Below are 231,769 nucleotides of genomic sequence, written 5' to 3'. Positions count from 1 at the left end.
CTCTCTGCCAGATTATCATCTTCTACACCTCCGACTGCCTGCCTCTCTGTTAGTAACCTTCAGCCATCTGCTTCACCTGCCTGCCTCCATATTTCACACACTCATTGCTTGCTGCCACATGGACTCCTGCTTGTCCCTTCCCAACCCCATCTTACCAGCTCAGTTCCCTTGTCAGCTGTTCAGTTGCTTCTTCTGTCTCCTTGTTAATAGATTTCTTGTAGTTTCCTACCCTTGTCATTCTTGCTTATGGTTAACTTGGCTTTGTCTAGCTCCTCTGTCTATTGTGTCAACCTAGTAATCTTTAGTTTGTGTCTTTGTTACTTGTGTTTAGCGTCAGCCCTTTGTATCCTGTGAGTTAGTTTATGTTGGTGTTCTGTGTTGAGCTGCTTCAGTTCACTGTTCCTCATTTAGTTTGTTTGTTTAGTTCCTTCCACTCACCTACTTCCCTGGGTCGCTTTGTGTCCTTATGTCTGCACCTTTATTTCACCTCATATATTCTTGTGAATAAATACCGTTGCACCAAACCTCTGGTATCATCTCTCTTGAGATTCATGTCTGTTTGATGTAGGGAAATACTTGTAAGTATGCATCTACAAGGTTTTTGTACTGAAGGCTGTCATCAGTCCCTGATAAATATGTCACAGTTAATCATCATATTGGGGTTTGGGCATTTTTTGAATAGTGCAACAAAAACACATTGGAAGAATTAACTTTCACCATAAACACTAGCATTGTTTGCTACTGGTACTTTATAATGTTTCTGGACAACCATTTTCCTGAACTGTGATTACAGCACAGATGATCTAAATAAATCAGTCCTACAACCCACCTCAAAACAATCATAACTAAACAACTGAAATCAAAATCAGTTGCTGAAACCACGTCACTCATAATGCAACAGCAGATCTCAAAGAAAGAGGTCTAAAATTGATTGTCTGCGTGTTCCAAATGATGGCCTCTTTGTTTGAGCTTGTGTTGTCGTCATAACTCCAAGTAAATGTAGGCTGCATTTTGCATTTTTGTTAATATTAACCAACAGCTTCCTGTTCTGCAGAGGATGAGTAGAGTGTGTCACAGAGCTTGAGTAGGACTTGATGTTTCCAGCTTAGAACTTTTTATATCAGCTCAACCTTGACCTGAAAAGTTTTGAAGAAAGCCACAGAAAAGAATTTCAGTTGTTGGTTCTTTATTCCTTGACATTTGGGACATCTTCTACTGTTAGGTGAGTAAATAACTCAGGTTCACCTTATCAAACCAATCCTTTTTGCTACTGAAATTTCACATCTGATGCTTGGAATTGGAGCCAGATTGCTGAATATGACTCTTTTGTTTTGGCACAGGGCAGTGATCAGAGTCGTTCTTCTAACTTTATCTATTTTCATATATAACAGAGATGGGAAAGATAACTATGATATCAACAGTGTCTGTTGTATTGCTGATTAAACATCCTTGAGATTCCAATTTGACTTAATTCATATCAAATGTCTCTGACCAGATATTGTTTCATACAAGTCACTTTGAATTAACTAGCTTCATGCAACACTAACAGTGTCCAACCCTCCACCTCTGCTTAACCAACAGTTCATCCTCCTTTTTCCTCTTCCCTGTATACTGGCATGAGTGAGGTGTGTGTGTCCCTCATAGCAGCCATCATCAGACTGTCCTCATTCCCTATTGGCATTGGCTTCTTCTTTGTGAAGATAAAAGATGGCTCCCTCTGACATAGTATAGATTTTGTGGACTAAACAACATCACACTAACAACATTGTTGGATAAAAGCAGTGTATTTTTTGCATAATATTCCCACTATCACTTTGTAGAGCTGAAAATTGATCTCTGCAGTGAGATTATATGGCAACATTAACTTTGTACCAACTTACCATGATCACAGTTACTTCACACTCTTTGTCTTTCTTTTAAATTTCAACGTTTTAATTTAATGGATACATTTATGTTGAGAAACAGTTCATTTGAAAAGCAATTACATTTCTCTGTTTCCTCAACTGAGTTAAAGATATGTGCTTTCAAGATTAAAAAAAATCTTGAGATTCAGTTGAAGGTATTAACAAAATACCTGAAATGATCATTTTTGCGACTTTTCATTTTATAAAAAATAAAAGTGACAAGAGCAGACTTTATTTCACTTGTAAAGTTTAGCGATTAGTCATGACAAAAGGTTTCCTGGTCAAGTTCTCAAAATATCACATTTAAAACTGTTTAAAGGAAGAAATGTATCAAAAAAATGTCAACTGTTTCTTTTTTAAACTCCATAATGTTTTATTTTCTCCAGACAAACAACGATGTTTGGAGCTTTGACTTTCCTTCTCATTGGCTCTCTGCTGCAGGGTGAGTTCAAGTCCATTAACATCTGGGTTTGGATAAAGATTATTGAAAGTTCTAATAATAATCAAATGGTTCTAATTTAAAATATTCATACTTTGGTATCTCAGTATATGTGATAACATCCTTCAGAATAAGAGATGCAGTCAAACTAATAAACTCTCTGGCCGGCCTTTTCTTAAAAAAATTAACAGTAATATATTCTTTCTAAGGGTCTAACAAAAACTCTGAAATCATTAAACAATAATCGTTTTGGAGAAAGGCAGCAGATCACTGAAACCACAATAATACTGTTTCCTTTCCTTCTTTAAACAGTTGTATTTTGTATTTCAGGTGTCCTGTGTGGAGATTGGAGGGTCATTGTGCCGCAGAAAGTAGAAGTTGTGAAAGGATCCTGTGTGACCATCCCCTGCTCCTTTGATGTACCTGATGAATATGTACAATATCTAAATAGCGAGTGTAGAGCAATATGGATCAAGAAAGATAGCCGTCCATGGATTACTCTGACTCAAGCAATGACAGGAGACTTAACAAACAAAGACTGCACCTCAACCTTCAATAATATGATTGCTGAAAACAGCCATCAGTATTACTTCAGACTGGATTGTTCAGAACCACTGCTATATAATTTTGCAGATCGTCATGTGAATTTGGTCGTCACAGGTAGGTTCTTATATCCATATTCAGATCATTCATAGACAAAATATGCTTGCAGATGTGCCTTGATCTAGATTTAAATTTACTGCATTTCACAAATCACAATAAAAATCTGAAAGAAAGTGTTGTTCATTCATTGTCTAATCTAAATGTACCTTCCAACCAGATGATCCTCCTGCACCAAACCTGACTCTGTCTCCTCTGGAGGTGAAGGAGGGATCCTCAGTGAGTCTGACATGCTCTGCTCCAGCTCCCTGTCAGACTCTTCCTCCAACTCTGACATGGACCCCCAGTCTGGGTGACGTTCAAGAGCAACTGCAGGAGAATGTGGACAAAACTAAAGTCAAGAGGTCTGTCCTGACCTTCACTGCTTCTCACCTCCATCATGGACAGATTATCTCCTGCACTGTGGTCTACAAGAAACAAGATGGCAGCAGAGATGCATCTGAGAGAAGGAGTTTAACAGCTGCTGTTTCCTGTGAGTCAATTGGTCCACTGATAAAACCTGAACATTAACATTAACCAAACCAGATCCACTGACTTAGTAACAGTTATTGAATGACTTTATTATTCCATTACAAGAAAGACAATAGTCAGCAATTTTAATATTCATATTAATCTATTAATCATGGCACATTTTTCCTATTCTGAAAAAATGAGGAAATGTTACACTTCAAAACAGTTTAATCTAATATTTTTGGCAGTTGATAGTGCATTAGACCATACAGGTTATTTGGGAATAAATGCATTTAAAACACTGAGGTCACTTCAGTCAGCAGTTATTTATTCTACAAGGCTACAGATGATCATGCAGTTGGACGTCTGAGCAACAGGCAAGTAGTTGTTCAGTGTATGCATTAAACTTGTCTGTTTTACACATCCTGACTAGACAGTAACTTCAAGATTGAAATCATCAACCCTCAAATTTCTATACTATATATTCAGAATAGTTAAATAATTGGGCAAATCCATACTTTTTCTGTTAGCACCTTCAATCTGTGGTTGACACAATCCAAATATTAGGCCTCATGATAAAGAATGTAACATACAAATATGTATGTATATATATATATATATATATATATATATATATATATATATATATATATATATATATATATATATATATATATATATATATATATATATATATATATATATATATATATATATATATATATATGTAAATTATGTTGGAGTTGGATGTTCTGATTTGAGACAAATAGATGTATGTATGTATGTATCACAGAACTTAAAACACTTATGTTTAAGAAGTCATAATGATGACTAAAAACATTTATGTTTCAAACGACACAATTTAAAAGGCATTTCCCCCTACAATCTAGGTATTTCATTTCTCATTTAAGCAACCTTTTTAAAAAAAAATCTATTTCTGAATCCATTCATTTTTTATTTACCTTCTCTCTAACTGCTGGGGGGGAATTTTTTATCATAAAAAATTCTTTTGAAATCGGGAAATGCTAGTAACCATGCATCTACTAGGCAGTCCCTCCAGGAAAAAAATGCATTTGTTTCAGCTTTTAGCTTCAAAATTGTAATTTACAATATTTATTCCGAAATTAATTCTTTAACGCTCCAACCCATTTACACAAAAGCTGGCATCCCATGGTGGAAATCAGCAGCAGCCAGATACTGGTTTAACATGAAGTGGCTGGTAGATTTAAGGCACAAAATGATAATTTATTATTGAATGAATCACATTTGGACATAACTGTCAGTGGCTTAAAAAGTTAATTTCACTTCCTGGCACACACGCACTCACGGCTTGTCACGTCAGTTAACAAGAAAAGCATTCAGAGAGTGCAGTACTCCACCAAGACTGTTCATTACCTGACCCTGCGCTGAGCACAGGTGTGTGTTATGCATGTGTACATACCGAATCACGTGACCTAAATATGCAGCGGGCGATGGGAATTGATGGGACTCAGTAGACCAACCATCACAGATGATCTTAATAAATCAATCCCACTAATAAAATGCATCTCAAACCAATCATACCTAAACAATCAGACAAAAAGAAGAAGATCCTCAAAATACATAATTGATTACAATATTTATCAGTAACAAAACTCCCAGTTGCACATCAGCTTGAACATATTGCATGAGATCAAAAAATGAATCAGACATGCAGTAGAAATGCCAAGACAGCAGGAAGGAACTACACCTGCCACAGAGCTACTAAAGGTCAGGATACTTTAAAACTGATATGTTTTAAATAATTTACACATCTAAAATTAACTGTTCTATGCCAATTTGAAAATAGGCATAGAGCTGGGCATTTAGTCATCAGTAACACATCCATGTTTTTTTCCTGTTAGCAGCTTCAATAAGTGGTTGACACAATCCAAATATTAGGCCTCATGATAAAGAATGTAACACCCAATTATATACCAATAATGTGTATGTTTTGTTTGCTTATTTTTCAGATTCCCCTAAAGACACCACAGTGTCAGTCAGTCCCTCTGGTCCAGTCCAACAGAGCAGTAATGTGACTCTGACATGCACAAGTAATGCAAACCCAGCAGTAAAGAGCTTCACCTGGTACAGAGATGATGGAAACCAGGAGACTGTCATTGGAACCAAAGCCGTTTTAAACATTCAAGCATCTAAAGTCAGTCGGCCGCTTTTCTGTGAGGCTGCAAATGGTGTTGGAGTTGGACGTTCCAACCTGAGTCAGATAGATGTTCAGTGTATGTATCACATAACTAAAAACACTTATGTTTAAGAAGACACAATGATGTTGTAACCAGCTTGTTTTTTTTTTAAATTTCTGTGATCTAGTTGTTGTTTTTTTAGTCATTTAAACAATCCGAGGTAAATGAAAACCTGTCAGAAAAATCAATGACACATTAGCTTGAACATTCAATTCAATTCTGTTTTTTATATATTGTGCCAATTCACAACATATTTTATCTCATAGTACTTAACTTAGTAAGGTGAAGACCATACAGATTTTAAACAGAGAACCCAACAATCCAGCGTTGCATTTGGATCCCCTATGAATAAGCAATCGTCAACAATGGGAAGGAACCAACCAACCAAAAATAATTACAAGTCATCCAGGCCTTTATGTCTCCAAGATATGCCTGGAGTTTGACTAACTGACTGGTTTCATTTCATTTGGCTTTACAGATAACTACAACGGGGTGTCATCTGCCAAACTAATACTGTTGCCTCAGGGCAACATGTACAAAATAAATAGTACTAATAATCGAACTTCAGCGAATTACATTGACTCTTTTGCCTACTTCGTTTGCAGTTCCTCCACAGATCCTGCCATCATCTGATTGCACCACAACTGCAGGCCAGGTCAACTGTTCCTGTGAGACTGTGGGAAATCCTTTTCCTACTTTACACTGGTCTTTGGATGGTCAGCCTGTCAGTCAGTCTGACAAGTTTGTGATCAGCAGTGAGCGTCTACATAATGACAAAGTTCTGAGGAGCTTCATCACTGTGACTCAACCACAAGAGATGAATCGTTCCACCTTGATCTGCCACAGCTTTAATTCTCTTGGATCTGCCAGTCATGGATTTTTCCTTGAGGGCCAAGTATCTGCTGAAAGTCATGGTTTGTTTTACATGTATTTTGTTTTATATGTATTTCTTGTAATAGTTAGCTGGAAGCTGTCAGTTACCTCACAATAACTGTTATGTTTCCTCACAATAAGTTGGTTCAGTCTGTAGATCCCTATCCATAGAATCAAAATCTACAAACTGACCATAGTGCAACACTCTGCAGAGTACCATCGTCACAAACCTAATGTACCATCTTATATGCAGACCAAAGTAATTGAACATCACTGCATAAAATAATATACTGGAGAACTTTCTTACTACAAAAAAACGAGAAAACAAATGAAGAAAAAGAAACAACACCTTCTACTCACATACACCTCTTGTCTTGAGGGAAAAAAAGGTAGTAATAACAAGATAAGAATTTGTAATATGTTTATACTAATTTATGCAGGCTATCCAGACTCAGAAAGTATACGTCTGAATTATATTCTCATCTTAATCTTCAATTTTGTGTTCTAGATCGATTGCTGATGCCACTGTTCATCTCCACAACTGCCCTTTTGTTCACACTTGTGTGTGTTCTGCTGTGTGTTATCAGGTTAGTTAACAGCTTTATGAGATTAGAATGAAAACTACCACTACTTTTTGAGTCATCTCACTATAATATGTTGTGACTCAGTCTGCCTGCCAAGGGCCAGTGATGATCAGGCAGCTTTGTCACATACATTGTCAAAAATCAATTCTGGATCAGAACTTGGAGTCTTCAAGACGTTTTCGAGAAAGAGTCTTCAAGCAGTCTTCAGAGTCTGATGCGAATAATGTTTATTCAATACAGAGGCTGTAAGAACAATCATGAGCAACTGACTGTGTAGTCAGTTAAAATCGAGATTTTAACTGACTACACAAAGCGTTACATCATCTTTTATACTTATGCAAATTCCTTCTAAACACACCTCTTCCGTTCTGGAAAGCCACAACCCATCGTCTTAAGACCCAATCAGGATGCCCATGAAGTAATCGTATCCAAAGTTGGACCCCCTCCTCTCTTTTATTTCTGCTAGGTTCGCATTATTTCTGCTTAGCCCAGCGTGCCCTAAGTTTCAACTCACGAGCGCAGACGTACAGAGGACGTGAGCTTCCTGTCTTATGCCTTATATGGGCTTCCATGGGCTTCCATAGGATTCCGCTGGGTTGCCGCTTTCCACAGGATTATTTAATGCACTCATAACTTCAGTTGACCTGCTGGGTCTCCCCATCTTATCTTTGTTAGCTCTTAAATTTGATTCACACATCCTATTTGTCTAATTTTATCATTTGTTCAATCTTAAAATGCCACAACAAGAAGTTCATTGATTTTTAGTACTGAATTTAAGTCAACATATTGTGACTTTTCTGACAAAAAAAAATTATATATAAACAATCACAATCTGCACAAACTTAATATTTAGCACAGGAAATAAATCATGTAATGTCTTTAACAGCCAATTAAGAAGAGAACATAAACTTACTTCAGTTGAGATGATCAGTCACCTGATTCATTAATTAAGCTACAACAGTTGAACCCTGTTATACACATCAAGTTCAAATAGTCAAAGCTGAAACTAAAGGCTGACCATTATCTGTGCAAACAAGTCCAAACCATTATAAACAAGAAAAGCACTCAGAGAGCCTTGTGCATTTCTGATGGATTAGTCCCGATAAGTCCGCAGCGTTCAATTTGTAGTAGGATCGCAATCATGTGATCGTCAGCCGGCAGCTGACATAGTGTTCACTTGTTGTCATAGTTACAGTGACGCCGTGACGCTCTCTCAAAATGATACAGAAATCTTTAACAAATCTGCGGATCCAGACTATGAGTGACATCACTGCCAAAATCTAATGAGGTGGTCCTTGTGTCATTTCTGACCTTTCTTGAAAATGTCATCCAAATCCATTGCTCTGTTTTTGGGTAATATTGCTAACAGGCTAACAGACAGACAAACGTTCGCCGATCGTCACATAACTCTACCATTCCTTGGCGGAGTAACAATGCTGTTGTGTGTAAAGCAGCCACCACGATAGCTGCCACAATTGTAGACGCCAGGTAACACTAAGTGAAGTGTGCCCTCAGTTTAGGAAAGAGTGAAGGTTCAGATGACAACTATTCACACTTTATAGTATGCCACCTAATAAAGAAGGGAGAATAACAGCCCTCTTACACCTGGCAGAACTACTTATTCTGCTACACAATCACTTATTTGAAGTTATAATTTCCTTAATTTCTTTGATTAATTGACGTTGCTTGTTAGAAATCATTGTTAGTAAATTTTTGCCTTCTCTGTGATTTCATCCTGTGGACAAACAAATGAGCAGTGAGAAAACCAATGTGAATCACATAAACCCATTGATGCTGCATGTTCTATTGTATTTTTCAGGGCTCTGAAGAATCGCCAAAACCCTAACAGTCACCTCACAGAGGAAATCAACCAAATTGCGAAGAGACAACATGTAACAACAGAGGCAAATGAGGTACTTTGACTCAAAACGTTATAATTAAACAGGGATTGGTACATCATGTGTTCCACTGATGTTTTCTGTTTGATTGTAGGTACCCAACACAGAAGAACACATTTATGTCAACACTGAACGCCAGCCAAACGCCAATGACCTTCCAACTGTGTCTGAGCCAGACAGCAAAACTGGGCCAAGCTCTGGGCCAAACAATGCAGAAAGAGTAGGTAAAAGCTCAGAGAAGAATGATGAGGAGAGCAATGTCGTTTACTCTACCGTGTCTTGGAAGAGCAAGAACAAGAAGGGAGCAGATTCTGCAAACATGAATCCATCTGGTGGTTCCTGTCTGGAGGAGGAGAAGTCAATGGTGGGGGGTGTTGGCAGAAATTTTATGAGCAATGCACTGGAGATGGGAAACCTGTATGATGAAGTGGGGCCTAGAAATGTGAGGAAGGAAGCAGAGTGTGAATATGCTCAGGTTAAAATGAAAGGCAAGAGAGCAAAGAAAAAATAGATGATGTTTTGCCCTGTTGGAAATTCCTGTCTTGCTCTCTTATGTGTTTGTTTTTGGTGCAACTTATCAAATATGGAAATTTATGGAATGTTGGCCTTTCCTGTACAAATGTAGGGAAAAAATTGCAATCTGATTGATATCATATTTTTTGTTCATAGAACTGAAAGTTTTTACTCCAAACATATACTAGATCCACATATTGGCTCTTACTGATCTCTAATAATTTGTATCGGCCCTGAAAGAAATGTATCATCTGATTTCTAATTTTTAAAAATTTTGTCTGATTTTGATGTTTTGTTACAGAGAAGAATTTTGTAATATTGTAAAAACACAAAAATTGTAATAATATTCAACAGTTTTCACAATTTGTACTGTGTCAACATAAAATATGAAATGCTGTATATTTATATAGCTTCTTACTGAAATGCCCACGTTGGTCACATATAAATTGCAAAAACTCATGCTATCTTATTTTTATTTGTTAGTGTGGTATATACTGTTTAATGACTTATTTTGGCATATGTTTTTGTGGAAACTGCAGTGGTTGTAACTATATTGAGGAAGGTGATACAGAATGTCTTTCCCCCCAAAGTAACAGTCTCTAGAGTTTTTCCTTATGTCTCGAGTTGCATGAGTTTATTCATTAAAGAGCTTTTTGTCAAAACAGACGTTTTTGCGTGCATTCCAATATAATCATCATTCATGTTATGTGAGAAGTGTTATGATCCTGCTCCAGCCTCTGCCCTTCTTCCTCCTTTTCTCTTTTTCCTTCTTTCTCCCATTGTTCCTCATCTGTTTGTTTTGACCTGTCTCTCTCTCTGGCTCCTTCTGTCTGTCATCTCTCCCTCCTGTCTTCCTGCTTCACCTGCCTGCACTCTGTTTTGCTGATTACTGCAATGAGTGTCACCTGCAGTAATTAGTTCACACCATTCACCTGTTCTCTACCTCACCTCCACCTATTTAAGCTCTGTCCTTTCATTCACTCCCTGCTGGATCATAGATTCACATTCCCTTCTTAGATTCGGTTGCCCTCTGAGATTCAGTTTCCACATGGACTTTGCTTCCCCACCTTTGGACTCCGTTTTACCCCCTCCTGGATTTTCCCCACATGGACTCAGTTCTACCAGATTCTCACCAGCCCTGCTTCAGTCTCCAGCCTGTTTTTCCTGCCTCGCCTCCGTCTGCCCCTGGATTCCCTCAGCCAGTCTTCCCCCTCTGTTGCCAGTTCCCCCGTCTTGTGAGTATCCCTCTTTAGCTTAGTATTGTTTATTCCCTTTAGTTTTGTAGACATCCATTTTTGCGTTCTTAGTGTTGGTTTGTAGAGTTTTTAGTAGTTTGGTTTAGTTCGGTCCTCCCAGTTTGGTTCTCCATTTTATGTATTGGTTTAGTTATCTGGTTTAATAAAACTGTTTCCTTTATTTACTTGTCTGCCAGTTTCTGTGTCTGCGCTTGGGTTCTCCAGCCCCCACCATAACAAGAAGAGATTTCTTTGTTCTATATAAGTTATCTATGTAATAAATATAAGCTTACATATCAACACAAGTCTTTTTTTCAACAAAATATTTTGTTGACTTCATTTTTGTGAACAGGTGGAAACTGTAACAAGAAACAAGAAGTAGTAGTAACGTTGCCATGGATACAGTGAGTTACACTTTGGGCAAAAATGAGCCCTTTATTTGTTTTCAGCAAATATTTGCATACAGTTTGGAACAAAGGTAAATCAAAGTGGCAGTTACTAGTTCCTTTTATTATAAGACAAGGTCTCTCTTTTCTGTCTTCTGTGATGGTGATACACCTTCGTCATTTTGAGATTGCTCACAAAAATCTTTTCCTTTTAGCATTGTGTGGTTGGTGTTCACTGACATACACAGACTGGTTATGGGGTTGAGCTGCTGGCAGGTATACAGCTGGTTTGAGTGACTTTCATGGATTTGTTATCTGATTGCTTTTGTGCTTTTCAATGTTCCATACCTCTGTGTTTCTGTAGCAGAGGTGACATCGCCCCATTAGGTGGCTGATGTGATCAGCATACAGTAATTCAACGATGCTATTTCCCACCACTTAATTAAATGCATGCTTGCAAGATGAAAAATAAAATAAAACTAAATTTTCTGATTGCTATAAACTGTATCTTTTTGTTGCTGTTGAACCCATTTAGGATGTAGTATATTGTTGCATTTTCTGTCATTCACATTAATCCATCTGTTAAGTCACCATCATTTAACCCGATGTTAAGTTTGAGAGATTCATTTAAATGATTGTTTTTGTAACGTTTAGTGATAAAGAGCCAATGGTTTTACGTCTTTAGGAAGAACTAGCCTGAGGTGCGTATTATCAGAGCAGTTGAAGCAGCTCTTGTGTGACACCAGCATTGTCACATCTAATATTGGTTTGATATGACATTCACTGATAAATCAACAAAGTAGACATTTACGGTATACTTTTGAAAGCCCCTTTATGTTCAGTACCTTACACATTTGGACAAGACTTAGTCTTCAATGCATCTTAGCCTTGCCACGGTGCTCTAATCATGCACTGCCATATATCATGATTTGAAATGAAAAGCAAGACGGCCTCTCTTTCAAGCTTTCTCATCGTTCAGGTTAGCTGCTTTAAATGAGCTCAGCAAGTTTCCTGTTTGAGGCTGAAAAGACCAGAAGGGCTGTAGAGGGGATTAAGTTGTGGTAAAAAGTGGGCTTGAGCACAGAAACAGATCAGTGGACATCACGGATGCACTCAGACAGCAGCTCATCTACTGAGGTAAGCCCTCTTGTACATATAATGGACTTCGTTTTTGGTGAAATAATAGTCTGTGTTGGTATTAGCTGAAAACTGAAAACCTTTTTCGTACTTTGATAAACCTGGAAGGGCTTGAGACTTCTGGGTTGAGCAATTTGGGAAATTGTCATTTTTCTGACAGATTTTGCAATTTGAATCTAAATTAATGAAAAATTTCTTAATGCCAACCTTCAGCTTAATATAAACAATGTAATATTCTTAAATCAGAATTGAGCACTACTTCATGAGATTTCATTCAAAGCATTGCTGCCTGAAAAGTCAGGATCCCATGCATTTGTGAAACTATGGACATGACAGTTTAAACCCTGGAGTAGACATGTTGCATATGATTCTATTATAAACTGATTAAACTTTCAGCCCTGACACAGAGACTTACTACCCATACAGAAATGATACAATGCAAAGTAATCATGATCTAACTGTGGAAACGTTACATTGCAGCTGCTGTGTTTCAGACGTTAAAAGGTCAGAGGTGACTTTCTGAAATGAGGAACGCAGCCAATTTCTTCATGGGAATTGCTGGTCTGCTGAGACGGCTCAGCTTCTTCACTGGTAATGTTGAGTTTTATCTGTTTGTGTCAGTGGTTCTGTCACCAACATTTATTAAAAGAGGACAAAAATATTTATAAATGTAAGGTAAATTTAGGACATTCAAGGTTGCATTCATTCTGAGCTCCCTGGTGGTTTAATAAAATGTCCTGTATCATTTAATTATGATCGAAAAAAACAGAAGGAGGCTGAAACACACAAAACCCTGAAAAATGCATTACAGAAACTAGGAAATTTTGCACATCTATTCACTGCATGAATGATACAGTTTCCATACTGCTACTGTTGTTCCTCGATACTTGAACATGTACTTTCACATTGTTGAGTTGCTGACTGTATTACTGCCACTAAAAACTATTTCTTTATGGATTTATCTATTGCCTCTGATATATGAGAAGAGAATATCCTCTTGCAGGATGATTACAGTATATAACATGAAATAAATAATAGTAAATGTGCTGGTTCATTGATTAATCCAAATCATAAATTTCCACTTAAAAAAAAACATAAAGACCATTTCATTTTACTTCATTTTACTTTGGCAAACTGTTGTCATTGTATAATGGTCGGTACATTGTTAGTATATTAGGTCTGTATATTATGCAAAGTGCAACATGGACATGGTGGATAGTTTTCAAGCATGGAGCAGCTCACGCAAATTTTTTATTGTGGAATTGTTCTCTGACCGTGGTAGTAGATTTGAATTTTATGAAAGTATAACCTATTTAGAGCCACTGCACAGCTGCTGTTTTAAACTTGCATGTGATGAGATCACAGTCAGAGTCAGGCCACGTCATGGACATGAAGTCAGGAATATAGAAATACAGAACAGCAGCCTGGAAGTGATGCTGGTTAACATGTAGTCTAGTGGGATGTGTTTTAATCAGTACTTCTTGTTCCATCATTTGACAACAGTAACAGAAAAATCTTAAAAGGTTGGTTGTATTGAGATGCAGTAGTGTTAAACACAGAGAGGAGGAGAGAAGTAAACACATATAAAATGCTTCTTCACTGAATAGCGCCTGTGTTACGGCCAGCGCCTCCTACCCTGTGTGTGTGTTTTAACTATATATTGTGGCTATGCAAATAGGGCTGTGTGATCCCCACTCCCTGGTTGGACCACGACGGCAGAGGCGTGACTGCAACCAGGAGTCCTGTGATTGGTGCGGCGCTCACCAGGCTGACCAACCGAAAACTGCCAACTCTTTTAAAAGCGTTGGCAGTTCAAGTGAACGGAGCAGCTGGTTTCCAGCGTGTCATTCTGTGTTTCTGTGTGGTTGAGGCAGATACACTGTGTGGTAGGAATTTAAAGGAGTTAAAAACTGATACAGCAACATTTCATTACAGGTCGTTTTCTTTTGTCTAGTTTTCACCAGGGTTAGGAGTGCTGACTCTCATGTAGTTTTGTTTTGTGCCAGGTCCCAGGTAGTGAGCCTTTTTGTTTAACCTTTTCTTTTTTCCACAGTGATTGTGTTGTAGTGTTAAGTTCTCCTTATGAGAACTCTTCTTGTGTTTTGCTGTTTTCTTTAATTTGAGCTGCACCCACCAGCCCTCTTCCTTAGTTTTGCCTCATTTGTATAGTATCTTGCACATTTTTGTTCAATTTTTTTCTGTAATAAATAATTTGATTTTTACCAACTACAACTGTTTATGTTGCTTCCCTTGCCCCCCGAGCCGGGGTTGTAACAGCCTGTGTTTATATATTATATCAGTTAATCATGGCAGCTCTAACTGACTGTACCTGAAAGCTACAAAGTTATTGATTTTAAACAATGCTGGCCTGATTTGCACCTTACTCAAACTTTTCATTTTCACTGTTTTTCTATCACCACTTTGCTTTGACTTGCAGAGAGAAAAACTCCCATAATCTCCGTTCAGAGGCAGATAGTGGAGGGGGACATTTTTCAGGCCAACTGCAGCATTAACTACTCCTGTCCTTCCTCACCTCCATCCATCCACTGGAAGAAAAGCTCATCTCTGGAAAGCTCCACTTTCACCAGGGAAGTGCAAGGCCAGTGGTTATATAGAGAAACAATGCACGGACTGGCAACAAATGAAATCCATAACGGCAAACTGAGTTTTTCTGCACAGTTCAGAACCTTCACCACACAAAGTCAAGAAATTACACTCAACATTTTATGTACGTGAAACGGTTTGTGTGCTGGAAATACAATAAAAAACAGACACACATTAACATATCTTGTATATTACTGGTAACTGTCTTATTGCAGTGATTTCTTATATTTACAGATAAACCTGTTGCTGTAAGTCTGAAACTGGAAAACAAACCAGTGACAGAGGGTGGCAGCTCTGGTTAACTCCAAAGGTAACCCTTCTAAATTAAAATGTCTCTACAGACACTGTTAAAGCTGTTTTAAAAATCAATGTTTAGGCAAACTCTGTTAAATCTTGATATCTTGAGTTCATGCTCCAAATGAAAAGGGGAATTTAAACACTCCACTGCATCATTTCTGTGTCTATTTGTTAATGTTTGTAATGTTTTTGCGTTTCAGCTCAGCACAAGCAGCTGGTGGAGGATCTCTGTCGCTCCTCCTTCACCCCAGCAGGTGGAGGCATTTGGCCGCCCTCCCTGAGCCTGGTTCTGCTGGAGGTTTGTTCCTTCTTCCCTGGTGACAGGGAGTTTCTTTTCCTCTCCACTGTTGTACAGTCCTTGCTCAAAAGGAATCCAAAGGAAATTTTGGATTTGTTGGGTTTCTATGTTGACAGTTGATCTCATGAAAATATATCAAAAAGAGAAATTAAAATAAAAAGTTTGTGTTTCTTTTAAGTTTTTACATTTTGACCCCTTCCTTTGATCTTATAAGTTTAAGGTCCATATATTATAGTTGTTAAGGTTTCTATCTATTCACAATAGTGAAGACTTTAAGAAACCTAATCGAACATTCCTCAAAATATTTAGCAAAAAAAGACTTCAGTTGATGTTTAAGCTTCTATTTATTACATAGGTAGCTATCTAGGACAGAAAAATACATCATCACCATAATTAAGACCATTTCTCACATAATACAACTGATAACCATGTCAACCTTTCTCATATTTCAGACAGCCAGATCTCATAATTGCAAGAACCCCATTAATGTACATGGCAGGCGTGTACATTTTCCCTTCCATATTATCAGTTACACTAGAAATTGAATGCAAAAATGTCTGCTTTGAAATAGTTCTTGATAAAATAAACTGCAACTCAAGACAAAAGGAAAAAAACTCAAGATTACTAGATTACAAGATTATTGAAATGCATTACACAATATATACCACACAAGCATAGAAATATAAAACAGCATGGGTTTTCTCAATTTACACATGACTAATATCAGCATTTAAGTTAAAAAAGAAGCAAATACATAGCATTCCGTATTATTTTGCATTGACAGTGGAATTTGTGGAAACTGTTCATCAATATTAAAATCATTGTGTATTTAAAATGTGACAAGATTCTGTCTCAACAATTTAATTAGACAAAATCTTTCCAAAATAGTATAGTATATAATAATTTCTTTCAGGACTGATACAAATTATGAGTAATCAAGGAGGGTAATAGCCAATAGTTGGATCCAATAAATGTTGGATCCAGCATTTGGAGTAAAAACCTTTATGAACATATACCATGATACCGAATGGATTGTCAACATTTTTGATTGAATATTTCTACAATTTCTTCTATACAATGGTACCTGTCAGGCCAGCCTTCTAAAAAATTTTAGTTTGATATTTGCAAAAAGAAAACATGCATGTAGCTGAGCAGTTCTTTCCAACAGTGGAAAATGTGAAATGAATTTTTTTTCCTTGCACTTTTGCCTTAAAACTTATGCATATTCACACTCTGATTCCTTTCTCACATTTCTAGACTCCACTTCATCATACAGGTTTCCCATCTCCAGTGCATTACTCATAAAATTCCTGCAAATGCCCCCCACCATCCACTTCTCCTCCTCCAGATAGGAACCACCAGATAGATGCTTCCTGCTTCTTGCTCTTCCAGTCAACCTCATTCTTCTTCATTTGGCTCAGACACAGTTGGAGGGTTGGCAGCATGTGGTTGGCGTTCAGTGTTAACATAAATGTCCTCTTCTGGTGTGTTGGGTACCTACAATTACAAAGAAAACATCAGTGGAATAGATAATGTACTAATCCCTGTCTAATTATAAAACTCTGAGTCAAAGTACCTCATTTGCCTCTTTTATCAGATGTTGGCTCATGGCAACTCGGCTGATTTCACCTGTGAGATGACTGTTGGAGTTTTGGCGATTCTTCAGAGCCCTGAAAAATACAGAAGAACATGCAGCATCAGTGTTGTATTTGATTTGCATTTGTTCTTTCTCACTGCGCTTGTTTTTCCACAGGATGAAACCACAGAGAAAGCAAGAGTATAGGAAAGGTCAGCCTCTTCTACAAAAGCTGGTCCATGCTAGGTGATGGTCAGCGAACAGCAATAAAAGATATGTAGCAAATGAAATACAAATCTCTCAAAGGGCCAAGGCATGTGGATTGAAAAAAGTGAATTCTCCAAAATCATTAAATGTCCTAACAGAAAACAATTTCAAATTTTTAGACTAACAAAGAAATTCATTCTGGATGTGATACACTGCCAAGAAAAACAATTCACCACACTTCCATGTCTCCCCTTTCATTGCTTTTTGGTCTTCAATTTAATTTGGGTTTTTGACAAAAAAAAAAAATGGAGAAAAAATGACTTTCATGTCAAAGTTCAAACAGGTTTTTCCAAAGTAAAGTCAGCGAATTAAAAATACAAAACTTCAAACAAGTGACTGTGTGGTAGAATAGGTGGTCCTACCAAGGGGTAGTCGGTTTCTATTCTTATTTCTTAATTAGGTCGGTATACAATAAACTGAGTGCACATCTCACTTCCTGTTATCTGGTGTCTGCAGATGTGGCTGCTTTGTCTGGTGCTGCTTTGGCTAAATTAACTGTGCATGTTGATGGGGTTTAACTCTTATGCCTTAACTGATGAGTCAGGTGACTGAATATCCCAATAAAAAAGGAAACGTTAGTTGTGCTTTCATGCATTTAACATGTTGCCTTATAAAAAAACCTCCTCCATATAGTAAGATGGCTGAAAAAGTTAGGGGTAGTCTTCATTTTAGTGTCTCAAAAGCTGTAAACTTACTTGATAACACACAGCAGAGCACAAAATAGTGCAAGCAAGATGGCAATTTTGGTAAAGAACATCAGAAATAGCACTGGATCTGAAACATAAAATTGAAGATTAGGACATAATTCGGACATTCATTTTTTATAGAAGTATGGATAGCCTGCATAAATCAGCTTAAACATGCTATGACTTATTGTCTTTTTGTCATTTATACCTACAAATGCTTTTTTCCTTTATCAAGACAGAGGTATATGTCAGTATGTGGCTTTATTGTTTCTTTTTATGTCCTTGCTTTATTCGTTGAGAATGGTCTCCAGTATACTATTTTACACAATAATGTTCACTTACTTTGGTCTGCATATAAGATGGTATATTAGGTTTGTGACCACAGTCTTCTGCAGAGTGTTGCATTATGGGTTGTTGGTAGTTTTTGACAAAACATTAAAACCATGCATATAACATGTTGTAGTCCAACTTGTGCCACCAAAAGGGAACAGTTCTGAACCATCTAGAGATAGCCTCAACCTGACAGTCCAGTCAGTTGTGAGATGGACTTATTTATCCAGCACAGATGCTCGATTGGATTAGGTTGAATTAGATTTGTGACTATGGTCTTCTACAGAGTTTTGCATTGCACAGGGGTCAGGATGGGTACTCAGACTTGGTTGCGCAAACTTTTGACTATCAGTCAAAAGTTTGGACACACCTTCTTATTTACAGTTTTTTCTTTATTTTCATGACTATTTACATTGTAGGTTCTCACTGAAGGCATCAAAACTATGAATGAAGACATATGGAATCATTTAGTAAACAAAAAAGCTGCAAAGCAATGTGTTTTAACAGATCCGTCACAGCCAAACTTAAGGCTTTCAACTATTTGTGCTGCAGAAGCTCTTCTGTGGGTTCAGATTACACAGGCGGTCCTTTACAATAGTGAGCCTTGGGTGCCCATGACCCCGTTGTCAGTTCGTTGCTAACCCCTTCCTTGGACCACTATTGGTGGTTACAAGCCACTACATACTGGCAACATCCCACAAAACTTATAAAAAAAAAAAAATTTAAAAAAAAAAGCATTCTTCTGTGGGAGAAGTGGTGATTTTTTTCTGGATTACCAGGTCATGGCAAAACAGTAGGTTTTGTGATGCTTTGCAATAATATTTGCATTCCCTCTGATCCACAGAGGAAGGCTGAGGAATGATATATGAGACCACTGCTGATTCTACCTTCTAAAACCACTAACAAGCAGGAAAGACATCATGTAAAGTCTCACACTACGTCTACGTTCTGTAGATGCTACCGAGCTGTCTGCTTAACTGGGAGTGTAGTATAACTAGCCTAAACTGAAGTTAAATATTACAAAAAAAAATAGAAAACAGACCATGACTTTCAGCACATGCTTGATGCTCAAGGCAGAATTGTTGACTGGCAAATCCAAGAGAGTTGAAGCTGTGGCAGATCAAGATGGAACGATTCATCTCTTGTGGTTGATTCACAGTGATGAAGCTCCTCAGACCTTTGTCATTATGTAGACGCTCACTGCTGATCACAAACTTGTCAGACTGACTGACAGGCTGACCATCCAAAGACCAGTGTAAAGTGGGAAAAGGATTTCCCACAGTCTCACAGGAACAGTTGATCTGGCCTGCAGTTTTGATGCAATCAGATGATGGCAGGATCTGTGGAGGAACTGCAATCAAAGTAGGCAGAAGAATCAGTGTAAGTCAATATAATTTGACAAAATAAAAAAAGATGTACTGACAAAATAATGGTTGAAAAGTTATAAGACTGATTGAAGTGAACCAGTGAAGAGAATCATGATGCAAAGTGAGATCCTTTCGAATCATGTGATCCATACAATAAACATCTGTTTTACTGATGACTGAATGCCCAGCTCTATGCTCATTTTCGACTTTGCATAGAAAAGAAATATTAATTTTACTAATTTGCCTAAATGAGTTATACATATCTGTTTTAAAGCCTCCCGACCCCTGTTAGTTCTGTACCAGGTGTAGTTCCTTCTTCTTGTCTCAGCATTTCTACGGCATGTCAGATTCATTCTGTACCATTAGGTGAATCTAAAAGATGAGTTACTTAATCTTATGCAGTCTTTTTAAGCTGATGTGTAGCTGTGATTTTTCTTACAAAGTTTAATTTTGAAATGTGTGTTTCTTTTTGTTATTAGGTTGGTTTTCATCTAACTTTGATTTCAGTTGTTTAGTTCTGATTGGTTTGGGATGGGTTTTATTAGTAGGATTGACTTATTGAGATCATCTGGGCTGTGATGGCAGGCAAACTAACACAGTTGATGAAGTTGTTCACAAAAAGCAGAAAATACCAGTAGCAAGCAATACTAGTGTTCATAGTGCCAGTTAATTCTTTCAATGTATTTTTGTTGCAATGTTCAAAAATTGTCCAGACTCAATATGATGATTAAGTGTGACATTATCAAAAGGGACTAATAACAGTCTGAGTAAAAATACCTCATCGAGGCATGGTTACGAGTTTTTCCCTGTTTTAGAATACTTTTCTGGATAATACTTGCAAATATTTTCATGGATGTAGGTAGTCTTTTAAGTTGATATAATTTTTAAAAAAAAGATTTTTCAACAAGTGAGGCGAAGGTTAGTCGATAAGTAAATGGATCCAGTAATAGATTTTCTTTAAAAGGGAGCTTACATTAATAAATAAAATAGCTAGATCATAGACATTAAAAATGTCTGTTATGACATTATGCTGCCTTTTGGAACATAAAATCTTTTAGTTATGTGATACATACACTGAACATCTGTCTGACTCAGGTCAGAACGTCCAACTCCAACATCATTTGCAGCCTCACAGAAAAACGGCCGACTGACTTCAGATGCTTGAATGTTTAAAACGGCTTTGGTTCCAATGACAGTCTCCTGGTTTCCATCATCTCTGTACCAGGTGAAGCTCCTTACTGCTGGGTTTGCATTACTTGTGCATGTCAGAGTCACATTACTGCTCTGTTGGACTGGACCAGAGGGACTGACTGACACTGTGGTGTCTTTGGGTGAATCTGAAAAATCAGCAATGAAAACATGTATGTTATTGGTGTATGTTGGGTGTTACATTATCTATTATGAGTTCTTCACTTCTGTACTCTAGGACTGAATCAGAGTGGCTGACTAAAATGGGATGCCTTTAGGTGATTCTGGAAAGGTACAACAATCTATTGTAGATTTCTGTGTTAAAATACAATTTAATTATCTCAGGTATGCCAGAGACAAAGAGCACATCTGCACCTTTTCTGACCTGACTGAGTTTTTAATGGAACAGTCCAGTGTAGACTGCAGTTAACTCTCATTCTCTTATGATCCTGCTCCAGCCCCTGCCTTTCTTTCCCCTTCTTCCTCTTTTTCCTCCTTTCTCCCTTGAGTCCTGATTTGTTTCTGCTTTGACCTGTCTCTTTGGCTCCCTCTATCTGTCTGTCTCCATTGTTTCACTCACCTGCCTGCACCTTGCTGATTGCAGTAATACACATCAGCTGCAGCAATTACTTCACTATTTTCACCTGTTCTCTACTTCACCTCCTGCTACTTAAGCCCTGTGCATTCATTCACTCCCCGCTGCGTCATCAACCCACATACTGTCAAAGACTCACATCTTGTCATGGACTCAGGACATTCTTTTGGATTTGCTTCCCCACCTTTTGGACTCTCTTTTCACCCCTCCTGGATTTTTCTCACACATGGACTCAGTTCTCCTCCTGGTTTCTCGTCAGCTCAGCTTCAGTCTCCAGCTAGTTGTTCCTACCTATTCATAGTGTTTATTTTCGAGTTTTGAGTTGTTTGGTTTAATTCTGTTCTCTCAGTTCTGTTCTCTCTTTATGTATTGGTTTAGTTTTTGGATTAAATAAATCTATAGCCTTTATTCACCTGTCTGCCAGTTTCTGTGAGTCTGTGCTTGGGTTCTCTTGCTACCTCCGTAACACATTCACTATACTGATTAATCTGCAGATTATTTTCATAATGAAGCATTCAGTCTAAGCTGTAAAACATGACAGTTGCATCTTCCAAGCAGCTAAGGCAACATAGTCAACATAACCTCTCAGGCTGAATTTTATTTTTGATTCTAGTAGTGTTTTCAGTAGGAAGAATTTTTTTTTTTTAACAACATTCCCAAACCGTATTCTGAGTACTACAATGAAAATGTTTTATCTTAGTTGATTTGTCACATTACAGGATAATTTCATTTAAAAAAAACATTCCAGGGATGTGTGAGGCAACAGTGCTAACCAACGAGCCACTGAGCAGCCCTCCAAACAGCCTCGAAATGTTAAAAAGCTGCATCTTAGTCCACCTTTGATCTCATAGAAACACTACTTGTAATGGCAAATACCCCTAAAGCATTTTTTGAAGTTTAGTTTAAAATATTTTCTTTCAAACATAATTAGAACTGATAGGTAATGTAACATTCTCTTGTTAGTCTGTATGGTCCAATCAACTATCCAACTGTAAAGGACATTAGATTAAACTGTTAAGTAAAATATAAAAATTCCTCATTTTTTAAAAGAAAATATATAAATGTGCATGAAAGAAATGTGTCATGATTAATAGATTGCTGGAGGTTGCTTTTCTTGCAAAGGAATAATGAAGTCAATAACCGAATTGAAACTAAGCAAGAAAAGAAAATCAGATGATTTGGTTAATGTTCAGGTTTTATCAGTGGACCAATTGACTCACAGGAAACAGCAGCTGTTAAACTCCTTCTCTCAGATGCATCTCTGCTGCCATCTTGTTTCTTGTAGACCACAGTGCAGGAGATAATCTGTCCATGATGGAGGTGAGAAGCAGTGAAGGTCAGGACAGACCTCTTGACTTTAGTTTTGTCCACATTCTCCTGCAGTTGCTCTTGAACGTCACCCAGACTGGGGGTCCATGTCAGAGTTGGAGGAAGAGTCTGACAGGGAGCTGGAGCAGAGCATGTCAGACTCACTGAGGATCCCTCCTTCACCTCCAGAGGAGACAGAGTCAGGTTTGGTGCAGGAGGATCATCTGGTTGGAAGGTACATTTAGATTAGACAATGAATGAACAACACTTTCTTGAAGATTTTTATTGTGATTTGTGAAATGCAGTAAATTTAAATCTAGATCAAGGCACATCTGCAAGCATATTTTGTCTATGAATGATCTGAATATGGATATAAGAACCTACCTGTGATGACCAAATTCACATGACGATCTGCAAAATTATATCTCAGATAATTTGGACACTCCAGTCTGAAGTAATACTGATGGCTGTTTTCAGCAATCATATTATTGAAGGTTGAGGTGCAGTCTTTCTTTGTTAAGTCTCCTGTCATTGCTTGAGTCAGAGTAATCCATGGACGGCTATCTTTCTTGATCCATATTGCTCTACACTCGCTATTTAGATATTGTACATATTCATCAGGTACATCAAAGGAGCAGGGGATGGTCACACAGGATCCTTTCACAACTTCTACTTTCTGTGGCACAATGACCCTCCAATCTCCACACAGGACACCTGAAATGCAAAACACAATTCTTTAAAGAAGGAAAAGGAAACAGTATTATTGTGGTTTCAGTGATCTGCTGCCTTTCTCCAAAACGATTATTGTTTAATGATTTCAGAGTTTTTGTCAGACCTTAAGGAAAAAAAACAAACAAACACAAAGCCCATTCCTGTTAAATATTTAAGAGGACTGCTCACAGATTTTGATAGTTTTAGTGTGATACCAAGATGTGAATCTTTTAAATTAGAACCATTTTATTATTATAATTTTCAATAATCTTTATCCAAACCCAGATATTAATGGACTTGAACTCACCCTGCAGCAGAGAGCCAATGAGAAGGAAAGTCAAAGCTCCGAGCATCGTTGTTTGTCTGGAGAAAATCAAACATTATGGAGTTTGCAAAAGAAACCGTTTAATTTTTTTTTTTTTTTGTAAATTTCTTTCTTCAGGCAGTTTTAAATGTGATATTTTGAGAACTTGATCAGAAACCTTTTGTCATGACTAATCGCTAAACTTTACAAGTGAAATAAATCTGCTCTTGTCACTTTTATTTTAAATAAAATCAAAACTCGCACAAATGATCATTTCAGCTATTTTGTCAAAACCGTCACATGAATCTCAAAATTTTTTTACTTTCAAAAGCACATATCTTTCACTCACTTGAGGTAACAGAATATCATTATTTCTTTCACATGAACTGTTTCTAAACACAAATGCACCATTTGAACAAATCTGTGCTAATTTAAAAGACTTGACACAGTGCTTCAGTAACTGTGATCATGGTAATTTAGTATGTTGCCATGTAATCTCTCTACATTGCTTTTATTTAACAATGTTCAGAACATAAAATAGGTCTTTTAAAAAAACAGGAAGTCAAAATGGTCGTGGCATTATGACATTCATTTCAGTGTTGCATGTTTAATTTATGTATTTCATAGTTACAAGTTAGACATAATCAGACGAAATGCTCAAGAGCAACAATCTACAAAATACAACTGACTGACAGCTTGAGACTGTCAAAGAAAAACTCCAGTTTTGTAAGTTTTGCAAAGAATGGCTGACCATTTTACCTGTAATTTCAAGCTTTGTAAATATTAGCATTAATCTGAAGTATTTCAAGGACTCCTAGAACATTACACTCTCCTTGTGTCTAATTTTAGTTGATAGATTCAAATATAATGACTTACATTTTGCACGAGATCTGCAGAGAACTTCTCCAGAAGTGAAGCTGCATTTTATAGAAGCACTTATGACTAGATTTAAAAATGAGGAAGTCACAAAAAACTGCACAGAGTGTGAGAATGAGATATGCTTGTTACCAGACATGGTATCAACCACAACAAAACAAGATCTCTCTTTTTCAGGGTGATAAGACAAGTTGACACTAGCTGGGACTGTGTTGAAATGTTTTAACAGAGCTGGAGACTGCTGGCAGTTCTCATCACATGAAATCAAAGAAGGTGATTTCTAATCAACCCACAAACTAATATTGAAGGGCACTTGTTTAAAAAGCAGAAAATCAGGTACATTTGTTACTTTGGTTTCCAGACATCCAGTTTTATTTATCGGCCACAGCATCAAAGCCCCTGGCAGGTCTACAAAGTGGATAACATTGATTGTTTCTTTCCGCGTTGCAATGTTCTGCTGGGAAATACTGGCTTCTGGAATGTGGATGTTTCTGAAAAATTCAGTGCTGTGGCTGATCGGTCGCTGTGGTTCAAGACACGTCTGCACAGCATGATATGTAAAAATAGACCTTGTGAAAGATTTGAATGTTGCAGAGTTTAAGATGTCTGATTCAAATTCATCATTCATCAAACTAAATTCCTTCATATCTTTCTTTGCTCAACTTTGACTTGCAGAATTCTCTCTCTCTAAAGTCACGTAGCATCAGTAAATGCTGGTGTGGTTCGAATGAGAGAGCGCCATCGTCTGCAGTCAACAGCGGCTCTAGTCGCCTCCGCAATTCCAGTTCCTGTGATTTTTTTTTTGTGATGTCATCAACACAGAAGGATCTGGCCACCCACTGCATTTACTTTTGGCCCAGTTAGTTCATAAGACAGGTCTTGTAGAATTACAAATCACTAAATCATCTGCGTTGACCTAAATATCCTTTATTAATACTCCAACAATCACAATTCCAGTGCCACAATACTTCATCAGAGTACTTTCCGCTTTTGTTTCCTGAAGCGATCATTCCCTGGTTGCTCTTCTTTATTCATTCCACTTCTGTCTTTCAGGTCTGCCTTTGTGCAAAACACCTTCACCTGAACCTCCACAGTGTCCACAGAGTCTCAGCTCAAACTCTGTATCATCCATCTGCTGGCTCTGTTCCACCAGCAGCAGTGTTGAGACTCCAGGGGAGATTCTGCCTGATCAGAGCAGCAACATTTTCATTAATAGATCTGGATTTGTGCCATATAATTTAAAAATGTGCTCTGACATCATGCTGCCATAAATCTGTTCAATATCAATCACGAACTGGACCTCACACCTTGGATTCATTCCTCAAGTGACTTTACTTTTGCTTTGACATTTTGCTGAACGCTGTTTGGTGTAAAAACTTTGAGTGTTTCAAAATTTACGAAGAGGTTTATTGTGCACTGAACATGCCAGATATATAGTGTGCACGTGTTATACACACATGGACAAAATTGTTGGTACCCCTCGGTTAATGAAAGAAAAACCTACAATGGTCACAGAAATAATTTGAATCTGACAAAAGTAATAATAAATAAAAATTCTATGAAAATTAACCAATGAAAATCAGACATTGCTTTTGAACCGTGGTTCAACAGAATTATTTAAAAAAATAAACTAATGAAACAGGTCTGGACAAAAATAATGGTACCCCTATAAAAGACTGAAAATAATGTGACCATAGGGACATGTTCAATCAAGGTGTGTCCTCTAATTAGCATCACAGGTGTCTACAAACTTGGAATCAGTCAGTCGGCCTATTTATAGGGTTACAGTAGTCACTGTGCTGTTTGGTGACATGGTGTGTACCACACTAAACATGGACCAGAGGAAGCCAAGGAGAGAGTTGTCTCAGGAGATTAGAAAGAAAATTATAGACAAGCATGTTAAAGGTAAAGGTTATAAGACCATCTCCAAGCAGCTTGATGTTCCTGTGACTACAGTTGCACGTATTATTCAGAAAATTAAGATCCATGGGACTGTAGCCAACCTCCCTGGACGTGGCTGCAGGAGGAAAATTGATGACAAATGGAAGAGACGGATAATACGAATGGTAACAAAAGAGGCCAGAACAACCTCTAAAGACATTAAAGGTGAACTCCAAGGTCAAGGTACATCAGTGTCAGATCACACCATCCGTCATTGTTTGAGCCAAAGTGGACTTCATGGGAGACGACCAAGGAGGACACCATTGTTGAAAACAAATCATAAAAAAGTCAGAATGGAATTTGCCAAACTGCATGTTGACAAGCCACAAAGCTTCTGGGAGAATGTTCTATGGATGGATGAGACAAAACTGGAACTTTTTGGCAAGGCACATCAGCTCAATGTTCACAGATGCAAAAATGAAGCATATGAAGAAAAGAACACTGTCCCTACTGTGAAACATGGAGGAGGTTCTGTTATGTTCTGGGGCTGCTTTGCTGCATCTGGCACAGAGTGTCTTGAATCTGTGCAGGTACAATGAAATCTCATGACTATCAAGGTATTCTAGAAAGAAATGTGCTGCTCAGTGTCAGAAAGCTTGGTCTCAGTCGCAGGTCATGGGTCTTGCAACAGGATAATGAGCCAAAACACACAGCTAAAAACAGCCAAGAATGGCTAAGAGGAAAACATTGGACTATTCTGAAGTGGCCTTCTATGAGCCCTGATCTAAATCCTATTAAACATCTGTGGAAGGAGCTGAAACATGCCGTCTGGAGAAGGCATCCTTCAAACCTGAGACAACTGGAGCAGTCTGTTCATGAGGAGTGGACCAGAATACCTGCTGAGAGGTGCAGAAGTCTCACTGACAGTTACAGAAATGGTTTGATTGCAGTGATTGCCTCAAAAGGTTGTGCAACAAAATATTAAGTTACGGGTACCATCATTTTTGTCCAGGCCTGTTTCATGAGTTTATTTTTTAAAATAATTCTGTTGAGACACGGTTCAAAAGCAATGTCTGATTTTTATTGGTTAATTTTCATAGAATTTTTATTTATTGTTACTTTTGTCAGATTCAAATTATTTCCGTGACCATTGTGGGTTTTTCTTTCATTAACCGATGGGTACCGACAATTTTGTCCATGTGTGTATATATTTTTGGCATGACTTCAGTGGGAGCTCTGCCAGAGAGAGATTCCAACAGGCATGCTCCGTATGTCTGAGTGTGCCAAAGGTCCATAAAAAGACGAGAGGGGAACGGGCTTTTTCTTTCCGTGCACCAACATTGTGGAACAGTCTACCTGTTGAAATCAGGCAGGCATCATCCATTGATGTATTTAAAACAAAGCTGAAGACCCACTTGTTTACTATTACATATGAATCTTAAATTGTTTGTTTTACTGGTCTTTTTTATTTTGTTTTTATTGTTTTTATCTCTATGTACAGCACTTTGACTGAAAGCGCTTTATAAATAAATGTTTTATCGTTATTATTACTATTATTATTCTTATTCTTCTTATTATTATTATAATAACATAGCATTTTATGTTACTGTTGCTGATACGTTTAAGACTAAGAATCTGGTTGAAAAGCACAACTGATTATCTGTCAAAATGTGTGTAACAGAAGTGTGCACCAAACACTGAATGAAGTCTCTGTAGATTATAGACAAAACACGCATCTCTCATCACACATTTCTTTGTATTCATCCAATGTGCATGAGCAAAAATACAAAACAGATGAAGTTAAATAAGTAAAAAGTAAAATAATTTTAGTGTCTCGGTGGTTAGCACTGTCGCCTTGCAGCTAGGACATCCCCAGTTCACGTCCTGGCCTGGGCCTGGGATTCCTCTGTGTGGAGTTTGCATGTTCTCCCTGTGCATGAGTGGGTTTTCTCTGGGTACTCCTTGCTGCCACAGTCCACAAACATGCTGAGGTTAACTTCTAATTAATTAGTCTATAGTCAAATTTAAGAAATCTATTTTGGCATTTTTACTTAAATAATCATTTACTAAATATGTTGCAATTTTTTATTTTGTCAAATCAACTAGTTTATCAATTGATCATTGGTTTCTTTGTGCCAGGGGAAATAATGACACAACCATAGCCTATATATAAAGAAAGACAATAGGGGCACCGCAACCTGGCCTACAATTATGATTCAAACTCTAGTGGTTATATTTAGACTTAAGGCTTCTACTTCCCAAAATGATAAAAAAAAGGCCAGATAAGTCTAAATTCTGCATCACTACAGACAAATCTTTATATGAGAAATTTCACTTCCGCTGACAAATGAATTCTCATGAACTACTGAGTGCTAACCTTTCACTAGTAGTTAACTCAGTGCTGCCATCTTGTGTCTTGTGGTGTGCAATACATGAACTTTTCTCCACATGAAGGAGGTGAGAAGCAGTAAAGGCCAGAACAATTTCTTGGTAGTTTGTTTAATAGTCTGTAAGCACCCTGGTGCAATTCTACGTAAATGAATTTCATATATTAATTGATTTGGCTGAAGGAAGCAGATGGAGCTTGCGTAAATCTACAGATGACATAAAAGTTATTCTTCCCTTCTTTCTAAAATGTTTCAGTGACCAAGGGGAACAAGCATGAACTGATATGCAAAAGCAAAATACTGCTTGTCACCGCCTTCCTGATAAGGTAATCACTGTAGCCACACGTTTTGCTAACGCCAACGCCCAGCACGAAGTAATCATAAAAAGGACAAGAGCAAATTCTACAAGAGTTCAAAACCTTTTACGTCAAATTTTGATTAACGTTATCATGACTTACATCTTTATCTGATCTGTTGTGTTGATAGATGTAAGACGCAAAGTCAAGTTCCTTAGAAGTGAGGTTGCATTTTGACAAAGATGAAGAAATTATTTTTAAATTGAGGAACTTGCACAAGTGCATGTACAGGGCAGTGTGTGAAACTATTCCACCAGCTTCCAATTTTTTATATTTTTCATACTAAACTGTGAGGGCTGCACAGTAGCTCGGCGATTAGCACTGTTGCCTTGCAGCTAGAAGATCCCCAGTTTGCATCCCGGCCATTGAGTGGTCGTGGAGTTTGCATGTTCTCCCTCTGCATGTGTGGGCTTTCTCCCGGTACTCTGGCTTCCTCCCACAGTCCAAAAAAATGCTGAGGTTAATTAGTGATTCTTAATTGTCCGTGAGTGTGATTGTTTTTCTCTGTGTAGCCCTGTGATAGACTGGCGACCTGTCCAGGGTGTCCCCAGCCTTCACCCTAAGTCAGCTGGGATAGACTCCAGCCCCCTGCGACTCTAATGAGGATTAAGGGGTGTCTAGATAATGGATGGATGGATACTACACCGTGACAGTTTTTCAAATCAAATCTAATAAAGTCACCCAGTGAAAAACTAAATGTAGCTTTAATTGTTTTTAGCGAAGCAAAAAGGTTAACTAAAACACATACACTATTTTTTTCACATCTAGGTGAACTCAATACATAGTTTTTCTGCAACCAACCGCTAATGAGAGTTGGAGGTCTCTGACATCACTGTGATGGAGCTTTGGCCAGTTCTTCTTCAGAGAACAGCTTTAGTGGAGCCACACTGGAGCTGTGAGCATGGACTTCTCTTTTCATGTCCTGCTACATCATCTCAGGGGGACTTTGACCAGCCCTCCAGGACTTTCATTTCATTCCCTTTGAGAAATGGAGCTTCAAGTCTCAGACTAATGACCTGGTGTTCTTCCTTCACGGTTTTGTCTGACGGCCGAATTCATGTTTCCTTCAATGATGGAAAATCTCCCTGAAGCACAAAAGCATCCCCACAACATTACACTGCCACATCCATGTTTTTATTCTAATGTTATGTGGAATTCTGTGTTTGATCTGTGTCACATATAAGGGAACTTCTGCTTTCCAAATAGTTCAACTGTCCACTCATCAGTCCATACAACAATCTCCCAGAAGATCTGAGGATCATCAATGTATGTTGTGGCAAAGAAGACTTAATATTCTAGGTAAGCCACAGTTCACAGTTCCTGAGATGTTTTCTTTACATCTTGCATCTTGCATCCTGGATGAGTCATTGTTATGCTTTGGGGAGAGTTTTCACAGGTTGGCTACATCTGGAAAGATTCACTATTGTTTTCTCTTCTGTTTGTAGATGATGTCTTTCTCTGTGGATGTGTGGATTGCCACAGCCTTAGAAATACATTTGTAAAGTCTTCACTCTTATAATTTCTTTTGATTTGGGTCCATTAACAGTTCTGTAGTTTTACAATGCAGTTCTGGATGTACTCTTTGCTTCTGTGACATTTTTACTCACTGTAAGTGATTTTTTTGCTGCAATATAAAGTCATCCACCTCTGTAAAAGCAGCACCATCATTAGAAGTAGAGAGAACTCAAAAGTACCTTTTTGTGCACCATGACACAGATATGCCATAAATAAAAAGAGGCAAATTTTGAAAACAATATAACAGTTACTATGAACATTTTTTTCCACAAATCTCCACATTTTTGAATTAAACTTGTAACATAAAGTGATTTTGATGAATTATAACAATTTTAAGCTTATTTTTGGTTGTTTTTCTTTCCCACGTGACACACTTATGAATCATCGGAAAGTTGAACAACTAACAAAACAGGTTCTATAAAAAGATGTATTTTTGGCAATAAAAAAACAGAAAACATTTCAGGGTTTCAAACCCACTGACAGGTTTAAGATTTCAAAGAGTGAAAGTGATAATTTAGTTGAACAGGGCTGGTAGTAGTCAGGCCTGAGTGTGTCTAGTCCAGCTGAAATCAGTTATTTATACAGTTTGGTAGTTTTCTGGATTTAGTAACTAAGGGACCAAGTATTTTCTCACACAGGCCCAGTTGGTATTACAACCTGTTTGCTTCAATAGAAATGTCATTGATAATTTGTATTTGTGGTGACTCATGTTGCCTTTATTTAATACTCCATTTTACTGAAATGTTTCACATAGTTTAATATGAGATAAACACAAAATAAAAGAAAAACAAGTTATCTTTGCAGCACAATTCTAAATATGAGTTTGTCCTTAATAAGAGCTCAATAAAACTTGTAGTCATCTGCTGCTCATACTGTTCATTAACAGAGGAAAAAAAACGTAGATTTTTTTTAGAAGTCAAAGAACAGACAGACATGCATCTAAGTATCTTTGCAATTTGTCAAAATAGCAATTTGCTTAATCGAGCAAAGTCTCATTAGAAAAGGTAAAAAGAAGATTTCGGACTTCTGACATTGAAATAAAAATAAAATTCAGGACCATTATAACATTTTGTGAGTGAGAAAACATATTTCATTTTAAGTCATAAATTGTGTTAGTAAAATTAGCTTTAATTCAGTTTTTCATTTAAAAAAAACTATGACAATTATTAAATTATATATTTTTCTTTGTCTTTTGTGAGTTTATCTTAGCCCTAATTTGTAAAATAGAAAACAAAAAACAAACAAAGCTGTTACAACAATAAGAATAATCCTTTGAAGTTAACAATAGTTTACATCCAGGTTCTCTGACACCCCAAATAATGATTTGATTAATGCAGTTTTCTGAAACGTGCTATCTGTGTAACACTAACAGTAACTATCAGGGAGATTAAACAATGTTAGGTGTGTTTTTTGAGCTGTTATCACCACCCCTCAATCTCAAGGACCCACACCACATCATTATGTTCAATATAAATCCTGCTATCACAGATATGTCAGAATGCTGGTCATCTTCCCCCCATCAGATCTGTCGAGGAACTCAGCAGCTCCTCGATCTTTGCCTGCAGCTCCTCTGCTTTCTCTGCGTTCTCTTTCCTCTCCACCTTTCTTCCCGCCACCTGGAGTCCCTTCAGCACAGACCGCAGGGCGTCCGCATTCTTCACTGAGTCCATCTGGTCTCTGTCAGCCCGGACCTCCTCCACCCAGTCCAGGTAGGCCTGAAGTAACCCAAGGTCGTCCACAAAATTTGCAATGATCCTGAGTCCTGGCCTACGTTGTTGCAGCTCCTTCAGCCTCCTCCTCCCCACCTCGCCAATGTCATTCCCAACGATGCTGAGGAAGGAGACAATCACTGGTTGAGGCAGAAACTCACACTAGATGGCAGTGTTATAACATTCAGAACACTGAGTAGACTTTTGCTTGAATCTTACGTCAGTGTCCTCAGAGAGGTGTTTTTGCTGAGGCAGTTGACAATGTTTTCTGTTCCTCTCTCTGTGATGCCAGTGATGTCCAGATAGAGCTCTTCCACAGTGGTGTTGTGCTCCAGAGCGTTCCACAGCTCCAAAACCCCCTCCGGACCCAGGTTATTGCCACACATACTGGAAACATGAGTAGAACAATTGTGGTGTAGTGACGCATATTCAGTATGTGCTTGTATCAAAGGAGGTTAGTGTATCTGAAGGCTATTACAAGTTGTTGTTTTTTCAACGTGCAGGAGTTACTTCCTGAAACAAAGAGCTTAGAAGACATTGAAAGATAAATATTACAACTGTTTTATGCAGTTGCAGGCTGTAGGGAGACATCATACATCTATTGATTAAAAACAAGATGGATGCATCTGTAAGTACACTGCAGGAGGCTGTTTAATCATTTTCTACAATGCTTTGATCAGTGATTTTCAGTGAACACTATCACCTCTGTAAGTTACAGTAGCTAGAAAAGTTATTGTCTCTGGATGGTCAGTTTTAGAACAAATTTACATTAAATAGTATCTACTGCCACAAATATAATGTAAATGCCAGTAAAATAATACTGTAATAAATAATTGTTGGTCTTATTACATTTTATTCTTGAATTGTTGGGGTGTAAGTGCTCAACAGCATGACAAAGAAACAAAACTTGGATCGTCATTATCTTTGACCTGTTGTTGTTGATATGTTTTTATCATGGCAAAGAGTTTCCATAATGATTAATCAACTGGACTATTTCCTACACCACCTTAAGAACTGTAATTTGCTAAAGTATACATTTTGTGACAGTCCTGTTTTATGGCCCTCTTATCTTTCAAAGCAGGTAGTTGTAAAATAAAAAATCTGTAATGACTTACAAGAGCTTCTTCACTTGGCACTCGTTTGATTTCAGAACTGCAGATTCCAAAAAAGCTGCCTGCTTGTCCAGACAGTTGTATCTCAAACTGAAAGAGAATGAATAAATATCAGGTCAACATTGTTTTTTGGCAGCCTGACTTGAAAGAAGGCTTGTGTCCATCGCAGCATGCATCAGACAGAAGGCAGGGTGTACCTTGGAGACACTACCAGTCTATCACTGTAGGACACAGACAAACAACACTAATGATGCAAACTCCTCACCGAAAGGCATCAGCTAGCAGGGAAGCTGGAATTCAAGCCTGTTTATATTCCACAGTACTTAATTTTTTACTTTAGTCTTTTTGATAGTTGAACATAAAAGGAGGTACTCACTAGAGAGTTTCACAGCGATGTAAGATGGGTCTCAGTCTGCTGAGTCCTCTGTTTCCAATGTTGGAGTAGCCCACGTTGAACTCCTGCAGGTTGTGTGGAGAAAACTGCAGCACGTAATGCATCGCTGCACAGTCAGCAACACTGAGCTTCATTTTAAACAGGTAAAGTGTCTTGATCTCTGGTGCTGCTATGCTGGTAGTTTCCTTCATGTGGAACTCCAACAGACAGTGGAGAAGATTCAAGGCTGCCAGGTTTTGCAGCTTCTTGCTTTTAAACTGGTCTTGGAACCACAAACCCAGCCTAGCAGGGAGGCCATCCTCTTGCTGCAATGGGGAATGAACAAGGCCATCCAACTGACCTGCCAGCCGGGCTCGAAGCATTCCCATGAAGAAACGCGTGAACATCTGGAGGCTCTCCAATTTGTCCATGTTAAGATCTATGTTTTGCAGACATGCAGCGGTAGAGGACTCTGGATGTCGCCCAAAGCACCAGAAATCAAGAGCTTGGATTACTTCATCCTGGCTGGAGAGGTTGACAGCACAGTAAAGAGCAGCCAGATGTTCTTGAACTGTCAAGTGGAAGAACGAATACATCTCCACTGTCTCCTCTTCAAGAGACTGGAGGATGTGACAGAGAAAGGTGCTCTGAACATCAGCAGGTGTAACACCATAGCTCTTCAGATCTGCTGTGTCAAACATTATCTTCCTCTGAAGAAGACTTTCATAAGCTAGTTTTCCAAGGTGTGTCAGTTGTTGCTTCGCTAGCGAGAGAACCTCAGATCTAGGTGTGCTTCTGTCTGCACTAGCTTTCAGTGCATGGTGCTTGACTGCTGTTAACAAGTAGCAGAAATAAACCTCACTGACTGTCCTGGGTGGGTTTAACTCCAGAGACTTTGAGTCACTGACATCTTGAGTCTCCGAAGAAAAGAACTCAGCTATCGCAGTACAGATGATGTAGCAATAAAGAGGGATGAAGGACAGCACGAAAAGGTTGTCATTGTTCAAGATGTAATCATAAACTTTTTCAGCAACTCTGCTATCTTTGTAGAACTTGGTGGTGTATTCCTTCACCTGGTCCTCCTCGAAGCCCAGTACCACACAACATCTCTGGAAGAAACGCTTGGGCGCTTCAGTACTCGGCCTTGTCGTGACAATGACGGATGCCTCTGGGAGAAGACTTCCTTTGATCAAAGCCACCATTAGCTCTGACACTGACACCTTTGAGTTCACATCAATTTTTTTGTCTGGACTGTTCCAGTCCAAGGGGAACTTAAACTCATCTAAACCATCTAAAATGAAGAGCAAAGAGCTTGGTGAGGTGAAAAGATCAGGCAGAGCTTCCTTCAGGTACCGGAACCGTTCTCCAAGCAGTTCCAATAAACTCAGTGGGGCTTCAATTAGATTGAGCTCTCGGAAACGCAGGTCAAAAATGCAAGTGAATTCACGCATATTCTTCCCAATTGCCCACTCATAGACCAGTCTCTGTACTGCTATGCTTTTTCCGATGCCAGCAATACCCTTGACTTTAACCCTTTTGGGAGGCCGATTCGATGGCCCTTGGGGACTGAACAGATGACAAGGCCGGATGCGAAGGCAGGCCTGGTGGACATAGATGCGAGCTCGTCTTCTGGCCAAGTCAAAGTACTCATGTTGGCAGCTGTCGACTACGTCATTATCTTCTGTCACGAATAGGTCAGTGTAGCGGATCTCGATGTGAGAAGCTAAGTTTGAAGCCACTTTATTGCCTTCTGAGTAACATCTTAACTGCTCTGTGCGTTTCAGCAGGGTTGTTTTATGGGCAGAAATGGGAACTAGAATGAAAATTTTAGACACGAGAATATCAATAATTTTAGCAATAATTTTGCTAGATAAAGTTAAATATTTTGACTTCTCTCCTTCAGTTAACCTCTTTTGGCATACCTCGGATGTTAGCCAGCCTTAGACTCCTGCCAGGTTTTAGTTCTTCTTCAGCTGCAACATGAAAATAATACTCCCACTTTAAAACAAGCATGGGAACAAGTAAATGGAAAATGGTACATGCTACTCATTATATAGCTATATATATGTGTGTGTGTGTGTGTGTGTGTGTGTGTGTGTGTGTGTGTGTGTGTGTGTGTGTGTGTGTGTGTGTGTGTGTGTGTGTGTGTGTTTTATCACTAATAAGTATCCTAAGTAATGTAAATCCAGTTTTTGATAAGATAATAAATTCATACCTATAACCTCAGGAATTAAGGAGAATCCTTTGCTCTTCCCTTTGAAAAAGTTAGCAATGGGGCTTTTAGTCTTCTTCTCTGTAAATATCACATGATTTATGTAATTAATATATCAGATATTACATAACAAAAATTATTTTGAGTTTGTTTAGATGCTATGCCTCTTTCCAAAGTGTCACATTCCCACGTTTCTGCATCGTTTCAGCATTTTCATGTCACACAGATTGATCATCTTGGAACCACTATCTGTACAAAATATAGATGTTCAAACTGTCCACAAAGTCAATAGAATTTAACTGCTGTACAAAATTTTATGACAGTTCATCCTGTAAATGTGGAGATATGTCACTCTGGATTAAAGTCATGGACTGACTGATGAACATGGATTGTCATTCCAAGAGCCATAGCAATAGCAAGACTAACATTTTAACCTATGACAGCCGAGCTAAATATTCTTTATGCATGAGAATGGCTTCAATGTGAGTCAGACAATTTTTCTGGCAAGGCATCATGGCTGATTGTACTCTGCTAATAGTTTCGTCACACGTTTGTTATTCAGTAGGTAATTAAATGTGATTGCCTTCAGGACCTGTCCTTCATTTGAAACTCAAGTTTGCAAAGCAATATTATTCTTCCTTACTTTGAACTTGTTTATATAAAAACTACAACATAGCTGTCAGTAGCATTTTAAAGCATCCTCACCTTTAACTATAACAGGTGCAGGTACTGGCTTACTGATGGCATCATTCCTGCAGTGTCTCTCAACCCAGACTTGCAGATCTCTGCAGTAATAATCCTGCACATCCCTCAGCACCTCCAGGAACTTTTTACTGCTCTCCTCAGTGGTGCACACTGTCTCCAGAGCCTGGACCACAGCGTTGGAAGGTGTCTTCTCCAGTAGAGACAGGTAGGAGGCAGAGGAAAGCACCTGTTCATCATGGAGCCAACGCAACAATGGTGCTGGATGGTCAGAAGTCCAGTTCAGCAGTATGTCTCTCTGAGATCGAAGCAGCTGCTGAGCTGAACTCATGACTTCTGAAAATATTGCAGGACTCTCATGAGGAATTAGGTAAACACAATATGTATTTAAATAAGTATTAAAGCTTTACAATCACATTTCTCATGCATATACATAACTAAATTAGAACAGCATGAAAAACTAAAAGGATTTCAGCACAAACACTCCCTAAACAATTATTCAGATACATACCTTAAAAATGTTTTATCTTTACATTTTACAATAGCTTCTGTCTTGTCTGGTGTTGCTATTTGCAGTCACGAGTGTCGGCATGCAAACGGTTTGTGTTCTGTCTTAAGGTGCAGGAAGGTGTAGGCAGCAGTTAAAGGGTCCATAGTTCAACTTCAATTCAATTCAAGTGTTTGTCGTCACTGTGATTACTCCGTTTGATCCCACCGAAACATGCCATTTCCCTCCAAACACCAGTGACTTGCAGGAAAAAAAAATCAAAGCTATAATATAGACTAATTAAATAAATGTGTATTTGGTTTATTTGTTATTTGCCTAGCAGTCCAAGAGGAAAAACTCAACCATTCATTCTGGTTTAAGTACAAAAGTTTCAGCATGAAATCTTTCCACTTTTTTTTCCTTAGTACAACTGTGATGACCTACTTACACTGATTGTCAACAGCACAGCAATAAAGTAATGTCAGATTTTTTAAAAAGTTAATCATTAATGTATTTTATTCAACCTTAGTCATCTTTTTTTCTGTGTCACTTTAACCACACTGTCACAGGTTTGGTTTGGTCTTGTAGATAAGTCGAATCAGAAATGAGCACATCTGGTGTCAGAGCCTTTGAGGAAATGGCCATCAGCATGAGAATGACTCACCCATTGTCATGTGTTGTCTCACAAATACTTGCTGAGGTCTTTCTTTCCCTTGCAAACATTTTCGCTATTTGAATAATCATTTGAATCTTTTGTAATGTTTCATCAAGCATAAAGTTGTATCATTATTCCAATATCCCTAATTCTGAAGCCTTAGGGTAACTTCGTAGGGTGGAACGAATAAAAATAATAATAAACAATGGTATTGAAAGTTTGAGAGGAGGTATCAAAGTGAAGTCATAGCACAACGAAACAATCCAACTTCCCCCTCTTTGCCCCTCTGGTTGTCCTTCCCTGTCTGTGTTGCCAGAGCAGGGTTGCAATCATGCATGTGGATACGGTCTTCCTGACATGTCCTCTGATTTTTGGTAAGTAATAAAAATTTCTATCTCTAATGCATTTGCTTTGCTTTTTACATGAACTACACTATTTTTTCATGTGCTGGCCATAGCTTTACCTCTGTTTTTATCAAAATTAACCGTGAAAGATGTAGAAATTGTTATTTTTTTTGTCTGTGAATGTTTCCTGCAGAATATATTGCACAAGAATTTTGAATATTCACATCGGAAAATTCTATGTTAAAAAAAATATACGCTCATTTCATTACTCCAGAAAATTGATGTCACTGTGAAAATAAATATACAAGAGAAAAATCTAAATCATTTTCTTATTTAACTTAGAATTAGGGGTAGCACATTAGTTCCAGAGCTAAAAGTGTAGTTGCCCTCTTCCCCTTTCTAAATATACATCTGTTGCAAAATTGTTCTGTCATATTTTGCATTTACAGACAGCGCAGCAAAATACAGCAGTGCAAACATCTTGTATTTTCAAATTTAGTATTTATGATTATTTTTCTACAAGTTAATTCAGCTTCACCTTCTTGATTGGAAGTGAGAAACTTTTTAACTGGCATGGGAAATTACTTTTGGCTTCTCGGGGGTAAAAATAAAACTTAAAACATCACAATTATAGTGCACTAAATTCATCTCCCTTAACTGTATGGGTATATATCTTGCTGATAAACCTGCTCTATTTGCTTTCTAAACTTAAACCTAGAATAAATCACACTTATGTCAGATTGTGCTTGCTAAACGACTCTCTGTTCTCCATCACAACAGCAGCCTTGTGGAGGGGGGTCCAGGCTGTGTCTCCTGTTCCCTCAGTCCCCGACCGTGTCCAGGCTCTGGTGGGCTCCTGTGTGGTGATTCCCTGCTCCTTCACTCCTCTAGCTCCTCGTCCTTTCAGAGGGAGGAAGGAGAGGGTGGACGTGAGGCTGAGGTTCAGAGGTGGTGGTCATTTTTTCCCTCTTCGAAGCACCGCTTTTAACAGCGAGGACAGAGACCAAGTGAGCAGGGATTTCCAAGGCCGGACATCCCTCTTTGGTCGAATCGCAGATGGAGACTGCTCGGTGAAGATTGAAAGGATCAGACAGGATGACCCGCAGGTGTTTGAAATTGCTCTGAAGACAGGCGATGACTTACTCTGGGGGAAACCATCGAGCTTCAATCTGGACGTTATTGGTGAGTGGGGATGACACTACACTGCCTGTCTTTACTCTTTTAAAACAATATTTAAGAGCCTGATGAGCTTCCTTTTTTGAGGCTATTAGGATAAAATATTACATACAAGAAGAGATATGAGTAGTATTGTGAAAAAAATCTCTCACACTTGACTCAACTGAGTGGTATGCAAAACCCAGTATCTAAATAGACTCAATGAAAGGTATAATCAATGATATTTATTTCGTGTTTGAGCGCAAAGTATTGCATTAAGTGCAAATTTGTCTTCCTCTGAGGTCATGCCGAACATGGCAGTTAAGAAATAGTAAAAAACTGATTCAGAAAATTTAGACAAGCATCATAAATAGACACATGAAGATCTTTAAAAAATGGCAAAAGTAGGAATGTGGAATCATCCACCTTGCATATTTACATTTAGTGGTTCCTGCATTAATATGAAAAAGGAAAAAACTGGGACATAAAATCTATGGCAGTAGCCTTGAGCTTCTCTTGTATAATTTAGATTTAATCAGATACGCAGAGGTAATGACACTCAGTAATGATGGAGTTTTTCCTCACTCACAGAAAGCCCTGAGGCTCCCGTCATCAGTGGCATGTTGTCAGCCACAGAGGGACAGCTGGTCACCCTGAACTGCTCCGTCAGCTATCACTGCCCCTCCAGACCTCCTGCCCTGCAGTGGAGATGGGAGCGGGGAGCCCAGATGAACAACACCGAGCCTGAGGAAGCGCAGATAATCCGCCTGGAACCCCAACGGCTGACATTATTGGCCTCTCTGTCCTTTACTGTGTCCCATCAGGTGAAGCCCAGGCTCAGGTGTGAGGTCAGCTACCCAGGAGCCAAAACATTAGCCACTTCAAAGGATCTGCACGTGACATGTAAGAGAAGTTTTGATTGTGTCTTTGAATTTCTTGGTTCAGTTGAGACTTATTTTTATTTTTATATATATATATATATATATATATATATATATATATATATATATATATATATATATATATATATATATATATATATATATATATATATATATATATATAAAAACATATATATTTGTGTTCCTTAGTTCCACCAAAGGATGTGAAGGTTCAGGTCCAGACCTTGACAGTGCAGGAGGGGGGCAGTGCTTTGCTCGTGTGCTCATGTAAAGCTGACCCTCCAGCTTCAGAGTACCGCTGGTCCTACAGTCAACATGGCCACACTGTGCACCTCCACCAGCGAACGCACACAGTTCGGGTGTTCAACGTCACCAGAGATATGAGGGTCCGCTGCTCAGCTCAGAACCTGATTGGTCGAGGAGAGTCCCGGCCCACGCCACTAAACATACAATGTAATTCCATCTCTAATCTGCCTGCATCACATTCAGATTCACATATATTTTATTCATGCACAGAGAAAATATATTCTACCAAAGCAGTTTACAGCAGATGTACATGAAAGGGAACCCCACGGAAGCAAAAGTGCTCATAATTAGGAGACATCCATCTGAACTGTCTGACGTGTACTTCACAGCGCTTTGTTGTTGTAAGTTTCAAGTGTGTGTCACTTCAGACTAATCACAAATGTGTCTGTAACTACACCAATGCTGATGTCACACTGTACTGAGCATACACTGCAGTATACTGTGACATCACTGCAGCAGGGTGACAAGTGAAATCACTAAAGGTCAGCAAAGTCAAGATTTTCGGGTTGTCCTTGAAGATGGTGCAATGCAAAATGTGCAAAGATGCAAAGAAACATAGTAATTGTAGAGTGGTTTCAGAAGAATAGTTTTGGGAAATATGAGTTACATTGACCGCTGTGTGCTGGTAAATAAGGAGCTACAACATACAGCCTGTCAGCTCAGCTTGCCAGACACCCTAACAGAAAGTCACTGGTCCCAGACAAGTAATAGCTGATACTGCTCTATAGTACAGGAAACTGATATTTAAACACCCCAAGAAATGACAGATAATGTGTATATTAGTGAGCTTTAGAGGTGCTGATATGCACATTTTGTTTGTGCTGCACAGGTCCTATTTATATGAAGCAAAATTATAAGCTTTCTGAAATCAGTACAACACAGTATTTCATACTTCTTTTTTTATCCTTTGACTCTCACTTGTGCATTGCTAAATCTCCATACACAAAACATGTACAGAGCAAACAGAGCATGGTCAAATTGGGTTACAAGGTTAACTACAATATCAACAGCCTAAACAACATAAATCCAATATCAAGTGTAATAAGTTTCAGCCAAAGTGTAACAGTCCATCCTCTCTCTCCTCCAGATAAGCCACTCATCCTCCGGCTCTCCTCCACCTGTGTTGTGGAGGATCTGGGGCTGCTGTGTAGCTGTTCGGTCGACTCCAACCCCAAACCTGCAGTCACCTGGAGCGTTAATGGGACGGTTCCACCCCACGATTACAATCTGTCAGTGACATCAGAGCCCAACATGCTAACAGCTACTCTGAGGGGCCACATGGACAAACCTCAGAGGGTGATCTGCTTTGCTGTCAACGCACTGGGAAACGACTCCCTGGTTTTGCTGCAGGGAGAAGAAGGTATGTACAAAGCATTGTTTATCCATCCTAGCAAGGGTCTCTTCTTTATTCACTCTAATGTAGCTGGTGCTGAAACATTTGTGCAATATGTTTACATTTTAAAAACATAAGCAGAAGAGGAAAAGCTGAAGAGTGAACTAGAAAATGCTGCAAAGAAAACCTTTCTTGAACTATTTTTGCTGCATTAAAATGTTATTGCATTGCTTAGTGTGAAAACAAGCTTTTACGGAGCATTTCATTATTAGGTGAAGTCACAGAATCAAATGTGAAGGATACACAATACGTCTATAAGGAACAGAGAAGTAAAATTGTACTTCATCTGCTGATCTACTGCTGCTCTTGTGGTTTATATACAGAAGCAGCAATTCTGTTGTGGTTGATTGTACCTGCTGTGGCCATCTGTTTGGCCGTACCCCTTCTGTCTCTGCTTGTCTACTGCTGCCGAAAGAGAGCTGGGAAGTATGTAAAGCAAATCTGCACTTTAAATATTCATTTCATGACACTTGCTTATTGTGAAGTTCACATAACTCTTCTGCTCCTCTCAGACGTGTCCTGAGTAGACGTCCAGCTGTGTACCCTGGAGGACTGGGAATTTACCAGGACAGGATGCCTCTCTATATAAACTGCACAGAAGTGACTCATATTTACACCAACGGCAGCTACCAACTTGTATACCAGAACTGCACGCCTCTCTTTGTCCACACTAAGCAGGTATTTGATTAACTTGACTTGTGTGTCTGTGACTCTGCAACCTAAGATCAAAATGTCGACTTCCTATATTTGAAGAATAACAACACTTGTCCTGCTTTTACAGATCCGTCCAATGGGCAGAAGAGGTGGGGAGAGGAGAAGAGGGGGAGAGGGGGGAGGAATGGACAGACGAGCTGGTTTGGGAGTCAGAGGAGTTCGAGAGGTGCAGGGTGCTACTGATGCAGACACTGCCATCTACCTGGAGATCCTCTGAACTCTGAGTCACACTCTTACTAGACTCCAGATTTATTTTCATGCCGGTGTTTATCCATATGTTTAAGTAGCTTTCAGGCTATTTTATATAGTGTACATCTATACATGTATGCCATTTCACAACCATGCACTCTTGTCTGTTGAATAGTCAGTGGTGATCTATCTGTCTAATAGTCTCCATATTGAACAATTTCCCTCACCGAGTGTTGGTCTGTAACCTTTATCCTTGCTCTTTTTATAAAAGATGAAAAGGTCACCACTGAGTTCAGAAGAACAGATGCTCAAATCTGATGCAGTCTGACCAGTGGGCTCTTCCAGCTGCATTTGTAACAGCAGCTACAGCACAAAGTGATGCTCAGGCAAGGGCAAAGTTCCTCTGGAGGGAGAAACGCTCATTATATCATATGATGTGATGGCTCTGTTCAAAAGTTTGTGTAAATGAAGCCCCATAAAGCCCTGGAATTGTTACAACTAATTAAAATTGAGTCATTTTTGTGACCATTGCTTTACTAGGATTTCACATCATTCACACAGACTGGTACAGTATGTTTATAGGCCTGTCATCTACGGTGAATGCAAAGACAAAAAAACTATGGGTATGAAGGAAAAACATAGAGAATCAAATCTCAAATTCCTATGCAGCCATCTAGATAACATAACATAACATAAATAACATAACATAACATAACTTTTATTAATAAAATTAAAATAAATCTACCTAAACAGGCAGTGGCTGTACATATTACACACAGGAAATACTAATATTGCACATGAAAGTACTGACACTGCACACAGTTGTTCTATATTTAAAAAAAAAAAAAAAGCAACTATACAGCACAGATCCTAACATGTGTAGGTCACACTGATAATATGCCTGTTCCTCTAAATGCAGAAAATAACATTGCACAGGGATTTTTTATATGTAGAAAAATATTGACGTTGCGTGGAGTTTCTCTGTTTGTTGCTTTTGCGTCACATCAGCAGTGTTGTGTGATTTCTTTAGCAAAATCAAAATTTGTCTTCTTTAAGAATATATATTTGTCACGAAGTAGGACAACTAGGAACACACAAAAAGTCTAAGTACTAATGCTAAAATCCCTATTTATTTGAAGGTATTTTGTCTTTCCATTATTATTTATTAACCAGTACACAATCTGCCCTGTTGGTGGCAATAAAACCCCGCTGATGTCGGTTATTGAATCGGAGAAGAAGAAAGCAAGGCCCTGATTGGATAGAAATGCTCTTAGCCGGAAATTGCGTCCCATCACAACGTTTACAGGCTTTTGGTGGGAAAATGAGTGGATCTTTACACACGTTTACCTTAAAATTCACAGCATTTATGTACGTTTTCTGTCATTTACTGTAACGGTAAAATAGCAGATATATGTCACGTTTATAACAGTGCGAAATATTCACGCACAGCAGCCCTTTAGGTGTGCTAAAATCATCAGGCTAATCAGGAAAAGTTCACTCTGCCTATTGTTTGCTAGCATGCTATCACGTTAGTCAACTGTGTCTCTGACGCTGATTAGCTACTAAGTCAGTTTTCTTGACAAAATCATTGGCGCTGAAAGGAAACTTGCTACGTTTTATTAGCCGGTTACGATACTGCTCTGTGACGAGGCAAGCGCCCGGTTGGTTTATGACTTAACACGGACTGTGGAGCGTCAACAACATGCCAGAAATCAAACTCAAACACGTCGTGTCCTGCAGCACCGAGGACAATGTAAGTCATTCTGCTGTCGCTTGAATCACGTGTAAAATTGAGAAAATCACGCTGATCAGGCATAACATTATGACCACTTTCCTAATATTGTGTTGGTCCCCCTTATGTGGTCAAAAATGCTCTGAACCATTGGGACCTCTCAGAGTGTCCTATTGGGTCTGGCACCAGGACTTTGGCAGAGGATCCTTTGGATAATCTGGGTTGTGCAGTGGGGTCTCTGTGAATAAAAACTTGCTTCACAGCATCCTGTTGATGCTTATTTGGATTATGATCTAGAAATTTTGGAGGTCAAATCAACATCTTGGGCGATTGTCATGTTCCTCAAGATGTTCCTGATTGTTTGATGTTTTGGTGATGTGGTGGGATGCATTTTCCTCAGGGGGCAGGCCAGTGACATTTAAGATTTCCATTTGCATGAAGGAGTGTGCTTGTTCTATTAAATGTTTATGTGGGTGTCTATGTCTCATCAACACGGATGCCAAAATCCAAGGTTTTCCAGCAGAACAGCACATGGTACCAATATGATCAATGCTATTCACTTCACCTGTCAGTGGTCATAATGCTGTGGCTGATCAGTGCATTTTCAAACTTATAGCTTAGCACGAATCTCACTTACCACTCTTTTTCTTGTGATACGTAACAGACACATAAGGCAGACAACCTGCTGAGCTCAGATACCTACAGAAAGTGGAAAGCAGCAAGACCAGGGGAGAAGCAAACATCAGTCATTCTCCAGGTTTGCTTTTTGCCCTCTGACTCCCACGAGTGTTAGCAAACAGTGTTTCAATAACGTGTTGCTTTGTCATTGCTGATGTCAAATTTATTTAGGTTGTATATACTTACTCTTATAACACAAACAGTGAGTTAGTTTTCAACTATTAAATTAAATGTCAACAATTCTGATAATTAAGTAATCCATTTGAGTATTTAAAAATAAAACTCAGTAATCTGATCCCGGATTCTTAAATTTGAATATTTTTAGATTTCTTTACTTCTAGTGGCAATCAATTGAGTATCTTTGGGTTTTGGAATAAATAATAGATTTAAGGACACTATTCTGGGCTATGGGAAACAATGATCATGTTAAAATTAATTTTCTGTACCAAATAACTAATCAGTTAATCAAAGAAGTTGTCAACCAATTAATTAGGATTTAAGTAAATGAGAGTTGCAGATGCATTGCTGGGTATAATAGATTTTTTTCATAACTTGTTGAATGTAAATCCCAGGTTTTTCTTTGTTCTGCTTTGTGCTCTGAGGTTTCCCCACAATATAATATCACTTGAATGTGTGTGATCTTTGAATCTAACTTGTTTTTTGTCAGCCAAGTGTTTCTACACATCTTACATTTGTGCAGTGTATCACTAAATATAAATGTAAACTTATGCATTCAGATGTTTTCCCACTTCCCATTTGTTGATGTATTTTGGTCCTTTCAGGAACTCCCTTGTCTGCACTGTCATTAGGGTGATACCCTTGTCAGCTTACGCAGACATTTGGCTCTGGTTCTTTTCCTAGGGAATAGTTACTGTTTAAAGACCAAACAGATGTCATTTGCTTTCTGTAGCATTTGAATCTTTGTCTCTCTTCAAGCACAGAATGAGACTTTAAGGATATATTGTATAATTTTACAGAACAAGTTAAATGTACCTGAGGGTTAGTCGCTGAATTCTGTTCCTAATGTTAGACTATTTCTGTGGAATTGTTGTTACATTCAGTCTGTCTCAGCTTTAAAAGTCCCTGAGTGTGCATTTAAAGGCATTGAAAACAAAAACGCGATTTACACAACTTTACTATATTTTATTGCTTTTGCACTTTTCTTCAGGAGTAAATATTACAAACTATTGTGTTCGTAAGAAGCATTGTTCTGTCTCCGCATGTGCATATGTTTTGCAAAACACTTCTAAAGTCAGGCTGATTTAATACTTTTTCTTCCTGCAGATACTTTTTAAAGATATTTTTTTCTCTGCCTCATCTTAGCTCTTTTGACAAATGTGGTTTTATTTATATTTTTTATCAGTTTGAGAAGGAAGAGCAGGTGCACAGCATTGATATTGGAAATGAGGGGTCTGCATTCATCGAGGTGCTGGTGGGCAATTCTTCAGCTGTCAGAGACCAGGACTATGAGGTATTCTCGCAAGCTTAACTAAGAAATATCTCACTTCCCTGCCCTAATTAGTAATTACCTAATGATACCCACTTTGATTTGGATGCCTTGACTTTAGGTTCTTCTGGTTACATCTTCCTTCATGTCCCCTACGGAAAGCCGTAATGGCGCCAACATGAACCGGGTGCGTTTCTTTGGGCCCAATCAGCTACAGAAGAGCACATCTCAGGAGAAGTGGGACAGAGTGAAAATTGTGTGTAGTCAACCATATAGTAAGGTAAGGCCTGGGCAATTTTAATCAAGAGCCATTTCAGTCTTTAGAGTGAAGGTCCAGCTCATCTTAGTCCAAATTACATCATCATCATAAGCAGCAAGTACAATGTTCTAAATTTGGAGTATTTTTTTGTATATTATCACAGTAATCATACCATACAGTAGTACAGTAGAACCTGACAGATAGTGCAAATGATTGCCTAATGGCTGTAACCATGGTTACACTGATAGTGTGTGCAGGTACTTTTTGTAAATGCTGCTCTGAAATGTGTTCTATAAAAATGACTGCATGTGAGGTGAAATATCAGATCTAAGATCCTGTTTCCAGATCAGATGTCAGATCTGTCTGTTGAAGCACTATTTGCGTTGAATAGATTCATTTTCACAGATATATAACAGATTTTTTTCTTTGCAATTTACAGAACTTAGCATATGGGCTTGCCTTTGTTAAGTTCCATTCACCACCTGACAAAAATGATCCTCCTCCTACTTCTTCCCCTGTAAGTAATGTGCTGTCTTGTTCCCATTATATTAAAGCTTTATTGTCTTAAGGGAGGGATACCACAGGATACTGCTGTACAACCTTTCCAACAGATATCCTATAATTTGGGAAAATTATAATGCCATTTAGAAACTAAGTAAGCAAGGATATGAATCTGACCAGACGTTTGTTGGCAACTCTTAGCTGTTAAAAGTTAGTACTATGAAACATTTCAAAATAACAAAAAACCAATGCATTTTTTGACACCCGGAGTTGTTAGTGTCATCACGAAGCTCAGTATTCTAAGGAGATGATATCGTAGAATTAATCACCAGACTGCACTGGTGTCAGAACTGTTTTACTTTGATATTAATCTTTGTAGCATTTATTTAAATTTTACCTTTTGTTTATACTCTGGAGGGAATCCTGCACCTAAACCTAACAGCGTGTGTGGTGCCTTCAATCTGTCAAAACTGACACTGAAAACTGAAATTCTGAAAAACTTTTTAGCTCATGAAATCATTTGTCATGTTGAAACCCTTGCTGTATTAAGAAGAAATGCACTTCAACGGTCCCTCCATCTTCTGCTTTGGCATTGAACTCTTCGTTCTTTTCTCCTGTCAGAAACTGACAAAGCTGGGACAGTTCAGGGTGAAGGATGACTCTCCTTCATCTGGGCCCAGCCTTCAACCTGGCAGCCTCTTCTTCAATCGGGACAATGCAACAAAGTCAAGTACTTCACTCAAAGGTAAATCCAATATTCAAAGTTCTTCTCTGCCTTCTTTAAAACCTCTCTCTGTGTATCAAAGTTACATATTTAGAATTTTTTTTCCATGAAAGCAATCCCTTCATGCCTTAAAATGGCTTGGATGTAACTCAACACCTTTGCCTCCTTCAGTATGCATGGATCTATCAAGTCCCTGCCTCTATCTCTACCTAACCCTCTGCCATTTGCCTGCTCAAACATGGTTGGATTGCCTCAGTCCTGAGCTAATCAAGGATTTTTTTTTTTTTACTGATCGGTATCAACACACACCTAAAACCAATCCTTTGTTTATGTCCAGTTACACAGGTGTCATAAATTTTAATAATTTTCTTTTTAAATGCTTTGTTATCAATCGAAAATCGATTAATTATTAATGATAATGGAATGCTGTCCTAGTTGATCCCAGTGTGTGGTCGTAGGTCATTAAGTATCAAAGGAGACTTTGTCATGGTGGCCCTTTTCTAGCTAACCACCCCAACGCGCTCTGGTTGCTATCACTGAACTGCCTGTAGTCTGAGTTCCCGTCTCCTTGGGTCGCTACAGTATTAAACAATGACAAGTTTTGTACACTAGGTTTGACACCTAGTGAACAAAAAATCAAGGTTGTATTGTCAAGGAAAATTATATTGAATCAGATCAGCAGACTAAATATTTAATGACTTGGATCAGATTGTGGCAAACAAACTTCATCAGGACATTCCTACTGTAAAACTCCTCTCTCCTACGTAATGGCTAGTTGCAATATTGAAATTATTCAGCCATACATGTTCAGATAAGATGAAATTCTAAAGTAAAAATTGATATTGTTACATTTATGATGTGGCTCTAGCATATACAAAACACCATTTGGACATGACAACAAGGTTAGAAAACTTGATTTTCATTGGAGGGGAGTCTTTAAATTTATCTACTGCTGAATCTTAATTAAGTTCTTCCAAGTCCTTAAAGTGATAATTTACAACAGAGCATTAATTGGGTTTAATTGAAAGCTGATTTCATGTGCCAGGAGACTAGAGGTGAATTCAAAGACATTCTATATTATCAGGTTGTTGTATGAATAGTTTTGTTTATACCCTCTGCACTTCTGTCCCTTTAGCATCTCCACAGAGTGAGAAATTGAGCTACGCTGCTGCTGCCCTGCAAGCAGGTGGCAGCTCTAACTCAGCAGGCCAAGCTTCGTCCTCTAATTCTGCCTCACCACAGGTAGATAAACATCCTTATCATTTTCCCCACCGAAGGACAGCCAGCACACAGATACTCCCCCATGAGCAGTTTTTTTTTCTATATCTAGATCATGGGAAAGCTAAGATGGACTTTGAGAAGATGAAACAGAAGCAATAAGCATGTTGTAGTTTGAGATTTTATATGTACTGGAGGTTTTACATACCTCACCATGCATGGAAATGTGTATATTGATGTGAAACCAAAAAACGCCTTAAAAAAAAAAAAAAAAAAAAAAAGCTTATGACTTCATAATTGAACTGAGTTTGAATCAGAAAGTAAACCTTTATTTATCACTGTACCATCACCAGTTTTTGACATGTACTTTATCCCAATTATATTTAGATTGCACATGATAGTTTCACACTCAGCAATAATTTAAGCACAGTTAAAAGAAAAAAGTCTGATATACAACTCTTTGCCACCTACAGATGATATTTCAATTGTAATGTAAACGATATGTTTTTATACCTTTTCATTTAATTAAAAATCTGAAATGCCGAGATGTTGAATGCATTAATACATTCTTAGTTGGCGAAATCCAATTTATTCAATGGATTTCTTTTAAATATGCAGCAGCGAAATTCGTAGCTTTCATCTACTAAAGAAAACAGCTTAAAACACAGGGGAATGACAACTGGTCAATATCAGCCACGCATCACTTTGACTTTTGAAAGCAAAACGACAACAAAAATTGATTGGGGTGAGCTACACAAATGCATGCTTATGCATAAGAAAGCAGACAGAAAATTATCCCAGTGATTGTAGTTGTATTTCCATTTCTCTACAATAATTATTTTTTTATGCAAAGAATCGGTAGAGTCGTCGTTTTTTGTACTCTGGAAGGACATTTCATCAGATGAAAAAAAATTGCCTCCGACACTCAAATGATACTAAGTAAAGTTTTTAGAATGTGCAGTGTTTTTGTCAGATGACTTTCTAATGAGATAAAGTAGAATAAAATTTTGAACTGTTTGTAGGAGTCTACTTTATTCTGCCAGTCATCTGTACGTATCCTCCTCCCAACACATCTGTCAACCAGACAAGTCAAATTTCTTTCTTCCATTCTAATATCTAAAGCATGAAATACTACTTACTTTAACTGTACTTTTCTCCCATAGCCACCGGCAAAAAGAAAATTTGAGTTCAGCAAAGAGCGACAGTCTGCCCCCGGCCCTCCACCCTCAAAGAAAACAAGCCCAGCTGGCTCACCTGAGGGCAAAGCTGTGACCCCTAAGGCCAAGCCGAGCCCAGTCAGCACACCCAGCCCAAGCACTGCCAAAGGTAAAACAGCACCCGATTGTTAGAACGCTGATTATTTCTTCACACAGACAAACTTCATTGAGTTTCATGATTATCTCTGCAGTGTCACCAGCACAGAAATCCTCTGAAAAGAAGAAGGAGAGTCAGTCTAAACCTGAACCTAAGCCCAAACAGCAGGCACAGTCCCAGAGCGAGCAGCAGGTCCCATTCAAGCGGATCATGGAGGGGGTGGTGTTTGTCCTCAGCGGCTTCCAGAACCCCTTCAGAGGGGAGCTAAGGGAAAAGGCTCTGGACATGGGAGCCAAGTATCGGCCCGACTGGACACCTGATTCCACACATCTTATGTAAGTAGTTGGCACGAAGGAAATGACGACGAATGTGAAAAGTGCACGGTTAAGTTGTCTTTCCTTAAACATAAATCACAGTTTACGGATGCATTACTTGTATTTAGCCCCGAAGGTAATCATTTGACATTTCTGGAAATAAAATTATTTAATTTAGGAGTTGAGAGTTATATGGGAAGCTCAATTCCAGTGTTAGTGTCGGTACAGTTAATGTGAAGCCACAGCAAGCAGCTTGTTTGCTTTGTCCAAAGGTACCAAAACCCACCTACTACAACCTGTCAGTCACTGATTGGCAAATTATTTCTCCTTTTCCCATCTCTGTGCTTAGCTAACCAGCTTCAGGCAATGCCCTCTAGCTTCATATTTAATGGACAAACATAAGAATTGTATTGATTTTCTTGTATATCCCTCGGCAGGAAAATAAATTACGTATTTCCCAAAATGTCAAACCATTACTTTAATCCTGTATTGATCCTCTAGTTTTCTACCCAGCATTGTACATGACAGTGTCCTAGACAGTGCTGACACAATGGAACAACATTTCTGTTTTCTTCTATTGTAGATTTGAGAACTGTTAACATTATTTTGAATTACCTTTAGTAGTAAAGTGTGTTTTTGCTTAGACATTTTATTTAGGATATTTTTTTAGTTTGTGTACTTGAATGTCATTATTTTTATGGAAGAACACTATTAGCACATCGGCTTTAGTAAAATCTGATTTTTATTTTACCAGTACATCAAGCTGTTAAAGACACTGTTCATTATCGTCCTTTGTTGACAAGGACGGCTCCGAATAATGGCTCCACAAAGAGATTGTGAAGCGATAAAGAGATAAGCCAAAGGATCCCTACGTGGTAAAACTACAAAATGTTGGTAGATAAGATTAAAATAAGATAAACAGAAAGAAAACTTTATCATTGTGGAGTAAACAGTTTCTTGACAGGTTTCTTTAAAAAACAAATTCAGTTGTACAATGAAACATAATATTATAGAATGTTATCAGTTGCTTTGACTAGAAATATTGACTCAGGTTTAAGGGACATTTAAGCTGTGTGATCTGACACAGACAATGTTAATATCATGATCAATGATCATATTACCCTGTCTTTAAAGTTTCTATTAGTTGATACTTTCCTGTTTGTTCCAGAGATGTTCCTTCATGAGATATGCTTTTATCTCTTCTTGGTATAAGAACCTTGTTTGCACTCTCAGTAGTTTGATTGCATTTTGATGCTCTGCTATCAGAGCAGACTATTGCCCTTGCCACTTCCCTCCAGTGATGTAACCACTTGTGTCTATTTGTGTCTGTTTGCATGCATGTGGGTGCACATCTGTTTCTGTCTATCAATCTCCAGCTGTGCCTTTGCTAACACCCCCAAGTACAGCCAGGTGAAGTCAGCAGGTGGCATCATCGTACGCAAGGAGTGGGTGATGGACTGCCACAAGAGGAAACAGAAGATCTCCTATAAACGGTAAGAGAGGGGGATGAAGTGGAAACAGTTGCTGATATGGTATTAATGCTGAAATTACATGACACTGGATTAGACCTTCAGACCTGTAGAGATGACTGTGCTCATGCCTGGTCACAGAACCAGCTGGATGGGATTCAATATCTCCTTAAAGGACACGTCCACATGGCGACAGCCTGAGTGTAAAATGGAATATGTATCCAATGTAAAAATCCACATCTGATTAACACTTTCTCTTAAGGCATGTCTGAATATTTACATGGTCTGTGCACCGCACACACTCTGATAGAAGCGTCCAAAAATATAAACTTCACGGCAGAGTTGACCACTTGCTACAGAGAACATTGTAACCTTGAACAAACGATCCCTGCTGTGATCACAAATTCAACCCACCCAGCTCCAGCGGCTGTCTAATTATATGCCTCATTATAGAGGAGAGCTTTTACAACATCAAGGTCTTCTGTCATCGCTTCACACAAATTTCTGTCTACTGAATAATGTAGAGCTGAATGCTCATCTCAGAAAATGGAGCGTCCAACTTAATTGGAATTCTACTGTACTGTAAAAAGCTTTGTCTTATCATTTAAGGATATCTTTCATACTTGGTACTTTCATAATGATTGTGTCTGGTTGGAATATGAATCAGTTTCCAACCAGGTTATCTGGGGTTACTGACCTCATTAGTGTCAGGAGTCTTTTAATATAATTCAAATGTAGGATCCCCAATATGGAGGTCTAGTGTTGTGCTAGATATGGTATTGGCAATATCCTCTTTCTTTATCCGCTTTCAGATATAGAATTAGTGGGATTTCTGAGTTGAATCTGCTTTTGTCTTCTAATGTACCCATTTTTTTTTTGATTTGGTGAAACATATAGATGATACCAAAAGAGGCAGTTTCATTTTGAATGGCCTCTCCAGGGCTGGAACTAATGATTATATTTAGGACTGATTAATTTGGCGAATATCTTCTTCATTATCCATTAATTAATTGTTTATTTACAAAAATAGTTTTTGAGGGCCCAAAATGGCATCAATAATTTTCTTTCCCAACAAGCAATCCAGAACCAAAAAAATTCCAATTTAAGATATTATACAAATAATGTAAGAGCAGCTATTTCTCATATTTTTCCACCTGAAACAATCAAATATTTCTGCTTGAAAATGAAATGCATATCAGGATAGATAGAGAGTAATTATTGTTACTTATTTTCACAGCTCTAAGCCACTTGGGGCACCTTTTAACTGGGCAGCCAGAAGCATAGAAGCAGAGCGAATGTAGCTTGCTATGGTAACTTCAGCTCGACTTACAACCTGTCTATTGCATGCTACAATGTCTATTGTATAAGTGCTGAGTTGAAGCATGTGGCTGATAGAGATCAGACATTTTACCTGACTGACAAAGAGGGAATTCACTGCCTCACAACTGTGTATGTCTTTTTAAAGAATAGCTTCGTGTCTGACTGCACATTATTTGCACAGTGTTGTACTAAGACCCCAGAGTAAAAGTGCGTTAGTCATGTGCTATTTTGCTTTGAGCACTTAAAGAAAGTTCTGTCTTTAGACTGTGATTATGTCAAAAAAGAGATAACTGCATTTATATAGCACTTTATGAAACAAAGTGCTTTACAGACAGGGCAAAAAAAAAAAAAAAGATAGCCTGGAACACTATAAAACAACACACGGCCGGTCAGTCCAAACAGAAAGACAAAAGACCAGAAAAGCAAAAGTGGAAAAATAGTTAAACATGGTAAAAGAGTTACAAAATGAATCAATATAACACCACCAGTTAAAATAATAAAAACATTAAAAATCCCATATCCACTTAAGGAAAAACAACAAATGTAATAAAAGCATAGTAGTAAAATGAATAATATGGTCAAAAAGTCAACATATATTAACTACTAGAATATGAGGCATGTGTAAAATGCTGAATTTAGTCATTTCTAGTTGTCATTCTTCAACTTTAAACAACAGCAACTGTTGATAGAGTCCAGCAATATACAATTCACCATTAGGAGTCCGTTGGTTAAATATAATCCAAGGAAAACATGATCTCTTGATTTCAGTTGTAGTAGAAGTCAATGCATAGTAGAAGTATCCCAGGAAAATGTGATGGGTAATGTGAGAATACTGTTTGCTGATATTATTTTACAGTATTTTATGAAAACAGTAATGAATATTCCACTTTGCTACACATACTCTTGTTTTTGTTGCAAAATGCCCACAATGACGCTGCGTAAACGAGCTGACTAGCGCTGCAGTGCTGTGACAACATTTAGAATTAGTGGATGCAAGAGGAAGCTTTGAAGTCATTTTCCCCTCACCAGTGGGGATTTGAAAAGTAATGACTTCAGGGGAAATTAGTGCACACAGTTTTCACACAGACTGCATCTGTGGATGGTATGAAGTCTTATCTTGTAGCTGCTGTATCTGCACAAGTGATTGACGACTGTCACCAGCTCTGCCGCTATTTAAACCCAGTGGGTGTTTGTATCAAATTACACACCCACTGCCTATTTCTGAATTGCTCAAAAATGCCAGTGCGCATTTTAAAATATGCTTCAATCATTTTATTTTTATGCCTGCATTTGTTCACATGCTGTGATTTTATAATGGTCTTTTTGTGTGATTTTAAAATGCACTACAGTTATAATGGTTTATGTTTTGTTGTATCACCTACGTAATACTTATGAGTTTAGGGCTGAAACGTGGCTGATTATGTGTTTTTTTGGTCTAAAATGATAGTTAGTTGAATATAGTTTGGACAACACAAGTCTGTTCAATTTTTTCAAAAAATCAAACTCTATTTTTAGGTTTTCCAACGCTGTTTAAATTGCACAATCAATTCACAAACTAATCCATGAGAAAAAATTGGCAGGTTACAGCTCTGTTTGAGTACACATGTAATTAATGCACCTTCCTGCAGTTATAATAATTAGGTATTTTGCTGTGACTGTCATTTCAGAGAGATTATTGTCATCCGGTTCCAACAGGAAGATAAGATGAGTGGACAGAAATGAGTTAATTAATTTTTTCTCATGCTGGTTCGTCAAAGTCAGAAATGAAAGTGGTCTGGGTTGTGATGGGGCGAGATTTCTCTAGAAAACTGCAGTATGCATATGAGCCACGTGAAAGAGAGGCAGGAAAGCTTTTTAAATAAATCCTGCTGAGGAGCGATGACACGTACCATTGAGGTTTTATCAAATCTGATCCTTAGTTGGCCTCAGCCTGTGTCGTCATCCTCCCTTATGCTCATCTTTCTCTGTCAATTTCTGATTGTGCCAAAGATCTCTCACACCATCCTCCCCCAGTATGCTCCCCCTTCTCTCGTCGTACGAATAATCCATTCCCCTGCCCAACACCGCTATTGTGCAGCGTGTGGAGTGCGCAGCTTTGATGATGTATCCTGTATTTAAAAGCTGCATCTGCTATGGGTAATTAAAGGGACCACTTACTTTGATGATGATAAGTACCCAAACAAATACGCACACTCACTCTCAAACTGTTGCTCCATCATGCCCACAAGCACTTTGTTACTGAGCATCTGGAAACAAATGCACAGCTTTGTTCAGCGCCCAGTGTAGTGTGGGCCTATATATTAATGAGATTGTAACATTACCTAAGAAGTACTTTTTCCATATTTGTTACTCCATTAGTGAGAATGCAGAAATAGACTGAAATAGGAGTAAGCAGACAGCACTCAAGCAGCTCTGAATGGAACCAAATAAGCTGCTACAATATTTGCACTATTATCACCTTAATAAACTGCACTACTGCCAGTTCATGGGTTAATTTTTATTTATTTTACTTTATTTTATTTATGTTGTATTTTGATCCTTTTATAAATGTATGGCGCTAATACAAAGCAGTGAGAGAAACGTCTTTTAGGTTCCTCTGTATGTCCTGGATATATAGAGAAACTGACAATAAAAATCTTCAATTCTCTTCTATCTAAATATGATGATGATAAATATTTCAATGCTCTGTTGCAACATCCAAACAGGACGTTGGTGTTGGAGCCAAAATCAGCACAATCACTCTGTGATTAACAGAACAGAAAACATGCTGGCATACAGAAACCTTAAGCATGCAACTCTAGTTTTAGAGTGTGAACTGCATCTTGAAGCCATATTCTACAAAAATGTAGAATTGCGTTAAGTGACAACGTTCCTTTGTCATCACTAGCAAACAGAGCATTTCACAAATAGACTTTTGTATTTTATGAGCAATGGATGAGAGTTTCAACAAGATCAAAATAGGAGTACTAAAATGTTTTGAATGTTTCAACTTTGATATTGCAAATTAGTTACTTTTGACAAAGTAGGATTTTTTCTGTAATATTTTTCCATCTTCAGTTGTACAACAACAACGTTGTTTTGTAGACAGTTAAACTTAACTTCAGATTCAAGCCAATTGTTGATTTGTTGATAAATATGAAATGAACTCCCCACAAGTTTGAAAAATGAAATCAATTATTGACCTTAGTTCTTCAGAAGTAAAGATTTGCTGGCTTTGCATGCATTACCATATGCTATTGTACATGATATTTAGGTCTGCTGGACAGACCGAAGGAGCACTTAGAAGATGTTGCCTCAGGCTCTGTGAATGTGCCATGGTTGATTTTCAATATTTTTGACATTTTTCATAGTGTGAAAAGAATCAGTAGGTTCATCAGTGATGGAGAATTGCTGATTAGTCATAGCTACAGTAAGCATAATGTTTTCTCATATGATTCTGTAAGAAAAATGATATGCTGACTGACTGATTTAAAGCAAAAGCAGATGAGACGTTAAATCTCGACTGCTCAGTTTCCATCTAAAAATGGAAGAGAACTAATTGAAAACTGAAAAGAAGAAAAGATATTTTCAGAAACTGCAAAGAGCCAATATACAGAAAATATTTGTAGAATTTTTTGGCATACATGACATGCAGCTGAGATGCCGCAAACATGCAGAAACTGTAAATATATTTCCGCTTCATTTAAAAATATTTAGTGACATTATGTGCAGCCTTACTGAAAGGCACAGTCGCTGACAATTTAGTACAATTTAGCCCTACAAACTAACAAATATTTTTATTTATTCATCTGAGATTCAACTTTAATTAGTAATGAATCCTTTGGTCTATGAAATGTCAAAAAATTGTGGTAAAATGTCCATAATTTCTCACAGTTGAATGTGTCTGTTTTTTTTGTTTGTTTGGTCAATGCATAAAAATTAAAAAGATATTCAGTTGAATGTGATAGACTGTTAATAAAACCACCAAATATCTGAGTCTGGAGTCACAAAATATTCACCTTTTACAGATGAGTTTGCTATTGAATTCATTTAATTAACAGTGTGAAAAATATCTTTTTTCCTTTTATGTGTTAGTGTTGTCTTTTGTTATGATATTCTAAATAGGAAATCAGTCAAAATTCCTTCAGTTCCAGTATAAACTGGTTTACCACCCTCAAACAAACCCCATCTACAGTCCATTTTAGCTGATTGAGCTTGTTGTTTTGCTTTTGTCATAAGGACACTTATTATCATAAGCAGCAGTTTCTGTGTGACTCCCCTTGCCCACCGTGTCCCTTTTCATTTTCCAATTTCCTGGACACTTGGTTTTATGAAAAAGATAAGCATAAGTCACTAAAATGTCTCCCAACAGAGTGTATGGAAATGATTACACCATAACGATGGCATATCAACTCTCTGCACTTCACACTTCCCAGCTGATCATGTCCAGATGACTTTAGAGAGGCTTGAGGGACTTTATGGAGAAGGTGGAGAGAAATGTCATATCCTCATTGTAGCCATCTTGTGTCTGTGTGTGAGGGCAGTGGGGTTGTTTTTCTATATATTTCTGTATTCTGTGTATATATGATCCTTGCCTGCTTTTTCTGCTTATCCCATCCGTTTTCTGTGTCATTATTACCACAGTTATGTATTCTCTCTGGAATTTATGTGAACATTATTTCTCTCACAGCCTCTAGACCTTTGCAGAGAGCAGTAATGATTGAGTCACACTCTCTCTTCTAACAGTATACTCCCTCTGTCTATTATGGACTTTATCCCAACCTCTTCTGTCTTTTATCAGAGCTGATTGGATTGTCGAATCGTATAGCAAACAGACAAGGTCTTAAACTTGTTCATTAGTTTGTTTGTTAGCAGGAAGATGCGGCTGCATGAATGGCAGCTCTTGTTCGCCACTGAGCTTTTTATCTTCTAGTTCTTGTTTGCTATCCACTTTGCTGCTGTAACATTGTAAATTTCCCCACCCTTGGACTAATAAAGGATTACCTTTTCTTACCAAAGCAACAGAACAGATTTAGATTACATTTTGGAGAAAGTTCAGTCATCGATTAAAGAACAAGTGATTAGTTTTGTGCTGTGTGTTTTCAGTAATTCTTGTCTTTGTGCAATAAGTTGTCTAACTCAAATTGAAAAAGCTGGCAGATGAGCAGGGACAGCATTCAGTCTGACTATTATCTGATGAGCCACTTTTAACTGAGAGTAACTAGTAAACAAAAAAAGGTCACTGGGTGAGTACAGGGATAGGAGCTACTTTATGACTGGTGTTGTCTGTTATTTTTTCCTCTATCTGCAGTGAATTTGGTTGTCACCCAGCATGTAATCTTGAGAGTATATAACGCACAGGTGTTGGTAATATTTTGAACATCAGGCCATTGATTTGTCTTGTGAAAAATATTGCCTTCACTTTGGACCTTACTTTCGTTCCACTCTTGCCTGACAAGGGCCCAGTGCACTTTGAGTCATTGTACAAGTAAAAGTGATTGGGAACAAGATATATAGTGCAAACAGTCTTTTCCCTCTGGCGCTTAATCATCCTGACACATTGTGTTCACTCGTTTTTTGTTTTCTCCTAGGTATTTGATGGATGGAGCAGAGTCAAGCTCCGAAAGCGAAATGGAAGTGGATGACCAGAGCGAAGAGGAAATGAACACAAAGGTAGATTTGTTTTTATAAGTTAGACTATAAATATAATCAAATGACAAATCAGTCATTTTTGTCACCATCCCTGCTGCTCTTGCAGACTCCACAGAAACAGGAGAGACAAGTCACCCCCAAAAAGACACCACAAAAGAGGGATGAAGATGATGAGTATGCTGGCTCCACTGATGTGGATGAACCGGGTTAGTATCAAACAATTTCAATGGAAAGCCTTCTTAAGATCATGTAACTGAACTTTACCTGACATTTCATTCATCTTCAGCATTGACACTTCTCTTTGTTTCTTTGTGCACTATAGGGACTGTTGTTGGGGTGAAAGAGAAAACACATTAGTGTCCTGAAAAGTGTCTACACACTGACAGACTTACGAAATCCTAAATGTGTTTTTTCAGTTCACCAAAAGTTCACCTGAGACTAAAAGACAGACAGTGTGAAATGATGGGGCAGGAAATTGGCAGACTGCCCAATGAAAAGGTGAAATAGAGGAAATTGAAATGTGACAGCTAAGATCAAAGAGGCGCTTAAAGTTCGGATACAGTGGGAGTGGAAATAAAGAAGGCAAAATAACATCTTCACAAAATTAAATTCTCCTATGTTTTGAAGGGTGAAACAAATGGTTTCTTCTAAGTTGTATAGGCCAGCTTTTTCATTTCAGTGCATTTTTGAGCTCACTTTAAAGTGATGCTAAACTTAAACCACTAGTTTTTCTTAAACATTGTCCACAAAATATTTCATAAAAATGAAAAACCAAAGACTGTATATAAAGCTTAACGAACCCCCGTGACGTCATCAGTAGGTTTGTGCCTCCAGTCATTGACATTCTGGCAGTACTTCATTCAGTGAGTAGATCTGAACGCCACCTTGACTTTGTTCAAACGCTGGCTCTCAGTGGCCCAAAATAAGATGGTGGTCAAAAAACAATGCATATATATATATATACTGTGTACATATAACAGAAATTAACCTCTGTGCTTTGGTCAGCATTTAGTTCAAAGCTCCACTGTGCTTCAGTACAACCTTGTATATCTGTTGATTTTGGTAAGAGAATTAGAATTTTTCAATTTATGAAAAAGATTCTTGTAAAAGAATAATCATCCCAAGTAATAGCAAGTTAACAGGGCCGTCTGTAGCAGACATGAAAACTGTAAAATAGAACTCAAACTTCACAAAGCTCAAATTACTGTTTTTTTTGGGAGGGTTTCACATTTTTCCTCTGTATGTACACATTGAGATAAATCAGGCTTTTACTCTGTACTGCTTTCACATTGGCCACTACAAAAAATCTGCAATAATAGGGAATTAGTTATACAGCATTTTCCAGTCTCAAAGAAAAAAAAACTACCAGTAGGTCTGCAACCCCTTAAACTGTTTAAATTGGTAATTTAGGCAGGATGTGCCCTGAAAACAAACAACAAAACCTTCTGCTTCTTAATAAATGACAAAGTAAAGGTGTATCTGTGTTACCCCCTTCAGACATCCCCTCTGTCTCGTTAATGTGACATAACAAAATGGGTCAACTGTATGTCAAAATGCTCATCCCGGTGACTCATCCCTAAAAGTAGTGCCGACTAGGTTGAACCTAGTAACATATCTGTATCATTTTCAACATGACACAAGTCTAAAGTGAGCTGTCACGCTACCGGATTGAGACGCTAAATTGACAGTTTGTGTGGAAAAAATCACAACACACCTTTTTCACGTATTTGCTCTACAATTTCAAATCTGTTTGGCAACAAAATGAAATGTCCGTAATAGAACCTTACTGTGACGAAAACAGACACAAACAGCTTAAAGGTTAATGAATGTAATTTGAGTGTTTTTCAACATAACATGTTAAGAGAAGCTGAAATTTGTTTCTCAAAATTTGTTTTGGAACTATTGACTCTGAGTTTGTTTAAAGCCTGCAGCATCAGTCAGCAGCATGATCCACATGTGTGTCTCCATAGAGAGATTTGAACATATTTGCATACAGAGCAACAGCAACATATATTTATAAATTACCGCAGAGAAAGCATGTAGAGCAGATCGGTCAGGACCAGGATCTGATGGCAGGTCACACTGTGTTTCGACATCAGAGAGGTGAGCCAGAATAACAGTTTATTTCTGTGTAACTTCAAACAACGGTAGGATCCACTAATGTCTCTATAGAGAAAGATGCACACATTTACGCACAGAGCAACAGTAGTAAGTCCATTAATAAGGCTTAACTACAGATTATCCCGACATGAAGAAAGGGCCAATCAGGATCCAGCAGCAGGTCACATTTGGAACTTGTATTCACCTCACATACATGAGTTGTCACACTGAGTCACAGGTTATCAGCTGCAGTTTGACTTTTTGTCATCTGCATTTTAAGTCCTGAGCTCTCAGATCCACTGTCTAAGAAATCAGAGATAAACTGGGCTGTTAATTATTTAGACACTCTGATCAGCTGCTATTAGTTATTGCATTATCTTGTATTATACATCCCTTGGGGTATCGTCTAGTCTCGTGTGAATGACAAATACTGTGCGTGTAATGTAGCACTCTCCAGCACTGTGGATGGTATGTGTGAATGCAGCCATGAGGAATATTAATGGGTACAGGACCTATATGTGTGAAAAGGGCTAGAATGACAGAATGCCATTATTTTAACGGTTTGATGTACCGGGCAGTCTTCATGTGCCATGCCTGAAATTGGCTTATGTCTGTTTTGTGAAAATCCAAGAGCTGGGATTAAGTGGCTGTGACTCATAGGAAGTGAATCATTCTCTTGTCTCAGAAAACTAGAGACAGAGAGAGGTTCGCACTGGAGTTGAAGAGGACTGAATGAATTGAGAGGGGCCGGGGACGATGTGAGAGCTTAGGGATGAGACAAAAGGGATAACCTTTATGAAGCACTTGGAAATGGATGAGCTGACAATGGCACCGTAAAAAGAACAAGAACAACATACGCACTGTAGATGCCTTTTGACGGAGAAGCAAGAATAGAGGCAAGACATAATCGCTGTGAAGGGACTTGTGCATGATTCTCATTTCTATGTTAATGTGAGGCCAGAAGTAAAGTGCCAGGGTGTATCAGTCAGGAGCGACAACAAGCACTAACCCACCAAACACATACATAGAGATGACATTTTAATTAGAGCTTGTTCTCTTTCTCCCCTCAATAACACAGGATTGTATGGTCACGGCAGGCGTTGCCATCAAGGTTACATCTATTGAACTGCTGACACATGTTTCAGAGAAAAATGGATTCACCCAGCTTTTTTCCCAGATTTGATGAGAATTGGGAGTTACTGCTTCTTGTAAACAGCATGATAGTAAGATTAAACTCCTTTGTCCAGATGACTGGATATCTAATGGAGGTTTAACTGTCAGGCATTTGATTATCATAGTTAATTTGTTTGAAAACTAAGGCCAAAGTGGAGAAACGGTAACTTGTGTTGCAGTAAACTTGTGATACATTGTAAAAGTACTAAACTTATTAACACAGTTTTCTGCAAATCCTTTTCCAGCATTTAAATTAATTAAACATGCACTTTTTGGGATTCATGCAACCATACTGACAAATATGCACCTCATTTCACAGGAGGAGATGATGATGATGAATCTGCAGTGGACACGGAGGACGAGCTGCAGAGGTAAAGAGAACAAATAGCTTTGGCGATGCTGTTTGTAGTGTTGATGTGGATGTCTTTGTGCTTCCATGGCGACTTGTTATTTGATTCTTAAATCACCTGAGTAAACTTTTATAGAATGGTTACACAACTTTAACCACAGCATGAGTTGGCCTGAGTTCCTCAGGACCCTGGACTAATTTTGCTCCTAGCTTTTTCATTTAGGTGGACTAGCACATCTGAGTTCTGTTTACCGTCTGAACTTGAAGCAGTTTGTTTTTTGATCCTGCCACATTTTTAATAACTGTGGACTTAGTTATCGCTGCAATATAAGTATTGCACCTCTATGGAAACAGTCCAATCATGGCTAGAAGTAGAAACAACTTCAAAATGTCTGTTTGGCAAAGCAATGTTTTAGGGCTATCGGTCATCATATAAACAAAACAAAACAAAAGCTGAATTCCTTTGAAAATGTATTATACAAAAAATTTTAAAAATCTAGAATAAACATGTGCCACATTTTCTCCACAAGTTGCCACTGTTGTTACCATTACCGGTTAAACAGTGGTGATACTACGTAGTATAGATATTTAATTGTTAACATTTTTCATTTGTTTCTACACGTGTCTTCTATCTGTTCCATGTAAACACAGCCTGCAGTTCAACCTGGTTCAGCCAAAAGTTCCTGAATTTTGTCACCCAACTGCAGGTCACATCTGAGTCAGTCATGCCTTCCTTAGTGATACTTTTCAAGAATGTCGATGGGTTTTGACACTCAGAAGGTTAATATCAAGAGAATGTTACGCTGTCATCTCTTTAAGATGATTTCCATTTATTCTGACAATAACAAAAGAAAAAAAACACCTTATAGTAAGCTTCCCATTGCAGCTGCGCTCCTATAGGAAAATAGTCCAGAAAGACTAAGAATGTGCGTGGACATGGATTTTTGGTTGCAGGTATGACTATAATGGTTGTATTCTGAAGCCTAGAAATGTTTTTCTCTGAACCAGATTTCCCTCACAGTTCCCTTCAGCTCTACACGTCATTGTAGTGTCTGTCTGCCTGCTCATATTTTTGACCTTAGAAGCTACAGCTTTGTGGTTTTGGTTCAGTATTACCGATCTGTTCTGCATTGTTTTCCAAACACAACAGTATAAAGCCTCTAAAAAACATTCTCTATATTACCTTTCCAGCACCAAACAGCCAACAAAATCAGCTATTTGCTATCTACACAGGCAGTGTGTTCAATAAAATAGGTAAAATGGATTCCAAGAATATGGTGGCAGACAATCCACACCTGGATAATTTGTCATATTCAACAATAACTACATAATAACAGCAGAATTACATCTTATTCCATTTTTTCATGCCATGTAGTTGATTAATTGTGTAGGTTAGCTGTAATAGTGCAATATAATTTACTTTATGTAGCTGTGACTGTTTCAAGAACAAGCGCCCGGAAAAGATTTTTTCAAAACTTGAGATAAGCAGGGAATTTTCTTCTTTTGAAAGACCCTATGGAAATGTGTACCATTACATTTTTTGTCCCTGTGAAAGGGTGGAAAAAGAGAGCAGACAGAAGAAAGCGACAGCAAAAGGAACAACAGTGAAGGATGAGGATCCGTATGGGGGGTCAACAGATGAAAACACAGACGCTGAAGCTGAAGAGGATCATCCCATCCCTGAGCTGCCAGGTTTGTCTTCCTTGTTTCAGTGTTTTCCTGCCTCTGTTGTTCCTGTTCCCGTTACAGGAGTGCATGTCCTCCATTCCTCATCGGACGCAAAGTAATTGGATGGCCACACACAAATATCAACATCCATGTGTATTCTGCTTTCTTTGGTGCTTTCTCACCTTTGTCAGTATAATTACTCCTCCACCATATAGTGCAGTCTTCTCCATCTCTCTCTTCCTATTTTGTTATTTCTTCCAGACTTCCTAAACGGAAAGCATTTTTTCCTCTACGGTAAATTCCCCAACAATGAGAGGCGACTACTGTTACGGTACATTGTTGCGTTTAACGGGTGAGACAACCTTTTTCTGTATTAGAAGCAACCTGCTACAACTTTTGCCATCATTTACAATAAAACAAGACATAGTCTGTGCAATTATAATAACAATGTTAACAATTTTCTTCACTTCAGCGCCATCGAGGATTACATGACAGAGAAGGTGCAGTTTGTGGTGACGGGTGAAGGGTGGCATGACTCTTTTGAAGATGTGAGTCCTCTTTTCTTGCTTTCTTTGATATTTAGTTTATTTGACTGCCACAGCCACTTAACCCTTAGATGCATGAGTGATTGAACCCTATACTCTTCCGTAAGTGGGTCAAAAATGACCTGTATCAGAATCAATGTGTTTTTATGCTATTGTTGTCATTTTGGTTAAGAATAATCATTTGTATTATTGTTTCTATTATATTTTGTCCACAAGAATGATTTCATGTTTAAAAAATGTTTATTTTTCACTTTATAACTAGTTTTGAACATTTTGATGATTGAAAAAGACAAATATTACGCAAAACAGCAATAGAAGAATGTCCGTTTTGTTGACATTTTTCCACTCTTTTCCTCCAGCTGTTGCTACTCTCCGTCCCTCCAAGTTTGTGCATCACCTCTTGTATGATAGTATCAGTGATAAAGAGCTTGTAATGTAAAAAAAATTACATTACAAAGATTGCAAGAAAACAACCTCACCGGGTCATTTTTGACCCACTTCTGCATCTCAGGGTTAAAGCAACATGACTGAACATTTGTGTTTATGTCTGTACATGCTTTTATCTTTCACTCCCACAGAAAAGACAATTTTGATTCACAAAACTATGTGTTAAGTGTTGCTCTATTATACAAAGTGCACAGCTCAAAACCCTTTTCAAAAAGCCATAGAGGAAAGAGCACCCTTTGAACATGCTACTCCTAACACACTATCGGCACAGACTTTTTAAGCATTTCCCTTTAAGCAGTAAGCACTTTTTAAACTCATTTTGCAAGGTGTCATCAAATAAATGCAGTGAATCAAATGGGGAACCCATGTATTTCGACCTTTTCAGTAAAAACTCTGCCATCTTAGTTACAAGAGCCTTTTCAATGTTTATGAAATTGTGGATCAGAGTTGGTTTTCAGCCACTAAATTGGCAGTTTTGGCAATACAATCTGAAGCCCCTCTTCCTATCTCGCAAGGAGACAACTTCATGACTCACTTTCACCCTCCCTTTCATCACAGGCGCTGATGGAGAACAGCAATCTGAACTTTGTCAAACCCGCATGGATTTACGCAATCAATGAACGACAGAAGATGCTGCCCTATCAGCCGTATACTGTTGTCCCCTGAACAAGACACTGTATGTACACACAAAAGAGTGCAAGAACACACTCACACTTTATATTCTGATGGAGAAGCAATGGGAAAAGCCATAGACACAGTTTCTTTCTTTTTCACTTCATATAATAGAAGCAATAAACCAATTATTGTTCATTAATGCCTTTACTTGGACTTTGACTTGATATTCATGAGATCTGCAGTGATCAAAATGTTTTCTCCACAGATCTTTAGCTTTTTGTCAAAGTGGAAAAATGTCTCTTTCATAGTGTCTTTTGAGGTTAATGTTAGGATTAGATATTGATTTATTTTAAGCTTTTGCTGTGGAGGGTTGTTAGTCATGGCCAGAAAACATCATCATCATCATCATCCACGTGCTGCTCTACCGCTTAGGGGTTTTGAGCGAAGCACACTTTCTCTGATTGAGGATTTGTTTGTATTTCTTAGTTCCCGTGCTGCAGTTTGCTGCTGCTCACCTCAGCTACCTCAGGTTCTGTCTGGAAATGAGTTATCACTCTGTCCTGACTGCCAGTGGCACTGATAAAACTGACTTTTTGTAAGCAGGTAGACTGTTAAGACACCAGTCCAAAATCAGATGAAGGTGACAGTTACTTCAGGCTACAGCCATGAAACGCAAATAAAATTTAACTACATTCTGGAACTGAAAATGAATACTGAGGGATTGTGTTTGTTTTTCGCCTTTTTTTATTTTATTACATGCTGTTTATGGTAAAGTGATGATTTTTTTGTGTTGATAAAAACTGCTAAATATGAGTTTCTAATATGGTTTTATTCATGTTTGTGGGATGAATATTCAACTGGCTCGAAGAATATGGGGGCTTAAAACAGATGTCATCATTTTTGAGATTTCTGAAAAGACTGCTTAACTCAGTAGGAAATGTGGGGCTTATCATCTGCTGTAGGTGCTCACTTGTTCAAAGCAGCTTTTTATCTCTGTCCTGAACTTTTTTTGTTATAGTACTTAATTATTTTGTCTAAATAATAAAAGGTTTTTAATTAAAACTATCGCACTGATTTTTATTAATCTGTCTTTGCACTTAGCTGCTCTCATTTCTATGCGACTGTCTGTGTGTGCAACTCAAGAGCCACTCTCCTCTTTTTCATTCCTTCTGTGATCTCTTGTCCTCTCTTTAATTTACTTCTCCTCCTGTTTCGCACCCCGGAGCCACTGGGTCTTCTGCTCTTCAGTCAAGGGGATTAGATAGATGGTATATGGACGAGAGACGGGGAAGGAGGGGTGGTTACGGGATAGAGAGGCTGCGGAAAAGACGAAAACGTTCGGATTCTCGACAAGCATTCATTTTTAAAGCAGTCGACTATTGGATTGTCTTGTATTTATTGTGTAAGGAAGATTCACACACGTACCACCAAGTGTGAAGCAGGTTGGAGCCACTTTATGTAACCATGCCCAGGCATTGACATGCTTTTCGTGAGAGGGAGAGTGCAAGGTCAAATCCATTTCAGGCTAGAAGCAGGAAAATTTACGGCACCCATTGCCGTGAACTGAATACAGTGTCATATCGGTAGTAATAAAAACGGTGGCTGTGCGTGTACGTGCACGTGCGTTTTCCTGCATCTTTAAGTTCCTCCCTGTTGTGCTATACTCAATCCCTTAAGGAATGCCAAGTGGATTTTTTTATACCTGCATGTGTATTAATGTGTGGGAGGAGACAAGGACATTTACTCCTCCTGTTATTTCACTGAACCATCAGCCCGTTACATGGTTTTTCTTCATCCTAATTGCGATCATTGCAACCAGTGACAGCATGGATTTCTCTAATGCCACCACTGATGTAGGATGTAGGTATGTCTACAGCACCCACTCCATATGCTGCCAGTGTTGATGCCAGGCCTCGGAAAGCACCATGCAGTGGTAGTGTGATTAGCGAGGTGTTGCCTTCATTGAAGTCGCAATTTGAGGGTGTCGGTGTTTACTTGTACTCCTAAGTGTGGTGAAGGATGAGTGGCACTGTGTTGAGCGTGGGTCGTGGAGTTGAAGAAGCATGAAGTGGCTGTGTGTCTGTGAAAGATTGGAAAGTGTTTGGTTCTGTCATCCGCTCGGGCTTCGTTGGCACGGATCCTGTCATACCAGCATCCGCACAGGCAGCATCTGGAGATATACTTGCCATGATTGCAATGAGGAGAGGGAGGATGGAGAAAACGATGGAAAAGATTGATGATCCAGTGAAACAACATATAACAAGAGGACTAAATTCCTGAGTCTTATATTCTGTATATACACTACTAGTCAAAAGTTTGGACACACCTTCTCACTTAATAGTTTTTCTTTATTTTCATGACTGTTTACATTGTAGATTCTCACTGAAGGTATCAAAACTGAATGAATGCATATGGAATTATGTAGTAAACAAAAAAGTGTGATACAAGTGAAAACATGTTATATATTTTTGATTCTTCAAAACAACCACCCTTTGCTTTGGTTACTGCTTTACACACTCTTGGCCTTCTCTCAATGAGCTTCATGATGTAGTCACCTGAAATGGTTTTCACTTCACAGGTGTGCCTTGTCGAGGTTAATTTATGGAATTTCTTGCCTTCTGAATAAGGTTGGGACCATCAGTTGTGTTGTGCAGAAGTCAGGTTGGTACGCAGTTGACAGCCATATTTGAAAACAGTTAGAATCTGTATTATAGCAAGAACCAATCAGCTAAGTAAGGAGAAACAGCAGTCCATCATTTAAGAACTGAAGGTCAGTCAGCCTGGAAAACTGCAAAAACTTTGAATGTATCCCCAAGTGCAGTCGCAAAAACTATCAAGTGCTACGACAAAACTGGCTCACATGAGGACTGTCCTAGGAAAGGAAGACCAAGAGTCACCTCTGCTGCTGAGGATAAGTTCATCCGAGCCACCAGACTCAGAAATCACAAGTTAACAGCACCTCAGATCAGAGCCCAGATAAATGCCACAAAGAGTTCTAGTAGCAGACACATCTCTACATCAACTGTTCAGAGGAGACTGCACCAATCAGGCCTTTATGGTCAAGTAGCTGCTAAAAAAAACCCTGCTTGAAGCTTGCAGACCCATGTGGACAAGCATTATTTTATATTGGAAAAAAAAGATGACTTTGTACACGTCTGTTTTCACACTGACCTGTGTAAAGCCATAACACCAAGTTTACATTGCATAAAATGCTGTACAGAAAGGTTGAAACTGTGTACTTCTGTCCCCTAGAGCTACAGTATAGGTGAACTCTTTAATATACAGGAATCAGATTGTCCTTTCTGCTGGAGCTGTTCTTCTAATCTATATGATATTTGTAATTCCAAAGTATTCCAAGTAATGACTTTCGCCTCATTCCACCACCATCATGCAGGTTCTTTGTGATGTAAAAAAGAAAGTGAATTTTAATTACAGTGTATTGATTAAGAGATTGACCTTCCCAATAACCTAGAATACTGAATCAGTTTAATCAGAAATTCAATGGATGTGTTCTGCCCTGGTGACCTGAAATATTTCTTTCTGCAGAATGCTCAGATGCTCCTGCAAATTCAAATGAGGAGAACCACCTCCTCCTCCTCATCCCCCTAGTCGTCTAAGGAGCATGGCTTTTAAGAAGTCCAGTTTGGGATAAATTGGCTGGATATCTGAAAGGATGGGTAGTTAAATGAAGAAAAAAAACTTTCTTTTTGAGGATTGCGCATTTGCTGGAGGTTTAAGTACTCCATCCACCACATGTAAATGAAGTTTGGATATAGTCTGATTTCTAGAAATACTTTGTTATAAGGAGAACTCATGCATTTAAGATTTTAAAAGTATAAAACGCTTGAAAAGTACAAACAGTAAAAGCAGGCAGTATGCACAATGGCCCATTTCAGTTTCAGATATCTTAGTTTATTATAATTACTGCTGCACCCTGCATGGATATCTCACTTTCATGTTGTGGCTGGCAGGAAGTGGATAGGCATTCAAATCTATAATAATATATTGTCATTTGTTGGTGAATTCTGTTTTTCTTTTTCAAGTCTGTACAGTATAAGCCCAACATGAAGTTCAAGTTCTTCAATCATTGAACTTACTGATTAATACCACTCTTTCCTACCAGTGTTTTAAGTTATTTGGTTAACTATTAGTATAGTGAGTTGCTGCCATTGTAGGTAATTTATGTATTTGTGGAAAAAATCCAAATCTGATTTTCAAATAAATCTCAGCAAATGGGGCCAAACAGTCATGGTTATTAATGCATCGGCATATCTGATGTATGAACCACAGCCCCGGGCTTCATTTTGATCAAAGTAATGATTTGACATTCTTTTCATGAGTGCATTTGTAGACATACAGTCTGACTGGTTTGCTTTTGAGGCAGCTACTCTGCTTTTTCTTGTTGAGGATCATTTATATTTTAATCAGAGTTCTTTCTTTTCTCGTCAGGTGTTTTGCTTTTCCCCAGTGACAGTAAGCCTCATCAGCTTAAATAGTAGCTCAAAAGTGACTCCTTTTTTAAAAATCATTGAACTTAATCATGATAGCTTTGACAGTTTTTCTTGGTCTGGTGTCTTTGAATCAGTTTCGCAACATGGACTCATTTATTTGTGTTCAACTTCAAATAGATTAACACCTCTGGATCAATTTTAAAAAATGTCATTAAATGTAATCCATCACAGTGAATGAAAAACCGACAAGACATGTCACAAAACTTGATCTGCATTGATAAAAGGCAAAGCTCATTGCTTCATATTAACATTAACTCGTGATATTAAGTAAGTCAAACCTTTCTGAAACTGCCCTTGACAGATACACAGTATCTTTCTGAAGTGCAGCTGAATGAAGAAAGTTTGAATCATGTTGAGTTTGGTGCACAAATTCGTGAATCATTAACTCAAATAAATGTCTTCTATATTATTTTGTTCTACGCATTTACTAATACATACCATTGAATTGGTATGCAGCATTTTGTGACTCCTTAAAATAAAGGAAAGATTACTTACAACCTCCCATCACACCTAACGGAATCATTGTGGTTGTGTGTTATAAGCTACAATTTTACAACTTATTTTATAGATTTTAGAGGCCAGATGAGATGGATTATTTTTTTATTTATGATTATTTATTCATTTGGTTTTAGGAGGTGAAAAGATTGTGTATTTCCCAAGCAAAAAGCAAAAAATGTAGCTAAAAACATTTTCTGTAACAGATTCTCAGTCAATATCCCTATATTTTGTGACACCTTGCCAAGTAGAGAACCAGTTGTTGAGGTGGCATTATATTAGCCGTTACTTGTGTTTTGGAGGTAACAGTATTATGTGTTGGGTTGTTTTTATTGTTGTGTTTTGGCAGGGGGTATTTAGTACAGTCTTGTTTTGTTTTTGTTGTTTTTTTATTTTTGCTTTCTTTGTTTTTCTTTTGAATGACACCAATTCATTATGGTACAGTTTTGGAAAATTAATTGCTGTTTTTTTGTTTTATATAATTAGCAGTACATTGCAGTGTCAAAGTGGAAATGCTTAGTTACGGTGCTGATTGTTCATTCTGCCCATGTTGTGTCGTCCAGCACATACCATGTTTGGACATGTAAAGCAAGGTGAAGACAAAACTAAACTAAAAAAAACACAACAACTTTATTTTCATCTGATGTGGGTCTGCCAATGCATGATTTATGTAAACAACTGATTAGCTTAGATTAGTTTAGCACTTAGTTTACACTAGAGGCAAGGAAACTGCTAGCCTGTCTCTGACCAAAGATAACATAAATCCATGTAAAAAAAAAAATAAAATAAAAATCCATTACCAGACTCTCTCATTTGTTTGTCTGTCAGGAATTTTATAGGGATTGTGGGCACTATTTCTTGGCATTTCACTAGCAACCTGGGGGAATTCAGGAAGTTACTGCTAGCAGGCTAGCCGTTTCCGGTCTTTGTGCTAGGCTAAGCCAGTGTCGATGCTGGGCTAAGCTAAAAAGTTGTTGGTCTTATTAAAAAGAAAAACAACAGAACACTTAAAAGAAATTAAAATGTCATTTTTTTTAAAAATTTCCTTATATAAACGTTTCACCAGGAAGCAAATTTGTCTCCTCAAATTGTGGAAATATTGAAAGCAAAAATATAAACATAGTGTTTGGCCCGCCCCCTAATATTAACCACATCCAATAGGATTAGAGCTGGCAGCAGCACGCGCAGCTGCTCTGTAAATATTACAAATATAAACAACCATTACTCTGTAAGTCAACGTGAAATGTCCTCCTTCTCCGCTCCTCCTTCCAACCACCGACTATCTCCGTTCTCTTCCTCGTCTTCTCCGTCAGACTCCGCCGCACTGACCCCACCGACACGACGGAGGGGAAAGCCGAGGAGCGGAGCGGAGACTCGGTGTTTATGTGAGACTGACCGAGGTCAAGGTGGGAGGGTCGCCGTAAACAGTCAATGGGATGCTGCAGCCTCACAGCCAGTTTCTCTCCCGGTATTGTTCCTGAGAGGAGAACTGAACTGAATGCACGCAGCACTGACGAGAGAGGGGTAAGTAAACGCTTTAAAGAGGTCGAGAATAGAATTTAGTTGTACCTGTATAGACAAATGGACACTTATATAAGACTGAATGCATATAAAACAATATACTGGAGGGAAAGTGCTGTGTTTTGTAACGTTTTTGTACTTTTCTCTTGTGAACATTGACAGGTTTTTTATCTATGTATGATTTTGTATTTGAAAAACTACTTCGCTTGCACTCAGGTCAGATTTTGACACTCTTGCCATGCATTTGTGCATACTTTTAATTGTTGAGCCCTACAGAACGAGCAGGAGTTCAAGATATGTTTAAATATAAGATTTATTCAAAATGTACAGGTCATAAAATTTGTCACATGGATTTAATGCTTTAATTTTTTCACAAGCATATGAAATTCCCCATTGCAAACAACTAATGTTGCTCAGTCAAGTAAGCAGCTGTAGATCCTTTCATACTGAAGAAAGATCCCATTCACATTCGATATAAACTGAGTTTCACCAGTGTGCAGTATGAGATTGTTATTTTTCTGATCAGAAAGGTGCAGATGATGTGTGGGACAAAAATGCTGGTTATGATTCCCTTTGGGCACTTTAACGTTTTTATATGTCGCATCTCTTCATAAAAACCTTCCTCAAATTTTAAATTTAATTACCCCTATTGGTCTAATTGTGTTTCTGCACAAATTTGGCACAAACATCCATCCATCCATCCATTATCTATACACCGCTTAATCCTCACTAGGGTCGCGGGGGGGGCTGGAGCCTATCCCAGCTGACTCGGGCGAAGGCAGGGGACACCCTAGACAGGTCGCCAGTCTGTCGCAGGGCCACATACAAAGACGAACAAGCACTCTCACATTCACACCTACGGGCAATTTAGAATAATCAATTAACCTCAGCATATTTTCGGACTGTGGGAGGAAGCCGGAGTACCCGGAGAGAACCCACGCATGCACAGGGAGAACATGCAAACTCCATGCAGAAAGATCCCGGGAAAGCCGGGACGCGAACCAGGGATCTTCTTGCTGCAAGGCGAAAGTGCTAACCACTACGCCACTGTGCAGCCCACAAACATCCACCTTTCTTTTCTAAAATTTCTCATGTCGTATTTTCATTTTGGCAGACTGCTACCTACATCATGTAGTTGTCCACTGAGACCTTGATGTAATTATGCCTCATTGAAATAAAATTGTCTTGCCCTCATTTGAAATGCAGACACAGATAATATAATATCTTTTATGACGTTCTCATCTGCGGTACCCTCTGGTGGCCAAAAGGCTGTCATTATATGCTCTCAGTAGCAAAGCTCAGCTGAAGGACACGGTTTGAGTCATGCCACAAATCCCCAAATATGTCGAACTGTCAGATTTTGCAAGGCAGGATAATCTTATTTGATAGTGGGACATATGGATAAGTATGCAAATACTAGCTAACCCTGATAGTATTTACACCTTAAATGCTTGTACCATCTGTGTAATGTGGCAAACAGAGAGAAGTGCACTGGCTTTGCAGTTAAGAGTCTGTTTTCACACCACACTAAAGCACTGCTTCCTCATCAGTCGAGCTGTGTGCATTTGTTCTACTTTAATTTCAACTCTGTGCACATAAGTCAGGCATCACTTGGAAGTGACTTCCAGAAGCTGAAGTGTAAAAGCTGGAGAAGAGATCTGACTGCTTCTTGAATAAAAGATGTTTGTGGTTTATATAGAGCTTTACCCCCAGGTTGAGGTCTTCTCATATGACTCAGTGTTGAATTGATTTTCTCTCCTGCTAGTTAATCAGTTGATTGGGGATTCTATTTCTTCTTTTTTTTTTTTTTTTTTCAAAAATAACAAGAGGAAGTGTTATTTTATGTTGGGGAGTTGATCATGACTCCCTAGTTGTGTTCCCCTGTGGCTCATTTCATCTCTTTTGCCCTGTCTTGGAATGTACACTTATTGCAGCAGAGGTTTAGATCAAGCAAATGTTTTATTGATAATCATCTGCGTCAATATCATGATTTCATTTGACCTTGATAGATGAGGTACAAAATCCCCTCCATTGCACTCAATTTTCCTTTATTCTACCTAGGTTACCGTGTCTGTAATGATGTTGGCGTATCAGCACAGGAACTTTCATCAGAATTGGTGCCATGACTTCGTGCAGACTGATGATTGAATGTATATCACCATGGGGGGATGTGCATTTTTATAGCAGCACAGAGGAAAAGACATTATTATAGCAGCTGTACTAAGTGAATGCTATTACTCTAAATCCTTGTTGAGTTTCTCACTTAAAAGAGAAAATGCCCCACCCATAAGAAGATATTTTCTGTCTTTCATTGCTGGGTTAATTTCCAATATATAGAAAAGTCCTCTGATTTTTGTCTGGATTTTGTAAGTGAATCTGTAATTTTATTTGTTTCCAAAAGTCCCTGGCTGCTTGTTAAAAAAACTTCTGAAAACAGGAGCATGAATTGTTCAGGGAATGGTTGAGAGTCAAAGTGGGGTTACGACTGTGAATATTTTCTGTCTCGGTCTCAGCAGAGAGCTGATTATACTGCAGCTGAACATCCACACCATTCCCAGTGCTGAGACTCATTCCTGCTTCTCACTGAAAGAAATGAAAGATTTATTGCTGGCCAGCTCATAGCCTTAGTGAAGCTGGAGGAAAATTTGAAGGAATGTTTTTCTTTTTTTTAATCTTCTTTCTCTTCTCTTCTCTGCTCTTCTTTTTTTTCTGTAGTGTTGGAGGCCAAGGATTTAATAGACCTGTCAACTGTCTCGAGAGGGGAGCAACAGAGGAAGATAAACACGAGATTGGACAGGAGGAGACGGAGATAAGAAAAAAGGCTGGTGATTGTAACTGAGGAGAGTCATACAACACAGGAATGAAGGAGTGAGAGATCAGTTCATGGGGAAATGGAGTAAAACAGCAAACTACTGTATAATGTAATTACACAACCCAGAAATAAAATACATTTTACAGCCAAATTAGACATCTTTAGTTTATAGTACATGAAAAAACAAGATATTAATATCAATACCACTGCTTAGATTTGTTTGTTAATTTGGGGGCAACAAAGGCTATCAAATTCTTGTTTCATTATGCATTTGAACCTTGGCGTGTTTGTGTGATAGTGAAACAAATGATGGACCAGAGGCACAGTCTGAGGCAAGAGTGGGTGCAGATGAAGTAAAGATGGTAAATTAATTGTTGTATCAGTTCTCCTTTTCAAGGTATAAAATTAATACCAGAACAAGACACTGACTTATGTTCCCCACATAACATTAAGAGTAAGAACTGCCATAGTAACGCCAAATGTAGTCATCTAAACAGAGAAATTAATCACATTTAAAAATGTTCTTTTTGATAAGCATTTGTATCATTAAATTGCTGTATATTTTATTTTGCATGTTTGTGTCCCTATGCCATTCAAGCATAAATGTTGAAAAATTATTTTAATCAAACATATTTAAAACATAAATATCAAAGGCATATCAACACAATCTCATGTTGGAATTTGTGTTATTCCAAGTTTTAAGGCCCAGAGTTTTATTTTTACATAGAATTTATATGGTTTCCAAATATTATTTATGAATATCCTTGATTGCTACTAATTACTGGTATCAGCCGCGAAAAACTCTTATCAGTCGACCACTATCTACATTATACCACCTTGCTTTTTCATGCAACCTTGTTTTCTCGCTGCTTTTTGTGTCTGCCTGAATAAATGTGTGTGTGTGAGATTCATACTCAGACACAAATGATCCTTTCTCCATAATGAATGTGAATCTGTACAAAGTAAATCAAGGTTGTAATGAGCAACAGCATCGACGTAGTTGCATTAGAATTGCTGCTTTAATTACACTGGAGTGCTTCCTAGCTCGGAAAGCATCTGGGCTGTGTCTTGCTTTCTTTGTTTTCTTGGACAATGCAGTCTCATGAAACTTTGACAAATGAGCTCAAACTCTGAAATGCAGATTAGATATTGTGGACAGACTCACGTTCGCCACAAATTGGATATATAATTTTTAGTTGTTTATATGGTTATAGAGTGAACTTTGCACAACTTTGGTTTTGGTCGGGGAGATTATATTTGGATCAGGGTTAGTCAAGTTAAACAGTATTTCATCTGCTTAATGCTCAGTTGGTTTTAAAGCACTAATTGGACACGTTTCCAGCCAAACTGCCATCCTTTCTATTACATGTCCTCACTTTTTTAACATTTGCCTTGCTTGTTCCACTAAAGTTTGTGAGATGTGGTGATTTGAAGTAACGATATCAATCAGAGAATCTATACAGCAATTTAGCAAAGTGATACACTTCAAAGTTACACATATCAATTCAGCTGGAGGTCACATAATGACAAGCATTTCACAATGCAGTCATGGGGGTTGTCAAGCTTCCAGTGGCACAGTAAAATAACTCCTGGAGCACTATTCTCAGTTGAGCGTATCCTTACAGTGAAGTGATCTCATAAAATCTGACCTTCAGAATTACATCTTAGAAAATCAGATGGCATTTGTAGCCATGACCTGAGGGAAGCAGTCGTCTGTACATGTATATGATCAATTTAAGACGTGTATACACGGTTATGTAGTTTTGCTTTGAGGCTACATGTGAAAATGAATTAATGCAAGCAGGGATCACTGCACCCTGTTCTGAAAGAAAACCAATAAACTGATGTTAATGGTGGCTTTTCCCTTACAATCACCAGAGCCAAACAGGGTTACCTATTCATAATTTGAACCTCTCAAAGTGCTTTCATTGGTAGTTATCTGTCTGGAGGGCAAAAATTCTGTGTGGTACATTTAAATCCTCTCTTCATACATATTACAGCCACTGTAGAAAGTTTTTATTATCTGAAAGTGGAAAATTGGTTAAGAAATTGCTGATATTATCAAAAATTGAAATAAGCATATCTTTGAGAAGTGTAAAGGACAACTTTTAATGCTCTGATAACGTTTGCTTTTATTGAGTTGAATCTACTTTAAATGAAAGGGAAATCTCAGGTGCTGATGGTATAAAAGGAAAACTGCTCAAAAATTGTGCAAGACCACTATGTATCATTGTTTTTTCATTAATTTTTTCAGTTAATCTTAGCCCAGGAGAAAATCCCTCCCCATCTGTGGAAAGAATCTATTGTGGTTTCAGTGCCTAAAGCTTCTCTTCCAAGGCCGTTCACAGACTACCACCCCATATAACTTTCCTTGTGAGCTTATGACAGTAACAAAGTATGTCAGCATCATAGCCACTGTGACACAACCCACTGGTTTGTAATCTTCCGTTTTGAGGCTTCAGGTTTCCCTTTGGTTGTCACCATCTTGGTCTTCTGAAAATCAAACTTAACAAGCAAGGGATGGATCTGACTTGAGGCCACTATGCCCACCCATACAGCCAATGCTCTAAAGCCCTTACAGCATGCCCTAATTTATTATCTGCTTTACTCTAGATGGGACCATAATTTACAAAATAAACAACATACTGTGTTTTACACTACTTGAAGCTAACACTTGAGACCATTAACTCACTGGGAAAATATTTACTGAGGTAACAGATCAAGGGAGAACCTGGGTCATTTTCTAGTAGACTTCTATGCAGTTAGATTTCTTCTGGCAACCAGTAGAGGCACCCAATGCTGGCCATTAGAAATAATGCCGTTTTAAGACGCTTTTGCATTGGTTTCACTTTTCAGATTCAGTGGCTACGTCCATATTTGACGTACAATCTATGGTTAGTGTCGCTCCAATTGGCCTATGAGACTAGAAAAACTGTTCTAAATGCCTCAGCAGTTCTTTTAATTTTGATCTTGAACATTTGGAGAGCAAAAAGAATCATACCAACCTGCTCTTTATTTATTTCTCCTCTGCATCATCTGTATGTGTTTATTTTAGATTTTTACACAGTTTTCTGGATAGCAGATTGATTTTTTTAACTAACATACCACAGTGGTGAGCTTCTGTGCTCCACTGAATCCCCACAGGTTGTGTTTGTCCACTCTTTTGTTTGTGTTTTACACAAATGACTGTGTGCTGAGAGCTGTAGGTATGCACTGAAATTTGTGGATCGTTTAGTTATTAGTAGGTGACACAATGACAAAGAGGTGACGGATGATCCAGATGTAGATGTGATTTGTCAGCAGGTGTGATAAACCTTTCTTTCAATTAAATGTAACTTAAAGGAGAAGAATGTTGATTTCATGAGAAATCCTCCATCTTTTAAGTCAATCATCATGAAAGGTAAATTCTTCTAGGCAAGTCTTGCCACTAGCGGTGCTGGGATTTTAGAATTTCAGAATGAATGTAGCGGAAACCCTGAGGTACTTATTTTGGCCAAGCAAGATGAAGTCTCTATCTAAATGAAACGATCATAGAGCCATATCTATAATTTCTATGGTCACTAGGGAATAAAAGCTGTCTTGTATAGAATCACCAGTCAAAAAGGATTTTTTTGACCTGTGATAACTTACAAAACCCACAGCAAACCACAGGATCAGTGTGCCACATAGACTCATCAACCACAACATCAAAACCACTGACAGGCGAAGTAAACAACATTAATCATCTCATTACAGTGACACCTGTCATGGGCTGGGATTTATTAGACAGCACACACACACGCTGTCAGTTTCTGAAGTTGATGTATTAGAGAGATAAGAGAAATGGACAAGTGTCCGGATTTGAGCAACTTTGACAAGAGCGAAAATGAGATGTCTAGAGGACTGGGTCATAGTGTTTGCACAACAGTAGCATAGCATAGCCCCAGACCGGGTTCATGCTCACCCCTGTCCATGATTGAAATGGGTGTATGAGTGTCAGAGCTGAACATAATGGAGCAATGGTGGAAGGGCGCATGGTCTGGCAAATCATGTTTTCTTTTATATGATTTGAATTCCCGGTTATATGTGCATTGTTTACCTGAGAAGGAGATGGCGGTAGGATGAACTATGGGAAGAAGTTAAGGTGGCAGAAGCAATGTGATGCTTTGACGAACCTTTCTGACATTCATGCAGATGTTACTTTAACACGTACCACCCCCCCACACTTTTTTTGCAGACATATTGGAGTGTGCCTGATACCAATGGACACCTTCAGTGGTCCTGTGGAGTCCATGCGTCGATGATTCACAGCTGGTTTTGCGGCTTGAGGTGGGTTTACACAGTATTAGACGAGTAGTTTTAATGCTGTGATTAATTTGTTTGAAGGTCGCATATTGTGTCTGTTTTGAGCAAATTAATTCAAGTCACATGTCTTCACAGTGTGTTTTTCAGTACTTCAGCTCAAAATACTGCAAAGATGGTTCATTTCACCATGAGTGTATAACGCGTCATTTTAGGGCTGTTCTAAACGGACTGTTTTGCACTGAAAGCCATAATACCTACTGCTGGCTAGTTTTAGGGCGGCTTGAGAAAATTGTAGAGGAGAATATCTTAAGATTTTATCAGCTTTTGATTTACACCTCCGAGTTAATAAAAAAAACACAAAAACACATTAAAATGGATTTCACTGTCCATAACCTTATAAAGACATCATTTTTAGTCTGGCATGTTTTGCTTGGGGATAGTTATTTGTGGCTGATATGTTTTTTCCACACAAAGACATTCCATTACCTCATTGTAAAAATCTTGAAATGACATTCCCAATATTGAAATCCTCATTTAATAAATATGCAAATACTTTATTTTTCATTTTAAAAGTGTAACTTGTGGATACACCATATTGGCAATTTCAATTTTTCATTTTCAGTTTCTCACACCAAGCTACACACTGGACCATACATCATTCTATGTCATTCTGAAAGTTTCACATCCAAGTGAAGTAACAATAAGCAAAACTAATTTCTGAGTGAACAGAGTTTTAAAGTTAGGGAGAGATCATTGTCATGGTTTGAAAAAGTGGAAATTGACTGGTGCTAGGAGCCAGAATGTAAAGTTCCGTCTTCTATGTCAAAATGACAATCCACAGGGAAAAAAAATATTAATCTGAGTTTCTCACAGGCTGTTAAATGACTTGCATTTTATTTTCCATTTCTTATCATGTTCAGCCTTGACACAGAACTTCAGATTTTTGTTCTTAGATCATTATTTTTGAAGCGAGAGAATTTCCGTATGTGCATCGGTGTGACACTACACTTTTGATCTAGTCTTTGTGTCACACTCCTATGTTCACTACCACTTAAATCTGTTGCCTCATGGGGTGACAAATGCAACTGAGCAAGGCTGGTACTCCATTTGTTCTGATTCCTTTGATCTCTGACTTTCTATATTATCTTGGTAGTTAAAGTCTCACCATAAGGTCTAATTCAAAGCTAATAAGGAGATTAATTTCTTTAATTTGGCACATGGAAATGTTTGTGTTGTGATCATTTTAGTAGTTCAACATCAGCTTCAAATGTGTTTTTTTCTGTAAATTAGATTTTAAAAAATATTTTAAGGTCAGGAAAATGCTCTGGGCAAAGGATTCCCAGTACTGTTGGAAGACATCATTTTCTCCTTTGCTTATTACTTTGACTGCAGCAGCTTTACTGAAGCACAACACTGTAGTCTGTTATTGGCTAACAGTCATATCCTGGTCTGGCTCTCTGTCTTTGGGGCACTTCACTCTTCGAGGTCTTTCAGCCCATTTGTGAAGGAAACTGAGATCAGATTTTGGATTTAGTTCAAGTCTAGAGATATGACTGGAGGAAAGTTGTTTAGTTTTGGAAAACAAAGTTTGAACTTCATTTTCTTTTGTCCTGCCATGATTATATTTGGTGTTGAGCATGATAGCTAAAAATAAAGAATCAACATTTCAGTGACATTTAGTTGAAAGTGCTTGCTTAAAGCAATCAATTGCTATTAATTTGGCTGTTAATCAACATAAGTTAACTTGGCTGCAATTTTGTGCATATCCAAATGCAAGCTTTCTGATATTTGTATGCTGTGTTTACTTTTACTTTTTAGCCCTTCTAGTTTGTTTTGCTCTAATTTGAGTCTTAAAGCAGCTGACATTTGCTATTCACCACCCAAGGCTTCAATAAAGGTTATATCAGTGGAGTGACTCTTCATAGAGGGTTGAAACATGGTTTTCCAGCTGAATGCCATCCTTACTATTCACTTCTGCACACTCCTGCCCCTTGTAGCATTTGTATTGACCTTTACCACAATGATAATGTCTGTATACTTCCAATTAATATCTATCCATGTGTGATTCAATACATAACACCAACTATAATGTCTTCTTCAGGCTCTATGGCCAGTAATGTGTGGTCAACAGATGAGATAGTTTATCGATTCATTAAGTTCAGCTCATCTTGGAGATGTGTTGATTAGCAATGCAGATCACTGGTCAGGGTCACAGATAGGAGATATCTACTGAAACTATGGGAGACACATGATGGTGTGAGTGGCTGATGTTCAGGTGGTGAAAATCTCACTGGCTTCATTTATGCCCTTGAGACTGACAGGAAAGCTCATACAGAGATGGTGCAAGTCAGTCGTCCATTTCAACTGTTGCTGTTAAATATTTCATACAGCCTTTTACTATTATACGGCCTGGTCGTTCCAGTGTATCAGAAGAGAGCGATAGAGTGATAAGAAAGGGTGCAGAAGTTGTATGTATCCTCATATTGTCTCCTCACTGCAAAGACACATAAACCTTCAGCAGAGGCTTACTGATAGTAAGTTTTAAACACAGGTGTGGATCACAGAGAAATCATTTTTAATAGATTCTGGAATGAAGCAGTTGCTTTGTGTTTATCTCTTATTTACCCGAAGCCAGCCAACATGTTTACCATACCATATGCAGTCTCTCACTCAGTCGGTATCTGTCTCTGCAACAGGATTAGATGCTTTTCTCTGAACAAACACATCCTCAGGTCTGGTTTTGACTTTTAATTTTCAAACAAAAAAACCATATCTGCAGTTTTGGAAAACATCCTCTAAAATATCCACAGAAATCTGTTTTAAATACATTTAAAAGTCATTCAAACTCAGCCTCCTGAGTTTCAAACACTCCCTCCTGCAGACTTCAAATGTTGCTAGAAATGTTTGTAATATGCTTCTTCATGCAGAATGGAGGCCGTAGTCAGATTCAATATAACAATCGGTATGAAATCAGATACTTACAGGTCCTTATGGTGAAGAAAAGAAAGCTTCAAAGTTATGCAGGATAATCAGTTTCTCCACACTTTATCTGTCAGCTCAAACAGCCATTATTTCTTCCAAGATTTGGATTTATTCACATAATCTATTTTACTTCTTAGAAATTGCCCTGTCAGACTTGCAAATTGACACTTTACACATTAAAGCTTCAGATTTTCCATTGGTCAGTCGAAGTGCTCTGTCCTTAGCTCACTTTTCAAATTAAAATACATCAATTATCTGACAGCCATGGTCATGAGGTAGATTAGATAACAGCTGAGCATTAATGTCCCAGAGGGACAGTTTGGCCCACAGACAATATTTAATGAATACTAAATTCTGAAAAATGCAGCAAATATTGAAAAACACACAGGTTAAATGCGTCCTGTGTTGTTTTGTCCATTAGTGGTCATAGTAAAAAAAAAAAAAATAATAAAAAAATGTTTGTTTCTTTTTTAAGATCTGGGTACCAGGCATGATAATGGAACCCATTCATTTGAATGGAAATTGGTCTCCAAGGACAATGCATCATCTATATAGTAAGCTACACTGCATATGTGAATTAGTGTTTCTCTTGCTGACCTTGCAGACATACTCCCATTCAGCCTCAGTATTCAGATGATACATAAATAATATGTTTTCTGTTTTGGAACAGCTATACAAATGTACAACCTTTATAGATTAAACACTGAAAATAGATAGGTGATTAATGATAATTTACAACTGACCATGTTAAAAGTTTCATATGTGATGCAAAATGCATTTCAGACAGCAGGGTTTTTTTTCATAACGTAGCTTCTAACGTAGCTTCTAGCTGTCTTTATACATCCACGGCAACATATGGACATAAACAATGCATGATGATATAATGTATGTTTGAAAACAAACTTTTTAGATGCATGAAGATTAATATTTGTTAGATCTAGTAAATAACTTCAAAATGCACCTTTATTGCCCTTGTAACTGTTGTCACCATCACTTAACACCAGAACAACTCTGACAAAGCAGTGAGAAGAATCCAAGCAAATAATGGCAACATTAAATCTTAGCAGAGAAAGAACGTGCTGTGTGAAACCAATCTGCTGAGCATGTTCCTTGCTTGAAGCACTGAGAGTGAAGTTAAGCGTTACCAGCGACACTAGCTTTATTTGTACAAAATCACGGATGCTAAATGCTGTCTCTCCCTTCATTAATTAAAGTTACTTGCTTCTAGTTGAAGTTTTACAGCACTAAAAGCCAAAAATAACCTGTAGAGACTCAAGAGATTTTGTTTCCGTTTCAGTCAGTGGTTTAGATAAAATCAGGTGACCTTGACTGTGTGTATATAAGCAAGGTGCTATGTAGTTTGAATCTGTGTGGTGTCCTGCTAGCTGCCTCTCTGAGGTGAGACCAAAGACAAAGTTCAAGCCTCATGCCACGATAATCTTTCCTTTTATTCTCCTCTGCTGTCAGAGGAGGAAGCCAGTCTTTGTTCATTATTGTGAAATCGAATGCACCTTGTGCCATGAAGGTTCTCAGAGTAATTATTTTTCTCTTTCTCCATTTTTCAGCCTGACCATGTTCACTGGAGCGAGATCATGACTTTACTCAACGAGTCAGACGAGGCCTCCTCTCCCACCTTCCCTCTCTCCTCCTTTGAGCATAATTTCTCTGTCTTTGTCACCAATGAGCCCTCGTACCCCCCTGTGTCCTTGCCCACCTCCTCCTCCTCCTCCCTGCTGACGTCCTCCAACTGCACAAACTCTACTTTGACCTCCTCTCCTCCGTACAACTTCTACGCGGTGCTGTTAGTCCTCCTGATCTTCTGTGTGGTTTTTGGTAATGTGCTGGTGTGCGTGGCTGTGTCTCGGGAACGTGCTCTGCAGACAACCACCAACTACCTCATTGTCTCCCTGGCTGTGTCCGACCTGCTGCTGGCCACACTGGTCATGCCCTGGGTGGTCTACCTAGAGGTGTGTGGGCGCCTCTGTTTACATTTTTGCTGTTGTATTGACATTTTATAAAACATTTTTTTGTTTTTTTTAAGCACCAGTAAAGGAAACTTGCGAGAGTGGATCCACTTTTGGATTAAAAAAATAGAAAAGATAGTGGATGAAAATATTTCTAATAGCGGGAACATTGCATTTGAGAACTTTGATTACTGGTTGATTCATCAATTAGGAAATCAACAAAAAATTAAGCGAACTGTTAAATTTGAATCGACTGTTGTAATTTGAGAATTTACTGGTGTTTGACATGTGATAATGAGCTGAATATCTTTGGGTACTGGGATGTTTGAAGTCGAAAACATTTTTTTGAACTGCAGGAAATTTTAAATGGATTATTGCACATTTTTTTGACATATTCCAAACAAAATAATTAATCTAAATAATATTCAGCAGATTAATAGATAAAATAATTGTTGTTTACCAAGCAAAATTTCCAAAAATACTGTATAAAGTGTCCCTTCACAGTTTTCATAAGGTCAAGGCGATGTTATCCAATGGATTATGGTGTCTGAACAGCAGTCTGAAAACCCAAATATGTTCAGCAAATGACAAATTCTCACCTTTTAAAAGATTTGAATGAGCAAATGTTTGGCATTTTTGCACAAGAAATAACTGGAATGATCAGTGGAGTCAGTTATCAAACTGGCTATTGATTATTTTACCACTAATTAACTAACTGATAATGTAGTACTGATTGGTGGTTGTTTCAGACACTAAAGCAGTTTCATTTCAGGCCCAAGAGACTTACTTAGGTGAATAAAATACCTATAGCAAACTCCTCAGTAGAAGAGAAAATCTAGGTGTTGAGCACTGTTAGAGTGCAAAGTATGAATTTCTGCATTCAATAGTTATTATTTCAATACTAACCCATTTTTGCATTTGAAATTCTTTGAGGGCAATTTTCAGAAGCAAATTGTGATGGCCTACATTAAAGGAAAAACCTGAATTAAATATTAAACAGACTCTATTAAGAAGGTGAAGTTTGCACCAGCCTGGTTAATATTAATGCATCTTCACCAGTGTTAGAAGATATTAGCAAAATGGACAAAAGGAGTGAAAAAAATGAAAGTCCTTGGAAAGTATTGAAGTTAAAAATGAAAGTAATGGAAGCGCATTGACCATAACTTCAGTTTGTTGTGTTGAAGGTGGTGGGAGAGTGGCGCTTCAGTCTCATCCACTGTGACATCCTGCTCACCCTGGATGTCATGATGTGCACCGCCAGCATCCTCAACCTCTGCGCCATCAGCATCGACAGGTGGATTCTTCCTTAAGATTTACCCTGTACTCTCCCTTTACTCTCATTGTGTCTCCTCTTATTTATTGAGCTTTTAACACATCTTTCTTTTCATGCAAGCTATCTTTCTCAACAGAATTGTCTTTCAGCAAGAAAAGTTATGTCATGATTAATAAATGTCACTGTGATTTTTAGTTAGAAAAAATACCAAATTACAGGGATGACAGTGAATCAGTATATGATTTCTTTACTCACTCCCTTTTACCTTGGTCTTGATTGGCTCTCTCTCACACACAAAAACACAAAAAGGCAAAAGAAAGACCAAGCATTTACACATGCACATATTCTCTTAAAACTTCATGAATCCGTCATCCAGAGCAGTAGGATAGGAGCCCCATATACTAGCACTCTATTGTCCAGCAGGTAACGACAGGCTTTCAGATGTCCTCTGTGGTCATTAGAGTTGATTTTCTTTTTTGGGAACAAGGAGACCATGTTTGATGTTTTGATGTTCCACCTGATGCCATGTTCATGGGTCCAGAGGGAGGTGACCAGACACCCAGTGGGCAGGATGTCTGCAGCTGTGTCCTAATTTGTCTGACAAAGTGACAGATTGAGGTTGCACCAGTTTAGACTTGTGTAATTTGGTGCCATAACTAAGGATAAAGTCTTAATTGCTTTGCTGAAGGTCCTATGCTACTGCCAGGGGGCTGTCAGGGCTTAATACAGCAACAATTTTGCAATGAGACAATAGCTACAAGGTTAAAGAGTTGGTCTAAGTACATTAAATTAGGGGGCTTAGGTCCATATCAGAGAACAGCCAGCAAACATTGCAATTTTATTGCACAGTCCTTAAATTTTGAGTGTCAGAAAATAATTGGTTAAATTAGCATAAACCCAAATAAAGTTATCAGATCTAGTGTAATTACAGCATTATCATTACTGCTGGCATTCGTTAATTTGTTTAGCTTATTTGCTTGGTTTAGTTTATGATCGCTATGATTGCTCTCTCATTACCCTCATTTTTACTGTGATTTGTACAAAGTAGCAAAAGTTAAGCAGCAAACTGTCTTCACTCAACATACTATCATTGTTTTTGGAACATGTTTGTATGTTGATGTTTAGCATTTAGCCCAAAGCTAAGTTGCTGAATGTGTCCATATCACAGAGCCACTAGAATGATTGTTGATTCTTGAGTTTTTGTCTTGTTATGTTAAGTGTAGCAGGCCAAGGCGAACATGCAGTTTCTGCTTTTCCAGGATTTATAACAGCAGTCAGCAATTACTTTTTACCATGGGCCATTTTTTAAAAATAATTTCTTAAATGTGAACAAGCATTTAGAAGCTTGATCAAAACAATTGTCTGTGAAAAGTGTTGGACTGTATCTGTGTGTCTAATGGCAAAAAATAGTAGTCTTGCATCAAGATTGGAGATTTAATTAATCAGTCCACAAACAGAGAATGGTTATTAGATATAGATTCTCAGAGGATAAAACACTAGTCTCCCTTGCTTTATTTTATTACCTTTATTTTTTTGACTGCATGCAATTACAAAACCTTTTTATTCTTCCATAGGGCTTTGCATAGCAATACAAACCCACGCACTGATAAAGCAGTAAAGCCTCACACTCATTGCCTTGATAGGATTTCTGTGATTTGAATTAGGTTTTAATATTTGTTCTTTACTCCCAAGAACATTTAACACCACCATGGCTGCAGCTGAATGAATGAGGTTGAGCAAGCCATAACAACAGGAGACATCCAAACAACACATTTAATGCAATACACAATTGTAATTTTAGTCAGAACCATTCGTGCCTTAATGATAGTGCAGTGCTGTTGATGAGCTTATTAACTTATACATTTGCATTGTCTGCAATGTTTTTTTTAGCAAGAGTTCTTTCTTGGTTTTGGCTGTAGCAGCTTTGTTGCTTTCAGCGTTTCTTCAAGCACTATAGTTTGTTCATCTTGTGAGAAATGTGTGTCTCTGGACCTGTCCATGTTTGTAATTGGCTATCTGGTGTCATCATTGTCCTTTTTATGTGAACACACTCATAGGTAGATTCTGAAACTCTTGTTTGACTAAGCTTTTAAAGCTAGATCATGAAAAGGGTGTGTTTAACTGCTTCTGGTACAGCTCTGATTGTATTATTTACCTGTGAAATTCATTGCATAAGTTTACTGCACTCCATTTCAGAACTTCAAACAGCCTGTATCTCTTTCTAATCTGACAGTATTAAATGTCATGTGGTCAAAAGACGTTACGCTGTTATCTAACAAGAGATTTCTGTGAAATATTTTAGCAGAATTTTGAGACTTTCATATGTTTTCAGACCTGGCAATATTTGTATTTTTACCCTCAAGAAACATCTTAACTGGGTGGCAGTTTCAAAGCTTTAATATCTCCAGATATATGACTTCCACAGTCATGAAATTTAGTTAGGTTCTAGACAAAATTCTGCCAAAATATTTTACAGATCTTAGTTGTGGGTCCTAGATAAATAACAAATAGGGAAACTCCTAAAAGAATCTGAGACGTTGCAGCAAAATCTCTCACTGAATTGACCTGGACTGACCCTAGTGTAAACTATAGGAAACATTTAAGTTTTGACATGTTTTTGTTGGAGGCACAGACTGCCAATTGCCTGCCTTTGATTGATAGGTTTTAAAAAAAATACAATAATATAACGTATTTAATGCCTAAATTAAGTTTAAAGTGATATTGTCCCTTTGTCCTCTAGAAGTAACTATGTACACCCTATCTTACACATTATGTATTTATAAATGCAGACCAAAATAAGTTCTGCATAACAATTCATTGTCCTTCACAATATGTGCATCATTCCTCCCAGACTACTTTATGACTGACAACAGACTTATCACCAAGGGACTTTTTTTGTAAGAATGGAATCTACAGCTCAAACATCTTCAGACTATGTGTTGTAGATTACAGCACCTGAAACAACAAAGATGTCCTGAGTATTGAATGCACTGAAAACGGACTTTCATTTCTTTTATCAAGTCTCTGGCATCTTTGTCTGTGACCCTCTGCCTGCAGTTGGGATTACAGCAGCTCTCTCAAGACTGTTCGCACCTGCATTTACAGCAGACAACTCTAACTAGTTTTGACATGCTGACAGTTGTGTGTTTTGTGTCCTTGTGGCTGTGAAACAAGCAGTGACAGCATTTGTCTGTTTGAAGGGAAACTGGGAATTTGTTTGTCTGGCTTAGTTTGCTTTAAAATATGTGGGAACATGACTTTGGAGTGATATAGTCTGAAGTTGCATCACTGTGTTTATTTGCTTCTTGTACGCACTGACATGTGTGAATGCAGGCACCGTGTGTGAGAGGCATGCTAATGTGTCATCCTTGTGTTTTCTGTATCTGTGTGTATGCATTTTTGCAGATACACAGCGGTGGCCATGCCGTTGCTCTACAACACCAGATACAGCTCCAGGAGGAGGGTGGCAGTGATGATTGCTGTGGTGTGGTTCCTCTCCTTCGCCATCTCTTGCCCTTTACTGTTTGGGCTGAACAATACTGGTAACAGCTTTATCTAATACCACCTCTCAAATTAGTTACCACTTGTAGGCTTAGGTGCTGTTAGCTCCATCCAGACCTGAACAGCCTACGAAGTATCACACTGAAATTCAGTCATGCATCCATAGCACATAGGTGATACTTGAAGCTTAAAGCTTGAAAGCAGAGCAATGTCAACCACTGTTTACAAACTGGATGTAAACAGTTAATTCAAGGAAATGTAACATACACAGTTGACACGTGACTGACAGAAAACTGTTCTGCAGATTATAGAGCAATGTTACATGAAGATACTGTTAAAACTCAGCCCTGTCTAGCTGGCCAACAGTGGCACACTTACTTTGCCTTGGATATTCCATGTACTGATCATGGTGGCTTCATTAAAATAATTGGTTTATGTGTGAAATATTACCGTTACAAGGCTTTAAGTTGAATCCATATCTCTACAACATGATTATGTGGAGTCATAAATCAGTGATGACTCATGGGCTTTGCTATCATTGCAAAATTAATGAAAACACATCGCTGAGGTTGGCAACATCAGCCAGTCCCAAGATTACAACATAGCATTGAAATAACTGTAATTGTGACCAGTTTTGATGTTGCAGGGCAGTAATATTTCACTCACGTACCATCTCCATCATAACTACTCATGAATGTCCGAAGAAATTTTCATAGGAAGACGACACCCAGTTGATAAGGGCTTCAACATCTTAAGTAAAATGAATGCGCTTTGAATTCTAAGTGAATTTTTAAAAAACAGCTGCTTAGCTCCCTTCATTCCAGCCAAAATCCTATACAGCCTGGAAGAATTTAACAGTAACGACTAAGAAATAAATAAAAGTCAGCTAAGGCTGTAGCAACACGAAAAAGAGACATTGATATTTTGAAAGTGTACGCAGCATTTACTAGCAGCCCTAGATATAAGAACAGCAGGTACCAAGAAAATCCAGAGCATCCTTAGTATTTTTTGTTGTATGTTAGTGGATACCTCATCCCAAAACAAGTGCGTTGTTGTCAGATTTATAATCACAGACTTTAATCCTCATGTTATGTTTCTCGTAATTGCTACCCAGCCACACAAGGCTGGACATCTGTTTCACTGTTTCCCTGTCATAGATCCAACATCTACTGTGGATGCCACTGTGGGAAATTAAGTATGAAGAGTTACTTCTTAGTCACTTGCGCTTTGTACAGTCTGTTTTCCACTAGTGCGGAAGCATATTTTTGATTTGGAAATTGAAGATTGGCTCCTTCGAGGCTTGTTTAGTCCACCCCTGTAAATGGAATTTTTTAACGTAATTGTTTTTTATCATCATACGTTAGTGTCCTTTGAGACGTAATTTTAAAAATTTTGAGGATCAAAGATTCATCTCACTAATGGATTATCATGCACACTTTCTTATGCAAGACGGCCTCTGCAATACCCCCGTCCATCTGTGCCTGAATCTGGTTATTTATCTGTGATGAGACAGAAAACAAACCTCCGCATACGGTTAATGAGCTGACGTTATTGCAAAGCATTCGGTTATATTTCCTTATGCGGTTCTCACTGATGCGGTGACAGATGATGCCTGCAAACAAGTGCCACACATAATCCTCGATTTGTTTGTTGTCTCACAAAAGCAGCAGGAGTGAAGGTGCTCAGCAGATAACTTCTGCCTTAATGAAGGTGGCTGTGAGGAGAGGAAGGACTTAGGCTTTGAATGCATTTGCACTGAACTGAAAGGAATCCACTTGAAAATAAATGGGAAATACACAAAGTAATGTGAGAGTTGACATCCAGCAGCCTCAGCTGTGTGTCTGAAAGCAGCAAGGTACTGAATGATAATTTAAACTGAAAAATGTTTCACTCTTCTTACTAATCTGTTGCTCAGAAATTAAAACAGTGTTTGAAAGGCTTTTATATAGACTTTCATTCAGTTCCCAGGCAAATTTTTGTGCTTAAATGATCAAGTTGCGTCATCGCTGGCTCCCAAAAAAGTGCAGTCAATTGACCAGTGTGTCTTTAATGAGATTCACATGAAAATAGTGTTTTAGACATGCACTGAATACTCTTTTCAAGATCAAGCATGAATGAATAAATGTGCAGGGAATATGAAATTAACATCAGGAGGAGGCTAGTTTTGCTTACTAACATTTCTAAAGAAACGTAAAGGTAAAAATACATCTCTCAGCCAACACCTTTAAAATTATTAACACGTTGCATGTTTTTTGTTTAGGTGAGCTTTTAGCCATTTTTTTGTTAGCACTAACTCAGATCTCTTAATATATAAAGATTTGTAAAAAAAAAAATAAATAAATAAATAAATAAATAAAGATAAAAATTGGTATTGTTAGGACCAAGCAATAGCACAAGTCTGTGCTTGATATTGAACTTTATGCTTATCAGACAGACAATGACAGTGGTGTAGATCTTATGGCTGTATCCAGAATGTCAAATCTTCCAGTAATATATTTTCAAATAAAACTAAATTTGGGGCCATAAAAAGCAGACAGCTGCAAATATGAACCTGAAGTGAAATGTAACAGTCTCCAAAGGCTTCTGAACAATAGTTGCATTTTCCTCTCTTCCTTGTTCTTCTCTGCATTAGCGAGCCGTAAAGGCACCACATGCAGCTTTGCAGACCCAGCCTTTGTGGTGTACTCATCCGTGGCTTCCTTCTACGTTCCTTTCATCGTAACTTTGCTGGTGTATGCGCAGATTTGCGTGGTGCTGCGCAAACGAGGCAGACGCACCGCCCCACCATGCAGGCACGGTCTGTTTTCACAAGGTGAGGCCGAGCCAGGGGAAGGCCAGCGGCACCGGAAGGTAGAGTTCATAATCAACAGAAAACATGTCTTCTGAGGTTTCTCAAGCCAAGCATTTTCCTTTGAAAACATTTTGACAAGTGTTAAAAAGTTAAGGTGACATTCACAACTTCCAAGGGCATCTTTATCTGTTCAGAATTCTGTTTTAAATAATGTTTGCTCTGCATTCAAATCACTAATAACCTTGGCTACCTCTAAAACATACTTAGTGTCCACATTTCCACAGAAGATATTTTTTCCCCACTCAGAATCAATCACAAACTCAATATTTCAAGTAACTGAAGCAAAAAGACATGAGCAAATTAAAAATTCTTGTTGATATAAAAGTGAACAAACCAAGGCCACTGATTAAGTGGTCAGTAACAACAGGATCAGTATTACTTTTGAATGGCAAGTACTGGCATTCGCAACACACTGGGTAACATTACCAAATAGCAAGCTGTATTGCATACATTTTGGCAGACGTGTTTTAAGAAATCTAATCAAAATTTAAGTGATCCTTATGTAAATGTTTATGCTTAGTGTGTGGACTAAAAACCAAATATCAGCCAATCTTGATATAAGCACCCAGTTTCCTTTCCATTTCATTTTACACCACTTCCATCCTTCTCAGAATAAATGTACACAACCAGAAGATGTAAAGTTGTGCACAATGATCCTGAGACCTGCCACGGCAGCCCCACAACGCAAGAAAGTGGTGAGTGTGATGACAAAAGTGAGCGCTCGTTATGAATGACCTCTCTCTTTACTGGAACTTTTATATGCGTTTTGTACAATCTGCTGTATCTGCTTAATGCTCTGCCAGCATCTGGTCATCCTTCTCCTTCTTATCTTCATAAGTGCACCACTCTTCCTCTTTCGTCCTCTTTACAAGCATCCACACCTCTGTTTGCCCTCTAGCACTTGCCTCCCTCAACAACCTCCTTCCTCCCTCTCTGTGTGTCAGACCCTGGTGAAGGAGGCGTTGGTTCACCCCCTTGAGGTGGAACCGGGTCAGTTCCTTCCACGGACCGAGCAGAGCCTGGCTCCTCCCCCTGCGCCCCAGACCTCATCTTCTCACTCCAGACGGCCCCGGATCTCCCTGTCCATCTCAGTTGGACCTGCCCCTGTTCTTCCCTCAACTGTGACACGATCGGCCCTGACACCTCGTCCTCCGACCCTCGATGACGGCATGAGGGGCCGGGAGGGATGGAGGGAACGCAGCGGAGGCAGGGAGAAATGGTGCATCACCAAGGAGAGGGTGCGAGGGAGGCTGTCGCAGCAGAAGGAGCGAAAGGCGACGCAGATGCTCGCGATTGTGCTCGGTGAGCAGAGTAAAGTACAGACTAATTACGGAGGTGTTCATCTTTGCACCACATAACACTTCCACCCTGACTCACTACATGCTGGTGTGCACAAAGTTTTTTTGTACACAAACAAGTGCAGTGAATATTTCTGCATACTAAAATACATAGATTTGATAAGAAAAAATGGAGACATTAGAGGAATAGTTTGAGAAATGTGCTGATTTGCTGTCTGCCAGAATTTCTAGATGAAAAGGTTGATAGCACTCTCATTACTTTCCACTAAATATGAAGCTGATGCCACATGTTTGTTAGTTTAGCTCATCACAAAAAATTGAAGACACAGACTTGTCTCTTTTCAAAGGTAGCAAAATGCAACAGCCAGTACCTCTAATATTAACCATTTAACACATTCTAATTAGGTGTATTCTCAGATTTAACAGACAGACAACATATTGATATTAATCTTCTAATCTCAACCATCAGCAAGAAGGTAAATAAGCTAGTAATGATAAAGTCACAGCCTCTAAACAGAAATCAAATTTGCTCACTCACTGTCCTTTTGGTCTTTTTGTAATACTCAAGTCACACTCTTTGCTTGTTTGAGTATGTTACAATTTGAGATTAAAAAAACAAACAATAAAGAATCTGTGTTAAAATCAGATTTTTAAAAAGCTTTCCACAACCTTCCTTTAAAACCTTCATTTTAGCTCCCTTTATATTAAGCATGTGCTCTTGTCAAAACATCTTTTTTGCTGTGATAGAAAATAACCAGTTCATATTACTCGAAAGAAATACAACAGCAGTTGACTGAATGAAGACAAAGGTGAAAATGTGTTTAAAATGACCTACTTCTTCAAAAATATATATTTTTTGTGTCAAAACTGGTGTGACTGAAAGCAATATGCGAATTTGGATCAAGTTTTAGTAATTTCAGTAAGAGGCATCCACAGCATCAATTTTTATGGCGTCCATTATTTATGACTTCTTACTTGATTGCATTGCGCTTTCCGTCAACCTCATCTGTCTTCATATTTGTGGGACTGATGAAGTTGTCTATTCATCTATTGCTTTGCTGATTTCACAAAATAGCGCAAATTTCAAATGCAGAAGTTTGCAAGTTATTTCACTTTTTCCATCCCTGCATCATTTGTGCCACATATTTTAGTGCAAAAACACTCACATATGTTTTCACATGTGCTATACTCGACATCCTCTTATTATTTCCAAGGTGTGTTCATCATCTGCTGGCTCCCTTTCTTCTTGACCCATGTGCTGAAGGCCCACTGCAGGAGCTGCTGCATCTCGCCCTCACTGTACAGCGCCGTTACCTGGCTGGGATACCTCAACAGTGCCGTCAACCCTGTCATCTACACCACTTTCAACATTGAATTTCGCAAAGCCTTCATCAAGATCTTGCACTGCTAGGTCAGACATATAAGAGGCATCAGCTGTCAAGAAACAAAAAAGAAGCCTGACATTGGTTTAAGATTTGAGGGCAGAGAATAGACGAGAAAGTAAAGAATAAGAACTCTGGCAGGTAGGCGGAATGAGACAATACACTGAACAACTGATAAGTCAAAGTGCAGCATACTTTAAGGAAAATTAACAATGAGACAGTTGTAACTTGTAAGTGTGATGGCAGAGAACATGGCATACAGAGGGAAAAAAGTGTGTGACAAGTCGCAGACAGCTACAAGAAACACAAGCAAGCTGGAGATATTTACAGGAAAGCAGACATGCACTGTGATGTGTATATATATTTTGAAAAGGGAATATGAGAGGACAGAGAATCTCACCGCAGCACCCTGACTCAGAGACTCCACATATGTAAGACTCCCAGTGACTTGACAATTTTTCCAGTTTGGAACACTTGATTTGTGTCAGACTCACTGTCGTATTTTCTTGTGATCTTGACAAACCATCTTGTTATTTGTCCGCATGTCTTTCTCAGAGGATTGGAATAAGTTAAGGCAGAAAAAGAAACTTTGATGTGTAAGTCCAGATTTAAACTTAGTTTTAATCTCATGCCCCACTGTTGATCTTTTTTGCACTTCTTTGACACCTTTGCAAAAATTATATCCAGTTTACAATTATAGATTCAAAACTGTTTTAATCCAATTTAATGTGTAATTTTTTTTAACTTTAAATAAGTGTGCATTAATATACAATTTTATGTCAAAAATAATCATTTACCAGTTCAGAACTTGGATTGTACAACCAAATTATAAACATAGTAGTATTTTTGTTCAGCACTCATTTTATTTTGAAAATCTCACTGTCTTAATGAATTGAAAACCCTTTATTTGCTCCAAATGAGGTTTTATTTGACCTGAGTCTCAGCATGAACAATGTTTGTAGAAGAATGAAGAAAATAAGTTGGATAGAATTACCAAAATTGTAAAGTACATATGACAACACAGTGAATGAACAAGAGAACAGCTGATTATAAAATGCAAGCAATTTAAGTCCTTTTTTCATAGTCCAGTTAAGTACATTTTCCACACCTTGTCAGTGGCCCAGAGAGTGAGTGTGTAAAATTCTGCAAGTATTGCACACATTTGAGCAGTTAATATTCAGATAGGACTCCATGTGCATCCTGAGAATTGTGAATGAGCCTTGTTTTATTTGAACTTTTTCTAGCTTTCATATCAATATGATGTAAAATCTCAGTGTGGGTATTTATCCTGTTTTTTTTTTTTTTTTTTGTTTTGTTTTTAATCCTGATATAGCAAGAAGCTGTGCGTGTGTGTAGGTCTGTGCATTTTAACTATCCTCTCCCAAAAGATTTATGCAAGTTGTATCAAATATTTACAAGATTCCTTGGCATCTGTGCTCTTGAAAGATCTTTTTAAAATATTATTGATTACCCCAGAGCTCACACCTAAAAGCACATCAAGCCTCTCAACACTGGTAGTGAGCAGGTTTCAGCATATTAGCGACCTTAGTTTTATCTGCTAGTATGTTTCATTATCACTTGTACACTTTCGATTAGCTCTAACTCATTTGTCATTTTGGGAAATACTGTATATTTGCTTTTTTGCAAAAAGATAGAGAAAATTATCACTTATTTCTCAAAGTTATTACTAAAAGGTTGAAAGAAATTGCTTAGAATTTGCTTACCTCTAACCCCTGCCCATTAACATGTTTTATTGTTTAATTCATGCAAAACTGAAGTGTAAAAATGACAAGTTGTTGGAATTAATTCACATGAAGTATCCATCTGAACTCTCTGCTGCTTACCTGGCATGAACTTATTGAAATCTAGTGTTGTTAGTCTTGGATTTTATTTTTTTTTTCCTTTAATGTAACTTCCAGTGATGGAAATTTTGCAGCCCCTTTAAAAGTTGACACCTTTCTAGCTCCTTTATCAGGCGCAAGTTATCATCACTATCAGACATTCCTGAAATGAACTCATAATAATGACTGCAATAACAACCTTCAAATGTAACTCCAATCTCCCAGAATGTCAAACTACTGCTTTAAAACTCATCATAATCATTTATTTATACTGTTGTGCCATTAAGTCATCCTAATAGAATTTCTGTTTTCCAAAACGCAGTCACTGGTAAACTAATTTCCATGAATATAAGAAGCAGAAGTAAATGCAGAGAAAAACTCCATCATATATCACTGCATCCATTTTAAGATTCAAGTCCCCATGCCCGAAAGTTTGATAGTTATGGAAAGAGATTTAAAAGTTTAGTTCACAGTCTGTGTGACTTGCACTTTTCTGACAGTAACTCTGCTGTCCTGTCAGCAAACCCCACTGATGTGTCTCTGCACAGGATGAAACAAATGATTATATTAAGTTGCAAATGCAGCTGTACCTCGAGGGCTGCAGTGGAGACGCTGAACAAGACATCCTTCTCTGCTGACTAATGGCAGAGGGAAGAAAAACTGGCAGAGCTATGTGTATCTGACAAACTCAGATTGGTGTATGTTGCCAGTCAGTTTAATTGGCGTAAACAAAGACTCTGACACCAATATGGGGGCAAATGAAGCCTGCATGCTTTATTTATTCTCTCATTCAGTCGATGTTGCGAGCAGGTGGGGAGGATGCAACACCAAACTCAAGTTACAAACAACAAGCAGGCAGTACTTTAGCACGTGAATGTATTTAACTGTAATATACATTATGTACTGAAGCAGCCTCAAAGTCTATAAAAAACGCATTGAAAGAGAAAACTAAATTTAAAAAACAGCACCCCAGAGATTTTTTTTAGAGAGTGAAAGCAAAGCTGCAATAGAATAGAAAACATTTTATACAACTAAATTACAGAGAAACAAGGCATTTTAAGAGGAAATACGAATGACAGACATTTCCAGTTTGTGAAATATTTCTTTTTGTTATGTTCATATTTTTATGTGAATGCCAGTCATTCTAATTTCAACCTGAAATATTTTGGCAACCACTGAATGGATTGACAGGCCCCGTTGAATGTATTCATGTTCCCCAGAGGATAGATCCTGCTGACTTCTGTGATCTTGTACCTTTTCATCTAGCATCAGTTTGATGATGACAATGTTTTAGCGAATTGTCCAAAAACTGAAAATGTCAGAAACTGGTGGCATAAAATTGGGTGTATGAATTCATGTTCCACACATGGTAAATTATTAAAACCTAAGCGATCCCCTGACTTTTTATCCAAATGCAAAATTTTAATTTCTCATAAACTGATAGTATTCCCATAGAGCATAGCTTTTTTGTGTGTGTTTAGTACTGATTACCAAATGTTAGCATGTTGACTTTACTGTTACACTAACTTCAGGTCTTACACTAGTCAGGCGTCATTTGGGACATGCAAACATCTGGGGCAGATTTTCACGCTGATGATCTTGGTGGTGAAGTTGTCTTTGGTTTTTGCTGGTACGATGACACAGTGAATCATTGCTGTTTGTTGACTGTATAGTAAAGTGTTAATAACTAATACATTTAGCTATCATTTATAGATCTACAGTCAATTTTACAGATTTTTCCATCCACAGGTGGGCATCTGACAGGGTTGCTATGTGTGATTGTTGTTTTTGAGAAACATGTTAGCATGCTAACATTGGCATTTGCAGAGCTACGTATTAGAATGGCTGCTGACTCTTCATTTTCATTCACTAATTTTGTTGAGCACATTACAGTATGTTTTCTGTCTTTATGATATGAAATTATAGTTTCCAGGTTGGTCAATATGCTTTCAACCGACTAAATTTTCATTGGTCAGACAATCACTGGTTTTACTTTAGAGAAAAATTGTACATCAACAGTCTTTCAGGATTAATCCATTAGTTTGGGTTTTTTTTTTTACTTTTTTTGGAATTAATTTCAGTTTCTTTTGTAAAATGTGTTTTGCACTGACATGCTGTGGCAATACTAACATTCAATACCTCTGCTGATGTCGTCATGTCTCCTCCTCCATGCTTGATCTCTGAAATTAACTAAGCAGTGTAACCTAGAAGATGCTGAGTAACGCTACGCCCGGTTTGTTGTCGCTGCCAGCACCTCGCACTGTCTGATGCCATCATGCGATAGGATGAACAAAATACCCCTGAGAAGATTGAGAGTACACACCAACACCCACAGATACACAATAATCACCTCTTCAGATTCATAATAGGAGCTTGATTGTTAGATACAGTACATATCTTCCAACTATGTGAAATTCAACCTTGTGTCTGTGCTGCCCTTATAGTCCTCTGTACTTGTGTGGTGTGGTGTGGTGTACATTACCCTCTGTTGTTAAACTCTGACCCAAGCTCACAATTATCCCCATGCATATTTCATCGACTCCCAGTGACACCGAGGGCATGTATCCGTTACTGACCCAACTGCTGCCGCCTTGACTGTTCTGACAAGAGCAGGAAGATTAGGTTGGAGAGGGAAGAAGTGTTTGATGGGAACCTGTGCAGGCTTGAAGAGGTTGGATTCACAGTAGGAAGAGCAGTTATCTTTGAATCAAGGATGCGCCGGAGCAAGCAGGGCGCTTTTGGAGTCTTGTCACTGATGTCGCACCGGTGATGCATTTCTTTTCTACGCTGAGCTACAAGCTGCTTTAATACGTGGAGGAGCCACGCAGATGAAAAATCCCATGCATACGAATGAAGAAGACACTTGCAAATCTATCCAGCTGACATTCTGGTGAGAGTTCCAGAAAATTTGTGTGAAGTAATTGTCAGCAAAGGTGTGATGAGACTTTGAGATTTAAGCCTGTCAGTCAGATATAATGCTTTCAATAGTAGGTGTCTTTTCCTGCGTACGTATTAGTAATTTAAAAGCAATTAAAAAGTTAATTCTCTTACATTTCTTATATGAGTGCTGTCTGTGGCCTTTGCTCATGAGTAACTTTCCAACTTAGCAGTATTTATAACTTAGTGTAAGACCGAGCTAGTGTTCGGATGGTATTCAAGTCATTCTTTTTAATTTCTTTTGGGAGTGCTAGTTTAATTTCATCTCATAATTTAACCAGGTTTCATTTCCAATGTCCAATCTTCCATTTGTGTTAAAAAAAATCATGTCTGAGTAATGTGAAATAGCAAAATGCTCCTTAAAGACAAATATTACATTAAAAAAATGAGTGTAGTGGCACTCAGAATGTCAAATTTTTCACAGATGCATTATTCCAAGTTTGTCATTTTTGTTTCTTTTGCAGGCATCAGCTGAAGCTTCATGATTTCAGTTTATGCTTCCAGTGACTTTCCCAGTATGGATTTGCATGACCACACAGGCAGCACCAGCACTTCTCATGCACAGCAGCCGGTGGATGTGTTAAACTATTTGTCCCCCGAGCAATGGTCATCAACATCGTTTCAAACTCCAACCAGTCATGAAGTGCTGAGCATATCGTCTCGGGTCCCTTCTTCAATCCTCACACTTGTGCCCCACGATGAACCCAAAACTCTCCTACACTTAGACCAAGACTTTCTATGCTTTCCTGAGGTAACATCAGAGCTTCAGTCTGTTGAAACTCCATCTTCTTGCTCTGTGTCCTTAGAGGCACAAGATCAAAAAATCCTGACTTCACCACTTCCTTGTAGTGATAATCTTCCAGACGTTCAGCAGAGGAAGCCGTCAGATGGAGGCCCACTGGAGGAAGGATCAATAAGTCTGAAGTTACTCAGAGAGCAAGAACAAGAACCAGGTATCATAATAAATCAAAGTGTTGCTTCAATGTAGAGTTGTGTTAAGGTTCCAAAAAGTCAGGCCTGGTGTAACTTTAAGCAACCAGGGCCCAAAGCATTCCAGCATTTAATCAGCTACACTGTGATTAAAGCATGCTTTTACACAGTCAAAGATTTGTGGATGTCCAAAAACTATTTGATTCTGCCTGCAGCAAGAGCATCAATACACTGCATGGCCTATGATATGTAGTCAGTCTCATCGGAATAGTTTGACATTTTGGAAAAACACATTTATTTTGATAGATGAGATTTATCAGAGCACAAGATCAGGGCGCTTAAATGAAAACAGTCTATCAGCTGAATCTTCACGCTCAAGAGTAGAAACAGGATGTAACAGCTAGTCTGCCTCTTTTGAAATATCTGTTACATCTTGTTTTGTTGCTTCTTCTTTTTTTAATCCAAGGAGTAAAACTTGCAATGCGTGAGCTCTATCGCCAAACCAAATGTGCAAACAAAATTGTAAAAATGTGTGTCTTTTAGCCGCATAGTGCCCACTCAGAATCAGACAACCTGTATAGAAGACCCAGATGTTGGATTTTGTAACAGACTGTTCATTCATTGCCCCATAAACAAGCTTTATTTTGTGGTGTCTTGCCAGCATTTTTCCTCTAAAACAACTCTGCTGTCCCTGTAGGATTGTTTCCATCATGCACTGTTAGTTCACTTCTAGAGCTTTTTTAACTTTATGCATATTTTTTGTCGCCTCTGATTGGAAAGCAGCTGTGATGCACAAACATACAGAGTCATCCATATATTCCTGACTCCAGCTCTCCTTTCCATCCAAAGCGGTGGACAGAGTGGTTTCTTATCAGTCCAGACAGATACAGTAGCATTTTTCTCACAGTTTCTCCACAACAGAGTGCTGAGGCAGCTGTTTACAGCCTCAGCAAGAACATCTCAATGTGGGATAGCATTGCTGTGCAATCTTTATTATTGCTATCTGACCTCAAAGTGGCCTCTCATACCAGTCACAGTGATACATTTAAAAGGCTCGTGCTGCCATAACTGACATTTCTCTCAGCACACTGCATTGAATTACATGTAAATAACAGAAATGAGCTACTGGTGAGAGTATTTCATCATTCTGCAGAGGTTTACTCTCTGACTGATGGTGTTCATTATTCCTGTCAGGTGTTTCATTTGTCATTTTAATTATGCTTTTTACCAATACCATATCGGCCAAATAGACAGGATGATCTATGTTGTGATAACAAATGATTTTGGCAGATTAACCTTTGGCATAGCTGTGAGTAGGTGACACAACCACTTCCTTCAGTTGAACTGTTAAAAAGAGAAGTGACCCATTGTTGTTTAGTAAACTTATGTTCCATGCAACATGTTAAGCAGTTCTTAGCTTCTTCTCATCTTCAAACAAAGACACACTTCCCTAATGTGTTCTCCTTCATGATTTGGAAAGAAGTAAACTTTATTGTCTTTTAGTTGCTTAAGCCGATGCACTGTCTCAGCTTCAGGCACGTAGTGGAGGATAAGGCCAGCCTATTAGCTCATCCTGTTTTCAGTTGAAGAAGTAGTGTTTTCTACACTCTATTGGGTAGACAAGGAAAAGAAAAGGAATACAATACCTCCCAGATTTCACTATTTACTCATCTCAACATTTAGTCGATCCCCCTGCTGCTGCTGAATGCAGAGAGGTTTTATCAAATACAAGTGAGGAGTTTTGCGTTACACCAGCGCTCATCTGCCTCAGGTGGCTGTCAGTCAGGCATAAAATTGATCTCTACACATTTATTTATTTTTTTTACCTACAAGGCGTCACAAGCAGCATGTGCTTTACCTCTAATTATGGAGGTGTTCTGTACTCTATTCGTTCAGGTCGCCTGAGCGAAACGTTTTGATAATGAAACTTTTAACACTGCTGCCTAAAAGACCCATCAGGCAGCCTGGCTATAAATGCCACATTGACCAACTCAGTCACTTGTTTTAAGAAGTGATTTACAAGCTTTTCTGTCAAATTTCTTCCTTCTCCATGCTGTTTGTTATAAATTCTGTTCTATGAATTTATGTGGTTGCTTTAAAATGTGCTTGTGTGCTGTATCATTCATTTCTGTTTGCTTTCTAGTAACATTTCTTTCCATGGACCTGATAAGAAATTAAGAATTTTATGCTTTGTTTTGCTGGTGTAGATGCAGCTGTAACATTGAAGCTATATGTGGCTGTGGTTGCACCAGGTGATAGTGTGTTCAGATCTATTTATATACTATGCAAGAAGTGTTTTCTACAGGGGGGATTTGCCAGTTATTAAGTTAAGTTCAATTCAATTCAAAAGTTGCAGCATTGAATTCTGCCCCTTTTTCTCCTCCAAAATCTTCAGCTGTCGTTGTTTCAGCTAAGGTGCGTCAGCCTCGATTCACCAAATTTTGAAAAAAGTTCACGCCTAACCATCTCATATTTGTCGGATTTTTTTCTGTGCATACATGGGTTATTAAGTAAAACATGTAAAATATGTGATTTTTGCACAATTTTCTTTTCTCCAATCTATGCAGCAATGTTTGATGTAACAGAAATAATGTAGCTACAGTTCTGAAATTTTGTACATATGGACCCTGCTTTGATAGAATAATACAATCCAGTTGTATCATGGTGCAAATTTGGTCAAAAAGGTGAACATGTTTTTTTTTTCTATTCTAATATACCACCAGCCATAAAACCTTTATTGTTCAACCTAAGAGGATACTTTTTTTCCCCCTATGATTGGCAGCAATAGGAGCTTTACAAAAGTAGAGTCGGTCAGAGGCATATTTTATGAGAAAAATATTTAGAAATTAGATTTTTTTGCATTTATGATTGATATCTGAACAAGCATTATAGTTATATAATATTGTTGCTTTGTTTAAAGAAAAAATGTGGTTTTCCAACTCATATCCTTCAAATAATTTTATAAAAAGTGGTACTATAAGCAATTACATGTATACATACTTTTATTTGTTTACTTAATGCATTTACTGGATTTCTGAAGAGCTGGTGCATCTAACCCTGGACTTAAAAGCGAGGAAAGATGATGAATTCAAGTTACCTTGAAGCTCATTCCATCGCTGAAATATCCATTTATTTGTTTGCAGATTCAAACCCTCAACCCTGTATATCTCGTGAGCTGTTAGCAGTTGTGGGAACCCCAGTCATCATTACAGTGATCATAATCTCTGCTCTCTTAGGTAAAAACACTCATATCTTTTTAATACACTGCACCAGTCAGTCCATATTTGAGAATGTCATGTTTTTAAATATCATGTCCATAGATGATATGTGAAAGAATATATGTGTGCAGTAGCCACACAAAGGTCCAAAGCTTCTTATCTTAAAATACACTTTTTTTTTTGTATAAAAATTGAAAATAAAAACCCCACCATATAATTTCACTTACTTGCTTTTAGTAACACCTCTGTCCTCTATGAAGCTTTCTCTTAAATTCTGATTAAACTGAAATGATCTCTCATGGAAAAATGAAACAAAAGGTGTGAAAGAATGCTTTTCACTCTTTGGATCATTAAGATGAAACTACATGTATGGGGAGTTCTAATAATATATGAAAAAAATTTTACTTGTGTGATGTGACTGCATCCTCTCACTGTTTTTCTTCTCATCATATTAGTCAAGTTCCTGGCGTTCCCCTCTGAGTTCCATGTATCACCTCCGTCCTGTGGTAAGAAATGGAACTGCATTTTCCCAACTCAGCAGCCTGTTTTGTTTAAGAACCAAACAGAAAACATCACTGCAGGTAAAAAAAAAAAAAACAAAAACAAAAAGATTGATGTGTGAGTGATGAGAACTGTAATATTTATGTCTTGCTTATCTGTCTTGTCTATAAATTCTAAAATATGTGATTTCACAAGTGTATTATCCTTCTTCTGCTTGCTTTCTTATCCATCATCTCAATTCCAGACTGCCCTGTTCTGTTCAATGATGGCCGGCGTATTGTTGGAGGGACCTTAGCGCCAAAGGACAAGTGGGGCTGGCAAGTCAGCTTGCACTTTAGGAAGACTCACACCTGTGGTGGCGCCATCATCTCCACCCACTGGATCATCACTGCAGCTCACTGCTTTGTTGAGTAAGAGGTGGACATAGGAAATGAATGTAAGGAGAAGGGGTTGTCAGCTCAGGCAGGAAATGAAGTGTAGGATAGTCAGGGAGCCACCTTCCATCAACATTTCCATTGTTAAGGAGGGCTTCCAAGGCAATGCCTACCGTAGATGATGTGACCTAATCAGGTTCGAGTTTAAAGCAGGTAAAAAAAAAAAAGAAAAAGAAGCTGAAGCACACTTTGTATCCAGAACTTCACAGATGGGGCTCCATCTGTAGGGTGTCTTTGATCCTCTGAAATATTTAATTTGGATTGTGAGCAATCAGCTCATTAAATTATGTGTAGTACTGATATGGAAAAAAAAACTTTGTTCACTAGAAATTAATTTAGTTTGTTATATTGTTAAGTGACTAAGAACTGCTATCACATTTGACCACACAAAGAAAAATATACTTCTTTTAATGTAATTAAATAATACCGTAGTTTTGCTTTTGTTGGCTTGTCATATTGTTCCACTGCAGTTCTCATTTGACAACCATCAATGCAGACATCAAGATGTGTGCTTACAGTGAGATAGACAGCCATTAGTAGGTGTTACTTAAACTGAAGTCCAACGACAATATTTCTCTGCCACACTCCTGCAGGAACAACATTCTTGAAGCCGCTGACTGGCTGGTGGTGGTGGGAACAGTCAGCCTCAACTCTCCAGGGAAACAATACAGAGTGCTGCAGATCATCTACCACCCTTCTTACAACAATAGCAGCACTGACTACGACATGGGGCTTCTGCGCACCATCACTGACATGGACTTGACAGGTAGGACAGAGATGCCTCCATCTGTCCACAGGTCTGAGCAAAAATACATCATTTACATCATTATTTTTGGAATTTAACTCTTGTGTTCAAGGCACAAATTGATCAAGACTTCTTTTTTTTTTTTAAATTTCATCCCTAAACGTGGGATAAACTGTTCCAAACTCAGCTAGTTCTTAATATAGTTTACTTTATTATGTATAATATGCATAGATATAGTTAGTCTTAAATAAAACGATATGCTTATACCATCTTGGAAGACTGAAGGAAGGTTAATGCAAACATGGTAGTCAGATACCTGCAGCACATGCCAAATAAACATTAGTTTGGCTCCCTGTTTTCACTATCTGCTATTAATATATGTGTCACGTGCTTTAAACTTGAAATAATTCCACCAGACATATTTTAAAGGTTTTACTTCTATCAGTAAACGTGTGTTGAGGATGAGGATTAAGTGGTGTATAGATAATGGACGGATGGATGTTTGTAGATACACGATCACATGTCAGTATGATTGCTGAGTGCTCTTTGTAGATGGGGTGCGACCGGTCTGTTTACCCCGTCGAAGTGACTCCTTTCCTCCTGGAACACCCTGTTGGATCACAGGCTGGGGAGTGACGACAGAAGGAGGTGACTGTGTCATTTGTACTGGACTATGCTTAAACTAGTCCCAGTGTTCTCAACTGAGCCTATATTCTGTGGTTACCAAACCCTAACGTCTTTCTAGATATTAAAAATAATCATCACCATAACACAACTGCTATCACTCTGTGACAATAGTAGCTTCCAAAGAGGGAAATATGATGAGCAACAAAACTCACTGGTAAAATTAAAAAGCTATATTTTAACACTGTTTCCTTCATGCAAATGAAAAGTTCTGGTACAAAAATTTAATAGAACATGGGATGGAATATACTTTCAAAATTTAGGTGATGGCAAAAAGCGAAAAAGAAGACTTCATCCTTGTAATTTGCTCCTTAGGAGGCAATGACAAATGCACAAGTAGCTATGATTAGACTTATTGTCTGCATTTGTACACAAACTTAATAGCATTCTAAGTCACTTAGTTTTTCTTTGCTAATTCTTTTCTCTTTATTTTTTCATTTCTTTTTGGCAGGAACTGCACCAGGTGAGCTAATGGAGGCTCAGATAACGGTAATAGCTCAGTCCACCTGCTCCAGCTTTAAGGTCTACAGCAACCGCATAACCCCTCGGATGATTTGTGCGGGCAACTTAGACGGAGGAGTGGACTCCTGCCAGGTGACATAAAATCTCCTCCATAAACCTAACACAGGTTTATGATGAATATTGTTTAACTTTACAATCAGTCACCAGGTCAAACTTGAGTTACTCATCGTTATGTATTAACACATCTTGTCCTATCATGTTTGCTGCCTGATTTGGTCTTGATTTAAGGGAGACAGCGGTGGACCCCTGGTGTGTAAGACACTGAATGGGGACTGGAGGCTGGCAGGGGTGGTGAGTTGGGGAGTGGGTTGTGCACGGCCCAATAAACCAGGCGTCTACAGCAGAGTAACAGAGCTACTTCACTGGGTTGAAATGAAAACAAAGGTACAGTTGGAGCCACTCAGTGTTATTAATGTAAAGCCTGTCTGTCTTTTCCTATCTTTGATCACTGGTAGTCAAACTACAGTTTGTAATGTAGTTGCTGCAGCTCACATAAATGGAGCGAGTTTATATTGTATGCTACACTCACAAATTCTGTAGGAACAATATTAGCCAGGGAATGTGTCTCCAAAATGTGTTAATGTTTAAACTACAAGGGTTGCTGGATCACCTCATAACTTTTTGGACTGTCACATGAACAAAAAAAAAATGTAAAAATCCCCAAGTTCAAGGTTAAAACCTCCTTGACGTTATATAAACCAAAGTGTTATACTAGATTTATGCTCATGTGAGGGGAAAAATGGATACTTTTGTAAAATAATTCTAGGAATACAAATCAATACACTTTTTTGCACAGAGGGTGTGATGAGTGAGAGTGCTGAATAGCATGTGTTGCATAGCCACAGAGCCTACCCTACTGTAGCTTTTTAAAAAAAAACAAAACCTTGCAGAACTTTTTACTGGCAGAAAGCACTCTAATCAATGGAGTTTATTCATGGAGCAATGTCAAGCCATTTTTTATAATGATACTGGTGTTTTCTGGTGTCTATTGTCGCTGCAGGGCGCAACAAGGGAATATGAGGACACCACAACAGCCATGACCGAAGTTTTCTCAGAGCCTGCCACTTAAGTGAGATAACTGACAATAAAGATTGGCCCATATCTGTCTGTGTGTCTTGTTTATTGTGCAGCACTTCAAAGTCACTGTTAGACTGACTGATTAGCTGCTTTTGGTTTCTTGTCATAGTTTATTGAGTTTTTTTTCAAGAAGATGCAGTTTAGCGTAAAAACAAAACTGTGCTTGAAAAAGGTTCACAGACATCAAAAGACAAGTTTTTCTTTCAACTAATAAAATGTACATTTCTTATACAGAAAAAAATGTATTCAGTCAGTGGAAAAGGTGTTGTGTGACGAGATCAGATTATGTATCCTGATTAGCCATTTTAGCTCTATTGCCACAAAAACTGAATAGTTTAATTGTAGTATTTAGACAAGGTCATGGATTTAGATACAGCTGGTGTATTTAAACACATGACTTATCGAAACCTGCATTATCACGATGAAGCAGGTGACTAAATGTTGCAAGATGAAGAATTAGTACTCTTCAGAAACACCTATACAATGCACTTTCTGATATCACATACTCTTTTTTACTGTTCTATTAATATTTGTAGTGCGATACAAATTATAATGTGCACTTTTATGGTAACAATTAAAGTTTTGTGGTGGAAAAAGAACTTAAATTCTTAAAACATTGGCTCAGAATACTACTTTTTAATACTTTATTAACACAAGTAATTTACAAACATCAGACAACAAAACGTAGATTTTAGTTGAATAAGTTCCAGAAAAGATACAAAAAACACAACTGATCTACCAAAAATAAGAAAAGTTACAGTAAATATCAAGACACAAAGACGAATGACATTTGGCAGCATTATTTTTAAGCACTTTAGAAACGTTTAATATAATTGCATGTTCGACTGGTGTGTGCTCAACTTTTGAACACTATCAATGGTAATAGTGTACAGTGCCATTTCACCAATATGATCATTGAAAAAAAGCGTTTTATTTATGGTGGATTTTTACAGTTTTGGACCTTTACATGTAAAACTTCCCTGACATCACGACAAAATAAGCTGTCTAATTTGAACAAATAAGGATTACAACGTGTAGGCCTTCAATGAGGAGAAAACAAATGATCTTTGAATGCTGATTTGTTAATTATGAACACTACATATTTCCATTTTCTGTGATTTTGAATTTTTCTTTTAGTTTAACTTTGCAGCCAGGTTTGAATCTGTCTGACAGTAAATGTCTGTAGTCACGTACTAACAACATGAATGGTGTGTGTGCGTGCCTCGTGAACGCGCACGGCTGTAGCTTCGCTCAGAGGCCACTACAAACAGCTCTGACCCGCGTAGACACAACTGTGGAGGAAATTGACCAACAACACCGCGGACTATCCCACTTTTTGTTACTTAATAACACAACCGCTGACCATGACACCAATGGGAGCCGCTGTAGGGACAGCATCTGCCATAAACTGCAGGTGACAGCAGGACACATATCATCTATACCAGCCTGTCGGGTTGCTACGCTCGTTTGGGCAGCTGTTGACATTTTTTGCTAACAGATAATTATCTAGCCGTGCAGGCAGGAAATTCACAACGGAGTACCAGCTATGTGTTCCGTAATAAGCAGAGTGAAACCGTGTCACCGGGCTCTGGCTGTCTCGCTACGGCTCCGGACAAACACCGATAGCCCGAGTTACGCTGCAGCCCAGAGCAGGCGCTTCTCTCCCGGCTTAAGTTCTGGCGTGGAGCCGCTGCGGGTCGCCAGCAGGTCGTACAGCTCCAGGACAGCCATGACCGAAGGACTTCTCTTCAGACAAGTAGGTTTACGTTATTATTTCTTGTTTGGCCTCTGTATGAGGTGATTTGTCACGACGAAACAAAGCAAAGTCTGTAGGTATTTCTACGTCTAGCTAATGTTAACGGTAATAGGAAGTAAGCTAGCTGTTAGCTTCACCTTACTGTAAGTTAGTTTAGAGTGAGCCAAAGAAGCTCATTGAATTCAATTTTGTGAATCGTTATAGTGGATTTTCCAGCTAAACAGACCACTTACTTCTGTCTTTCTGCATTGTGTTTTAACAAAAACGTTGAAAAACTTGGACGTATGTGTCTGTAATGATAGGTGTTCTGTCCTAAGACGTTCCAGCTATATTTTTTAAACTTGACAGTTCATCTTGACCTTGGCTACTGCCGTTCACAAAACAAGCTGTTCATTTCAATTCACTTACCCAATATTTCTGCAACTCTCAGCCGTTACTTAACATCCAAAATTTGAACATATACATTTGCATGACAAGTAAGCATTTGGATCTTGAGTTGAGATTATTTTGTCAACTAGATTGTTCCCTTTATGTAAACATGAAACACCAATCTTCTGATTAACATTTCATATCAAACGCACACACACACACACACACACACACACACACACACACACACACACACACACACACACACATCAGCTACAAACACAGGACACTTTCTAGATACATAAAAACAGACATTCTGCATTGATAACAAGTTGCTCCACATTCTGATCTATTCTTCTTCTTCTCTCCTTTCATTCTTTCTGTCTTATCTCCCACACCAATACAAACATAGACATTATATATAAATGTAACTGAGGATGTGACCCTTGCTACCTGTTGCCATCTGTTGTGTTTTATTGCTGAGTCACTCCTGTGCACTCACCTGTTTTTCCATGTTTAGTTGTTGGAGTTGGAGAGTAAGACCTACACGTACCTGCTGGCAGACACAGCAACCAAGGAGGCTGTCCTCATCGATCCTGTGTTGGAGACTATCGACAGGGACCTAAAGCTCATAGGGGAACTGGGACTAAATCTAAAAGTGGCAGGTGTTTATCTTCCTGTAGTTGAGCTAAGGGATAAGAGTTTATTCCATAAATTCAGGCAATGTTAGGGAATTCCATGCATGCATAATTGTCTCGGACATAGTCATGCAATGTCATATTTGTATCTAAAGACTCCTACTGAATTAGGGCTGGGGATATGGATAAAAATCAGTATCACAATAATAATAATAATAATAATAATACAAGCATCTCTCCAAGTTTATACTATGTATCATTTATATATATAACAACTTTTGTTAAACACTGACACAATATGATGACTTTATCACAACTGGATTCTACCCAAAATACAATACAGTAATACAGAATTATATCCCAGCTGTATATTTAGCCATACTACCTTCCTTTTTCTGCTAGTAAACACCCACTGCCATGCGGACCACATCACAAGCACTGGGCTGATGAAGAAAAGACTGGTTGGACTGAAGAGCGCCATCTCCAAATACAGCGGTGCCTCTGCAGACATCCTCCTGTCAGAGGGAGACAAGATCCCCTTTGGAAAACATGTAAGATGTTATTTCAGTAGATTTTAGCGAGTGTTTATGTATATATATATCGGTGTGTCAAAAAGTAAACTTTTCAGCACGGTTTTTGGTCTGTATCAGTATATTGCATATTGTATGAACTTTATGCTCTGGAAATACCTAAATCATTTTGTTTAAAATTGCTTAATAAAACAGATTTATATTGCTTTGAATGCACAGTTGTCTTTTCTCTCCTCTAGTGTCTGACAGTGAGAGACACACCGGGACACACTGATGGGTGTATGACGTTGGTGATGGAGGATCAGAGCATGGCTTTCACTGGGGACACTCTGCTCATTAGAGGCTGTGGCAGGACAGACTTCCAGCAAGGTACGCATACACTTTCATGTTGTCTTTGTAGTTTTGGATATGTCTTTCCTTAACCCTTAGAGCCTGACGGAGACATTTTTTGTCCAGATTCACATACTTTCTACTCAGTTGGCTTGCTCTGAAAGAAGTCATCACAATAAAGTGTAGTGCATGTAGAAATAAACTGCAGGCCTTAACCTTTCCAACAATGCTAGTTACTTGTCTGTGGGACAAAGCTTCGGAAAGAAAAAAAAAGATTTTGAATTTACATCAGATTTAATGATGGTACTCTCATTACTCTTAGATTACTTGTGTATGCGTCATTGTATTGATATATTACTGTCTGTGCAATATGTTAATATCACAAGAAAGACGGGAAGCATGGCTTTGTAATTTTGCTTCTTACATATTTGTACATATTATGAGGACATATTAAACTTCCACAAAGTAACATCTTTAGTAATTTCTTCACCCATTTTTACACTCCTGCTCCTTGGTTGAATAATTCATCAACTCCCTGCCATTTTAAACATCTTCCTGGTTTACCGCCTTTGCATTTAAGCTACTACATGTGATAAAATCAGGATTTTTTTTCCCCTATAGACGCTAAGCACATATTTTTACCCATTTATAGAGTATGCCACCACTATAGCGCTAACAATGCCAGATACAATCTCTTTTTACGAGATACACGTAAAAACTTAACAGTTTCATGGTTCAAAATAATTTTTTTATACTGTTGTATAAAGGCTAATATACAAAATCTACAAGTATATCAAGTAATGAAAGATTTGAATAGCTTAGATTGTTCTGACAAAAGGCTAGCCCTTATAATAACCAAAATTTGAGCTTAAAAGTAATAGAAGTTTAAATAGACTGTGGCTCCAAGAGTTAGGCAAGTTGAAGTTCAAACTTTTATTTCTGTAATGCTGCTAGATCAACACAAGGGTGCGGTGTTGCATCTGTTTTGTTTTGTTCTCTTACTCAGGTTGTGCAAAGAGACTCTATCACTCAGTGCATCAGAAGATCTTCACCCTGCCTGATCAGTGCCTCATCTACCCAGCGCACGACTACTTAGGTTGGCTGAAAACCCACACACCTCATATCTCATACAGTCGCTGGTCTGAAAATTGGTTCTGCAGATAGATGGATTGTAAGCACTAGTTTACTATAGTGAAGTTGAAGCCCGTAGTTTTCTACTCATAGTCAGCACTTAAATAGAACAGATGTTTGTGTAACAGTGTTATTCAAATGCAAGTACAAAGAGCTGTTGACACAAGTTTAACAAAACAACCAGTGAGCGTTTTATTACATATCAGTCTTGAAGTTTTTATAATGCATCACTTGTGTGCCAACATCATTTGGCTTCTCTATAATTGTTTTAACTGATTAAAAAGTTCAACATTTGGCAAAAACCAAGACCACATAGACAATAAATGCTAAATGTGGCTGCATCTGTTTTTGTGTATCAGGTCAGACGGTCTCTACTGTCGGCGAGGAGCGCAAATTTAACCCACGCTTGACTAAGAGCATCGAGCAGTTTGTGGACATCATGAACAACCTGAATCTCCCCAAGCCGGCAAAAATAGGTATGAAAACTACAACATTTCTGCAGTTCAACCAGCACCCATCTTTTGTTAGTGAACACACTTCTAATTCCTGTGCCAAAAAGATGTCAAGGCTGTGACGGCTCACTGCACAGGTTTACGAGCTGTGTCACATCTGCTTCTGAAAGCAGTCTGTTCTCTTGTCCCTTGCAGATATTTCAGTGCCTGCTAATCTGGTTTGTGGCTTACACGAAGTTTGACTGCCCTGCAAAAGAGAGGATTCTGATCAAAACAAACTACATCATTGCAGACTAATTGACATTTACCTGCCTGTTTTAGCAAGAGTAATCTAGACTGCTTACCAGATAGTGCTTTGTTGTGTTTTTGTATGTAAATGAAAGGTATATATTTGAATAACTGTCATTTAAGTACAGCTACTGGCATTATTTTGGTTGCACTTAAAGTAAAAATGCTTTAATTTTAATGAGTACTAAAATTCTGTAAATGTAAAAGCACTTAGTTTTTTTTTTAATTTGTCTAAAGTTAAATGTGATGACCTTTTAGTCACTTCTGTTATTATGAGTTACAGAACTGTGGAGGAAATTATGAGAAGGAACACTCAGATAGGAATGTTCCATTCAAGGTTTGGTTTAGTATTCATGAATGCTTTACTGGGACAATCAAGTTCTTCCACATGGCCTTTTCAGTGATTCTGGACTCCTCTACAAGGCTACACACACACACGCACGCACGCACGCACGCACACACACACACACACACACACACACACACTCACTCACTGCTGCCGGTCTTTTTGCATAGCAGGAAAATAAAGCTACTCTATTTGCATTCAAAATCAATAAGAGCCAAGTTTCCATGGCCCAACATGTCATGGCCATGCACTTGTGCTCTCAAGCCTCATCTGTTCCTGTTGATGTCCCAATAGACAAGGGTATCCATTGAAATGTGTCTCAGATTATCTCAGATATGACAGAGGTGTCCATGCCAAGTATCATATCTGCTTCCAGATTTCCAAATATCTTGTGCATGCTGTTCTCATCAGGTGTTCAACACCTCATCAGCCAGTAAGACAGGTTTGTTTGGGAGTGCTGGCCTCTGACTCAGCTACAGAAACGTGCACATGTGATAGTAAGCTGTGCCATAGTGTAGAACTGATCATGAGCTGTTGAGGGCCAGTATAAAAATGTTTATCCAGAACTGTTTCTAAGTGAATCTTTTTTACTCCTGCCAACATTTAAAGGAGCACTCCATTAAACACGTGGTCCTGTTTACTAATCGCAGGGAATACTACTCACCAGGTGACAACAGTTATACAGTGTCCTCTGCAGCAATGGAGGGAGTCTTTTAAAGTCTGAAAAAACTTATGATGGCAGGGTGGTCAAAGCTTGGGTTTGAAATCTACAACACAGAACAGAAAGCATATGTTACAAACTAGGGTGGTGACATTCAAAGGAAGTGGATGTTTACTAGCCAGAGAGGGACTAATACCATGCTCATGTTATGTCAGAGTTATTTTGGTAGATCAGCTATATCGGACGAAGCACATCAATATGTTTGAGTATGGAAACCAAATAAAAATGGACCCCTAGCATTAGCCTAAGACTGTCATTCAGTGTAATAAAGTCCAAAATGAATGGACGTGGTGTTGTATTGCCAGTACACAATCCTCAACCAGTTGTGCAATCATACAAACTTCTTCATGATGTGAATACTTGATAACGTGGTAATCTCTATTTGAAATGAATGCTGTATTCCATGAAATGCTTTCTGAGTTATGTCACTGAAAATACAGAGACCAACTTGGTGGAGCTTGAACCACATAATAAATAAAACCATGTCAAAATATCTTTGCCTCCTTTGGCCATTGTTTGAGTTCCCCACATTTACAAAAGTGCCACATTAAATCACTGAAATTCCCTTTAAATAAATACTCAAGAACAATCTGCACTAATGAGAATCTTTTGTGTGGGTAATAATGTTTTATATTCACAATAAAAACACAAACTTGAGAACTCAAAAAGACATTATTCTAGAAAAACACTATTAAATGACAAATAGGATGCACTGATGCTGACCTTTTGAAGCAGCATTGGACACAGTGTGACCAATCCACACTAAACACAGGGTCTTTGATTGTTCCATTAAGAAATTTCAGTCAGTCACAGCCTCAGGAGCCTCGTTCATCTGTGACCTCAAGTTACCTCGAAGAAGAAGGCTATGCTATGGACTGTAGTATTGAAAGGAATAGCTGGATCCCTAGGGATAAAAGGATAACATTTTCCTGATACACAGTTTGTCCATCCACTGCAGTCAATCTGATCTGGCTCCCTCCAGCTGCACCTCATATTGCTATAGAACCTGCATTATCTTATACGTTAAAACCGGTTTTTAACTTCTCAAGAACATACACATAAACTGCATAATAAAAAAAAGACATGCTTTAAGAATAAAAGAGAGTGCAGTTTAGAGAAAAGGTGATGTGTGTTGCCTTGTCACATGCAAGTCAATACCGTTGGCCCACACACACACACACACACACACACACACACACACACACACACACACACACACACACACACACACACACACACCATCTACCAGCTGTCTCTGTCAGCACTCAACACAAGCAACACTATGGGACAGTCCTTCTGCCTCACCTAGTCTACGCGCTGACAGACACCTGCATTGTTCTGCTCTCAAAGCAGGAGGTGTGTGTGACCATTGTCGCCATCAAGCTCGAAGATATGTCGCTTTTTCCACGTAAAACGGTCCTATTTGCTTGATCCTGTTTTGCTGCCGGCAAGCCATGTGCCAGCTGTCCTTTCACCCAGTCTGTGTCACCCATCTGCCAGCCCTTTTTCACTCTCCATCTCTCTCAGCCTACTTATTCTGTGCCACATGAACCTGCTGCCCATTTTCTCTCACACTGGCCACATGTCACTGGAGAGAATATATTACACTATCAGCTCATTCACCGAGAGCTGTAAAGAGGCCAACCAGGGTGATAAAGCCCTCAAAAGTGAAGAGAGCAGATTTTGCCCATGGGACCTGAAAGAAAAGTCAGTATATAGGATCCTGAAGTGAATCTGTGATGTTAGTCAACAGTTAAGATGTATTTTTGTAGTCAATAGTGGGTTTCCATTAACATTGCAGTAGTTTTTGCTCTAAAAGCGCTTATTGTCCCAGCAATTTTCCAGAGATTCACATTGCTGTGGTGCTCAGCAATGTTTACAGTGACTGTCTAATACTTAATGGTATTTTAATCTCTACTGGGAGCTGTATGAGACCGCCATAAGGACTTATAAGTGTTCTACCAGCACTTTATATTTATACAAGCAAGAAATCTACTCATATTTACAATGTTTTATTATTTTAGGTTTGACCACCACTTCAAAAACCTTTTGAGTTTTTTTTTTTTGTCATAAATAAATCAGGAAACTAGCAAATATTTGCCCATGACAACTGGTACCAGAGAACTTTGGGCATTTTTGCATGAAAATGCCCTTTCAATTTGCTAATCAACTACTTTTTTCTCCTGTAGAGTAGTAAATGGTGTCTCTGCACATTTTCTGTAATGTAAAATGTCCAAAAAAAAATTTAAAAATGTAAAAATTAAAATTAAAATGGCCATTATTACTCCAGGAAGCACAGGTACCATATACGGATTTAAGTACCTTTTAAGACCAATAGAGGAAGAAGCCCAAATTCTAAGTTTACTATTCTTGAAAAACAGAAAACTTGCAAATATTAACCTTCAGTAATCTGGTACCACTGATTTTGTGGCATTTTGCATGAAAAAAAATGCCATCTTAGGAACTAATTAACAAATAATTTCAGCTCTGAACTACTGGACAGTGTCTTGATGCATTTCCTTTCATGTATAAAATGTCAGAAAATCTAACTGTTTATTTCATTTTATTTAATTTAGTGTGACCAAAAGAGAAAGAAACTGCTTTCTTATGAACTTATCAACTAATAATTTCACTTCTTAAAACCCTTTTTTATATGCTTGCTTTTATGTGATGTCCATTTCTAATTTTTTCTTATTTTTTATCGTCTATTTGATTTTTTGTAACTTTATATATTTGATCATTTTATTCTTTTTAAAAACTCTTTATTTACTTATTTAAATTATTCACTAGTACTACGATTATTCTTATTACTTTTTTTAGCCTTAATTATTTTACCCTTTATTTTCTTTTATTCCACTTCCCATTCCCCATACTTGAATGTGGCATTTTATTATGTCATCTGGTGTTGTTGCATTGTTTTACTTTGAAAATCTCATCAGCCTTCTGTTCAGCGGTTCACGCGAGTATCCATCTTTAATTTTTTGCTTTATTTGTAAAGCATTTTGTAAACTAAAAAGTTATTATCATGAATACCATCCATTATGACTTTAATATCAAACATCAAGTAGAATTATCAACTTTCAGACGTCATAAAAGAAGATTTTCTGAAAGTAGTTTGCACTAGATTGCAAAAAGTTTTTAAAAAGTGCTTAGTGTATGTTGTGAGGGTCAGTAATCTGAGTAATATCACCGTATAAGTTCAATCTTCTATGTACCACTATAACATCATAACAGTCCCATGGGAGCTCGTCTTTAAACGTATTTAAGTCGCCTTTCAGCCACAGCGCGCTGGCAACACGCCTGGTGACTCCACAATGAGAAAGCCCCGTCAGTTCCCAGAATAGAAATCCCCCATTCCAGCGTTTGAATGAAACTCTCTCCCCGCACAGTCTGTACTGCACAGAGAGACCGGCGGTGGTTCAAGTTTGCTGCGCGTAAAAACAAACAAACAAAACAAAAAACAAAAAACAACGAGGGGTTGAAACCGGCTGACCGTTTGTGCCAAAACAACCCCAAACACTTGAATTAACCCGCCTTCCGTCGTCGCCCTCCTCCGCAGCTCGATCCTACCTGTTGACAAGCCGCTAACACCGACCTGATCTACCATTTCTCTTTTTTTCCTTCACTGGGAGGGATTCAGTCAAACCAGGGGGAGATAAAATCGGCACTAAAGCAGCGATAAAGCTGCTGTCAGCTGCACAGCAAACAACCGGCGAGGTCCAAGTCACTTTTACGCGTCTGGAAGTGAAACAAGTGTGTCTTTTTGTTCCGCGTTTCTTCTGGTGATCTGTATCCGGATTTGGCACTTCATCATGAACTGGAGAAGTTGTATATCTTGACGTTTAAATCGGATCGTGTGTTCCAGGTAAGATTTCATTTAACTCGCTTTCCCCCCACCTTTTTTTTTTAGTACAAAGTCAGCAGACCTCCGCTTGTAGAAAGTATGAGGCGAAACCGGCTTCACACGACACATACTTCACACAAACTAAACTCCTTACACTTATGTTTCTTAAAGTAGTGATTCTGACATGAGAACTTTACTCGTAAACCACATCCAACACCTGCTTTTTTATGTTTGCCATCACAACAAAAGAGGAATTGATCCAGCTTCCTGATGTTGTCTGTATTTAGTCAAAACTGGCTTGTTGCTTGTGATAACAGTCAAGCCATGATTCATTAATCCAGGCTTCATCTCACTCTTTGACCCACATAGTCAAGATTATCTGAGAAAATGTTCACAGCAACTTTCTCTGAGATCACTTGCCGTCTCTCACACCTTGTCCCATGACAGTAAATTCCACTTTTGTTTACAATAACCTTGAGATATCAGCTCTTTTTATCCCTCCATCAGCACTGGGAGGGTAAACAGAGTGGGTGGGAGTGTGCTGAGGTAGGATTGTGAGAAAAGATTGTGAGGATTTGCTGTCTAGGGACTTCTGCCTTGAGCTTTTTTGTCTGTCTCATGCACACACACACATGTCTTGTTTTGACCACCACCAGACAAATCTGTGTCTGAGCCCTGTGTCCCAGGCTGTCATTAGTGGATCACTCCTTCTTGCATCACAGTTCCCACAGATTTGCTCAAGCCAAAGGAATTTCTGGAAGGAGAGTTGAACCTGCAGTGGCAGGCTGGGAGCTGATGGATAACACTGTCTCGCGTTATATCTTAATTTTTGTATTTCCTTCAATGAGTTTTTCCAGCGTGTAGGTCTTGTTTAAGCCTAAATGTGTGGTTTATGTTGTTTGTAGTCTTTGATGTACTTCACCAGGGTTGCAGCAGGTAACTGGCAGGAAAGTACAGATGTTTTTAATAACATTAACAATGTCTCCGCTCTACTTAAGTGTCCCAGTAAGTTGTGATGGTGTTACAGTGATCCAGAATGCACACTTATAGGACCCTAAAACTCAGGCAGCTAAATGGAATACAAGGGTAGTTCATGTTTTTATTTCACCTGAGGTTTTCAGGTCAAGATATCTCTGTTTAATCATTTTTTTCTGTTTTGTTACAAAGCAGTGTAAGATAACTGTTGCTATTTCCTCAGCGCTCACCGTCAAGTCTTCAATCTCAATCCTCAGTTTGGTAAACAAATGCTGTTTTTCTGTTGGTTTTTCCTGCTAAATTCCTTGATCAAAGAATCAGGTCTTTGCTAAACGTATTGATTAACCTACTTCATCCAGCTCTACATTGCCGGAGTTATGATGATACATTGACAGTTTTAAATTTTCTCTTGCCTTTTGTTGGTTTCTTTCATTTCCCAGACTGCCTTTCAATATCCTCCAGCGAATGAACCTTCATCTTTTGCATCTAGTTATAATTTATGTCTTTCAGGGAGTAGAATAATGTTGACAGCTGTAGATGTTTATTTGCAGCCTTCAGTAGAACGTGTATTGTGACTGCAGTGCATTCTGGGCATTCTGGTCATTCTGGTCAAGCTACTTATAGAGAATAAGCTCATATAGTATAACTTTTTGTTGTTGTATCTGTCTGTCTATCTGATATATTTCTGTGATTATATGACTTCTGATTTGAGTCATGATTTCAGTTTTTTTTAAGTCAAGCAGAAGATTCATACAGCTGTTTCTGTTTAGACAGTAGAGAAAGCTGGAAGTGATTTCTAAATAGGAAAAATTATATTAATTATGAGGTTCAGATATTTTATGCGCCTCAAGTCACAGTATTCAAGTCTTATTATGGCAATGGTAATGAAACTCGGTTGTAATACTGGCGCAGGATTAAAACATTGCAAGCCGGGGTCATGCTTACTCATAGAAAACTAGCATGTCGGCTCCTTCTTCTCAGGATTTCTCCAGATCTTCAAGCCAAGTTCTGGAGATGAGTGATTGTCTAGAATGTTTGCCAGAGCCTGGCATGTACAAGAGATGACTGAAATTGCTGAAGAGTGTTTTACTCATAAAGCTGCCATTGTAGTTGCAGCACAACACCTCAAACTGACATCAGCTTGTCAGCCAATTCTCCACAAGAATGCGGATAAATGCACCATATAACAGCCACAGTGGGCCCAGAAATGCACTGTCCAATAAAACGAGATGTTACAGTTTTCCTTTAATAGTCAACTTATTGTCAGTGTGTTTATTGCCTTATTCAGAGTACCGGGTCCCATGCTATTGCTATTATCAGTGGTTTTGTTGTTTACATTGCCAGTCATGTGTCAGGCAAGATTTGTCACTTTTTTTTTTTTTTTTTGCAGTCAGACAGTAACAGCTGATTGACAGCCAGTACTCACTTCTTCACCTGCTCTTCCTGCTCACAAACTCGTAGTGCGATGACAGCTTCCAGGTCGTTGGCGCCGAGCCAGCGGGAGCCACATGCAACAGGTCCAGAGGTCTCTGCAGTTTAGTCCTCGGCATTTAATCTGTCCAATGACCGTGTGCTTTTTGGCCGATTCCACGGATAGATCAACATGTCAGGTTGAGAGTACCTAGACATCAAAACGTCTTGCATCAGCAGAAAGAAGTAGCCACTGCAATGCTCTCCAATCAAACTTAAATCTTCTTAGATAATAGCAGGGACAACAGGGCCAGAGCAAGAGAGCGGCAAAAAGAAGGCAATCTGTGTCTCCATTTTGACAGTAAAAATGGGAAAAAAAATGTACTTATGCTCTCTGGAAACACTGTGTGCATAAGATAGTGATGTGATGATGTCAGACCTGCAACTGAACAGAAAGTTTTAAAGCCTGGAGATCTGGTCTGTTTGAAGCCACAGCCTGTAATTGTGGGAAAATAAAAAAGAATAGGTGACTTGTCGTTCGAGTTTGCAAGGCTTAATAGCTGGTTTCAGTCCTGTGCTTTCTGCAGATGAGAGGCACTTGGACACTGAAAAAGCATTTTGTCATCTGCATTGTAGATGCAACTCTGGTCTGTGTCATGCTACTGTTTTCTACTGTACAGCGCAGCTTTAGGGTCACAGTGAATGCATGTTGTGGAAAGCCTGACTGATTTCACAACTTACTAATCCTCTAAAAGGTTTTAGGAATATAAACCTAACATGACAGCCACGTTAAAATTAATTTTACAGTTTTATTCCCTTTTTTTCAGTCTCTTCAAGGTCGTTGACCATTCTATTTTCAGTCAGTGCAAATTTCACCTAATTAGAGTGTTTTGCTACATTGGCAGATCTAAAATCCAAATACATGTGTTGTGTGCATGTATTTTATCAGTACTGTGTGATGGAGGTGATCAAAAATGTGCAGGATTTAAATGAAACACAAAGCAGAGGTTTTCATGAGTCCAGATGTCCTCATATTGTGCCAAATTGGAACATCTGTTGCAAACCACCGAGCTGCTAACACATACCCCCTGTCTGTTGTTTATACTTGTAGTGCACAGTCACCCAGAGATTAGTCCCTGTCAGAGCTGAGTCAGCTAAGTTGCCTTTCAAAGAACTCACTTTTCACACATTAATACAGATTTGAACAAGTTTAATGACTTTTATATGATCTGGATCCGTTGCCTGAGTTGTATTCATTCAAACTGCATCAGAGCAATAATTTATAATTACAAAATAACTTTTCAACTGAGCGACCAGACTTGTGAGCTCAGCCTGTGTGGATTCATTTGGCATTGTACTCTACCGGCCCTCTTTACGAGGCACTTTTGCTCACGCGCTCCACGTGTGACATGTTTTTCCCCCTATAGTCCTCTTGCATTGAACGCATAGTGACAGCCTGTAATCAGCATTCACACCCACACAGTGAATGCCATCGTCAGAGCTCCTTTGTCCTGAATGTAGCTGGTGGAATATAGCTGTTGTCAGTGTTGACTTTATGGTTTTGTGTACACAGTGCTTAGCCCCACTTTTCCCTGTAGCCACTCACCACTGAGGCAGGGTCCAGACAGGGACAAGGTCAGTGTGTTGTTGCCCCAACTGGGGGGTTATATTACAAGTTTCAGAAACATATTAACTTAACATATTTTTAGCCATAGGTTTGAACACTAGTGGGTCAGAGACATGCTGACAAAGGATATGAAATGGGCTCTTCATTGTTCAGTTTACTTGTCACAGTGAATGTAATTGATTCAGTCCTAAGAGTTGTATAATATCACCTGTGCTTCCGGAAGGAGCTTTCCAGAGTTTGAATAAATAACCCTTTTAACATCTTCAGATGATCTCAATTTAGGCTTCAGACTTAATTGGAAACTTCAGATTAAAATCTTTTTGCAGTTTGTGGGAAATGCTACTGGTTACATGCAAAAAGTTGCACAGTTAGAGAGAAGTGAACTCATTAGATCTCAGTAACCTGCTCCTTAAATCTGCTGTAGGCTAGTGGCTCATGGCCATATTGGCTGCTTTTAACATACAATAACATACCTGAATCCCTGGTGGTGGCTGAGTTGCCTTGTGGGTAATGTAGGCATAGTTTCCGGTCATTGATATGGGTCATTTTCTACAATATCATTACACCAAGTACTGAAAGAGAGATAGAAGCTGTATTGTCTTGTGTATTATCTTGCAATGATTTAGTGGCACAAGCTCCATATTGACTGACTTTTGTATGGATTAGTTGAGCTCAAACACACAGCTGATATACACTGCGATGGCTGAAGATCCAGTGGAGCCTCGCAGTGAAAGACTAAGTGATAAGACTTTGCTGATGTGAGCACATGGTGAGATAATATGACACGAGTAGCATTCCTCTCCTCCCTGTTGTTGTGTTGTCGAACATATTCTCAACTCCCTCACACTGTTCGTATTGTGTGCGTTTGTGTTGTGGTCAAACAGTCATTGCTGGCTATTGCTGAGACTTTTCAAATTATATGATCAGTCTGAGAGTTGTGTCTTGTTTTCCCTCTGGGTAGTCCTTGCATAACACACAAACAAACGCACAAACTCATGCAGACTCGGTGTTGAACTGAGTCTCCAGTCACTCCCTCCCTGCTATCTTATTCTCCAGAGGCGCTCCACTCCCCGCAATCAAGTCCAATTATTTTGGGCACAGAACTGTGTTTTGTTCTTTTGATCTGCTTTTCAGGCCCTCTTTACCATTTTGCATCTTCTGATTGTCTTTTATTTTTATCTTTTTATTCCCATGTTTTGCGTCTCTTCTTACTGTCTCATTCAGTGTACTTTGTTTGTTTAGTCCTTTATTTGTTGCATTTGCACAAACCACTGTGTTAACATGAAAATATGGACTTTACTCCTGAACATCTCTCTCTTTTGGCTCTAGTGTTGATAGGGTATCTGACTGGACTTTAGTTAGAGGTCAAACCCTTGCACAGACGTTTGTTTGGATAATGATGTAACTCGCTGTGCAACTTTCTCTGCCTTGGTTTCCCTAGAAGTTGACGGCTTTAGCTGGACAGCAGAACGTCTAAGATTGCAATAGAAAATAACTGGATAAATGGTAGATTCTGGTGCTGAAGTGCTGCATAGCTTCTCTACTCTAGACATTTACTTTATGGACTCTCCTGGCACCAGTTCAGACTTTTTCACATGAGCATACAGTTGTGTAGGATGTCATCTCAATCTGTTACACTTTGTCATGCAGTAAACAAGAGTAGTATATGATTAGTTTCTTTATTGTGCAGCTCTTTTTACTTTATTAACCAGAAGCATTTTCTGGGCTGTTGTTGCTACTGTACGCTAGAATTTCAATGATACATAGATTTTTTTGTCAAATATGAAGTTATTAATTATTTGGCAACTATTTTGATAATCAACTTATTGATTTGAGTACATTATTAAGACAAAAAAACAATTCTGATTCTAAAATGTGACTATTATCATGTTATTTTATTCCTCTTTGCCGTCTATCTTTGAGCTGTGGACAAAACAAGACTTTGAAGAAGTCGTCTTGCATCTTGGGAAACACTGATCGGCATATCTCACAGCTGTCTAGAAATATCAATTAACTGAGAAAATAACTGACAGATAAATCAGCGGTAGAAATAGATGTTCGTTGCAGCAATGGTGGTCAGTATTTACCTTTAACATAAAATATACTCTATCGGTTTGTAAAAGCATTTCTATTCTGACCCAATACTCCTTTTATGTGAGCTCTGTGTACACTAAATAGTCACTTTATCAGTCTAATAAGCTTGGTGTGCCAAAAAGTTTACTTTTATGATCCCCAAAATGTTCAGTCAATATGATATTTCTTTTAGCAGCGAGGTTCCTATTTAGTGGGGTTGCTCTACTGGATTGTATTCTATGAAAATTCTGCACTTATCATGAATATCATTAGATACATCTCTGTAGTCAGGTACAACACTGCCATTTCAACACATTTCAAACACTTCCGACATTGTCACTAAAGCAGAACATTCTACACTTTGTAAAGGTGGAATTTATGGATTTCCATGGACTGCACAAGTTTACCTAATGAAGTGGCCTCTGAGTATTTATTAACACCATATTTGGAATCAAGGCTTGGCTTGATATGCACATGGTATTGAAGTTAAAGGTAGTCAGCGGCTTTCATCCAGTGCACGTTTTGTTGTCACTCCTCACAGTCCGCTAGATGTCAGTTCTGTATGTGCCTTGACAATAAATCTGGCATGCGTACACAATGCTGGCTCTGTAAATAGGAAACAAACAAAGGACCTTGATCTGATCCACACAACACTATTACAGCATGTCCTGTGTATGTTTGAACTTGTTCATCCTGGTGTATTGTATTTTCTGTTATTAAATATGAGACTCTGTATGTCAGTATCATACTGTGTACTCCAACTGCTTAGATCATGGATGTCAAATCGATGGCATTTATCCTTCAAGTAGATGAAAACAATGTTAATCCTAAAAGTGAAAGTGCAATTTCAATTTTAACTTCATCTTGTTAACTTCTTAGGTCAGTGACAGCGGAAATACCTTTTATGACAGCTCATCAAGATTAAGAAGATGAGATAGGTCAAACATAAACCTCTTTTTTTCTTATGATTCTACCACATAGGCTGATATATCATGAAAAATGTGGGAAAGTCGTAAACAGTTGTCCAGTGTTTATTTTACAGCAGTAGATTTCACTTTTTCCCAACTTAATGAGAGGTCCATATAGTTTGTGAACATTATTGTGTTTTATCTAGATGTAGATATCTGTAAAGCTGCTTTTTGCACAGTCAATTTTTCACAAGAAACCAGACGCTCAATGCTATTTTTCATTCCCTCTATCTGTCCCTGCCTTCCCGACTCTCCCCCCGTCTGTCTGTCTCTCTCTCTCTGGATGTCAGTGTGCCAGTCGTTGTTTGGAAGCCCTCACTCATATCTCAGCTGTATATTTATCTCTGTACTTGTCCTCAGCCTGCATTCTCTGCAGCCTAATAAGGTCTTGATGGAGGGGAGAGGAGGAGGGCACAGAGGACGATGGAGGACGGTGGGAAAAAGGTTGGAAACTAGGGATCAAAAGTATTTTCCCACAAATCGGTTTTGGTCTGGGCACACATGCCCGTTTCTGCTGGTGTGCCTGTATTTGTGTAACCATATAGATGAAGGTAAAAGGACATAATAGAAGAAAGAGAGCAGGATAATACAGGCCTTTAGGCTGACGTATCCCCTAATGTTAGGAAGCACTTTGATGTAGAACCTTGAAAACACTGTACATAATTGATATTTGCTTGGGTTAAAGCCACATGAATGTGACAGAAAAACCAACGAGTACAATGTAACAGTGCTTCAAAGTATATTCTGATCTGGCTTCTTTCTTATACTGTCTTACTGCTGATGCACTTCAAAGCTTCTAGTAGAACACACTGCTATTTATCACGCTTGTGTCCACAAACACTGAAAGTCGCAACCCTGAAACACGACCACAAACCACCATCCACATCCTGAATTCTCTCTGCACTTTTGCTTTTGCTTCCTCCGGGCGAGGTGTTTTCTCCATCAGAGGCTGTTTTCTGGTAGCTGGAGGGGATTTCTGTGTTTTTTTTAAAGTGCTTACGCCGTGTTACTCAGCTGTGATATCCCCTCGGTGAACTGTCACCTGATCCCTCATACGCCTTCAACCGTGCAGCAGATTAGGTTACCACAATATTCACGAAAGTCAGCTGGACCACCCCACCTACTCCACCCCCTGGTCTGCCGCTCTTATTCACTACCTCCTCTGTTTTAGCCTTCAGAAATGCCCCAACACAACATGGAAAACTCCAGGAGCCAGTGGCAGCAGGGTCTGCGGCCGCCGTGGATCACCAGAGTGGCTGGAGGTCAGAGTCCCGCCTCCTCAGGGGCCGAGTCAGATACAGAAAGCAGCAGCACGGAGAGCGAGAAGGTAAGTGAGGGAGATGAAGCTGTTTTGGTGGTGGTGTTGTAATTTGTTGGGCTTTTTCGTGTCAAAAGTTCTCTCTCTCTTGCATGTACGATTTTCTTCCACAAACAAATCACAAATAATCATTTCCAGACAAAGCTGTTTACTGCCGTAAAAACTGCATGTTGTGACTTTGTCTGCTCTTTTTTTTCCTTTTCTGTCAGTCCTGCATTAAAAAGCTAGATGTGGGCTCACTGAAGGTGCTGGCATCGCCCTCAATGCTCCAAAAGCGAATTACGGAGATCGACCAACAAAAGGAGGAACTTAAGATTGAGGTGAGCATGTGAGACGGATGATCCAGTCATGGAGGCCACAAGAACATCAGGTTATCTCATCACATTTAAGGAAAACAAGTGATTTTGCACAGTGTAGCTCAAAAGGCTCAGAAAGTGTAAAATAAATCAGAGAAAATGAATTGTCATCTATCAATCCAGCTAATTTCAGACATTTGCAGGTTTGAAAAACAGACTTAAGTTACTTTGATTGCCTTTGCGCTGAAGCTTGCACATTTAAATCACCACACCATTTCCAAACACAGTCACGGTAAAGGAATGCGTATCTCAGACTTGCCCAAGGTCTGGTCAGTGTGATTCAGCTCGGTCGCGTCTCCCGTCCTTTCAGCTGCAGCTGGAGATCGCCCTGCTGCAAGGAGAGCTGCAGACGGAGAAGAACCAGCTGCACAGGCAAACGCTGAAGCTGCAGGCTCTGCAGCAGGAGGCCAGACAGAAAGACAAGCACAAACACAACAACAAACAAAAGGTGAAAGATGCACTTTCTGTGATAAGGTTTCTCAGTTTTTTTTCATTGCTTACAGAAATAGATGATTGTGATTTTTCTCATGTCTTCATAATTCATGGCCATCTTAATTAAAGGTGACAATGAAGACAAACTTGTTGCTGTAATATTTAAATGGTTTAATAAAGGCTTCACAATCACACTAGAAAAGGTTGACTTCAGGGATTTCAAATAAACACGAGGACCCAGTAATGGTCCACTAACATCCTCTCAAGATCATGTCAATGATAAGTCAGCTCCCATGCAATGATTGTTGGATGCTGAACACTCCTACGCACTAGGCTAGCACCGAGCTGCTCTATGCATGAACGCCTCTGTAAGCAGAGTTGTGAAACCGACTCGTCTGTGTTGTCTTTCTTTTGAAATAGTTTCTGTTTAGACTTTTTAAGCCAGGCGATGACTATACTCTCGATTCACTTTTTTCTTTATTTTTTCACCGTGTCTGTAACTGCAGGAGCGAGACAGTCTGGAGGAGGAGAGATGGAGGGTGGAGGAGTTGAAGAGGAGGTGTGAGGAGAAAGAAAAACTGATCCCCAGTCAGCCAGAAAGTCAGAGAGAACAGCTAACAGTACAGCTGCAGCAGGTGAGTGAGTGTACAGTATGGAGTCTTTTCAGGGTCTGTCAGATGCATCATCGTCATGTCTGCTTCACTGAGAATATATTACACACAGACTCAACTGTTCAGTGGGACTGCATCCAAAAAGATAACCTTTCTGGAAGTTGGAGTAATCAAACTAGCAATGTCATGTTGTCAAATTACAAAATATATTAGATGAAGGAGATTCAGTTACCAGCACAATAAAATGCCTGTTTCTACTTTGAAAGGGTTTGGTTAGTATGTCATATTAAGAAATGCATCGTAGCCCAAAAAAAACATCAACTTGCAGATTTTCAGATCAAAGCTTTATTTATTCTTGAAGCATCTAATCTTGCGCAACTGTTTTATTACCCAAATGTGCCAATTATTATATGTTGATGGCAGCTTTCCAAATGAAACCCAAAACTGCTACTGATACTTGATGAGCTGTGCTGACACGTAAAAGTGTGTCTAACATACAGGGTGTGTGGACGTCAGCGCTGACTCCTATGCATGTTGTTTGTCGACTACGCAATGTGTGATTGTTCAGTTCCTGTTCGACCTGATCTGTCAATGTGTCAGAAGTTTACGCACATCCACTCAGAACATAGGATGATGTATTCTTCTTTGCATATGTGACAGAACAAGATCTGAGACCTGTCTGTTTTTAAAAGCAGTGTTTCAGTGACAGGTTTGGTGCAGTCCAGTGGCAGGTTGTTACCTTCTGTTGTAACATGTTAGATTTACTTGGGAAGAGCTTAAAGAAACAGGTTTGGCACGAGCACATGCAAGTGTAGAAACAGAGGTTTGCGCAACAGAAATGCAGCACTTTTAAACACTGAACAATCCTTGATTCTTTCATTATCAGACCTTGTTGCACAGTTTTAATACCAATAATAGGGTCAAAAATGATGTCTTGAATGTCTTCTGTCTTTTTTATAGTGTGCACTGGAGGCTTTAACTTTTGGACTGCAGATGTTGAAGCAACATCTGCTTGTTATCTGGCATTAAAATAACAATAAAAAAGGCATTCTTTCATCTTTGCATAGTAATATTTTATCTAAGGAATCAGGCATGTTTGTAATTGCTGTGCAAAATGTCACAAAATTCTGCACAACATTAAAACAACCCAGTAAAAAATCAACAAAGAAAACAAACTGTGGGTCAGCATGTCAATATTTCATGTTTGACTCTTAATGAAGCTTAATTTGGTCTAATTAATGCCACAAGATTGTAAAAAGTGGCCATCACAGTTTTCAAGAGCTTGGTGTAACATATTCAAGTTGTTTATTTTGTCCATTTAAGAACCCAATATTCAACCCAGATCTGCATAATATCTGTGCCTACCTATCATCAAATAGTTGATTTATTCACTATTTATTTCATTACTGTAGTTTATTTCCAATGAAATGTGGTTAAAAGATGACCACTTTACTGTAAAGATCATACGCAATTCTCATTCTATAAATCCAACTCATATTAGAGCTGAAGCTATAAGATCAAAAGAGATGTTGCAGAACTGGTTATGTGAGGTGGATTCTTGTCTTCATTGCAGGAGAAGGAAGCAATGGAGGCGGCAGTTCGGGCTTTTGAAGACTGGGAGTTTCGCGTTCTGGAGCGAGAAAGCGGCATCGATGATGAAGATGAAAGCACAGCGGATAAAGGGAAGGACAGAGAGGGTGATGCAGAGATGGAGAAAGATATCTCATGTCAGCAGCATGTGGTCAATACTGCTCAGGTGAACACTGTGGCCTAGAGGCAGTTTTTTATTTCTTTTTTTCCGGGAATTTCACAGCTGCTCCCTGACGTGTTCCACGGCTTTGCAGCTTATCAGCATGTCATGTGCTTCGTGTCAGTGTTTGCCCTCACATAAATTCCTGCTCAGCGCAGACATGTGACGTCACACTTGTGCATACATCAGATGGACAAAATAACAGGAACACCCAACACTCCTGTAAAAATCTAATTCAACAGTTTTGCAAATGTCTGCATAAACAGTTCCTTTAAGACATATATTAATGACAGACAAAAATAGCAACTCCACAGCAACTTTTTTAGTTCTGATTGTGATTGAGATAAAAGCAGCTATGTGCTTTTATTACTCTGCAGAAATTCATTTTGGTTTTTTTTATGGTTAAAATAGGAGATTGCAGATCAGAAAAAGAGCTTTGAAGCCACAAATCTGTGCTCCTCCTACAATAATCACAGAGTTGGTGGCACTGATCAACAGAGCTATGAATCTTGCCCACATAGTATTTTTGTCCTGTAGCGCATGTAAAAAGTGTAATTATTTAATTATTGCCAAAGAACCACATTAGATAGCTTGTTCGGATGCACACGTGCATATTCTCTCCTTTTTGTAGCTACTCTAAATGGTTGTCACTGCAGGTTAAGACTTGCGCTCTAAAAATGGTGACCCACTCATGAACTCTTTACCTCACAGCATCACCCTGATTCTGTCATATGACTCCATACAGAAAGCCTAGTTACATCAGAGGCCACCATGAGTGAAAAATCAAAGACCAATGCACAGCGGAGAGGATGGAAAGATTGTATTGAGATATTTATCAGTTTAATTTTTAGCAGTGTATAGCTGTACAGCACCTGAGCTACATCATTCAGCCAATTAAAATGGTTTTATCCCCAAGTTACAGTCACCTTAACCTCAGACTCTGTTTTGGGAAGCAGGAGCTTATTGAACACACTGTAAGTGACTAGAACTAGCTTGATTGGATGTAGCAGAACAGGAAAAAAGCAGAAAAACAACTCAGTCTGATTTACTGTGGAAGTCAGTTGAATGATTGTCATTTTTAACCAATTCCTTCTGCAGCCTTGTGATTGAGAGATTGAAGAAATGGAGAAAACTGTGAGACTATAAAACTCCTCAGATCAAAATTATAGTAGTTGGATGAGGCCTCGAACATGTTAGCACTTGTAAATTAAAGCCCAAGTTTTTAGTATAACAACAATGAGGCGCCGACTGTTAAAACTTTGGCTCTTAGGTCGTACTTTGTTTGTGATTTATGGACGTATTTTTTCAATATCTAGTTCTGTTACTGAGGTTTACAAATCATCAGACATGACAGTGACGTGTATTTGGCTCTCACTTCACTTGATTTGTGCCACATTTACCATGATCAGTCATATTCCCAAAGCCATTATAATCAGTTGCTGCTAATTCTGAGCTAAATGCTAACATCTGCATGCAGACAACACTAACATGCTGATGTTTTCCAGTTGAATTAGCACCAAACAGTTGTAGTAGTTGAAGACAATGGGAATGTCACTTTTTGTAGACATTTGGTCATAAATATATGCAGCAAAAAAACTGAACAAATGAAATCTGTTGGTGGCACTGAATGAAAAGTCATCCTGAGGAAGACATGAATGTCTGAATCAAATATGTCAGACTGTAGTTGGTATATTGCCAAGCATATATATTTAGGAGATCACCAAAGTCAGATTTAGTCTCAGATATTTTTACGATCAGCTACCAGTTTTATTGACAAACTGTCTACTATCTAAAGGCACTGATCACATTACTGTATTAGGTGATGTGTTCAAAAGTCAGTTAAACTTCTTGTAAAACCAGATGTCTCAGAATTATTTCTGAAGTTTCCACTATTTTTCTGTTCTTTAAGTGAGAAGAAATGTACTTTGTGTGATCTTTGCTTTGTTCTATCATTGGAAGTGTCCCAAACGCTGCTTTTCCACTGAGTCCACCAGCATAGATGGAGAAAATAACGTTGAATTGTTCTTCAATTAGCCTGAGTATGTAGCAGGAGGAGGGTCGAGTGATAGATGAAGGCTGGGATTGTGTGAGAGGGATGTGAGGTGACTCAGCTGCACTGTGGCCTCGCTGCAGTTGACAACTCATCTCTACATCGTCTTTCTGTCTGTCCGTGTCGCACTGTGTCACATTTTCTGCCCTCAGGTTTCATATCATTCCATCTTTTTCTTTGAGTTAAACTTTCAGCCCTGCTTCCATGCATCTCTCTCGTGCCCCTCATTAACTTGCAAAACAGATATTTGATTTGCATTGTGTCGGCTCAAGAGACCTACACACTGAGCTCGGAGAGACTGCATTCGCTCACGCTGACACACACACGGCATCACATCTGGGATATTTACACAATATTACTTCACAACATAATGAAGAGATTAAGTAAACTCGGGCCAGACACATGAATCAGCTTTAGACATTTCTTTTGAGGAGAAGAAACCATATGGCAGTCAGCGCTGATGGGAACTATTGTGTGAACATTCAGGAGCGAGTCCAGCAGTTGGAGAAACAGCTGAAGGAGATGGAGAGGGAGAAGGAGAGGGAGCTGAATGCCCTGAGGAAAGAGAAGAGAGAACTCGTCCACACAACTCAGACGGTAAGAGGGAGTCATGACAGTATGGATTTTACAAAATCAGTCTCAAGATTTTATTTGTCTTGTACAGTTTACATTGAAGCTATTAATTTTACTACTATTCCTTAATAGTGGGGTGTAGTATTACATTGTAGAGGTCAGTTCATTCTTCTTTCTCTGATATTTCATATGCTGAAAGCAGTGTTTGACTGATTTCAGCTTTTGTATTTCCTAAAGAGGTTACACAGCCAACTATCACAGATGCAGGTGTGTGACATGTATACAGTCTTTTGCGTTGTATTCCACATATTTGTAGATTATATTGCGATGGATTTTATACATACCATGGCCTATTATTGAGAGACTCTTCCACAATGGAATGATTGTCCCACACCTGTGCCGACAAAGGAGGCAGAGGATTATCAAGTGAAAATTTCTCTCCAGTCATAATTTTAACCCCTAAAAAGTCATCACTGGGTGTCAAAGTACCATATTTTAAAGTTTTTCTATGAAAACATTTCTTTCCTAATGCTAAATGGTCCTCCAGTGTAAGAGTAGTGTAGTGTGCCTGGGTGAGAATTCTACAAATGAATTCTAAAGAGCTAAATATTTCCCAAAGACAGAGCTGAATATACCCCAGTATGCAGAGTTTAAGAAATACCTGTTACTGATCTGCGAAACATCACTGGCAACAAAAAGAAATACAACAGGTTTGTTGGCATTCTGGTGCACATTAGCTAATTACATTCCTTGGATCACCTGAGATACCTCAGCTATTGTAATTAACATTTTACTATTAATAGTTTAGAACCTTTCCCAACTCTACAGATCACCTCAGCCCTAAGGAGTGCTTTAAAGTCTTTCAGCTGTTTTGGTTTTGCATCCATCAACTACTGGCTTGGTTAATCGATCTAATTTCTGCTCTCAGAAAGCAGCCATTTTCAACAAAAGAAAAGCCACTACGTCCTCAGCTTCAAACAGCATACATATGAAGTTGGCTAGAAGCTGGTGAGCATATTGGAGCATAAAATGGCTAAAAAATGCTGTTTTCCTTCCGAGTTGTTGAGGACCCACAGAGCTAAGACAAGAGCCGATATTATTGAAGTTGCGTCCGTCCTTTAGACAGGCAGACAAGTCCAAATGAATACTAATGTTGCTCTGTACCTGTTGGACCTGTAAATAAACAATTTTCTGCTAACACATTTGGCATATAAACTTTAAATGGTGATATTATAGCAGTGTTGCACTTCTAGTTTTGCCCCCAAGTAGCCAAAACAAAAGAACAACGCAAACCATGCTCGGTTAGAGGATGTTATCTGAACTCTTGCAGTAAGTTCTTTTGAAAATAGACTGGATATATTATGGTCAACAAATGGTATTTTATATAAATATAAATCTGGCTTGGAAATATTTTCAAAATGAGTGAGATTTCCAAAAGGTATAATGAGGTACTGTTGTGTTGTGTTGCTTGTTGTAATTGGAAAATCTGGTTTAGATAATTTATATCCTGTACCAGTAACTTTTTCAATAAATTTGAATACAATTTATAGATCTGATTTATTGGTTAGGTAATCTACATTGATGATGTTAATAAACTAACTGACCAAAGGTGGTATAAAATTATGAAATTGTTAAAAATGTGTCCATTTTGTGATATTGTCCAAACATCAGTGGGACATTAGATGCTACATTGCAAACTTTTAGTGATTCAAATTTCCCAATAATGCCACATAGAAAGTAGTTTGCGAAAGATATATTTGCCATTGTACAAAAAATGGAAACTCAGACGACTAAACTAATTCTAGACTAACCATTAATAGTCTAATTTCTCTTTTGATTTTGCTATTTGAGGCACAATATAGCCAAATTCCCCCTTTATACTGAGTAGTTAATGATTTCAGACGTCCCTTTCTTTTTTCACTGGGCCTCAGTTTGGAGTTTATAAAGCATTCAGTGATTCAGTGACTATGAGCAGCAGGTTTGAGTATAGCCCACACTGCCATGTGCTACTGTTCCAAAATATGTGATTTACTCTGGCACTAATTAAAATGTACTGTGACTTTAGCACACAACCAGTGGCCTGACTTTGATCAGAGCTGTGACGGCACCAGTTAAAACGAGCAGGAGACAAGATCTGGATGAGGAAAAGGCAAATCAGGCTGGTGGAGGGAGGGAGGGAGGGAGGGAGGGGATAGAGGGAGGAGTAAGCAGTATGAGGGAGGGTTGTGAATGTGTGTGTACATGTGAGTGTGTGTGGATGTGTGAGAGAGGGAGAGAAGACAAGCTGGGAGAAGTTTCACATCTTCACAACGAGCGGTAAGCTGAAAGAATGCGCTTAAATTGATCTGCGCGGCGTTAAGATTGTGCTCATCTGGGAACTTGTGCAAGTGAGAGAATAGGGAGTGAGGGAGGGCAGACGGGAGTGGCAGTGCAGGGGAGGACAAGAGAGCGTCAGAAAACACCACCAAGTGTGTAGGACTACGATATGAGTGCATGCAGGATGTGGCTTACTTCTGTGTAGTGAACTTTTATGGTGGGATTTTTGTGTCTTTGGGCAAATTGACTTGAATAGTAGCTAGTGATGGAAAAAATGACTCTGATTGGATCATATTGTTTATTAAATCTTGGAGAAAGCGGTGCCGAAACATCTGCCGAGGCCTTGTAAATGCTTGTAAAACATTCACTAACTATGCGTGGAGTAGTGAAAGAGGCAGACAAGGGTTAAATCGTGGACTGCATGTGGTGACTGAATTGCTCATGTGCTTGTGAGTCAAGCAGGGAGGCATGGTTAGAGGGAAACATAGTGAGGCTGTGATAATTGTTTGGGTTTTTTTTTTAAACTCATTACGACCCCTTTTGGGAGTGCAGATGAGTTCACATCCTCAGCCAGATGTGGTATGTCCAACTCAGCAGCTTTTTGCTGTGTTTGTCATCTTCCCCGCAGCTACAACTTATATAAATTAAACAGTATCTGTGCCTTATAGCCAGGGTTCATCACAGATACTGATTTTCACATTTTAATCTGGTCATACAGGTTCTCAAAGAGAAGAAGCCGCTCGCTGATTGGTCGAACATCACCGGCTCAGCTCCCTGCATGATGTCACTTTCTCCTTTGACCATTCACAAGCCTCCTCAGGTATGCAGCTTGTCACCATGGATACAGCAAGTTTACAAAAGGGCGTCAACTAACATATTAATTATTATTTATTCTCAATTTGTCAGTTGTGTATTCTATAAAATGGCAGAAAGCTATGAAGTTGTCATTACTACAGTCACATATTACATGATCTGGTGCCTTTTTTTGACTCATCAATAGTGTAAAACTCAATGATATTCAGTGTAATGCTGTAAAAAGTTCAGAAAACAGGCAAATATTTACATTTAAGAGGCTAAAACTGGTGAATTTTTGGCACTTGTGCTTAAAAAGATTTATATAATTTTGAGAATACTGCCTGACAGCTTCTTTTTTTTCATTTTTTTTTTTTTTTAAACAAGATTTAAGAGTATGCTCACTGGCTTTTATTTTGTAGGAACCATGCAAAGAAACAACCAGTTTGCCCAGAAGAAGGAGCTCACATCGCAACAACAGATTCAACGACAGGCCGCTCTCAGCACAGGGTGAGCGATTATCAGCCCTCCTTTTCTCTATCTGCCATTGTGATCTTGATTGCTTTAGCTGAGAGGTTTGTGATATAGAACAATAAATACGCTGTGTCTGCACTCGTGGCCTCATTTTGTCTGTTTGTTCAGTTCCCTCCCTTTTAGTCAAATCGAAGGTGTGTCAGTGGAGCTGGAAGGTTGTTATTATGTTGGTAGAAAGCAGGATTTGCCGGTAGCGACTGGGTGAGCCAGAGAATCGCCCGTATACTTAAGCCTAAAATCTCCTCAGTTGTATTTTTCTCACATGCTATTTGTCACTGAATACCCCAGTAGCTTAATCTACATGGTCATGTTGAGTCTTGCCAGGGGTTTGTCCTTCTCCTTACTTTCACTCAGTCTCTTTCTAAATGCTGTAACTGAAAAATTCTTTATCTGGCTGAAGTTAGCATCTTGATACTGGACCTCCACTTGCAGGATTTTTCTCATACCACATCTTATATAAAGCTATTTTCCCTGACCAATGGATGCCATTTTCTATGTCTTTCTGCTCTCAGGGTTGGTGAGGATGCTTCCTGACAGCCAGGTCCCTGAGGGTTTCACTTCCCCCCTTACCTCCCATCGGCTTAGCAACGGTCACAGCAACGGTCACAGCAGCGCTCACAGACCTGGGACCAGCAACGGTGCCGGGCTGCTCACTCCGTGCAACAGTGCAACAAGCTCTCGCGCTGCCAGGTCAGGTTCCTCACTGCTTGGCTGATGAACTATTTTTAATGCGCTTGTAGAAGTTCATGTACTTCTGAAGCATTTAGATGCAACAGTAGGGGCAGGAGTTTTTATTGTCCATACCTTTGCTCACAGAAGTGAAGGGTTTAATATCACAATGTTACTGTGAGGGGGATCAGTTTTAAATCAAGATGCACACAGTTTCAAATCTTGGGCCTAAACTTAATTTCATATTTTTTGGACATTTAATTTTCCTTTTATTCATTTGTATAACGCAGTAGAGTTAGATATTCAGGTTATGACCGCTTAGTAATAAAAAGAAAAAAAAAAGTCTTTGAAAACCGGGAACACAGACGCAGCACTACAAAAAAAGTCTGACGCGGCACGAAACACACTCATTCAGTGTAAATTACCTAACAGCTTAACCACACAATCTAAATCACTGGCTTTGTGGGTCAAAACAAAAGTGAGAGTTGTTGGTAGCAACTTTGTACACACGGTGAGGCTGCTAATTTTATGTTTTCCTTTCTAAATGAGTTTGAGTAAGGCATTGTTATTCTTGCTATTAATATTTCATTTAAAATGTATTATTATTAGTAGTAGTAGTAGTGGTAGTAGTAGTAGTATGAAGTATTTCGCCTTGCAGCTAGAAGATCCCCAGTTCACGTCACGGCCTTCCTGAGATCTTCAGTCCAAAAACATGCTGAGGTTAATTGGTAACTTTAAATTGTCCGTAGGTGTGAATGTGAGTGGGATTGTCTGTCTCTCTATATGTCCCTGCGATAAACTGGTGATCTGTCCAGGGTGTTCCCTGCCTTTGCCCTAAGTTGGTGAGGATAGGCTCCAGCCCCCCCATGAGCCTAATGAAGATTAAGCAGTATATAGATAATGGATGGATGGAATACTGTGTTCCCTGCCTTCGCTCTGAGTCAGCAGGGAGAGGCTCCAGCCTCCCCACGACCCTACAAAGGATTAAGTGGTGTACAAATAATGGATGGATAATAACACAAATGATAATAATAACAAGAAGAAGAGTAGTAGTTGCTGTTGTTGTTGTTATTGGTAGTGGCAGTAGTATTAAATAGAATAAAAATATAACCAAAAACTTTATAATTCAACTATTGTTACGTATTATTAAACTTAATTAATATTTGTGGCTACAAACGATAACAAACTACTCAACATAGACGCAGACACAACAGCAACAGTAACAGCTAGATTTAATGCGTTTTGGTACCTTCTACTCAGTAACAGGACATGTTTTACAGTAAACATAAGACTTTACACAGCAGTATAAGATGAGGTTGGGAACTTTATTAGATGCTCGTGTTGTGGGAGATGTTAACATGAATAGGTAGGTACTCAACTGTGAATGTGATTATTAAATAGAATTATTATTACATACAGTGTTGTGTAAAACTTTGAACATATGTTATATTTAACTCGATTTTAAATCGCATGATTTTGCCTCTGTTGTACTGAAAAGTGTCATATTGAAGTCCAACTATAGTTCAACTCTTGTGTGCTTCGCATTTATTTCACTGTGTCTGTAACTGATCGATGATACTGTATCTTTTACTGTAACACTACTATAATCTGGTTTGAAATAAAAAGTGGCTAGTGTCATAATTTTCTGAAACCATATATCTCTGTTTCACTCATCGACTGTCATTGGCATATTTCATCTTGACCACCTGTATATGGCTGGTGCAGGGATTCTGATTCTGCATATTATCCCTCTTCATCTCGCAGCCCGAGCCTTTTGGATCTCGTGGAAATCGAGAAGAAACTGAGGGAAGCCAAGGCAGAGAGAGAAAGGTTGCTCAGAGAGAGGGTGAGTCACCTGCCGTGGGAAACACTGGCCGACACCTCTAATCACCAGCGACACACTGCATTAGACATGGCTGTCTGATCCCTGACACCCACTCAGCTCACACATGATGGTCCAAGTAAACAGCCAACAGATGTGTGGATCTTTTGTAAAGAATGTTTGCAGCCCTAGCAAATGCCAAGGCTGAAAAATGTGTATCAAGAAATTTAGAGAAAAGGGAAGCTTAGAATTCTTCTTTGAATAGTTCCAGTTGTCATAAAGCAGTATTATTACTGTCTTCCAATTTCTGTGACACTGAAAATGGTTTTCATGTATTTTCATCGATGGCTAATAATTTGCTTTGGTGCATGTGTGCACCCAGGAAGAGCGACGGCGGTTACTGTTAGAGGAGAGAAGACAAAGGGAGATAAACTCATCCAGAACAGAACCACCAGAACCAGAGACCCTGCAGAAGCCAGAGCCAGAGCCACAACCAATAGAGCAACCAAAGGCCATTTCTTCCCCAAACTCCTCAGAGGTATGAATGAAAATGTAAAACACATTTTCTCAGTCAACTTTTACACTGAATGATGAACAGTTGAAATAAAATGATCAGAATCGATGCAGCAGAACCAAAGATGTAATCGTTTTATTGTATGTGTTATTTTTGTTGTTAAAATCTGCTTCCTAAATTACTGCTAATTCTGTGTTAGCGGCTAATGGAGCCTTAAAATAAGATTCTGATTTTTTTCATAGTTATGTTGTCGGTTGTGAAAATACTTGGAGCAAGTGAAAGCACACCATGTCCAACAGTTTAATTTTCAAAAGGAAAAAAACTGTTAATTTCCATTGCACTTGCAGGAATATATGCAAAATAGATGCAGCAGTGCTCTGACTTATAGGTAGAACTCCAAAAACTTTTCCTATAATTCAGCTCTGTGGCATCTTTTCTTGGACACATCTTTCAATTTTATATTTCCCATTTTCTATAACAGGTTTTCTGTTTCTTTCTCCAGACATTATAATGAACTCTTTTCCAGTATCATGATCCTATGCGATTCAATTTCTGTCATCTATGATCAGAGAAGGCCCCATTTTAGACTCGTAAACAAGTGCAGCCATTATAGAAGGCCACTGAATGCTCATAGCGTTTCCTCAGTTTCCATGGCAAATGGATTATTTTCAAGCATGTCTAAGCTCCGTTTGTCTCTGCAGCAGCGCAGCCTTCCCCTCTTCCTCTCGGCAAACTTTGACCTGCGGGCCCATGTGGAGGCTCTGGGTCACGGCGTGGCCGGCTGCACGGACCTGCGGCTCACGTCTCGACGCTGTGCGGGTTTCTTGACCAAACGAGGGGGAAGGGTCAAAACCTGGAAGAAGAGGTGGTTTCTGTTTGACACGGACCACCGACGACTAGCCTACTATACAGGTTAGACTGGTTGGAGGAGCGCTGTGTTTGCATGAGTGAAAGCCTTCTGTGTGTCACACTAGAGGGAGGTCAGGCATTAACATTGTTTTCGAGCATCGATCCATTTTACTATTTTTTGGAGTTTATAGAGTATGAACTTAAATATGTTTTGCATTCAATGTCAGAGCACTGTGAACTAACTTGTTTAGCTCGATCCAGCCCTGGTGTGTTTGTTGTAAGCATTTTTTCCCTTTCCCTTTGCTGCAGACTGTGATGAGAGGAAATTAAAGGGAGTTATCTATTTCCAGGCCATAGAAGAAGTTTACTACGACCATCTACGAACAGCTACCTCTGTGAGTTCTCATACTTTACACAAACTGACTTCTGTTAAAGTTTTGCATCCAGCTGGGTGCCTCTGCTACATCTATAGACTTTGAATCCATGTAGGAACAATTTATAAGTGTAGTTTAAAATACACAGACTACAAGACAGAGGCCTCTTGTCTTTTCTTGTTGCTTACTCAAATATATCATGTAGCATGTGTCTATTGTGGTGTACACACAAGACATAAAGTATGATTAACTGGTTTGAGTTTCTACAAAGGGGCTTATTAGATAGAATATAGGCCTGGCAGATTTACACGTGATTACAAACAAGAACAACCTCTTTAGCTATTCGAAATCAAAAGCAGGCCCTAGACAACCACCTACTGTATTTGCTGCTTACAGCCCTTGGGGTCTTTAAAAAAGTGGCTTGTGACCCAACAGGTTCACAATCAGGCCAATGAAAAGCACATTATTTATATTCTGATTTATCCAACAGCCATATAAATCAGCAAACAGTTTGTCTTTGGGGTAATTGTGGATAAAATAACTCATTTTTCATTTGATCTAAGTTGTATAAAAATGCGGATTATCAGGCTGCACCAATGAAAATCAAGATTCAAACTTTGTCAGCATGTTCATATAGTGTTTTTTGCTAGAAGACACACAGTGAGTGAAACATGTCTACCATGAACATGCAGCATACAGATGAACATGAATTTGTTTTTGAGACAACCAGGGTTTCGTAACAAACTTAAGGATCCAATCCTGTCAACTTGCAAGCAGAGGCTTTCCGTATCATTATTAATTTTAGGGCTCCATTTTCATTTTGAACTTGTATTGTTTGAGCTATTCTAATATTGCATCTTGGCATTGAGCAGCATAGTGTAGTCTTACAGTGTTTAGGAGGAAAAGTTGTGGAGTTAGATCCAAGTAGTTTTAAGGCATAGAGCTTCATAGAGCTTCTAAATTTGTAAATCTAATGAACACATACAGTTTTTAGTGGTTTAATCAATGCCAGGAGAGGCAGTTTTAAAAACAAAGAAACATGCTGAGTTTATTTAAAGCGATATTGGATTTCTTTTCTTACTGAAACAACAGAAGGCTGTTCTGCTACTGAGAAAAGTGTGAGAACAGAAGTATGAGAGCATTGCTTTAAAAGACAAAATCTTTCCTTGTCTGTCCAGTTTGAGTTCATCCGTCAGGCTCTAGACTGAGATAAATGAAATCTTCATCAATCAATCATCATTGTGAGAAGAAATGAAACTCTTCAGTGTTATCACAAAACTTTTTTTCATCATATTATCACTGTCTGTCCCTTCCCTTCAGTCACCACGGCCCACTCTGACGTTCTGTGTGAAGACATACGACCGTCTTTTCTTTTTGGTGGCTACCAATGCAGTGTCCATGCGGATCTGGATGGATGTTATTGTCACGGCAACAGACGAGCACAGCCGTTATTGACCTTAATGCATATGTGACTGCAAAATCTATGAGTGAAGCGACAGAGCAGACCCAGCAGTGGGTTCTTTTTCCACTTTTCTGCTGTAAGAGGGGCTGGTTTGGCTGAGGATCCGCCTCGAGGGGCTCATTCCATACCTGGACTCTTGAATGTGAATAAACTGCGTGAGGTGCAGAGGGTGGAAGTGCACAAACACAGTGGAGGAAGCTGTTACTGACAGAACGATTCACCAGCTGCAAACCAGCGGCCTGCACTCTGGCCTTCTGTTACTGGGAGGTTTTTACTCTCTGAGCCCGACCTCCCCCTGCTGGTTACAGTCCAGGATTACAGGACTTTTGTACACTACACAACGATACACTACAACAGGGGGTGGACACAATAATAGCAATACCTACACTGTGTCTGTATTCAGTTAAGACAGATTGTACATTAAATTTTCAAGATTATTTATTATATTTGGAAATTTCTGTGGGTTTGATTTACAAATAAATGAAGATATACACTGTTATGGATGCACTATTAAATGTTTATTAAAAAAACAATCATTGATCTAATGTTCTCCTTTTACTCAAGTTAAACCTTTTATTGGCAAGAGATGTAATATTATATATTAACTGTGGCAAAAAGAAATGGCATAATCCTTAGATACGGCGGTTTTGCTTTTAAAATGATTATATATTTTTTCAGTAATAATGGCTGGTTCTGTGTTGTCACTTCTAACTGAACTTTCCTCAGGGAATTTACAGATATAAAGTACCATGCAACTCAAAAAATCCCTTTTATACTAGTATAGCAGACATTTGCCAAATATATATCTGACACTGATGTGTAGTTCAACTGAAAGACTGTTTTTAATTTCATAAGACCAAATCTCATTGTACCTCAGATGCACAATCACTTAAAACTGTCCTTCAGTTTCTCTTAAAATCACGTGTAGCTTTAAAATTACTTTTTTTCCACACCATGCAACATTAAGAATCATTATGTGCCCATTAATAGCTTAGACATCTACTTTCAAGGAGGATATTTGACTATTTTCTAATGCAAAACTTATACCGATGCTGTTTGAAAATCAGTTTACAGTGTTAAAAAAGCCGCAGTAAGGTTACATTTTTTACATTTTTACTATAGTGTCTTTATGTTTGTATGCTGGCTTTAAACATTTAGCTTGTAAATGCAGTGGTTGGGAATGTTTCAGAAACCTTGGCAGCTATTTAAGTATATATTTAGCCCAGTACAGTTTTAATTTTTAATTCATATTAATTGAATATAACCTCTAATACAATTGATTGATTAGTTACATTTGAACTTATGACATATTTTATGCTTGTCTTTACTCCATCTTTTTGTTTGTTTTCCTTTCAGCTCTATCTACAAGTGACAGACATGTAACAAAAGTGGCACATTGTCTCATATTCCTCATAAAAATAATATTACATTTGTAGTTATTGTAAAATTTAAGTGTCATGCGAGTGGGTCAGAAAAGAGCAGAACCATAGAGAGAGTAATTGTGTTGAACGCCACTCCCCAGACACATCTTCCAACAGCTGTGTTCCATCCAGACACAGCAGCAGTCTGACATGACTCACTTGTTGGATTCCAACCACTGACCCTCCAATGCTGGTAAAACCTTGATTTGCTCTTTTAATAATTGATATTAAATGGGTTAATACTATATGCTTGGACAGCTCAGGAGTGTGTACATCTCAAATATGATCTTTTTTTTTCACCACAGAAGAAAGACACTGTATGCTGAAAATCTTTGTTGGCTTTAAGGTAAGACTTAAAAAATCACAAATTATTAACTGTAAAATGTTATAGCTTATATAATTAAGTAAAAAAAACATAACTAAATGAAAACACAGCTTCTCATTTTTCTGTCAAAAACTTGCAAAATTCTAGTGTAACTTCATCAATTAAAGACGCAATGACAATAATCTTGAAATGTGTACATTACTTGAATATTCATAATTTTCCAGACTTGCATCTCTAAATTTAAGCTGTTTACTTATACATTTGCTCTTCTGCATTGTTCTAACAGCTATACAAGATGCCACATTATACTACTCGGTCCTTCCACTTAACACTTCCACTTTAACTCTAGTTAGAGCTAAAAGGATGATAATACACTGGTCTCATTATTATAGAATATCTTTATTGCTGCTATTTACAGTTTTTAAAACAGGTAACGTCCTCTTCTTTGTTCTTGAAATCTTTATCTGCATGCAGTTTTATGATGCCTTCCTTCTTTATTCTAGTGTGGAGAGACAATTTCCCCTTTTCTGTAGTAAAACCATCTATGTTAATGTTATACTGTATTATAAATTAATGTATTAATGTTAACAGTACAACTGAGTACACATGTATTGAATTTAGCCATAAATAATTTGACCTCAACATTTTCTGGCTTTATTTTACTATGAAAAGATTCGTATTTCTATTGTAATATTGATACTTCCACTAGGCTTACATACAAGAGAGCTTTATGTGAGCTTCACATGAACTTTAATAGGAAACACTGACAACAGCATTAAAGCAACAGCAATCTAAAGAATCATAAAGGCTCATGCTGTCAGTTTGAGTTCTCACAAGATTAACATCAATTTGGTCATGAACCAGAGAATGACAGAAATAATTGCCTGAATTTTGTGTGTCCAGTTTCCCTCTCTTGGATTGTGACTGTGACAGAAAAGCATGACAGCTGCTGTAAAGGTTTTCTTCATATGCTGTCTACTTCAAGGTAGGGGATTTCACAGTCAAATGTGTTTTATTTACACTTCCATGTATGCAACTGTAAATAAAAACTAAAATCTTTTCTCTTAAGCAAGTTTCTGGAGCATTTTAAGACAGTTTGTGACACCGAAATGTTCTTGGAATTCTTACATTCATCGTGCTGCTGTTTCACCTCAGGTAGCTTATGCCAACACTGGGACGCCCTCATGCCGCAGACAGTGGAAGGACTGAGTGGATCCTGCGTGATCATCCCCTGCAGTTTCACTTTGCCCTCAGAATGGGATCAGTACCTGGATGAATCATGTAAAGCCATATGGAGGAGAGGCAGCTGGAGCCGAACGCAGGTGTTTGATTCCAGCCTCACAGGAGACAGCGCGAGCTTAAACATTCTGCAAGGAAATCTTATTGGGATCCTGCGTGACAAAGACTGCACCACTATCTTCAGCAACCTGCCTTCCAACCATTATGACAACTATTACTTCAGGCTGCAGTGTGACAACGCGCTGAAGTTTAACTTTCAAACAAGTGTCCTCATCACCGCTCAAGGTTAGTTACGTCCTCATGTACACACAAACCCCACAGCTTTTGGCATTGTTCAGTTATTCTTGTCATTATTGCTCTACTCTTCAGATTCACTGCCTAGACCTGCAGTAAATCCATCCAGGCTGGAGGTAGAGGAAGGAACTCCGGTGACGCTGAGCTGCTCCACTGCTGCTCCTTGTCCAGTTCTTCCTCCAGTTCTGACGTGGACGCCCAGTGTAGGTGACACTGTCGAGGATATGGACGCTAAAACTGCCTCCTCAGTTATGAACTTCACTGCTTCTTACCTGCACAATGGGCAGAAGTTCTCCTGCACTACTCTCTACAACAGACAGGCTGGCAACAGCGACCTTCTGTATGAAAGAAGTTCAACTCTACGTGTCCTTTGTGAGTATGTTTCTGGTGTTTTCTGACCTTTTGTTGTGCTGAGTGTCATTTAATGTGACACTATGTAACCTGATTTTGCATAATCATGTTGGAAAATACCCATAAACATTATTACCACTAACCCACTGCAGAATCTCCAGAATACTTGAATCAAAATGTATTAATGAGGATCTTTCTAAACTTTAAATCTACAGACTGAATGACTTATTAGAACGTGAGAAACACCAAATCCGTTCAGATACACCAACCAACACCCAGGTAGCAATACAGTTTTCACAACTACCAGCTGTCCTTATGCACACAGAGAAGTGAATCAAAACAAGATTACTGGGTTAGCAAGGTGTGTTGAACTTTGAAGTTTTCAGTAGCATGAATGGGGCTCGATTTTAACCTGATCACCATGGTAACAGATGCTGCACTGTTAAGTTGCTCTGGATTCAGTTCAAGCTACATCATGTCACCAGTCTTTTCCAGAACATGTTGTCTATGAACGTTAGAGATTTTAGCAAACCTGTTGAGCCGTACGTTAGTAAACCCACTGAATGAAGCCAAATAATCTGTTTGTATTGCGTTGCCATGGTAACCTACATGTGTTCTGTTGATGATGCAGAAAATACATGAAGAAATTTTTAATTTTATGCCAAATCTGCAGCTAATAGCATACAGTTTACACTTACTTAGATTATTAATTATCCAGGGAGAGTTCTTAATGATGTTGGTGCCCGAAAGTTCTTCTTAGTAGCACAGTATCGTGATTACAGACCTAACAAATGCTTTATTACCGTTACTCTGGAAAATTACTACTCTCAGCCAAGAACTAGTTCTGCATGTTGCCCCCCATAAACATTAAAACATAAAACATTAGAAAACATAAAACATTAGATTTTCACACGCTGATTTTCACATTCATTTAAGAGGCAAATTATACAGTATTTATTATGAGCTGTCAACGTGTTGACCTGTGATTTTTTTCATTTCTTTCTGTTTCCAACCTTTATGCAAAACCAAGCTAAACATGTTGATGGTGTGAGGCTTCACGTTTAACTTTCACAACGCATAAAAATCAATCTCATAAGCTCACTGTGACCTCACATCATCATATGAATGTGGGTTTTCTGTGTAAAGATAAATGTATTCTGTGTTTCCTCACTGTCCAAAGAGATACCAATGTGGATTTAAACTTAAAGTAAATTGGCTTTGGATAGAAAGTGAATCTTTACCTCGTTGGGAGAATTATTATAAAATTATAGGTTGATGGAATTTTAGAGCTGTAGAAAACTGTATTTTTGCCATTAAAAGTAGGAGGAGACCAAAATAGAGTGTGTCCATGTGTCTGGAAACATTTACCCAAGTGATTGTTAATGTTGTGGGTCTGCAAAGAGGCAGCTGTTTGCCATTTCAACTATATTTACAGACCAAGTATGTCAGTGTTTCTAAACATTTGTTGCACTGACTCCAAGCAGACAAAAATATCTATGTTTCATATATTTATACTTTCAAATTTCTCTTCCAGATCCGCCACATAACACATCTGTCAGTTACTCTGGTCCTGTAAAGGAGGGCAGTTCAGTGATTCTGACCTGCAACACCAACGCAAATCCAGCTGTGGACACTTACGTCTGGTACAAAGTGGATGGGGAGCAGGCGACAGCAGTTGGATCTAAGAAGAGACTCACAACCACAGTCTCTGAAGTGGACAGCAGCTTTTACTGCAAAGTCAGTAACAAATATGGAGCCCAGAACTCCTCCATCACTCAGATAGACGTCCAGTGTAAGTCAGACTGAAACATGCACGTTGAAAATGATGATAATATTGGTGAACAACATGGACTGAGCCCATATTTGTTTGTTTCTCCAGTCTCTCCCAAGGATACAGCAGTAACCGTCGACCCCGCTGGACCAATCCTGGAGGGCAGCTCAGTTTCTCTGCTCTGTAAAAGCCGATCCAACCCTCCAGTGACTAACTACACCTGGTTCAGAGATGATGAAGTGGATGAGGAGTCTGGACCGATCTTAGTCATTGGCGGGGTCGACCCCAGCCACAGTGGTAACTACCACTGTGCAGCAAAAAATGACCTGGGAGAGGAAACGTCAGCAGTGATTCAACTGGACATTCAGTGTAAGTTCATTTAACAGAGAAAAGACACTGATAACGAACAGCAGAACTGCATGTTACCAGTGTGTTCATCTGCTGAGTATGGCTCTACTGTATATCCAGCTGTGCTCACCCAAACATGATCTGGGGCCAAGATTCGCTCACAGGGCAATACTAGCGTCTGGAAGAGGGACAGTAACACATTGTCATGTTGCGTGACAACCTCAAAATCCTTTCTGTGTTAGTGGTTCGTCATGACTGAGCTCTGCTGTGTATATGTGTGCCAGCGTGTTCATTTATGTGTAGATGGTTTGTTCACTCATTAAGATGTCATTTCCAAACACAGAAAACCCATAATGTTGTCCCAGTTTAATAAAAAGACAACTAAAAATTGCAAATTTGCTTTGACTGTGGCGGCTTTAAACCTTTGTGGTGTCAGTTGTGTATTCTCAGTTCCCTTTTGAAATCACAAATTGTCAGTCTGCCTGTCTATAAACCTGACAATAGTACACAAACTTTTCTCCTTATACTCAATCGTGTTTTTTCTTTTGCTGTTTGTTTTCATTATTAAAATATACTTAATCTTTAATAGTTATTTTACCACCAGTATAGAGGATGCGCAAACTATTAAAATAGAAAATGTATCATAGTTGGTAGTACAGCAAATTGTCTTATTGTGTTTTATTGCTTATGACTAAGAGTTTGATTCATCTTTGTTTTCTGGTTTGTAGTAACTGGTTTGGAGCTTTCCAACGTGTCACATAATCTTAATCAGTTGCTATAGAATGACAGATGTTATAATAATCCCATTTTTTTCTTTGCATATTAAAGAATTTTTTTGTCCGTGTTGCTGTAAAATTTAGGATTTATAGCTCATTTGAGAGCTCGGCAACAGCAGGTGAGGAAAAACCTAAATTCGAGTAGTTCAATGCTGCAGTTGCTGCAAGAGATTTTTATCACTGTATGTGGTTGTTTTTTGTTCAGTCTACATTTATGCTGCCAGCACATTGTTCCAAACTGGCAATAAAACAAAGCTTTTTTTTTTTTTAAATTCCAAAGTCAACAAAGATAGAAACATGGGAATGTTGTATTAATTTGTAAATGAAAATGATTTTGCATGCATTTTTTTGGTGTACGGCAAATTAGTTATTAGTTATTAGAATATTAAGTCAAGAAGCGTGAAGCTTGAAGCTGTACAGCCACAAGTAATTCAAAGATTTTAGTTCTGGACAGGTTAAATCTGCATTCCACACAAAAAAGAAATGATTCTGGGTGCAGTTATAACAGGAAGAATGATTTCTTTCAGATCCCCCTAAGAACACCTCGTTGTCAGCAGAGCCGTCTGGTCCGGTGCAGGACGGCAGCCCTGTGACTCTGACCTGCACAAGCATCGCCAATCCAGCAGCAGTTAACTTCACCTGGTTCAGAGTAGCTGGAAGAGAAAAGGAGGTGGTCGCCTCTGAGCAAGATTTCACCTTCAACGTGACCAAACTCTCAGAGGATCAATATTACTGTGAGGCTCTGAACGTCCACGGAGCTGAATCCTCTGAGCCAACCAGCATGGATGTCACATGTAAGACTTCATGTTTTTTATTATTTGTACATTTTTTTGCTACCGAGCCTTTACAAGTGGCCAACTCTCTGTCTCAGTTGCTCCAGAGATCCTGCCTTCTTCTCGCTGCGTCAAGATTTTATCCCAGGTCCGATGTTCCTGCGACAGCCAGGGGAACCCGCTTCCCTCCTTGGGTTGGCAGCTGGCTGGGGAACCTGTCAATCACTCTGCTGACATCCCGATCCGGGAGGTGGCCCTGGGGAGCATGACCCTGAGGAGCCTCATCACCCTGTACCGTCTGGAGGAAGACATGCCCTCCCTCGTGTGCCTCAGCGTCAACTCACTGGGCGATGATAGTTTGGCTTTCAATGTGTCCTCCAGTGAAACTCAGCTAGGTAGAGGACTGTGCAAGATGCTGCATTTATATTCTGCTTTCTTGTTACATCATTTGGATTTTCCTGATTAATGTGGTTTGTGTGGATGTTTCAGGCCTCCATACTGTGTCTCTGCTGATTGGCTCTGCAGTGGGAGCACTGGGAATGCTGATGGTGTGTGTCCCGCTGCTAATTTTCTTTTGCAGGTGAGAACAAACTAATGCAGCTGAACAGGCAGCAAACACATTGTTAATATTTTGGAAACTGGTTACATATAGTAGGAACGCATTTTGAAGTTGCTGTTGGAGGTTTGATTCAAACCTTTATAGGATTGCAACCCCTCAAGAGTTCTAAATAGACTATTTGCTTTTTTAATTGTTCACTTGATGTGGATGTTTGAGCTTCAAAGTGCAGAGTAAGTTTGACACTAAAACACAGTTTTCAAATGACAGAGGATTGTTTCTTAATGCTCACCTTGAGTCTGAGTTTGAGGTGTGTATATACAGTATGATCTCTTGACAACACAACTACTATAAAAGTCAATCATGGTTCATAGTCTGATCTGTAACTTGTGTGAGGTTTGCTGTCAAAACATAAAACTCCATCTACCAAGAAATGCAGTTTTCAATGAGTCTAATAGCTAAATCTATGAAATATACAATATCTGCATACTTATTAATCTTGGATTTTTAAAAAATACAATATGAGCAGAAGTAAATTTACCAAATTTACACCAGCTATTATTATTCGAAGCAATGTGTTTTTATGTGTCTTAAAACATGCTGGAATGTCTGATCTTTAACAAGGAAGATGCACAACTATATATATGGCAACATATAATCAAGACTTTCTGTGTTGGCTTTAGGAAAAGGAAAGGCAACCTTTCACTTGACATAGGATTGGTGGACACTTCAGAACTTTTAGTCACCAATGAGGTAAGTCTATATCCTTTCTGGCAGATACATATGTATATATACTGCAGGGTTAGCACTTGATCCCCAGCTCCCAGTGTCTGGATGTCTGTGTGTCCTTGTGCTGAGCTAAGGGGTGTACCATAGTACATAGTATTTATGTGAACAAAGAGCCATAAAATAAAATGCATACAATAGGTAGCTTGCAAGATTTGTAGGTTAGCGAGGTATATTTAGCCTAAAGCCAGAGTTTTCAAACTCAGGAAGGAGGCTCTCTTTTAACTTGGCTTGATCACTGTGATGGAGGTTTTATTCAGAGTTTGGAATTTAAAGCAGCTGTAAAAAGTGCCATCATCAGTGATCAGTGATACAGATCTTAGATGAGGTAATGCATTATATATGCAAACCTGGAGAGGCACTGAATAAAGCTGTGCAGTTCCAATAGTGCAAAACTACAAGCATTCAGACAGTGATGCAAACAATGCGTAAGTGTTTTTATGTTTGAGTCCGATTTATTGCCACATCCTGATACTACAGATAATAGAACAGAGATAAAGAAAAGTACACGCGTATGAAGTTTAAAGGTTAAGAGCTCTATTGTGCAGCTCGCATGTAAGAAAAGACTGCAATGAGTCATAATATAAATATATTGGCTCACAGGATGAACAGTTTTTTACGTGCGTTCCTCATCCCTTTTGTTGTAACGGTGCTTTTTATCAGATTTTTTTGTTTATATTCGTCGTAGTTCTCCATTATAGCAACCTTTTCCACTTGACTGAAATAGGTGTGATTTGTCCATTTTGTACAGAGAAAAGTCAAATAATGACTCAGATGTCCCTTTTTATCTGACAGCACACAGAGCCTGATTAAGAAAGAAAGTTGAAAACTACTGTCATGATGACCCATTATTTCCATTATTTTTCAAGTAAGAGTCATTGTAAATGTCAGAAATAAATATACTAAAATGCTATGATAGAATTGTTGGTACATTTTGACAGATTTGTACACTGGATACTGTAAACCAAATTTAGGTGACCCCTGGTGAGCCCAGTTTGCAAGCTGCCAATAAAATGTTGGTAAAACATTTATTTTCTACAATGTTTAAGTATTTTTTTTTTCACCGAATATCACTGAAGTGGTTCTACTTCAGTAAAGAGAACTACTACTTTTCTTCTGCTCCTCAAGCTGATTATTCTGCTTTCTCTGTAGACCAACTCCTCACAAGTGGATGTGATTTATGCCAATAAAGTAATTCTGGAGGAGGAAGAAGGAAAGGCCAAAGAAGATCCTCTTCACTACGCTGATGTGGACTTTGCTAAGCCCCAGCCCGGATCAGAGGGTAAGCTTGTAGAAGGTGAGGTCAGAGGCCTGACTGCCAAGACAGCTGAGTACGCTGAGATCCGCCTGCACAGCAAAGAAAGTAACGGAGGAGATGCAAAGGTGGAAGAAACACTAGCAGACACTCATTTGGGACAAGATGTCAGTGGTGTTGCGGGACAGGTCAGTGAAAAGGTGATTGCTTAACTTTATGGGAATTAATAGCGAAAACACGGGATTCTGGATTTTACTGTGTCCCACTTTAGTTTTCAGCTTTCAGCAGATGCCCAGCTGGTAATTCTGAGCAGAAAACTTCATAAAATGTGCAGCAATTGAGGTAAAATCTGCTCTGTAGGCAGCATCTTACTCCAGAGTAATGTTACACAAACGTGGTCCCAGCCCAGGTCTTGACTATTGTCTCTGTAACTCTCCTCTGTCTGTCCTTCTTGATCTTCTTCACTGAAAAATGACATAAATTTAAAAATATATACAATAGGTAGCTACCTCATGATACAGATATCACAATAAATCTGTATGCTGAGGTTCAATGTTTAACCTGATTACATTGTATAAATCTTCCCTTTTAACTATATGTGATTTACTACCTTAGATAAATACTGTTATGTTTATACTGCTGCTGTTTATATTTAATACTCCAATGCTAACCATTGACTTACAATTCTAAAATGCAGAGTTGTGCAGAGTGAAAGAAGTGGGATAAATGTTCACTTTTTATTAACTCTGTATGTTTAAAAAAGAAAAAATAACAACAACAAAACATAAATACAGCATAATTTCACTGAGAAAAAAATACCATAAAACAGTCATTCTTCTTGCTGTTAAGTTTGCTCAAGTCAAAGCAGGTAATGAAATGGAGCCACATGCATTGTTATATGTATATTTCAAACAATTTTATAGCACTATGTGCTATAAACAAGTCTTAGCATAGTGATTGCAGCACAGCTTCACAACATTAGAGTAATGTCATTTTTTTCAGCTTACTATGTACATTTTCATAAACAGTATTACAATTTTGTTATAGTTGTCCCGACTTACATTTTTAGATGTGGTGAGTCTGTTTGGTGCTTGCTGCTTCACACAAATATACAGGAAAAAGTTGCATCTGCAAATTCTAAAACTTACAGCAACTGGACTTGCTTGCATTTCTTGATCTCTCACCTATTAGATTTCTTCAGTTCTGACAGACTGGTTGGGAGTTTTGGGCAATTAAATGGATATTTTGGTTGTTTTAAGGACAAGGGACTCTCACTTGAGGTCAACACTGTACACATTTTGACTAGAGAAGACCAATAGTACAAACGAGGCGTGAAAGATATTATCTACACCAAACAAATCACTAAACAGGGCAGGGCTTTATGACACCACTTATCAGGCACTTACAATGCAGTTCTGATGTCTCACCCATTCACACCTTTACTCAAATGCCCATACAGACTCTCATGATTCACCTCAAGGTGCTAAACACTCCACAGGAGCTTTATGGCATAGGACACGAGAAAGTCCAATGAAAGTTGGCAAACATCCCACCTGTGGATCTATAAGTGCCCTAAACTCCAACAAAAACAAAAACAAACCGAAACAAAACAAAACAAAACAAAACAAAACAAAACAAAACAAAACAAAACAAAACAAAACAAAACAAAGCAAAACAAAGCAAAACAAAGCAAAACAAAACAAAAAACAGAGCCTGTACTAGATCAGATCAAACAAAAGAAAGTCATAAATTTATGAAGGACAAAATGTATATCACTGTCCAGATACATATTTTTAACTTCCAAATCAGATAAAACAGCTTTAACCATTCGTAATATTACAAAACAAATACACACACACAGAAAAAAAAATCACACTGGATTGAGCTGGATGATAGACCCAAAAATGTTAGGAGCAACTTACAGCATCAGGATCAACAAAACCAACAACTGATACGCTCAATCAGGGGTAGTAAAAGAATATACTGAAGAAATACTGCTAGTGATTAAAAATATACAAAATATAAATAACAAAACAATTATGAGGATGTAACAAAACCTTCATTCAGCGTTCCACAGGTTTTCATTTTAGTTAAATCCAGCTGCTTCACACTGTGAATGATGACCAGTTAAACAGTCAGCAACAGTCAAACAAGCATTTTGGATTAGACAGTGAAACATCTGCCATAAATTCAAGCAAGTCCAGTTGCCTTCATCTTAGATATGCTACTAACATTATGACTGATTATGGGCATAGTTCAGCTGTGATGTCAGATTTTGACCTGAGAGTACTGAGTCTCATCTTCAGAGCTGGTGGAGTCGCTGCTGGTGTCACTGCTGGATCTCTGGTGTCCAAGCTTTGGCCTGAAGTTCACTTGAGAATAGTTGACCTCCACTTCATCTTCACTGGTGTCTGAGTCCGAGTCAGATAGATCTGGAAGTCTGGCTGCACATACTGAACTGACGTTCTCATAGTCCGGCAGTCTTTCCATCTGTTTGTCAAAGGTAGCAGACAAGATTGTTTGTGTTGTAATTCATGGATTTCACAGCAACATCTATACAAAACCCACATTTTATTGTTGTGAGGACTTGAAATTGTGCTTGTTACAAAAAATTACTTTAAAAAAAATGCAACATACAGTACTATAATGCAATAAAATGAATATGATGCATGGAATGAATGTAGTTTAGAAAAGTTTCTGACCTCATTAGATGCCTTTGCTTTGGACACCTTTGCATACACAACATCCTCTTCTGGTTTCCTAGAAACAAAAATCATTAGAAAGTCTCCTTTGTAATAATATATTTCTTATTATCCATTTACATGCAAACATAAATTCTTACTTTTGCTTATTCCCAAAGTGCAAAGAGGCATAGTTGAGGGAATCATTCGCCAAGTGTGCATCATGCTTTTGCTTTGGCATTGGTGCAGAGGGAGCCTGAGCAGACGAAGACAGAAGACATCAGTGGACGGACAGTAATAAGTGAATCAGTTCATTCATGCTTTAAAATGAAGGCTGCAGGTTGTCCATTGATGCATTGCTCCACAATGCAGAGTGCTGTACTGACAGATATCTATTGAGAGGACACAGCTACAGCACACAGAGGGAAAGGCTTAATCAGTCAAAGACTCATCCGGTTTGTATAATAGAGCTTTAAAAAAATAAAGCTTTTAGGAGACTGAATCCAGCACAAAAGAACACTGGCACTGGCAGAAAGTGTTATCTTTTGGTGCACATCTGGATCATAAACCTTCATTATCTTTAGTGGAGGGTGTGCTGTCCAAGTGCTTGTCTAGTTTACTGTTCGTGTTAGATTGAAAGTGCATGAAGCTTCTGATGTCCTCATAGTTAAATTGTTGTTAAATGTGATTGTGGCTAAAATTTAATTTCAGTGTGCAACATGAAAAAAAACAACAACTTGTTTGGATTTTGGGGCTTTACATAAATAAAAAATGGCAAATTTTAAAATGAGAGATGGTAATGTAGAGATAAATATGAGGGACATGTTTCAATGATCAACAGCAGATCTGTATCTATTATCACTTAGTTTTTTAAAAAATTATAAAAATCAATGACAATTTCTTTGTATTTTGAAGGTGACTTCACATAATCAAATTTTAGGTTTTTATTCACAAATTTGTTTTTAAAATGCACAATAAAACCAGTGACGCACTTAACATTTGCTCACTAAAACATAACTGAAATATGAAGTTTTTTTTTTTTTTAAATTTATTTAAGTAGTTATTTGTGTGTGTGTGTGTGTGTGTAGCTGTTTTCAGAAAAAAGTTGCATTGTATTGAAGTTGGAACATTTTGGATGATTTGGATGAAAAAGGTTGAAAAAGTCCATCCAAAAATACTGTAGCAGAGGCTGAAATATCCTAAATGTACCTGTATAAACGCTTCATAGCATTTTCTTCACAGCTGTAGCTTTCATTACACCCCTTTCGCCTGGTTACTACCCATATCTTTCCCACACACGTTTCCAGCTCTGCCTTTCTGCTACAAATCTGATCTTTCCAAGCCAAAGCTTAGATAACCATGAAAACTTTACCACTTATTGTTTACCAGAGCCACAGAAGACATTTTACGACCGTTTTAATAGACATGATGTGTAAAATCAGTTGACTGTCTCTTTAATAAAGACCAAGACACATAAAGTTTTACTTCTCACATTGTGATTTTTTACTAAAATCTCTCTTACACCATATGCTTTCATTTTCTGTTTTTTAATTTAGACATTTTAAAGCATGTTTGGAGTTGGTTCACTCACCGGTTTTGCACTGTCTAGATTGACAGTGGCGTAAACAGTATTAATGCTGGATGCAGACCTGTGAAACAACGATGAGAAGAGTAAAAACCTGCATATGAAGGGACAGCAGACTCATTGTGCCTTCTGCATCTGAACCATCTTAAATGGATGCTTTGACTAAAGAATGAGCAGCATCCGGTTTACCGTCCAACAAAGTGTTCCTTGTCCCGGGTGGGGACAGTGTGTCTTACGTGCTGTCTGGATGAGGCTGGCAGCGTTGGGCGTTTGGACGGCATGGCTGGTCTGGAAAGAGGTCATCCCTGCTCCTGAAAGGCTCTGTCAGAGCAGTCTCATCCATCCTACTCCTCCCCCGATTCCGCCAACCCTGAATTAGTTTACACACACACATGCACAATGATGTCTCATTTTTTTTTGGTCTAAATTTGTTCAGTAGAAAATGTTGCACATATGAGTCCTCACCAGAGAACCACAAGAGGGCTGTGTGGTTCCTTGCTGATTTGATTTGTTCCTCCTGCGTCTGAAAACAAAAGTGACAGGGCAGTGGTCACACATGTTAGTTACACATAGCAAATCATCTGTGAATTTTTTTCATCCAAAAAATATTCATATTTTACCTGTACAAAAAGAAAATTAAAAGACAAATTAGCAACAGAAGGCAAATCAAGCAGAAGATCTTCACGGCCATCATAAGTCTGTCTGTAGTAAGAAGAGATAGAGCATCAGTACGCAAACAGATCTGTGAACACGTGGCATAGTTTCATAATGCTTTGATTTTATCAAAGGAATAAACAGACTCACTCACCGTCAAACAGCCTGATCGGGTCAGATGTTTTTTGATTTATCTCATTTTCTGCGATGCAGTAGTACTCTCCTTTTTGGTCTGAATACACTGTGAAGTTCTGACTTTCAGATACTTTTTCATCCCCTTTCTTGTCATATGTCTTCTTGTACCACAAATATTGTCTGACTTCAGGATAACACTGAGTGATGCAGCTCAGCATCACAGAACGGGTTCTGCCAGACTGCTGCTCTTCTCCTTTCAGGATTGTTGCGTGTTTTGGAGCATCTGAACGGGGACATTTAACAGAGAAGAAAGCGAGATGAAATGATTTACTCAGTATTATAGAGTTACAAGATGCAGTTAAGCCTAAACTTAATCCTATCCATGACTAATTCTGATTTATAGTGAAGTTTTGTTGGAACAATAAGTTTCCTCTGAATTGAAATGCTATAAACAACAGACCGAAGATGGTTGGACATCTTGTTAGAGATGTTCATGATAAATTTACATTTCTTCTAAAGAGACGACATCCAAAATTATTCCCAACTCTTGAAAATCCTTCTGCAGATCTTCCGTATATTCTACAGCATTTGTGAACTTTATAAACTGAGAACAGCTGACTGCCATAATTCTGTTTGGCCAATTGCAAGTCATGGTTCAAACTAAGTTGAATGAACTTGCTATTAATGTCCATCACTTAAGGAGAGAAAGAGACAGAGTTGCACACTGTGTCTGCTCACAAGACAGGGAAAGACTATAAAGCCAGTGACAATAGTGCAAAGAATAATCACAAAGAACAGGGGCCTGGTAAAAAGACAAAAGTCAACCCAGTAATGGCAAGAACGGTAGCATGAGAGGCCAAAAAGAATCTAAGGATCACTATCAAAGGTATTCTGATGAATCTGAGCTGTTCTGACTCCAACATCCCAAAAGCTCCAAAGGGCACGGCAAGGCTGGTTTCCATGGACACCAATCATAGAGGACACAGACACACAAAAGCTCACCTGGACAAAAAAGTAAGCTTTTGGCCAGCAGTTCTATGGTCAGATGAGGCAAAAATGGAGTTGTTTTGGCATAGTGATGTGGCTTTTGTTTAGCAAAAGAAAGGAAAATTGTTCAAGACCAAGAACACTGTTCCCAGGATCAAGCATGGTGGTGAGAATGTAACCCTTCAGGGATGTTCTTTCAGCCAATGGGCCAGAGAACATTGTGAAAGTAAATGGCATCATGAGGAAAGAGAAGTACATTAGGATTGTGCAAGAAAATACTGAGGGTCTGCAGAAAAACTGATCTCGGACAGAACGGTCCAACAAGGCAATGATCCAAAACATACAGGCAAGATATTATTTAAAGAAAACAATATCAGTATTGTTAGTGGCCCAGGCAGACTCCAGTCCTGAATCCCAATAAATATTTGTGGTTCTAACTGAAGACCAGAATTCTGGCAAGGAAGCCTTCCAACCTCAAAGACCTGAAGAGTGGTCCAAAATCCTAGTGTAATCATGAAAAAGCTTGCTAGATATTATAAGAACCATTTGATTGCTGTGGTGGCAAAAAAAAGGCTTTTCCATTCATTACATAGAAAAGGTATGAACAATTTTAGAAATGTGTTTATGTAAAAATGGCAAAACAACTGAGAAATTATCAAAATGTGTGATTAACAGCTCCTGACTTGACTATGTCTTACCACTATTTGCTACTTGTTTATATCATTTCCAGCTGGAATCAAACATCTATAGGTCAAATAAACATTCAATGTAGATCATAACTTTTCATGGATAGAAATAATGAAACTTTAGTGTGTACAGGTAGGATGATTTCAAATGAAATGTACAATTGATACCTTTAAAGCTGCTTAGCGTAAAATTAGACAATCAATCGTCTTTTTTTTTTTTTAAAAAAGGACAGTGACAAACCAAAGAACTGTGCATAGTTGGTAACTTATGCTAGAAGAGCAACTTAAAGACACTAAAATTTCTTACAATTTCTACACAAACTGGTCTCTGATATGCAAGCTGTGACTACAAATTTTTTACTCTACATTTTTAAAAACAGAAATGCGATTCAGACATTTCATTTATATCATAGCTGATTTGTCAAACAACAGTTTTTGCCTATAAAGGTACCCTATGTCATTTTTTTATGAAGTGGTCCCACATTATGAATGCACTGTGAAACAACAGTCACTCCTGGTTGGTTGGATGGCACTTCAATCACTGAGTATAAAGTCCTGAAAACATGGGCTGATGTTTTATGGGGGAAGATTCAACATTCAAACCTTTACTGAATAACTAACGTAAACTCAACAGGAGAAACACTAATCACTGGACACACTTTCACATTTTCTCAATCCCCGTTGAAATCCTCTTATGCCAAAATTTGAACACTAAAAAGACATGATTATTCATGTATTCTGGTAATTATAATCATAAGAGCATGCAGCATAATTTATCTGAAATTTAACTTAATATGTGTGTGTGCTCTGTATTCTTTTATTTTTGGGGAATAAATAGATTCAGACTCAACATCAACTCTCCATTTTCCTCTCTGCCCAAAAAAAGTTTGACCTACTAGTTTATCCATAGTGTGTGGTGTACTCACACTTGACTTTAACTTCAACTTGCGGTGATTTTCCAGCTCCGATGTCATTCATGGCTGTACAGTTGTAAAGTCCGCTGTCAGAGGGGCTGGCAGACTTCACAGAGAAGGTCTTCTGATGGCTCAGGATGACTTCATTCCTCCCATTAGTCTTCTTCATCCAGGTGACAGAAGTCACTGGTGGGTAGGAACGGGCTCTGCAGTCCAGTGTGAACGTCATATTTTCTTTCACAGTAAGATCAGGCTGAGCTTCTACCTTTACCTCTTTGGGAGTATCTGCATTAAGTACAAATGTTAATTTAAAAAAAAAAAAAAGACGTTAGATCAAAAGTTGTTTCTGTGTCAGTAAAAATTGAATATTTAATTTTTTTAAGCTTACAGTAGGTCTATTAAATTACATTTTACTTTTAGCAGCAATAATTAAGTAGTAACACCATATACAACATATTAGCTACACCATGCTAGTAAAATAACTTATTTGGTGACAGAATTCCTGGATTGGATTACTGATGCTACTTTATATATTGTATCACATCTGATAATCTGTTTTGTCTAAATCTACATCTTTAAAAGAATAAAGCAGTAAAATGGAGTACCTAACTTAAATTGTTTTTCTGCTCTGAGATCAAATCTAGAATGGAAAGTTTTAGTTTTGATATCGTCTGATTAACAAAACAAAAATGACCCACGCCACTCAATCCCTTACATTTTACCACTAATTTCCTCTGGTTGCTTTGCTCAGTTCCTTCGCTGTTTGTGGCTTTGCAGGTGTAAACGCCTGCGTCGGTTGAAGATGCATTGATTGTGGAGTGGAAAACGTTTCTGTTATTATTAGACTGAGATGATTTCCAGTCTGAAAGCTGATGGTTTGATGCAGAATTCCTCATAATAGTGAAACGTGATGGTGGGAAACTTTCAGCAGTGCAGCTGATTGGGATGAGCTGACCCTCTGTGACCTCACTATCCATAGACAGCATGACACTGGTTGGAGGAACTGTGAAGAAAAAGCAGCTGTGAACTTGTTTTTCAGGAGGATTCTTTCTTTTAGTGTATTGTGTGATATTACAGGTGCAGTCTATGAAGAGGAAGTCAATTTTTGCTTTGAGTTTGATGTTTGTTTGGTGTCTGCCAATAGTTAGATGAAAATATTGATACTGTTCTCATGTCATTCTATGAAATACTGGGCCAAAAAAGGCAAAAAGGTGTCCGTTTTTGAGGGGATGGATATTATAAATGCATATTTTTCTAAACATGTAGAGAAACCTTACTATGGTGCAACACTATTAGGAGAACTCAGTCACTTACACGTTACTTGGATGCACACTGGCTCACTCATATCCCCCATGCCGATTTTGTTGGCTGCGTTGCATCTGTAACATGCTTCATCTGTTCTTTGGACCCTCTCCAATCTTAGGATCCCTTGTTGTGGAATGGGTGTCCACTGTGAGGAGTCAGTCTGTTTGTACCAGGAGAACAAGGCAGCTGGCTCTGCATCAGTGATACAGGTGAACATGAAGGTGCTGTTAACTTTCACTCTCGTATTTTGTGCTTCATTGGGGGAAATTCTGGTGTTCCTTGGCCGGTCTGGGGAAAAAAAAAAAACTTTCATTATACTTTGGATGGTGATACAATCTAGAGAGCATCAGCGCCGAATTCTTTTACTTTTCTCGACTACTGACAACATCACTGACATATAGTTAAGCTCTATATTGTGAATTCCCATGCTAAATTTTGGTATGTAGTGCATTTTTAATTGATCGCTGGGTTTCTTCTGGCTGAGAATGACATAAACAACGCACCAAAGATGGTAAGACATTGTGCTAGAGGTGTTTGAGCTACAAAAAATGCAATTTCTGAAATTATTCATACCCTTTATAGGCACAGCCTTGATTTGCCTCAACAGCACTGAAATAGTTTCTGCAATTGCTAAACTGCTTTTTGCATGTCTCTGCTGGGATTGTGGACCACCCCAGAGAGGATTCCATGTGCGTATTGTTTTCTGTTAACCATTTCTCCACCACTTTTACTCGTATGTTGCAGATCATTGTCTTGTTGGAAGGTTCTGTGCTGCATGAGACTGAGTTTTTCTGCCTGATGTTTTCCTGCAGAATATTTACATAGTTCTCTCTCCTCATGTGGCCAATAAACTTTGAAAAGGTTGCCGGGCCAATTGGTAGAAAAACACGCCCATTGCTTTCCATTCCCGCCACTGCGTTTCACTGTTAGGATGGTGTTCTCAGGGTTAAATGCCTCTTATTATATTTTATCTTTTGCCAAACAAAAGCCATATCCTTATTTTCACACAACTTAGTTTTTGTGTCTTCTGAGCCCAGAATTGATGAACAAAAGTTTTCTTCTTTGTCCAGGTGAGGTTTTGCAAAAACTTGGCATACTTAGTGTGCCTGTTTTAGAGAAGTGTCCTCCTTCATCAGTTTCCATGGAGACCAGGCTTGTGCTGTATTGACTGGGATGTCCGCCTTGAAATGTTGACACCAGAACTGCTCTTATTCATCAGGATGGGCCTTGGTTTGATTCTTCTTAGCCTCTTGCTCTAAAATTCTTCTCAGTGAAGATATTCTTCAGTATAGAAGTCCCTGTACTTTCTGGTGCTTGAAAACATTTGGATGTTGCTTTATATCCTTGATCTGTTAGGGTTCAATTGATGAACCCTAATAGCAAGCTCACAAGGCTCTCTAAGCTCTTTAAGGTTTTAGCCATGAGTTGAAATTGACTACTAACTGACTAGGGAGCTGTTTTCATTCATACTGCATTAGAAAAAGTGTGGTAGAAATTCCCAGGACCACTGGGAATGATATAGTAGCTTAGATTTTATGGAAGTGTGCAATGATTTTAGGTACCATGAGTAATTTTTGACATGGGATTTTAATAAGAAGACATTGAAATATTTAAAACGCATCATTAATATCTATTGTAAAATGTCTTAATGTCTTCTTGTTCCTTCTTTATGTCATTCTCAGCCAGAAGAAAGCCATTGGTAGATTCACTATAAATATCCAAACCTGGCATGAGTATGACTAATTTTGACCTTAGCTATACACAATGAGAAGTGAAACTTACATTGAACCAGAACCCTGTATGGCTTTGATGTTCCAGGACCTGCATTGTTCGTAGCTGTACACGTGTAGTTGCCACTGTCCTTTGGTTGAATATTTCTGACAAATGTCCGATCCCGTCCCACCCATTTACCATCTTTAGCCCAACTAAATCGGACATTCCAAGGATTGCTTCTCTTCACATTACATGTCAAAGTAACCATATCTCCTTGTTTAATGTCCATGAGGCTTCCTTTAGGCTCCTTTGAAATCTGTACCTCAACATCCGGGACATCTGAAACAGAAGATTTCAGCATTTTTTTTGGCTGATACAGTGCAATGAAAATACAGTGCTGGCAAGTCAAAAAAATCGAGTGTAATGGAGGATTTCCATTCAAACATATACATATCTTTCTATTTTTGGCTTGGTTTTGTTTACAAATACAATTTTAAACTGCACCAATAAGTTGATTGTACTGTGAATACAAAATATGGTGATTTGTTAGTGGGAAAGTAAAAAACACAAAAAACGGAAGTACTCACACATGACATCAACAGTGACTGTTTCTGAGCGTTGTTTAGCAAGATAGTTTTCAGCTTCACAATAGTACGATCCGCTGTGTGAAGAATTAATTGGCCCTATTGTCCATTTGGCTCCTGAGAATTGCTTTTCTTCATTGTGAAACCAGGTAAAGCTGAGGTTAGGTTGCCCTTTAGAAGAGCAGGTCAGAGTCACAGTGTCTCCTTCTTTGATTCTTGATGAGCTGATCATAGCGGATGCCCATTTAGGAGCGTCTGTGTCAACGAAATAAAAAAAAAATAAGGAGGAATCTTTCCACACACAAACAGCATAGGTTGATTGTTTAAGCAGATGAAATGTGGAGAATGGAAACAGCATATTCTCAGTAAAGAGCTATAGCTTGAAATTCCTCATCTGTAGTAACCGGTCAAAGAGATCCTGCCTTCAAGTAGGAGATTTGCACAAATTAACAGATATGTCATTTTAACCAGTCACATTTTACTGACATACAAGTACAAAGGATGCAAACTGTATATAAAAATAAATGTAATTTAGGTGTCTTGCATGCACAAGCTCACCTTTTAGTAATTTTAATTGTTAATCTATAGAGAATTGAGTTCTTTTACAACAGAAGCAGTAACAGTGTAAAGAGCAAGTCAGACTTTTTTGTTTTTTCATATTAGCTCCTGTAATAAAAGACACATTTAAAACACAATAAACTTGACTTTTTGTGCACATGTGACCTTAATATTTGAGTCACAGATTGATTGTTTTTCTCAGTAGTAAATATAACCACTTAACAATAGACATGACATCAAACTAACAACTTTATGAACTTACATTCTACAACTATGTTGGTTCTCCGGACCAAATATTTGTCTTTGTTATCTGATGTTTGGCAGGTAAACTCATTTCCATCATTCATCCAGCTGGCAGTAAAGCGGACAGTGGTGACTCTAGATGTCTTTGTAGATGTTTCGTGTGGGCGGTTCACTGAGGCCAGCTGGGTCAGAGGTTCAATTTTTGGCTTTGAAGGACACGAACTTAATGTGGAGCATGTGAGAGTTATTCTGCTATTTTCCCTCACAACTTGTGGTTGCTCAAAAGTGATCGGGCATGGATTATCTGAAACAAAGACATCAGAAATGTAGCAGTGAATGTAATAAGTGTACAGTGTAAGTATAAAACAGTGTTGTTTTAAATACCAGTGGTGAACGAAGAATTCAAACAGTTTTTCTCATGTACAAATCCTAATACAGCAATGTGAAAATATTCCATTACAAGTTAAAGTTTCAAAGTAAAAGCACTGGTTTGATCCCTCTGGCTGATTTCCTTTATGAAAATATATTATATATTACCACTGAGGACCCAGTGTGTCAGCAGCACATTGTTGTTGTAGCTGCTGCAAATGGAGTTTCAACTACGTCGTTTTATACACAGGGACACCAGATAAGTTTTAGATGAATATTAAGAGAGGAGAATAAGAACAAATTTTGAAACACAAATCTTTTCGTTTTGTAGTTTTTGGACTATTTTTCTAGTCTTTGATTTTTGGTGAGATGTTGAATAATTTGAACATTTAATGCAATGAAATCATTTGAGAAGTTTAGAGGGGAAAAAAATTCCTGTTGGACAGAGTTGTTAACAATTCAGACATCCGAAGTGTGATCTAAAAAAGTTGGAAGGTTTCATTTTTAACATTATATATAAATGTGGTGGAGTACTTTAGTACAGTGCTGGAGTAAATGCATATCTCATTGAAGATGAATACAGGCATTTTATCGAAAAAAAGATTTCAGAATTAGCTGCAGCATGGAGCTTCAGCAAACTGCTCTTTAGTCATAATGCATGATACTGGCCATGTTAAAACACATGGAACTACAGTCTCCAAGTTAATGCTGAAGACACCCTAGTAAATTGTATTCTCTTGTCACAAAGGTTTTGACATAAAACAAACAAAAAGAAAATATTTCATGAAATCTACCTATTCTGGGTAAAGAGGTGTGTAAAAGAGAGCAACCTGTCAAAATGAGGTGTCAGGTAGCATTTATCTTTCTATCTGTTTGGCATCAGAAGCCCACGAAGACACTTTAAAGTGAAGGAGAGCTGTACACTGGCTCCATTTTGGATATTTTTGATTATTATTTTTTGAATAAAGTTATGAACTCTCAGCTATCAGTTCTTTTATTTACATGTAATACTAATTACATGACACCTATTTTCTGAACTATCTTCCTTTTTTCTCAGCATTACTAATTTATTAATCTGATCCTCTCTACCTCCAAACCAGCATACGTTACACTTTTCACATTTTCCTTGTGCATTTTCTTGTCTTCTGATCTTTACTCACCAGTAACTTTGAGTCTCCTCTCTGGTTTAGCCATCCATTTGTGATTTTTTCCGACAAATCTGAAAGAATAATTTCCACTGTCCATTTTGTTTAGGTCGCAGATCAAAATATTGCACTGTGACTTTTCGAATAAAGTCTCTGTTATATTTGGTGTGCAGGTAAATGTTACTCTGTTTTTAAAGTTTAGACTGAGAGGACGTATTGTCTGATTTGTACTGTATATAATGGTGCCACTAAATCTAGATTCTGAATCGGTCCATTTTGGATCCTTCATCCAAAACCAGTGAGCACCATCAGTACTAACAGGTTGCTTGACCTCTAATTTGATTTCAATGCAGGATCCCTCTGTAGCCGTCAGCTCAGTAGGTTCTTGTAGAATGAAGAGTTCTGGTGAGGAACAAGGAAAATCTGTGGTGTTGGAGAACAAGCAGAAAAAGCCGCTAATGAATGTGACTTTAATGCCAATGTTCAAATAACATAATCACTGTGAAGTTGTGGAATACCTACTTTTAATTTGGGTCAGGAATACCAACCACCAGAGTGTATGAGCATTCATCTTCACATGGCATAAAACTTGATCGCTGAAACCAAACAAACAGAAACTTGTGTGTGAACATAACTGTACACATCATATAATTTATATATCATGAAATCTGAATGTAAATTTGAATCCTCCTCACCAGGTAGTTCTTGGTTTCAATGCAAAACAGCTGCTCTCAGGATTTCTCTTCCTCCACTTATTTTTGTTTTTCTGACAACAATTAGAACAACTTTTTAAAGACAGTCATGTCTTTGTGATTCTGGAAATTCTGAAGCACAAGCATGATGCGTTTTTGTCCAACTACAGCTGCACAGTTGATCATTTTGTCTTTAGAAAGAATACTTTCAGAGTAACAGCTCTGTGCAGTATCGTTAGAATTAGTATGTCTTGATACAACGGCCCCAAAAGCAAACATTTGTCAGGTGATGCAATTTAAGGCTTTGTCTCTTTTTCATTTATAATCTAAAATATGATTTGTAGGAGCATTTGCTGTTGTTTTAAAATAACTTTTGCCTGCTTCACCAGCCATGCATTCAAATTAGACTTATACCACATTCATGAGTGCAAACGTTATATTGCATTTAATTTACCGATTTTTGTCTTTTATCCTCCTAAAATTGAAAGTAAGAGCAGCGTCTCTCAAACATTTCATATACAGCATATACAGTGTATCACTTCAAAATACTGCAGTATACTTGTTGATAGGAGGTAAATTATTTTCCTCTTCATCAAGGTGCTTCTTTTGAAATCAAAGCTGTTTTTTTCTCAAGACACAAACATTCTCTATATTGTATCTTCCCAGTGCTCTAGAGTAAAACAGAGATGCTTAAATCAGGAGAGTGTTAAAACCAAAATATAAAAATTAGCTTGTTCTTACCTCAGAGGATTCACTTATAGCAGGACATGCAACTCAGTATTCCTTCTTAAGAAACAGTAAAGTTTAAAAAAGGGAAGTTTTCACAGTTGACTTAAATTATTCTAGAATTTGCATGCCTATGCAAGTCAGAACGCACAGTCTTGAGCTGCACTGATGAAAGTGATCAAGTAGTTTTTTTTCAGCAAAAGTACAGCATGCACGTAGCTGAATCTGCTCTCACTTCCTCTATCTACAGTTTTGCATTCAGGGTATGTGAGGCGAAGAGTAATGTAGAGTACTTGGCATTTATTTGCAGGATTTATGTCTGCACAATATTTACAGTGTTCATGAGTACTAAGAGTGAAAACATACTGTATCAAAAGATTTGGAAATATCGTATGAACCGTGTGTTTCTTATATTCCAAAGCATACAAAGAGTACCACACCTCAACAGGAAATGTCACACAAAGAGAAAAATATTTAATCATTTCCTCTCTTCAAGAGCAGCAGACACTACCTTCTCAGCATCAACTGCCATTTCATCAATAGCACCATTTAACGCTTGCAGCATGGCAGCGAAAGAGCAGCTGGCAGAGCGGGCATGCCTCGGCATTGCCATCTCCAGCAGCTTCGACGAAACAGTGGCCAAGTCCTTCTCTGCCGCTGTGAGACGGTTTTTCACTTCGCCTTTAGTGACCTCCGCTGAAAGTGCACAAGTCCGCAGCCCTTTAAGTCGTGCGGGTTCTATGCCACGCTGCCGGGCCAGTCGTTCCACCGATTCATCATCCAGGCACAGAGATAATTGTGCTTTTGTCAGGATCCGCACTGCTATGCTTGAGTCCACCATAGAGGCCACCAGGGGAACAGGGATAGCAGACATGCCACCAGATAGAGAGGCAGCTGCCCAAACTAGTGCTTTGAATGCATCCTTTTTCTGGGTGACCAGGGTTGCGGTGAGTGTCGGTAGAGCCAAGAGCAGGGCGTTTGCTCGGATCTCTGGAAGGTCCTTCCCCATGTCCTCCAACAGGCCAGGGAAGTCAAACTTCTCCAAGGTTAAAGGTGTGACCAGGTAGACTTTAGGCTGTGCCACACCCTGTGATGTCAGCACGTCCAGACTGGCTTTCCTTCTTTCTTCCAGGCTCTTTTCTGTGTCTTTCACAGGAGCCAGGAGAATAAAGTACACAGTTTGTCGCTGCAGTGAACGGGCCTCCAAGAAAACCTCCACACTGTTGGGTTGGGGTGTCTCTGTGAATGTCATAAAGACGGCATTGTAGCGGAGAAACTTCACTCTATCCATGTAGCCCTCTGGTTCAAATGGCGATGTGGTTGGAACGGGCGGCAGGTCCCACAGGCGGAAATCAGGGTGTTTTGGGTTGGGGTAGCCGGCCACTTCCTCTGGGGCAGCAGGGGATGGAGAAGGAGCTGCTCCCTCATCTCCAGGCCCAAGGCCACGGAGGGAATTCATGAAGAAGGCTTTTTCATCTCCACGGTCTCCCACCACAGCCAAGTTGATCCTGCTGATCAGGAGATCTTCCACTGCATCCTTAACGTCTGCTAACTTGTTGCTCTCTATTGACTCTTTGAGAGTTTCCAGCAGGTTTAGGCCTCTGAAAACATCAGCCATTGCTGTGGAAAAATGAAGCCTGCAATTAATAAATACTGTCTATAATGAATCCCAAATGAAACTAGTATATCGATGGAGAAGAGATTTGCTCTTGAGCTGTATTGATGTACTTTACTTGAGTATTTGTTTTGTGTTGTTGCCTACTTACTTAGTCCTATCCATTTATTCAGGAGGTACAGTGATTAAACACACAAGGTAATGAAATATAGACTGCATTAATATTTTCTAATAATTTTTCATCTGCAGACATCACATTCACAAAAGGATTATTTTACTGTTTGGGACACAAAGAATGTAAATTATGATTTTTGTTGTTGTAATTGTTTTGTTTTGTTAGAAAATAAAAACAGATTTAAACAGAAGGTTTTTATTTGTCTCCAGTTATGTTCCTAAAAACAAAATACCAGTCACATAGAATATTTTGTGCCGAATATCGCAGTACTGGCTTGACTAAGGTAGGATTTTGAATGCACTACTTCTAATAGTTTTCAACATTGTTATATTTGTTGTTTTACTAAAGTACAGTATTTGAACACTTCCACCTCCACCACTGCTGTGTATATTATAATTACACCTGAATGAAAGGTTGCAATCTAGAACAGCCCTGAAATTGTAAATATGCATTGCCTTAGACTCCGTTCAACAATACTACACACACTCACCTGAACGTACCGAGCAGAAGCAGCCTTCTGGTTGAAATACTTTGCTGTTCAATGCTGATTCTTCTCCAGCTCTGATCAGCGTCAGACTGATCTATTTAAGGTGTCTGTCCAGCTAGTGGAACATTCTAATCCTGTAAGCTCAGCCTTAATCCAAAAAAATCACTTTAAGCACATACCTGCATACTATGTGTGCATGTAAAGCTACTGGCTTTAGCCTGCAAGAATGCTTACACCTTTACAAGCAATTATACAATTTGTTTTTCATTGAAGCAATATTTATTCAGTAACATATTTTTTAAACAGTTTGCTTTTTTTTTTTTTTTTTGCCAAAAGTAGTGATAAGTGTTAAAAGAAAGGAGGCCATAACTTTCCCCAAAGTAAACTTAACTTGCAGTATTGTTTTGCTGTACCTCAGTCTGATATATGTGGAGGATGCAGTTTGTGTTTTACCTTCATGACAGTAGACAGTTGACAGTTATTGTTGGACTGGCTTGTACATAGGGTGTACCTAATGAACAGGAAACTGAGGGTGCAGTGATAGGAAATCTTTTTATGCTGCTGCCCACAATGTTGAACACGAAATCTGACTAAATTAAATCAAAGATGAAGGCCTGAACTAAAAGTTTTAGCAGTCAAAATATTACTATATACCTTTTGTGGTAAGTGATGCTTTCATGCTAACATTGCTGCATCTGTTTTTGTACTTCAACACATTTGTCTTTCAATGTTGAAACACAAAATAGGATCTTCCTTCTGACAGCTTTTTTCTTTTCATTTACCATGAAAGCTGTTGCATGAATTTTCGGAATTACCAATAAAGAGGAACAAAGAAGTATTTATAAAACTGATGGAGATATGCAACAACTCAAGAACCCCCTTGCAGAGTTTCGCTTTCTTCTTTTTAGAGGAACTCAGTATGCAAAATATCTGATGGCTGCTTGATGCTATTTTTAGCTCACATCCTGTCACACAGTATTTTCTCTTCTATTTGACAGCAGAAGACATGAATACATTTTCCTTTACCACTGTACAGTATATATTTATTTTAGATACAAAATAATTACACTTGAGTTCAGAATGTTGCAACTAATCAAATGACCAATAACTACTACAATTATTTTTTAAGTCTTATCTTTGAAACTAGAAGCCAGAGGTGAACAGTTTCTCTGAAATGCTAAAGGTGAAACAGTTTTAACCGTGCCTGTTCTCTTACAATACAGTGTATGTTTTAAAATGTATACAGCAAAAGTGAGTACATCTAAATGCACTTCAGTGTCAAATGATACAAAATTGCATCACCTTACAGCAAATGCATTGCCTTTAAGTTGAATAGTAAGATATTTGCTCTCAAGTTCAAAGTAACAGTTTAAATTTACTGTATTACAACTACATGTCTGACAGATGGAACTGAGTGTAACAAAAGCCCGTACTTCCTTAAATCTTTGAGGAAGTACTTCACATGTTCACCCTTTTTTCAGCTGCTCTTTGCTGGAGAGGGTGTACGCTTTCTCTTTAAAATGACCGAAAGATGTTCTACTGGTTTCAAGTCAGGATACATACTTTACAGGTCATAGTTTCCACTTCAGAAATTTGTGTGCTTTTGGCAGTTTGCTTTGAATCGTTATCATCCTGGAAAATCCTTCTTCTGCCAATCCTCTACAAACTGGGAATCACCTTGTCATACAGTATTTTGGAATATCCATCAGCCGTTATGGTGCCACCTCTATGTATCATCTCCCCAGCAGCTTTTGTACTCATGAAGCCCCATAAGATCACGCTCTCACCTTTGTGCTGCACTGTCAGGACTGTGCATTCACTGTGATGGTTCTAGACAGGTTCATATCAAACACTCTGAACCCTAATCTCAGCTGAATTTTTTTTTAAAATTTTGTTTCAGTTCCTCTGGCAAGTCTTTTACATGTGGAGCTACGATGCAGACATACAGATAGAACCATGTCATCAGCCCAAAACTGAGAGATTTTATAACTACGTTCATTCAAGTGGAAATCACAGGCGGACTCAGTTTTGTTTCAGTGACGACAGGTTTTCTAACTTGTGTGTCAAAGATCAGAGGTGTATTCATCTTTGTTGCTTTGGGTTTCTACCTTGGGGCATGTATCTTGTGGAGTCCCAAGTATTTGTTTTGATTGTTCATGAGAAGAAACTTGTCAACCTGAAAATAATGGCAATTTTGAGAATTGAGAACTGAAATGTTAGATATTTAAATGATATTGGACATAGAGTGTACTCACTTATTTTGTGCATTTTGGAAGTTTAGACAGAGCCATGCTGTGCCTGTCCTTAAGCTAAGCTAAACTCACTGGCATGTGACCTCAGATTTTATCTAATCTGGAAAAATGTGACTCACTGAATTTCCAAAAATTGAGTACTGCTTTATCATTGTATGAACTTTGGAAGAACTTAAATAATAATGTACAAATAAAGACACTGAACCCTGGATAAGATGCAAACATGCATCAGTATCTGTTTTCTTCATCGGTATCTGGGTTTCTATAGAAGTATTTCAGCTAGTATAAACATACTGTTCTCAAAACCAGGATAAAGGTTTATCTAGGTGTCTGAAAATTGGATCTGATGTTTTAATGCACAAATATTAACAAGCAATTACATTATATTCTATACTAAGGCCACTCCTGAGCAGAGTCCTTTAATGGCAATTAAACAATAAATAAATTCTCAATTAATTTAATGTGATTTCCACACAAATTTCCAAGAGTAGTTAGGAGAAAGTGTGAGCATTTGTCCAACAATTATTTTTTTTACTTGTTTTATACACTTTTTTTGCATTTTGAATACTTTGTGTTCTCACAAAGTTCACAAGGATTATATGGACTACATATGATTTATACATTATGTAATATGTGCTGCTTATAAACTGCTGTACAGTGGTCACTTCTAAGTTGATTCACCAAGCAACTTGTAAACATTGAGAAGTTTCTTGGTCACTTTTGCTATACTCAAAGCTAAGTTTGGCTTTTAAAACTAATAAAAACAACAGTTGCCATGGCAGAAACGGCACACGTGACATTCACACACAAAATAAGAAGATTTTACATCAGAGCAATTTACAGAAATAACCATCCTCCAGCAGATGAACTTCAACTTTTTTTTTTTTACATCTGGCCCAGTATGTCCTGAACATTAGAATACACTGCCACATCCTCGCTGTCCTTCTCTTCTGGTCCACAGTGTTTTGTCTCCTCATCCTCACCTAGAAGCTCCTCCTCCTCTTTGCCCTCTCCATCTGGTCCCTCCTCTGCTGCTTCTTTCTTGATCTCAGCGTACTCCGTCTCTGTAGCTTCTGCCTCTGCTGGATTTTTTCTTTTTAACAGGGAAAAGTCAATATTGGAGTAGTCTACATCCGCTTTCCCTGCAGCAGCAGCTGTAGCTTCTGCTCCTTCCAGCGTCTCTTGGTCCTGGATCTGCTCCTCTTCCACTGCTCGACCAGCATTCATCTGTCAGGTATTACACAAATGATTTGCATCATTCATCGGCTGCTACAAACCAAACCACTAACCTCAACTCCTGCACTGCTGTTTACCATAGTATATTTCCAATGCTGTCACTAGATGTCAGCAAAGTAAAATTCTGAACACTGGGGCTTTGACCAACTTAAACCTGTACTGCTGTAGAAATAAAAATACCAATGGGTCCTCCTGATTCATCACCATCTCCAGTGTCCCAGCTTGATTTCCACGATTCCTCTGTTTTTTATTTCTGTGGAGAAATACAACGAATGGACCAATTATTGTCACACTTCAACAGACATTAAAGGTACCTTTCTTGTGTTATTTGCATATTTTTCCCATCTTAATGCAATTTCTAAACTTCTTCTATTACTATCCTGTTAAAATTTTCTAAGCACTGATATTTAGACGATGTTTAGATGTTTTTTTCTTGCATATTTTAACAACTGCAACAACATTATGCACATGCAAAGTATAAAATTCCTGTAGAAATCATAATAGCGTACCTGCAGCATATCCACACCAAACAGGAGATGCTTGCTGAAAATACTGTGCCAATCAAAAATGTGATGATAGTTTCCAGTTGTGTAACAATTCTGAACAATTTCATGTTCTGACCTACAATGAAGAACAAGTTGTTAGAGAAAAACCCCCAACTTCTTGTTCTACAGCCAACAGATTCGTATTGAATGTATACATTTTTACAATTTGCCTAAGAGATAATGAAAAACAGTGGCGATTAGATAGCAGTTACCTTCTTCTGCTGCTTTGTTTACAATGAGGTTCCCTTTTATTTCTCCATTTTTATTGCGGCTGACACAATCAGCAGAAGTGCCACTGCTGCCTTCCACAGAGAGGATGACTTTGCTGGTGATTGTGTGGTTTGACACGGTGGTAGTGACAGAGTACTCAGTGAGGTTCTCCAACAGTGGCCATTTAATGGTAGGTAAAGGAAACCCCTGACTGATGCACACACAGGTCAAGACCTCCGACTGAACCTCACATCTAGAACCATTCAGGATCTTTGGCAGCACTACAAGGACGCAGAATCGAAACATTAAAGACAAACATTCAGTACAAAAAGCTGATATTGCTGTATGACCATTTTACATTTAATTCTTTATTTCAGCATCTTCTATTTTAAATTTTATTTTAACTTGTTTTAACCAAAACATGGCAGCTACTGCTATTGTACAGTTGTTGCTACTATTCTGTGTCCAACTGCTCTATGTGCCTTCGAATTACCCTCAGGGAACAAAAAAAGTTTTTGAATTTGAATTTATAGAAATTAATCAGACAAAAGACTTTCTACTCCGAAAATGTGGCTGTAATCTAAAGCTAAACACATCCTGGAAACTCTTGCAACTGTCAGGCTGGCTGCTGCCAGGCCCAGATAGTGCCCCTCCCTCTCTCTCCGCCTTTCTTTTTCCTTCTCAGGTTGGTGCTGCAGCAGGTGTTCCTCATCTGTGATCATCATCAGCTGGTGCAGGAGCAGCTGGGAAGCTGCCAATCAAGCCCTCCTTCACTACAATATAAGCAGACGCCACTCACCTCTCAGTGCTGGATTGTGACTTAGCCAGTAACCACATACTGCTTGTTACTCTAGCCTCAGTATCTTTTTGAGACTCTTAAGTAATCCTGTTTGTCCTCCTTCGTTCCAGTTTGGGTCCAACTGCTTCTGCTTCGTTTCCTCTGTGTTCCAGTTCCGAGCCTGGATTCTCTCACCTGAGCCGTTTACCTCACACCTGGCGTCCATCTTCAGAACCTGCCACTGCCTCCTACCATTCTCCATCTGGGCTTCAAGCAAGCATCCAAGAACCACCTGCCAGATATGCTAGATCCCAGTCTGAGCATCTCGCTTTTGTTTCTTTGTGAGTTACAGTTTAGTTTATTCTTCCTAGTGTAATAGTTAAGTACATTTGTACAATCTGCAGTTTCAGTAATTTTTCCGAGCTTAACGTGATTAGCTTCGCTTTGAGTTTTGTGTCGATTCTGTTATTATAGAATTTAGAGTTTGAACTTTCTTGCTTGGGTGTTACCCACCGTGAGTTAGTGCCAGTTTGTTTGTCTTCCTTGCCTCTAGTGGTCACTAGTAGTTACCTGAGCTTTATGATTCGTTTCTGCCTCAAGCGTTTCCTGTTGTAGTTCCTAGTCTTGTGACTTGTAGTTCTTTTGTTCTAGACTGAGCAAATAAACCTTTTACTTGCATTTTGAATCTCTGTTCCTTTTCCTGCACCTGAGCCACCTTGAACTCGTAACAGCAGCATTTGTTTGTACTTGTGATACATGGAAAGATTTTATAAATAAGATGCTTCTTGAAATTTCTAAATCAAAAACCAAAGTAGGTTAAAGGAAATCCTACCTACATGTATACATACGTACACATTTTTTCATTGCTTTTGGCTTGGTGCTACAGCATTATATGTTTTAACTGCTGAAGTAAATCAGTGGCTTTTAAGGGCAGTGGCTGTTATTCAAAATGAACATAGTGAGGTTGAGCTACCCAGTTAAAAAATTAATTTACTTACCCTTTACTGTGATATCAACTTTTTCTATGAAGCTGTTGTTCATATTTTCGGCAGTGCAGATGAACTGCCCAGCATGTTCTGGTGTCATATTATAAATGAGGAGTGTGGCAGCTCCAGTGCCGTTGTTCAGGGTTGTGTTGGCTCCATGTTTGGTCCAGGTGATAAGAGCAGGAGGCAAACTGTCAGCAGTGCAGGTCAGATTCAGAACCTGACCCTCTTCAACAGTGGTATCTCCAGTGATTTCAGGTTTCTTCTCATCTAAAGGACACATTTTAAGACATATTATTTGAATCTGTCCCACAATAAGAGTTGTTAACCAATCTCTGGCTTTACTGAGAGGCACACAACAGAATAAAATTTGGGTCAGGTGAGTCAATGGAATAAAATAAATAAGACTTTGTTTTCCACTGCATACGGATGGTAGATAGGATTGAGATCTGGGGAATTTTAAGGACAAGTCAATGCCTTAAACACTGTCATGTTCCTAAAATGAGTCCTGAAAAATGTTTGCAGTGTGGCGGGGTGCATTATCCTGCTGAGAGACCACTGCCAGCCAGGATTATGGTAGCCATAAAGGGATCTGCAGCAATGCTTGGATGGAAAGTCTCAAAGTAACATCCACACGATTGGCAGAACACAGTCCGATGGCTTCCAAGCAAAAATTTTGTTGTTTCACAAATGTTCTGAGAAAGTTTTGCAAAATTTGATTACTATTTCCAGTGGCATGTTTTCTGTTTGTTCCCAGAATGTTCTTCTGAAAGGTAGGCTAATTAAAGATGTTCTTAAATGTCAGACCTAGTGTCCTAAAGTTCTACAAATTCTATAACTGAATGTTGCACTGAGAATGTTATTCCTTTGCTGTCAAGTAACATTGTGGGAATGTTATATAGATTCTAAAATGTGTTCCATCAACAACATCCCCATAACATCCTTTACAATCAGAATGCTCCACTTTTAATACTGTATATCACACTACAAGAACGTCCTCAAAAGGAAATTGTGTCACCTAAAGTGTCAAAAATGTGTTGACATATTCAGAATGTTGCATTGAGAACATCCTCGTTATATCACTTTGTAGAAGAACGTTCTTTATTCTGACCTTTCAATAATATTCTCAGAACATTACAGGAAGAATGATCCATCTTTGTTAATATGTCAGGTTATAAGATGCAATAATAGTAATAATAATACATCTGAAGCATTAATTTCATCTGAAAAAATGTTTTTTAAATGTTGGTTTGAGAGTGTTCCATATTATCATAAAACATAATCTGTATTTATGACAATGTCCTTTGTATGTTGATGTTAGTGTTCTTTTAACATTTGATTGAAACACTTTCTTTAAAAAGTTACTAGAACTTGCAGGTAAAGTGAGCTGATGTTGTGGGAATGTTCCATGTTAGCTGGGTTGCCTTGTCACGATTTCGTCCATTTGAAAGTCACTGAGGGCCTTATGCTTTCTCATTTTTCCTGCTTATAATGCATCAGATTCAGAAACTGACTATTCACTGGCTGCCAAATATGTCCTGCCTCTTTCCAGATGCCTGTGGTTTTGCTGCTGTGGCTGATTATTTGTACATTTAAATGCAAATTTTGTGAAACTTAGCATGAATTTGGGATAATGAAGAACACCAATAGCCTGTATCAGAATAGCTGTACTGTATACTTACACATCACAGTTATGTTAACGTCTTGCGTTTGGGTGTTTGGATGTTTTGCCGTACAGAAATACTGTCCAGAATCTTCTGCTGTCACATTCTGAATGACAAGAGTGGATGTTCCAGTGTCGTTAATCAAGCCAGGTCCGGTTTCATTGATCAGGCTTTTGTTCACACCGTGTTTAGTCCATGTGATGACAGATGCAGGGAAACTGTCAACAGTGCAGGTCAGATTAAGAGCATCACCCTCCTTAACTGTTGTCTGTCCAGTGATTTCAGGTTTCTTCACATCTTTGAGACAAAATTTTGGACAAATAAAAACTTATCAGACAGTGAAATTTTATTTACTCAAAAGATAGAGTTTCATTCTGAGGCTGAAAACCAGCTAAAAGCCTTGCCTTTTTGAAAACAATGGATTGATTTAGCAATATTTCAGAGTAATAATTGGAATTATTGATATTTTTATTGTTTTTAAGGGCATTGCAGGAGAGATTATAGTGAATGAGGAAGAGAGAAATTTAAAGTGACACATATAAACAACTTCCTGAAACCATCCGAGGTGAAATATGTAATGCTTGGAATCCAATGAGGTCTTTCTTCCATTGAAAAAGAAGTCACACAATTAAAATATAGCTATAACCTTGTAAATAGAATGATCAGCCAATACAATATGTAACAGGTCTCAAGCTAGTATAACAGGAAGAAAATTTTAGATAAACATCCATGATGATGCCTTCAAATCATGCAGAAGTATAAAACTTAGTGCATTTTAGTTGGAGTGACTTAGACACTCAGCACAGTAAAGAAAAAAGAAAAAAAAAGGTTAAATTTCAGGATGTTTTACTCACAGTTCACATTCAGAGTCACCGTCTCCTCCTCCTCTGTAGTCTTGTTACCTGTACAGCTGACCGTACAGGTGATCGTGGTGTTGTGGTGTTTGGCTGAAGGTTTAAATGTCAAAGTTGAGTTTGGTCCCTGACTGGCTGTGATGTTTTCTGTGCTGTAAGAGCTGTTTGGTTCTATTCCTCTCCACATCCAGGTGATGTTAGGCTCAGATCCAGAGCAGAGACTGGCTGCAGTGCAGGTCACTGTGGCCTGTTGCCCCTCTGTCAGGGGAGGAATCATGACTGACGGCTTCTTACTCACATCTGAAGAGGGTAGCAATAGTAGCGTGAAATTTGTAGTTAGGATAATGTGTTTTGTTGGCGGAATCAGGTGAGAAAACATATTTTTTCATTTTAATTTGGCAGTCTAGTCTGGTAAGTACTTTAAAGAGTATTGAACAGACGCCATAGAGGACTGTTTTGAAAAATGAGACTTGATCTATCAGTATAGCTGCAGTTATTTCACAGCCTATTATTACTTTACTTTAAAACTAAGGCAAGCTAATACCACAATCCATCAATAAAAGCCTCAGCTCATGCCAGCTATGTTGTTAAATCTCTGTCTAAACCGTTCTAGTTAGATGTTGATCTAACCTTAATGAATGCTGTTCTGCTGTTGCATTGTATTGTATTAGGCTGACGGATATTTTAATTATTTGGCCCTCTAGCATTTATATCTGTATCAGTGATATCAGATAATCCTTGGACTTGGTGTCTGACCAGTGTTTCTGTCTCTTGATGTTGGTGTCAGGTTCTTATCTGATTTAAAAAAAAAAAAAAAATTTCTAACAAGTTGTAGTGACTTTGTTGAGACACTATCGTTAGAAAAATAATGTCTTAATTTAAGTCTCATTGTGTATGCTAAACAGAAAAGCTGTATTCTTAAAAACCTGCAGAGTTGCAAAAATGTAATTTTTAGAGTTCTAAATATTCATAAAGAATTATTTTGAGGCCAGATTATCAATAATAGCATTGAGTAATTTCAAAATACAATACAGTGCAATTAAATTAAATTGACTTAAAAATGAATTTTAGACAAAAGATTGCAATAAAGTTATACCCAATACCTGAGTTGGCACTGTTGCTCCTCACTGTGAAGATCAGAGTCACCCAGATGAGAACAAACATTCTGAGTGAATGAATAAGACTCAGTCTCTCTCCCAACAGGACACACGTTTTCCCTTTTAATGAGACAAAAACTTTTTGAAAAATACACATTTTAGGCTGCAATAAACGTACAGGAGGTTCGGTTGATCAAACTGGATCACAGAGTTGGCATAGCAGCTGGCAACACAGATGTTCAAAAAGGATTCTGTGTACACTGATTTTAATAAATTTGACTAATATCTTCCTCTGGGGTTTCATTTTTAAAAAGGTGCTCAACAACAGCTCTGAAAATTCAACATCTGTGGCCCCTGCCTATTTCTGGCCCAACACTTTGCTACCACAGTCTGCCATATGGCACACACAAAGTAAGGGTTTGAAAAAGCAGTTTTCTAAGTTAGCATTCATTTCAATAGATTCAATTTAAAATAACATTTAAAAAAAAATGTTAAGTGTTGTATTTTACCTGCTTGTTTTGTCTCCTTGACTTATTTCACCAGTGATATCTGCTGTGTGACTCCAAACCAACTCTTCTTCTTTTTACTTTTGTCTCTTCCTTCTTTTGCGTAAAAGCATTATTGCAGAGTGTTGTTGCTCCTCCCACACTCACAAAACCATCATTTCATATCGACATATTTATCACAATATTATCACATTATGCATCACATGGGAATTGCTACCTTCAACAATGAAGAATAAAATGAAAGGAAACCATTTTTTTGTACAATTGTCAATCTGTGACAAAAAACATTTTTTTAAAAATGGGAAGTTTGTAGCAGTTCCACAAAAACAAAGATGAGAAACAAACTATCTTGAACCAACAACCACTATCTTCCCATGCTGATTTTTATAGAACTCAAGAGAATGTGAATATCTGTTAGTCATACAGTATAGAAGTCTTGCCTTTTGCTGTGTAACGCATTAAGCATATGTTGCAGAGTCTGCCTGTATTTGCACCGCCAGATGAGTAAATAAAATGTTTGGTTATAAATAAACGGGTACTTACAGATCTAAACACAAAGTATCATCTCCTTTGCATTTGTATACTGTTTATCTATCTGTGGTTGCTTTTCTCAGCTAGGTCAATGTGGTGAGCATTTGCAAGCCATCACTCTATTTTCAGTGTCAAAACTTCCCTGTTCTCACAGTGCACTGTTGCAACAGACTAAATTTAAGCTCGGAAATTAAAACGAAAGACAAATACTTTTAGGAACACCTCTTCAGTGCAGAAGTTTGCCGTTCATGTTTGTATGAAGCCGCACTTTGGCAATCACATTAACACTGGGAATCCTGCAGCACACAGACATAACTCTGCAAAGAGGCACCTAAGTTGATTTTTTTTTTTTACGCAACTTAGATGGATTTACAGCAGGGAGTTGGTGCACGTTGAAAAGTAAAAGGTAAAAGCGTGAAATGTTTTGCTTGAGGACCTTTGACATGTGAACAGATGGTCAGACCTCCTGAGCCTCGTCCTCCTACTTCTGGCAACTTAAAGGTTTAAAACAGAAGGCCATTGTGTTTTTTAAAACAGCAATAGTGTTTTCCCCCATGCCTCCAGTTCGGCATGGTAAACTTTTCTATGGATATAACAGAAATTTCTCTAGAGCCAACAAATTTTGACCATGTTTTATTGACAAAATAAGGCACACAATAATTTGATCACAAGAATTAACCAAACCTATAGTATAGACACTCTCACTCTAATTTTTTTAAAATGAAACTTCAGCTGCATGTATTTCTAATGATGAAAGCATTGTGTAAAAGTAATGAAAAGCTGTCAATTCATCCTGATACAGTACATATAGGTCCTGTAATATACATAAAAGCTTGGTTCATACAAAGACCTACTACAGAGAAACAGTAAGATTATGTATTCACACAGTTTGCGTTTTGTTCATTTATAAACAAGGTGGCTCAGTTGGGTAAAGTCAGAGTTGTGTGAATTTATTCCTGAATATGGACACTAAAGGCAGATTCTGCACATGGTATTGTACAAGTAGCTGAGCGAATGGAGTAACACTGTTTTGCTAATCCCTGGCCAAGTTGCCAGTGCTGTGGTTAAAAAAAAAATCAACAAAAAACAACTTACAGGACAATCAATTACACGTCAAATCCCCAACAGATCAATCCAAGCTGATAGCCCTTTCCATTTAAAGACAGCTTTAAACATCTTTTCTTAGCACTTCCCTGCTTTTTATAAATTAGTTTTTGTACTTAACACATCCATCTAGCATCCTTTCCTTTACTCCCACTCATTTTTATTTATGCATATTTTTTACATTTTATTTATATGCTTTCCTTTCTTTAAAAGGAATTCTACATCTACACACAAGCACACACACAAAAAAAACCCTATGTCATCTCTTAAGAAACCACACAAGCATCACACATCTAGTTTAATTTTATCTCACTGTATGCTTCACAAATTGCAAGAAAAAGAAAAAAAAAGTATCCTTACGTGACCCCACCAGACCTCAAACCTCATCCATCACTTCATTGGCATTGGAATACAGCACCACATCCTTGCCTCCGTCCTCCTCAGCTGGCATGCCCTGCTTTGCCTCCTCATCCTCCCCTATCATCACCACCTTCTCCTCCTCATTGCCCTCCAACACTTCACCGTCCTCTCCACCGTTGTCTGGTCTCTCCTTCATTGTATCCTTCTTAATTTCAGCGTACTCTGTCTCTGTTGTATCCTGTGTCTCCTCAGCCCCTGCGGGATTCCTCCTTTTCATCACAGAGAAATCGATGTTGGAGTACTCCACCTCTTTTGGTCTCATGTCACCATCAGGCGCTGACAGCCCAGAGGACTCAGCTCCTCCCTCAGCTGCATCTTGGACACGGATTACATCATAGTCTGCTGCTGGACCAACATCCATCTGTAAACAAAGCAGAAATGGCAAGTCAGACAAACTGTAAGGGCATTTTGCATCAGTGGCTTTTAGTACTTTTTAATAGTCGCTAAACATAGAAAACAAAAGCAATTCCAATCAAGGTTCATCTGTTAACCTTTACTATTGGTCATTTTCTTTGCATTTACTGCCAACAAATTTCCAAGTCCTTCTAGAATCTATCATTTCTTTATCTTGATATTCCAACAGGTAACTTTTCTAAAGTTTGAAATATAGCTTGACAAGATTACCACATTGTTGGTAAGGTGTTAAACTGATCATGATGCTTTCATTTTAGTAGTCAAGATTGCAATTGTAGAATAAAGTCTTCTCAAATCCATTTATGCTTACAGGTGAATGACAGCACAACAATAAAAAATCAGTAAAATAAAAGCACACATGACTTTCTAACATGTTTATGCCTCTGCGGATTTATCTTTTAGAGTACTTAAATGAACGAAAAACACAAGATTAATATTGTAGTAAACACTTAATATTGGATGAATAATATGATCATCTATGTTACTGTAAATAATAAGAATATAAATACCAAATCTGGAACAGATTGAGCAATGACCATCTCCATGTTCTCAGGCAGAAATCTAGACCTCCTCTGTTTTTTTCTGGGAAGAAATGAAATTAAAATGTTTTTTTAAAAGAAGTGTTAATACATAACAAATCATGACACTGCAAAAATTACAGAATCAAAATCAAAATGGGTTTTTCAAGTACTACACATGCGATTTTTGGCATTTTAGTCCAAACAAATGAGTTTCAAAAAACAAAAACAACAGCAGACATGACGCTACTCTCAACCATCTGATTAAGTGGGATCAAGTATAATGAATGGCTTAGATGAAACAAATAATGATCATCTTGTAGCTCATGTTAAGGTGTTTTATAATCAGCGTGATAGATGCAAGACTTCTGGGTGTTGGTTTATCTGGTGTCACAGTTCATATTAAAGTGTCTTTTAAGTGTTTAAACAATATGCAAAGGAACAAAAGCATTTCAAGCACTGGTAGCAGTCATGTTTTTGCTCATCAATGTAAACTACATGAGAATACACGGACATATGCCTGGACGTAGAAGGAAACTTTAGTGGGACGCATTAAAAAGTGGTTTCCATTTAAGTCAAGTATTCAGGATAAAATATGCTAGAACACTGGTATGGTTACTGTACAAGAAAAACATTTGAAATAAAAAAAGAAATGCAACTCATGGACGTCAAATAGCATCACAGTAATTCAAGAAAAAAAAAGTACCTGAGGCATTTTATCACCAGACAAGCGATGATTGTGGAAAGAAGCATCCCCATAACAAACCCAATCAAAAACACAGTGATGCCATGCAGCTGTTGAACAGTGCTTAATACTTCTGCAAATAGATCTGGAACCAAGAGAGAAATAAAAACGGTGCTCACTTATGGTTCTTGTACAATAAAAAATAGAAAATGAGAATGTCTTAAAGCAGTGATAGGGGAGATATTTTAGATGTGGACACTTGCCTTTTATGTTTGCTTCTCCAACACTATTACAGCTGACACTATTCACAGTGGTGAGGCTTTGACCTTTTGTAGACTCAGCGACGGAACTCTTGACTGTGAAGTTTGACACAGCGGCCAGTAATGCAATAACGCACAGGCATGTAAATATGTATTCTAACAGTTAGACCTAGACCTAACTGTCACTCTAGGTCACTCTAAGTTACATTTCAGACAGAGACATGAATGGAAGATCAAAATAATAAAACACTGAGCCTCAATCCTAAAGCAGTTGGTGCTTTTGACCTTTGTCCACACACAATATATTAATCAGGTGCATGAAAAAGATCCATTTTAGTAAAAATTGTTCTAAATCCCAGGACTACATTCCTAAGATAGCCCAGAAAAAAGAAAACTCAGTTGAGTTTCAGGATATTGAGAGAGTAGTGTTTAAGAATAATGTGCAGTGTGTGCTACTTACGGGTAACATTAAGAGTTTTTGTCTCCTCTGCTGAGCCACCTTTAAAGCTGACCTTACAGGTGATACTGGTGTTGTGGTGTTTAGATGAAGAGGTAAAGATCAGAGTTGAGCTGTGTCTCGTCCCAGCAGTCAGATTCCCAATTGTGAAAGTGAAGTTTCCTGGGAAGTAAGTTTCCTTCCCTCCTGCTTCTCTCCACATCCAGGTGATATTAGGACGAGATCCAGAGCAGAGACCAGGAGCAGTGCAGGTCAGTGTGGCCTGCTGTCCCTCTGTCAGTGCAGGAATCTCCATGGTGGGCTTTTGACTCAGATCTGATGGCAGAACAGAACGAGCAAGATTTAGTCTATGAGTGGAATGAGTGAAAATAACAGCTAACAGTGTCATTGTGGCTGTTGTTACCTGTCACATTAATAGTTGTTTTGGAAATGATTTTGCAGTCATTCTTCTTGTTACCAGTAGCTCTTAAAAAATACAATCCAGAGTCTGACTTGGTGAGGTCATTGATGATGATGCTGCAGTTCTTCTTACTCAGGTCAGACTGCAGCAGTGACACCCGTCCCTTATAGCCAGATTCAATGGTTTCATCGTCGTGGGAGTTAAATATTATTATATTATGTTTTTCATTGCATTTGTGCCAAATTATACTTTTAACATCAAAATCAGCTTCAGTAGTACAGGGTATAACAACACAGAGTCCATTCTCTGCTGTTATTTTTGCTTCATTCGACATGATACAGGACTTATCATTATCACAGTCTGGGTTCTCTGAAAATACAAAGACAAACATGAACAGAAGATGTTTAGATTTTGACAAAGCATAATTCCTGATAAAGAAAGACTGCTTGTAGCGAACAGTGGCGCTTCTTTTACTAGACTGCTGTTTTTAGCATTGTTAGACAAATTTATTGAATTCGTGATGTATGAGGCCTACATAGTGTTTTATGGAGGATAAATTAGAAATGCATTGCACACACATACAGAAGGCAATTTAATGTTACTTTTAAGCATGTTTTGTTTGTTAGATAGATTTAGGTATTTAATAGAATTTTGACTTAAAGGACATTTATTATCATGTATAATATTTTGGTGAAATCATATTTCATATGGATGAGGATTTCCATAAACTTACCTTGTCGCTGTTTGCCAGCAGTCAGTCCACTCACAGACAAGAGTAGAATTGCCCAGATGAGAACAAACATCTTGATTTGATGATTTAGACAGTCTGTTCCTCCACAGGGCAAACTCTTCCTTTCAGGTGCACAAACAAAATGCAGTCAGCATGCAGTAAGTTCAGCAGATGAAACTAGCTCAGAAACACCTTCATGGTTGACGGCACAGATTTAAATACAGGATTTTGCATGTTTAACAGTTCTGTAGGTACATCAGTAACTTCTGCCATCATCTTGAAATGCTTAAAATGTTTAAGTATTTCAGGAATTTGTGATATCTGCTCAACAAAAGTGCCAAGTAAAGAATTAGCATTATTTATTTGTAAAAATTCACAGATAAACATTATCAATTATCAGTAAATATTCAATGCACACTGTTTATTTTAAAAAGCCTCTTTTAGTGAAGATTGAATTACGCAGCCAAAAAGTGTATTTAAAACAAAAAATAAATGCATTTTACCTTTATCCGTCTGAATGTTCTGCTCTGTTTCCCCTCACTGACCTCTTCTCACCATTTCTACTTTCAACTGACAATTCTATTCTTCCTCCTCCTTTAGTACTTCTGCTCTTTGCACTACAGTAAGTTTCCAGGAAGTTTCTCTACACACTGCTGCCCATTATTTCCTCTCTCAGATGGCTATGCTTAGAACTAAAATCTACAAATACCACATCATATCGAACATATCTAAGTTAGCTATATGCAACTTCAACACTAATGAAAGAAGTTTGGATTTTTTGTGATCATCTTGAATGTGTGATGTGAGAAACTTTGAGGGGAAAGTAATGCAAATCTAATCAGTTATCCTACACTTCAATGCATCATGGAATGTGCATCAGTGGGAATGAAATTTATTACTGACTAATGCTTCTGCAACCTATACCCATTAATTAAATCTGTTGCTTATTCATGTCTAAAACAAAAAGGAAAACTCCCCCACAGACTCAAAAATACGGAGTCAGACATAATCTTGATTTCAGGTTCTTTGAAAGAACTTCTGCATTTGCAGCAGCACAATTTTAATGGTTGTTGGCTAATTGTGCACAATCTTTCAGCTGTCTTATAGAACTATAGCTTAGACCATTGAAACATCACCTCATATGGCATCACTGTATTCTCTCTAATTACTTCCTGTTCACAGTTTGAGGTGTTAAGATTACAGTTATTTCCAGCTACAGTGTTGTCATAAACACAAACCACCGAACCTTCAGACATAGCGAATTGCACCGAGGTTTGAAAGGCATTGCTGTAGCAAAAGTTTCAATGATTTCATCCTACACTACACACACACACACACGCACACGCACACACACACACGCACACACACTGTTCGCTAAGCTACTGCTGCAAGTCAGGCCTTTTAAACGGGAAGTATGACTTGTACAGTAACTTTATCAGCATCCAAGAGGCAAATTAAGCATAACATTTATTAATTCAAATAAGGAAATTTAAAGAAATAAGAATTAAATACATCCTTAGTCAGCAGAAAGTGTAATTAGATAGATTTGAGGAAAATATTTTACAACAGGAATGCTGTTTTATTGTCATAAAGTGAATATTGCTGTATGTTGTTTTTCCACAGCAAGTCTGAACGAAAACAAAGCAAACTTAACACTACAGAAGCTGTAATTTTGAAAGATATCCTTCAACTTGTCGACATGTTGGTATTATGTTTGGTTGATTACTGGAGTGCAAGTTCTGGTAGAAAGTAGGTTTGCCCCTCCCAAAAAACGTTACGTTAAATTAAATGAATATTGATATGTTGCTGTTTGGAATGTACATTTTTCACATTCACAACCTTGTTTGCCATATTTAGCATTAGTACAACTAAGGCTAATAATATCACTAGCTTTTTAATATTTGGTCATTAATTAATGATAAAATTAAATTTTGCCCTGATGATGGCACCAGAAGGATCACCAAATTATGACAAGCCACTTCTGCGGTGGACATGAACATGCATGGCACAGCAGATTTCTAGAGTTGTGTGATTGTGTGGAAATGGGTTTGGTAAAAACTTTAAGTTGAAAGGAAACTCTTGAATTTTCACTTCCAGTAACAGTTTAACTCTACGTCTGCTACTGTATTGACTTTCCTTTTGAAGGCAACCTGTCTCTTCCCCTCCTGCTCCATCTGAAAAGTCATTTCCTCATTTATAGTGTACAGTCAATATTAAAGTGTTTTTCAGTGCACATTCGTTTGCAGAAGCTTATGTTGAGAGAAGATTAAAATCCTCAAAAAGCAGTATCAGTGTCATACTGAATGCTATCTTTACTTATTTTACTGCGATTAGTCAGTCCCAGTGGCACCTGGGGAAACTATTTGTAGGGGCTTTGCCATAGCTATCCCAGTATATTTAATGCAACCTATTAAACAAATGCATACAAAGGCAGCTTTGATTATTAGATGTCAATAATAAAAAAAAAAGTCATTTCTCTACCTACAAATTAAGCTTAAAAGAAATGCTCCATGCTGGTGTGACTTAAAAAGATTTTAACAACCAAAATGTTTTGATAATATAGATCAATTAAAATGTTCTTTGGAAAGTTCATATAATATTGCAAAGAACAGAGCGAAACTAATCTGCTGCAGAATGCACAAAACTAGGAAAACTTTTCACCGCTCTGCTTTCAATTGCCCTGAAAGTTCAAAGTGGCAGGGTAAATGTTTAAAATATACAGCTTTTGCACCTTAATAGCTTCAAAAAAAGTAAAAATATAGACGCTGAACATCGTACAGGCAAGGTGTGAGGAAGCCACTGCTCTTCAAAAATCCTATGGGTGTTTATGTGAGGTTTGTCAAAGAAAACCCAGTGAAAGTATTGTGTGGACTGATGAAACAAAGGTTGAACTGTTTGGGAAGAATACACAGCAATACATACGGTGTGTAGATGCCAGCATCATCCTAAAGGTGGAGTACATCAGAAGAAACATCATGATGCAGGGTTGAGTTGCTACAAATCAGTTTGGATTTGATTACTAGCATCAAAGGACAAGTACTATAATTCTCATGTTTTTCAAGGAATCTTACACGATAACATCAGGTTGGCTGTCTGTCCCCTGGTAACTTTAGCCTGACAAAATAAACACCAGTTATCATTGGAGAAAGGCTGAGCTGAAGAGAAGTTCTATTAGCAAGAATAGACCAAATTTGCTCCTGAACAATGTGCAGGTCCAGTCCACAAATGCTGAATCAATGGATATGCACAGTCACTGCGGTAACATGTAGACGACATGGAGAAGTCTCTGTCATCTCTCTTTATCCCAGGGCTCAATTTGGTGTCCGAAAGTTGTGGCCATGTCGTAGAAACTGTCCAGAATTCAGTCATTCTTCACTGAAATGAAAATCCGTCGTCAGTGCATCACATCAATTCATCCCAAAGAAATGTTATCCTCATGCAACAGTCCTCAAATCTCATCCATTAAATCCTTCACATTGGAGTACACTTCCTCCTCTTCCTCCTTCTCCTCTTCTGCCACACAAGGCTTTGCCTCCTCATCTTCCTCCATCACCGCCTCCTCCTCTTTGTCCGCTAACATTTCACCCTTTTCCCCATCATCATCTTCCATTTCCTTATTTGCTTCTGTTTTAATTTCAGCATACTCTGTCTCAGTGCTCTCTTGGTTCCTTGCTGCCCCCCTGGGACTCTTTCTTCTCAACAGGGAGAAATTAATGCTGGCATACTCCACATCTTTGGGCCCGCTGTTGTGTTCAGGTGCTGCTTTCTCTGCTGCCACAGCTCCATTCTCAGCTCCTTCTTGGGTGTAGGTGTAATCGTCTTGTACTGGTGGGCCATCACTTATCTATCAGACACACAGAAGGTGATATTACACATGCAGCAGCATCTCCAAATTGTACATACTCTGATAAAAATATCTCTGTCAGATATATTTACTTTATTGTAAACCATTTTTTAAAAAATAACCATATTCTGTTCTTCTAGGGTTCAATTGCAGCTGGTTTGTGTGGGGGTCTAAAATCTGCTTGAGTTATCCAGTACTTTCAAATCCTCCTGTTCTCTAGCAAAGCAAAGCAGTCTGCAGTTTTCCCCTCTCCGTAAGCTGATCTCCATGCATGAAATAAAAGTTGCATCAATTCAGTTCAGACACTGTAGTTGTGTTTGCATGAGTTGCTCCAATCCTATTTCATCATGAGTGACTAATTCTTTAACTGTTTGGTAAGGAGCTGACCAGTAACATCTAATCACCGAATGCATGATGCACCAAGCAGACAGACAGACTTTTAAAGACACAACACCAATCTCCTTCTTATGCACGGCCTTGTTGTAATTGCTGGTTTACCTAAGATTTAATGCCCATGCACTGCATGTGAGGTGTGGGCTTAAATAGGGTTTTGTTCTTCCAGCAGAATCATTGTTGTTCAGACTTTGTGATTTCGGAAAGCAGATATTTTTCTGCCAGTTTAAATTGCAACTATTTGCCCATTCTGGTCAGTTCCTGGATTCTAACTGAAATCAAAACTATTTTCACACATGTTAAACACTACAGACTTTTCCAAAATGCTCAGCAGTATTCCCATGTGTAACAATAATATGATCAATAGAAAATTGACTAAAATGTGCAAAATAACTTGGTCATTTGAGAGGTACGTGGACTATCTAAATCAGGGGTAGCCAACACGGTGCCCACAGGCACCTGGTTGCCCGCAGAGACCATGTGAGTTGCCCTCAACACATGTTCTAAAAATAACACTAGTCACCATGAAATTCCTTATCAAAAATTATAGTTGCTGTTCTTTTTAAATCGGAAATACTTACATTAATGCATATTTTAAATTACAATATTTATTATAATTTTTTTTTTTTTTAAAACAAACATGTCTTCGGTGTAAATGAACTTTGACCTTGTCCGAGTCAGAGTTCACTGCGCATGTCAAACCACCACGTCATTCTGCTGAAGCGTCCGGACGCAGACACGTTGGGAAGCTAGATGTATTTTTTTTTTTTACCCCCAAAACATGACAGAGAAGTGAAAGAGAAAGCACTATTTTCACGATGACTGGGAGGAAGAGTTCTTTTTCACGATAGTGAAAGATAAATGTATGTGTCCTATTTGCGGGGCGACTATTGCGACGGCAAAGCGGCACAATGTGGAGAGACGCTACTTTACCCGCTACAAAGCTTCCATGCTAACTAGCCACCTGGTAGCACATAGACTGTATGCGCACGATGGACAGGAAAAGCTCGGGACTTAAAGGCAGCTTTGACATTTACTACGCGGCGAAAAGTTTCTTCGTGGAGAAAAATGTACCGTTAGAAAGGCTTGTTTGAGTGACGACTGATGGGGCTCCTCCATGACGGGTCGCCATGCAGGCTTCATTGTACGATGCAGAGGTGATCCAGACTTCCCAACATTCCTACATTACCACTGCATCATTCACCAGCAGGACAAATGTATGTACAAAAGTGGCCGGATTTGATCATGTGATGACTCATGTCGTGAAGATCATAAATGGCTCCAAAGCCAAACAACCAGGACATTGAAGGTGCTGCTGGAGGAGCTGTCAGCTGATCATGGTGACCTGTTACTACACACAGAAACCCCATGGATCAGCAGGGGACCAGTTTTGCAGCGTTTTTTTTTTTGGTCACTGTTGGCCGAAATCAAAGAGTTCATGCAGTCCAAAGGGAGACACCTTGCTGCTTGAGGACACTGAGTGGATTCTTGGCCTTGCCTTTTTAACGGACATCACTGGGAAACTGAACCATCTGAACTGTGAGCTGCAAGGCCAAGGTAAGACATGATAAGCTCTGCAATGCCAGGCTTCCCACTAACACACATTTACAGACAAAGAAAGAGGTAACATATGTTGTCATTCGAAACACTGTGCTATTACACAAATATGTGAAAAATAATTTGTTGAAATCATGTAATGATTTGTTGTTACGATCTGTTAAAATGTTGCAATGCTGGTGAAAAATGCTGGTGATTAGTACTAATGTGATAGGATTCATTTCAAAATGTGAAAGAGTTCATTTTTTTTCTTCCATAACTGATAATTTGTACAAACATGGGACAGAGTTCATGAATTGTTCAAAAATGTTACAAAGGTAGTGGTTTGCACAAATGAAGCATGATTTGATGACAGTTAATGATTTCCTAAAACTGTTAGAAGTGACAATTTGCACAGAAATGTAACTGGTGTGATTTTGAACAAAATGCTGCAAATATGCTGATTCATACAAAACTGCCAAGAAAGATATTTACCAAAGTTTCAGAGATGGGATACCTCTGGCTTTTAAATATTGGAACAGATTTCCATATATATTTGTGTGTGTGTGTGTTTCCTACTATCATTGTTGTGGAAATCGTTGTTAATAATTATTGTAAGGAATAATTAACATAAATGTGATCAGAAAGTCTTTTTACATATTATTTTCATTATTATTATTTAAAGATAATGGCACAAGTTTGCTATTGAGGAAGTTTGTATCAAAGAAGGTGCCCTTCGTACTACTCAGTACCCTTGAAGTTGCTCTCAGGTTCAAAAAGGTTGGTGACTCCTGATCTAAATGTATATGATATTGGAGATATTTCTGCAAAACGTGAATAGTTTTTACAATTATATGGAATATAGCTGAATGGAAATAAATACCATGGGATCATCTTGACTGGTCACCATCTCCAGAGTCTCATCCAAATTTCCAGATCCCTTCAGGTTTTTTCTGAAAAGAAAAAAAAAATACTTACACAACAGCACATTTAGATTCACACAGAAATGTTGTCCACTAATAAAACCTGGGATTTTGTAACTAAATTAAAGGTGTACCTGTGGCATTTTTGGACCAAGCAGCAAATGACGGCTGAAAGAAGTATCCCACTCAAAAAGGCAATGATGATTTCAAGCCTTGTAATAATTCCTAACACCTCTTTTGATTGATCTGCAAGCAGAAAGAACAAATTAAGAATTTTTGACTTTTTTATGTTCATATATATACAGTAACTCACACAATATTTGTCTGACTATAAAGGTCAAAAAATGTCACCAACTGGTGGTAAAAGTGTTGCGGTTGTGGACGTACTGTGTGGTTCAGGTGACCTTTTTTGGATGGGGAGGTTTTCCGTTGCTTGCACATTGTCGTTGCTGCTGACACATACCACAGCAGTGCTACCGAGGTTTTTAACAATTAGGGTGCTGCTGACTGTGTGATTTGACACAGTGGTATTGACAGAGTAGTCGGTGTACTTCTTCAGCAGTGGCCATTGGATGGCTGGTAAAGGAAACCCCTCACTTTTGCACACACATGTCAGGACTTCAGACTCAACCACGCATCCAGAGCTTTTTTGTATCATTGAAACCCCTGTAAACACAAGAAACCCAAATTAGGTTGCCATTGTAGCGCAAATACTCACTTTATACTCAAGAAGATTAACACCATCTACTTACAAATCACAGTCACATCAGTGTATGCAGTCACAGTCGTATCCAGGTGCTTTGTTATACAGACGTACTGTCCTGAATCTTCCGCTGTCACATTGGGGATGATAAGTGTGGCTGATCCAGTGCTGCTGTGCAGGTCAGCATCTGTTCCACTGTCCAGTTGTGTGTTGGAACTTGTGTTTTGTGGGGTTGGAAGTTTACGCCACATAACAAGAGATGGAGGGAAGCTTTCTACGCTGCAGGTCAGATTCAGAGCATCTCCTGCCTTAACTGTTGTATCCCCTGTGATCGCAGGTTTCCTTTTATCTGCAGAGCACATTGAAGTAGTTTAGTTAGTATAGTTTCTTCAATATAAGGAGTTACATGTGTGGATATCTGTCAAATATATGCAAATATACACAAATATTAGTTCAGCAGAGCAACTTTTTAGAGAAAAATAGCTTGTATAACTTACATGAGAGTATATACAGCTGTGTGAGATATGTAATGTGGTACAGAGTTATAATGAGCTATAGATATTTTACATTCAACACATTACAAAGTCACTGTATGTAAAAGTTTGTTTTTTTTATAGCCATGGTATCCATTGCCTGTTAAAAAAGGAACTCACAACACTGTAGACTGCTGCCTACAGTGATGTGACTTCCTCTTTTAACAGAAAGCATTGCTTTTTAAGACCTGGGTAAGAAAGATGTGCAACTGTTTTGCATATTGTCTGCAGCAGAGTCTAAAAAATAAATAAATAAAATTACTTAATGAAAGTAATGACTTAAGAATTTGATGTTTTACTTGTCCGTAGCTCACGGTTTCATTTACCTGATGAGAAGAAAGAAATACCTGTTCTTTCTAAGAGCACCAAATTGTGTACTTACATGTCACGGTTACATTGACTTTTTCCTTCAGGGTGTTGTTCAGATGTTTTGCTGTGCAGATGTACTGACCAGAATCTTCTACTGTCACATTAGAGATGGTAAACGAGCTCATTCCACTTGTTTCCTGCAGGTAGGTTTCAGTGTCGTTCTGCAGCTCAGTTAAAGTGTTGTTCTGCAGATTAGTTTCTGTTCCATTTTGCATTTTTTCCTCCGTAAATTTTGTCCACATTATAACTGACGGAGGGAAACTTTCAACACTGCAGGTCAGATTCAGACTCTCACCCTCCTTCACGCTTGTGTCCGTGGTGATTTGAATGTCCTTCACATCTATCAGACAAAAGGGACAAATGACACAGTTGTATACCTGCCCAAAAATCTGACTTTTCTGCAGCGGCGCTGTTGATAAGGATAAGGATAAACTTTATTGATCCCACAGTGGGGAAAGTTCACCGTTACAGCAGCTCCAAAGAAAAAGTATAAAGGCAGTACAGGAATAGATAAGAAAAAGAAACACAGTGCAAAAATTGCAGAAAAAAAATAATATACAGATGATTTTTTTCTTCTTATAAATATGTAGAAGATTATATACAAGAGGATGTGGTATCAGTTATTGCACATAAGTAGGAGGATGCGTGTCTAAAATGGGGGAATACTGTAAAATGCTGTAAAAGTTTAGGTGGCAAAGTACTCACAGTTTACATTCAAAGTCAAAGTCTCCTCTGTAGTTGGGCCACCTTTAAAGCTGACCTTACAGGTGATATTGGTACCGTGATGTTCAGCAGAAGGACTAATGGTCAGAGATGAGCTGTGTCTCTTTGTCACAGCAGTCAGACTCTCAGTCTTGACAGCAGTGATATTTCTTGTAATGTAAGAATCATTCCCTTCTGTCCACGTCCAGGAGATTTTAGGCCGAGATCCAGAGCAGAGACCAGGAGCAGTGCAGGCCAATGTGGTTAACTTTCCCTCTGTTAGTGGAGGAATCATCACTGAGGGTTTCTGAGTGAGACCTAATGGAAACACAGTACATTAATGGAGTCAGTATTTTTAGTTTGATCAGGAACTGCTGCAGTTTTATTTTCTACCCACAGAGGTCAGCAAATGCCTTAAATTATTTCAATGCTCTACTAATGCTTCAAAAAACTCTAAATATGTTGATGCACAACACTGACACTGAACATTTATATTCTGCATGCATATGTGTTGCTGTAGTTTTTCATACCTTTAACAGAGACTGTTGCTCGTGGAAGGAATGTATACCCATCTGGGCTCCCATACCAATAACCGTTAACTCTGAGCTGATATGATCCACTGTCAGAGTCACTGAGGTTATTTATTATGATGCTACAGTTGTTTTGCCTCACATCAGGCTCCAACAGCGACACTCTTCGTCTGAATCCAGACTGAACGTTTTGGTTGTTCTTGTTCGGGTGAAATATCATCTCAGAATCATCACATTGTTGTTTAGATGGCTCACATTTGTACCAAACTATAGTTCTGGGTCTAAAGCCATAAGCAGTGGTGAAAGAACACGGAATCACAACACAGAGTCCAGCTTCTGCTGTTAGTTCTCCCTCAGTGAGAGTGACACAGTATCCATAAGAGTTACAGTGTTGTTTTTCAGCTGTTGGTACAAGAGTGGACAAAAAACAGCAACAAACAACATTTAGTTTTTGGTTGTATACGTTGATATGTAATGAATTATGAAGAATTATAAGAAGAGCTACTGCAGTGACAAATTCTGTCTCATATGAGTTACTTATTAGAGTTAACTTCACTGATTAGTCAACCCATAATATATGTAGTAAACAAAAGATGTAATAAAATGACAGTTTCCAGGTAAGTCAGCTGTTGACAGTGATGCTGCAAATTTGCTGATAATAGATGCTTGTGATCTGCAACCATCACAGTAAAACACAGTCACAAAGGTTTAATCTTGTGCAGCATTAGAAGTTTACAAAGGAGAAAATTCATTACCAGTTTCAGCACTGCTGCCTCTCACAGAGAGAAGTAAAGTTGCCCAGATGAGAACAATCATGTTGATTTAATATTTAGCCGGTTCAGTCTCTATCTCCACAGGAAAACATGCAGTAACTATAACAGAAATCACAGGAAAGTCCACGATTGCGATCACATAGACAATACAGGATGTTGCGTGTTCAGTTATTCCGTAGTTGCGTTATTAACACAATTTACCCAGCTATACAGTGACTAAACCCAGGTTTTAATGATAAAGTACTTTGACACATCTGTTCTTGAGAGGTTAATTAAAAACCTTTACTAGTGATCATTCCATCAACAGTTCGAATACAATACATCTGTGTAATTCCTGCCATATTCCAGGACTGAGGCTGAGCTTTACGTCAACAATTAGACATAATGAATTTATCAGACTCTGACTATCTTCAATCTACCAAGTCCTTTTTCTTTATCAGCTCTTACTTTTACCTGCTGTGGCATAGATATTTGAAAAAATGTTAGAATCACAACTTTCATGTTTAGTTTAAAAAGATATTTAAAGCCCAAGTTAAATGCTGTTTTACCTCCTTTGTCTTGATCTCCTTCTCACTGCTGTAATCTCTGCTGACTTTCTCCTCTGAAGTGTCTCCTACTCTCCTCTCTTTTCTCTTTCTTCCCCTTTTGTGCAACAACAAGGTCACAGGAAGTTTCTCGTCACTGCACTGAGCAATACTGCTCCTCTATTGACACAGATTTTTATTTGTTTTTCTAATAAATACAACTGTGATAATATAACAGTTTTGACATTACGTATTTGTGCACCAAGTTGCCATCATTGACTTAAAAAGCTTGTTCGTCTTTAGAAAAAGAAAAAAAAAAAGCTGTGTCCTTGGCTGATGTAAATGTGAAACTTTCCATAAAGGGAAGTACTGTAAGTGTGTGCTTTTTCTCTCTCTCTTTTAGGAAAATCTTGCCATCTTGAGAAACTGAAAAACCAGCACACACACACTACACGAGAGTGTGCATATAGGGCTTATTTTTTACTCACTTCATCCATGCACAACACATGCTGCATTGCTCTTCATCGACCGTGCTGCATTCTAGCATCTGCATGTATTAAAATAGTAATTACTAGTGTTTAACCCTTGAGAAAGGTGAAGGAAATTTAACAAGTACAGATTATAACAGAAAATATCTGCTTTAAACATTTCCCCATTTCAGCTGCAAACAGTATCTTTGGAAACATTTTTGTGTGTTTGTGGCTTTCATGATAATTGTGCAACAGCTGATGTTTGCAGTAAATAAACTGTCGTGCTAATTTATTCTAACACTGCTGTGTTCTTTGAAAACTTCCTGTTTGTACTTGAAGTGCTAAACTATTTTAGCTATAAGAACCAGGCAGATGTTTAATCTCACTATAAAGTGCTGTGAAAAATATTTGCTGATATCTTCTATTTCTGCCCTTTTCAAGTTTTGCCACAGCAGCAGCTTTGTTGGATTCAAGTCTAAACTTTGACTCAGTCACTCCAAAACCTTCATTTAGTTCTTTTTGAGCCACTCAGAGGTGGACTTTCTTGTGTGATTTGGGTCTTTGTCAATCTGCATGAACCATTTATGTTGAGCTTTAGGTCATACACTGATGGTGGATATTCTCCAGGAGGATTTTCTGATTGAGAGCAGAATTCATGGCTCCATCAATTATAACAAGTCATCCAGGTCCTGTGGAAGTAAAGCAACCCCAAACCATCACACTTCCACCACCATGTTTCACTGTTGGTATGATGTTGTTCTTATGGAATCTAGTGTTAACTTTACACCAGATGTAACGGGATCTATGTCCTCCAGAAAGTTCCACCTTTGACTCATCAGTCCACAGGATGTTTTTCCAAAAGTCATCCAGATATTTTTTGTACAAATGCCATTTTGGTCAGTAGTGATTTGCTCCCTGCAGCTCTCCCATGGAGCCATTTTCACCCAGAGTCTTCCTTATTGTGGAATCATGTAGATGGACCTTAACCGAGGCCATTGGTGGTCTATAAATGATTTTATGTTCATCTGTGTTCTTTTGTGGCTCCTGGATGACATGTTGGTGTTCTCTTGGAGAAATTTTGTCTGGTCATTCCTGGGAAGGTTTGCCACTGTTTCATGTTTTCTCCATTTGTGGATGAAGTTGTGACTGTGGTTCTCTGGAGTCCTAGAGCCTCAGCAATGATTTTGTAACCCTCCAGACTGATAAATGTCAAGACTTAATTTCACATCTGTTCTTGAATCACTTTAGAACGTGGCATCATGTGCTGCTTCTTGAGACCCTTTAGCTACTTCACAATGCCAGACAGGTTCTATTTAGTGATGTTTAGATTCAACAAGCCTGGCAGTTATAATATGTGAGTGTGGCTGGTGAAATTTAACCCAACTGGCAAACTAATGTGATCATTACTTTTTCAGTTTTTCATGGCAGAGGAGTTAAAGACCAGAGTTGAGCTGTGTCTCTGTGTCACAGCAATCAGTACCTGTCTTGAAATCAGTGATGTTTCCTGGGATGTAGGTGTCATTCTTTCTTGTTCTTCTTCATATCGACATGATTTTAGGACGAGATCCGAAACAGAGACCAGAAGCAGTGCAAGTAATGTCAGGTGGAATGAGTGTGAAAATAACAGCTAACGAGGTCACACAGATACAGTATTTGCTGTGGCTGTTGATACCTGTTACAGTAAGAATTGTTTTGGAGATGAATTAGCAGTCATGCCTCTTGTTCTCAGCAGCTCTGGGACACAAAAGGTTTTTCATCTTGAAAACATCACCGAGTGTAAGTTTAGTGAGCAGAAGTTTCTGGGACTCAGTTTGCTTAAAAACATAACCATTTGTGATTGTAACACCATCCATCCATCCACCATCTATACACCGCTTAATCCTCATTAGGGTCGCGGGTGATTGTAACACAAAATTCATCATATTAACGGTGTGATGTTCATAACAGTGAATAGTCTGCCTTACACTATTATAAAATCTGCAATGTCAGTTGAGTGATGATAGTTAAGTAAACAATATTTTATGATTTTATTTATGTATAAGTATTTTATGAAAATATTCAAACATTTCATGTGTATATTTGAAGTACGGAATTAAATTCTTACAGAATTGCAATGACTGCATCTGCATTCTGTATCTTTAAAATACTATTAATGCTTTTTACTGATGATATCTTCGTGTTAGTTTCAGGGAAGTCATTTTAATGTTGCCCTATATGGCATCGCTGTATTCACAGTGTCTCTGATAGCTTCCTGTTTTATCACCATGACCAGATAAGAACTGTCCGAAATTCTGTCACAGTCAGTTACTATATGTTTGCATGCTTCAAGTTCACTGCAGAAACTGTGAGCATGACAAGAGGGACAGTGATCCCAGTAACAAGCACTGAGTTCTCTTTTTTGCCTCTGTCTAATAATTGTAGAACCAGTGGTTTGATCTGTTAGGGACAAATGCGAAATAAATAATCTTTGACTCCATATGGCCTACAGCAGGGCTATTCAATTAAAAATTCACTGGGGCCGGATTTTCAGACTAAGAACATGAGCTGGGCCGGATGTTTTTAGCAGACAGTGAGCAAAGTTAACCATTTAAAATAAACACAAACAGATAACAAAGACACTGGATGTTTATAAACGTATTGCCACATCCAAAAGGACAGAAACACAATAGAAGAGCAGTACTTAAACTAAACCTGTGCTGAAATACTGCTTCTTTAAATTTTACATTTCAAACACACAACTTCAACACATTTTGATAGGTAAATATAAGCACAGGTTAAGGTGCATATGAACATAAAAACTAAGTGCCGATTAGAAACACCATCTTTTGTTTTGGTCACATCTCAAAGTGCATTAAAAAGTAACTTGGTTAACAGTAACTTTTCAGAACTTGAGACATTTTTCTTCTTTTGAAATAACAAAAAACAGAGTTTGTCCCTGTCCATATTTGGTCTCATCTGAGACAGTCACATCTTCAGTGCATATAATAAAAAAAAAAAAATAAACAGTAGGCACAGTGATAGTTACTATCCCTTTGAAATGAAATAAAGCTGACATCAAGTGCATAATAAAGTGCAACTAAGTGAAATAACTGTCAAAACAAAATGTCTTTCTTAAATATTAAACTTATAATAAGTGAACAGAAAATAGTCACATAAATACATAAAACTACCTTTAGTGTCTGCTACAGCACGCTGCTTTGTTGCACTTACCATGTCTCGAAGACATCTGTGGCGAGAATGTTTGACGTGTCAGACCTGTTTGATAGCAGATACCACACTCGTCTTAACTTTATCGTCCGTTAAAACTTCATCCACGACAGCCAACATGCAGTCCTCCACAGTTTCTGAGTCTGTGAACGGCCTCTTTTTCGTGGCCCTTTCCTGAGCTGTGCAGGTCCGCTTCATTGTAGTACAGCTCCGGTTGTAAGATGCAGTCAAACTCTGAATTATAGCCGCTCTGTCATGACATCCCTCGGGAAAGTTTGTCCGAAACGCAGCATGTTTTTCAATGTGGTGTCTTGGGACATGATAATCTTTCAGCGCTGCAACGCACTTGTTGCAGAGTAAATGCATTGGTTTGGCGTTCGGACTTGGTGGTAAATAAATAAGTACTTGTCAGTCCACGCAGGATTAAACCGACGGTTTTCCTCGCCGATTTGTCGTTTCAGGATAGAAAAAGACATGCTGCTATTTTCGCCTGTATAGAACTGCTAATGTTAACATTTCAAACGCGTCTCCTCAACACAATGCATTGTGGGTTAGTTGCTAGGTTACGGCAAGTGTTGCATTCAATGTTCGCAATAATGTTGGAATTTTTGTAAGAACTTGTCGTCTCGAGGGTTGCTTTCGGGACGCATGTGGCCCGCGGGCCGCTAGTTGAATAGGGCTGCTTTAGATGGTTGGAAAGGGGTCATTGGGGGGTGGGCCAGTTGTGAGGGGGCCGCGGGCCGGATGTGGCCCGCGGGCCGCCAATTGAATAGGCCCGGCCTACAGCTATGATGGACATACTGTAATAATTGTCTCTAAGATCTGATTGTAAATTTGAGATAAATATACAGTGATAGTATCTGCATCTGACATTCTCATATCTTATATTTAACTCCACATCATTGTGTTTCTTAACTGTTTGTGTGATGCTTTTTTTCCCTCTCCATAATGTTTTTGCTTCTAGTTTTATGGTTGATTTCTGAACAAATTCAGAGAGTTACAGCTGGTGGGACCAACTGACAAATGAGGCTGAAGGTTGTGTCTGTGGTTGTTATATTGACAGTTACAGTGGCATCAAGTTGTGGCTGCACTTTACAGTCTTGTTCTCTAATTAACAGATAAGACAGTCAACCATCATCTTTTAGTTTTTAGACTGACAAAACTGCAACTATTCTAGAAAAGCAGTAGTATGCATGTTTGGCAGTGGTGTGCATGCATGGGATACATAGAGAGCTATGGAGTCCTTGAGAGGACAAAAAGCTGCTATAACAAGGATTCATCCATGCTGTTCCTGTGAATGTCCACAAGGGAGTGTAATCAAGCCTTATAGAGGGAAGGAACATTGAGGTTCTAACAGAAGAAAAATGAACTGTTCGTTTCCCCTAATATCAGATTAGATGTGACCTCGATGTTCACATCTGCATTTAAGATAAATTTCACTGTAATGTCAATGAGTAAAAGTGGAATTTCTACAGTGAATATGGGATATTTTTGTTGTTTGTTCCATATCTGAATCCCCAGATGCAATTTTAAACTTACAGAAACAGCCACACAAAACAACAGATCTATAGTACATTTACATTGTACATAGTACAACATAAATACAAGTTTTAGAACTCTGGAATAGTTGAGAAATGTGTAGCCAACAGTGGACAGCCATAGTTGTACTGGAAATCTGATTCTTTGAGTTATAAAGGTGTGTGATGGTGTGTGTTTCCTAAAACAAGGCCAGGTTAAAGTTCAGAGTTTTATGCTCAGTTGACTAGTTTTAGACAAATTATAGTTTATTGGATGCAAACCAAACAAAAGCATCACACTGTACAATGCAAAACAAAAAATTAGAATGAATTAAACATTTAAGCACAGTAGAAATATCAAGAGATGTTGCATGTTGAACTGATCAGCTAAATGTGCTCTCACAGATTATGCAAATACTATCGTTGTTGAAACTCTAATGCAGAAAATCAAATAAACAAAATGATGCTAGCAGAGCAACAACAACAAAAAAACTCCATTACATTCATTTGTCAAGGCAAAAAATCCATCATTGAGCGTTTCTGAATGACATTCATGAAGCTGGTACTGATTTGTTAGTTTCGACGCTGAGCAACAATCTCATACTCTGGAGATGCGTCTGTTTTTCGCAGTGACATGTAAGTTCTGTGCTCTTGATTTGGTTTCACCATTTTTCTGGAGTTCCTGGAAAGAGAACAAACATTTGTTATCCAAAAAGTCTTCAATGCATTAAACCAGCCTTGAAATAAAGAAGGAGTAACCTACCAAAGGCGAGATATGAGGATTATGACGAGAACATTCATGCTGAGTGACACACCGGCAACAACCCATTGAAGAACTGGATAGCAAGATCCACAATTTATCACAAGATCTACTGTAAGAAAGAAGAAATTATGCTTAAACATGGTATGTACTGTGCATGCCGTGTATACTACATTCAATATAAGCAATGCAGCGGTATATTGAGCTCAAAATGACAACAATAAATTCCACAGAAATTGGATTAAGATCAATGAAATCTACTTACAACTCATAGTAATGTTAACATATGAAAATAGAGGCCTTTCCATGTATATTGCTTTACAGACGTACTGTCCAGAATGTTCTGGTGTCACATCAGGAATGATAAGTGTGGATGATCTTCAGTTTTTGATCAGGCTGCCAATGTGATTGCGTTTGGTCCATACAACAAAGCATGGAGGGAAACTTTCCACACTGCAGGTCAGATTCAGAGTCTCCCCCTTCTTCAGGTTCCTGTTCCCAGTTATTTGAACTTCCTTCACATCTATGACACAAAGGGACAAAAGATGCATTGGTACAGCTTCCCCACTGTCATTGCTTTCCTGCAAGAACACTCTTGATGCTGTGAAGACAATCATCAAACCACAAGACCATCAAGCAAACATTTTGGAAAGAAACATACTCACAGTTCACGTTCAAAGTCAAAGTCTCCTCTGTAGTTGGGCCACCTTTAAAGCTGACCTTACAGGTGATCTTGGTACCGTGATGTTCGGCAGAAGGACTAATGGTCAGAGATGAGCTGTGTCTCTTTGTCCCAGCAGTCAGACCCTCAGTTCTGAAAGAAGCAATGCTTCTTGGAATGTCAGACTCCTTCCCTCCTGCTTCTCTCCACGTCCAGGAGATTTTAGGCCGAGATCCAGAGCAGAGACCAGGAGCAGTGCAGGTCAGTGTGGCTTGTTGTCCTTCTGTTAGTGGAGGAATCATCACTGAGGGTTTCTGAGTGAGACCTAATGGAAACACAGCGCATTGATGGCATCAGGTGTTCAGACTGAAGGTCACCATTTACTTAAATCTGGTATGAAAAATCAAATATTTTCTGGAGTTTCATCAAAAACTGCTGCAGTTTTACTTTCTGCCCACAGAGGTCAGCAAATACCTAAAATTTCTTCATGCTCCTTTAATGCCATGAAAACACTAAACAATGAACATTTATATTCTGCATGTTTTTTGTGTGTTTGCTTCGTTTTCTTTATTTTTGGCAGTAGTTTATTCATACCTTTAACGGAGACAGTTGCTCTTGGATGAAATATAAATTCTCTTCGTGTCCCATTCAGCAAACCGTTAACTCTGAGCTCATACGATCCACTGTCAGACTCCCAGAGGTCATTTATTATGATGCTGCAGACATTTTGTCTCAAATCAGGCTCCAACAGTAATGCTCTTCCTTGAAATCCCGGCTGAAGATTTTTGTTGTTTTTGTTGTTGGAGTGAAATATCATGTCAGAATCACCACGTTTTGTTAGTTGTCTCACATTTGTACCAAACCATAGCTCGGATTGTGAAGCCAGAACCAGTAGTGAAAGAACACGGAATCACCACACAGAGTCCAACCTCTGCTGTTAGTTCTCCCTCACTGAGAGTGACACAGTGTCAATTTACACAGTGTTGTTTTTCAGCTGATGCGCCTGTTGGTACAAAAGAGAAGGTAAAAGCAATATTTAGTTTTTAGTAATAACAATGATATCTACTAAGTCCTGATGAGAGGCTACTGCAGTAACTTTCTGTCTTACATAAGTGCTTTTAGCAGCATTAAAATTTACAACACGGCAAAAATTTATCTAAATTGGTTTAAAGTTGACAAACTTCTCTTGAGATTTCAGTCAAGTCAATAATTGTCGCTGCTCTTGCTATTAATAACCTGTCATTACTTGCTTTTCAATGGCAAAATCCAAAAACATTAATTAATTTTTCAGCGTGTAAGAAGATAAAATTCATGTACATCACATGAAAAAATCTGTTCAAAGGATATTTAAGGATTATTTAAGATATATTTAACATAAAAAATAAAGAATTTTATACAATTAATAAAAGGATGTTGGTGTTATGACACAGTACCTGTTTCAGCAACACTGCCTCTAACAAAGAGAAGTGCGGTTGTCCAGATGAGAACAAACATCCTGATTTGATGTCTGAAACACTCAGTGTCTGCAGGGCACATATCACACTAAAATTGCAGTAAATGAAATTCACTTGATGAAACTGCTGTTTGCAAGTGACAATTCAGATACACAGATAGACATTTTGGCAATTTCAGATAGTCTGTAAGTGCTTGAATAAATTTGTCTGGCACTTTACAGAATGTTTTTTTTTTAAATAATTAAACATTTCAACAGTGAATCTCAACTTATGAAATAAGTTAAATTTACCTCTTTCTGTCTTGCTCTCCTGCACTTGTCTCTCCAGTGGTCTCTGCCAAAATGACACTCCTCCCCTCTTTGTGTTAGCTTTAAGTAAGCTTCAAGGAAGCTTTTTTTCAGTCTGTTGAGCATTATTGCTCTTCTAAGACTTCCACTTTGTAACACAGTCACGATATCAACAAAACCACATGTATCATACACAGTATATGTTTGGGAGTCTAAACTTTCAACCTTAAATAATAAAACAACAATCCAACATTAAGTTTCCTAGTGTAGGTGTTTTGTAACTTAATTGGTTATATTATAGTGCTTTTTTATTACTATTCTATGTTGTAATACATAAAAATACATTTGGCTGCTTTGTTTTGTGAATGACTATAAATCTGTATTGTTGATATATCTGCAGTGGCAGTTGTGTAATCAAGAAAGGACCAACACCAATCATTCATTTTAGTTCTTAGCTTTAACTATGCCATCTCTTATTAAGAAACTGTTGTGATCTTGTTCTTATAATGCAATACGGCAGCATACTTTAAACCAGTTATCACATTCTGCTATATGTCCAACTGAGAAACTTCATCTTTAGTACTGAGCAATATGAGGAAACTGTTTTTCTTGCTAGTTTTTATGTTGTTTTTGTGACCAGCTCCATGTTTGTGGCACAAAATAGGCCTTCAGTGAAGAACTGTCTTACTACAAATTCTTGTGCTGAACATAAATCAGTGTGAAATCTGCCCATATAGTATCTTCCTCTTACTTCTCTGGTGAAGATAAATAACTTCTCTCTCTGTGTGTATTGTTTTATGCAATATGCTATGTCAAAACATTGTTTCCAGCAAAATCACAGTAATAGTTAAGTTGCTGTAATTTGTCTTTATATGGTAGCAGAGCCTGTGGATACAATAACTTTCTGTCCACATTCTGAGCTGCTGGGTATTTTCAGTGAAGCTGCATCTGATGAATTGAAAGAAACTAGAAGTTTGTCTGTAAAACTGCAATTGTTTCAGTCATGCTACACATCAGGGACTGAGCGTCACTAGCTAGCAGCTTGGTTAGGATTCAGTAAAGATCAAGGCCTGGGTGGAAATATGAGTCCTACATTGTCATTATGACAACAATAAAGATTAGGGAACCCTTACAGGTAAAATATGAATGATTATCAGTGTGAAGTGGGAAACCCATCCAACCACCCTGACCCTCACATGGAATTATTTGGTTGTATAATTACTCACTTACTCCTTGGCTCCTGTCCTGACTAACATGGCCAGTAGACTTAAGTCTGATCACCCCACACAACCAATAGTACAGCCTGTCAGAGGTAGTCATAGAACTAGAGTTACATCCAATAACTATTTTCATTGTGGCAGAAGGAAGAACCGTCATTCTACGGCTGTTTTCCCCACAGTGCAAACATCCTTCATTCAACCACACACAACCAAGTAATTCTGACCAACCAGAAAACAGATTTTGTACAAACTCAGCGATTTTGTATCATTGTCATTAAAAACTGTATATAATTTTGCAGACTGTTAAAGACTGTAGGGATGAAATCTAGTTTAAAGAACTGTGGAAACAAGTGATACAGGTGGACAGACCCACTTTGGACACTTTGGACATTAGAGTCTTATGTGTACTTATCTCATGAGATTCAAATTCCTTGTGTGCTTGCGCTCAACAACTAAAAAAACATAACTTAAGCAACTATTGCAGGTTTTAATCAAGTGAGGGTTACATATAAAGTTTATTATAATGCACATATGTTCTCATATACTTTTACATGGAAGTCGTGTCTGTAAATGATGAGTGAGTGACCCCCAAAAAATACTATTCAGCCTACAGCAATTTGTTAAAAAAAAAAAATAAAAAAAATAGTGGTGGATTGTGCCACCCCAATATAAATAATGGTCTCGTCCTGACCAACTGCCTGGCTCCACCACTGCTCTGCACTCTATTTTAACGTCACATTGTATGTGCCTTACTAATGCCAATATATGTATTCACAATACTGGGACAATGCTGAGTTTTTTCAGCTTTTATGTCCACTTAATCAAAGAATTGAATTCAAAAAAAAAAAAAAAACATGGGATACAGATCCCCAGTGGTCATGTTGCTTTTCAAAACAAAGACAAAGGACAATATGAGAAACAGACATTTACAGTTTGTTGTCTATCAATAATCAACTATTTCCATTTCATGTTTTTATTTTATTTATATTTGCATGGAACTGAAGACAGATGAATTTGCTTTGAGGCATCAAAGACTTGTTTAAAATAAAAGAGCAAGCAAACCACATCATTGCAGGAAAAACCTACTGTCATTAAATAACAGTGCTAATTTGCAGAGAGATTGCAAAACCCTGATCTGAATTATTTTGTCAATCATAAATGTAGAAAAAAATAATAATATAATTATGATCACCACATAGTATTGGACATACAGATTTGCTTTACAACACACTGTGACAAAAGATTAGGTAAGACATATTTGATATTTCTACTTTTTCAAAATAAAGTACTTTAAAAAAAAAAAAAAGAGGCGTTCAAGGACAGGAACTGGTTATTGACTTTGAGCAGACAGGCAAGTTGAGAATGCTAGCCAGCTTATCTGGAACGCTCCACCTTTAAGTCAACAGAACAATGTCTTAATAAACAAATTAATCAGAATATCTGGTCGACAATGACTACATTTACATATGCAGAGAACAGCATATTTAAACTTGTTTTGGATCGGAATGCCTAAATAATGCTCTAAAAACTCAGTATGTAGCTTTTTGTATTATGCTTTGGACAATATACCTAACTATCAGTCAAATTTAGATTGGCATATTTGCTGTCACTCAGCTGCGGTTAAAAAATAATTACCGAATGTAACACATTAACAGCACAGATGAGCATCTGTTAACCAAGATTATACGTTTTCCACTTGTGGTTTACACACTTCGACTGACAACACACAGCAATATGGGTGTGGTCTGATGTCAGACAAAGGTTCCCACATTCCATTATGCCTATGATCTTTCTTTTGTTCTGTCAGAGGCTTCATCATTTGGGTTCAACAGTTCAGTTCAGCAACAGTTTAAACTGCAGGGCTCCTCCTAGTGTCATTTTGCTGCGTTCATATTGCAGTTCCCTCCTATGTAACTCTGGACCTATAAAGTTTACACAGTTAGAGGCCTTTGCTGTATTTTGTACTCCTGTGAAACTGGTTGTGAAACAGCTCTCAGAGACACGCTGTCGCTGTAATGAACTTAATCCATCATTTTAAATGAGAGGCCATAGTACGGGCAGATTTTCATACTTGCATTTGAATCAAAAGCCATTTCAGAATTCATACAGATTTCATTTCATGTCTCCAACTGTTTTTGTACTTGACCTTTCTATGAACATCTGTATATACAGTTAAACTGTGTCTGTTAGGGAGAGGAAAATCGTTGGATGAATTACATTTTGGAAAGTCAATTTTCAGATGTTCATTCAAACAACAAAAATCAACAATTTTTAGAGAAATACAACAAATATCAATTCAAATCCTGTTGTCCTATTTAAATTGATGCTACAGCTGCAGTGTGTACATGAGTTGTGGATATGTTTTGACACCAACAGTGCCATTTGTGATGTAAAACATGGTGCAAATTGGTAGAAGTACAGTTGTAGCTTCCCTGTTAGATTTGGATCATCTATAACTCACCGACGGTACTGCTGAAACGGCTGCATAATGAGAATATAAGCTTCAAGCATGGAGACTACAAAGTGATGACAGGCAGCAGAGTTGAAAATTAGACACATGGAGTGTCTATGAGGCAGGATAGATCTAACAGAAAGATGACAACGGTTGCATTGTGGGTAATCTGGGGTTCAGTAGTATTGGAACCAATACTAGGAACTAAACCCAGGACATCCTTGCTGCTACAGTTTTAAACATTGTGAGCCAACCAGTTTAATAGAAGTTGCTGGGGGACCTCATTCATGAGTAACAGTAGGGATACGCTGAGCATTGCTGATGTACTATACTTTAAATCAACTTGAGTGAATAACAAGGTTACCTGCTGCATGTAAACGTTGCCTCTGATTTGACTTTGACTAGTTAGAGGTTGGGTACTGTTTTATGAGCTTCCATTAAGACAGTGTTCAGTCAGAGTTGCTGAGTCGTGTGATGAGCCCGTTTTTACTTTGTCACCAAAGTTCAATACTTCAATGTGTTGCCTGCTGGCTAAAAGACTCGGGATTTTTACTGTACATACCGGCATCCCTTTCCCTATCAATATACATCAAATTAATATATTATTGACACCATCATTATCAAGTTAGACTATTAGTGAGCTTTAATATTACATCACAGGCTCATCAAATGTCTTTGAATAGCACAACCAGCTGGCTAGTCAGCATCACGTTTTTGTCACTCAGACATCTGATGCAATCCTGTGAGAGTGAAGCATCGACCGACAGGTGAGGTTGATGCTCAAACTTCCCAAAGACCCCGGAGATCCGGCAATCTTTCAGCACAATTTGAATACACGCACGCACACATACACACACATTGTCTATAAGAGAGAACACTCTGGCTGCTCACGAGCAAGTATGTTGTGCTTTGGATCTGTATTTTCTATATAGTTCGAATAGCTGGAACGTATGTAGAGAAACACATGCTATAGGGAGAAGAAGTAGAAGATGACACACGTTTTGCATCGGCCACAGTGCAGGTAAATAACCCCCCAGCCCACCCCACCCCACCACCACCACCACCACCCCACCACCACCACCACCACCACCACCCACCCTTCAAAATCTCAACACATTCTACACTTAAATGGAAAACGCTGGGAACAAAGTGTGACATTTAACAGAACTAGACAGTGTGCCACTAAAAATTGACAAAACCTCTTCAATCATTATCAAAAATCACGGTGGCTTTTTTCAATTTATTATGAGAGGCTACTGAGTCACAGCACACATTAAATACAATTACGTGGAAACAAGATGCCGAGATGCGTTGCCATCTCTCGCCCTCGTCGGTTATCTTCTAAGGATGTAATTAACCAAAAGAAAAGAGGGGAGAGGGTTCGCTCTCAGTCGACAAACACACTTAAAGATAAGAGAACAGAAAGCACGGTTACTCCTTGCCCCGATGCTTCGACTGGCAGCAGACAGCAGTGACAGTTACGAGACAGATGGAGAGCAAATAGTGAGATGAATGTGACACCAGCAATGACATACAGAAAGCAATAAAAACATGGTTGCCGGTTAACACTATATGCTGTAGAGACAGTGTACTAAAACAGAGGCTTGAAATTAAAATAATTTGTTTAACATTGTCCAGTGGGTCTTGCTCAAACCCCCAAAAATACCAGTTTTTCCAAATGGTGGCATAAGACGGGGCGTCCCATGGAGGAGGGGCAGCACAAGGGGAGGAGTACTGGCATAGAGTGGTACATTATATGAAACAAACTGGATGAAATGAGAAACAAGGAGTCATCATATGTAGGGTGAAATCCAGTAGAGGACGGGAGGTTATAACACAGTTTATGGGGCAGAGGATGTGTGAAATACGGGGCTGCCACTGCATCTCGCATAGCCGAGGGATCAGGGAAGGATCGCGATTCATTTGGCTTTGATTTCCGTGTAGTTGCTGCCGTCATCTCCCCTCCCTGAGGCCCCCTCCCTGGGCCTGGCCCCAATAAACTCCAGAGCGGCGTAATTCAGCTCTTGCCTCTCCAGTCCTGCCATAGGGCCCACAGGTTGATAATCCCCGTCTTCTCCCTGCAGACAGAAGGACGGTTCAGCGGCACAAATCACTGGCAAGGTGCCAACGACACCTCAGACGATATAAGAGCGCGACAGACACCATAAAGAAAAAGATGTTAGTGGTTACTGGTCGACATACTGACAAGAAGACTGAGATGTTTCCTGTTAGTTTGGCAATTGGTGTTATCAATGAGGCAGCCATGCAGAAGGCAGTATTGGAAACAAACGGCAGAGTACAGAACACAGAAGCTGATATGCGAGGAGATGCATCTGTCACTGAGGCTTGTGTTTTTAATGGGGATTTGTTTGGGAACCTTACCGTAGTCTCCTCTAGAATGGAGTTAAACTTTGAGCCCAACAGCTCTGTCTTAAGCTGTGCAAGAGTTAGGGGAGAGAAAAACAGACAGAAGAACGCAGAGAAGCGATGAAAGCAAGAGAAAAACAGTGTTTGGAAAGGTCATGGTTGCAGCTGCTAGATTCCTCCTGGGAGAGATTCCGTCTATGACCTCATGTCTGAGGTTAAAATGGGGTCTCATCATTTATGACTTATTTTATTACACAGAAGTACAACCCCAAACAGTCTGAGAATGGTCATTCAACTCCATCCTCCATCATATTCATAATCATTGACATCAGCGTGTCTCACCACTTTCTTCCTCAGATTTTGTTTGTCCTTCTTGACTGCGCTGTAGTACAAAGCTGGGTTCTCCAGGACCACATCCTGCCTAGGGTTGCCATTCTCTCTGGGGGACGGAGTCACATAATCAGACTCGGTCTCGACTGCCACTAACGCAGGGCGACACGCCAAGCCTGGGCATCCATTTTAAAACAACAAGCTCTGTAAGGTTATGCTGGAGGCCAACTGTGGCTGTGAGTGACGTGGTTATTTTATGGGTTTAGTCGCAGAGATCACACCCACTTCAGGGCTGATCTGTCTGAGAAAGCTTGCAAATTTGGGGGTCCAAATATGCCTTGAGGCTAAAATAAAGCACCTTGGTTAAGAGGGCTACCTGGGTTGTATTTAGCGTAGCAGGTCAAGGATACAGAAGCAGTGTCAGAGAAGGGAATTGTGCCTGTAAAATATAAGGTTAGTCCAGCTTGCTAACCCACTCCAAAAGGCAGCCAATATGAACGTCCAAGGATTTCAACAGGCACTTCTCGTTGCAAATAAACTGAAATTGCACGGGAGAAATGATTCTCACGTCCACATCAATCCCACATTCACTCGTATACAATGTGCATCAGTGTGTTTTAGAATGGATGACTAGGCTTAAGTGTTTCCTTGGATTTCAGAAAATGCTTAGTGAGGAAAAGGACGATTTCTGCCTCGCATTGGCCTCTCCATTAGTTTGTCGTTTATACTCACTTCTTGTTGTTGTGGCCAACGTATCTCACTGCTGCAATGATGAAGGCTATGACCGCCACTCCTCCAATGGTGCCAACTATAACTGCCATCATGTATTTTTCTGAAAACAAATCAGATGACAGTTAAAAACAAATGCTTAAACCTGGAGTGCAGAATTTCTGTCTCCCCTCTCTGGCAGTGAGAGTATTTACACACTGTTGACGTTTCCTGCCGTTGATCACTTTCTTTTATAGACTGCAAGCCTTTCTTTGAGTTTCTTTTTTATCTGGAACATCTGAAACACTTTCTCTTTTTTTTAGATTTTTCCGCCATACTCCACCTAGTTGCTGTAGCCTATTCCATCTCTGTCACTATGGTTACTCCCCATCTTCAGCTCTGGCAAACCAATCATTGCTGGCTGATATAAAATGCATCACTACTGGTGTGCCAGCACAGATTCAAAACTCCCGAGTGCTGTGAAACACATGAAATGACTTGTTTTGGCCTAGTCAGCATTGTCTGAACTTGTGTAATAAGGGCTTCAATGTGACAGATGTTATGTTTTTATGTAAAATTACAATCTAGTTTTAATTATTGTTAACAACACATAAAAAGCTGCACACCTAGCTAATAGTAACTACTGTTATAAGACCTTATGGGACATCATGAAAGAAAAAAGATAAGCATAAAAACGAGGAATAGGATACGTACACCACTTTTTCATGGTGAAACCAACATATTAAACTAAAAAAAAAAGGTATTTTTACGTAATTATAGTAAAACATCAGCTGATGTTTGTTGGCACAATAAACAGACATGACATAAAGAGATGGGGAAGTGACTTAAGAGCAATGTTCTATTCCAGCGTTGCATCAAAGCACTTTCCTGAAAATTACAGAATCATAAGTGTATAGCTCACGTCATATTTCAGGTCTGTGGGTTAGGATCTGTTACAAAAAAGAAAACTGTTTGCACAAGTAAACGTGCAAAGCAGCAAACAAAGAGGCTACTGAGTACAGTGGAGGGCAGTCTACAAAGTTACAATATTAGTATCAAATCTGTTCTCTCTAATTTGTCTCTCATATTGATTTTTTATTCAATTCCTAGATGGCTCATAAAGATAAGTTGCTCAAGGATTTAGAGATGTATTAATTTAACAATTTCCACAATTCTTCTCTAAAATACAAGCAAAACTGCCACTGCTGGATGTTTTTCCTCCTGTACACGTCATAATCTACTGCAGAGGTCTGCGTATTTAGGATAGAATCAGTGAAGCTTTGGTTGCAAAGTCAAGTGTAAAATCGAGGAAGTGCGAACGTCAAACTTGTGCTGTCGGTGTGACAGACATGTTCAGTAATTTCCTCTGTTATGTCTTGTGTAACTTCCTGAAACAGCTGGGTGTTGTAGTATTTAGTAAGCATTACCCCCAAATGGAAGAAAATAGTGCATTTTTTTAGGTTGATTTTCTGCTACAGGTCAATACACATTTAATCTGTGGCAGCAGGGCAATCAACTGCAGAGCCCAAGTTTATTGTAATAAAAGGCCAGCAGAGTTTTTAATAGCTTGCAAATGGAGTGTTATGGCACAGAGCAATAATATATACCAGGCTTTGGCTAGACATACAATACAGAAACATGTGGAATATCACAAGACTTGTCTTTTAAGTTTTCTATAATGTTGTGTCCATTTAAATAAAGATGCATTCCATATGCTAATGGTGATGCTGAAGAGACAGAAAGAGGAAAATGCTAATATAATTTAATCAAAAATGATCAAAGTGAGTCGTTTCTACTCACTCTCCTGCTGTAGCTCCAGAAGTACGCTCTCTCTCCCGTACATGTTGTAAATACTGCAGTGGACATTGACGGCAGGACCACCGTTGTCCACCCGTTCACCTTTCTCCCGCAGCTTGATCATGCCTGTGGACGTGTGCCCATCTGTGTGTGTGTAGAAGTTGTACCGGCCGTCGGTTTCGTTGATGGTGATGTTCAAGTCGGGCAGGTAGAACTCGATGGTGGGTTCAGGGTTTCCCGTGGCCATGCAGACGCACTGGACACCCTCCCTCACCACTGTGCACTTCGACTCCTCCAGAAGGACCGGGGCATCTATTGAAGGAGGCAGCACAGTGAAGAGCTACAATATCAGCAGTGAATAATGTTTTTCATATAGTAATGCGTCATATTTTGGTCTGGACAGGATTGTTGAGAAATAATATGCAGAAAATCTTTACTTGAAAATACTTTGAAAAATGTCTATAAGTTGAATACTGTACACCAAAAGCTCACTCATGTTTACTTCAGATTCTCTTAATAAAGCCATTGTGCTTTTTTTTTCTTCTTTTTTTTTTCACATTTCAGTTGGGTATAACACACAACAGTGAAGTACTTACACTCCACAGTGATGTTGAGGGAGCTGCTGGCTCGTCCGTGCTCATTCTCGGCCAGGCAGCGGTACTGTCCATCTCCCTGTGGTGTGATTTCCATGATCTCCAGCACCGAGAGCTCATCGGCAGTGATGGTGCCCACCAGCTCCCCATCCTTCAGCCAGGTGAGTGTCGGAGCCGGGCTGCCCTGGGTGCTGCAGTGCAGGGCTAGCGAGGTGCCCTCCAGGACGGTCATAGAATTGTTTACAGTGGGCTCTCGGGGAGGGTCTGCATTGAAAAGCAAAGAAAGTGAGTTGTTTTGTTATTTATATTTGAAAAATGCCTCTTACTGTTCTCTCTAGTTTAAAGGAACCAATTTTACTAAATGTTACAGATTGTTCTTTGGTGTGAACAAGTTGTGAACATCATTAACTTTTTAGTTGACACGCCAAACAATCATCAGGCAGTTATGGAGAAACTTTATAATCCAGACGGAGTCATGCTTCTGGTCACCTAATGAATGTAAGAGTATATTCACTCACTTTTAGCTTTGTTTTTGGTCTCCACCAACCACTGATGGAGTCACAAAGATGCTACTCTTTACTGTGTTCACCTGGCAGCTGCAAATGTGTCTACTTTGCCAAGTGGTACTGAGAAACTGTAGTACACTGGGTTTTTAGAGCAATTTCACTGAAAACAGCTGCCCACCACATTTAAAATTGGCGCTATGAACACTGAACAAAATCAGTAAAGTTGTGGGCTGCAAAAACAAAACCCAAAAAAACCCTATATGATGTTGGTGAAAATTCTACAGGTTCTCCACTACAAATGAACTATTTATTATTTAAATAAATCCAAAAACATCTGCTATGAATGCTTTCAGGATTCCTTTCACATTTTAATTTTCAAATTTTCAGCCTTGCTTTCATAAAATTATAGATTATTGTTGCTGCAAATTTGCACAGGGGAAAAAAAGAAATGGCAGTATACTGAAAGATGTCAGTGTGTGCATTTCCCTTTTATCATTGTAGCGTCTTAGTTTTGTGTTTTTTGGTGTTCCATATTCCATCCGTATTGCTCAATACATTTCTTTATTCTGCTACTGTCTCCTTGGGGTTCAAAATCTCCATAGTTTTTATTGATTTATTACTAATTTAGTTTGCTGTAATGTTGAGTGATTGTACTGTGAATTCATTCATACAGACAATAGCTGCTGCACTTTGCCAAGAGTCAAGCTGCAAACATTTTAGAGACACAATGCAAGCCTATGACAGCTGAGTATTTGATATTAAAAAGATTTTCAGTAAACTCTACCTTTATTGCTTGTGACTGGCAAATCCAAGACAACTGCACATCCAAACTAATTTCAAATTAGGTTTATGAGTGTTAACCTTCTAAATACTGAAAATCTGCTCATGTATCCTGGGACTGGGATGAAACTCTTGGACTTACACTTGACTGCCAGGTACAGTGAGGTGTTCATGACGCCATATCCATTGTTCCCTACACAGGTGTAAATCCCTTCATTTGCCGGTGTCACATCGTCCAGGGAGAGGGAGATGTTGGACGCCGTGTCCCACAGCAGCTCCTCGTCTCCAAACATCCAGGAGATCCTGGAAGGAGGGTTACTGTCCACCTCGCAGTGCAGCGTCACAGAGCTGCCCTCCATCACCTCTGAGGAGACGTTCACCCACACCGAGCGGGGAGCATCTGCAAAGTAAAGTAGACTTTTTAAATTGCAAGCATTCAAGTATATGCATGTCACACAGCAGCTCAGTCTTTCCAAGAACTGCTATTCCTTTCTGTCCAACTAAAAATGAAACATGCAGATTATTCTTCAGTGCAAGCCAGACAGTGCAGGTTTCCTTCTCTTGCCATGTGACTGACATGGCTCTAAGGAGACAATGTTAGTCTGCAAGATAGTTTGTTCAGCCCTTTGGTCGAGGCTGAAATGTTTCAACGTATTTTATTGATTCTCATTAAATTTACCCTATGTTTGTTTCTCCCTCATGCACTGAAACAACTTTGATGATCCCTTATAGCAAAATTATCCAAATCAAATCAGCTGTAGTATTTGTTTAGGCAAATAAGCAAATATTATCCTAAAGTCTTCTGAGGAACTAAAATGGTGGCACTGCATGCAAATGTTAAGTTTGTGTTAGAATAATTTTTTTTAGGAATACATTATAGGGGGAATTGGGTCTGTTTCCCTATAGATATGCATTTCTCAACAGAACCTGACCCCAGCCTAATTCCAAACAGTTATCTCTCCATTTCAGCACTATGAAGATATGTCTGGGCCATCTCTGAGCCACTAAAGAAAGAAATCTGTTTAGAAATTCAGTATAACTAATGCAGGGTTTCTAGCACGTCAGGCAGAGCTCTCCCTTTGAGGCTACAGGGGCTGAAAAGCATCACTGACTACTGATTGGTTTCTGCAGTATGAGCTTTTTTATTTAAATTTTACTTACACTTTATGTCTAGAGAGATGAGCCTTTCGTAGACCAGTGTGGTGTTGGGGTAGTAGACCCTGCAGCCTAGCAGCTGCCCGTTGTGCATAGGTCTGGGTGTGAAGGTGAGGGTGTTGGAGAGAACTGCTGTGTTGCTCTCTTCCAGGTAGTCAGAGCTGAACTCCGGGTCAGGCAGGTAGTCTGTGTACATCCACTGGATCTCTGGAGTCATGTCCGGGCAGTTATCAGGAGCGTAGCATGTCAGCTCCAGGCTTTCGTCACTGACAATCTCCTCTGGGATGTCGATGTTGGGCTGATCTGGAGAACAGAACAGGCACAGTTCTTCTGGTTATTATATTAACCCTTAGGTGTCAATTAAAAAAAGTTATACCAAGGTCTATAAGGTCAAAAATGTTCCCATCAAAAACAATACCATAAAAACATTATACATTAATATTATTTTTCACTTTCAATGACTTATCTTTTGATCTACATCAGTCCTGATCATTATGACCAAATACTCATTCATTTTCAGGATTTTAAATCTTCCTATGCCTTTTTTTAACATTATGTCATTGTCACAGAAAAAAATTAATTATTTCCTTTGAAAGAAGTGCTAAATGTTAAATCCTTTATTATCATCATCATCATTATTATTATTATTCCACACTGGTATGTGTCAGTGATACATACCACCATTGATTCTAATGTATTATTATTTTTTTTATACAGTGTAACATTTTTTTTTTTTAAAAGTTACACTCAGCACTTTAAGCACAAAAATGCCCCCATTAAAATCCATTATAATTGCAATTTTCGATCCCTCTGCCATTACATCATGAAATCATGCATTCTAAGCTATTAGGATTTCATTCTGGAGTTTGATTTCAAAATGGTCGTTTTTACTGTTTTCCACTAGATTGAGTCATTTTTTCATATTTGGCCCATGGAGCAATGAGTTCAACTGGAACATTTTTGCCCTTAAGATCCTGAGTGTGACAATTTTGCATACACAGTGTATTATTAAAGTATTACAAGGACGGAGATTCAAATTTCAAAATTCGTCCCAAAATTCACACTTTTACAAAATTGTATACCAAAACTATAAATACAGCCGAAATGATCTAAAAATCTAAAATGGAAAGGACAAAAACATCTTCACAGGCACATGAGGGTTAAATTGGCCTTTTGCTATCCACTATGAACCTTTTTTTCATATTACATCACACAGTTCAACATTTCATTAAGTTTCTCTCATTATTCCCTCACCCAGAACTTTGAGCTCAGCGTAATCTGGGTACGTGTACATATTGGCTCCGCCGAGGTCTGCGCGAAAGTAGTATCTCCCTGAGTGCTCTGTGCCGATGTTGTTGATGAGCAGAGTGCAGTTCCTCTGGTGCAGGTCACCCAGCAGCTTGGTGCGGCCCTTGTAGCTCTCGTGCACAACATCCGTACGTGATTTGAAGACTACGGGAGGGAAGAGTTGAGGGTAGGGCTGGCCAAAATACCAGATGCCATGGATGCCGCGGTACGGCCTGATGCCAGACGGATACATAAAGGTGCATGGGATGACCACACAGGAGTTTGTCATAGCCGAGATATCGCGGGGGACCCAGACGTTCCACTGGCAACTGGCATCTGGGAGGAGATACAGTGAGATTTGATGACTATCTTCTCTAAATGCATAACACCACTGCACGCATAGTGTTAATTGTAAAGATGGAAGAACGTGTCTACCAAGTAAAGAAATTTCTTACCATTAATGATCAACAGCAGTGGTAAGAGCAGCTCTAAACACCACATGGTCTCTGCCCAACGCTGGACCATAGACCTCTGAAACAGACAACATCCCATCAGTTACAGCACCATGCATCATCATGAGAAAAAAAACTCCACAAATGTCTTGTTTACAGCGACTGCTGGTGCTGCATGACTCAGACCTAGCACCAACCTTTGAAAATCACACAAATATAAAATCTTCCAAACATTTACCAGTTTAGTTTGGTGGGTAGTTTTTTGGGGTTTTTTTTAATGGCACAGTGCCTTTTCACAAAAACAACTTTGTAAACCGCAAAGAAAAACCAAGCAGTTTTGACCATAACAGCTATTTATTGATTTGAAAATGAGTTCCAGAATCTCACAGGTTTTCTCAGCCCACAGAGTAAAATCGAGCCTTGTAACTGAATCACTGATCACCCCTTAGACGATGTTGACGTGGCAGCAGGGAGACGTTTTATTCACAGTTCCTCTGCTTAATTAAACATGTCTTCAAATGTCAACAAGCAATTCCAGTTTTATATTTTCAAATTTCATCACAAATATCCCTATCTCACTATTCATCATTCCATGCACTTGGCCGTACCGGAATGTCTCGATATACAGCTACTAATAACAGCCATATTTGACATCCATATCCATTTAGTATTCCAGTTCCACTATCTGCCTGACACTCCAACAAGGAACATCTTACAGTGCAGTTATGGTTACAGATTCTTGCTCCACCTCCCTAAATTCAGTTTAATATATTTCCAAAAAATATAAAAACACCATAAACAAAGTTAAAGATGATTTAGACTTATTTTCTTCTAAATGTATCACATCACATATCATATCTAAAGTCATTATCATGAACTATTTGGACCACAGCAATATAAGTTACATTACTGATGCAGATCAGATAGAACTGATATAACACTATTGCATAGTGTAATTTAAAAAAAACATATTATTTGTATGACTTGAGTCAAAAACACATTTTTGACATGAGTTATAAACCTACTTATCTTCAAAACACAATGATTAATCAGTTTTCTCCCCAAAATTAACAGCAGTTAGAAAACAGGAGATAGTTAATGTTATGCCAGTTTTTGATTGTTTAAATCTGTTATTTTGTAAGCATGAGCAGAATTTCAAAAATTGCTATTTATCATCCAATATTTCAGTACAAATAAAGAAGCTAATGTGAAGTATGGACTACCTTCAACTGTATAGGCACAGATTATTGAAATTCAAAATGAGCAAAATAAGATCAGGGATTCTCCCTTGTTAAACTGTAGATGGTAAAGAAATGTCAGCACTCTACATTTTATATGTCTGCATGTACTGCAAGAAATTAGATATATTTAGCTTAATTAATGGTTAAATTTGAGATATTTAGCCATATTGCTCTGGTTGCAAAGTCAAAACTGATTGTGTTCTTTTTAAGACAATTATTCATGATTTGGTCCACATGTTGGTTTGCAGATCTTTTTAAAAATGCTTTTTATTACCTTAAAATACTCTGACATCAAAGTGTAACTGTGGTAGTGCTTTTACCTTGAAATGCTGATGGTGAAAAACAGATAGAACCTCTGCAGGACAGCTTGTCGGCAGCTCCAGGAGAGGGTGTTCACTCACACCCAGACAGCTTGACAACCTTCTTCTCTGCAGAGAAACAAACAAACAACAACAAAAAAAAAAATAGTAGTGACATCAGCATCATCAGGCCATTACATCACTCACAGCCCCCTCAGTCGCACAGAGCTGTAGTAAGTCACACAAACGCAGCGTCAGTCAGCACCTGTTTGCTCCCCCTCAGTAGAGTCACCCATTATGGTCGCCATACGTAAGCCAATCCCAATGAATAAGTCCCAGTGTTGCTTGAGCTCTGACACGAAGCCAAACTCCAGTCACCACACATCATGTCATCAGCAGATTACTGTTAATATCTCTGCTGTACTACAAATAAATGAGGAGATATGGAGGTGCTGATAACAATATCCCCTGATGACAACAAATAAATGTCACCTCGTGAGTGATTTATTGGAGAACCAACTGAGCAAAATAAGTCAATAAAGGCACAGAAAGTATTGAGTATCACTGCAGCATCAGCCTTTTTGTGTTGTTTATTTCTCTCCAGACTTTCCCTTTATACGGTCTAGATTATCAAACCTCAAATTTGAATTCTAACCAGGCGAGTTCATTTCAGTTTTAATCCCATCTAAATGAGTAACCAACTCTTCTCTCAGTTACTATCAAACAGTAACTGTAATCATTACAAATATCTGAGACTCAGAAATATCTTAATCTTTTTATGTCAATTAAATTGGTCACAGAAATTAAATCAGTCATATAAGGGATAAGGAAATTATACCCGTGGCCAATAAAGTTCTGGGAAACAAAGGGGGAAAGATCAAAATTCTGCTGGTATTTATTCTATCAATGTATGGATATGATTCTGAAAGGATAAACTCTCCTCCTAACATCTGTCAAATTAAGAAAAAGAAGAAAATATAAGATAAACAGCTGTAAATTTAAAATTGAGATCAAATTAATCTACTTATCATGATGACTTGTAAAATAAATTACTTCCATTTGTTGTTAGAGTCCTCAGTCACCTATACTGACTTGTACTGCTAATATAATATAATATGTTTTTAATATACACTAGTTGAAGTGTTTTAGGGTTTTTAAAAACTTTTTTTGACCATGATGATAGATAGTAGACTACAGAAGGCGGGGGAATGACCTGCAGTAAAGATCTGTACCAGGCAGCATCTTAAGTGCTGTTTGGTTTTTGTTGTTGTTATTGTTACATTTTTTGTATATGTCTGGTTGCTTTTAACAATTCTGATATTTTATAGATTTTGAGTTTTCATATTGTTGCACTGCAATCTGAAGGCATGGTGTCCATAAAAGTACTATAATGCACCAATTCACACTTAGCAGTATATAGCAGTATGAGACATTATACTTTTTTAACCCATTATTTTGTATTTTCACACTTTACGTCAATCTACCGTTTCAATATACTGACTTTAACGAGTTACATTTCTTGCTTTTAAAGAAATCTATAACTGTCTTTACAAATAAAATGCATACCAATATGATGACTGTTACTTTGCCATTGATATAGAACACAGAAGAAGAAGCAGCAGAGGATTTCAGTTTGATGCTGCAGCAGCCGGTGTGTGCAGATGGTAGGCCTGAGAGTGGATTGTGCTTTAGAGCTTCGTGATTAACACATCCCAACATCCCCCCGGAGGATCCATGACCAATATTAGCCTTGTTGATAAAGAGAAATGAAAAAAATTCTGTTGGTTCGACACTGCAAGAGTCCACGGATGTGTCAAGTCGCTCGTCATGCCGTCAAACTGCCAGACAGCCACAAATCCAACTGAACATGCAAACAAGTTTACTCGGCTAGTAGGTGTTTTGCATTATTCCATTTGCCTCTCATCTGTAAACCAGCAGTAGCGGAGTATCTTGGCCACTTGGGAGCAGTGGAATCCAGTTGTGAACGCTGTCATCACCTTTTAATGATGATTTCATGGACCTGTTGGCAAACTGTTAATTATTTCCACAGCCAGTAGTTTGCAGCAGCATTATCATTCATTTCAAGCAGGGTTTCTGGCCACCTGCTGAATGTAGCCCAATATCCACTCCCTTTTAGCTCAGTTTTGTTTTTTTTTTTTGTTTCTACCAGCTCCTGGGGGAAATAACTCTTCAGTTCCTAAATGCTCCACTATCCACAATGTTCACCAGCTGGATGCAAAATGCGTCTGTCCTCTGTTTGATGCTGACCAAGTGCTGTGCAGTGGGTTTTTGTGGAGAGAAGCTGGAAAACAAAGCTACAGGAGGAGTGGAAGTGAACCAAGAGCAAAAGCAGACAATTCTCCTTCTGGTTCATCACTATGAGCAACCGCTTTCACATTTTCCAATACAAAAATATATATTCCAGCTGCTTTTAAAGTGGTTACATTTCAAGATGTCTTGGCCCGTCATGCCACACTGCTGGCTGTGACAGTTCCAACTTTTCTCCAGTGTTGCGTCAAGCTCAACCATCTGCACTGCAACAAAAGGCCAAGAGCTGGGCGAGTGTGTCAAGGGAGAGAGGCCATGCATCAGCAGCAGCAGGAGAGAATAGAGCCGAGCAGCCAGGCAGGGCCACTGACACCACCAACGACTCCAACAACAACGGCCTCATTGATGGTGCAGACAAATGGCTGGCACAGAGCACACTGCATACGTGTGCACACTTACACACACAATCACACGCGACACACACACACAGAAAACACTTGCCTCATACCAGCCTCAGCACCAGGCTCCTGCTGCCTCTCAGTCCTGACTACTTCTTCTTTTTCTTCTACTTCTTGCTTTTTCTCCCTGAGTCGGTCGTCTTGCTCCAAATCCTAGATGCCACACTCTGTGGGAAAGGACAGAGCAGGGAGATAAAAAGAGATGTTAGAAGTAGACAAGGGGAAGGGGAAGAGAGGAGTCTGTGTGAGCTCTGGTTTACATGCGTCGTGGGCAGATCTGAATATGCGTTCAGGCATTTGTAGAGCTGATCTTTGGCCCACTCGGCATTCCTTTCCACTGTGCCACCATTTCCCTGAGCTGTTCCATGTGTCTTTTATGCATCGAACTAAAAGGGCCTGGATCATGCTTCCACCTCTGAGGGCGAAGCAAAACATGTTGACACTAGCTGAACTTCTTCATGCTTCTCGGTACCCAAGACACAAGGGCAAGAGCTGTGTGGGGAAGGGAGGATGACTCACTATCACTTCAAGTGAGGCTGCTTTGGAGCAACATATGATGAGTAGGAGGAACATAGAACTTGTGAGATGAATATGGTTATGTAAATGACAGATTTACATTAGTTAGATACAGATTTTGATCTTCGGGTTTTTTCGTTTGAAATCACAACCTAAAAGCACATAAATCATACCAAATTAGATCGTGGTTGAATGTGGATGTATTTGAATTCCAGAAATGCAAAAAAAAAAAGGCTCCAAGGCATGATCATTGATCTTTCCAGCTGCATGCAGATCTAATATTCTGCCTGCTGAGGAATGTTTGTAGGTGGGGAGAACAAGCATGGATCCACTCAGTGTTCCACTTAGTTTACATATAAATATAACAGAGGCAAGTTGTGTCTCCAATGAGGAAGTTTTTCCCACTCTCATTGTTACATGTAGAGTGAGTCAGTGTGTCCAGAAGCTATTAGGCCACCAGCCAAGCGATGGCACCGAACGAGCTGTGGATAACCTCAAGGGAATCCCTCAATAAACAGTCTGGAGACGAGCTCAAGAAGAGAATGTTGCATTGATGCTCTGGAGCCGTGTACAAATGAATACGCAGCGTGCCATAACCTCCTACACACGCATGCACTATAAGGCATGCCAACACACTCCTCGGTGTGGGGAGTGCAGTTATGTGAAATTCCTCGGCACTCCCTCTGTGCTGCTTGTAAGCTAAGCATATTCCTTTGTCCGGCGGGGACTGTAGTCATTGTCTATACCGTACATGTACATTAAATGTGTGAGAGCAGACCCAGTGAGCATCTAGTTCAAGAAAATTCCTCCATGTTTGCTTCTTTGGCCTTTTGTCATGAAAAAAAAGAAGTAGATTGGACTCTACATAGGGTAATCAACAATGGTTTAAAAGCACAACATACAGAAAAACATAAAATCTATAATGAAACAGCACGTGTGCATGCTTATGTTCACCTAATCTTTTTGTTGCCTTGTGCAAAAGATCCTTCCTCTAATATCTCAGGCAATCAAACTCCAGCATAATCACTTATTCCACATCACACTTCAGGGATACAGATGCTATCAGAACAATCAGCTCCGCTAATTCAGGCCACAGCACCTTTTATGAGTCATTTTACATTATTGAAATTGCTCACACAAACCAAAAGGCTCCCACAAACAAACAGCTGTGCCAAGAAGAACATTTTCATTGTGACTATCGTCTGCAGCTCATGTGTAAGAGCATCAACGAGGCTCTTGGATGGAGTGTGGGGTGGGGGGAGGTAAAAAAGAATGGCAACCTTGTATGCAGAACACTGCCCATTGTGCGAGGGAGAAACTGGAGGAATTTTTTCCGGAACAGGCCCGCTCACAGCTTGCGCTTTGCTGCTTGCCTGTGACGCGCGTTGATCCACCACAAGCTAAGGCTCCCACTAAAATACTCAGAGGAGCAGATGGTCTTAAAACATGACTGCTCCCCCTCCCACACATGGCGCGCTGAGCTGTGATGAGCCCAGCGCACCACACACACACACACACACACACACACACACACACACACACATAGACACAAGATACAAACATAAACATGCGAATATGCCAGCATCCAGTCACATAGTCTGTCCAAGGTATTGCAGAGAGTGTTGGCATAAATAAAAGTCTGGACGTTGAGGTAAAGAAAGAAAAAAAAAAATCAACCATAAACCTGCTTCTTACATTTAATTCTATGATGTCTAAATTTGATGTATGATTTAATTTGTTGTTTTAGGTATATTTTAGCAATATCATGCATCTGTGTTTTTTACTCTCGCCACTATGACGTGTCAGTTTCATCTGAAAAGTTACAATGAAACCTGGGTTGGAGGTGTTTTTTTTTTCATATGAGAAAGTGAGAAACCACCAACAGTTGATTTCCGTATTTTTCTTGCATTGTCCTTGGGGTGCACGCCATGCAAAATATTTCATGCTTGTTCATTTTTAATTTTCCATCTGAAGCATTTATGTGGCACTCCACGTTCTTCTGTTTGGTTTGAAATTCAAATCAAGTATTTTTCCATCTTCGAATAAAACCAACAGGCCTGGACCACATTATGAAAACTGGCGCTAATTGATTTTTTTAACTAAAAGCATGGAAAGTGCACATGAAAATAAAGTGAACTTGAGTTGGCAAATCAGCCAACATAACAAGAAACCAGGAACACCAATAGCTTATGTTTTGTGTTGCTACCTGGCAAACCCAGTGACTCTGGCAATCCCCATCCCAGTGGGCAGATGGTGAGCCACAGGCCTTCTCCCTCATAAGAGAGCGCTCTCTTCCGCTCTGAACAAAAGGGGGCGACAAACAGAGCCGTCAACCTGTTCAGCCACATAGAAAAATAAACTGTGCCCCCCCCCCATCCCACAGCTTCCTAAAACTCTCCACTTGACTTAATGTTCCAAACAGGGAACGTGAGTATACACCACCACTGATTTGGATGTAGTGAAATCTGGAAGGATGACAAATGTTTGTGCTGAAAAATTGCTCTGATGGGAGGCATTGTCATTCTCTGAGGATGTTTCATCTGCTGTAAAAGCACAAAAACACCGAATGTCGTGATCAAAAGCTTCCTTGAAATGCTCCAAATCTTGTATTAAAAATTTAATCAGAGAGAGAAACTTGCAGCATATGTCCAGGAATTCTTATGGGTAAGTCATAAATAAAGGTCAGAATGGGATTAGGGCTTTGAAATCCTAAAATTCAATAATCAGGCAGTAATTCAAATTTTGAATTATACCGTTCCCTACTGCTCCACCACCACTCTGACTTTTATGAAAAATGCGCTGTAATGAATTTGTATTTTTCTGCTTTTACCCTAAAAAAAAAAAAAAAAAAAAAGAGCCACTTGCAGATACAGAGAATCACTCTGGCTTTTGACAGTGTCATTAAAGGAAACATATCTTTCCCTTGACTGCAAATGCAAACCGCTGTTAAATCACTTGTAAAACTGTTTTGCTTGGCTCTGTAATCAGAGGCTCTTCTACCTGGCATCACATGTCTGTTTAGATGTGGTAATACGCTCTGGCAATTACAGGAACAGCTCAGCGTTGATGGCACACGCACTGAAATCTGTCCAGTAATAATTGGCTGGGCTTTTAGCAGCCCCCAGTAACATCCAACAACACACACACACACACACACACACACACACACACACACACACACACACACACTCACACACACACACACACACACACACACACACACACACATGTGCAAGCTTACACATCATCACAAACACATTCCCTCATGCAACACATTCACTACAGCACACACACGCTTATTCATTACCTAACTCGGTCAAACTTGTGACTCATCCAAACTCTCAGTCTCACTCATCACATCATCTATGAACGCACACACACTGACTCCGACTGTAGGCGTTTGACCTTAAAAAGAAACAAAAACAGAGGTAATAAATTTAGATTGATGGATAGAAAATTGTAGATAGATTTTTCTTTCCCTATCTGAATCGTCTTGCATCTTTCTTGCTGAAAAAAGAAGCCAAAATAAAATTCCAAAGGGCATAAAAAAGTAAGGAATCAGAAAAAAGACCTGCTGCTCCTCACCTGTGTAGGTGACTGTGGCTGTCCTCCAAAGCAGCTCGTGTATGAGCGATGCCAGCAGCCTTCCCTCTGACACTCACATGCAAAGCGTCACTCCAGCAAGACCTCTCGCCACTCTCTGTACCAAGCCCCAACAGTGGGGGAATAAACTGCCCTCCCCACCGCCACCACCACCACCATCACCCCTCCCATATGAAAATCAGGCCCTCAGTGTAGCAGCATTGTTCTGAAACTTCGCCCCAAGGCTGAGCCATTCATAAATACACACGGGGCCACAAAGGGCCACACTGTTCACCCATCGCCCCGACAAATATGGGTGAGGCTTTGAGCTCCGAGGCCTTTTCTATCCGTCATCACCAACTGCTTTACGCTTCGATGGAACTGAACATATTTGATCATTTTGGATTGATGGAGTGCACCACATTTTTTTTTCCTTTTTGTTTTAGAGGTCAGTGCAACAAAGGCCAGGAAGTGAGTTTGAGAGGGGGGTGATGAGGACGATGAGGAGATGTAGGAACAATATGAGCAGAAGAAGGAGCAGGGAAGCCTTGTGAATGCCATTTAGTCATTAATTTAAGTTTAAAAATCTGAGCCAATGCTCCGAAACTAGAAAAAGTAAAGAACCAGAACGGTGTTTTTGCATGTCTTACCTCAGTGACCACAGACCTGATTTTCAGAGAATGATGAAGTGGGTAACATTTTCAGATGCTGCCACTGGTTTCCAATCATTTTACTGATAAATCAACATTCAGAAACTTGAAAGTTGCTGCAGAAAAATAAGCTACCGTGTCTGCTGTTTCCATGTTTTTTGGCTGCATTGCATGACACATACCCGACGGTGTAAGCTAACTTTGCTAGATTAGCCTCTTTGTGAATTGATTTTGTATTTAAAAGGGAGGGAAACATGCCTAATCACTAATATGACTCCTCACAATCACTCTTACTTGTCAGCTTCAGCATCAAACTACAGAGTTCAGCATCACACTACAATACAGCAACACTCATCAAAAATAACCTCATTTAAGTTTTATCAACAGACAGAATGGTTTTATGGGATATATGGTAGAGATGGGAACGATCTGAATGATTTACAAGCATTCACATCATCTGACAACTCAAGACAGTTGTATAACTGGAGAATTTCCTGTGTCAAGATACCAATATACCACTATAACCATCAAATTTGGGCTTACAGCTGACCTGAGGCATACATGTTTGTCTAATTTAGGCAAATCTGCAATATTAAGTTAAATCAGATATATAATAAAAGTCAGTTCATTAAAACCGTTCCCTTTTCTCATTCAAAATTAGATATTGACTGTATTTATAAGTCGGAAACTTCATATCTGTATCTGTTAACGTAACAGCAATGTCATGTTTGGATACTGCTGCTGTTTTCAGCAAGTTGAAGGCTGCCACTTATGATAAAGCAGGATGTTTTTATAATGAGTAATGACCTTAACCCAGAATTGGTTGTGGATAAGAATTAAACACGGTATCTAATCTTATAAGTCAAAAAGTTGTTTAAAGTATAAAAATTATGATCTTAATGATACTGTTGCCCTTTGACCTCATGTTACTGATTTGTTGGGCTTCTCTGCACCGTATACGTAAAGCTTGGGCTGGCACAGAAGAGTTCTGCCTCTGTGACTGAAGACACTACAGACTCCTCCTTGATATCTGTTAAATGGGTCACACAGTGAAGTGAGGTCACTCTGAAGCTGCTTTTAAAGTCATTGATTTAGTTTTCTTTCTGTACAGTTAGTTAAATAGTTCCACTTTGCAACTTTTCAGGCCTCCTCACACTCAGACAGCAACAATAATCTAAAGCTAGCCTGGGTAACTACAGTAACTTATGATATTGGCATTTTGCTACTGTTTACATTTGCCTAAAACCCATTTTACAACAACTTCACCTTATTTTTGTGCTTGTTTTAGGTCAGTTGTACATCACATTAAGAAATATACCTGCATGCTGACTCCAGCTAATGTATACACTTGCCAACTTCTCCCTCCTCTTCCTACTGATAAAGACACTTTTTTTAAGCCTGTGTGGCATTTGGTGTGTTCACACAGTTGCATGATGCTGTGACCGTGTCATGAAACCCCAAGACTTGCTAGCAAACCCCCTCCCCTCCTCCTGACACAGTAGCCATTGTCTCTCGAGGCCTTCTGGGACAGAGCAGCTCAGCTCGAGCCTGACACCGCACAACACTGGGAAGTCGATGTGCACAGATAATTGTCTTTTAATCACAACAATCCCCTTTTCTCTGCCCTCGCTCGTTTGTCTCTGTCTCTTGTTCGACCTTTCTTTCTCTTGGTTGTAACTCTTGTGGCTTTAAGCGAAGTTGAGCAAAGTTAGAAAATGCAGGTCCCATGCAAAAGGGGTCCAAATTGCTAATATTAAACTTAAAAAAAGCGACACAACAGTCAGTCTACAGCTCAAGCACAATATCTGCACAAATTTACTGGATACTTTCCCCACCTAAATTATGACTGTTACATTTTTCTCACACAGAAGCTTCATTTGCCAGTTAAAATAATGACAGTCTCCTCTCAGGAACAAAGCAGATTGTGAAATTTGTTATTAATGCAGCGATTGTCCAGGTGTGGTGAGGTGAGAAAACAAGATCTGAAATTCTTCTCAAGTACTCTTTTTCCATTCTTAACACAAACAAGTGCAACTGCAGGAATGCCTCTGAGGAGAAAGACTGAAAGTCTAGCAGCTCAACTTCATTTGAAAGATTGTGTCTCTAGTGTAAAGGATAGTTGCCTTTACAACCCACCTTAAACTGTAGCTGTTCAAAACAGTTATAAGCACTTTTGTACTTCAGTCAAACATCACCAGCTCAGACTTGAGTAGACCTGTCTTATGCACTTTGGAAGTAGTGCAAACATCCCATTTCACAAATTACAAATTAATTTGCAAGCTCTGCACTCCTCTTTCATGGTCATGCATGGTTTGAAAGTACTGTGTTTCTTTGGATGAGTAAAAAGAGAGTCAAAAATGTGTAGAAGAGAAAAGGATCCTATGTGGTATGTTGCAGCTTCTATCTTCCAAATTTCAGGAAACATGGCCAGGCAGATCCACACAGGTGATTTTAATTGTATTGGCTGATCAGATCTCTTTTCAAGGCTGTGTGGGTGTGTACATACTAGCTTTGACTGGCACATCCCTGATTCTAATGTTAGCTTTACTGGACCTGGGCAAATTACACCTTATTACCACACAAGGTCCTGTCCACCTCCAACCTGAGCAGAAGAATAACTAGCCAGAAAAATCTCCAACTCCTGTATTATCTAGTTAGTTTGTGATGACACTAGTCAGACAGTGTTACTGTCACACATTCACACGCACAAACACACTGCATCTCTCAACAATACTGGAAGTACAATACGCCAGAATGCGTGTCGTGCAAACGCACAGAAACATGCCTTTTACAGTCGTATGGTACTAGTGAGGGTGGTGTGGGGAGAGAGAGGGTGTATGAGTGGGTGAGGGTTTGTTGGGACTGTACTGGACAGAGACGAGTGACAGAATAACACACTGAGAATGGATCCATTGTCCCTCTGTCCACTTTACTGGACAGAAGGATCAGATGGCTGCCATTTGCAAATACATGAACAGTAGGGCCTAAAACTTAGTGTTTTAATATTTGTTTATTTAAATCATTTATCTGTTGTCACTGAACTTATTCCTCTCTGAAACAAATAGAGTGATAATATACAAAACCTTGATTGGTTTGAAGTAGATGCTGATCAGCTATTCAAATTCAGATGTTCTTCCAATTTGCCATAAAAAACGTCCAAAGACAAATTCCAAAGTCAACAATACAACATCTAATTTGGATCAGCTCATTTAAACATTTAATTTGTCCTTTATTTTCTGTCTGAATGAAATGATGTGGAACTTAGTGGTTATGTTTGATAGATTTATCACTGATGACATCATCAGAAATATGTGAACATGTGTCCAAAGTATTGGGTTAAAATTGAAAATCTCAGAAAATATCTCAATGACAGATTATTGACCCCATTTAAAATGTTAGATCCAGAGCTCTGACATGCTGCTGCCCCTGTGTTACATGGGATTTTAAATCCCAAAGGTGCACATAATCTCAAATTTGTCCTACTTGGCCTAAGTTCCCATATTGTGCTCCAAATGTCATTGGATGGTTGGGATTTTGTTTGCTGAGAGATCAGAACATTTAAAAACATTCTTTTCTGGCCTTTTCTACACAAGACCTATGACTGACAGCTATTTTCTACAAAGGAAAAAATAAAAAAAGCAACACTGATGCAACCTGTCACTATTTGTTTAAAAGGTTGCTACAGTGAAGTCCCCTCAGCAGTATTTGTCTCCTGATTTAACACCACAGACAAAATGATGAGCATGTATTAGTGCAAAACGTGTAAAACGATGAACAAAACAAATGATAATTTGTTGAGAACATAAAAAAAATAATGTTTGTATATACATAGTCTCATGAATACACTCTGCAGTTATCAAATAGAACAGAAAGTCAATTTCTATTCTCTTCGTAAGATCCGAGCGTGGAGAAGCTAATAGATCGTTAACTCCCATCCATCACATACAGCACACCGCCGTTAGATATCTGCACCTTTACTGTTGCCACTGAATGGTCACAAATCACTGCTATTCTGCTCCAAAGATTTTTGAAGGGAGAGATTTAAACCCAGAGAAGATATAAAAACAGTCATTGCACAAAAACAGCAGCATGTTAAAGAATCATGAGGAAATCTAAAAGTAATGAATAATTTTAGATCAGAGAGCAGCAGAGCTCTTACCTTATCAGCTGATCTGAAGCCAGTGAGGAGCTCAGAGTCTCGTCTTCTCTCCTTCAGCATTTGCGTTCTCCACTGCTCTCCCTCCTCCCTCCTCTCTTTCACTCTCTATGTCAGCAGATTGGCTCTTTGGCATACAAACCTGTGATTGGGAAGGGCTGCTTTCAGGATTATTTTAGTTTAATTAAAAGATTATGCTGTAATTTTTCTTATTTTTTTTTACAATTTGTATCTTAGTCTTATAGTTTGGACACTGTTTCTATCATTATAAGAACACTGTAGTCACCAGAATAACTGCTGAGGTCTGGGAACATGGCAACACCACTAGAATGAAGTTCTGACCAGTCAGACATGATGTAAACAAGCCAATAGTTCAAACAGGCTGTCTAAGCCACTATAATTGGCAGTAAAAGTGAAAGTTATCACATCTGAAGTGTCTGTAATGATGCTAGAACAAAGTCAGTTTCTAAACTGTGGTGGAAATTTTATTATTTGCTCTTGTTTAGCTTAAAACTTCTGATCATCTGCCCTCCAACCATTTGACTTTGACAGTTTTTATGATTTTGTATAAGACATTAGCTCTTGCTTAATCAAATGAAATGTTATTCTTATCAACAGGAGCAATGAAAACTTGGAAAATAAAACTTAGCTTGTGATCATTTTGTTAATTCCCTTTAAAATGTTACAATACATACTGACAAACCAGCTGTGCAACACCTTGCAATT

General features: G+C 38.6%; 16 protein-coding genes and 1 long non-coding RNA gene across 29 annotated transcripts; 9 read left to right on the top strand and 8 right to left on the bottom strand.

The window, feature by feature from the left end:
* The first annotated feature begins 2,238 nt into the window (after positions 1–2,238).
* On the top strand, positions 2,239–10,196 carry LOC111572505 (B-cell receptor CD22). The gene is made up of 8 exons (XM_023276197.3): positions 2,239–2,346; positions 2,674–3,003; positions 3,164–3,475; positions 5,445–5,708; positions 6,278–6,586; positions 7,054–7,132; positions 8,949–9,042; positions 9,122–10,196. Exons 1-8 carry the CDS (start codon positions 2,301–2,303, stop codon positions 9,536–9,538), a joined length of 1,851 nt encoding a protein of 616 aa, XP_023131965.2. The 5' UTR covers positions 2,239–2,300; the 3' UTR covers positions 9,539–10,196.
* A 3,265-nt stretch (positions 10,197–13,461) lies between these two features.
* Positions 13,462–19,908, top strand: LOC118470725 (uncharacterized). Its single transcript, XR_004847857.2, has 5 exons — positions 13,462–14,311; positions 14,736–15,026; positions 15,137–15,212; positions 15,400–15,497; positions 17,095–19,908. It is a non-coding gene; the product is annotated as an uncharacterized LOC118470725 (long non-coding RNA).
* On the bottom strand, positions 15,823–23,506 carry LOC111572535 (B-cell receptor CD22-like). The gene is made up of 7 exons (XM_035950958.2): positions 23,199–23,506; positions 22,727–23,038; positions 20,797–21,060; positions 19,399–19,707; positions 18,036–18,114; positions 17,074–17,167; positions 15,823–16,994 (listed from the first exon to the last, which is right to left on the bottom strand). Exons 1-7 carry the CDS (start codon positions 23,344–23,346, stop codon positions 16,896–16,898), a joined length of 1,305 nt encoding a protein of 434 aa, XP_035806851.2. The 5' UTR covers positions 23,347–23,506; the 3' UTR covers positions 15,823–16,895.
* Positions 23,507–31,548: 8,042 nt separating this feature from the next.
* LOC111572534 (NLR family CARD domain-containing protein 3-like) lies at positions 31,549–37,581 on the bottom strand. Of its 2 annotated transcripts, none has more exons than XM_023276240.3 (8): positions 37,464–37,581; positions 36,956–37,288; positions 36,254–36,331; positions 35,961–36,011; positions 34,042–35,851; positions 33,669–33,755; positions 32,773–32,940; positions 31,549–32,674 (listed from the first exon to the last, which is right to left on the bottom strand). In XM_023276240.3, exons 2-8 carry the CDS (start codon positions 37,281–37,283, stop codon positions 32,350–32,352), a joined length of 2,847 nt encoding a protein of 948 aa, XP_023132008.2. In that variant the 5' UTR covers positions 37,284–37,288; positions 37,464–37,581; the 3' UTR covers positions 31,549–32,349. The 2 variants fall into 2 exon arrangements, with proteins under 2 accessions (XP_023132008.2, XP_035806848.2); XM_035950955.2 differs by having other exon boundaries at positions 36,956–37,285; positions 37,464–37,580.
* Positions 37,582–38,399: 818 nt separating this feature from the next.
* LOC111572508 (sialoadhesin) lies at positions 38,400–43,605 on the top strand. Its single transcript, XM_023276199.3, has 8 exons — positions 38,400–38,468; positions 39,219–39,620; positions 40,185–40,496; positions 40,685–40,948; positions 41,889–42,161; positions 42,518–42,620; positions 42,707–42,872; positions 42,976–43,605. The coding sequence occupies exons 1-8, from the start codon at positions 38,426–38,428 to the stop codon at positions 43,123–43,125; spliced, it is 1,713 nt and encodes a 570-aa protein (XP_023131967.2). The 5' UTR covers positions 38,400–38,425; the 3' UTR covers positions 43,126–43,605.
* Positions 43,606–44,381: 776 nt separating this feature from the next.
* Positions 44,382–67,666, top strand: xrcc1 (X-ray repair complementing defective repair in Chinese hamster cells 1). Its single transcript, XM_023276195.3, has 17 exons — positions 44,382–44,850; positions 45,494–45,586; positions 46,871–46,978; positions 47,076–47,234; positions 47,653–47,730; positions 48,336–48,459; positions 49,574–49,680; positions 50,820–50,982; positions 51,065–51,305; positions 52,661–52,777; positions 59,644–59,725; positions 59,811–59,910; positions 63,297–63,348; positions 64,882–65,018; positions 65,256–65,346; positions 65,467–65,542; positions 66,545–67,666. Exons 1-17 carry the CDS (start codon positions 44,800–44,802, stop codon positions 66,650–66,652), a joined length of 1,887 nt encoding a protein of 628 aa, XP_023131963.2. The 5' UTR covers positions 44,382–44,799; the 3' UTR covers positions 66,653–67,666.
* A 5,148-nt stretch (positions 67,667–72,814) lies between these two features.
* On the top strand, positions 72,815–100,368 carry drd2l (dopamine receptor D2 like). Its single transcript, XM_023276200.3, has 10 exons — positions 72,815–73,131; positions 75,844–76,049; positions 80,157–80,248; positions 84,772–85,173; positions 86,355–86,464; positions 89,849–89,985; positions 92,577–92,794; positions 93,407–93,490; positions 93,740–94,097; positions 95,308–100,368. The coding sequence occupies exons 4-10, from the start codon at positions 84,799–84,801 to the stop codon at positions 95,502–95,504; spliced, it is 1,479 nt and encodes a 492-aa protein (XP_023131968.1). The 5' UTR covers positions 72,815–73,131; positions 75,844–76,049; positions 80,157–80,248; positions 84,772–84,798; the 3' UTR covers positions 95,505–100,368.
* On the top strand, positions 100,073–108,432 carry LOC111572533 (suppressor of tumorigenicity 14 protein homolog). 2 transcript variants are annotated; one of them, XM_035950962.2, is made up of 10 exons: positions 100,073–100,206; positions 100,718–101,206; positions 104,327–104,419; positions 104,857–104,982; positions 105,147–105,312; positions 105,930–106,102; positions 106,634–106,729; positions 107,217–107,359; positions 107,516–107,671; positions 108,288–108,432. In XM_035950962.2, the coding sequence occupies exons 2-10, from the start codon at positions 100,735–100,737 to the stop codon at positions 108,354–108,356; spliced, it is 1,494 nt and encodes a 497-aa protein (XP_035806855.2). In that variant the 5' UTR covers positions 100,073–100,206; positions 100,718–100,734; the 3' UTR covers positions 108,357–108,432. The 2 variants fall into 2 exon arrangements, with proteins under 2 accessions (XP_035806855.2, XP_054869791.1); XM_055013816.1 differs by having other exon boundaries at positions 107,516–108,380.
* Positions 108,433–109,600: 1,168 nt separating this feature from the next.
* Positions 109,601–115,418, top strand: ethe1 (ETHE1 persulfide dioxygenase). The gene is made up of 7 exons (XM_023276204.3): positions 109,601–110,120; positions 111,010–111,154; positions 111,530–111,678; positions 111,897–112,026; positions 112,994–113,083; positions 113,478–113,594; positions 113,766–115,418. Exons 1-7 carry the CDS (start codon positions 109,911–109,913, stop codon positions 113,810–113,812), a joined length of 888 nt encoding a protein of 295 aa, XP_023131972.2. The 5' UTR covers positions 109,601–109,910; the 3' UTR covers positions 113,813–115,418.
* Positions 115,419–118,303: 2,885 nt separating this feature from the next.
* phldb3 (pleckstrin homology-like domain, family B, member 3) lies at positions 118,304–142,743 on the top strand. Of its 2 annotated transcripts, none has more exons than XM_023276198.3 (15): positions 118,304–118,790; positions 126,994–127,149; positions 127,350–127,460; positions 127,807–127,944; positions 128,435–128,563; positions 130,113–130,295; positions 132,826–132,936; positions 135,947–136,048; positions 136,443–136,530; positions 137,067–137,244; positions 138,988–139,069; positions 139,428–139,583; positions 140,261–140,471; positions 140,718–140,803; positions 142,103–142,743. In XM_023276198.3, exons 2-15 carry the CDS (start codon positions 127,003–127,005, stop codon positions 142,235–142,237), a joined length of 1,857 nt encoding a protein of 618 aa, XP_023131966.2. In that variant the 5' UTR covers positions 118,304–118,790; positions 126,994–127,002; the 3' UTR covers positions 142,238–142,743. The 2 variants fall into 2 exon arrangements, with proteins under 2 accessions (XP_023131966.2, XP_054869790.1); XM_055013815.1 differs by lacking the exon at positions 118,304–118,790 and adding an exon at positions 126,113–126,266.
* Positions 142,744–143,760: 1,017 nt separating this feature from the next.
* LOC111572532 (myelin-associated glycoprotein-like) lies at positions 143,761–156,301 on the top strand. The gene is made up of 12 exons (XM_023276238.3): positions 143,761–143,858; positions 143,971–144,011; positions 144,894–144,975; positions 145,146–145,514; positions 145,599–145,895; positions 147,409–147,666; positions 147,754–148,014; positions 149,297–149,563; positions 149,641–149,937; positions 150,032–150,122; positions 150,782–150,851; positions 152,037–156,301. Exons 3-12 carry the CDS (start codon positions 144,930–144,932, stop codon positions 152,349–152,351), a joined length of 2,271 nt encoding a protein of 756 aa, XP_023132006.3. The 5' UTR covers positions 143,761–143,858; positions 143,971–144,011; positions 144,894–144,929; the 3' UTR covers positions 152,352–156,301.
* On the bottom strand, positions 154,408–167,201 carry si:dkey-24p1.1 (uncharacterized protein LOC556718 homolog). Of its 2 annotated transcripts, XM_055013813.1 has the most exons (18): positions 167,132–167,201; positions 166,394–166,464; positions 166,221–166,294; positions 165,714–166,121; positions 164,204–164,488; positions 163,387–163,638; positions 162,869–163,138; positions 161,096–161,374; positions 160,497–160,784; positions 159,794–160,066; positions 157,214–157,477; positions 157,026–157,107; positions 156,871–156,928; positions 156,642–156,775; positions 156,412–156,469; positions 154,982–155,076; positions 154,842–154,899; positions 154,408–154,629 (listed from the first exon to the last, which is right to left on the bottom strand). In XM_055013813.1, exons 3-18 carry the CDS (start codon positions 166,267–166,269, stop codon positions 154,408–154,410), a joined length of 3,075 nt encoding a protein of 1,024 aa, XP_054869788.1. In that variant the 5' UTR covers positions 166,270–166,294; positions 166,394–166,464; positions 167,132–167,201. The 2 variants fall into 2 exon arrangements, with proteins under 2 accessions (XP_054869788.1, XP_054869789.1); XM_055013814.1 differs by having other exon boundaries at positions 166,394–167,132.
* Positions 167,132–169,520, bottom strand: irgq2 (immunity-related GTPase family, q2). Of its 2 annotated transcripts, none has more exons than XM_035950965.2 (2): positions 169,397–169,520; positions 167,132–168,736 (listed from the first exon to the last, which is right to left on the bottom strand). In XM_035950965.2, the coding sequence occupies exon 2, from the start codon at positions 168,732–168,734 to the stop codon at positions 167,595–167,597; it is 1,140 nt and encodes a 379-aa protein (XP_035806858.2). In that variant the 5' UTR covers positions 168,735–168,736; positions 169,397–169,520; the 3' UTR covers positions 167,132–167,594. The 2 variants fall into 2 exon arrangements, with proteins under 2 accessions (XP_035806858.2, XP_035806859.2); XM_035950966.2 differs by having other exon boundaries at positions 169,407–169,475.
* Positions 169,521–172,167: 2,647 nt separating this feature from the next.
* On the bottom strand, positions 172,168–195,946 carry LOC111572530 (uncharacterized). Its single transcript, XM_055013666.1, has 21 exons — positions 195,895–195,946; positions 195,329–195,445; positions 194,574–194,975; positions 194,047–194,361; positions 193,355–193,681; positions 192,489–192,788; positions 192,124–192,402; positions 191,871–191,982; positions 191,697–191,766; positions 188,491–188,884; positions 183,966–184,225; positions 181,586–181,937; positions 179,525–179,545; positions 179,022–179,135; positions 177,919–178,218; positions 177,083–177,361; positions 175,413–175,670; positions 173,639–173,917; positions 173,391–173,502; positions 173,062–173,134; positions 172,168–172,872 (listed from the first exon to the last, which is right to left on the bottom strand). Exons 2-21 carry the CDS (start codon positions 195,387–195,389, stop codon positions 172,531–172,533), a joined length of 4,650 nt encoding a protein of 1,549 aa, XP_054869641.1. The 5' UTR covers positions 195,390–195,445; positions 195,895–195,946; the 3' UTR covers positions 172,168–172,530.
* Positions 180,680–188,484, bottom strand: LOC129349694 (sialic acid-binding Ig-like lectin 7). The gene is made up of 8 exons (XM_055013817.1): positions 185,544–188,484; positions 185,044–185,162; positions 184,314–184,679; positions 183,914–184,225; positions 183,457–183,549; positions 183,215–183,338; positions 182,500–182,572; positions 180,680–181,937 (listed from the first exon to the last, which is right to left on the bottom strand). Exons 2-8 carry the CDS (start codon positions 185,111–185,113, stop codon positions 181,533–181,535), a joined length of 1,443 nt encoding a protein of 480 aa, XP_054869792.1. The 5' UTR covers positions 185,114–185,162; positions 185,544–188,484; the 3' UTR covers positions 180,680–181,532.
* A 5,379-nt stretch (positions 195,947–201,325) lies between the features above and the next one.
* On the bottom strand, positions 201,326–203,979 carry LOC111572511 (sialic acid-binding Ig-like lectin 12). The gene is given in 7 exon segments (XM_035950968.2): positions 201,326–201,746; positions 201,828–201,936; positions 202,090–202,347; positions 202,490–202,810; positions 203,080–203,314; positions 203,316–203,488; positions 203,919–203,979. Coding segments are annotated over 5 exon segments (933 nt in total). The 3' UTR covers positions 201,326–201,746; positions 201,828–201,936; positions 202,090–202,204.
* Positions 203,980–209,124: 5,145 nt separating this feature from the next.
* mag (myelin associated glycoprotein) lies at positions 209,125–231,078 on the bottom strand. 8 transcript variants are annotated; one of them, XM_055013950.1, is made up of 13 exons: positions 231,047–231,078; positions 222,183–222,306; positions 219,435–219,537; positions 217,877–217,952; positions 217,389–217,757; positions 216,141–216,437; positions 215,122–215,379; positions 213,697–213,957; positions 213,104–213,412; positions 211,328–211,427; positions 210,608–210,704; positions 210,281–210,334; positions 209,125–209,976 (listed from the first exon to the last, which is right to left on the bottom strand). In XM_055013950.1, the coding sequence occupies exons 2-13, from the start codon at positions 222,185–222,187 to the stop codon at positions 209,818–209,820; spliced, it is 2,088 nt and encodes a 695-aa protein (XP_054869925.1). In that variant the 5' UTR covers positions 222,188–222,306; positions 231,047–231,078; the 3' UTR covers positions 209,125–209,817. The 8 variants fall into 8 exon arrangements, with proteins under 8 accessions (XP_054869925.1, XP_054869928.1, XP_054869927.1 ...); XM_055013953.1 differs by having other exon boundaries at positions 219,435–219,542; positions 222,190–222,306; positions 231,047–231,062; XM_055013952.1 differs by lacking the exon at positions 231,047–231,078 and adding an exon at positions 226,241–226,391 and having other exon boundaries at positions 219,435–219,542.
* Between the last annotated feature and the right edge of the window lie 691 nt (positions 231,079–231,769).

This window comes from Amphiprion ocellaris, chromosome 9 (genome assembly GCF_022539595.1).
Source record: "Amphiprion ocellaris isolate individual 3 ecotype Okinawa chromosome 9, ASM2253959v1, whole genome shotgun sequence".
NCBI classification, from domain to species: domain Eukaryota; kingdom Metazoa; phylum Chordata; class Actinopteri; family Pomacentridae; genus Amphiprion; species Amphiprion ocellaris.
This window is presented reverse-complemented; position numbering and strand designations above follow the sequence as displayed.

Bases quoted from the DNA above. Each gene is read 5' to 3' on its own strand.
- si:dkey-24p1.1 (XM_055013813.1), bottom strand. From the start codon at position 166,269: ATGAATGCTCATACACTCTGGTGGTTGGTATTCCTGACCCAAATTAAA. The intron at 156,929-157,025 runs GTAAAATATGAA...TTTTGTTTTCAG, and splicing joins TTAATTTTCTTTTTGTACAG to ACGCAGGAGGAACAAATCAA. The intron at 154,630-154,841 runs GTCAGAAACTTT...TTTGACAAACAG, and splicing joins AAGCAAAGGCATCTAATGAG to ATGGAAAGACTGCCGGACTA.
- mag (XM_055013950.1), bottom strand. The intron at 217,758-217,876 runs GTAAGAAATTTC...ATCTCCTCCCAG, and splicing joins ACTGCTGTTGATCATTAATG to ATGCCAGTTGCCAGTGGAAC. The intron at 211,428-213,103 runs GTGAGTAGAAAC...ATTTGTTTTCAG, and splicing joins TCTGGAGCTACAGCAGGAGA to AAAAATACATGATGGCAGTT.
- phldb3 (XM_055013815.1), top strand. From the start codon at position 126,246: ATGGAGGACGGTGGGAAAAAG. The intron at 127,461-127,806 runs GTGAGCATGTGA...CCGTCCTTTCAG, and splicing joins AGGAGGAACTTAAGATTGAG to CTGCAGCTGGAGATCGCCCT. The intron at 132,937-135,946 runs GTAAGAGGGAGT...CTGGTCATACAG, and splicing joins TCGTCCACACAACTCAGACG to GTTCTCAAAGAGAAGAAGCC.
- xrcc1 (XM_023276195.3), top strand. From the start codon at position 44,800: ATGCCAGAAATCAAACTCAAACACGTCGTGTCCTGCAGCACCGAGGAC. The intron at 44,851-45,493 runs GTAAGTCATTCT...GATACGTAACAG, and splicing joins CCTGCAGCACCGAGGACAAT to ACACATAAGGCAGACAACCT. The intron at 48,460-49,573 runs GTAAATCCAATA...CTGTCCCTTTAG, and splicing joins GTCAAGTACTTCACTCAAAG to CATCTCCACAGAGTGAGAAA.
- LOC111572532 (XM_023276238.3), top strand. From the start codon at position 144,930: ATGACAGCTGCTGTAAAGGTTTTCTTCATATGCTGTCTACTTCAAG. The intron at 148,015-149,296 runs GTAAGTTCATTT...GATTTCTTTCAG, and splicing joins GATTCAACTGGACATTCAGT to ATCCCCCTAAGAACACCTCG. The intron at 150,852-152,036 runs GTAAGTCTATAT...CTTTCTCTGTAG, and splicing joins AACTTTTAGTCACCAATGAG to ACCAACTCCTCACAAGTGGA.
- LOC111572530 (XM_055013666.1), bottom strand. From the start codon at position 195,389: ATGATTGTTCTCATCTGGGCAACTTTACTTCTCTCTGTGAGAGGCAGC. The intron at 194,362-194,573 runs GTATGAAAAACT...TGTTTCCATTAG, and splicing joins AGCAACAGTCTCTGTTAAAG to GTCTCACTCAGAAACCCTCA. The intron at 192,403-192,488 runs GTAAGTAGATGG...TTGTGTTTACAG, and splicing joins CACTGATGTGACTGTGATTT to GGGTTTCAATGATACAAAAA.
- LOC111572533 (XM_055013816.1), top strand. From the start codon at position 100,735: ATGATTTCAGTTTATGCTTCCAGTGACTTTCCCAGTATGGATTTGCAT. The intron at 104,983-105,146 runs GTAAAAAAAAAA...TCTCAATTCCAG, and splicing joins AACAGAAAACATCACTGCAG to ACTGCCCTGTTCTGTTCAAT. The intron at 107,360-107,515 runs GTGACATAAAAT...TCTTGATTTAAG, and splicing joins GAGGAGTGGACTCCTGCCAG to GGAGACAGCGGTGGACCCCT.
- LOC111572535 (XM_035950958.2), bottom strand. From the start codon at position 23,346: ATGACAGGAGACTTAACAAAGAAAGACTGCACCTCAACCTTCAATAAT. The intron at 23,039-23,198 runs GTAGGTTCTTAT...CCTTCCAACCAG, and splicing joins TGTGAATTTGGTCATCACAG to ATGATCCTCCTGCACCAAAC. The intron at 21,061-22,726 runs GTGAGTCAATTG...CTGATTTTTCAG, and splicing joins TTTAACAGCTGCTGTTTCCT to ATTCACCCAAAGACACCACA.
- LOC129349694 (XM_055013817.1), bottom strand. From the start codon at position 185,113: ATGTTTGTTCTCATCTGGGCAATTCTACTCTTGTCTGTGAGTGGACTG. The intron at 184,680-185,043 runs GTAAGTTTATGG...TTGTATTTTCAG, and splicing joins TGCTGGCAAACAGCGACAAG to AGAACCCAGACTGTGATAAT. The intron at 184,226-184,313 runs GTAACAACAGCC...TTCTGCCATCAG, and splicing joins AACAACTATTAATGTGACAG to ATCTGAGTCAAAAGCCCACC.
- LOC111572534 (XM_023276240.3), bottom strand. From the start codon at position 37,283: ATGAGTTCAGCTCAGCAGCTGCTTCGATCTCAGAGAGACATACTGCTG. The intron at 36,332-36,955 runs GTGAGGATGCTT...TGATATTTACAG, and splicing joins TGCACCTGTTATAGTTAAAG to AGAAGAAGACTAAAAGCCCC. The intron at 33,756-34,041 runs GTGAGTACCTCC...ATTCTCTTTCAG, and splicing joins CATCGCTGTGAAACTCTCTA to TTTGAGATACAACTGTCTGG.
- irgq2 (XM_035950965.2), bottom strand. From the start codon at position 168,734: ATGGCTGATGTTTTCAGAGGCCTAAACCTGCTGGAAACTCTCAAAGAG.
- LOC111572508 (XM_023276199.3), top strand. From the start codon at position 38,426: ATGCATGTGGATACGGTCTTCCTGACATGTCCTCTGATTTTTG. The intron at 40,497-40,684 runs GTAAGAGAAGTT...TGTGTTCCTTAG, and splicing joins AAAGGATCTGCACGTGACAT to TTCCACCAAAGGATGTGAAG. The intron at 40,949-41,888 runs GTAATTCCATCT...TCTCTCCTCCAG, and splicing joins CACGCCACTAAACATACAAT to ATAAGCCACTCATCCTCCGG.
- LOC111572505 (XM_023276197.3), top strand. From the start codon at position 2,301: ATGTTTGGAGCTTTGACTTTCCTTCTCATTGGCTCTCTGCTGCAGG. The intron at 5,709-6,277 runs GTATGTATCACA...CTTCGTTTGCAG, and splicing joins GAGTCAGATAGATGTTCAGT to TTCCTCCACAGATCCTGCCA. The intron at 7,133-8,948 runs GTTAGTTAACAG...TGTATTTTTCAG, and splicing joins GTTCTGCTGTGTGTTATCAG to GGCTCTGAAGAATCGCCAAA.
- drd2l (XM_023276200.3), top strand. From the start codon at position 84,799: ATGACTTTACTCAACGAGTCAGACGAGGCCTCCTCTCCCACCTTCCCT. The intron at 89,986-92,576 runs GTAACAGCTTTA...TCTCTGCATTAG, and splicing joins GTTTGGGCTGAACAATACTG to CGAGCCGTAAAGGCACCACA. The intron at 94,098-95,307 runs GTGAGCAGAGTA...ATTATTTCCAAG, and splicing joins GATGCTCGCGATTGTGCTCG to GTGTGTTCATCATCTGCTGG.
- ethe1 (XM_023276204.3), top strand. From the start codon at position 109,911: ATGTGTTCCGTAATAAGCAGAGTGAAACCGTGTCACCGGGCTCTGGCT. The intron at 112,027-112,993 runs GTACGCATACAC...TCTCTTACTCAG, and splicing joins CAGGACAGACTTCCAGCAAG to GTTGTGCAAAGAGACTCTAT. The intron at 113,084-113,477 runs GTTGGCTGAAAA...TTTGTGTATCAG, and splicing joins CCCAGCGCACGACTACTTAG to GTCAGACGGTCTCTACTGTC.